The sequence below is a fragment of the Sorex araneus genome, chromosome 3 (genome assembly GCF_027595985.1).
Source record: "Sorex araneus isolate mSorAra2 chromosome 3, mSorAra2.pri, whole genome shotgun sequence".
In the NCBI taxonomy this organism is placed as follows: Eukaryota; Metazoa; Chordata; class Mammalia; order Eulipotyphla; family Soricidae; genus Sorex; species Sorex araneus.
The window spans coordinates 200,296,874-200,580,089 of record NC_073304.1 but is presented as its reverse complement, the minus strand read 5'-3'; the positions used below and the strand labels follow the sequence as shown (position 1 = coordinate 200,580,089).

Below are 283,216 nucleotides of genomic sequence, written 5' to 3'. Positions count from 1 at the left end.
GTGATCTTATACACATCTACCTGTTCTCATTGCTTAGATTTGTATAACATCACCCAATCAATTCCAGAACATCTTTAGAAAGTCTTGTCTTCAGTATCACCTCTGGAAGACTTACTGAAACTCTGCTCTCCAGTTTAGTTCAAGGGATTCTTTATTGTTTTTATTTTATTATTTATTTTTGGGTTTTGGGGGGCAAACCAGTGGTGCTCAGGGCTTACTCCTGATGGTCCTCAGGGGACCATATGGGGTGGGTGCTGGAGATTGAACCCAGGTCAGCCATATACAAGGTAAGTGCCCTGCCCGCTATACTATCTCACTGGCCCCTTCAAAGAACTCTTTAATATGTCCCCCCTATTATAACCCTCACCGTTCTGGATTGTAAATGCTGGTCTAATTATCCTCCAATCCTGGTAGACAGATCCTTAAGAGATGGACATCTTCCTTTCTTGCTCACTGGTAGGTACATTAACTCAGATGAAATATTTTCTAACACATGAATGAATGAATGAATGAATGAATGAATAAACCATTTTTTCCATGATTTCTTGGTGACTAAACAAATGTCTCAATAATTTCAGCTACAAGGTCAATATGTACTCACTGATGGTGAACCAATTTAGTCCTGACTTGGTCATCGATGTGGGAGAAGTAACTCTTGGTGAACAGAACAGAAAAAAGCTGGAAAAAACTCAGAGAGATCAAGAGAAGAAGAAAGTTGTAGAGGCTGCCTGTGCCTTACTGAACTCAGGTGGAGGAGTGATTCAGATAACAGTGACAACCAGGGAGGCGCATCAAGTGGAGATGGGATTGGATTTAGAAAAGGCTTTGAGAGAACTTATTCAGTCTCCTGATTTGCCGTCTTTCTTTGAGACTGAGCAACAGGGCAGATATTTTTACATTTTTGTTAAATCTTGGAACAGTGGCCCTTCCTCTGGAGACAGGTTGCCCCGGATTTGCAGCCTGAGTTCTAACTTATACTATAGATCAGGCACCTCTGTACTCTGCATGACATCAAACTTCGCATTTGATACCCTTAAAGAAAAGAAAAGAGCTGCAGAATGTAGTATGATGAATGAGTGTTTGCCATCTAAGAAAAAAACCCAGGATGAGGATCCTAATTCTGAATCACATTCTCCTAACCAAGTTTTTCAAACTGCCAGATTTGAATATGGTGATATCCTGCCTTTTCCTGAGTCTCAATATGTAGAGTTTAAGCAATTTTCTACAAGCAACGTCACAAAATATGTAAAAAACATAATTCCAGAATATATATCTGCATTTGCAAATGCGAAAGGAGGTTATCTTTTTATTGGAGTGGATGATAAAAGTAAGAGAGTCTTGGGATGTGAGAAAAACAATGTTGACTGTAATGCTTTAGAAGGAACAATCAAAGAATCAATTTTAAAGTTGCCTGTTGTTCGTTTTTGCTCTACCCAATCACTGGTGGATTATAAAATCAGAATTGCTGATGTGTTTCGCAACGGAACATTGCACGGTTATCTCTGTATGATTCAAGTGAAGCCATTTTGCTGTGCAGTGTTCTCCGAAGCTCCCAGTTCATGGATGGTGAAGGACAGGTGTATCTGCAGTTTGACACCTTCAGAATGGGTAGACATGATGATGGACACAAATCCAGGTAGGAGAGATAAAGTTCTTCCTTGTTCCTTTCTTACAGTTTTTTCTTATGACTTTGCACTCCTCACACACACTGAAATTTGCTTTCTCTAAATCATGTACATAGAAGAAGATGGATAGGGGTGGAGTGATAGCACAGTGATAGCACAGCAGGTAGGACGTTTGCCTACCATGCGGCCAACCCAGGTTTGATTCTTCCATCCCTCTAGGAGAGCCCAGACAGCTACTGGGAGTACCCTGCCCATACGGCAGAATCTGGCAAGCTACCTGTGACATATTCGATATGCCAAAAACAGTAACAACAAGTCTCACAATGCAGACCTTACTGGTGCCCGCTTGAGCAAATCAATGAACAACAGGATGATAGTGCTATGACAGTGCGACAGTGCTACAGAAGAAGACCATGAACACAGAAGAGTTCATTGAGAGATAAAACGCCCCAAATCAGATATTAAGTAAATGGTTATTCTCACAAAAGAAAAAAGTAGGAAACAAAAATTCGGAATAAATTATTTGGTTGACTACAGATTGATGTAGGTAGACTCATCTGTTTGGAACCTCTGAACCTTATGCTAGTGTGATCTTGGTACCTCAGTTTAGCATAAGATCAAACCTGGGAGACAAGTGCAAGTGTTGGTTGAGATTTATTGAGATTGTGATTAGTGGAGGTGTATATGCACATCGTGAAAGAGTGTTTTAAGTTCCTTTACAGTTTAACCAGTTGCTACTGAAACATGGAAAAGGGAGTATTATATTAATGAGACTCTTTCATGGTGGGTGCTGGGTCTGTAGAAATATGGCATGAAGGCAAGAGAAGATGCAGAATCTTCCTCTGTGTCTTTAATCACGTCAGAATCAGACCATGCAAAGTGAAACATAGACACCTACTCCTATGGACTGTTGCAGCGGGGAGGGATGAAATCATATAGGTGACATTACTTTTCTTTCTTTCAGAATTGTCTGAAGACTTTGAATCTCAGTTAAATATTTCCCAACGCCCTCCAAATTGCAAACCAGTGTATTCTAAGAAAAGCTTAGAACATAAAAAGGATCTACAACAACGATTATTTCCAGGTACTAAGTGCCATTTTTTTCATTAAGAGAAAGAGAAATAAATTAATGCACCTAATTAAAAGCAATATAATGAAAATAGTGTTCTGAAATCCTGTTGGATAGAGTGACAAGGTTACCAGGCCCTTGGGGTGTGATAGCACAGGATCAGGGACCCTTAAAAATCATCTAACTTTGTGGTTGCCATATATGTCTGGTGATCAGAAATGCCACAAATAGTAGTTAAACTTGCACCTTGCCAGCATACATTTCCAGGGTTGGAAATTATGTATCTGCATTTCAACAAGTTTATCAAGTGATTCTGATGTTCGGAGGCTTTGTAAACTACTCACTGATTTAACTGTACAACTAGAGGAAAAGCACTGGAGACGAAGGTCACAAAGTTCTGCTTTACCTGGTTCTGTGGGGCTTCACTCATGTGTGAGGCTCGGCCTGAGTGTCCGAGTATCCGAAAAGTGGCCTGGAACATGGCGGTGGCTGGGTAGTGGAGATAGTGGAGGTCAGCCGATGAGATATTTATCTGGCCCCGGTAGGGTGGGGTCATCTGAGTCTGTTCCCTGGGCGCTGGAGATTAGGAGAAGCCGGCAGAGGATCTCTGTTTCCGGGTCCCATTAAGCCTGGAGACCAAGGTCACAAAGTTCTGTTTTACCTGGTTCTGTGGGGCTTCACATCATAAGACACATTATAAGACCTTAATACCCATTTTCCATAATTACTGCACCACATTTTATGAGGTTCAAATATGGTGTGAACCAGGGGGACACCTATAAGGGAGATTAGAGGCCACCCTAAAAGACTCCATCCCTCTCGGAGAGCCAGCAAGCTACCGAGAGTATCCCGCCCACACAGCAGAGCCTGGCAAGCTACCCGTGGTGTATTTAATATGCCAAAAACAGTAACAACAGTGGGCCTCATTCGCCTGACACTGAAAGAGCCCCCAATACGGCAATGTTAAGAAGGATGAACAAAGTCTCAGGGACAAACTAGACTGCCAAAACGAGACAGGAAGTACTAAAATGATTGTCTGTACTTTCAACGCACTTATGCTGGCATCCCAAAGCACCCATCGAGGACCTGGTGGTGCAAGCACAGAAGATCAAGTATGACATCATTGGTCTGACTGAAATGAGAAGGCATCGATCACATCACACCATTTTCAACACTGGAAAAGAACTGTTCCTCAGAATATGTGACAATAGGGGCTGGAGTGATAGCACAGCGGGTGGGGCGTTTGCCTTGCATGCGGCCGACCCAGGTTTGATTCCCAGCATCCCATATGTTCCCCTGAGCACTACCAGGAGTAATTCCTGAGTGCAAAGCCAAGAGTAACCCCTGTGCATCGCCAGGTATGACCCAAAAGCAAAAAAAAAAAAAAAAAAAAAAGAACATGCGACAATAGAGGCATTGGTGTCAGTGTCCTCATCAACATGAAGTTGGCCATGAACATTGATTCATTTGAATACCTAACAACCCAAATCAGACAATTACACTTGAACAGATGTGGCTCACTGCTGGCAGTTTCTATCTTCGTCGTCTACGCACTAACATCCAACTACAATAAAGAAGAAATTGAGAAGTTCTACATGGAGCTGGAGAAGTTCTATAAAGAAGACCACACCTACAAGATCATTGTCTGTGATTTTAATGCCAAGATAGGACCGAGAAGGACCGAGAAGGTCACCCGAAGAACTCCACATTGGGACCCATGGCCTAGAATGGAACAAACAGGGTGAGAGACTGTCTGAGTTCATCATGTCAACCAAGACCATCCATGGTAACTCACAGTTCCAGAAGGCCAAATCTAAACGTCGGACATGGGAGTCTCCCGGTGGACAGTTCCACAACGAAATTGACCACATCATATTCAATCAAGGTTTTGCCTGACCGATGTCACTGTTGTCCCAAAATTCCAAACGGGATCAGACCACCATCTCCTTCGTGCAAAATTCTACTTCAAAGAATGGGGAGAAAAGTCTGCAAAGTTTAAGTTTAAGGAGGGAACTCCCAGAATGACCACCAACTGGGAGCTCTTTGGCACTATTGTGGCAACATAGGAAGATGCCATCATTGAGGAATCTGATCGACTGGTTCAGCACCTCCATGACTGTGCAAAGAATGCCGAGAGTGAGAAAGCCACAAACAGACACCTGTCTTCGGAAACTCTCAAGCTCATTCGTCAATGTGGTTTGGCGTGAGCCTCAGGCAACCACAAGCTAATGTCCGAGCTCACAAAGCTGTGCAGAGATGCGATAAAGGAAGACCTCAAAGAGAGAAGAGGAGCAGTGTTGGCTGATGCGGCTGAACCCGGAAAAAGTACTCGCAACACTCGAGTATCCTTTGCCAACTACAAGACCAAGATGACTGCCCTCTGATGTCCTGATGGATCTATCACATCTTCCGGAGGGCAATGCAGAGGATTTTTCACAACTTCTACTCAGATCTCTTCAAAAGCCATGTCCATCTGCCCACATAACAAATTCTACAGGATGGATATGTTGTTCCCACCGTCCTCCCTTCTGAAATCCGACATGCCATGTTGTCCCTAAAGACACATATAGCACCCGGTCGAGACAAGGTCAGACCTGAACACCGGAAGAATCTGCCACCAGTACTTGTCAATACACTGGTTCAGCTCTTCACACGCTACTTGTCCATATACAAGTTTCTGTCCCAAAGGAAAACCAGCAGGACCATTCTGTTCTACAAGAAGGGAGACATCCCCGACATCGGCAACTACCGCCCGATCTGCCTGTTGTCCGTCGTCTACAAGTTGTTCACTCAAGTCATCCTGAGTAGAATAGGCAAAACACTAGACAAAGGACAACCATGCAAGCAAGCCAGGTTCCAAAAAGGATTCAGCACGACTGACCATATCCACACAGTGACCAAGCTCATTGAGGTTTCACAAGAGTTCAAGATGTTGCTCTGTCTAATTGATTTAAAGAAGGCCTTTGATTCTGTTGAGACTGAAGCAGTCATCGAAGCCCTAGCCAAACAGGGCATTCAAACTCAGTATATCAAAATCCTCCTCGAGCTCTGTTACAGATTCATCACAAGAATCTCACCATCCTACAAGGAAGTAATCATTGACATAAAGAGGAGTTCGGCAGGGTGATAACATTTCACCAAAACTCTTCAGTGCCACCCTCGAGAACATCATGCAATGACTGGAATGGGAAGGAATGGGAGTGAAGATAGACGGTCAGCAACTACACTACCTCTGCTTTGCTAATGACATCGTTCTAATAACACCAAACATTAGCCAAGTGGCACAAATGCTGGCCGACTTTTTCTGGGAGTGTGGAAAGGTCAGACTACAGCTGAATCTCACCAAAACAATGTTCATGAAAAACAAACTAGTCCCTGACATTCCATTTGCTCTCAACGGAATGAACATCTCTGAATGCAGCAGCTATGTGTACCTGGGTCGAGAACTCAACATGAGGAATATCTTGGTGCCAGAACTGCGCAAGAGGAAGAGAGCAGCGTGGAACACCTTCAAGATCGTGGAAGAAGTGGTTAAGAGGATGAAGAACCTCCGACTCCGGGCACATCTTTTCAACTCCACCGTTCTTCTTGCACTAACATATGCTCAGAGACCTGGGCCCTACGAAAACAGGACAAGAACAATATTCGGGTATCCCAAAGGGGAATAAAAGAGCTATGCTTGGAGTATCACGTTTCACTCAAATGAGAGAAGGGATCCAGAGTTCTGACCTCTGTCGATGATCAAGAATCAGGGACACTGTCTCATTTTCCAAGGCGTCGAAAATTAGATGGGCCGGACATGTAATGCGATTTATAGATGACCACTGGACTAGAGCTGTTACCAACTGGATTCCACGGGATGTCAAAAGACCACGTGGCCACCCACCTACGAGATGGTCAGACTTCTTGTAAAAACCCTGAATGAATAGTAGAGGCTCTTCGTGTTCCTGTAGCGAGCAGATACCATTGGCTACATTAGCACGCGACAGGAATGAATGGAGATGTTACTGGCACCCGCTCGAGCAAATCAAAGATCAACAGGATGACAAGTGACTAGTAACAAGAGGAAAAGCACTAGATGAGGACCACTGGTCCTCTTTCAAGGAATGAAATAGTTAACTATAAAAGTCACCTTTGACTGGAACATAATACAGTGGGTTCCACTGGAGTCTTGACTTGCATTCAGCTAAACTGGGTTTGATCCCCAGCACCCCAAAGTAGGTACCCCATGCCCTGCCATTAGTGATCACTAAGCACTGCTGGGTACGACCAGTCCCCCAAATAAAATCATTAACGTTTTTACCTAGAAAAAAATATATATAAAATGAGACGACGAGGTAATTTTTTTTTTTGTTCATGTTTTGTTTTTTTTCCACACCCGGCAGTGAGCAGTTCTTACTTCTGGCTCTGTGCTCAGGAAACACTCCTGGTGGACTTTCGGGACCACACAAAATTTAATCTTGGTTAGGGGGCTGGAGCGATAGTACAGCAGATAGGACACTTGGCTTGCATGTGGCCAAACCAGGTTTGATCCCTGGCCCGACATATGGTCCCTGAAGTACTGCTGGGAGTGATCCCTGAGTACAGAGCCAGGAATAACTCCTGAATATTGCTAGATGTGACCCAAAACAAAAATAACTAAATAAAAAAAATAAACACCCAGGTTGGTTGCATGAAAATTAAGTGCCCTGCCTGTTTTACGATCTCTGTCCCTGACAATGTAATTTCTCTTGGAAAAGCCTGAACAAGGGGCATCACCAATGTGAGGAATGAGTCTGAGGCAGCACAAAGTAGGCATCTGAGACCCAGTACCATGTTATCTAACTACCCCATCTGCCAATATTTCTGACTGGGCTTTGTCTAGGAATTGATGGTTAGAAAAAGAAATTTACATTTTTAGAGGGAAAGGACTTATTTAACTTCATACATTGACATTATCAATTAAAATTTATGACAGGAATATGATATGAAAATGTCATATATATGTCAAACATTCATCAAGTCCCATGAAAATTGCTGTTAATTCCCAGTTTGTGCCACTTTTCAAATACTTTATTTACTTTTCTAGGCTCTTTGTAGTCATTAATATAAAAAGTGCTTTTCCGGGACTGTGAGCTGGGCTATGCAATTTCTGGCAGAATTTTCCCTGGACTTTATACAGAAATCCAAACAGACTTAACATCTATAATTGTCAGCTATGTGAAACGGTTCCTTTTGAACAGGTCTGACTTTGGGGGGAAACTCCAACTAATAACAGTGAGTTTTTGTTGAAATATTGAAGGTTATTAATGTAGCAGCCACTTCTCTGGACTGTGAACTAAGCAACAGTCCCACAATGGCTGAGAAGAGGAAATATCCCTCTTTTCCGGTTGTTTCCCATTTTCAGGGAGAAATGCGGCATGGCGTCCACCATACTATGAGGCGTGGGAAGGGGGATGAGGGAGAAAAAAAAAGGAAAAGGAAAAAGAAAAAAAAAAGTTATGTACTTGGAGCAGTGGGGCTACATAGCTCTTCATTCTCAGCAATGGAAAACTAATTATCAAATGCTTCCTTGGTAGTAGGGCTGTCTTTCGTGGGTGGAAACTCCAACAACAATAGTGAGTTTTGTGTTGAAATATGGAACGTAATCAAGGTAAAGAGAAAATGAAGTGAAATTCATCAGTTATACAGTCGGGGGCGGGGGGCTGGGGCAGGGGGGTATACTGGGGTTTTTTGGTGGTGGAATATGGGCACTGGTGAAGGGATGGGTGTTTGAATATTGTATAACAGACATAAACCTGAGAACTTTGTAACTTTCCACATGGTGATTCAATAAAAATTTTTTTAAAAATGTGTGAACTATAAGAAATTTCACTGGAGTTCTATATTTATGGGGGATACTAACCATCCTTCCTAATGTAATTTGTTGTTTATACAAAATAGAATGAACAATATTTTAAAAATATTTTCATATTTTCATTTCTAGTACACCCAGGTCATCTGCGGTATACCCCGGAACCCCTCTGGAAGGAGCTGTGCTCAGAGCATGAAGGACTGCAAGAATTAATGAATAATCAGATACTTCCTTTCTCCCAGGGAGTTTTGATCCTTTCTAGGAGCTGGGCTGTGGACTTAAAGTTACAAGAGAACCAGGGAGTCCTCTGTGATGCCCTGCTGATAGCACAGAACAGCCCTCCCATTCTCTACACCATTCTTGGAGAACAAGTGGAAGATGGGTGGTTCTACTGCACCCAGACTGCCTTTACTTTGAAGCAGAAGCTGGTGAACATGGGGGGCTATACTGGAAATCTGTATGTCATGCCCAAGCTCCTCCCCCTGCATCCTGAGAGCAATGCCCAGTCCTTCTGTGATTTCAGTCCTGTAATCAACTATCCCAAGTCCTATAACCTTGAAGTCATCCAGAAAATGGAAGCACTTTTACAGTCCCTTGTGGTTGTCTTGCTTGGCTTCAGGTCTTTCTTGAGTGACCAGCTTGGCTGTGAATTTTTAAATCTACTTACAGTTGAACAATATGAGGTACTCTCCAAAAATCTCCGTAAGCACAGAGAATTGTTTATTCATGGCTTACCTGGCACAGGGAAGACAGTCATAGCCTTGAACATCATTGAGAAGATCAAGAATGTGTTTCACTGTGAGCTAAATAATGTTCTCTATGTTTGTGAGAACCAGCCTCTGAGGAACTTTGTCAGGTGAGCAATTAGATCTAGTCACCAAGTGAGGTTCAGACTGTTTTCACCCCCCAACCTTCTCAATCCCAGTCTCTTTATACCTGAAGAGTTAGGTGGCAAAATGACTTCTGATAACAGTAGTGTTCACAAGAGTGTGATAGATTAATTATTTAATTGCTTCAGAAAACCTAAATGTGTAATTTTATTTTTTACAGTAACAAAAGGATCTGCCAAGCAAAGACCCGGAAAGGATTCATGATGGATGATTGTAAAGATATTCAACACATCATTATAGATGAAGCTCAGAATTTCCGTGATGAAGATGGAGACTGGTTTGCAAAAGCAAAATACATCACTCAGAGGAAAAAGGACAGCCCAGGAATTCTCTGGATCTTTCTAGACTACTTTCAAACTAGCCACATCAAGAACAGTGGCCTCCCCCATATTTTAGCCCAGAATTCAAGAGAGGAACTCACAAAAGTGGTCCGTAATTCAGATGAAATTGCCAGGTTGCTACAAGGTGAATTAGACAAGGTCAAGAGATGTCCTCCAGGTAACATCCCCCCCGAATCCTTGGACATGCTACTTAAAGCTAACTGGTGTTCAGGTGTGAAAGGAACACTAAAGACTAAAAACAACTTGCTTTGGGAGGAAACAGTGAGCTATGTCACAGAAAAGTGCAAGAGTCTCTTTGAAAGAGGCTATTCTCCCAAGGATGTTGCTGTGCTTCTTAATACCACAGAAGATGCTGAGTCTTACAAGAACAGTCTCTTGAGAGCATTGAGGAAGAAAAAGGTAGTGCAGGTTAGTGATGCCTCTAACCTGCAGGGTGATCACATTGTGTTGGACAGTGTCCGGCGATTCTCAGGCCTGGAGAGGCCCATAGTATTTGGAATCCTACCACAGAATACTGCCATCTTAAGAAACCTTCTAGTTTGCCTGATATCCAGGGCAAATAAACAGCTATATATCCTATGGTATGATAATTTTTAATTCAGGAATCCTGCTTTAAGACACCCCTCCCATAATCTTGGAGCTTCCCTGATTTTCTTTCCCTTCCTTTCCATTTACCTAAATAAACTTTTTGTTGAATTGGGGGGAGGGGGAGAGAAGAATTCCAAACCTAAATGAGGATGAGGCAATTGTTATCTAGATGATAATGGGTTATTGCTCCAAAGTCTGTCCCCAGTTCTTCCAGCCAGAATGATGGTGATTCTCAGTAGAGCTTCAGCCATCCCACACAGCACAGACTTTGGCCCAGCCTCTGTTTTAAGAACTAAAAGCAGGAAATATCCCAAGCTTCCATCTCTTTTTTTTTTTTTTTTTTTTTTCTTTTTGGGTCACACCCAGTGATGCTCAGGGGTTACTCCTGGCTTTGCACTCAGGAATCACTCCTGGCGATGCTTGGGGGACCATATGGGATGCCGGGGATCGAACCTGGGTCGGCCGCGTGCAAGGCAAACGCCCTACCCGCTGTGCTATCGCTCCGGCCCCCCCAAGCTTCCATCTCTTAAGTGTTGATTTCGTGAGGTTTTAATTTTTCAAATGTGGCCAGATTAAATTTGTTTAAGTATTTTTGTAGCTATCTGCAGAAGGTTTGTCTGGTATGGAGCTAAATTGACTATCCATACAAGAAAACAAAACTTTTTTTGAGGATTTTTTTAATTTCCACTTGCTGTGCTGATTCAGGACTTGGAAGATTCTGAAGACAACTCAACTGCTGACAAGATGAGCCTTATTTGTTTTGGTAGAACAGAGAGCACTGGTAAGATTATTCCTAATGATCAAAGAGATAGGCTAAAAGCTAAGAAGCTTGCTCTATACCACAGTTGACCCCAGTCAATCCCTGACATCACATGAATCCCTAAAAACTTCTGGGAGTGATCCCTAAGGACAGAGGAGTAAATCCTGAGCACCATTGGGTGGGGCTTAAGAATCAAAATGACGGTAATGACAATAAATGAAATATTAAACCCGTTAAAGTTGAAATTTTCTAATTTTGTTCTTAGAATGAATGACCGAGACCAAGCCTCATTTGAGATAGAAAATATTATCACATTACATGAAAGTGATATAAAAATTGAGACCAGAATCTGGTTCTAAATGAGTGCACCAGGGGCTGGAGCAATAGTACAGCGTGTAGGGTGCTTACCTTGCACACAGCCAACCAGGGTTCAATTCACAGCATCCCTGTGGTTCCCCAGAGCACCTCCGGGAGTAATTCCTGAGTACAAGACCAGGAGTAACCCCTGTACATTGCCAGGTGTAATATAATAAGAAAATAAAAACCAAAACAATAAATGTGTGCATCAGCTTCTAAGAAGTACAGACTTCGAAAGATTACTGTCTTCAGAGATCAACAAGTTTACTGTGCAAATTGTTGTCTGAGCTCTGTTTGTTATTCCCTAAATGAACTTTTAACCGTTGCATTTTGTTGTTGTTTTCTTGTTTTTTTTTTTTTGGGGGGGTGTGCATTCTTGATCTGTCATTTTTGTCCTTTTATTGTCCTAATTTGGTGACCCACTGTTAAGATCTGAAAGCTCCCCAGCAAATTCAATTGTTAAAACTCTAACCCAAGTGTGCCTGCATTTGAAGGTATGTAAAGAAATAACGAATGATAAAGGACGTTATAATGGTGGAGATCAAGTAGAGTTAGAACCTTCTAAGAAGAAACATCAAAGATGGAGAAAGTTTGGAACTCATGCCCAACATATGCTGAACTGCCGATTCCATTCCCAGCACTGTGTGGCCTCATTGCACAACCAGCCTTTGGTAACAGTATTGAGAGTCCGCAGTGAACTTAGAATTGATCTGCCATACGACCCAGCATTTCCACTTTGGGTATCAAACCTCGGGACATAAAAACACCTCTCAACAGGACATATGCACACTATTATTCACTGCTTCACTTAGTACAATACTTGAGATATGGAATAAACCTAGGTGTTTAATAACAGATGAATGGATTGTGAAGATGTGGATATAAATACACAATGTAATACTACATAGTTGCAAGGAACAATAAAAACATGCAATTTGCTGTAACCTGGATGAAACCGGAATATATGTTCCGTGAAGTAAGCCAGAAGAAGAAAGACAAACAGGATGATCTCACTTACCTGTGGTATATAGAATAGCTGTATAATATTCATAGCATAAAAACTATATTTTAAAATAAGGACTGGTAGGCTTCTTGCCTTGCACATGGCTGGTCTGGGTTCAGTCTCCAGCATACTATATGGTTCCCCAAGCCTCACCAGGAGTGATACCTGAGCACGGAGCCAGGTGTAAACCCTGAGCATGGCTGGGTATGGCCCAAAACACCACTAAATAGATAAATAAAATAAAAATGAATATGGGGCTGGAGCGATAGCACAGCGGGTAGGGCGTTTGCCTTGCACGCGGTCGACCCGGGTTCTAATCCCAGCATCCCATATGGTCCCCTGAGCACCGCCACGGGTAATTCCTGAGTGAAGAGCCAGGAATAACCCCTGTGCATCGTCGGGTGTGACCCAAAAACCAAAAAAAAAAAAAGAATAAATAGAATAAATATTCATGAGATTTTGTTTAGACAGAAGGATTATTGGTGTTACCATTTTTTTCCTATGAATGAGCAAGTTTTACCTTGTATATCTGCCATGTTTTCTTTTTAAATAGAATTGAGAGTATGTCTTTTATTGAGCTAAAAATTGCTGCTGTAGAAATATGATTACATTGGGCAAAGGGAGGGGAGTAAGACCAGCAGTTCATCATAGGGTCAAAGATGACCTCAGCAGCAAAAAACTAAGCAAGATCTACCTCCAGTTAGGTTTTGCAGTCTGGTTTGGCAAATCTATCCTAATTTTTCTTCTTAATAAACTACTATCTTCTGTGCCATTCTCATTCATCCCAGGTAATGAAGTGTCTTCATTCATATACCAGGTCATGAAGTTCAATCCCCAGCACTCAGTGTCCCCCACACCCTGCAGGAAATGACTCCCAAGAACAAAGCTGGGATTAACCCTTGCACACAGCTTTATTAAAAAAATAATAACAAAACACAAGGGTGAGAAAATGAGAGAAAAAGGAGCCTACAAGAAAATTATATTAGAGGAGCCCAGGATGTGTCTCACATATGTGAGACTCTGGGTGGGGCCCCAGTATCTCAAAAACATTTGAACTCTGGTGGTCGAGGAGATAGTACAGTGAGTAGGGGACTTACCTTGCACACGGCTGGCACATGTTTGATTCCTGGTATTGCACATGGTCCCCTGAGCACCACCAGGAGTAATTCCTGAGTGCAGAGCCAGGGGTAAGCCCTGTGCACAGCTGGGTGTGCTCCCCAAAAAACAAACAAAAAACATTTTAACTTGAGTCTAGCAGTATCAGACTTTCCCCTGAATGACCAAGATATAAGAATCAGTGACTGGAGGGAGGGGATTTTGATTTAAAGTTCATTGAAATAAACCTATGGTAATATGCACAAGTGACTACTACTCAGCTATATAAAAAAAATCATGTGATTTTCCACTGCATGGATAAACTGGAGGGCATGTATTATGCTGAATGAAATCAGTCAGAAGGAAAAGATTGATATGGAATTATCTCTCTCATATGTGGGATACAAAGGAGCATAATAAGAGAATAATAAATGGCCCAAAGCAACAGATTCTATGAGCTAATGTACAGAACTTAGTTTACCATGATGGGGGGACGGTGGGGAACATGAAGAGGGGAAGGGGGCTAAGAAGGGTCCTTGAGACAATGGTAGAAGGAAACAAACACTGGTGGAGGATGTGGTGTTGAAATACATGCATGAAATCCTACCTCTGACAGTATTGCAAATCACAGTGAGTAAAACAAAACATTTTAAATGTTAACTGACTTAGACTTATTTCTATTTATTATGTCTGCTTTGAAGACTTTCCCATACAAATTGAAAAATCTTGTCTCAACTGTTGGCCATATACTGTACTTCCATTACAACTGAGCAATGGAAATCAGCATGGTGTTAAGACAGGATATGGCAGCTGAAGCATCAAAGGAGGTAGCCTTATTCAGACAGTCTGGGAGAGAGTGTTTGAAAACCAGTACATACCAGCATTCATAATGCACAGCATTAATCTCTATATTCACACACCAACCTGATCCTTCCTTAACATACAATCCATTTTTCAAATTATAAAGAATGCCAGTCGGTTATCCTAGCCTTTTGGAATGGATACAGAAAGAATTCATCCCAACTTGTCTTCCAAATCCCAGTTGAAAATTATTCTAAGAATCTTTGGAACATGACAGGTGTAAGGAAAAAAGGGACTAAGAACGCCAATTAAATAACCAAACTTTCAAAGGGTAAAGAGGAAGACTGGCGATTCAGGGAAAAAATCATCTTCCTTTCATATCTTCCTTTTACTTCATTGTCACTGCTCTGATTCTTAGCTGATCTGATACCCAAGAGTTCCAAGTTCGGATCTTAGCACAGTAAGGACCCACCCCTGCCCCCACACAGATGCCTAAGACACAGGCTTGATGAAGCCATAATCCATGCACTTGATGAGACATTCCCGTGCCGTCTGAACCACCGCTGCCCTCTTCTCATCAGGCTCCTGCTTGCCCACCACAGTCAGGATCTCCAGCAGCTCACTCTCCACCAGTTTCTTGGCCAACTCAGCATCAGCTGCCAGCAGGTTGTAGGCAATGACGAGACCCCGGTGTTGGACTGACAGTCGGTCATGCAAGCAAAGCCGCTGTAGAATCTCCAACCACTGGGTAGTCTGGAGAAAGGAGAAGGAAACGAAATTTTAGAGCAATCAGTGGGGTAAGAAGGGAAGAAACTTCGGCTTTGAAAAGGCCAAAAGAAGGCATGGGTCAAGCCTCGATTTTGGGCTCTCAATAGGCTAGCACATCTGCTTATCTGTATATGGGAACTAACCTGTGTCCCCTTGAGCCCTTGCTAGAACCAAGACAGGAATTAGAGAACTAGAAAGAACTTGGAATGTTTCTATCTCTCACTTTATGAGAGGAGGGACTGAGGTCCAGGCAGGGTGGATAACTGAGTTATGGCTACATATTTGGGAAAAAAAGAGGATAAGTATCCTCCCATTTCTATCTTGAGAAACAAAGGAACAGACCACTACTGCATGTTTCGGTGCAGGGGTCACTAGCATGTTTAGAAAAGAGGGTTCTAACCGTGGGCAAATGAGCAATGCCTGTTTCTGTCAACCCAAGTAGCCTATGACACCCGAGTCTCAGACACGTGCTCCACCAGCTCTCACTTCAATGAGAATAAACGTTGGGTTCTAAAGTGTGTCTTCTCCACCAACACCCTCTTCCTTTATCACAAATGAAGCAGCCCAAACACTGTGTACAGGCATAATGGAGATCTTGTCAGCTCTAACCACCCCAGAGACAGGCGAGGCTAACCAGAACCAGGAGACTAGGACACTCTTAGAAAAGCCCAGAGACCCGCCTTGGCAGCAGAGTGCATAGTGATTATGGTTCTGGAGGTGGAGTCTAGCGCCCAGATTATGTACCAAGAGAATGACTTTCATAAACTGCTCTGAAAGTCTTAGGACAGGGAAAGAAAAGGGAAGTTCAGCTTTCTGAGGCCAAAGAGATATTACAGCAGGTAGGGCACTTGTCTTGCACATGGCTAACCCAAGTTTGATCCCTGGCATCCCATACCGTCTCCCAAGCAGGAATGATCTCTGAGTGCAGAGCCAAGAGTAAGCCCTGAGCACTGCTAGGTGTAGCCTCAAAACAAACAAACAAAAAAATCAACTTCTTGGGGAAGGGTTCAGGAAGAGACTGTGAGTTCATGGGTCACTGATAATTGCTGCAGTACCCAGCATTGCCAGGGAGGAATCCCTGGAGTCTTAGGGAAGGGATAATATCCTATTGCCATAGAATCTGGGGGCAGAAAAAACTAGCACGTGGCCTCCCAGGTGTATCCTAGTCTATGTGAGGCTATAGAGAGGTTCAGGATTCAATATGGACCTGCAAATCTGGTTCTGGGGAGCTTTACAGAGTCCTCACAATACAATGTGCAGAGAGGAATTCAGCCAAGATTTCAGAGCTCCTTGGGAAAGGGGAAGAGGCCAGGACTGAGTCTGCAATCCTGAATTTCCCAACTACTATGTGAGTCCTTCCCAACTACTATGTGAGAAATTGGCCTGAGTCAGTTATTTTTCTGCACTCAGTCTCCTCATCTGTAAAATAGGGATAATAATAACCACCTGCCTCCACAAGGCTGCTGGGACAGGGAGTGGCTTCATGGATGTAAACATTCATGAATAGTGCAGGCCTACAGCAGAGTCAGTGAAGAATCACAGTGAGCCAGAAACACCCACTCCCCACATACCCAATCAAAGTAACTGGGAAAGGTTTCATTTTTGTTTTTCTTTGGTTTGGAAGCCACATCAGACTGTGCTCAGGAATCACTCCTAGTGGTGCTCGGGGTCTATAGCTGGGCCAGGGATGGGAACCTGGGTCAGCCACATGCAAGGCAAGAACCTTACTTTCCACATGCATGGCAAGGACCTTACTTTCAGTATTATCTCTCTGGGAAAGTTTTAACAAGTTTCTCCCTGCCCGATGGTAACTCTTACAGACTTTACAGTTTGGGGAAACTTGCCCTAGAGAAAGTGCTGAACCCCAAGACCAAAGTAGGCTAAATTACATACAGCAGGTAAGTTCCTACAAGGTAAGAACCAGCAGATTTTCCAGGAGCCAGGGCAACTATGCAAACACACACACACACACACACACACACACACACACACGCACACACATTCATGCATGCACATATACACTCACACACACAGCCTAGGAGAAACGGAAAATATAAAGTCATAAAATCTGCTAGTACATGGATGGACATGGAGAGTATGAAGTTGAGTGAAGTGAGTCAGAGGAAGAGGACAGACATAGAACTTCCAAACTCTTTTGCGGGATATAAAGAAACAGAATAGGAGAATAATGCCCCAAAACAATAGAAATGAAGAGAGGAGGACTGGTCCTTAGTAGAAAGCTTGCCAAAATAGAGGGAAATACCACTATGACAATGATAGTGGAAAGTTTCACTCTGGACAAGAACTGGGTGCTGAAAGGAGGTAAAGTGATATGCATGGTATCCCTTCAATGACAGTTTTATAAACCACAGTGCCTTAAAGGAAAAAATTAAAAAGTGTCTGCCATAGACGCAGGCTGGGAAGCAGATGGGAAACCGGACTCATTGGTGGAGGGAAATAGATACTGGTGAGGGGAAGGGTGCCCAGACATTATAGGACTGAAACTCAATCATGAACAAACTTCGTAACTTTGTATCTTGCAGTGGTTCAATAAATTTTTTAAAAAATACTAATAATAAGAGAACTTGTCTTTAAATACTTGTGGCTATTTGAACTCAGACATATATGTTTTATTAACCTCCAGTGAAAATGCCTATAGTCTATATTCAGTTGGGTGAAACAGGAAATACCTGTTGGCATTGCATGTTTGGGTCTGTGTAAACATCACTCCCCTGTCACCTGCTATGGAGCCCACAGCCCCACCTAAAGGCCGGGCATCATGCCATTAAGGGGAGTTGTGCCCAAACATACCGATGCTTTTCTTGGGGAGCTTGGGACTTCCACAGCCCTGATAGCGCCATTGTCATTATTGCTCTTAGTCTGGGGTCCTGAGTTCTAAGCACCACCAAAGGCAATGGATGGAACTACAGTGAGAGGGACTTTGCCACTTGGACATCTAATTAATGGACATAAGGGGTGAAATGGGAGAAAATGGGCCATAAGAGACTGGGAGGGGCAGAGAGGGATCTCCCCGGGCTGACCTCCTCGAGGGACTCTTCCTGGCCAGTGAGATTCCTGGGGCCCACACTCACCACTTGGGTCATCTTGAGGCACAGCTTCTTGTGTGCTGCCGTCAGCATGGCCAGGGCCCCGGCCGCCGCGTTCTGCACTTTGTCATCGTCCTCCCCACACAGCAGCACTACCAGCTTCAGTCGGTCATTCCCGTCAGCCAGGAACCTCTCCTGCACCTAGAACAGGCAGGCCCAGCTCTGTGAAAAACGCCCCGTTTGCTTAACTTGCCACAACAGCTTAGGAAATTCTCAGGCAAGGCATGGTGAGATACAACAACTTTCACACATTTTCTTCTATGGAAATATTTTTTAATCATTCTGTTAACCACTTAGTGGCAACAAGCAATATAAAATAAATTATTGTGAACCTGCTACCGGGACAGGTTTGAAGGATGGTTGGGAAAATGAAGATAAATGGTGGAGGGAAAATGACTGGTAATGGAAAGGATTGGTGTTGGAATATCATCATGTAACAAATCATCATGAACAACTTTGGAAACCTTGGTGATTAAATAAAGTGAAAGTGGGGAGATTAAAAAAAAAAAGATTGAGTTCTTAGAAAGAAGTTTTTTGTATAGGGGGCTGGAGTGATGTAGCACAACGGGTAGGGCATCTGCCTTGCATGTGGCCGACCCGGGTTCAATTCCCAGCATCTCATATGTGGGAACCCGAGCACCACCAGGAGTAATTCCTGAGTGCAGAGCCAGGAGTAATCTCTGTGCATTGCCGGATGTAACCCAAAAATTAAAAAAAAGTTCTTTATATAGTAAATTAGTCAGTTCTTTCCCATCTCCTCTTAATTTTTGTAGGGGAGGGGGGTAAATGCCTCATGTGTCCTATAGAATAGAGAAAGATACATTCCAAGTCAACAATCTCTGACTCTCAAGACCAGAGAGATAGTACAGCAGGCAGCGAGCTTGTCTTATACGTGGCTGACCCAGACTTGATTCCCAGCACCACATATGGTTCCCAGGCCCTGCCAGGAGTAGGATTCCTGAGTTCAGAGCCAAGAGTAAGCGTTGAGCACTGTAAGGTATGCGCCCCAAACAACAACAACAAAAACCTCGGATCCAGAGTCCCTCAGAGCTTTCCCTTGAGCCACTCTTGTCACACTACCTTCTCCAACTCTCTCCTGATTAGCTGCACAAAGGAACTACAGATCCTCAAACCAAACGGTCCCAGAGAAAGGGGGCTCCAGCGGCTCTGCCTGCACTCAGCAACCCACCTCACAGGAGCGAGGCAAGCACAGAGAGGGAGAAATACCTGAAGAATCACAGCTTCTGGGCACCTCCCTTCCCGAGACGTTAGCCACTTCTGTGGGCCAAGTTCCTCCTCTGACAGTGAAAAGATTAAAACCTCAAGTTTGTTTTTTCTTCTTTGGAGATTGCACCATACCCGATCATGCTAGGGGGCTGTTCCTGACTCTGTGCTTGGGTGTTTGCTGTTGGTGATGTCCAGGGGAGCATGTGCTATCAGGTGTGGAACCCATGCAAGGCATGAATTCCAGCCCTTTGAGCCATCTCCCTGACCCCTAGGGTTAAGCATTGAGAAAACAGCACATCTCACACCAGGTCCTGTTTCTGGGTCCAGGGAGGGCCCAGAGCTCCAGTGAGGCCACAGCTGTGGGTTCAGCATTTCTCTGGTGAGGAAAAAGATGCTCCTCCTCCTCATACAGCTACAGTTTATCCCACTGGGAACATGGGGCCACTGATCAGTTCTGCAGCGTTTTATTTATCCAAGTTTTTATTTTAAATTTTGCATTACTCTGGAAGAGCGCAGTTAGAGTGCATGGCGGTTTCTCTGGAACTGTGGTGGTTCATTTGCACTTAAAACAGTCTAAAAGGGGCCGGAGCGATAGCACAGCGGGTAGGGCGTTTGCCTTGCACGCGGCCGACCTGGGTTCGATCCCCGGCATCCCATATGGTCCCCCAAGCACTGCCAGGAGCAATTCCTGAGTGCAAAGCCAGGAGTAACCCCTGAGCATCGCTGGGTGTGACCCAAAAAGCAAAAAAAAAAAAAAAAAAAAAAAAAAAAAAAAACAGTCTAAAAGTGTTTGTAATTATGCTTGCCTTTTAAACACTTAAGTAAATGTTTAAATAAATGGAATTTTAATAAACACAGATAGTCTTCCATACTTTCTGGTTTGTTTTTTTTTTCTTTTTGGGTCATACCCAGCGATGCTCAGGAGTTACTCCTGGCTCTGCACTCAGGAATCACTCCTGGTGGTGCTCAGGGTCCATATGGGATGCCGGAATCAAACCCAGATCAGCCGCATGCAAGGCAAATGCCCTACCCGCTGTGCTATCACTCCAGCCCTGGTTTCTTGCTTTTTAATTAGGGGGCTATCCCTGGCTGTGCTACTTCTAGCATGAAGCGTGGGGGACTGAACGGTGCTGGGGACTGACCCAGCCTCCCGCCTGTAAAGCATGTGCTACAGCCCTTTGAGCTCTCTCGAACCCCTGTGTGACTTCTCTGATTCTACGAAACCCTGGTTTCATGTGCTGTTGTACTGTGAGATGATTTAGCCCTAACCGAGTGCAAGCTTTGGCGCAAAGCTTGGGGATGATAATTTGTGCGCTTCCCTTTATCCTCGAGGGCTCCTTTGTCCCCTCACTCCTCCAAGCATCCTTACAGGGAGGGAAACTGCAACCCAGGAAAAATGGGTTGGGCTCCTGGGTTCTCTGGCAAAATAGGACCTTCATGCACTGAGACAGCCCACAATCGCACCCCGGCCGGGACGGCGCCGGCCCTCCTAGCCCCTCACCTCCTTGTTCACCACCATGTTGCACATGCACTCCGTGGCCGCCTGCCGCAGCTGGTCGTGGTTCTCAAACATGTAGTTCTCGATGTCCGGCATGGCCTTCTCCTTAAAGATCTTCTGCCTGGGGTGGGAGCATGGAGGAAGAGAAACCCCTGAGTGCTCTGAAGAGAGTCTTTGGGAGCTGGGGCAAGCTATGGGCCAATCCCTATCTGAGTAGTGTCCCTTCATCATTCCCAGCCAGCTTGGTCGCTGTGGCGTTGCCATCCCAGATCTAATAAGGGCACTGATGGGCATAAAGTGAATGGCACAGAGAGCATCCGGGTCAGAGCAACAGACTCTGGGAAGAATGTGTCAGGCAGCAAGAGATGCTTATGTCATATCGTGAGAGGAGATAGTCTCTGTCTCTGCTTCTTTCTTTAATTGGGGCCGCCCGCCAGTGGATCAGTGCTCAGGCAGTACCTGTGCTCCTAAGCCACCTGAGACACAGAAGTACTTGGGAGCTCCCTGGTGAGAGAGACAGAACTCAGGATGTCATAGATGCCAGGCATGTGTCCACCACTTTGCCTCTCTTGTCTTTGTATTTCTCCTATGATGTGGCTATGATGTCAAGACATATGAAGTCTGATGTTCTCTTGTAATAGGGAGGAAGGGAAAGCCCCAACCAGGAATCAAGATAAGACAGACAAGAGAGGCAGAGAGAACCATACCCTAGAACAACTTTGTAACCCCTGAACTAAGTCACACTTGGGTCTTTTCCCAGGCTTTGAGTCACGATTGCTGCCAAACCTTTCTTACAGCCTCAGCTGGTCCGTTAAGTCAACAAATACAGGAGAGGCAGAGAGAACCATGCCCTGGGATGACCTTGTAAAGCCTGCACCAAGCCACCCTTAAGTCAATATACCCAGGCTCTGAGTCAAGATTGCTGTCAAGCACTAAAGGGTAGGGCTGGTGCCAGAGAATGAGACAAGCATACAGGGACTGTCCAAGCTTTAGGGTCACCTGAGAAGCCTGCTATCACTTCAGCCCCTCAAAGAAATTTTTAAAAGTTTTAATCCACGGGCTGTAGTGATAGCACAGTGGGTAGGGCATTTGCCTTGCACGCAGCCGACCCGGGTTTGATTCCCAGCATCCCATATGGTCCCCCGAGCACCAGCAGGAGTAGTTCCTGAGTGCAGTAGAGCCAGGAGTAACCCTTGAGCATCGCCAGGTGTGACCCAAAAAGAAAAACAAAAAAGTTTTAATCCACAAAATGTTTATGTTGAAACCAGTTGGAACTGAAGTTTTTGGCCAACCAAAGCCTGTTGCCAGGTGAAGAGAGTCGGCGCCCCGCCCTGGCTGTCCCACTGCAGGACTGGCCGCCCCTGGCACTTTGCCTTCCCTCTGGCTTTCCCAAGCACTCCCAGAGCCCTGTCATTTCCACCCCTGCCCTCGAGGGGCGCCATCTTGCCGCACAATGCATGTGGCCGTCACCCAGACACTGCCCGCCCACAGTTCCCTGCCCCTCACCGGAGCTTCTCGCTGCGCCCTGATAGGTTGGTGAGGCTCAGGAGCGCCTCATAATTCTGGAGCCCATCCCGCTGCGTGTCCAGGAGACTCACGAGGGGCCTCACCACCTCGTATACCTGGGGCGGGGAGCAAAAGACTGGGTCAGGCGAAGACCAGAAGCACCCAGGCCCAACCCTGTGAGGTGCCCTGCTTCCAACCCCAGTGGCAGGTCCCATCTTAACAGGGACCCTGAGTGAGAGAGTCACCCCCTTTAAGGACGAGCTTTCTGGTTTCTCAGAGGCCAGTTTGTCTGTCTGAAACCAGCGTAAGCCAGGAATCCAGGTGCCCTCAACATTGCCAGGTGGGCCCAGGAAGGGGGGCAAGGTCATTGGGAGCAGAACAGACACCCTCGGTGGGCCAATCAGCCCTCCCCAGACACCCACCCGCTCCCCTGGAAAGGCGATGTCAGGATTGGACACGGCGGCAATCTTGGCGAGGGCATGGGCTGCCTTCACCTTGCCCACATCAGTGCCCTCCAGGGCCAGTGGGATGAGGGCCTGCAAGAGAGGACAGTTACTTCCCTCACAGACATCAAGTGCACCCACCCACTCCACTGTCTTCATTCCATTAGGGTTCTGGGGGACACACACATTTATCCCAAGCTCACTACCACCAGTCCCCAGAGCACAGGGACGCCCTCCGCTCCCCGCCCCAGCACCCTCCACCCCCAGTACATTCATTCCACCTGAGCAACAGAAACAGACCGATGCTCTGATGTTTCATAGGACAGAACTATCTCAACAGCAGCCATGCACTGACACACGGGACGGGCTAGTATTTTCTCTCATCCCGTGACATTCTGCAAAGTGCACTGTCATTTGGTCCCACTTTACAGAGGAGGGAACAGTGACTGGGGGAAAGCAAAGAGATTTGCCCAGGTGACACAACTAAGCAGAGGAAGAGCAAGGACACAGCTACAAACGTACAACAAAACCCAAGGTTTCTCTGGGGGGGATGGGGGAGTGTCTTTCTTCTCATAGCAATAGAAAGTGGAAAAATTAGGGTGTCACCATTCATGCTCATCACATGTTGGAGAATCCAGAAGAGATTGGGGCTAAGAGTCCAAACAGCACAAATTCCAGGAGGTTGGGGAGAGGGCGTAGGCGGGGGTGTAATATTTGGGGGCCAGACAGTACCCATGCACATGTGCATACACATGCATATCCACACACATCTACATCCATACACCCACATTTACATACATACATCTACATACACCCAAACTATGCACACTTAGACTCAAGCACATATTCATACACACACCTACACACATGGGGTTGGAACAATAGTACAATGGGTAGGGCACTTGCCTTGCACACAGCCCAACCATATTCAATCCCTGACACCCTATATGGTCCCCCAAACACTGCCGGGAGTGGTCCCTAAGTGCAGAACCAGCAGTCATTCCTGAGTACAGACAGGTATAGACCCCCCCAACAAACACCCACATACATACACATACCCATAAACACCCAAACATATGCTCACAGATATATTCATACACACACATACAATACTCATAGATACACATGCAAAGATATACACACACATCCTCACACTCATACAGATACACACACCATGAATCCCCACCCCCCTAGAGCACCTCCTAGGGAGGCAAGAACCTTGCCCTTCGATTACCTTGCCACCTCCTTGAGCCACAATGGTGCCGCGGTCTTTGGGATTGTCACACAGGGCCAAGAATACCCTGCAGGAAAAAGCACAGTAGAAATGACAACTGCACCTGTATGTTCATTGCAGCACTATTCACAGTAGCCAGAATCTGGAAACAACCTGAGTGCCCAAGAACAGATGACTGACTGGGTAAAGAAACTTTGGGGGAAAAAAAGAAAGAAAGAAACTTTGGTACATCTACACAATGGAATACTATGCAGCTGTTAGAAAAGATGAAGTCATGAAATTTGCTCATAAGTGGATGATGGTCATAGAAAGTATCATGCTAGTGAAATGAGTCAGAAAGAAAGGGACAGACATAGAATGACTGCATTCATTTGTGGAATATAAAATAACATAACATATGAGACTGACAGCCAAGAACAGTAGACACAAGGGACAGGAATATTGCTCCATAGTTGGAAGCCTGCCTCATTAGCTCGGGAAGAAGGCATCTGGAATAGAGAAAGGGATCACTGAGCCAATGATGGTTGGAGGGATCTCTCGGAATGGGAGATGTGTGCTGAAAGTAGATAAAGGACCAACATGATTGCCTCTCAGTATCTATATTGCAAACCATAATTCCCAAAAGTAGAGAGAGTGGGGGAAATTGTCTGCCATAGAGACAGGGGGGTTAAGGAGGGGGAGAGATTGGTGGTGGAGACATTGGTGGTGGAGAATGTGCACCAGTGGAGGAATGGGTGTTTGATCATTGTATGACTGAAACTCAAACATGAAAGCTTTGTAAGTGTATTTCACAGTGACTCAATAAAAAAATTTTAAAAATAAAGAATACCCTGCAGGGCCAGGATAAGGGACACTCAGTGCACCAGCTCACCCTTCCCAGGCAGCATTGGGCCACCCTGGCCCAGAAAACCCCAGGGAAAGTGCTCTATAGGGCAGCACCCAGGCCTCCCGCCCAGTCCTTTCCCTTGCACTGCCACCCCCACCCACACCTCAAGTGTCTGCTCCCCAGACACCAGATACGTCCAGAAGACCCCGAATGCCTTGAACCTCCCCATCCTCTGTGACTTTGCAGATGCTGTGCCCGGGCCCAGAACCCTTCCCTCACCTGCACTGGAGGCTCCTCTTCCCCACTGAACCACCACACCCTCCGGGGCCCACCCCCTAACTTCCAGTCCGGCTGGCTGGGGACCACAGTCGTGCTCCCCACAACCCCTCTGTGTCTCTGCATCAGAACTGGGTTACCCCATCAGGCAGCTGACCCTACCCCACAGGATGGGAGCCAGGCCCCCAGGGTGAAGGCAGCTCTCCTCTCCCCTGGGAACACTTTTCAGTGTTGATGATCCCCTCTGGGGTCCTCTACACACACACACACACACACACACACACACACACACACGGCTCACTCATTCTGCATTTACTGCCCAGCTTCTCCCACCTCCGTCCCCCAACCGCAGCCACACCTGGCCAGCAACTCTTTGGTCTGGTCCGTGAGGATGGCACTGTCCGCCTTCACCATGCAGGCCAGCGCGGAGATGACACCAGCCTTCAGGAGCCGCTTCACGCGCATGTCTATGAAGTCCTTCTTGTCCTGAGGAGTACAAGGGGGTCACAGGGACAGGCCAGGATGCTTTCCAGTAGCAGAGCTAGATGGTTCTGGGTTCTCATGGGTTCTCATGGGAGGGTGAAGAACAGCCCCCAAAACAGCCACCTCCTAATCCCTAACCTGGCAAGAGGGACCTGGCAGCTATGAGTAAGTCGAGGATCTTCAAGGAGGTGGCCTCTGGGTTATCCAGATAGACCCAATATAATAGCAAGGGCCTTAAAAAGAAGGGGCATGCAGGAATCAGAATGAGAGTATAGTAAGGAACGATAGTTCAGTGGGTAGCGCATTTGCCTTATACAGATATGACTGGGGTTAGATCCCCAGCATCCCATATGGTCCCCTGAGCACCGCCAGGAGTAATTCCTGAGTGCAGAGCCAGGAGTAACCCTTGAGCATCACTGGGTGTGGGCCAAGAACAAACAAACAAGTTTAAAAGGAAGGGGACGGAAAGATCAAAGTAGTAGAAGAATCTAGAAGCAAGCAAGTGGTCAGAGTGGTTCAAGATGAGGATCCAAGAGGCAGCAGGGAGCGGGGGGGGGGGGGAGGCTGAAAAACATTAGGAAACAGAAAATTGCCTGTGCAGAGAAAGGGAAGGTCTGGGAACTTGTGTGGTTTGGCCCTGGGCCATGACAAGACACACACGTAGGCTTCATATCTGCTGCCCACAGCCTGTCTGCCTCTATGGGATGCCCACAAAGGATGTTATTCACATCCAGTGGCCCTTTGTAGAAACAGGATCCCTCACCCCTGCCTCAGAGCCTTAAAAGAACCATCCTTCTGATCCCAGGATACAACCCAGGGAAGTCGGGGCTTCAAGAAGCAGAAGATAAGAAATGGACATTGCGGAGCGATAGCACAACGGGTAGGGCATTTGTCTTGCACACGGCCAACCTAGGTTCAATTCCCAGCATCCCATATGGTCTCCTGAGCACTGCCAGGAATAATTCCTGAGTGTAGAGCCAGGAGTAACCCCTGTGCATCGCTGGGTGCAACCCAAAAAGTAATTTTAAAAAATGGACATTGCTTTAGACTCTTTGGTTGGTGAAAGAGGGATGCAAAAAGGCTCGAGAATGACTTAGCAAGGTGAGAAACATCTTTTCCAAAGTTGGGTTCAAAACGCAAACCACCTTCTAAGGTATAAATATGAAAAAGAGAAACATGCACAGAAAAATTGAGGGTCTAGTAGGTGACATAATACACCAGAATGCTGGCAGCAGGTGGGGAGGGTGACACAACTGTGATTCTTTTCTTTTCTCTGCTGTCCACTTTGTATTTGTCTTTGCAATGTGGCTAAATTATTTTGATGACTAGACAAATCTAAATTGCATTACTAGTTGAAAATAGGATGTATGTATCTATAGATAAGTCACACAGAATGTAAACTGGGGTGTGCAGGAATCACCAAGGGGCCCCCCAGGAATCTGCCGTCTGGGCTGATGCTCAGTACTCACGCTAAGCTGAGGCTTCTTTTGTCCGCGCATCTTTTTTCTTTTCATAGCCATCATTAGAACGCCATTACTATTTTTGTGCTCAATTTTGTGAAAATACTTCTCTCTCTGTCTCTGTCTCTCTCTGTCTCTGTCTCACTCTCTTCCACTCCCCCCATTCTTTGTCACTCCTCTCATTATTCTATTTAATACCATGTTCCAGAATACAGATATTCCAGAAAATCAAATATTGCAACTGTTTCATACATGAAAGACAATTGTATGGTGTCCAGAATAAATGCAACACAAGTTGCAAAATGTTTCTTGTGACTCCGTTTTTGCTTGTCCACCTCCACAGAAAATTCTAATGGAAACTAGACTTCAGCACCACCTGGTGGCAGAAATGCCGTTTCCTGCCTTTAGCTTATCCCGCTAGTACCAAATCCTCCCTCAAACCTCAAACTCTTCTGTTCCACCTCCCTGGAGGCCTGGGCGCGCAGACTCCTCCCCACCTTGGGGTGCTCCTCGGGCACGTGCTGCTTGGAGAACTTGGCGAGCTGCACCAGCTCGGGGATGACCTCCTTGACATCGTAGCTGTTGGTGCAGTTCACCAGAGTGGTGGCCACTGAGTACAGGATGGTCTTGTCCGTGGTCTGGGTCACATGGGGAAGGAAGGAAGGGACGAGAAAGCAGACCGGAAGCTTTAGAACAAGATTCTCCTTTCGGGCTGAGAGAGCAAGAGCTCAAGGGGCTGGAACACCTGCTTTGTACGCAGGAGGCCTGGATTGAACACCCTGGCACCACATGGCTTTCTGAGCACCACTGGGAGTGGCCCCAAAACCAAAACAGGAAATAAAATAAAGTAAACAGCCACCAAAATGGCTTCTAAAATGGCTGCTGGGTCTGGTTGGCCAGTCGTATGGGACAAACGTGGGCAGTGAGGCTCAGCTGGGAGGACAAGAGACTCTCGCTCTTTATAGCAGGAGTGTGACCCTTGCTTTATATCTCTGCAAAAGTCCCACCTTACCCTTCTCCCCTCATTCCGGGGTGAGGCAAGTTGGGTACTGTCCAGTTGGGGCTCTGGGCCAAAGAAGAAGCCCCTCCCACACTTCCTTCAGTGACCCAGAAGGAAGCAGCAGAGAAAAGGAAGCAGGAGGGGCTGAGAAGGAGAGGGGCCCGGAAGTGGGAGGCCCTGCCTGGGGGTCCTTAGAGACTCACTTCCTGTGGCCCTCAGGAGAGAATCAGCGCCCTCCTGATCACCCTCCTCTGCCTGGAAGCTGAGAACTGGGCGCCCGATGGAAGATAAAGGGCAAAGACCCTTACATGGGAGCAGTAAGTGGAGGCAGCCAGGCCAGGTCCAATCTCCCAGGCTCTGTGGGAGACCCTTCCTCCCACCCACCCCCCACCCACCCCCAGGGTTTTGCTGAGGCCTGAAGTCAAGGCCGCATGTACCTTGGCCAGCTCAAACATGGCCTGCAGGGCGGGGATGTCCTGGACGAAGTCGTCCTTCACGTCTGCGTCCAGCGTGAGGTAGGCCAGGCCCTCCACGGCCCAGCGCCGGGTCCGCGTGTCGATGGAGGCATTGCACAGCCACCTGGAAGAGGGGAGGGCTGAGGCCATGCCGAGTGGGGTCAGGAGAGCCCCGCCACCCTGGGGGAGTGGACAGCGGATGGGGGAGGTGCTCTGCCCCCCCTTCCCGAGAGGATGCTGGACCCCCTTACTTGCGACACTGTTTGGCCAGCTTCTCTGTGGAGCCTTCGGCAAACTGTCTGAGGGCATAATCCGTGCCGCCCGCGGAGCCCAGCTTACAGAGACCCTGTGGAGGGGAGACACTGGCAGGATCAGAGGCACCAACGGCCTCTGTGGCTCGAACAGCTTCCCAAAGCTAGGGCCCTGCTTGCACAGATGCCAGTGTCATACGACACAGCTCATCTGGGGTCGAGAGGCCTCGACCTCTCGCAATGTCCACAAAGCGTTTGACCCTGCCCTTTCCCTCCACCCTCTGACCCCCCCCAAAAGCTTTACGTCTCTGTGCTATTCTTAGGGTGCAGGGCCTGCCAAGTGCTATTCTCAGCCAACCAGACCAGCAGATCCATGCAAGAGTCCCAGGATGCAGCACAGTGAGGACCCTGCAGGGTGGGGGGGGCAGTCCAGGCATCCCAGTGTTGCTCAGGGGCCCCTTGGGTTACATCCTGTGGTGCTCAGGGGACCACATCGTACCAGGGAATGAACTGACAAAGGCAGAGTGCAAGGTGATTGCCTTGACCCCTAAAACTGTCTCTCTAAACCCTAAAATGAGGGCTTTTAGAAATTAATATAAACAAAACTCATCTCAAAGTCTCGAATCCTCAATTAATTGTCACTGTCATCCCATTGCTCATCAATTTGTTCGAGCGGGCACCAGTAATGTCTCTCATTGAGAGACTTGTTGTTACTGTTTTTGGCATATCCAATACACACGGGTAGCTTGCCAGGCTCTGCCGCGCGGGCTCGATACTCTTGGTAGCTTGCTGGGCTCTCCGAGAGGGGCGGAGGAATCAAACTCGGGTAGGCTGCATGAAAGGCGAACGCCCAACCGCTGTGCTATCACTCCAGCCCCAATGAATTGTCAGTAAGAGGAAAAAAAAAACAATAAAAAAAATTGCAAGAAAAAAATGTGAAAGACAGACCAGGTTGAGAGCAGGAGCAAAAAGTACAGCGGGGAGGGCTATTGCCTTGCACACAGCAGACCTGGGTTTGATAATTGGCATCCCACATGGTCCCCCAACTACCGCCAGGAGCAATTCCTGAGTGCAGAGCCAGGAGTAACCCCTGAGCATCACTGGGTATGACCCCAAAACACTTTTTTAAAATGGCTAGGCTAGGGGCCGGAGTGATAGCACAGCAGGAAGGGCGTTTGCCTTGCACGTGGCCGAACCGGGTTCGATCCCCGGCATCCCGTATGGTCCCCCAAGCACTGCCAGGAGTAATTCCTGAGTGCAAAGCCAGGAGTAACCCCTGAGCATCGCTGGGTGTGACCCAAAAAGCAAAAAAAAAAAAAAAAAAAAGACTAGGCTGAACTGTGTCACATAGAACCTGATGAAGAAAATTAATGGACCCCTTTATTTCTTTTATCCAGAGTGTTCTCTGAAATGACTTTCCAAATGGAAGCGCACCACCGGAGGTGAAGGCCAGAGGCCTCCATTTTTATTCTGATGCTCTGCTCTTAGCCTCCTGTTATCACCCCACTTGGAGGGCCCCCCCAGCATCTGGTCTCCTGATTGCTCCCAAGACCTGGGGCCTGGCACGGTACCTAGGACCGAATGACTCACCACCAGTGTGCGGATCTTGATCTTCTCGTTCTTGGTGGTCTTGTAGATCTCTTTGAGCAGCCCCACGCCATTGGTGATGATGAAGGTGGCGCGGCTGAGCTTGGTGGAGGCGTGGATGAGGGCCTCCACGGCCACCAGCTGGTCCGCCTCCCGCTCGGAGCCACACAGCGCCACCATCATCTCCATCACCCCTTTCAGCCCCAGCAGCTGGTTGCCCAGGTCAAAGGGGCCCTGCAGGATTCCGGACACCGTCTGGATGGCGCTGACATTCCTGTCCATGTTCTGCGGGTCGAACGTGCCCCTAACACAGAAGGTGAGGGAGTCAGGGACACCGGCCCGGTGTGGGGCCAGGAAAAACAATGAGGAGGCTTGGAGTCCTGGACCCATCTGGAGTCCTGGACCGTCACTCATAGGTAGTGCTCCCTTGGGAGATTCACCTCTCTGTGCCTCAGCTCCTTAATCGGAGCCCACAGTGCCTACAGAGAGGAGGAATAAGCACATAGAGGTACCATAGAGGAATAAGCACATAGAATGGTGTCTCCTCAAAAGCACACTCTGGGATGGGGATTGGCACACTGGGGAGAGCTCTTAGAGCAACACCAGTTGGGCAGGGGAAGGAAGCAAGAAAGGGGAGAGGTGAGGGGGGCGGGTGAGAGCCTCCCTAGCCCCGCCAGCCAAAACCTCCACAACCCAACTGCTGCCACGCTCAAGGCCACTCCCCACGCGCTCTGGCCGAGCCTCACACATGAGTGAAGTCCTATGGAACCCAGGTAATGCGGAACTTTGTGACCTTGACTCTGGGCTCAACAGGACCAGGAGAGGAGATCCTCTGCCCGCTTTCCCCAGTCTCTGGTGACTCAGGGGTCACACCCATAAACCACATCCTGCCGGCACCAGATAATCTCATCATTGGCCACTGTCCAGATCACACGCTGCTTCTCCCGGAAGGGAGCATAACATCAGGCCCCCATAACCATGCCACCTGACTCCATGCCAGGCTGTTTCACACAGGGCACCCCAGAGGGGGGTGGGTGAGAGCCCTCCCCGCCCCAAGGGACCCAGCTCCAGCAACCAAAACCTCTACAACCCAACTGCCACCAAGCTCAAGGTCTCCCCACGCTCTCGGCTGAGCCTCACATGTAAGTAAACATACTCCTGGACTGTGCAGCCACTTTAGAGGCCGCATGACACATCATAAAACACTCCCTACCCATTCCCCATAATTACCACACCACATTTGGGGTTCAGATCATTGTCACTGTCACTGTCATCCCATTGCTCATCGATTTGTTCAAACGGGCACCAGTAACGTCTCTCATTGAGAGACTTATTGTTACTGTTTTTGGCATATCCAATATGCACAGGTAGCTTGCCAGGCTCTGCCATGTGGGCTTGATAGTAGGCAACAAATCATAGAGGGAAATATATATGTGCATATATACATATTTTCAGATATATATACCAAAGCTCACATCACCCAAACTTTAACAACATGTTAGTGATATCCTATAGAATGTCTTAATGGTTTCTGCCAAAATAGAACAATCTTCACACTGTTTCCTATATAAACACTTTTTTGTAAGCATGTTTAGCAGTTCTTCATAACAGACAATATGAAATACATTATTTTGGTTGCATTTTGGGACAGGGATTGGGGTTTGAGATGGAAACATCCCGAATTTGGTGGTGGAGAGGTGTAATGGTGGTGGGATTGGTGTTTGAATATTGAATGTAATTAAACATTCTGAACTAACTTATAAAATTTTAAAAATTTAAGAAAAAATTAATGTGGAGTTCATGCCCAATTCAATCAACTTAATCAATGGCTGAATAAATAGCAGTGCTCTTCCATTATATAAAAAACAATGGGGAGGGGCTGAAGTGATAGCACAGCGGGTAGGGCGTTTGTCTTGCATGCGGCCGACCCGGGTTCGAATCCCAGCATCCCATATGGTCCCTTGAGCACTGCCAGGGATAATTCCCGAGTGCATGAGCCAGGAATGACTCCTGTGCATTGCCAGATGTGACCCAAAAAGAAAAAAAACGGGGAGAGGATGGCTTGGGTCTGCAAGTGCGCCCCACAAAGCCTCAGCTGGGGAGTTTGAGGGCTGTCCAGGGTGACGCCCAGCCAAGACCACCCAGCCAGAGCGCTAACCCTGGTGAGGGCTAATCAGTGATTGCTGCTGTGGATGGGGTGTGGCTGAGGTGAGCTGTCCTATGCTGCCCATAACTAACACGGAATCTCAGGGCTGGCGAGATGGTACAGGGGTGAAGGCGCTTGCCTTATGCTCCATCAACCAGGCTCTGCTCCCCAGCACCCTGTAGGTCCCCCCAGAGTGCCACCAAGAGTGATCCCTGAGCACAGAGCCAGGAGGAAGCCCTGAGCACCACAGGGTATGGCCCCCAAACAAACATGAAACCCTTCTCTCACGTGATGTATTCCTCGCAGATCTTGCGGAAGTGATCGCGCTCGGGGTCACAGCGCAGGTCGTCGTAGAGCTTGTTGATGAGGATGGAGGCCAGCATCCGGGTGTTGTCCGTCAGCGGCAGGCAGGACGGCAGGTCTGGGACTTGCCCCACCACCTTCAGGATCTTCCTCAGGCCTGCAGGTGAGCAGAAGGTCCCTGCTAGGCTTTGTCCACCCCGGCTCAGCCACCAGCCTCAGTGCCAGCTGCTCCCGGCTGGCCCCTAGACAGCGGGGCAACATTCCCAGCATCAAGGGCCCGAGACCAGGCTGAGTCTATAATCTGGTACAGACAGGAAAGGTTTGTCATGTCATACCCAGATTTCATATTTGCAGACAGGAGCAGAATCCAGGGGAACAGAGTTGAAGGGTGGAACACGAAAATAATTTGGCAAACGCTCAGCACTTACACATGTACTCTGCTGAGGTCTGTGTAAATCAAACAAAGAGAATAAATTTCACCCTGGTCAAAGCTCATTTGAACCTTTTAGGACAAGATCTATATCGCATAAAACAGATGAAAGAATCCATCACAGTGGATTATAAAGCCACAGGAATGATTCCTGAGGAATCAAAGGAGTTGAATTCGGAGAAAGGTAACTGAACGGTTTTCCTCTAGAACATTTGTTTGTTTTACTGAGTCTGCTTGAGATATACAAAGTTACAAAGTTGTTCCTGATTGGGTTTCAGTTATACAATGTTTCAACACCCATCCCTTCAGTGTACATTTCAGTTTCTGCCACCAATGTCCCCAGTTTCCCTCCCTCCACTCCTAGCCTTCCTCTATGGCAGGCACTTTCATCTCTCTCTCTCTCTCTCAGTCTCTCTCTCAGATACACACACGTCTTAGGCACTTTAACATAATACACCCTATCAATAAAACAACATTCTTTCTGCACTTTATATAAAGCACACCTGTTATCACCCTCCCTTCCAGAGACCTGGGATGCAGGTTGCTCACCGTGAAACCTGACTAAAACTCTTTCCCTGGATCCAGAACCCTGTTCCCCCCTCTGTCTTTTGTTAAGTAAACATCTGCATTCACATGTTTGGGGGTTGGGGGCAGGGGGTCAGTTCCAGCTGTGTTCAGGCTCTGAGTTTGGAGCCTGATCTATGCCTTCACCAGCCCGGGAATGAATCCTCACTCTGTCTGGTTCTGACTTTCCACTTGGGACTGAAGATCCCTCCCTGACTAGAGCTATGCCTGCTGTCTGCTCAGCGCCAGCCAGAAGGCCTGGAGGGAGCTCCCCGACCCCCCTGCTCACCATTGTCCACCACGTAGATGGTGCGAGAGTTGTCGTGAACGGCAAGGTCCTTCCTGGGCACATTCTTATTCAGCAGATTCAGGGCCTGGTCCCTGCCCTGGCCCGACACCTTCTTGCTGACCAGCATGTCCAGCAGGTGGCTGGTGATTTGCTTGAGGTCCTTCTTGGTATCTGAGGGAGAAGTAGTGGAGAGAACAGGACTGGGAGGGGCTTCTCCCAGGACTCAGGACGATCAGAGCCACTGCTTCCGGGGTCTCAGAACTTCCAGAGAGTAGAGTAGGGCTCATCTTTGCCCCCCAAAAGGAGGCAGAATCCCTTGGCAGTTCCCCAACTCCCTCCAGTTGCTCAGATCACGGTCATCTCCCACCGCCCCGGGCATCTTGGAACAACTCTGGTTCTTACAAAATTCTTCACTCCCAATAACTGGCAGGGGGAAAAAAAAAAAGAAAGAAAGGGGCTGGAATGACAGCGCAGTGGGTAGGGCATTTGCCTTGCATGCGGCCGACCCGGTTTCGATTCCCAGCATCCCATATGGTCCCCTGAGCACCACCAGGAGTAATTCCTCAGTGCATGAGCCAGGAGTAACCCCTGAGCATCGCCGGGTGTGACCCAAAGAGAAAAAAAAAAAACTGGCAGGGATTCAGGGATCTTCATGAATTTGGAGAGACTATGGGTTTTGTTGGGGGGACCGTACACAGCAGCGCTCAGGGGCTATTCCTCACTCTTCACTCAGGGGTTGCTCCTGGGCCGCCTTGGGGTACCATTCAGTGCCAGAGACTGAACACAGGCCTCCTGCAAGCAAAGCATGCACCTGGCCCATTGCTCTCACACGCTCTCTCCAGGCCATTGTGAAGTTTTTTGTTGTTGTTGTTGTTGTTTTTAACAAACTGAAGTAATAGCATGTTTTCCAGGAAGGAAATTCAGCCTGTTTGTAGACTGAGCTTTCTTTCTTTCCCCGCCCCCCCCAGAAGCTAGCATCCCATGGAGCCTCTGTTCAGCCTTTGCCTGGGTCTGGAATTTGAAAACGGAATGCTTCTTCCTGATGGTGCCCTGTCAGACCTCTGAGACTTGGAGATTTTTATTCTCTTACTAGCTAGGGGCTTCAAGGCAGGCAGAAAAGATCTCCCAACCCTGTTACCTGGATAAATTGTGGAAGCAATTGGGGTGGTTAAAGCGGAGGAGAGAGCTCCGCGCCGCGCGCCGCCGGGCCAGGCTGCGCCATCTGAGGTGATATGAAAAATGAAGCCAACAGCTTTTCTGCCACTGCTGCTGCTCAAGCAAGATCTCGGGGCCCAAATGAACTACCTTGGACACCAGCAGCCCACTGAAATACCTCCAGCCCGTGAACTGAAAGTTTACCCCAGGCTGCGACAACGGGAAAGGGTCTCTCTCCCTAGGCTTTTCCATCTTATGAGCACCACAAAAGGGGAGTAAAAGCTTGCAGTGATGTAATTTCTGGCATAATTTTCCCTGGACTTCATACGGAAATCCAAAACCGCGAGGCCGCAGCGGTTTTGGTGTCAGCAAGGACTTCCAGAATGCAGAGTTGAATTGAAGCAACAAGTGGATGACTATATCAAAAAGCATCCAGGCTCTCAGACGTCAGATAGGACCAGCAGGGAGCTCCATTCCCAAGCTCAAGAACGCCTGCAACACTACTTTATGGGCAGGGCCCTAGAAGAAAGAGCCCAACTGCACAGAGAGGCTCTAATGGCTCAGATCAGCACCAACATTGAACAGTTAATGAAGGCACCTAGTTTGAAAGAGGCCAAAGGGAAAGAACCTGAACTTTTCCTGAGTAGATCCAGGCCTGTGGCAGCCAAAGCAAAGCAGGCCCATCTCACTACATTGAAGCATGTACTAGCACCTTGGTGGAAGAAACTTGGAGAAGAAGCAGGAGATGATATCAGTGTCCCAAAAGATGAGCTTAGTGTAGAATTAGGATCATTATTCATTGGTGGAACCAAACCCCCTTAGGCAGATACCCCAAGAAATGCATCCTGCCTCTGGCAAACTAGTAGACTAGTGCTCTCCTAACCTTTGGTTTTGAAGCTTTTCCTTCTCAAACGAGACTTACTTACTGGCAGTAAGTAGAGTTATTTTCTACCTCTATCTCAGTTCTCCTTCTCTTTAATCAGCATTTATATTCCTGTTCTCTGTGGCTTTTGTTATGAAATTAATCTCAGCGTGGTATTCTGTTGCTTATTTGAAATGTGGTATTTCTTTTGTTGTTTTCCAAAGCTAAGTGTTTTCTAAATAAATATTTTTAAAAATTAAAAAAATAAAGTGGAGGAGAAAGTGGGTGCAATAACATGTTTCCAAATAAAGTCGTGTTAAATAAAGAGGGTGAGAGAACAGACTTATCCTGTGAGGTTCCGGAAAGCAACAATGGGACCGAGTTGAACCGAGGCTTAAGGAGAGAGCTTGAAACCAATATGTGAAGAATCCTTCAGCAGAGATGTCCAACAGCTCACTACCGCCTCAGGAAGTTGCAGCCTCCCAATGAACTACACCCCTCAGTATCCATGCTGTGGGGAGTCCCTCCTGCATCGGCTCTGAATTGCTCAAGGACTTTCTAGCAAAGGCAGAGGCTTATAAAGTACTTTCAAGGTGCAGGGAGATGGCTCAGAGGGCTAAGCAGCACACTTTGGATGCAGGAGCCCCAGGTTTGGACCTCGGTATCACATCCTCCACCCCCTCGAGCCACCTCCAGGAACAATCTCCTATGCTGGCAGTAGCTCCTCCGAACTGCTGGGTGTGGCCCTCAAACAAACAACAGCAACAAAAGCACTTACATATTGAGGCTCATCCATAGAACATGTGGTCACTATGTTTTAAAGGAACCCTAGATTTCTGCCAGAGAAGACGCAGGGAGGGCTGGGGAGATGGCTTGAAGGCTGAACACATCCTCTGTGTGTGTGGGGGGGGGTCAGGTTTAATCCCGGGCACTGTGTGGTCCCCTGAGCATCTCAGGAGAGGTCCCCAAACAGCGCACTAAGTTAGACACTGAGAACCTCTGGGTGTAGCCCCAAAACAAAAACAAACAGAAAGAAGAAAGACCAATATGCCACGGCCAGCATTACCAGGTAGCCCAGTGTGGGAGGCTGTCTTGGAACTGCCAATGATTCCAGCTAGAAAGACAATAGGATTTGTTGACTTTAGGATAAGTCAAAACCACATCAAGACTCCAGGATTCCCGGGGCTGGAGCAATAGTACAGCAGGTAGGGTGTTAGTTTTGTACGCAGTCAACCGAGGTTCGATTCCCGGCATCCCATATGATCCACTGAGCACCATCACGAGTAATTCCTGAATGCAGAGCCAGGAGCAACCCTGAGCATTGCCAAGGTGTGACCCAAAAGGTCATAAATTTAAAAATTGTGAAAAAGAATTCAGGACTCCCTCCATAATATAAATAGCATTAATCCACCAAGAATTCTCACAAATTAGCAAGGAAAGTACCAGTATCTCTCAGAAAATTTATCGAACAGCAACATGAGCAAACCATCCTGAAGACAAAAAAAAACTAAAGGGTTAATAAATAGAAACAAGGTGATCCATCTCACCACCAATTTTTTAGAACAAGATCTTCAGAACGCAAACCACATCTTTCTAGGTGCACACTGTAGCACTGTCGTCCATTGTTCATCGATTTGCTTGAGCGGGCACCAGTAACGTCTTCATTGTGAGATTTGTTGCTATTTTTGGCATATCGAATACGCAAGCATAGCTTGCCAGGCTCTGCTGTGTGGGCGGGATACTCTTGGTAGCTTGCCAGGCTCTCAGACAGGGATGAAGGAATCGAACCCAGGTCGGCTGTGTGCAAGGCAAACACCCTACCCGCTGTGCTTCAGATTATTTAATTGGAACTAAATTTTCAAAAATTAATGAAAAAAGGTTTTATTTGTTTATTTATTAGTTTGGGGTCATGTACTTGGCAGTGTTCAGGGTCAGTGGCATACAGGACAAGCAACCTACCTGCTATACTACCCCTCCAGTCCCTAAAATAAGATTTTGTGAGAGGTGGTTTGGGTGATTCCTGGCAGTGCTCAGGGACTATCTCTAGCTGTGTGCTCAAGATTGACACACACACCCCCCCATCACTCTGGACGCCATATGGGGTATTGGGGATTGAACCAGAGTGGGTTGATGCTGCTGCACATAAGGCAAGTGCCTTACCTCCTGTCCTTTCTCTCTAGCCCCCAAACAAGATTAATTTTACCTGATGATAAGAAAAATGTCCTTAGTAATGATGCTATTAAAGGATCCAGAGAGATAATACAGAGGTAAAAATGTTTGCCTTGCATCTCACTAACCCTGGTTCAAGTCCCCAGCACCATGTATGGTCCCCCAAGCATGGCCAGGAGTGACCCTTGAGCAGAGCCAGGAGTAAACCGTTAGCATTGCTGGGTGTCACCAATAAAACAAACAAGCAAGCAAAAGGTGGCATTAGAATCTGCTGAGAATAATTTGACTCTTTTTTTTTTTTTGGTTTTGGTTTTGTTTGAGGGGACCACACCCAGGAAAGCTCTGTGGTTATTTCTGGCAGTGCTCGGAGGACCATATGTGATGCTGGGGATTGAACCTGGGTAGGTTGCTTGCAGATGCCCTACCCACTGTACTATCTCTCTGGGCCCATGATTTGAGACTCTTATCAACACTTGATGAGAGTACAAATTGATGTACTCTCTTAGAGAGGAATTTGAAAGTAAGATTTAAAAAATTGTAACTGCTTTCACAGCCATTGACCTTTAGAGCTATTGAGCCAATTCCTCCCACCTCTAGGAATTGTTCCAAGAAACCAATTATAAATGCAAACATAGATTTATGAAAAGAATGGCTACTTGAGCATTTTATAGAGGCACACAAATGGGAAGCAATCTAAAGCTCCAGTAATACAGAGCAGGTTGATGAATTATGATAGAGTCATACAATGGAATGTGATGAAATTATTAAAAGGCATTTCCTGTGAGTGAGTTGGCCTCTGATTCTCGTAGGTAGAAAAGGATCTTCTAAAATGATGCTGAAGGTGGGGCTGGAGCAATAGCACAGTGGGTAGGGTCTTGCACAAGGGTGACCAGGGCTCAATTCCCAGCATCCCATATGTCCCCCGAGCACCACCAGGAGTAATTCCTGAGTGCATGAGACAGGAGTAACCACTGTGCATCGCTGGGTGTGACCCAAAAAGCAAAAATAAATAAATAATAAAAAATAAAATGATGCTAAAAGACTCAGAGAGAGAGCTCAGAGAGTACGGTGTTTGTCTTGCATGCTACCAACCTGACTTCACTCCAGCACTACAATGTTTTCTGTGCTGTTGAAAGTGACCCCCACATACAAAACACAGAGCTGGGAGTAGCCCCTAAATACTGTTGAGTGATACAACCCCCCAAAAAAAATTAAGAAATTTTGCTTAGGACCTGGATGTGTAGGATGTGTAGGAAGAAGCATGAATCCATATGTGCATATGTGTAGAAATGTAAAACCAGTAGTTAAGTTAAAAGAAAAAAAATACATGGTAGCAAGTAGTGTACCAGCCTAATATCATGGTCCGTCAAAGAAAAAATACAAAACTATACATAAGTGATTCGAATGTGATCACAGAGTTCGTGAGATGGCTGGAAAGGGAAAATGAGCACCCCACCACCAGCAGCGACAGGAGTGGTCATCTGGAGTGGTGAGGCCAGAACCCAAATGGAAGTGTGTCTCCTACCTAGAACCAGTGCCTCCTCCTTGCCTCGGTGCTCCCGCTTGTCCTCCCCAGAGAGAGAGTCAATGATGGCCTGGAGCAGGTTGCAGACGGCCAGGGTCAGCTCCTCGTTCTCCACGGCCATGAGGCCACAGATTCGCTCAATCCGGACTGCATGGAGAATCGCAGTGGCCTGGACCCACAGGGAAAGTTAGTCATGTGCTGCCCCTCCCCGTAGGCTGCCATGCAGGCTAGAAGGTGGGGAATAACCACTCCAGATGGCAGGAGATGAGAACAGAACAGGCAGTTTGGTGTGGGTGGGAGGGGAGCGCTCAGAAAAGCCCCTTTATGGAGGAAGAGTCTTCCTCCAGTTTAGTGGTCATGTGGTACCACGGAGCACTTGCAGACCGGAGTCCACACTGAGATGGACTGAGAGTGTAAAAAGTAGACACCAGCTCCGAACCTCAGTCTGAAACCACGTGAACGACCACAGACTTTGGCACATCCTACTCTTCCTCACAAACCACTTTCAATAACCAGATCTTGGGGCCAGAGAGCCAGTGCAGGGGTTAAGGCATTTGCCTTCCGTAAGACTGACCCCTGTTTGATTGATCCCAAGCACTGCATATGGTCCCCCTCCACACACCCTGCCAGGAGTGATCCCTGAGCACAGAGTTAGGAGTAAGTCCTGAGCACAGCCAGGTCTGTCTCCAACCCCTGCCCCAAATAACTTGGTAATTCGCTTCGACCCAGTTCCAGTTCAGATGAGAGAGAAGAGGAGCGCCACAGAATCTGGGGTCATACCACCAGCTTGGTCTTTAGCCTTTGCGGCAAGGTCTGTGTATGCCAGCCAGTGCCCCGCCCATGTCACCCACCGGGTTCTCTGATTGGCCAACCGCCCCAGCCCCTCACCCTCGCTCGGTGGCCACTGCACATGCCCGACAGGGTCCGCACTGCAGCCAGGACCAGCTCTGGCCGCTTGGTTTCCAGCAGCTGCAGCAGTAGGGCCACTCCGTTGTTCTGGAAGATCCGCTCCACGCCTGCCTCCTCCCGACCTAGGACGATGAGGTTGTTGGCTGCCTGCAGGAGAGGACACAGTGAGGGCCTTTGGCCGAGGAGGCCTTGGCAAGTGCCAAGTGCAAGGGCTGGTCCAAGCACCGAGCCTTCAAAACACCCGCATGCCCTTTCAGTCTGAATTCGTGCCTTGAAACATAGCCTAAGAACAAAAGAAGAAATGAAGTGGGCTGGGGATATGGCTCAAGTGTCCTCCTTATCCCCCTTAGGCCCCCACCAGGAGCCAAAACAAAAGAGAGGTACTCATCTTGGAGTAACAGGGTAAATATTTGAAATAAAATAAATAACGGAGAGCAGAGACAGAGTGCAGCCAGTAGGGTACTTGCTTTGCATGCAGCAAGCCTGAGTTCAATTTCCAGCACCCCATGTGGTCCCTCAAGTCCTCAAGGAGTGATCCCTGAGCACAGAGCCAGGAATAAGTTCTGAGCACCGCCAGGTGTGCCTATCCCCCCAAATAACCTATAAATTAAAGTAGCTGGGGCACCCAAAACCTTAGTACTGGAGACAGTATTTCATGCAACACTTTTAGAAAATCAAACTCAAAGCCATACAAAAACTCCATGAGGAGCAAAATAGCAAAACTTTAATCCAAAACAGAAATCAAGCCTGTAGCTAGACTCTCTTCAGCCGCTCCTCCATAAACCTCTTCTAATCGTTGACGTTGTTTTTCTAAATTGCTATTTATTCCTCTACCGCAGAGGTACAGTTGTCGGCCAGTACTGTACTGTACTGTACGTGGGAGCGGGCGCCCTCTGCTGGCGATCGAGTTATTTGCACAGCACCCACCTTCTCCAATTTATCGGCTTCACTGTTTTCGTCCAGGAGGATCTCAAACATCTTCTGGACCCTGGAGTCAGTGGAGAACTGTACACGGAGCTGTGGGAAGAGGAGGAAGTTGGGAAGAGGTAATCAGGAGTCCACCTCATTTCAGTCGAACTCCATAGAAAGTTCATCTCGGTAACTATTCAGTTTTTAGCCCCACGCCCCATTGTCATTCGTTCATTCAACAAATATTCACTGAACAACCACTACCGGTCAGACCCTGTGGGGGAGTCTGGCGTAGGATAGTAAACAGAATCCCTTGTCCTGCGAAGCTGACGGTCTATTCGCAATTGCTATCACTCTAGATCATCACAAGACTTGGAAGGCAAAGGATCGTCCCCCAGCCCCCAACCCCTCCCCCACTTTGGAGCCTAGTGGCTCCAAATAAGCTACTGAGCACTTAAGCATGGGGTTCAGGGTCCACTGGCCCCTGCCGCTCCCTGTCCCTGACATGCCCCTCAGGGCCCAGTCACCTTCTCCTGGATGCTGGTGTTGAGCCTCCTCAGCGTGTCCTGGAAGCTCGGGTTCCGTGGCTCAAGTGTGGCGCAGCGCTGCACGTCCTTGAAGGCCTGGTCCAGCTTCCCCAGGCGCTCCAGGGCCTGGCAGCGTCGATACAGAGCCTTGATATCCGAGGAGTCGATGTCGATGGCTAGTGAGGAGAGCAGGCAGGGCTTGGGGGGATGGGCTGAAAGCCCCCTCCCTCTCCTCCACCACCGCCCCTACCCCTAGTACTTGAGTCGGCCTCATGGATGAATCACCCCCGGGACTCTGGTCCCAGGCTGCCCTGATGAGATGGTGAGACCCTGGAGGTGGAAGGATCTTCTCTTCCAGTCTCGGCCCCCAGAGGATCCTGCCCGTGCTCAGCCACGGATGCTTGTGTCCCCCACACTTTGCTGGGGGCACTCCCTGTCCCCAGGCAGCCAACAGCCACTCCAGAAAGCCCTTCCACCAGGTCACCAGGAACCGCGTTGCACTGTGTCCTCTGATCTGCGTCTGGAACCTCCAGATGAAACTTATCCTCAGCCCTAACTCGCTCCTGGGATCCACCACTCCCACTAAACGCAGCCCCTTCCTGCTGCTCTCTGTCTCCTTCCCCTTCTGAGCCCACTTGGGACTGGCCTGATTCTCCCAGGAGGGCGCTATCCATGTCGGAGAGATAGGACAGCAGGGAAAGTACTTTTTTTTTTTTTATAAAAAGGTTTTTGGATTCTGGAGGACGCCATACCAGGTGGTGCACAGGGGTTACTCCGGGCTCTGAACTCAGAAATTACTCCTGGCAATGCTTGGGAGACCACATGGGATGTTCATATGAAATACCAGGGGTCAAACCCAGGTTGGCCATGTCCAAGACAAGCGCCCTACCAGCTGTCCTACCACCCCGGTCCTTGCCCCCAAAAGCTTTAACGTGCAAAAATCATGACTGGGTGGGGTGGGGAGGGAGGGCTGGTAGAGTTCTTCCTCGGGAGGACAGTACCCCGAAGCCTGGCATGGCTTGTATCCACTCCCTGTGGGCACCTAAGCTCTAACAACGACAGTGGGGGAAGGGAAAGAGAAGGTCAAAGGGAGGAGACTCACCTCTTGAAGCGTCAGAAGCCGCCTGGGCATAGTTCTCCTGAAGAATGGGGAAGAGACTCAGTTAATGCAGGCCCAGAGCACTCTTCTCAGAGCAGTTCCAGAGGCGAGGGGAGAGGGCTTGAGGGGATCTGGCTGGACCAGCTTTGGCATCAGGCAAGCCCAGGGCAGGACCTGAGCTCTATATCCTCAGGTCTGGGGCAAGTGCGAGCCTGGCGCTTGCTGCCCGCAACCCAGGCCCCGAGGCCGCCTCCAGCTGCTTTGGGGGTGAAAGAGAATCTGAAGGCCTCAGTCCTGCAGGCTGATCCCATCGGGGAAATCTCCCCTCCCCCTGCGGGGCTCAGGGGTGCCAGCCAGGAAAGCAGCGGGCTCCAGAAGAGGGTCCCTGGCGGCGCAGCTAGGAGACCCCTCAACCTCAGCGCCTCCGCCCGGCAGCCCCAGCCCCGCACCGTTTTCAGGCCGCAGGCCGCCCGGTTCCGGTAGAGCGTGGCCAGCAGCGCCTTGTCCTTGGTGAGCTTCAGGGCCTGGCCGTAGCTCCGCGCCGCCGCCTTGTAGTCCTGCTTCTGGAAGTGCCGGTTCCCGTCCTCCTTCAGCTGCGCCGCCTCCGCCTCCGCCATCTGCGGGGACAGGCCAGTCCCTCTCCACACCCAGCCTGGACCCCAGGGCCCCCACCCCAGCAGGGGACCCAACCCAGAGCACCCCCCCAAAGCCATCCCCCGGAAGGACACACCCCAGCATTAGCTCGGAACACAGACCCAGAGGAGCGGGGGTCCCAGGCCGGTCCCCCAGGGCGGCTGGGGAAGGTCCCCACACACTCACAGAAGGCTGCTCCCCCATTGCGGGAACTCGTTGTTCTTCTCAGCGGGCCCCCCTTCCCATCCACGGGGCCCCAGGACCCGGGCTCAGTCTCTCGAGGGGACAGCACTGTCCTGTCTGTGCCCTGTCCCCGCTGTTCCACAACCCCCAGCCCCGCAGCCAGCCCAGCCCCTCCCAGCGCACACGGGGACCTTTATCAGCCCTGCCCCTAGCTCCAGACCAAATTTGGCCACAGTGGCAGGTGTCTCTGGAGTCTGTCACTGTCACTCAGGGCGCCCATGACCACGTGGAGGGGCTGGTCAACCTCTGACCACCATTCAGCTCTGGGACATGGGCATGCACACCCCAAAGGGGGGAAGAAAGATCTAGAAGGGACAGGAACATCCCACCCTGCAGAGCCCCCTCTCCAGGCTCACTGTAAAGGTCCTTTCTTGCCCGCCCCGTGGGTAAACAATCCTCACCCTTGCCCGCCCAGCACTGCTATTTTGGGAGCAGGGTGACAGCTGCGGGGCTGACAGGCTGGACACGGAGAGCAGCTGCCAGCCTCCAGGACCAAGTGGACACTTCCAGAAATGCCCTTCTGAGGGAGGAGGGGCTGGGGAAGGAGGGAGGAGAATTTCTCTTTCTCTCCTACTCTGCGTTCGCCGGCTGGATGTGTCCTTCCTTTTCGGAAAGGCCAACGGGCTGCCTCCATGGGTTCCATGGGCCGGTGGGCTCTTCATCTCTCACCCGACAGAAATCATATCCCCGGCAAAAGCTGGGGCACCTCAGAAGTCCCTGAGACCAAGGACTGACGTTTGGCCAACGTCAGGACATTCCCAGGACAAGCCCAGTCTCTTCCTCACCAGCTGGGGGCCCCCTGGCAGGAGAACCAGAAATACCTTCCCCAAACAGGCGCCCCACCCCCCAACACAGGAATGGCTGTTTCACGGTTGACAGAAGGATCCTCAGGCAAATGTATCAGGCTGCCCCCTCCTGGGCCTCTGAACTCGAAGCTTGGATTTCCCGTGCAGTCAGCCTTGCTCTGGCTCCGAGCCCCACCCCTGCAAGGCCCTGTGTGTTTTCTGAATGAATGAAAGGATGAATGAGCAAAGGGCACCTTCATGCTGATGCTTGGCTCTGCTTACCACCGCCTGCTCCTCCCCACTGTATGTTCAGACTTACCAGATCAGGGCTGAGGGAAGACACAGAAGAGAAAGCAGAGACCAAGAAATACCAGAAAATGGGGGGCCAAAGCACTAGCACAGCGGGTAGGGCATTGGCCTTGCATGTGGCTGACCCCAGTTCGATCCCCGGCATCCCAGATAGTTCCCCGAGCACCGCCAGCAGTAATTCCTGAGTGCAGAGTCAGAGTCAGGAGTTAGCCCTGAGCACCACCGAGTCTGACCCAAAAAGCCAAAAATAAATAAATACACCTTTAAAAAGAAAAGAAAAACAGAATAGAAAAAGATACCTCACGCGCGACTCCCACTGGATCCTGCTCTGTGGTGGAGACCCTACATGCCTGAGCTCGTGACTTTGCACAGGTTCTGGCACCCTGCTGGACACAAGGCCCCCCGCTGAGGTGCTCTGGCGGACTGAGTGTCCCTGTGCTGTCCCGGATGCTAGGGCCTCTGTGCAGCTTGCTCTTGCCGCGCTGAGAAAATATCCTGAGGGACCTGCCGTGGCAGAATCATGGGGGAGGGGAGGATGACTCCAGCCCAAGGCTGTTCCATGAACGCCCTGGCTCAGACATTCATTCCACAAGCATTCTCCCAACACCTATGATGTTTCTTTATTATTATTACTATCATATGGTTTAAAATTTGCTTCTGCTTGTGTTTTATATATATATGTAAATAGATTTGTGTTTCTTGAATCATTTTTGCATCCTTGGAATAAATTATACTTTTTTAAAAATTGGGAATAGGGGCTGGAGAGATAGCACAGCAGGTAGGGCATTTGCCTTGCACGTGGCCAACCCAGGTTCAAATCCCAGCATCCCATATGGTCCCCTGAGCACGGCCAGGGGTAATTCCTGAGTGCAAAGCCAGGAGTAACCCCTGTGCATCGCCAGGTGTGACCCAAAAAGCAATAAATAAATAAATAAATAAATAAAACAAAAAATAAAAATTGGGAATAACCTTATTGATTTTTTTAGGTCAAATATTTTTACTAAATTTTTAATTTTTAAAAAAAATGAATCGCAGTGAGATAGACAGTTACAGAGTTATTTTTGATTGGGTCTCAGTCATATTATGTTCCAACCCACCCATTCACCAGTGTATATTTTGTACCACCAATGTCTCCAGTTTTCCTCCCAGTTATATACATGATAACTTTTCAGTATATTGCAAACCATAATACCCAAAAGGAAACAGAGACAGAGAGAGAGAGAGAAAGAGAGAGAGAAAGAGAGAGAGAAAAGAAAAGTGCTTGCCATGGAGGCTGAAGCAGAATACAGAAAGGAAACATCTATTATGTTTCATCTAGACATTTTTCAAACAGCCAATGCTCATATGATACAATGGAAACAGAGAACACTCACTCAGGCAAAGATTTGAATCTATTTTGCTCACTTGCAGATTCCAAGTGGTATGCGATCCATAGCAGACATTCAATAGTGTGAGCTGAGAGAGCGAATGAAATGGTTCCATGGATCTGTAGTTTCTAAATTTAAAGACGGAGGCTGGACAGATAACACAAGAGGTAAAGCACCTGCCTTGCACGGGACCATCCCAGGTTTGATCCCCAGCACTCCGTACAGTCACCCAAGCCCCGACAGGAGTGATTCCAGGAGTCAGCCCTGAGCACCAGTATCCCCACCCCTTGCAAAGAAGCACTTCATGGTCACTGCAGCACTCTCTACCTCAGCCAAGATAGGGAAACAACCCAAGTGCCCCCAAACAGATGAATATGTGGTACAGACACACCAGGGAACATACTCAGTTATAAGAAGATATGAAATCTTGCCATTTATGACAATATAGTTGGGTCTGAGGGGATGATCCTAAGTAAGATGAGCCAGAAGGAGAAAGACAAATACCCAGTGATTTCATTCCTATGTGGGATAGAGGGAACCAAGACAAGAGAATAGGAAAGAAATCAATACTGCTCTGAATTCTAACTGCAGAACCTAGTTCCCGAGGGAAAAGTAGGATTTTTTTTTTTTTTAGGGAGGAATGATCTGGTGGACTGGAATGAAGGACTTTGGTGGTCATATGTTGTGGTCACTACATTTGAAGGTATGAACAAGAATACCTAAAACAAAAAGTGTTATTTAACCTGAGTGCCTGAGGGGATGGAGCGGTAGCACAGCGGGTAAGGCCTTTGTCTTGCACGCGGCCAACCTGGGTTCAAACCCCAGCATCCCAAATGGTTCCGTCAGGAGCACCACCAGGAGTAATTCCTAGAGTGCAGAGCCAGGAGTAATAACCCCTGTGCATCGAGAGGTGTGACCCAAAAAGAAAAAAAAAAAGTGTTCTAAACCTGTCTGGCTTCAAAATCAAATCTGCTGCCACCAGAGCTGTGAATGGTAAGACACCACCTTCCTGGACTGTTCGTGGCGACCTTCTTGCTACGCCTTTCCGTGGTCTCTGTTGAGTGGGTTCAGAGAGAGCAAGGACACTGATCCAGGAACTACTCTTACTCGAAACAGCCTTATCAAGTTGAGGGCCTTTTGTAACCCCAGTTGCTTCCTTATAAGCTCTATCCAGGCACACTGGGAGCACATGGATGTAGGAAGTTCATGGTTTGAAAGAACCAAGAGAAAGCCGAAAGGATTTTATCCTAAAGACAGGGGAACAGCTGGAAAGGTGTGGCTGAGTGAACACCAGCGTGTAATTCCCACCACTGGGACTTTAGACTGGTGAGTCACGGCAATGTTTTGGTTTGAAAACCTCACCACATGGGGCCAGGAACTGTCGTGCAGTGGCAGAGTGCCTGCCTTGCATACCGGGAGCCTTGAGGGCCAGACCACGCACTAGACTTCTTCCTGGCACAGCTGTCGAGATCCCGTGCCATGAGGGGCCGACCCCCAGACATGGCAGCAACAACAAATCAGGGGAACAAAACAAAGCAAAAGACCTCATCCTGGTTGCTGTGAGAACTCAAGGAGGAAGCAGAGGGGAAACGGAGGAAATCGTAGAAAATACTAGGAAATGGAATGAGGTGAAGGACCAGCAGGTGGCAGTAGATGGAGAGAATAGATTCAGGATGGGCTGACAGCCTGGGCGGAGGGAAATCCCCTTAGTTCCTTATAATGGGGAAGAGGGTAGTGAAGATTAAATCTTATATCTGGAAAGCACTTAGACCAATGCCTGACATCGCTAACATAATCGTTATCATTACTGCCTACTGTGGGTGTTAAAAAATGAAACTGTAGGATAATTAAGGCTTTATGCTTTTCAAAAATTACTAGGGACCGGAGCACTAGTACAGCAGGTGGAGCGTTTGTCTTGCCTGCAACTGGCCCCTGTTCGGTCCCCAGCATACCACAGGGTCCCCTGAACATCGCGGGTGTCGGCCAAAAATCAAAAAAATAAAATTAAAGTAATTAATGAGGAATTACTATTGACTTCCTCCATCCCTCTGGGAGAGCCCGGCAAGCTACCGAGAGTATCTCGCCCGCATGGCAGAGCCTGGCAAGCTACCCGTGGCATATTTGATATGCCAAAAACAGTAACAAGAAGTCTCACAATGGAGACGTTACTGGTGCCCGCTCAAGCAAATCAATGAGCAATGGGATGACAGTGATACAGTGATACTATTGATTTGATGCATATGAAAAAAGACAATATCTGCAATCGACATAATAGTGTTACCCATCCCTCTGCAGGGCCCCCACTGCTGATAGCCCAGCGGGTTCAATCTCACTGATCTCTAAGATATTAGGGCGGGGTGGGGGGGGTGGAAATTAGTGACCTGCTCAGAGCTTCGATCTCCTCATCTACGACGTGGAGAAAAAAAATTAAGTATCTCTGTTCCGAAGGTACCAAGACCATCTGCATCGTGCGGGCATCGGGAGTCAGCGAACGTGGAAGCAGCATCCTTGCTGCAGCTACCCACACCGCCGCCTCCCCTCGCTCCTCACGCGGGGCGCGACGTGCACTTCCCCTCCGCAACAGCAGAGGGCGAGGGCGCGCTCGGCGGCGGCGCCGAGCCACGGGGGCGGCGCTCCAGCCCGCCCGCGTCTTCCTGCTCCTCCTCCACGTGGGACGCGGCAAGGATGGCGGCGGCCGAGGCGGCAGCGGCGGATGCGGTGGGTGGGCGCGGACGGGGCGCCGGGACTGGGGTCTCGGGGGCGCGGGGAGGTCTCGGGACGTCCTGGCTGATGCCCGCTGTGCCTGTTGGAGCAGGAGGCGGCGGCGGTGCGCGACGTGCAGCGGCTGCTGGTGCAGTTCAAGGATGAGGAGGGGACGCGGCTGGGCTCCCCGTTCGACGTGCCCGTGGACATCACCCCGGACAAGCTGCAGCTCGTGTGCAACGCCCTGCTGGCCCAGGTGCGCGGCGGGGCGGGGCTCGGGGGGCAGGCGGGGGGCGTCGGGGGGTGTGCCCGCGCTTTCCCGGCCGCCCTCCGGCCCCGCCTGCGAACAGGCATCGCGTTTGGGAACCGTCGCCGCAGCCCCCCTGCTTGCCCAGCCGGGCCTGGAGGCGTGTTACGGGACCTGCGCGGTAGCTGATAGACTCGGAGTGGGACGCAGAAGGGTCAGACTCAAACCCGTGGCCCTTCCAAGCTGGTGTTGTCAAACGGGTTGTTGATGGTGCTTTAAAATGCGGTGTCGCTCTCACCCCACCCCCCAAGAGGTAAAGTAAAATGCGCTGTAAATTAGTGAAGGCGCAGTGTCTGGCTTTGCTTGCGGGAGGCCCGGTTTTGATCACATCCCCAGCACTGCCGCGGTCTCTGAGCCACCCCAAGTGCAACTGGCCACTCTGACACCAAGGCCTGAATAGCCTCGGGGCACTGCCCGTTGTGACTTCAAAACCGTCCAGGGGCCAGAGCTATAGTACAGTGGGGAGGGCGTTTGCCTTCTTCCTCGCTGACCCAGGTTAGGTCCTTGGTATCCCATATGGTTGCCTGAACACACCCAGACTAATTCCTGAGTGCAGAGCCAGGAGTAACCCCTGAGCATAGCTGGCTGTGACCAAAAAAGACAAAAAAAAAAAAAAAAAAAAAAGCCAGGTGTGACCCGAAAAGACAAAAAAAAAAAAAAATGGAAAGAAAGAAATCCAAAACAAAATGCAGGACCTGGAGAAATGGTGTAACAGGTAAGGCACTTGGTTTCTTGCACACTGACCCCAGCTAGTTTCCATCCCCCAATGGTCTCCAAGTAGGGCCAGGAGTGATCCCTGAGCACTGCTAGATGTGGCCTAATACAAAAAAAAAAAAAATGCAGTACCAGAATCCCACTGCAAACTTCCCACTCACCCATCAGGTGCAGAGGCAAAGAAAAAAATCTGCATTTCCTTTTTTGGTTCTCGGGCCAAACCCGGTGGTGCTCTGGGCTTATTCTACTGAGGGAGCACTCCTGGTGGGAGTCAGGGGACCAAACTATGCCAGACCTGGTGGGCCACATGCAGGGCAAACTTATTACACGGGAGTATTTATTTTTGGTTTTGACCACTTCCAGCAATGCTTGGGGCTTACTCCTAGCTCTGCACTCAGGAATTATTCCTAGTGATGCTCGGGGGACCATATGGAATGGAACCTGGGTCGGCCTCATTCAGGGCAAACACCCTACCTGCTGTGCTGTCTCCAGATAGAGTGCTGTGGGAGTATTTAATGAGAGGAAGGATGTTGAAGTGTCAGTGAAAGTCCTAGTAGTTTTTAGAGGATTAAAAGCCATTACTCCAAGCCCATGGAGGTGCTGTGGTGTCCTGGGAGTGTGGCTGGAAGAAGCTCCCTACCCCATAGCTGGGAGCCTCCTTGTCACAGGCCCTCCCCCCCACCCCCACCCCCGCTTTGACGAGGAGTTGCCCTCTGTTTGCTCACCACCTCCAGGAGGATCCTGTGCCACTGGCATTCTATGTCCACGATGCTGAGATCGTCTCCTCGCTGGCAAAGACACTGGAGTCGCAGGCGGTGGAGACAGAGAAGGTTCTGGACATCATCTACCAGCCACAGGCTATCTTCCGGGTCCGTGCCGTGACCCGCTGCACCAGTTCGCTGAAGATGCACAGCGAGGCCATCATTTCCGTGGCCTTCAGCCCCACGGGAAAGTAAGGACGGCTGCAGGATCATGGTGGCTCCGATAGGGGTGGGTACACGTGTTACTAACCCGCGCGTTACTCTCAGTGGGGCTCTTGGCTTTCTTTAGACACCCCACCCCCACCCCCAAACTCTGGGCTCGAGTTGCAAGTAAGAAACTTCGCAGTGGAACTTGGAGCCCAAAGGCCAAAGACACCCACCTTAGAAGATCCCTTCCAGGCCTGCTGAGATCCAGGCAGGCCACATGGCTTTCCTGGCTGCATTCTTCCTCTGAAGCTGCATCCTCTGGCTCCTGGAAGGCCCCTGAGGATAAGGAGAGGCATCCGATCTGGTCGTCCTTTCCTCTTAGAAGGAAGGGAAGAGAGATGGCCTAGGGCCGAGGGTCTGCCGATGGCACCAGGGTTAACCTTCTCCCTGCTCCGAAGAGAGGAGAATCTGGTCGCAGGAGACTGCAGGGAGCACAGATGCCTGGGAGTGGTGCAGAGGGTGCTCACTGCGGGGTCAGGCTCACTCTCCCCCCACCCCCACCCCCAGGTACCTGGCCAGTGGCTCTGGGGACACCACAGTGCGCTTCTGGGATCTCAGCACAGAGACGCCGCACTTCACATGTCAGGGTCAGTATGTGCTTACCGTGGGGGTTGGGGCAATGCAACAGGGCCCCTCCCCCCGCCCCCCCCCCACACACACACATACATACACACACACACCCCTTACCACTGGTTCCTGAGCAGCCGCAGAGCTGACTCCGCCCGTTTAGCATCCAGGAGCAGCTGAGCTCCTAGGTAGAGACCAAGCAAGCCCGAGGAATTAACGGAGAAACAAGCCGAGATTGGGGCCCAGAAGAGCACAGTGCACCGAGCATGGGCTTTGCGTGCAGGTCCCTGGGTTCCATCCCTGCCACCATGGGGTCCCCTGAGCACACTTTAGCTGTGCCACCTGAGAAGGTGTCAGAACGGGCAGCCTCCCCCTGGGGGTGGGTCCTACCAGAAGCCACATCTCTCCTTCCATGCCGTCACTCCCATCACATTTTTTTTTTTTTTTTTTTTTGCTTTTTGGGTCACACCCAGCGATGCTCAGGGGTTACTCCTGGCTTTGCACTCAGGAATTACTCCTGGCGGTGCTTGGAGGACCGTATGGGATGCCGGGGATCGAACCTGGGTCGGCCGCGTGCAAGGCAAACACCCTCCCGCTGTGCTATCGCTCCGGCCCCCCCATCACATATTTTTTTACTCAGCCGTCGGAGCTCTGGCAGTGTGCCGGCCCGGGGGGGGGGGGCAGACTGATGCCCACTCTCCTCCCCTCTCCCCTTTCTCAGGACACAGGCACTGGGTCCTCGCCGTTTCCTGGTCCCCGGACGGCCTGAAATTGGCCTCAGGCTGCAAAAACGGCCAGGTACGTGTCCCACAAGTCTTAGGGCTCAGATTTGATCCTGGCCACTGGGAGACTGGAGAGAGTGCTCCAAGGGCCAGAGTACGTGCTCCGCCCTGCAGTGGGCCTAGGTTGGACTCTGGGCACCACATGGTCCCTTGAGCACCACCAAGGCAGGAGCAACCCCGCCAATGCTGGGGCTAGGAGTAACCCCTAAGCTCGCATATGTGGCCCAGGATCATGAGCACAAAAAGGGAGCCCAAACGAGAGTACGGTGGGTAGGATGTTTGCCTTGTACATGGCTAGCCCAGGTTCGACCTCCGGTATCCCAAATGGTCCCCCTAGCACTGCCAGGAGTAACCCCTGAGCACCGCTGGGTGTGACCCAAAAAGCAAAAACAAAGCAAAATGATAACAACAAAAAGAACATGAAAAAGAATTGAAAGCCCGGGTGGATGGCGGTCAGGACAGCACGCTGGGCTTCTGTCCAGGGACCTGTGGGGGGGGGGAGGGAGGAGTGCTGGGGGGACCTTTGGTGGGGCCAGGGACAGATTGAGGGGGTAGGGAAGAAGGTGTCTGATGAGCTTCTGTCCTCCAGATTCTTCTGTGGGACCCGAGCACAGGGAAGCAGGTGGGCAGGGCCCTCACCGGCCACAGCAAGTGGATCACGGGGCTGAGCTGGGAGCCCCTCCACGTGTAAGTGCCTCCGAGGGCAGTGGCGGGAGTGAGAGGGTGTGTGTGGGGGGTCACCAGGAGGGTCACGGCCCAGGGGTGGTTCCCTGGTAGAGTGCTCTGTCCCCCAGCCCCAGGTGTGATCCCAGTCTGTGTGGGCGGTGGGAGGGGAATGGGGAATGACATTTAAAAACAGCAGCAGGAGGCTGGAGTGATAATGGGGGGGAGGGGTGGTTGGGGGGGAGGGTGTTTGCCTCGAATTGGTTGATCAGGGTTTGATCCCTGGTACCCCATACAGTCCTTCACTGCCAGGAGTGATCCCTGAGTAAGCCCAGGCCAGGGGTGGGAGCAATAAAATAAAAACAAAAACAGCAACAGGGCCCGGGAGGTAGTACACCGGGTAAGGTGCCTGCCCTACGTACTGTCCATCTGGGTCCGATCCCTGGTACCACATATTATCCCCTGAGCCCTGCCAGGAGTAATAAGCCATGAGCACTCCACGAAACAGGGGACCACTCGGGGCTGGAGTGAGGTACAGAGGGTTGGACGTTTGCCTGGCACCCGGCTGAGCTGGGTTCGATTCCCAGCATCCCATATGGTTCCCCGAGCACTGCCAGAAGTACTTCCTGAGTAATGCAGAGCCAGGAGTATCCCCTGAGCATTGCTGGGTGTGACCCAAGAAGCAAAAAAAAAAAAAAAAACAAAGAAACGGGGGGCCACCATGCAGCCGGCTCAGAGGGCTGAAGCATGTGCTTTGCATGTAGAGGGGCCCTGAATTGGTTTTGGTTGTTCTGGTTTGGTGTTTTTCTTCTCCCCCTGGCTTTTTGGGTCACACCTGACGATGCTCAGGGACTACTCTTGGCTCTGTACTGAGGTGGTGCTGGTGGTGCTCAAGAACCGTTTGGGATGTGGGGGGAACCAACCCAGGTTAGCAAGACAGACGCCCTCCCACCGTCGCTCCGGCCGGGGAGCCCCGAGTTTGATCCTGCCAACACGAGCTGCGCTGGGTGCTGGCCCCCAGATAAACGAACACCTCCGCTTGGCGCTTATTCCGCCATCCCCACTCCCTGCCCCTCCCTCCCGCAGCAACCCCGAGTGCCGCTACGTGGCCAGCAGCTCCAAGGACGGCAGCGTGCGGGTGTGGGACACGGTCGCCGGCCGCTGCGAGCGCATCCTCACGAGTCACACGCACTCGGTCACGTGTGTCCGGTGGGGCGGTGACGGGCTCCTGTACTCCTCCTCCCAGGACCGCACCATCAAAGTCTGGCGCGCTCATGACGTACGTGGGCAGGGGGCGGTGGGGCCCTTGGGTGAGGGGGCTGCAGGGGCTGACTCCAGCGTCTCTGCCTTGGGCAGCCCGGGGCAGGGGCCGCCCTGCTCGCGTGAATCTGCCGGTCCCCAGACTGGCCGTCCTTTCATCCGCGCTGGCTTCCGTCCCTTCCCTGACCCCATTCCCAGGGATCGCGGGCTGGGCTGGGCTGGGCTGGGCCTTGTTTCACGATTGCAGAGCGCTGGGCCCGGGGTGGTGGTTGCAGATCACAGTGGTTGTGCCCTGGGTCTTTGGGGCGCTGACCCTGAGCCCCGGCTCTTCTGGGCCCCCTGCGAGGCTGCGGGCTGCCCGGGCTGGAGGACGTGGGGCGTCCTCCACCCACCGTTGGACATGCTGTTCCCCGCTCCCCCTCCCAGGGCGTGCTGTGCCGGACTCTGCAGGGCCACGGCCACTGGGTGAACACCTTGGCACTCAGCACCGACTACGCCCTGCGCACGGGCGCCTTCGAGCCAGCGGAGGCCACCGTCAATGGCCAAGACCTCCAGGGGTCCCGTGAGTGCCAGGAGGCGGCTGGCAGGGGCGATGGGGGAGGGGCCAGCCCAGCTGGGCTTTGCCTGCCATTTTCTCATTGTTCCGTCTTCCTCCCCCACGGTGGCCTGGACAGTGCTGGAGTGGAAGGAGAGGGCTCAGAAGAGGTACAACCTGGTGCGGGTGAGTGTGTCCCCGGCCCTCCAAGGGCCCCCACTCAGGTCTTCGTTTTTTCCAGAAAGTTACATTTGTGATGGTACTTTAGTGTGCCACCCTAAAAGTCTTTATGATAGAGAATGGTTTGCTTTGCTTGCTTGCTAGTTCTTTCTTTCTCAAGTCACATTCATCTAAGTGACCCCTTCCTGTGGTCCAAGTTTCAGGTTAAGGTAGATGGTGGGGCGCTTGCCTTGCACACAGCCAACCTGGGTTCGATCCCCGGCACCCTATGTTTCCTCGAGGCCCACCAAGAGTGATCCTGAGTGCAGAGCGAGGGATCAGCCCTGAATATTGCCAGGTGTGACTCCCAAAACAAGGTGGATAGTGAGAATCCCTCACTCTTGAATATCATTCCTGTAAATTCAAACCGGGTACATTCAGTGGCCGAGAACTGTTCTCCTAGCTGGCTGACAGCAGCAGACAAAGGAACAGGGCCACGGCTGGTTGGTAATTAGTGACCTGCTTTTCTTCTTAGAGTGTAGTTACATAGTAATCAGAAATTGGGGTTGGAGCAATAGTACAGCAGAGAGGGTATTTGCCTTGAACGAGGCTGACTCCGGGTTCGATTCCCGGCATCCCATATCGTCCCCTGAGCACACCAGACATAATTTCTGAGCCCAAAGCCAGGAGTAACCCCTGTGCATTGCCAGGTGTGACCCAAAAAGCAAAAAAAGAAAAATCACATCGTGAAATATGGGGGTACATATAGGTGTGGTTGAGCATCATAACAATAAACAGATGTAAAGCCTTCAGTGGAAGTTCTAGATTAACTCAAGGACAAACCCTTATCTGGGGTTCAGCACTCTAAATAACTAGGACATCTGCTCAAGGGCGGGACTCCATCTAAGGGCATATTGCTTTCTCCTTTCCTTAGCTAGTAGTGCATTTAAACAATCATTAAATACTAGTATTTTATCATTTTGTATGAATACAGTAAGAGTTGTGTTAAGCTCAAAGAGTGGCTCTTCCTGAGGGCATCTCGCCATATATCCCAGACTACAGTCCTCAGGCCAGGTTAGTTTTTTTCTAATCTCACAGGGTCCTTACTCAGTTACTTTTTGGGTCATAAGTTTGTACCATGACCGTGCTCTTCACTTATACTTTTTATGGAGCTTGGCCTGTCCCTTTTTTTTTTTTTTTTTTGCTTTTTTTGCTTTTTTTGGGTCACACCCAGCGATGCTCAGGGGTTACTCCTGGCTTTGCACTCAGGAACTACTCCTGGCGGTGCTTGGGGGACCATATGGGATGCCGGGGATCGAACCCGGGTCGGCCGCGTGCAAGGCAAACGCCCTACCCACTGTGCTATCGCTCCGGCCCCTGGCCTGTCCCTTTTTGAAGCCAGGGTAGCTTGCGGCTTGCCCTGGGTCCATTCTTGTCCCTTGGAGGGACCCCCATTTTTGGGTGTTAGGAACTTAGGGCAACTGAGGCTTAGTCAAGTAAATAGGATGGATGCCTAGAAGTATTATTCAGAGTCAATTAATTCCCGTATTACAAAAGCACAGCATGAACTCTCTTCCCTTGTCTGTATAGAAAGGACATTGCTAAACCACGCAAAGGACATAAAGGAAAGAGAAAAGCAATATAGGGTTACTAGTGCCTGATGGAATTGGATGTGGCTTAGGAGCACTGTTGGTGGGAGTAACTCAATAAACCTAAGCTCCTTCGGGAAGAGCTAGGACAAACCAATGTTATCTAACACTCTCCGTTCCTTCTGGAGGCATCCAGTTGCCTGTGTCAATCTCAGAAGTTCCCGTGTAGAGGACCAGAGACTACAGAAGGGAAGGCGCCTACCTTGCACGAGGATGCTTTGGCCGGTGGCCCTGATTGGCTCCCCTGCACCACATATAGTCCCCGTAGCATTGTCAGGGGTCACTTCTGTACATACAGCCCGGAGTAGCCCCCAAGCACAGCAGGGTGTGGCCAGAAAAACCCCAGAAGTTTGCATGTTTGTCTGTGCACCGGGCCCTGCGCAGCTACACACCCTGTGTGCTCTCGTTGGCGGGCTGCTCGCAGCCTTGCCTTTTCATGGGAGCCGAGACCTTGCCAACTGCCCCCTCCCCCACCCCGTGCCCTTTCTTCTGGGGGTGGGGAGTGACTGCCCAGCCCCCTCGCTCCTGGCCCGGGTCCTGCCCCACGAGGCTCGCGCTCTGCCTCCCCTAGGGCCAGGGCCCCGAGAGGATGGTGTCTGGCTCCGACGACTTCACCTTATTCCTGTGGACCCCCGCAGAGGACAAGAAGCCCCTGGCACGCATGACGGGACACCAGGCCCTCATCAACCAGGTGCGCTTCTCCCCCGACGCCCGCGTCATCGCCAGCGCCTCCTTCGACAAGTCCATCAAGCTGTGGGACGGCAGGACGGGCAAGTGAGTGGGGCTGGGGGCGTGGGGGTGGAGGGAGCCGCTGTCTGGGGAGGGGCGTGGCCCTGGCAGGGGGCTGGCTGTTCCCAGCAGCTGTGTTCTCTTCAGTGGGGACCACAAAAGGCCAGTCCTAAGGGGCTGCTGCAGAGGCCTGGGAGGCACGAGCTGGCTCTGCCGTCGGGGCCCAGCCTTGTGATGTGAGGTCAGCAGGTGAATCTGCCCGCAGCCCCGGGGTTGGGAGGGGTGGGGGGAGATGCAGTGAGTTCCCTGGGGGCTAAGTATCGTGGAGGAGAAGCACCGAGAGGAAGGAGACAAGGAGAAACCCCGGTTGGGGCTAAAGGGGGCCTCTGTCTCCATCATGGACCTCCACACAGCAGGGCTGTACAATAAGCCCTTGGCTTCCTTGTTAAGAGGAGGAAACTGGGGGGCCCAGGAGATAGCACCGCGGAGGGGGGGGGTTCGATCCTGGCATCCCATAGGGTCCCCTGAGCCCACCAGGAGTGATCTCTGAGTGGAGAGCCAGGAGTAAGCCGCAAGCACCGCTGAGTGTAACCCCAAGAAACCAGAGAGAGGAGGAAACAGGCTTCTTGTCACTCCCTGCCACCTGCCAGGAGATGGCTGCTGCATGGGGTGGGGGTGGGGGGCGCTGCACAGATGGCCCCCTCGGACCCTGAGGCCCACAGAGTTGCACAGGCACCGAGACCTGGCAAGGGGCAGCAGAGCCGTGCCATGGGGATGGGCACGTGAGTGACACAAGCAGCCAGAGGGCCCCCCGGCAGGCGGCTGGGCAGCTCCAGTGGCCACCCGATGTCCTTCTGGCGCAGGTATCTGGCTTCCCTGCGGGGCCATGTGGCTGCCGTGTACCAGATCGCCTGGTCGGCCGACAGCCGGCTCCTGGTCAGCGGCAGCAGTGACAGCACACTGAAGGTGTGGGACGTGAAGGCCCAGAAGCTGTCCATGGACCTGCCAGGCCACGCGGACGAGGCACGGTGACCCCCGGGGGTGGGCAGGGGGGCTCTGCAGGGGGCGGGGCTTGGGGGACCGCTGGAGCCGTTCCCGCAGCCCTCCTCACTGGCCTCCCTGCTCCCCGCTCAGGTGTATGCTGTGGACTGGAGTCCAGACGGGCAGAGAGTGGCCAGCGGGGGCAAAGACAAATGCCTCCGGATGTGAGTTTGGGGAGGTGGCGGGTGGCTGCTCGGCTCTGATGGCCCTAGGTTCGCTCTGTGGACTTTCCCTCCTGGGGTGGAACACTAGTGCCCAGATGCCCCGGAGGGAGCTGGTGCCCAGGGCAAGTGAGAGACTGGACCTCACTGGGCTAGGAGATAACGGGGTGGGGGCCCACAGCCTCGATCCTGAGACCTCGTTCCCCTCGGGGTAGATTCCTGAAGGCCAGGGGGTGAGAGGTAGCATGAGACCTCAAGTGGGTATGTGCCCCGGGGTTTGTGCCAGGCCGCCTTGGCGGGGCCCAGGGCAAGGTCCTGGTTGGAGCACCGGCCCCATCCTCTGTCTGTTGCCCGCAGATGGAGGAGATGAGGAACCTCTGGCTCTCTCGGACTCACGCTTGGACTCGCCTCCTCCCAAGACCAGGAGGCGGCCGGAGAACGAAGCCTCTGTCCTTGACAGCCCCCAGGGGGAACCTGCCTGGAGCAGGCGGCCATGGTGGGCATTGCTTGGACCTTGCAGGTGCTGGCCCGGACGGCCTCTTCCGCCTCCTCTCCCGGCAGCTCTGTCCAGGGGCAGGCCCCAGCTGTTGACCAAATAAATCACCTTTGTGTCTAATTATACTTTTTGTTGTTTGGGGGTCACACCCAGCAGCGCTCAGGGCTTTTCTTGGCTCTGTGCTCAAGGATGGCTCCTGGTGGTACTTGGGGTGCTCGCAATCGACCCAGGTCAGGCATGAGCAAGGCAAATGCCCTGCCTGCTGCACTATCCCTTCAGCCCCTTTGTTATCATTTCTCTTTTTAAATTTTTTAGCTTTGGGGCGACACCTGGCAGTGGTGCTCAGGGGCTGCTCCTGACTCTGCACTTAGGAATTACTCCTGGCAGTGCTGGAGGGACCAGATAGGATGCCAGGGATTGAACCTGGGTCGGCTACGTACAAGGCTAATGCCCTACCCACTTATTATCACTGGCCCCATTGTTAGAATTTCTCACCTTAGAACCCCAGCTCAAGGACTGCTGAGTCAATCTCACTCCCTCCCTCTGCACTGGATACTGACGTCCCCCCAAACCACTCTCTGAGTGGGAAGTCGCCTTTCCTCCCGTCCACGTGCCCTCAGATTAGGGAAGTGGCTCTCCCTGGGCTGTCCAGGTTAGAGGCACTCGTGAGAGTCACTGGCTCCAGCAGCCTTGGGGTGGGGCCCCTCTGTGAGAGCAGCTGCCACCGTCACAGCATCTAGGGCCAGTGCTTTGGTGACTTGTCCTTCACCCACACAGGCTTGGCCCCGCTGGGCACCGAGGGCAGCAGTGGGCAGTCAAGGGGCACGGCTTCAGGTGTGCAGACCCTTGGCCCACGTGCTGCCACTGAGCACCAGCCTCCATGAAGGCGGTCAGGCGGGTTTCAAGGTCATTCTTGGAGGGCACCGTGGCACCCTGGCATTTCTTCTTTCCTCTGTGTCCTCTGCCATTCTGTGCTCTCGAGATTTTGCCTGTGACCTCACTGGGTCTCTACTTGGCACATCTCTGGGCTGAGGCCAGAGCAGACCCCACAGTTAAAAGAGTTCCTGCTGTGTGCCCTCAGGTGCCCCTCCAGGCACGCCTGTGACTGGTGTCTGCATCTTAACACACACACACAACCCTGTGACTGGTGCCTGCATCTTAACACACACACACACACTCCCCGGGGAAATGGTGGTAGCTCGTAGTAGCCGACCTCGCTTCCTGCCATGCACGCGCACGGCCACCCTGAAGAACTCGGGAGTGCTGAGTGACCTGCAGTTCTTTTATGGGAGCTGGACCCCGCCCAGGTCTGCAGAAGGGGCGTAGCGGCTGGGGCACAGGCTGGGCTGGGCCGGCCTGGCGCGGGGTGTTCTCCAGGCAAGTGGGATTCCTCTCGAGACTCAGCCTGGCCCAGCCCGCGGTGGATGTCCTGCCGCCAGGCCCGGGCGGGCAGGGTGGTCAGCGGTGCTCTGCAGAGTGTGGGTGGTGGTCATGGTTCTGGTTCCTGAGGGCCCTGGGTCCAAAGTGAAGGTGGGTGAGGGGGCACCCCGGGGGCCCCGCCTAGTAGGGGTACAGGTACTCCAGGTCTTCTAGCCTGCGCATGTCCTCCATCCCGATGGACACGGTTTTCCGCTGGGGTTCCTTGCGCTGCACGGTGATCTGGATCGGGTTGTTCTCTGGGAAGCTGTTCAAGTCGGTGGCCACAGTGGCAAACTGAAATCAAACGAGCCAGCCCATCAGCACCTTCCCAGGCTTCCCCCGGGGCCCCTTTTCTAGCCCCCTCTAATCTGCTAAGAGTGCCCTTCACCTTAACCTTGAGACCTACTCACAAGAGGAATGGGCCAGAGCCAGGGGTGGACTCTGGTCTTCCCCAGGGGTGTTTGCAGAGTGGTGTGTTTTCAGGCTTCACCCCCTGCCTGCCCATTCTCAGGCTCCTCGCTGGGGGCCCTTGACTTGGTTTGGCCCAGCCTGCTCACAACTGCTGGTACTAAGTGAAAGAATCTGGGGCCAGAGTGATAGTATGGCAGGTAGGGTGCTTGCCTACCTCCTGTACTATCCCTGATGTCCCTTGTGGTCCCCCGAGCACATCCAGGAGTAAATCCTGAGTGCAAAGGCAGGAGTGGGCCCCGAGCATCCCTGGGTGTCGCCCCCCCAAAAAAAGGAAAAATTCTGCAAATGGATGTGACTGAACCTATTTGTCGTCTTGGAGCCTGGTGTGGCCTAATCCCGTCTCCCAGGATGGCAGCAGCCTGGCATGGGAACTGATGGCCTCTCACCTAAAGGGAGCCCACAGGGAGCTGGGGCGGGCAGGTCTAAGGGCCTTACCAGTCCCCAGAGCCCCCATCCCAGGTCTTACTTTGTAGGGCTTGCACCACTTCCCCACCCCGGCTGTGTTGGCTGCACGGACAGTGAGGCAGTAGCTCGTGTTTGGCTTCAGCTCCATCAGCTTGACTGTGGTACCCAAGATCTTGTTGAAAATCCAGGGCCGGTTCTTGACCTTGAGCTGCTCGTTGTCTTTCCTGGCCACCTCCTGCAACAGGACCTGGTAGAAGCTGACCTGCTGCTTGCCCACGGCATAGGTCCAGGATACCTAGGGAAAGAGAGCCCCGGGGAGATTCTTGAGAGCTGGCTAGCCACCCTTCAGCCCAGCCCACCCCCCTGTGTGTCGGAAGGCCCCATTCTCATCCCCAGCCTTGGCTGAGAGCCGCAGTGGATGGGCAAGGGACTCGGAGACGGGAAGGGACTTGAGGATAGGAAGGGACTCAAGGGACAGGAAGGAACTCAGGGACTGGAAGAGATTCATGGGAGAGAAAGGACTCGGGTGGGAAGGACTCGTATGGAAGGGACTTGGGGATGGGAAGGACTCGGGATGGGGAGGGACTCAGAGGCCACGTGAGGAAACCCCAGCCCCCAGCACAGGCTTCTCCCAGGGACAGTCCCCTCCTCTATGCATACCCTCTGCCTTCCACGCATCTGGACTGTCAGTCAAAGGAACTTTAGCAACTCGTGGGCCTTGCTTATTGTGCCTGGGTCTGGTTTCCCAGAGGGCTGTGCAGGTCCCGGGTCTCGTTCAAACAACAGCTCCAGGACTGCCGTCGGCTTTGTATTACCAGAGCTGGGACCAAACCTGGCTAAGGGTCCAGAGCGTTTCCAGAACCCTACAGACTTGGCGCTGCTCTCCCTCCTTTTATCTCCCATGTCCCATTTCTCCCCCACCCAGGCCATTAGCTCCCAAACGTCTATCACTATGAAAATACTCTACAGGACTTGTTAGAACAAGTCCTTTGGTGTAGATCAAATGCAGCCTTTGCAGGGTTGATTCCTGGCACTGCCACCGAGAGTGACCCCTTAGCACGGTCAGGTGCCGCTCCCAGATGAAACAAATTGGAGCTGGAGCGATAGTACAGCAGGTAGGATGCTTGTCATACACATGACTGACCCAGGTTTGATCCTTAGTACCCCATACGGTTCTCGAACCCACCAGGAGTAATTCCTGAGTGCAGAGCCAGGAGTAAGCCCTCAAAAAATAACCCCAGGGCACAGATTCTGGCTCCCACCAACCCCTACAGTATCTGGGGGCGGGCAGCAGGATTTAAATTCTAGTGAGCTGGGTAATAAAGATGCTGAGAGACCCGGGCCATTGCCCTGGTTCTAACTGCTGGTCCATGGATCAGGGTGCAGCACTGGTGTGGGGTGCAGGTTGACGATGCTGCTCACGGCCCTCCAACAGTGGGGCTTCAATTCTGGCTTCCTAAGTGACGGCGTGAAACCTGTTTGCCACCTGATACAGAGCTTTGCCCAAAGCTGTTCTGTATTGTTACAGAACATAAAAGTAAAAAGGACCTCGAGGATTACTGCCAGTATGAGATGTAAACTGCAATAAGCAAACTTGAAAACGTGCAGCCAAGGAGAGGGAGGGGAGGGGAAGGGAGAAGGGGAGCGGGGGATGCGGGTGGGGAAGGTGACACTGGTGGTGGAGTCTGTGCTGGAGGGTTGTAATCCTGAAACAACTCTGAATAAATATGTAAATCAAGGTGCTTAATTAATTATTTTTCACCTGGAGGATACTGGACCTCAGAAAAATGCGCCCAAACTAATGCCCTCCCTAACTCCCGTCCAGCACGCTCGGATGGTGGATCTTCACACCCTGGACTTAATCAGAACCATCTGGGAACTGAAGTGTCAGCCCACCCGAGACCTACTACAGGAGAGAGAGGAGGCTCAGGAGTCTCATTTGCATTTGTTGCTTGGGGGCCACAGCTGGCAGTGCCCAAAGGCTCGGGGTTGCTCCCGTCACAGCCTGCAGCTCAGGGACCTTGGGGACCAACATGAGAAGGGGTCCAGCGCATGGAGCTTGCACTTCCAGCCTCTTGAGCTCTCCCCTGGCCCAGGGATCTCACCAGTTTTGTTGCTTGGCTTTGGGGAGGGGTCACACTAGGTGGTGCTCAAGGGTCCCCCTGGCAGTGCCAGAGACTCCGGCATGCAAAGCACCTGTTCCCTCTCCCCAGGAATCCCATTTCTCGTGAGCATGTGAGAGGAAGAGGCTTCCACATACCCCCAGGAACCTTGGCTATTGCCGGCGCCCCCACCAAATGCCTTTCTCCCACATCTACAAGTTAAAACCTTGCTTCTGTGGCCCAGCTCCGATAAATACCAAAGGCCCCCAAGCTTGTGTCTGCACCTGGAGCTCATCTTCCCCTCCGACTCCTGGCAGCTCCGCATCCAAACTCCCGACAGCACCAGGCCCCTTCCAGCTCACCCTGGACTCCCCCCTACACACACACTGTCTTCCAACCCAGACACTAAAGAGCAGGACATGGTGGGAGGCATTGGCACACCGTCCGTGGGACTCAGCCGGGCATGGAGCACGGGGAGGGTGGCAGCCCGGAAGCCTTGGCGGGACGCACGCGCAGGGAGCAGAGGGAACCCACCACAGCTGTGGAGTCACTGACGGTGTGTTCGCAGATGAAAGGGGCCTCGGGTACGTCCATGATCACCGAGGACTCTGAGTGCGTGGACGAGGTGTCCGTGTCCACCTCGGGGTTGTCGAGGTCCAGCAGGCCCCCAGGGGCAATTTGAGACTTGGATGGGCGGGGACAGAGGGCCAGGTCCCCCTTCTCTGGGTCCTTGGTCACCGAGGATAAGCTGAGTTTGTTGAGTTCGCCTTCCAGCATCCCCGCAAAGAAGCTGCTGTTAGGCTGTGTGACGGTCAGTTTGATGGGATTCAGCAAGGAGGACGAGAGTGGGGAGATGCTGGTGTCATCGGAGCTGCATTCGGAGTCCTCCGGGGGCATCAGTTTCCTGTGGCGGGGGCGGGGGGAGCACAGGCAAGGGGAGGAGGAGAGGACAGCTCAGCCCACCCAGGAGGCCACCCCAGCCTTAGGCCTGCCTTAGCAGCACTCAGGCACCCTGGGGCAGTGCCTCCTGCCCAGCCAGCACTTAGTAGTGAAAAGCACATGTTCTCTCGCCAACTGGGACCTGATGAGGAAGCTGCTGAAACCAGCCTTGCCCGTGTTTGAGAACCAACTCTGGGAAACGCTAACCAATGTCTTTTTCCCTCTTGGGTTCATACCTAGCACTGCTCAAGGTCCGTTCCGGCAGTATTCAGGGGACCTTATGATGCAGGATCAGACCCAAGGTTCCTGTGGGGGAAAGCATACACTCTGGCCTTTTGAACAGTCTCTAGCCCGTGTAAGTCCAGCATAGTACAGTGGTAACGTGCTTGCCTTGCATGTGGATGACCCAGGTTCAACCATTGGCACCCCAATGTGGTCCCCTGAGCACAAAGCCAGGAATAAACCCTGAGCACTGCTAGGTGTGGTCCACCCCCCCAAAGAAACTTCTTAAATGGGGTGCAAGCACCGCCAGGAGTAATTCCTGAGTGCAGAACCAGGAGTAACCCCTGTGCATCGACAGGTGTGACCCAAAAAGAAAAAAAAAAAAAGTTAGGCATTTTGCTGGGTTTCCCAGCAACAAATATGGTCCCCTGAGCACCACTAGGGGTCACTCCTGAGCAGAGAAACTGGAATAGCCCCTGAGCACAGCCAGCTGTTACAGGCCCCAAACCAAACAAATTTAAGAACATTTGTGGGGGGGATGGGGGGCTAGGAGGGGAGAGGTGGCACACCTGGCAGTGCTTGGGGCTTGCTTTTGGCTCTGCACTCAGGGCTCACTCCTGGCAGAGTTCAGTGGACCACATGGGGTGTTGGAGATCAAACCCAGGTCAGTTGAGTGTAAGGCAAGCAAGCACCCTCCCTGCTGTACTCTCTCTCCAGCCCCAACAAATCTGAGCACTTTAAGACAGTGATAGCAGCACAAGAGCCAAGCACGGGACCTTTCTTGGGGTGGGCTGTGTGTCCCTACACAAGTCACACACCCGTGACACTGTCCATATCAACCCACACCAACACCCCTTCCCTGGCTCCAAGATTCAAATACCACCTCGTCCAGGAAGCCTCCCTTGGCTGCAGTCCCATCCAAGCTATCCTGCTGCTCTCCTTGCTGGCCCCTGCAGGGGTACCCTGACATTGCACAAACAATGCTATTATTACTATCTTATCTATGTAGCTGCCTGGCTCCTTGCCCAGACACACACCTAGGGTAGGAGCTCCCTGGAGGCTCGCCCTGCCCTTGACAACTCTGGAACTGAACACTGGACTTGATGTTCTGCAGGTACGTCCAAGGGTTTTGCGGAAGGAAGTGAAGGGCACGCAGCATCACGGAGAGGTGCAGTGACCCTCCACCCAAGTAGGGCGAGGAGGGTCTTGGGGAGGATGTAATCAGGGAACAAAGGTACCAAGAGGGGGGATTTGAAGGAGGAGAGCTAAGTGGGAGTGAACTGGAGCGGAGGAGGTGTGACACGCTGGGAGAGGGGAGAGCTTTGACCTTAGACACCGCAGGATCAGGGGCACGCAGAACCAACACCTCTGACTAACCCCAGAAGGCATTCCGGAATGGGAGACCCACACATCCCCAAGAGCCCCTCTGGGCTGAGAATCCACATTCCGAGCTGTGCAGTGCTACTGCCCAGAGACCAGGTGTGGGTTGACGGAGACCTCGGCAGTCCTGCCTCTATAAATGCCCCCCTCTCCCCACCACGCCCGACCTGGGAGGGGAGGAACAGATGCAGGACTTACGGGAAACTGATGGAATCTTCCTTCGAGCAGTTCACCAAACTGCCCCGCGAGGAAAGTGGGAGTCCCTTGGTGGTGACGGTCCTTTTCATAGTCTTGGGGCTCTGGCAGTGCTTTGGTATCGGCTCCAGTGCGTTCTGGACCTGGGGGTCTTCCTTCTTTACCGTGGTCTGCTCCCCGTCTCCCACTTTGCACGGCACCTCGGAAGCCATTGCGTCTGTTCAGGGACCACAGCCTCCACCCTGCAGGACAACCAAGCTGACAGGAAGCAGAGAGAAACTGGGGGCCTGGGACACACCCTGAGGGGGCCGCGAGCTGACTTCATAATCATCGGAGCGTAACAATCAGGGGCCAGCCCCGGACCTGAGGCGACCCCTGCAGTGCTGGGCGCCAGCAACCCCACGCTTTTGGGAACGAACATCTCAGCCACTGAGCACGTGAGCTTGGGCACTGCCTGGACAGAGACAGCTGCAGAGTGGGAGTGGTCTCTGGGGGTGGAGACTGTCTACACCCGCTCAGGCTCTGTCCCCAAGAAGCTCCAGGCCCCAGGCCCAAGACGACAGGGTTCAGAGGGTTTTTAGCTCCAAGTCAGCACCCAGGTTCCACAGCTCCAATTCGAGATGGGCCACACCCACCCCAGGGCCTTCCCATCTAAGGGACAAGGGCACATCCTGCCCAACTGCCAGCATGAACCTCTCACTGTATCTGGTCTTGAGGGGGACGGCCCTGGAAGGGAGAGGCTTTGGGAGCTGGTGAGGAGGGTCTGTCGGGGTGTTGTGTGAGGGACACTGCCTTTGGATTATAGAGACCTCCACATTACTTTTTTTTAAACGAATTTAAAAATTTTATAAGTTCACAATGTTTGATTACATTCAATATTCAAACACCGATCACACCACCATTACACCTTCCCACCACCAAATTCAGGATGTTTTCATCTCAAACCCCAACCCCTGTCCCAAAACACAACTGAAACAATATATTTTGTATTGTCTGTAATGAAGAACTGCTGAACATGCTTACAAAAAGTGTTCATATAGGAAACAGTGTGAAGATTGTTCTATTTTGGCAGGAGCCATTAAGACTTTCTATAGGATATCACTATCATGTTAATAGACTTTGGGTGATGTGAGCTTTGGTATATATATATATCTGAAAATATGTATATATGCATATATATTTCCCTCTATGATTTGTCGCCTACTATCTGAACCCCATCAGATGTGGTGTGGTAATTATGGAGAATGGGTAGGGAGTGTCTTATAATGTGTCTCACGGCCTCTTTTGTCCAGGAGTATGTTTACTCATATGTGAAGTTTCTCCCCAGCGTGTGGGGAGAGGCCTTGAGTGTGGTGGCAGTTGGGTTGTAGAGGTTTTTGGCTGCCAGAGCTGGGTCCTTTAGGGCGGGGAGGGCTCTCACTTGCCCCCCTCTGGGGCACCCCATGGAGACAGCCTGGCACAGGGTCAGGACACTCTGCGGTGCTCTCTTTCAGGAGTTATAGTTTATAGTCCCTGGGTCTTAACCATTGATGAGATTACATGGCGCCGGGGCAGTTTGTGGGGTGACTGCCAAACTACTGGAAAACTGGGGACCTGGGGGGAGGAGGCCAAGTCCCAATCCAAGCAGGCCTAGAGCTCTCAGTCATAGGTTCCCGCCTACCTCTGTGCTACCAGCCTTAACTGCGTCTTTTGATCTCTTGAGGTTTATGGGTCTCTGAAATAAGGCCAGTAAATGAGCTTATATAGCTGAGCTGGAGGTGGTTTGTCCGTGTGTCTCCCACATTCCTAACTTTTGGCCGTTTAATTTATTGGTAAACTTGGCCCCAAGTTGTTGGGGTCTGGCCAAAGGCACAGCAGCAATTTTGGGGTATCGGGAAGTCTGAAGGCACCATCGGGCTGCTGATGCACTTGCCCCAGAGGTACAGGTTGACCTGCTGTTACTCCGCTCTTTATTTATTTTTTGCTTTTTGGGTCACACCTGGCAATAAACAGGGGTTACTCCTGGCTCTACACTCAGGAATTACCCCTGGAGGTGCTCAGGGGACCATATGGGATGCTGGGAATTGAACCCAGGTTGGCCGTGTGCAAGGCAAACTCCCTGCCCGCTGTGCTATCACTCCAGCCCCTGTGACTCTGCTCTTAAGGGCTGTGTAACCTTTGGAAATAGACCTCGCCTTCCTGAGTCTGTGAAATGGGCATAGAAACAGTACCTATACCTCCCTGGATGGAGGTCATAACCCGCGGGGTCAACATTCCACCTCCCCACCAGCATTCTGGATCGAAAGGTCCCATAAACTACCCATCCAGTCCATCTCCTTTATCATCTCTCTATCTAATCCTTTGGGATCACTTCTGGCGGACTCAAGGGACCACATGGGATGCCAGGGATTGAACCCTGGGTTAGCTGCATGCAAGGCAAGTGCTCCACCTGCTCTACTATAGCTCTGCCTCACACCGAAATAAATGTTTTTATTTCTTCCGGGGCAGGAAGAAAAAAAAACCCACGAGAAAGCACCAAGTTATATTCGTGTGTGTGCTGACATTTTTTATGGGGATCAGGATCAGTCCTCTACTTCGGAAGGATCTGGAAGAGTTGAGCCCTCTGCACCGTTCTCCTTTCTCGCACGGGGAGATGCAGCGCGGTGGCTCGAACCTGCGGACCTCCGCTGCCCGCAGCGCTCAGGACTCCAGGCGGGCGCCAGGAAGCTGCGCGTGCGCACTCAGGGGCGAGGGGGAGGGCGTGAGTCTGCGCGCGGCGGGAACCGCGATTCACCGCGCGGCCGGCAGAGGGCGCTGCAGGTCCGGCGCTGGACCCGCGAAGCCGGAAGTGGCAGTCCGGGCCGGGCTGGGCGGCTCCAGGGCGCCGGGCACCCCAGTACCCCGCACCCCCGCACCCTCGCACCCCTTCGGCATGGGCGTGCTCCGGGCCGGGCTGTGCCCGGGCCTCACGCACGACACGGTCGAGCTCCTGAGGAGCCACGGGATCAAGACAGGTGACGGCCCGGGGGCCCCGCCGCCCCGCTTCTCTCCCCCAGGCCCCGGGAGGTGGGAGGGGGCTCCTGCGGGGACCCCGGGGGCCGGCCCCCACGCCGCCGCCCGCCGCGCGCTGCGTTTCACCCAGGACTGTTGGGAGCAGCGGCACTAGGGAATCACGCCCGGCGGTGCTCGCAGGACCAAGTGGGATGCCGGGAATCGAACCCGGGTCGCCGGCCAGCTCCCCACTCGCTGTATTCGAGCCCCCTCAACACGTGTCTTCTTTGCAGTGTTGGACCTGGTTTCCGCAGACTTGGAGGAGGTAGCCCAGAAATGTGGCTTATCGTATAAGGTGAGCTGGCCGTGCCCAGCGCCCCACAACTGGGGGTCCAAATGCCCGTCCCTTGGGGCAAGGGAGCAAAGGTGTGGGTGAGGGGTGCCCTCCTGTTGCCCCCCTTCCCTCCTGGGGGACCTCCCTGGCTTTCTGGCACTACTGCCCCGTTGTGAGCTGCCACCGCCACCCCGTTGGCAGGCCCTGGTCGCCCTGAGGCGGGTGCTGCTGGCTCAGTTCTCAGCCTTCCCCCTCAATGGAGCTGATCTGTACGAGGAGCTGAAGACCTCCATGGCCATCCTGTCCACTGGCCTCGGAAGGTGGGTATGTGGACGTGGGCAGGGGGAGAGGCAGGGCCCCTCGGCTCAGCTGCAAGCACTTGATTCTAGAATGCAGCTGCTGGGACTTCAGGGCTTCTGAGCACTCTGCCACATTTTGTTTGTTATTTGAGGGACCCCACCTGGTGATGCTTAGGGATTACTCCTGGCTCTGCACTCACAATTACTCCTGGCAGTGCTCAGGGGACCATATAGGATGTTAAAAATCCAACCTGGGGGGTTGGAGTGATATAGCACAGCAGGTAGGGTGTTTGCCTTGCACACGGCTGACCCGGGTTCGAGTCCCAGCATCCCATATGATCCTCTGAGCACCGCCAGGAATAATTCCTGAGTGCATGTGCCAGGAATAACCCCTGTGCATTGCCAGGTGTGACCCAAAAAGCAAAAAAAAAAAAAAATTGCATCTGATTGGCCGTGTGTAAGGCAAGGGCCCTAACAGCTGTGTGGTCTGATCTCTCCGGCCCACCTCTTCCACTCTTAACTTCCAGAATAACTGTTGAGGATTAGGGGATTGGGAACTGTCCTGGCTTTGTAGGGCATTTGGTGACATCCTGGACCTCTGCTCACTAAGTGCCAGTAGCACCTCACTCCCCCAGTCAGAAACACTACCCGTTGTAAGTGGCACTCCCCCACACAGCATACTGGGGTCAGCTCTGCCCTGCGAGATGTCAGTATCTCATTGTTCATCAGCTCAGACTAAGGCTTCTCCGACCTTGCCTCCTGTTTCACTTAATGGGCCAGGATGGGGCCAGAGAGATAGTACAGTGGATTAGGTGTGTACCTTGTTTGCAATTTGATCCCAGTTTGATCCCTGACCTCACATAGGATGACTTCCTTGTCCCCTGAGCACCGCCAGGAATGATCCCTGAGCTTAAAGCCAGGAGTAGCCCTGAGTTCTGTGGGTGTGACCAAACACCAAAAAGAAAATTTAAAAATGAATAGAGCAAGGGCCAAGGAGCGGGAGCACAAGCTGTACTTACTGGAGCTGGGGTTCAATCCCCACCACCCCAGGGTCCCCCCCAAGCACCACCAGGAGTGACCCTGACCATTAAACTAGGAGTCGCTGCTGGACACTGTTGGAAGTGGTCCCCAACCAAAACTAGAAACAGCAGGCCCAGAGGACCAGGGCTGTGGCTCGGTGATTAAGTGTGTGCCTTGCATGCGTGAGATGTGGGTTCAAGCTCTGACACCGAAGACTATGGGGGACATGGGCAAGAGAGGACAGGGAGGAGAGGGCTTGGGCTGGAGCACACGCCTTGCACGAACCAGACCCTGAGTTGCATATCCTGTACTACACCCCACAGTCCCCAGCACCATTGAGTATAGCATTGGCAACCCCGACACTGAGCTATCAGACCCACACATGTCAGCCAAACATCACTGGGACTGACCCGTGGTCTCCTAACCACTGCTGTGGAGGTCACTCCCCACACCCCCTGCCCCTCTGCAAACCCCAAGACACACATACACAAGAGTAAGAAAGAGAGGAGTGTTAGAGCACATTTGGGGCCCCAGCAATAAGAGTAGGGCAAGAGGAGCCCGAGTGATAGTATAGCACACGTCTTGCATGCACATGACCTGGGTTTGATCCCTAGTACCACACAAGGGTTCCCTTAAAGCCCAGCAGGAGTGATCCCTGAGTGTAGAGCCAGGAGTAAGCCCTGAGCACAGCTGGGTATGTCCCAACAAGACAAAACAAAAGACCAGCGCAAGAAAGAACAAGTCACCGTTCTACTCAGGTTGATAATCTCACAGTGACCGATAGGAGTGGTGGGTGGTCCCACTTGAGTCAGGGAGGAGTGCGTGGCAGGATCCAGAACTTGGTCTGTTTCCGTATCCTGCAGTGAGAGGGCCGGAGGAGGGCCAGAGAACTTCCTCGTAGAGGTTCTCCCTGCCACGTTGTTTGGAAAGGGGAGGAGCAAGTTGAGGACAGGCAGGCAGCTTCTGGCCCAGGGAGTCTGACCTCTTTCCTGCCTGAGTGTGGAATTTGTTTGTTTTTGCTTTTTTTGGGGGGGGGTCACACCCAGCGATGCACAGGGGTTACTCCTGGCTCTGCACTCAGGATTAACTCCTGGCGGACCGTGCGATGCTGGGAATCGAACCCTGGTCAGCCGCATACAAGGCAAACGCCCTACCCGCTGTGCTATCGCTCCAGCCCCCTGAGTGTGGAATTTGTTTTGCATTTATTTGTTTTTTTTTTTCCTTTTTGGCTCATATCCAGCGATACTCTGGGGTTACTCCTGACTCTGCACTCAGGAATCAGTCACTCCGGATGGTGCTCAGGGGGCCTTATGGGATGCCAGGGATCAAACCCGGGTTGGCTGCGTGCGAGGCAAACACCCTCATCGTTGTACTATCAATCCGGCCCCTGAGTGTGGAGTTTGAAGCAGAGCTCTGCCACCTGGACAGTCTGCATTGGTTTGGCCCCTGCTGCTTCCGGAGCACATCCTTTTGGCAAGTGCACCTGGATGCAGCTTGCTTCCTTGGCTGCCGGACCTCATTCCCCCTATCCCCTCCCCAGCTGGCGGGGTACCCCCTGGGCGCTCAGGGGGAGGCTGCGGCAGACCTCAGTGGGTCCCTGCTGCCCTGCTGGAGGCAGGCCTGTGCAGGGCACAATGGGGGAGGGTTGGCAAGCTCTGCACTCCTGTGGTCTGGGGCTGGGGGGTGGAGAGGAGAGCAGGTAAACAGAGGCACAGCTCTGGGTGGGCAGTGTAAGGAGGGGGGTGATGCATTGGACTTGGGGAGCCGATCAAACAGGCGCGAGGGAAGCATTTTAGGGTGCAACGTAGTGGCCAGCTAGGATTGCAGCTGCTGTGGGCCACTCGGGAACCCAAGGTGTTCTGGGAAGGAGGCGGGCCTTCCTCCGAGTGCTTCCCAATAACCAGGCTCTGTGCCCGGTGGAGCAGGGTGCTGTTTCCTGTGTCCTTCCAGTCACTGGGGACAGTGTGGTGATCAGAACCATCTCGTAGAGCCTGAGAGATGGCACAGCAGGGAGAGCGCTTGCATCGCACTGACCCCGGTTTGGTCCCCAGCATCCCATATGGTCCCCCAGGCACTTGCTACGAGTGATTCCTGAGCACAGATCCAGGAGCAAGCCCTGAGTACTGGTGGGTGTGCCGCCCCACTGCCCCCCCCCCAAAAAAAATAGAAGATTTAAAAGTAGAAACAAATCCATCTGTTAGAGAGGAGAGTGTGGTGACCTGTTATGAGACTCGGCGGTGTGTGGGAGACCGGGCCCTTCAAGGCCGGTGTCTCTCCTTGAGTCTGAGAACTTGGCGCTAACTTGTTCGCCTCCCTCCAGGGGTTGCAGGACTTGAGCTTGAGGTGATGGGCAGGGCAAGGGGGCTGGCAGGAGCAAGACCCTCCCAAGGGATTCTTATCTAAGACAGGTGGTAGTGGAGACGGGCAACTAAGTGCACATGGGTACGAACAGTCCGAGATGACACCTTAGACAGAACATGGACACAGTGAATGGGTACAACCTGATTTTGTTGTTGTTGTTGGGGGGAACCTCCCAAGCAATGCTCAGGGGACCAGGGGCCACTCCCAGTCATTCTTTTTTTTTTTCTCTTTTTTGGCTTTTTGGGTCACACCCGGCTATGCTCAGGCTGACTCCTGGCTCTGCACTCAGGAATTACTCCTGGTGGTGTGTGGGGGACCATATGGGATGCTGGGAATCAACCCGGGTCGGCCACGTGCAAGGCAAACGCCCTGCCCGCTGTGCTATTGCTCCAGCCCCCACTCCCAGTCATTCTTGACCCTCCAGGCCAGATGGTTCAATGCCCAGGTCTGACATTACAGCGCTGCTTAGACCCAGTGGAGCTGGGGTCCTCGGGCCACAGCCATAGTCTCAGGGCGCCCTGTGGTACTAGGAGTCACACTCCAGGGCCTTCCACGTGTTGGATGTATACTCCAATTGTTGAGCTATCTCCTCAGCTCCAGTGGATGTGACTTTTTTTTTTGCCTTACCCAGCAGTGCTCAGGGCTTACTCCTAGTTCTCTGTTTGGGGATCATTCTAGGAAGTGCTCAGGGGACCATCTGGAGTGCTGGGGGTCAAACGTGGGTTGGCCACGTACAAGGCGAGTGCCCTCCCTGCTCTCTTATCTCTCTGGCCACCCAATGGACATTACTTTTGGTTTGGTTTTTGGGGGGCCACATCTGGCAGTGCTCAGGGCTTGCTCCGGCTCTGTGCTCAGGGATCATTCCTGGCGGGACTCTGCCCCATATGGGGTGCTGGGGATTGAATCCTGATTGGCTGCAGGCAAGGCAAGTACCCTACCTGCTGTTCTATCTCTAGCTCCCCAGTTAAGGAGGTACTTGGGAAGTGCCTGGTGACCCCCAGGCAGGCAGGGCTGGGCCTCGTCGGCACCCTCAGTGCCGCTGTGGTGTTTGGGTTTCTCCTGAGGATAGTCGTCTGCACCTTGGAAGAAGCTGTTTGGGCGGGAAGATTGGTGATTATTTTAGCTGTCTCAGTACCCGCATCCCCACCCCTCCACCCCACCTTTAGGATAAGGCCTGCAGGAAGTGTGAGGGTTTCTGACAACATCTGAGTGACTAAAAACTGCAGGGAGACAGAAAATTCTCAGAAGTTTCTGTATTCCGAACAAGTGCTAAAACTCAGGGGTTAGTCTGTCTCTAAGCAGGCTCAGGCTTTCTTCCTGTTGAACTGCCAGATTAGAGGTGATTGGTAGGAAGGTGCAGTGGCTTATAGCCTGTATTTCACACTTGTGGACTGGAACTGGCTGAGACAGTGACTGGAAATTTCCACCTCAGGCTGCCACAGACGTGGACTGAAAGTCCGAGAAAGGAGTGGACAGGTGGGACTAGAAATTCCTTGTGGGGGCCAGAGTTCCAGTACGAGGTGAAATTCCAGTGGGTAGGGTATTTGTCTTGCATGCGGCCGACCTGGGCTCGATCCCTGGCATCCCATTTGGTCCCCCAAGCAACAGCAGGAGTAATCCCTGAGTGCAGACCAGGAGTAACCCCTGAGCATTGCTGGGTGTGACCCCCGCCCCAAAGCCAAAAAAAATAAAAAATAAAAAATTCCTTGTGAGGGGCTGGAGCAATAGCACAGCAGGTAGGTTGTTTGCCTTGCACACAGCCAACCTGGGTTCAAGTCCCAGCATCCCATATGGTCCCCTGAGCACCGCCAGGGGTAATTCCTGAGAGCAGAGCCAGGAGTAACCCCTGTACATCACCAGGTGTGACCCAAAAAGAAAAAAAAAATTCCTTGTGAAATGCCTTCACCAGGTCAGGAATATAGTAGGTTCCTAACTGAACAGTGGAGACCCGTAGGGAATGCCCAGCTGCATGGCAGAGTCGTTAAGAAAGCTTAAGAGATGGTCATGGGTCTGGAGAGAGAGTGCAGCTGGTAGAGTGCTTGGATTTAGAGTGACGCGCTAGGATGGGGCGAGAGTGTTTTTGTGTGGGGGGGGGGGGGAGTGGGGATATGCCACACCTGGCAGTGCTCAGGGGTTATTCCAGGCTCTTCGTTCAAGAGTAACCCCCGACATTACCCAAGGGACCGTATGTGGTAGCCAAGAGCACACTAACTGGGGACCACATGCACAGCATGTGCCTTAACTGCAGCATTATCTCTCTGGTGTGAAATTTGCGTTTCAACTCAGGTCTTAAATCATGCGGAGGCTTCTGGCCTGGGAAAGCCAGTGCTGTAAAGGAACCCGGGTCCCTCTGAGCTCAGAGGAGTAGGACCCAGGAGTGTAGGCGCTGGGGCTCACTCAGCCGAGTCGGGGGATGTGCACCTCTCCCAAGAAGCCGTCAGAATGGAATGGGAACTGGAACATTTTGACTGGCAGGGACCTGTGGTTGTAAACTTGGGGTCGCTAAAATGAAGGATGCTTACCAAGGTGTTCCTTGTCTCGTACAGAGAGAGGTCACGGGGCAGATTTCCTTCTTTTGTTTTTTTTTTTTGTTTGTTTGTTTGGGAGCCACACCCAATAGTGCTCAGAGCTTACTCCTGGCTCTGCACTCAGGAATCACTCCTGGGGAGGCTCAGGGACCATATGGGATGCCATATGGATACGGCAAGTGCCCTACCCACTGAATCGCTCAGGCCCGTGAAGGGGCAGAATTTCAAGTCAGGACCGGAGCAATAAGATAGTGGGTAGGGCATTTGCCTTGCATGCAGCCAATCTGAGTTCAATCCCCAGCACTCCACCTATTCCCCGAGCACTGCCAGGAGAAACCCCTGAGCATTGCTGGTGTGACACCACAAAGCCAAAGAGCCACTTTGAGGCCCCAGAGGATGGCTCAGTGGCTAAAAGCTCCTGCATGCAAGTGTGCAGCCGAGAGTTGGATCCTTGGTGCTGTCCAGTGCTTTGCTCTCTGATACTCCCAGCACTGCCACAGAGGGAGGGTCCCCCGGCACACGGCCAGGTGTGTACCACTGACCACTAAGGTACTCTGCCCTAGCAGCAAAGGGGGAGCCCAGAGGCTGGAAGTGTGACCTGACCTTTGGTGGGCACATGTGTGAGCACTGCAGCCCGAGCACACTGGAACACTACTGCCAGATGGGTGTGCCCGGGAGGGGTGGATTCCCCGTGGTCATCAGTGGTCATCAGCTTAGAGCGGGGGATAAAGAGGGCTTTCAGGGTGGGGTATGGGGGGTAGGGACCTGTTTTTGGGGGCTTTAGCAATAGACCCTGGATTGGGAATGGCCTGATTGGCCCTATCTTGGGCTCACCGAGGCTACCCCAGCCAGACTGTTGACAGAGAGGAACGAAGCCACAAGTGTAGGTCATTTCTCTGGGAAGATTTCTCACCCCTCCTTTGTGTCAGGCCGTGTGTGAGTGCTGGGGATGTAATGATGTTGGCCCGTGTTTGCCCCAGGGTGCTCTGAGCCAAATGGAGAAGACGAAGGAAAACAAGCAAATAGAAAATAATTAAAAGCTCCTCGAGCTAGTGAGTGAGTTCACCAGGGTTGCAGGATTGAAAATCCGCACATAAGAAAAAAAAAAAACCAAAGAAAAACAACAATTGCATTTCTGTATGCCCCCGATGAACACGAGGAAACAGAAATTAAAAACAGGACCATTTACAATGGCTGCAAAGAAAATGGAACACTTTGGTATAAATTGAGTGGAGCAGGCATACAAGCCATATGCTGAAAATTAAACATTTCTGAGAAACATAAACCCGAGTCTGGAAAGAGGGCTTGGAGGGCCGCCGTGCGGGTCTGGCCTGTGTGATTCTCTGTCCCCGCCTGCAGCCTGGACAGACTGCTCGATGCTGGCCTCTACACCGGAGAAGTGACCGAAATTGTAGGAGGCCCAGGCAGTGGCAAGACCCAGGTAGGAAGGTGGCTCGAGGGTTGAGAGAGCTGGGTTCAGAGTCCGGGGTGCCTGTGCTCTGTGGGTTCAGAGCTGACCGTGTCGGTGGTGGGGGACAGGCCCTATATGGGGTCTGGCTGGGGTCGGGGGGAGTCCCCACCCTGGGGCCTCTCTGAAGACTCCGGTTTGCCCTGGCCCTGTGTCCACCCAGGTCTGTCTCTGCGTGGCTGCGAACGTAGCCCACAGCCTGCAGCAGAACGTCCTGTACGTGGACTCCAGCGGAGGGCTGACAGCCTGCCGCCTCCTCCGGCTGCTCCAGGCCCGGACCCCAGATGAGGAGGAGCAGGTGAGGGCCACCGGGGGAGGCTCCCTTCACACGTGGGACACAGACTGACCCCACTGTGCCCCAGGTGGCATGCGGGACATCTGACGAATAGTCCTTTCTGCCTTTGAAACCTGCTGTGCTATTGCTGCTGCACAAGCCCTTCAGATTGCCCCAGTTACACATCCTCAGAACTTGGTTGCCCCCCGCCCTGGCGCTTCCAGACCCCCCTGCTCCTCACATGTGGTAATACATACGTGTGTGTGTGTGTGTGTGTGTGTGTGTGTGTGTGTGATTTCTTGCCATGGCTCTTCCGGACCCCAGATCCTCACATGTGGTAATTGTGTGTGTGTGTGTGTGTGTGTGTGTGTGTGTGTGTTTGTGTGTGTCCCATTGCTTGACATGACTCTTCTGGACTCCAGCTCCTCACATGTGGTAATACATACGTGTGTGTGTGTGTCATTTCTTGCCATGGCTCTTCCGGACCCCAGATCCTCACATGTGGTAATACAAGTGTGTGTGCGTGTGTGTGTGTGTGTCCCATTTCTTGCCCCGGACCAATACAAGTGTGTGTCTGTGTGTGTGCGTGTGTGTGTCCCATTTCTTGCCCCGGGCCCCAGAAATACAAGTGTGTGTGTGTGTGTGTGTGTGTGTGTGTGTGTGTGTGTGTGTGTGTGTGTGTGTCCCATTTCTTGCCCATGGCAGACATGGCTTGTCAGCCTTGACACTCTCCCCCCTGGCTCCCCAGCTTGGCCTCAGGCAGCTGTCAGTTTGAGAAGCGGTTCTCTTGTCTCTTGAGGCCAAGCCCAGAGTTGTGAGTCCTTGTGTCCAAGTGCCTCTTCCTCCTTCCTTCTCAGCCCTCAGAGCCCTCTTGGGGCTTGGCCCCCTGCTCCCCTCTCTCTTCCATCCCTCCAGGCAGCGGCACTGCGGAGGATTCAGGTGGCGCGGGCCTTTGACATCTTCCACCTGTTCGGCGTGCTGCAGGACCTCCGAGGAGCCCTGGGCCAGCAGGTGAGCCACCCCGCAGTGTCTGCCCGAAGATCCTGCGGGGACAGGCGGAGGTGCAGGCCTGGGACTCCGGCCACCAGGCCGCAAGTCCAGATGCAGAGGCTTTGCATAGCCCACATGCAAAGTGGCCCCTTGCAGAAGGCCCTCTGGGGCTGGGATCTTGCCATGCCCTCCCTTCACGCCCTCTGTGCTGGGCCTTGAGCACAGGTGGTAGAGTCTGAGTGTCAGACACGGGGATCCTGTGGGCGAGTCACTCTCTCCCCGGAGTCTGGAGTAGGCGAGGGCCGCCGTCCTGGGCTCCTCGGGTGAGTCTGTTTCTCCCGCTGATCCCACCCAGCTTTGCACAGGCTGCTGTCTTTCCTCCCTACAGCCCAGAGAGCTGGCCCTGCACTGAGACACAGCCCCCGTCCTGTCAGCGAGGACGGAGGTTTGCAGTGGCATTTGCCTTGGTAGCCAGCAGTGTTTGCTGTGGGTTTAGGCAGGATTTTAACAGCCTGTAGATACACATTACAAAGCACAGTACATTTTATTTATCTTCCAGAACTTTCTATTTCTGTTTCGTTTGGGGGACATACCTGGCTATATACCAGGGGCTATTCCTGGTTGTGCTGGGGTACTGGGGGAGGATTGTGACCCTGACAGCGGGACCATATGGGGTGCTGGGATGGGACCCAGGTCAGCCACATGTCAGGCAAGCGTCCTACCCGCTGTGCTGCCTCTCTGGCCCAGGAAATCATTTATATAAGGTTTAGAACATTTAATTATTGCACTGGTGGGAGTCAGAGCTGGGCATGGCCTCACTGACCTCGTGCCATCCAGTCAATTCCAGTCCTTTCTGCACTGGAGAGGAGAAGAGTGAGGGCCCGCAAAATCCCACAAGCAACCCCAAAGCCACCCACATCTTTTTTTTTCTTTTTTTTTTTTTTTTTTTGCTTTTTGGGTTACACCCAGTAATGCTCTGCACTGAGGAATTGCTCCTGGCAGTGCTCAGGGGACCGTATGGGAGGCTGGGGATCAAGCCCGGGTTAGCTGCACACAAGGCAAATGCCCTACCTGCCGTACTATTGCTCCAGGCCCCTCACCCACCCTCTTGAGGCTGAGAATCAGGCTGAATCCAGATCTGCCGACTCCGAGCACTAAAGGCTCTACTGAGCAGGGAGCAGGGCGCTGTGTCTCTCTGCCCCGGGAGCAGCCCGGAGGCAGGAGTGCGGATTCCATGTCTGCAGGGCTGGGCACGGGCGCTCTTTGCCTCTTTGCCTCTCTGCCTCTCTGCCTCCCGCTCCACTCCAGGCATCAGTTGCCGGTGTCCCTTTTGTTTATTTATTTTTCACTCTTTATTTCTCCCCTCCCCTTTGTTGTTGTGTTGTAATGACTGGGGGTGCGGGATAGTCTTAGTTGTGCTCTCCTGGAGTCAGCTCCCCTGGCTGTGCTCACGCACACCCAGTTGTGCTAAGCTGGAGCCGCCCGTGGTGGTGCTGGGGGTCACAGCACACTGGGTGTGCTCATGCCCGAGGCCTCAGGCCGGCACGCCTACCACACTGGGCTAGCCTGGTCCCTGAGCTGGGTTCGAACTTCTTTGGTTTTTTTTTGTTTGTTTGTTTTTAATTATTTTGCTTTTTGGGTCACACCCAGCGTTGCTCAGGGGTTACTCCTGGCTCTGCACTCAGGAATTACTCCTGGCGGTGCTTGGGGGGACCATATGGGATGTCAGGATTGAACCCAGATCAGCCACGTGCAAGGCAAACGCCCTACCCAATGTGCTATCACTCCAGCCTTGGGTTCTTCTTTGGGGCGGAGCAGGGGGGGCCCTACTCAGTGATGCTCAGGAGTTTCTCCTGGCATTGTACTCAGGAATCACTCCTGGCGGTGCTGGGGGAACCAGAGGGGATGCTGGGGATCGAACCTAGGTGGTTGACCGCGTGCAAGGCAAATGCCCTACCTCTGTACTATGGCTCCAACTGACATTTCCTCCCTCCTTTTTTTTTTTTTTTTTTTTTTGTTTCATTTTCTGTTCTGTTTTTTGGACCATACCCTCAACGCTCAGGAGCTACTCCAGGCTCAGTGCTTGGGGGGCTGGCAGGTCACCCTTTGAGAGACTCTGGGGACCATGCCGTGATCAAGCCAAGCAGTCAAACCCCAGCCTGGGCGTCCAGCCTGCCAAGCTCTGCCTCGGGTGCTGGGCTCTGTTCTCTTATTGAGAAATTCAAATGGGGAAGAATTTCCTTACAGTGGGGCCGGAGAGAGAGTACAGCGGGTAGGGCATTTGCCTTGCATGCGGCCAACCTGGATTTGATCCCTGGCATCTCATATGGTCCCCCAAGCACCGCCAGGAGTGACTCCTGAGTGCAGAGCCATAAATAACCCCTGAGCATTGCTAGGTGTGACCCAAAAAGCTCCCCCTATCCCCTCCAAAAAAAAGAATTTACAAGGTTACTCAGTCCTGGCAGGATATATTTCCTGGACTCCTCAAGGCCCTGCGGTAGCCTCGTAAGGGATCTTCCCCAGGCTGTTCCCGGCACAGTCCTCGTGGATGAGGGCCATCAGCAACACAGTCCTGATGGAGCGAAATCTGACCCAGCCCAAAAGCCAGCGGGCCTAGCCTTGGGGCAAGGGCCAACCCAGCACCCCTGACATCTTATTATTTATTTATGTAAAAAGAGTTTGGGGGTGTGGGTGGGTCACACTCAGCGATGCAAAGGGGTTACTCCTGGCTCTGCACTCAGGAATTAATCCTGACAGTGCTCTGGGGACCATATGGGATGCCGGGGATTGAACCCAGGTAGGCCACATGTAGGGCAAGCACCCTCCCCGCAGTCCTATCACTCTGGCCCCTACCCCTGACATTTTATTTGTTTTTTCCTGCAGTGCCAAGCAGAGACCCCGGGGTCTCACACACGCATGGCAAGGGCTCTACTGCTGAGCTCCATCCGCCTCCCCACCTCTGACATTTTATTAAGTGGAAATTAGTCACTGGCCTTACAGTTAAGAGAATATGGGGTCGTGTAGAGATAGCACAGGTCAGGCTCTTGCCTAGGTTTGATCCCCAGAAGCATATAGTGACCCCCACCAGGAGTGATACCTGAGCACATAATCAGGAGTTAGCTAGGTGAGCACAGCTAGGTGTGTCCCCTCCCCCCAAAAAAATAATCAAAAAGGAAGGGGATTATATACAGTTTAACTGCCTAGAAGTGTACGGATCATGGTTTGCTAGCTCTGTGTATAAGCAGTGAAAGGCTTGATGTATGTCCCTATTTACCCAGAAATCTCAGTCTCCTCTCAGATAATCAGGAAAGGCTAAGCAATTTTAGTTATTTAGTTATTTTGCGCGCGCTCTCTCTCTCTCTCTCTCTCCCTCCTTCCCTGCTCTCACCCTCTCTCCCTCTCCCTCTTCCACTCCCTCTCCTGTTCTCTCAGCCAAACTGTTGACTGGCCTAGACCTAGAGTTAATAACTGCAAGATGGACGACGATTTGCAAAAGACAGTAGATAGGGGCTAGAGTGATAGCACAGCGACAGCGGCTAGGGCATTTGCCTTGCACGCAGCCAACTAGGGTTCGATTCCCAGCATCCCATGTGGTCCCCCAAGCACCACCGGGAGTAATTCCTGAGTGCATGAGCCAGGAGTAACCCCTGTGCATCACAGGGTGTCACCCAAAGAGAAAAAAAGACAATAAATACTGATGAATATCCAAGTTAAGGAATTGGAATGAGCAAATAACTTGGATACAAGAAGGAAAAGCAAGGAAAGGGAAGCATACAAGATAGCTGAGAATCCTGAGGCTTTCAGAGAAATAAAGCATGTGTCTTGAGCTATTTTTATTTCTTTTTGGGTCACACCCAGTGATGCACAGGGGTTACTCCTGGCGATGCTCGGGGACCATATGGGATCAGGATATGGAAACCAAACCTGGGTTGGCTGCATGCAAGGCAAATGCCCTACCCACTGTGCTATTGCTCCGGTCCCATACCTTGAGCTTCTGGCATCTGTCTCTCTCCTGGTGGGGCTCAGAGGACCACGTGAGATGCCAGGGATTGAATGGGGTCAGCTGTGTGCAATGGAAGCACCATAGCTGCTGTTCTGTCGCTCTGGCCCCTGCCCTGAGATTTTAAACCCTCTCTGTGGACTCAGTTCCTCGGGTAACCGTGGTACACCTAGAATAAAAAAAATCCCACGTTTCCTGGGCAACTGTGCTTGGGGCAGGGACCAGTTCTTAGCTGCATTGGATTGAGGAACACACTTCTCCGTAAGTGGGCATCCCTGGAGCCCCCTGGGTCATGGAATTGCTTCCCCTACCACCCCCACAGGTGAGCGGTTCTTCGGGCATGGTGAAGGTGGTTATCGTGGACTCGGTCGCAGCGGTGGTGTCACCCCTTCTGGGCGGCCAGCAGAGGGAAGGTGAGTGGGGTACCAGAGTCCAGGATCAGAGAGATGAGATTTCATCCAGCAGTCACAGGGCCCGGGTCCGGCCGGTCTGATCCTTACTGCCCAGCTGCCCTCTGCTCTATTTCTCCCGCAGGCTTGGCCTTGATGATGCAGCTGGCCCGGGAGCTGAAGACCCTGGCCCGGGACCTCGGCCTGGCAGTGGTGGTGAGGAAAAGGCGCTTAGCCTTCTCTTGAGGCACAGGAGACTCAAGCCCACTGCCAGGGCTCAGAGACAGCACAGCAGATAGGGTGTTGGTCTTATATGCTACCTGGGTTCCATCCCCAGCATCCTGTATGGTTCCACCAAGCACCTCCAGGAGTGATTCCCGAGGGTAGAGCCAGAAGTAACCCCTGAGCATCAGTGTGGCCCCAGCTCCTCCCCTCCTCCCCCCGAAGAAGAAATAAAAAAATCGTCCACTACCAGCTTCCCATCAGGAAAGGTGGCCACCGGCCTGGCTTCTCCCCTGACACATGCCCCGTCACCCCCTACTTGGGTGGGTCTCGCCCAGGTCCTCTTCGTTCATCGGAACAAGCTGCAGAGTCACGAACCCAGGCGTCTAGTTTCAGTTCCGAGGGGATGAGGAAGGGCACTGGGGTCATCTCCCTGCCCCACTCCCTGTCCTCGTCTGTGAAAGGAAGCGGGAAAACTGCTGCCGGCTAAGCTTATGGAGCCCCGCGTCCCTGGGGACGTCTTTCTCCCCTAGGTGACCAACCACCTGACCCGAGACAGAGACAGTGGGAGGCTCAAGCCTGCGCTGGGGCGCGCCTGGAGTTTCGTGCCCAACACCCGGATTCTCCTGGACGTGGGCGGCGAAGGGGCAGGAGGCCCCAGCGGCCAGCGCACAGCGTGTCTGACCAAGTCTTCCCGCCTGGTGAGCCCGCCCCAGGGGGATGCCAGTGCTTGGCCTTGCCGCCCGGGAGGGTGGTTTCTGGGCCCGCTGCTGACTTGACCGGGGGCAGATCTTGGAAGGCGGGAGGCTTGGCAGCTGAGACGGTAACCCAAGAGGGCTCCCGGCTCGGGCTGCTACACAGGGACACTCACCGTCCCCTCCCTTCTGTGTCTCTAGCCCACAGGATGTCGGGAGGTGGTCGACTTTGAGAGCTGGGGGGCCGCAGAGCGGAGCCCGACGCTGTAGGGTGGAGGCCTGGCCCGGCTATGAGGAGGGCTGAGGCCCGGAGGCTGCTGCTCTCCACACTCCAACTGTACCAGAGACACCCGAGTCCTCGGCCACAGCAGAGGATGCTTCAGGGGAGACGCCCACGTTGTGCTGGTGCCGGGGTCCCGTGTTCCCACATTTGGTTTCCAGTGTAGTCGGCTTCCCCTGGCTTGGCACATCTCTGCGGAGACTCCCTTGGGACTGCGTGGGTCACCCATAATCCTGAGCGTCACCATCACTCCCACAGAGCCCCCCGAGCACTGTCAGGCCTCACTCCCTCCAGCTTCTATTCTCCCTCTCTTTCCCTCTCTCTCCCCCTCCCCACTTTTTCAGTCCCTTCCCCTCTCTCTGCCGCCCCTGTTTTCCCATCTGTGAAATGGGGTTTCCTTTTCCTTGACAGTCTCTGTGTTACTGACTGCAAGCCACTCCTTTAACGTGAAAAGGAGTGGCTTCATCTATGCCAGACTCTTAAACACGAAAGAAAAAAATTCCCGAGCCCTGGACCAGCCTGATTTCTGCCCCCACCGTTTTCCACCCCCCACCCTGGCCGTGAGGGAGGCCCCTAGAAACAGTTGGTGGTTCTTCTTTTCCCCCTTGATGATTGGGTTTCGCGCACCTGCGTGCACCGCCAAGACTCGGTGAGAACGTGAGCTCCCTGCCGTCCCAGGGATATAATTTAACAGGAAGAGAGGATGTGACCTGCACGAGGTGAATCCAGCTACTTGTTTAATATGTACGGTGCCCCACGGGCCTCTCCACCGTATAGAGTAACCAGAGTGGCTGAACCCTGGCCTTGTTCATCAGCAGACAGAGGAGAATTTGCACAGTAAATAGAGCCAGCTGGGAAAACTGATGCTGGCGTAAATAATACATGGCCAGTCTTGTCCTTTATGCAGAAATTCATTGCTGGTGGCTCCGAGATGCAGTATAATTACCCTGCTCCTCCAGCCAGCTGCACCAAAGCCTAGTGCCCGAGTGTGTGAAATAACCCCCTGTCTGCACCGGCCCAGTGGCCAGCCACCCTTCAGAGAGCTGTAGCCAATAACTGGGTGGGGAGGAGGACCCCAGTGAGAGGGAAAGAAAAGGCAAAGTAGGGACTGGGTCAGGATTGTTTGCTGGTGACATTTCCCCCTCCCCCCCAGGAGGATGGCCTTTCTCGGTCAGAGAGCAGGTGGTGTAATTAATTTTGTCTTGGCTTGTAGGGAAGAGGGGGAGGTCAGAGTTCCTGGGGAAGATGAACTTTAAAGATAGTGGAGAGAGTAGACAGGGAAGCAAGAAACCCTGCCAGTAACATTATTGTAGACCACGGTGCCAAAATAGAGGTGCTCGCCATGGAGGCGGATTGGGGGGGTGGGAGGAAAACTGAGGACATTGGCAGGGGGAAATAGTGGTGAGGGAATTGGTGTTGGAACGTCACCCTGAAACTCAAAGTTTTTAAATCAACAGTCCATTTAGAGAGAGAGAGGGAGGGAGGGAGAGATGCCATCCCCACCCCAGCCAGAGGGTCTGCGGAAGTGATCTCTGGATCAGGATCCTGTGACTGGGAGCCTGCTCACTGCCGCTTTTCCAGGGGAAAATTGACCCTCCCTCCATGTCCTCTCCGGAGAGCGTGGTGCATCCCTGCCGCCAACGCAGGCAGCCCAGACCTTGAGCTGGGAATGGCGGATTCTGTGCCGCTCTGCCATGTGGGCATCCTGAGTCTGTGCAGGCAGCTCCAGTTGATCAGGCGCCCTGTTTTGTAGGGCTCAGAGTTTCTGCTGCTTTTCTCCCCTCGGCCCTCCCAGATAGCCGTGCAGGCAGGGAGAGGGAGTTGGCCCTTTGATGGAGGGCCAGGTTGGCGCCCACCCTGGGAAGCTGCCATATTTCCTTTCCGGGGGGGGGGGGGAATTGAGAGCTTGGCCCCTGACTGCATTAGGAGAATGTCGTTTGAGAGCCCTGGTAAGGGTGCCCAGTGTTCTTCAACCTTTCACACCACCGACCAGCACCTGTTCTGCATATGGTCCATGAACTGGCAGGTTTTTTGGTTTTTTTTTTTATTTGTTTGTTATGGTCCACACCTGGCGGTGCTCAGAGGTTACTTGTGGCTTGCACTCAGGAATCACTCCTGGTGGGCTCAGGAAACCATATGGATCGAACCCTGTGTCAGCTGCATGCAAGGCAAATGTCCTACCAGCAGTACTCCCCCAACTCTCTGACACCCTCCCCAACCCAGCAGTTTTGAGGTTTTTTTTTTTTTTGCTTTTATTTTGGTGGGGGGGTCACAGCCAGCAGTGCACAGGGGTTACTCCTGGCTCTGCACTCAGGAATTACTCCTGGCAGTGCTCGGGGTACCATATGGGATGCGGGGAATCGAACCTGGGTCGGCCGAGTGCAAGGCAAACGCCCTACGCGCTGCACTGTCACTCCAGCCCCCACCAACCCAGCAGTTTTAACCAAGGTGGAAAACCAGTAATTTTCAGCCTTTCTACAGCTGCCGACTGGCACTGTTCTGCGACCAAAGTAACTAACCTCTGAGCACTTCTGGGTGTGACCCAAAAAACAAACAAAAGAAAATCATTGATCTAACCCACTAACCCATCCTGCGCGGTGATGGAAAAGAAACTGAGGCCCAGAGTCCCCGTGGCGGAGCACCAGCAGAAGCCTAGAACCCTGATGGGGTGCAGGCCCTTGCTGCCCGCACGCTGCCTTTTTTTCCCCCGTCCACACAGTTTGATTGATTCCTGCTGCGGCGTGTGCTCCAGCCGGAGGGGCCGCAGCCCTCACTCATCCCGTGTGGCCGCTCTGGCCGTGCGCACGTGCCCCATTTGCTGCTGGTCCAGACCAGACCAACCCTGACGTTCCCACAGGGCTTGTCGGTCCACTTGGCTCCTTCCCTCAGCCACACCCTTGGGCCTTGCTCTTGAACTCGCCCTGCAGGCTGCAGCTGCCCCTCCATTCTGGTCTGTTCGCCCTAGGACCTGGCTGCTGCTTCAGCTCGAGGGTCATTTGCTCCCTTTGTTTTAGGTGTCCGGTGCCCACCCGCCCTGACGTCCTCCCCTTCTTTGCCCCAGCTGGGGTCTAGGTCACCGTTTCTCATCTGGAGGCCATATGGCCCTTCTGAGCACCTCTTGGATACTCCAGTCCAAAAGGGGGGGTGGTGGCGGGCATGGTACAAGACTAGGGATCCAACTGTTGGGATTATGTGGAGGGGAGGGGGAGGGCGGCAGGAAGGAAGCAAGACTGGAAGGTGATCAGGGCCAGAAAACATTGAGAAACATTAGATAGGTGTTTATGGTGACTTCCTATTGAGTTGTCTGTCCATCAGCCCCGGGTCTATTTCAAGGCTGTCGTGTCAATATTTCTCTACCTCTTTCCTCACATTATGGAACTCAGCCATTAAATTGGGGAATAGAATGGGCTTACTTCGCTGTGTTTGAAAGATGGTGAAGGCGGGAGGCAGGGATGATTTTCTTGATCTAGGTAAGGATGGAGCCTTTATAATTTACCTTTCTATGGAAGACCGTTGTATGCCCTTTGTTTAATTTTTGATCATTTGAAAATTTTTAATTTTTATTAAAAACACTGATTTGCAAATTTGTTTATTGTACAGTGTGCCTTTTCTTTGACCCTGGTTAGAATTAATGTTGAGCCCCTGCTGGGTGCTAGCATATGACGGGCATCAGTACTCGCTAACACTCTGGGGCCAAAGGTCCAAGTATCACAGCGCTGTGCGGAGCAGCTGCCTGGCTTAAGGAGGCTTCGGCGACAAGGATGGGGGCCTGAGAACAAAGAGCACCTGCTCTGCAAGTGGGAGGCCTCCACATGGCTGGATTTGATCCCTGATCCCCAGTGTCACCCATATGCATAGTCCCAGGGGCCCTCAGGGCTGCACTTTATGTGTGTGACCACAATTCTAGTACCGGACTCCCCTCATGCAACTATTGTGGCCAAGTGTGTGAGCACAGCAACTGAAACAGCAGCCCCACAACCAAGTGTGACACATCCCTCCTGCACCAGTCACTGCAACAAGAGGGAAACGGAAAATGCTAAAAAAGAAAAAATATATATAAGAAATATATATATATACACATATATGTTTATTATTACTTTTTTGAAGGGGGGGGCATAGCCAGCAGAGCTCGATTAGTAGTTACTCCTGGCTCTGTGCTCAAGGATCCGTCCCGGCAGAGCCTGGGGGTCATACGCAGTGCTGAGGATTGAAACCAGATTGGCTGCATGTGAGTCAAACCCTATCTGTTACACTATGTCTCCATTCCCCAGAAAAAAATGTTTTTTCACTTTTTCTCTTAAAAAGCCTTGTGTTTGGGAGGACAGAAGCACCACGGAGCCATACCAACAAAGACATTATCTCCAGTTAGATGAAGTTCAAGGTTGATTCATTTGGTGGTTATTTTTTAAGAAATTTAAGACCTTTCCCTTCTGTCTTGTTCTCTTGTGCTTTTTTTCCCCCAGCTTGTTCTCATTCATACCTGCCTTTGTGAGCCTCAAACACAGCATATCAAAAGGCAGAAATGTGATTGCCTCCATACTGCTTTTTATTTTTTTTGGCTATTTTTTTGGGGGGGTCACACCTGGCGATGCACAGGGGTTACTCCTGGCTCATGCACTCAGGAATTAACTCCTGGCGGTGCTCAGGGGACCAATTGGGATGCTGGGAATCAAACCCGGGTCAGCCATGTGCGAGGCAAACGCCCTACCAGCTGCACTATTGCTCCACCCCCCATATTGCTTTTTCAGAACAAGGAAAAGTCAGAACTTTGTGTCTCATTGCTGCAGAATTACTTCATGTGTCCATATCTAAATCGTGGCAAAGGAACTGGAATGCTTGTCATGGGCTCAGACCACCCAGGAAATCGCTCTGAAGTTGACACTGTGGACAGATACTTTCCCCTCTGAACAAGCCCAAAGAAACAGGTGATGCCAGGATGTGATGTGTGTGGAGGAATTGAGTACTGGAGGTAACATGGCTCATCTACAAAGCAAGATTAGCAATGCCTTTGTGCACTTGGGCCTTCACACACATCTTACTCAGCCCCGTGGCCTGAAGACTCATTGAATTTTATAGACAGTAAATGGGAGCGTAGTGAGAAGGACATAAAGCTAATAGGTGGCAGCCGCGGAATCCAAACTCCAGACTATCCAATCCCAGGTCCTGCTGTTTCCCCATCTTTCTACTGCCTTCAGCTGTGAATATATAAATGTTCCCATAAAATGCTTTTTTCTATTTTGCCCTTTTAATAACAGTCAAGGCGACAAATATCCCAACCTCTTTTTCAGCTTCGCTCATCATAAAAAGCTAGATCAGAGCTTTTATTTGCTCATTCTGATTTCCCCGGGGCAAGTCAGGAGAGAATGACAAACTTGGGGGAGAGGAAGATACTTGTTGGTACTAAAGTGAACTGGAGGTTTAGAGAGTAGGTGCAACTGAATAAAAACACCAGCCCCTTGGGGCTGGGCATGTAGCTAATGGGAAAGCATATGCTTCACCTCTGGGGGGGCCCTGGGTTCAAACCCTGGTACAAACAAACCAAACTAGAAAACCGGATCTAAACAACCCTGATGGATCTAAACACCCTGATGGGAGCCAAGTAGAGGAAAGGGGCCAAATATGTGTCTCGTTTGGTGTTGCTGTGCTCTGACTTGTAGAACGGGGTTGAGTTAAATTCATCCAACTCTTGGGCTGAAGAGATAATACGGTGGGTAGGGTGCTTGCCTTGCATGCAGCTGACCTGGATTTGATCCCTGGCATCCCATATGGTCCCCTGAACACTGCCAGAAGTGACTCCTGAACTCAGAGCCAGGAATAAGCTCTGGCACAGCCAGGGTGACCAACCTCCCCCCATTTTTTAAATTTAGGGGTCAGAAAGCACAGGGATTCAGGCCATTGCCTTGCATCTCCTCAACCCTTTTTCAAATCCTGAGTACCACATAAAGTCCCCTGAGCACTGCCCAGGGTCATTCATGAGCACAGAGCCAGGAATAGCCTTTGAGCACTCCAATGTGGCCTCAAAGCAAAAAGCCAAAAATCAACTATGTTGGAGAAGAGCATTGGAGGAGATTCTGTGATGCTCAGAAGTAGAGCATAGAATTAGAGCTAGCTATATAATTAGCAAGAGCTACTCTCAAAAAGACATACTTCCTCACATTTTTTTCCTGGTGTAAGGGGATTGAGCCACATCTGACAGTGCTCAGAGGCCACTCCCAGCTTCAAGCTGGGGTTAGCTACACGCTAGGCAAGCACCTTAACCTCTGCAATATCTCTCTAGCCTCTCCCAGTTTCACTGGTCTTAGCCGGTGGCTAAGCCTCTGGCAGTAAATCAGAAACAATCTTCTCTCTCCTGTCTTGCTTCAGTACAGAGAACTGTGTTCTCTCCTGTACACCCAGGCAGTGTCCCTGCAGTTAGCCTTCGATGATGGTGAAGTCGCGCTTCATTGCCATCTGTCCTGGAGAGCAGAAGCCATGGAGCCTGTACACTGGGCCCTTGCAGGGTAGAGTTCTCCCATGGGGGGAGCCTTGGAGGGTCACCTGTCCTGGCATCACACCTCTGCACCTCCCTGCCCCGAGGGGTCCCAACACCGTGTTTTTCTCCCCTGCCTCTTTGGAGTTATGATATAAAGGTTAAGGTGTTTGCCTTGCATACAGCTGACCTCAGTTCAGTCCCCTGTACTTCACGGTCTCCAAAGATCATAGGGAGCAATCCTGGGTGTAATTGTCTCAGTTTGAATTCGGGTTTCTTGGCCAGAAAACCAAGACTTGGCTGAGAGGGCTCTCACTAAACAAGCTTTGTGACATCTGTATCTGACCTAGTGTTAGCTCTGACACTTGCTGTGTGTCATTGGATTAGTCATTGAACCTTTTAAAGCCTGTTTCACACACTATGAAAGGTGGGGAATGGGGCCAGCACAGGCTAGTTTCAAGGTCATAGCTTACAGTAAACACCTGGCACTTTTCTAAGCACATACTAGGTGCCCAACCCTGTATCATTGTGAAGTTGCTGTCTGGGGGAAGAGAGCTTCCTTGGCAACTAACAAGGCCAGTGTCATGGTATAACAAGTGTGTCACAGGGCCCGGGGCTTAGGAGTGTCCTGTACATAGTTGAATGCTGGCTATCGCCTCTTTATTTGGGAGGGGAGGAGAGGTTGGGTCATACTCGGTGGTGCTCGGGACTTACTCATAACTCTGCACTCAGGAATTACTCCTGGTGGTGCTCAGGGGACCATCAGCATTGGCTACGTACAAGGCAAGAACCCTACCTGCTGTAGTATCTTTCCAGCCCATGACTATCTCTTGAAATTCTTTGTCTGTTTTTGTTTTCAATTTTTGGGTCACACCCTGTAATGTTCAGGGCTTACTCATGCCTCCGAGCTCAGGGATCACTCCTTGGGGGACCATCTAGGGTGTCAGGAATCAAATCCAAGTCATACTTTGCAGCAAAGATGCCTTGTCAGGGGTCAAATCCAAGTCATACTTTGCAGCGTGCAAAGATGCCTTACTATCTTTCTAGCCCCACATCTTGAAATCCTCGATATTCTTTGAACTGTCACTGTCACTGTCATCCCATCGTTTATCGATTTGCTTGAGCGGACACCAATAACATCTTCATTCGTCCCTGTCCTGTCACATGCTAGTGTATCCTGATAGCGTATTGGGGGTTCTTTCAGAATCAAAGGAATGAGGACAGTCGTTGTTACTGTTTTTGGCATATCAAGTATGTCATGGGTAGCTTGTCAGACTCCGCAGTGCGGGCAGGATACTCTCGGTAGCTTGCTGGGCCCTCTGAGAGGGACGGAGGCTTTGGGGGCGGTCTCTAATCGCCTTTACAGGTGTTCCCAGTCTACCAAATGTAAGCTTTTGGTTGACTGGCATGTTGTAACAATCTGCACACTGACAAACACTCACCTGCCTGCATCTCTGGGCAGCACCTGGGACATCTGCGGCCTCAGGTTGATCTCCTTGAGGTCAATGGAGTCTTCCTGGAGGTTGTTGAGCAGCTTGGCATTCTTTGAACAATGTTCCTTTTTCTGCTTTTTTTTTGCGGGGGGGGGGCAGGGGAATCACACCCAGTGATGCTCAGGGGTTTCTCCTGGCTCTGCACTTGGTAATTACTCCTGGCAGTGCTTGGGGGACCATCTGGGATGCTGGAGATCGGACCTGGGTCAGCTGTATGTAAGGCAAGCGCCCTACTTGCTGTCCTATCACTCCATCCCCTGAACAGTATTCTTGATATACATTTTATGCTATATCCTGTGGACAAGTCAGGCTGGTCTCTAGGATTGAGGACTTGTACTTGGTCCTTGTCTCCGGGAAACATTGTGCCTCTGATCTCTCTCTCTCTCTCTCTCTCTCTCTCTCTCTCTCTCTCTATCTCTCTCTCTCTCTTTTGGTGGGGGCAAACATGCCAGTGCTAAGGGGATTGCTCCCTACGATCTTTGGAGACCATGAAGTACAGGGAACTGAATGGGGTCAGCTGTGTGCAAGGCAAGCACCTAACCTTTATCCTATATCTCTGTCCCCACTCTCCACCTTTGGTTTCTTAGGGAATTACTCCATCAGAGGGTATTCTCCATAGAAAACAGAGATCCCCATCCTGTGCCTACTTAGCTTTAACTTCCATTGTTGGGTAAACAGTGCAATCTCTCTTGGAAGAATTTTGTTGTTGTTGTTGTTGTTGTTGTTTCTGGTTTTGGTTTTTGGGCCACACCCAATTGTGCTTACGGTTTACTCCTGGCTCTGAGTTTAGGGATCGCTCTTAGTGATGCTCGGGGATTGAACCCGGGTTTGCTGCATGCAAGGCAAGCACCCTCACTGCTGTATTCTTGCTCTGGCCCCCTGAAAGGAGTATTTTATATGTTATAGGATTTACTAGGGACACAAGAGGGAGCTGGTGAAATACATTGATGAGTTGAGATTATTGGAATCAGGAAAAGATCTGAGTCCAAAACTTTGCAAGGGGCTGGAGAGACAGTACGGGGTGAAGGGGCTTGCCTAGCATGTGGCTGACCCCAGTTGTATCTCCAACACCCTATGTGGTCTCCTGAGCACTTCCAGGAATGACCCTTGAGCACAGAGCCAGGAGTAGCTTCTGAGTACTGCCACCAAAGTAACACCCCCAAAATAAATAAAGAACAAAATCCTACTTGGGTCATTCTGGAGAATTCTTCAGACAAAGTTAATGTTTATCTCATTGGTAAAATCTATGTTATAGGGCAATTGCATTTTCCCTCTTGGTAAAATATATGTCTCAAGAATAATTAAATGGAGAATTTATGTAAGCTGTTTTTCTCAGAGAGCCTGGCACATAGTAGGTATTCAATCACCATTTATTGTTCTTGCTCTTCGGAGGTAACAAAAATCAGGGCACTAGGACTTATAAGCCAGGCTGCTGGTAATAAAAGAAATAATGTGATTTATTTTTTCACTGCTGTTTGGGGAAAGGCATGTGCTTCATAAATATGTATTGGAAAGTACTTACTAAATGAGTAGAAATAATAAAAATATGTCAAAGTAAACAGCTCCTATAAATATGTCACTTGGCAGACAAATTAGTGTTTTATTACAACTAAATACTATTGCTTGCTGTAAAGGATTCGGAGTTCTTGCACAATGGGTACATTATTGAGTGCCTGTGCGGGAGGGCACGGTAAAGATGAAAAATAGCATGGTGCTAATGCTGAAGGTGGAGAAAGGAATATGGCTAAATGCTGCACCGAGATCTCTTTGCTTCAGTGATCTGCACATTATTAGTAAGCAGCGCTCCAATGATCTAGCTGTAATATGGAACAGAGAGCCCAGAAAATTGTGATTTCTGCAGGTTTCCAGGAGCCCAGATGCCAATGATGGGAATCCAGAAAGTAGGTAAAGCACAAGCCCTATCATGAGCCCTCAGCTTGTATTTTGTTTTGTTTTGGGGCTGCAGCTGGCTCTGTATTCAGGGATTGCTTGGCAGGACTCAGGGGACTCAGCGGGGCCTGGGGATTTTGAATCCAGTTGGCCTCAGACATGGCAAGCTCCCCAGTGAGCTGTTGTATCTCTCCACAATGCAGCACTCAGCTTGTAAAGTAAGCTTGCACAGAGGTATAGCTAGGTCTCACCCAACCCTTGTTCTGGACCTATTACCTTTCTGTGGCTATGTAATTAACAGCCACAGAAGGCGAGATGGGCGAGTGCTGTGCCTTAATCACAAGTCATCAATTCATCTCAGAAACAAGAGAGGACGAAACTGGTCCTGCTTCCGAGGAACCAGAGAGAGAGAGAGAGAGAGCAGGAGAGACTGCCTTCACGGGGAGAAAACAGAGCAGCAGAGGACAGGGAGCTGCATCAAGAAAAGTTAGCCCAAAGGCTGGGTAGGGAAAGATGGGCACATTTCCAGGCAGGAGGGCTCTGATAGGCTCTGCCCACTGGTGCTTATTTTGCTGGTGCTGGTTTAGAATTTGACCTTGGACTCTGACAGGGTGGCTTTGAGTAAATGATTTGATCTATAGATTTTAATAACATGGGAAGAAGAATAGCTTGTTACATTGTTATGAAGACTGGAAATAATGCTTGTAAAGCCATAGAGTTGTCATATACTGTTACCTTCACTTCTTTGCAGCATTTACAACTCTGTGTGTGTGGGGGGGGGGGGGTGGGGGGTTGGGGCCAGCACTTGGTTGTGTTCAGGATTTACTCCTGGTTCTGTGCTTAGGGATCACTATTGGCCTGAACGGGGGGATCATATGAAGTGCTGGGGATCAAATATGCGTCGTCACATGAAGGTCAAGTGCCTCCATTTTTGGCCTGTACTATCTCTCTGGCAATATTTTAATAATACAAATTAAAAATTCATAATTGCTCAGAACTTGGGAGGTTTCAAAAGGAATCCTATAAAACATGAGGAAAGGAAGGGTCACAGACACCAATCAGGATTATCATTTATTTTTCTCTACATGAGTAGATGTCTTAAGCCAGCCCCCCTCATCTGCCAATGATTCCTTATTCAGTAACCCTGGCGCTTTACTTTAGCGTCTACTAAGCACTTACATACACATTAGAGCGTATTCAAACCTCACACCAACCTCAAAAGGGATGAGATGAGTTCAGAGAAGCTGAAAGTCACCTTTAGTACGGCCAGGTGAGAGTCATTTTCATGACCCAATGCCTTCCTCATCCTCATGCACTTCCTCACCTGTCTCAGGTAAAAGAGGTAACACGGGGGGTTTGTTTTAAAAGTTAAAAATTTTAACTAAAAATTTATATTAAAATTTTTGTTGTTGCTCAGGGATCACTCCTGAAGGTGGTGCTCAGTGGAGCCTAGGGGATGCTGAAGATCAAACCTGGCTTGGCCACGTGCAAGGCAAACTGTACTATCGCTCCAGCCCCAACTCTAGGGGTTTAAACAATCGGGAAATGCTAGACTAGAAAGGGCAAACTTGGGGCTTGGGGGCCCCACCCACGTGGTCAGGGGCTCCTCCGAGCTTTATTCTCCGAGGTTGCTCCTGGCCGTGAGCTAGGCTCTTCTGCACGCAAGGCACGCTCTCCGGCCCCAACTATGGGTTTTATGTCCTGCGGAAGTGGCTCCTAATACCTGCCAACAACAGGCGCTGGACTAAGTCCCCGACTCCCCACGGATCCTGGTGTCTTCCGTCCAAGTATGGGAATCATCTTGTTGTGCAATGAGGCGCTGATCGGGAGGCAACTTTTCAAACCGCCACTATGTCCTAAGTTCAGAAAGCTGCCCAAGTCCATCGAGCTGGTACACGGGTTCCTCTGAGTCCTGGACCCGAGCCTTTGCTCCGGCTCCTCCCAGCGTCCCCGTGACCCGAGTCCCCGCGGTGCGGCCCGGGGCGGGTCGGGAACTGACAATCCGCTAGGGGGCGCGCGCGCGGGGCCTGTCGCCTACGGGGCCGCCCGCGCCGGACCCTCTCGATGGTGGCGGGTGCGCGGCGGGAGCGGCGCGCGTTCCCGGGGCGGGGGGCGGGGCCTCTCCGGGGGCGGGGCCGCGCGAGGGGCGGGAGCGGCCGGGCCGGGCCAGCAGGCGAGGGGTGGGGGGGGCCGACTTCCTGGGGCCGCCGGTGAAGATGTCGCGACCGCCCCCCGGCGCCCCTCAGCCCCGGAGACGCCGCCGCGGCGGAGCCCGGAGCCCCCCTGCCTGAGGCGTCGCGGCCCGGAGCCGCCACCCCCCACTCCCAGGTGCGGGCCGGGCCGGCGGCCGGCAGGTGAGGCGCGGGGGGCGCCGGGGAGGCCGGGGAGGCCGGGGTGGGGCGGCCGCTCCGGGGAGCCCGCACCTGTGCCGGAGAGCCTCCCGGGAGCGGTTCCCGGGAGCGTGTCTGTGAGTGGGAGTGTGTGTCTGTGAGTGTGACTGTGAGTGTATGAGTGTGTGTGTCTGTCTGTGTATGTGAGTGTGAGTGTGTGTGTGTGTGAGTGACTATGAGTGTGTGTGTCTGTGTGTGCGTGTGTGGTGTGTGTGTGAGAGTGTGTCTGTGTGACTGTCTATGAATGGGTGTGTGTGTGTGTGTGTGTGTGAGTGTGAGTGTGTGAGTGTGTCTGTGTGTGTATGTGTGCGTGAGTGTGTGTCTGTGAATGTGTGAGTGTGTATGTATATGAGTGTGTCTGTGAGTGTCTATGAGTGTGTGTGTGTCTGTGTGAGTATCTTGAGTGTGTGTATATGTATGTGTGTGTGTATCTGAGTGTGAGTGTGTGTGTGTGGGTGTGTATACGAATTCCCAGCTCTTCCCCCATCGCGGTTGGCTGTGGGTGTGGGGATCAAGGGTCGCCGCCGCCCCGGAGGGACACTGAGGCAGGCCCGGGTCGCCGCTCCAGGGTTCCTGCCCTGGTGGGAGTTGACCACGTGTTCGGCGCTGCGCTGCTCCGGGAGGGGGAGAGGGGCCTCCCCCGTGACTTGTCCTAGGGCAGAACCACATCCCCTCCACCCTTTGGGGTGCGCTGTCGTTTGCTGGAGGGAGAGGGACAGAGATCAACGAGGAAGTGAGTGCCCTGCTCTCCCCTACTCAGGCAAGGTTCCCCGGGAAACTCCCGTGGGTCTCCCCCTCACTGTCCTCTTTGTGTTCTGGCCAGAGGCCACTCCAGTGACATGCTGAACCCGCTCCCCTTCCCGTGCTTGTGGCCAGAAGGCGGCCGGTACCTCCCTGCAGGACAGAGAAGACTGGTGTGGCCCCGCTTTGCTACAGTTGTTTCAGGAAGCCGGTGGTTTCCCTAGTCTCAGGGCAAGTCAGAGAAATGTGGCCAAGGCTGTCGTTGATGGCACTGTTTTTCTAGGAACCCGAGAGGGCATGGGCACTGGGATGCTGGGCCCCGGGTGTGTGCAGAGTCCTAGGCCCCCGTGGCTGGCAGTGCTTCTTCCTCTCCCATCCCGCAGGGACAACTTGCTCCTTTGCCCTTTCCCCCTCCACTGCTGTATCTTCCTGGCCCACAGAAATTGGGTGGCGGTGGGCCCAGGAACTGAAACTCCACAGCACAGTTCCTGGGAAGTCTGGGCTTCAGAGAGAGCAGCTCAGGAATTAGGGTTTATTTTGAGGTGGAGTTAAAACTGGGAAAGTGTATTAACACTCACGGGTTGATCTGGCAGGACTAATAACTGGATTGTACTGCGAGAAAAGTTTTCTATAATCTTGGGCACATAGACACTCGTTAATTTCCGTCTCTCATTGTGAGGACTAGGATCAGGTAGGCCAGCTGTTACTCTGTTGACACTGGGGCTAGCGGCAATAAATCCTCAATGTTGACTTGATTTAATCAGTTGGTAAAATAATAAGCGAGTCAAGCGACAACTGTTCACAGAAAGTGAAGAAACTAATTTTCTTTTCCTTTTTTTGAGTTTTGGGCCACACCTGGTGGTGCTCAGGGCTTACTCCTGATTCTGCACTCAGGGATCATGCCTGTGAGGTTTGGGGGACCATGTGGGATGCCAAGGACAGAACCCAGGCTGGCCATGTGCAAGCTAAGCACTCTACTGAATTATCTCTTCAGCCCTCTGGAAAAACTAATTTTCAACATTTTCACTGCCAGTTCTGTTAACTGCTTAGCACCTTTTAAATATGAATGCCTCTTTAAGGGTTCTTAAAATAGTTGTGGAAAAAACATTTTCAGTTCCAATGAAAATGTAACTGAAAATGCCCCTACCTTCTCTCTCCAGTCCCTTTATTATTAATTATTATTATTATTATTTTGGTGGTGCCAGGGCATCACAAATGGCAAGCATTCTCTCTATCTTTGAACTACACCCTGGCCTTACTACCTTGATTTTTAAAAAGTAATTAAAAAACTATTTTTTTTTTTTGTTTCTGGGCCATACTCGGCAGTGCTCAGGGCGTACTTCTCAATCTGTACTCAGGGATCACTTCTGGCAGGCTTGGGGCCTTACCCACTGTACTCTCTGATCCCTTGATTTTTTTTTTTTTTTTTAAATAGGAACCACACTCTGATGCTTCATCTGGTGTTGCAGGCCTGACTGGTTTGGTGCTGTGGTGGTAGTGGGGCCCTGGGCCGCACCCAGAGGGACTTGTGGCACCAGAGTACGGTGGCTGGGCCAGGAGCTGGGCAGTGAAGGGGAGGGTATGCAGTACTTGGGAATCAAACTCAGGGCCTAGACATGCCCTCAGGCATATGCGCCATCACCATTTGAACTACCTCCCCAGTTCCCCACCTTGATTTTTTTTTTCATTCTTATAATCAAATCTTTAATACTGCTCTATATTTTAAATTTTTTCAAAAAGCAAATCTTTATTGTCTAGAAGTGTCTATCTAAAAAAAGTCCCCCAAAGACGCTGTTCTCTCATTACCCCATCTTCTTCCTCTTCTTCATTATTGCACCTTATTAAAACAACACTCAGATGTCCAGACAGTACTCCATCTATATGCCGTTCTGTCTTTGCAAGCTGCATGTTCATGGAGCCATCTGTAGACTCCGGGTAGCCCTGGTACTCCATTCCCAACTTAAGTTTCACCATTAATGGTTTTCCTGTTAATTCACTGAGGAAATGTTTGGGATTGAGGGGTAAAGTCATTGCCACTAAGGGCAAATGCTGCTGGCAACTTGCCGTCAACCCAGCTGTCATCCATCTGTCTGTCCTTTGTGACTGGACTAGTGACTGCAAGCCCTGAAACATGGAGCAGAGAGAGAAACTGCCATGGAGCAGCAGTGTGACCTTCTGCCTTCCTGCTATCTTATTTTATCCACTTCTTTATTTTTGCTATGCTGGCATGGAACCCAGGGCCTCATATGTGTAAAGCAAGCAGTGCTCTATCCTTGGCCCATCACAATTTCTTTTTTTGGTTACACCCAGTGATGCACAGGGGTTACTCCTGGCTCTACACTCAGGAATTACTCCTGGCTGTGCTCAGGGTACCATATGGGATGCTGGGAATCGAACTTGGGTTGGCCGCATGCAAAGCAAACGCTCTACCCGCTGTGCTATCGCTCCGGCCCCCATCACAATTTCTTTTTTTCTCATTAAATTTTTCGTGGTGATGGAAATCAAACCCAGGTCTCATGCATTAAATACTGTTATTGTTTTAGTGGTGGATTTGAGACATATCACGTGTATTGTCATTATATTTTGGGAGGAAAAGATTTAACCTCTGCTCTACAGACCTAAGATAAAATTTAGAGTTTAATGAGAAAGTGGTGCTTAAGTTGCTGTTGGTGAAGTCTCAGGGGGAAGAGCTGCTTTGTTTTTATTGTTGCTGTTTGGTGATAGTTACTGGTTTGGTAATGGATACTGCTGGTGGGTCTTCTTTGTTTTCTTATGCTTACTTGTGTTTTGTAGGAAGATTTTGATACTTGTAAGGATAATCTTTTACATCCAACACACAGCACTCCATTTATTCAACAGAGAAATGAATCTCATCCCTTTCTTGTATGTAGACTTTATTATTCATAGAATTTAAAAATCCTAAAGTAGGGGCTGGAGAGATAGTACAATGGGTAGGGCTTTTGCCTTGCACGCTGCTGACGTGGGTTTAATCCCCAGTATTTCATATGGTCTCCGAGTCTGCCAGGAGAGACCTGAGTACAGAGTCAGGAGTAAGCCCTGAGCATTGCCAGGTGTGACCTCCCCCTCAAAAAATCACCCCCCCCACCAAATCCTAAACTAATTGGATTCTTGCTAGGATAATCTTTTTTTTTTTTTGGGGGGGGGCACACCTGGTTTACTCCTGGCTCTGAGTTTAGGGATAACTTCCATGGAGTGTCTCATGGGACCCCATGGGTCCTGAAGGATTAAATCCAGGTCTGCAGCGTGCAAGGCAGGAGCCTTACTCTCTGTACTCTCTCTGGCCCCAGGATATCTTCCCCTGGGCCACAATGAAAGCCCTGCCAGATAGCAGGGATCACTGGCCTCAAGTGTTGAAAGACCTCTGTTCTTGTGTTTCCAGGATTTAACTATCCTGTTGCCATGGGCAAGACTCCCCCCCCCCCCCTTTCATACTGTAAAGGCATTCTTTGTTTAAGCCCATTATCTTCCATTCTCTTAATTAACTATCATAAAGTTTCTGTGCTTTCTCTTACTTGGACTGAATAGTCCACTTCTGTTTGTTTGTTTGTTTGTTTCTGGGCCACACCCTGTGGGGTTTAGGGATCACTCCTGGCCCTACACTCAGGAATCACTCCTGGCAGTGCTTGGGGAGCCATTTGGGATGCCAGGGATGGAACCTGGCTTGACTTCCTGCAAAGTAAACGTCCTACCCACTGTACTGTCTCTCTAACCTTCCTCTCCCCTCCTCTTTTGATGCTTTTAGACCTGAATTACAGCTAAACAGTTGGCTAAGAGATTCCTACTGATGTTTTTAAACATTGTCCTTTTTTCAAAACAAGCATAAAAACTGTTTCCTGGGGCGGGGGGGGGGGGGGGGGGGGACCAGCTCTTTGCGTCTAATAGAAAGACAAAAGCTGGCTTTCCCAGTTTTCTACCAATAGGAAATTTTCTTAACCTTCCTTACTCTCTGGTTTTGCTCCTACAGTGATTTGTCTCTAATGGTAATGGTGAATAAGTATCGGGAGATTCAAAAGTCCCCTGAATCATCAAAAGGTCACATTGTTTTCAGTGCAGCTTTAGCCTTTCTAGTGTGTTTTATTGCTTGGAGTTCCCCAGAGCCAGCTGCTCCTTGAAAGACTCCTTACCTAGCACTTTGCTGCTGAGTCACCCAGGCATTCTTTAGAAGTATAGGTTTCTCAGCCCCACCTCCTAGAGTTTTTGATGGAATGGATAAGTGATGCTGACAATCTACATTGCAAAATGTATCTCTTTCCAAAGAGCTCCCCAAGTGATTCTGATATGCAGCCAGGTTTGGGAACCACTGTTCCATTGCTTTGAAATTCTTTTTCAGTTGATAGTCTCTTTAAAAGCATCATTATGTTATTCAGGATGTTTGATTTGCTAGAATAGCCTATTTCCTTGTCCTGATAGATAACAAAGAGCTTTTATAACTTTCATGTAAATTACTGAGTCTGTGTCCCGGCCCCATCCCCCCTTATCTGTCAGGAGTCATGTGGGAGAGCTGTGAATGTAGCTTCCTTTCTCCTGAGTGGACAAATGAATGATAATGTGGAAACCACTGGAGTTCTGTGAATAGGTAGTTGAATCTAGTTATGATAGTGTCTGATAGGGTATTCGCTGGAGGTTTTAAAATAAAACTTGTATTTGGAGTGAGAACTCAAGGGATTGAGTAATTGCTTTGTAGGAAGGAGGCCCAGGCATGATCTCTGGAGCACCATGTTGGGAGGAGCTCCCATAAATTGGCAAGGTGTGGCCCCCAACAAGAGCAAATAGGATAAAAACATAAGATGTTATGTGTCTTGGGGCTGGAGCAATAGCACAGCAGGTAGAGTGTTTGCCTTGCACGCGGCCGACCCGGGTTTGATTCCCAGCATCCCATATGGTCCCCTGAGCACCGCCAGGAGTGATTCCTGAGTGCAGAGCCAGGAGTAACCCCTGTGCATTGCCAGGTGTGACCCAAAAAGCAAAAAAAAAAAAAAAAAGTTGTTATGTGTCTTTGTTTGTTTGTTTGTTTTTGGTTTTTGGTTCACACCCAGCAATGCTCAGGGGTTACTCCTGGCTCTGCACTCCGGAATTACTCCAGGCAGTGTTCGGGGGACCATATGGGATGCTAAGGATGAAACCCAGGTCAGCTGCATGCAAGGCAAACACCCTACCTGCTGTGTTACTGCTGTTATGCTTCATTTCTGTATTATAGCTGAAGCACTGAAGATAATTTGTGTGTGGAACCAAACCTTCATACTCTTATTAATATCTACTGTTAGCATTTGTTCTGGAGCCACACCCAGCGGTGCTCACGAACTCCTGGTTGTGTGGTCAGAAGTGACCTTGGTGGTTTTTAAGGGAGTATATGTGTTCTCAGAGATTGAAACCTGGGCTAGCCACATGTAAGTCAAGTGCCTTACCTCCTGTCCTTCTTTGTTTTTTTCCATTAAAAATTAAAAAGTTAAAATTTTTAAAAAATTGAATCACCATGAGCTACAGTAACAAAGCTTTCATGTTTGAGTTTCAGTTGTACAATGAACACCCATCCCTCCACCAGTGTACATTTTCCGCCATGATGCCTTGCCTCCTATACTATCTCTCCAGTCCCCCTACTCTATTAGTGTCTTAAGGAAAGGTTAGAGGGGCCAGAGAGATGTAGTACAGTGGGTAGGGTGCTTGCTTTCCACTTGGCTGACCTGGGTTTGATTTGTGGCATCCCATATGTTTTGCCAGGCACCACGAGGAGCACTTCCTGAGTGTAGAACCAGGAGTAATCCCTTAGAATCACTGGTATGGCCTCCAAACAAAACAAAAACAATAAAAAAAAGTTAGAATGAGGAGGGAAAGTTAAACCTAGAATATGATTATGAAGATGAGTCATTGAATACTTAAAACTTTTTAAAATGAGGGACCAGAGCCTCATTTTAAAATACATAGTGGGGCTGGAGTGATAGCACAGCGGGTAGGGCATTTGCCTTGCATGTGGCCAACCTGGGTTTGATCCCCGGCACCCCAAATGGTCCCTCAAGCACCGCTGGGAGTGGTTCCTGAGTGCAGAGCCAGGAGTAACCCCTCAGCAATGCTGGATGTGACCCCCCCCCCAAAAAAAAAAAAGGTAAAATACATAGTAATCACTCCTGGCCAGGAGTAGCCCCCAAAGCATAAATAAATAAATAAATAAATAAATAAATAAATAAATAAATAGTACAGGGACTGGAGCCATAGTACAAAGGGTAGGGTAGTGCACAACGGGGTAAGGCATTTAAATGCCTTGCATGCAGCCAACCTGGGTTTGATCCCTGGCATCTCCTATGGTCCCTCCAGCACTGCCAGGAGTAATTCCTGAGTGCAGAGCCAGGAGTAACCCCTGAGCATTGCTGGGTGTAACCCAAAAAGCAAAAAAAAAAAAGTACAATGGGTAGGGTATTTGCCTTGCATATGGCCTACCTGGATTTGATCCACTGGCATCCCATATGGTCCCCCAAGCCTTGCCAGGAGTGACTTCTGAGAATAGAGTGTCAGGGATAACCCCTGAGAATCTCTGGGGTGGTCTGAAAAACAAAACAAAATAAAGACCCTTCTAAAGTGAGTGAAGTGGAGGCTTTGTTCTGAGTTCCTCTCTTCTGGAATGAGTGAATGTGATTCAGATTTATCTTATCTATCTCAGTGGCAACAAGCTCAGAGCAGGCTCAGAGGCTCAAAGGCTTTGAGGTGCCCGGTTAAGCAGCACCTGACATCCATTTCTTTCCATGTCTGCCATTTTCTAGTTTCTTTTGTTTCTTTTTCTCTCTTTCAAGTTGCCCTTCCTTTGGAATTGCCAATCATGCCACTATAATCGCAGGCCAAGCCCCTGGAACTCCAAGCAAAAAAGAGGTTGCTGGTTGCTAACACCTGTCTCCCAGCCAAATGAATAGTTTCTTTTGTGAGCAGGATGTTAAAAAAAAAAAGGGGGTTATTAGTGCAAGACTGGCTTAAATGACCTTTATAATATAGCATATGTAAATCAAAAATGATTGAAAATCATTTTAGAGATTTGTTTCTTATACTATGTATTTTCATATTAAATTGGGATGTTGGTTGAGTATTTAGCATCTCAACTACAAATCTCTACAGTACCCAAACAGACTAATTTTAGTCATATTGATTGGAATCATTTATATTCCAAGGAAGTTTCTATCCTTAAGGGTCTTTGTATTGTTCTGCAAATGTCTAACTAATGTGTAATACAATTAAAGTTTTGTTCACTGCTCTGCCTGCATAATTAGTTTAATTTCTGCTCCTTATATTTCTGTTGGCAGCTGGGAAATTAAAATACTAGATGTTACATAAAACTGCTTTTTTTGAGGGGTGATTTTACTGTCAGTTGAATGGACTTAGGCCCCAGGGTACATTTTTAAAGATGTCTTATTCAACTTTCCTGTAATAGTCTCTTTCTCTCTATAGAATTAATGTATTAAGACACATAATTGGCTAGTTAAACATTCTGAAGAGACAATGTTTGGCCTTTACCCCATGATTATATTTTTTCCTATATCTCTTTTGAGGAAATGAGTGTAATTTTTGAAAATGCCTAAGTACGTTACAGTTACATACGCATTGAACTTTTGCAAAGGCTAGGGAATGGAGTGGTTTTCTCTGATAAGCTATAGTATTTAATTCCCTCCCCAATTTCTGTTCTGTTCTTTCTAGATCATTTGCTAGCCTGGGCGTGGAAGAGGGAAAGGCTGAGATGCCTGCAAATCCTTTCACAGCTTTTTTTAAAAAATATATTTCACTGAAACAGCTCCACAGGAACAGAAGTTGCTCTCAGGGAGACTTTACATTTAATTACTCTAATCTACATTTGATTTCTTAAAGCATTCTTTGAGTGAGTCTTACCAGCCTGCTGATTTCATGGAGTTGGGACCTACACAGGTTTTTGTCACTGAAGTTTGCTCTATTCTCAATGGAAAGTGTCTTGGGTCTGGTCATTTCTCCATTGTCTTCTGAAAAAAGATACAAAGCCTCAGTCTCTCAAAAGCCTTTACAAGGGCTGCCACCCTGTACTAAATTTATTCTTTTAGTTAATTAATTTATTTTGGGGGGCATGTCCTGTGATTCTCGTAACTCAAGGAACCAGGAGCCATAGGGATGCCAGGATATTACCCAGATCAGCAGCATACAAGGCAAGTGCCCTTGCTGCTGTACTATCACTCTGACCCCGAGTACTAAATTCAAACTTAATTTTGTTGCTGTTGCTGTTGAGCCAGGCTTATTAATTTCTTTATTTATATACATATATATTTTAGCCACACCCCGTGGAGTTCAGTGGCTATACCCTTCTCTGTGCTTAGGAGTCACTCCCAACAGTGCTGGGGGACCATGCAGTGCCTGGTAGTGGCAGCATGCAAGGCAAGTCCATTACCTTCCATATTCTCTCTAGCCACTTGACTTTTAAAAACTATTTATATATTATATATATAAAAATTGGACTGGAGTGATAGCACAGCAGGTAGGGCGTTTGCCTTGCATGCGGCCAACCTGGGTTCGATTCCTCCATCTCTCTCGGAGAGCCTGGCAAGCTACCAAGAGTATCCCGCCCACACGGCAGAGCCTGGCAAGCTACCTGTGGCGTATCAGATATGCCAAAAACAGTAACAACAAGTCTCATAATGGAGACTTAGTGGTGCCTGCTCGAGCAAACAATGAGCAACAGGATGACAATGATACAGTGATATATAAAAAATTATTATATATCTGGCTGTGCTCAGGGCTTACTCCCTGGCTCAGAGCTTACTCCTTACTCAGAAATCACTTCTGGTGGGGCTTGGGATGCTGGGGATTGAACCCAGGTTGGTCACATATGTGGCAAATGCCCTCCCCGTTGTACTATTGCTCTGGTCCCCTTACTTGACTTTTAATGCTTCTCTGAGTGCCACAAGTGAAACTTGCATCTCTAGCTTAGTGGGTTTGTTTGGTTTTGGTTTTGGTTTTTGAGCTATACCTGGCAGTGTTCAGGACTTATTCCTGGCTCTCTATTCAGGGACCATTCTTGGCATTCCTCAGGGGACCGTATGTGGTGCTAGGAATTGAACTACAGATGCCTTATCTCCTGTACTCATGCCTTACTCCTCGGCCCCTCCAGTTTAATGTTTACATGTCTTTTCTAGGATTGCGTATAATTTTAGGTTTTTATCTCTGGATTTTGGTGGTTATGATTCTGTGCGACAGCCAGTTCCAAAAGTAGAGGGGAAGCTCACCCTATTTGAACTATTTCAGGCTAATCTCCTTTGCCAAAACATTTTTAACCCTCTTTATGCCCTTTAAAGAAAAACTGCCTTATCATCTTGAAAGTCCTTGTGAAAGTAACAGGAAGTTAAGCCAACTGTAGATCGCTGAGTGGTTAAATGCCTGCAATTAGTGTTTGTAATCAGGGCTGTTGTTTATTTGCAACTCCTGGATGATGGCAAAATATTTAAAGGGAAGAATGAAGCTTTTCTTAACCTTCTTCTTAATGGAGTGTACTTCTCTCCCATCTCATCTTATACTCTTTCTCTTACTTTCAAATCTCTCCAGCCTGGTCAGGAACTGATCTGTACTGATCTCATGCCTATAGATGTGACATGGGAATCAAAACACTTTTTCCTAGAGATACTTTAGGAAAGCATGTTGTTCCTCCAGCGTTTTCTGTGAATTTTCCTGCTTTCATTACCAAAAAAACCTTTCACAATGATTAAGATGACCACTTGAGTAATAAGTAAGCCTTTACTAACTCTTTTTTTTTTTTTTTTTTTTTGCTTTTTGAGTCACACCCTGCGATGTACAAGAGTTACTCCTGGCTCTGCACTCAGGAAATTACCTCTGACGGTGCTCAGGGGACCATATGGGGTGCTAGGAATCGAACCTGGGTTGACTGCATGCAAGGCAAACACCCTACCCGCTGTGCTATCGCTCTAGCCCCAGCCTTTACTAACTCCTAATCTTTTCTTAATTCTTGAGACACTGGGTCCATATCTTCTTAGTTACCCTTCCCCTTGTCCATGCTTCCATGGTATGGAAGGTGAGTCATCAGAGCCTTTTAAAAAAGTGCTGAGGGACTGGAGTGATAGTAGGGCATTTATTTGCCTGCACGTGGCGACCCAGGTTGGATCCCCGGCATCCCATATGGTCCCGCAGCACCACCAGGAGTAATTCCCTAGTGCAGAGCCAGGAATAACCCCTGAGCATCACTGGGTATGACTCAAAAAGCAAAAAAAAAAAAAAAAAAGTACCGGGGAAGGGAGTTGTTCTTTCTTTTTTGCTTTTTTTTTTTTTTTTTTTGTGCTCAGGTCTTTCTTCAGTCTCTATATTCAGTGATCACTCCTGGTGGGCTCAGGTGACTATACGGGGTAGTAGGAATTGAACCTGGGTCTGGCATGTGCAAGGTATGCACTCTACCTCCTGTACTACTGCTCTGGCCCTAGGAATGTTCTAATTTGAGGAAAGAAAAAGAGTACTTTCTAGGGTCTCACAGGGATAAAGTAACTAAAATTTAGGTATTTTGAGGAATCCTTCTCCAAGGAAGGGAGAGGGAGGAAAAAGGGAGGTTTTTGTAGATTAGATCCCTAAAATACAAGTTGGGCAAGTTGTATTTTATGAAAGGATGAGGAAGACAGGGCCTAAAATGTGCAAGTGGCATGTGTGGATGAAATAAGTACAGGGACCAATACTTTCATAGGGCCTTCTTGGTGCCCTTAGCCTCTTCTTGCACTTCCCTATTTCTGTTTCTACCCTTCGGACTGCATCAAGTACCATACCAGGTTATTTCATTATACACAGATGGAAGAAAGTATTTGTATAACCTTTATATATTAGAGTTAGAAAGTTCACCTTAGCCAGTATTTGTTGTGCATTGGGTGGGGAAAGTGGTGCCAGATACTCCCAGAGCTTGACAATTGGGCTTGCCAAACCCAGCACTCCAGGTGACTCTGAGTCATGACCCCATGACCATTGGTCTAGTTCAGCCTTCCCAGCTCTCTGTACTGTTGACACAAATGCAGGTCAAAAGCTTGAGGAAGAGTGACAGTGAACCAGTTTATTAATGGAGGATGTAAAGACGATAGTACTGCAGCTTAATCTGCAGATGATCTGCAATTTTTTATATTGGACATTAAAATGCCCTTAGTAGTATCAAAACTAATATTAAAAATGAAACACATGCTTAGCACTGCTGTGGCTATCACAGCCTGCTGGGCTTGGTTTATTGCATTGTCTGGCCAATTGCTAAATGATCACCTGCTTGTTGGACCTAGCTGAGAATAATTGAGTGTGGCCCCTATATGTTTTTTCAAAAGAAAAAAAGGAGATATGTTGTATAGTATATTTGACTTAGCATTTATTTGAGATTCAGTTTAGCCGTTCCTGCTATATTAATTGTAGAAGCACAAATAGTCATCAGAGATCTTTTGCCTTGTCTCTTCTTTACAGAAGCAACACGGATTTTATAAAAATAAGCAGTTAGTGGGGCCAGAGTGATAGTACAGGGGTAGGGTGTTTGCCTTGCCAAGCCAAATTTGATTTCTGGCATGTCATACAGTCCCCCAAAAAAACAAAAAAAAAAAAAGGAAAAGAAAAAAAAAGAAAAGCAACTAGTTTTATTTGTCACTGTCACTGTCAACCTATTGCTCATCGATTTGCTAGAGCAAGGAACAGTAATGTCTCTATGTCTCTATTGTGAGACTTGTTGTTACTGTTTTTGGCATATTGAATATGGCACAGGTAGCTTGCCAGGCTCTGCCATGGGCAGGATACTCTTGGTAGCTTGCCAGGCTCTCTGAGAGGGATGGAGGAATCGAACCCGGGTCAGCCATGTGCAAGGCAAATAAATGCCCTACCCACTGTGCTATGCTCATATTAAAATACATGCATATTTTAATATGGTACAAGAGATCAAACCCAAAGCCCCACACTTATGAGGTATGCTCTCACCACTGAGCCACAGCCCTTTGCCAGAAATAATTTTTTTTTTTTTTTTTTGCTGTTTGGGTCACACCCGGCAATGCACAGTGGTCATTCCTGGCTTTCCATTTAGGAATTACTCCTGGCGGTGCTCAGGGCACCATATGGGATGCTGGGAATCGAACCCAGGTCGGCTGCGTGCAAGGCAAATGCCCTATTCACTGTGCTATTGTTCTAGCCCCCAGAAATTAATTTTTAGGGCTGGGAAGGGTTCAGTAGTAAAGCTCCTGCCTTGAACGTGTGAGACCTGGGTTTGATCCCTGACATTGCAAAAATAAACAAAAAACCAGGAAAGCTACTTTTTATGTTCTTTCATGTAATTAGATAAGTGTATATTAATGGACAGTTTGTTCCTTCAATACACTTTATTTAAATATTGTGTTTTACAATATTGTGAGTTTCAAAGAAGTGTGGGCAAGCTGGACTCGACTGTTTGGTGGCTGAGAACCATTCCCCTGGCCGGCCCATGGCAACAGACAGATGAAGGACCAGGGAACAGAAACAGGAACTGGGCCCCAGACTGGTCAGTGGTCAATTTATTTCCTTTTCGATTTCTCTCCCTACAGCATGTAATTTCTCCTCTTTTCTCCCCCGCACAGTTCGACCTCTTCCCTTGTCATGTAACAATTTCTTTTTTCTCCCTCCTTGTCCTTCCTCTTCCCTTTCCCCTAGCCTTATTCTATCTTTTCCCCTTACAGCATAGTCACATAGAAATCATGAAGGGTGGGGGTACACATAGGTGGGGTTGAACATTTTCATAACAACAAACAGATGTAAAGCCACTCCTTCAGGGGAAGTTCTAAGAGATTAACTCAAGGACAAGTTCAGCACTCCAGATTACTGGGAGTTCCGCTCAAGGGCAGGATTCTATGGTGTATTGCTTTCTCCTTTCCTCAGCTAGTAATCCATTTAAACAATCATAGTAAATTTAAACAATCGTAGTAAATTTACTTCTTACTAATATTTCTAATCATTTTGTATAAGGACAGTAAGAGATATTAAGCTTGAAGGTTGACTCTTCCTGGGGAGGGACATCTCACTATATATCCCAGACTATAGGCCTCAGGTGAGGTTAGTCTTTCCTAACCCCAGCAGGATACTTGTTTAGTTACTTCTTTTTTTTTTGTTTGTTTTTTGGTTGTTTTTTTTTTTTTTTTTTTTTTTTGCTTTTTGGGTAACACCCGGCAATGCACAGGGGTTACTCCTGGCTCTGCACTCAGGAATTACCCCTGGCGGTGCTCAGGGGACTATATGGGATGCTGGGATTTGAACCCAGATTGGCCGAGTGCAAGGCAAACGCCCTACCTGCTGTGCTATTGCTCCAGCCCCATTGTTCAGTTACTTCTTTTTGAGTCATGAAAGAGTTTGCTCTTAACTTATTATACTTCTTATGCACTTAGCTTGTCCCTTTCTGATGCCAGAGTAGTTTACAGCTTGCCCTGGGTCCATCCTTGGGATCCTTGCTGGGACCCTCCTTTTGGGCTGTTAGAAAGTAAGGGCAGCTGAGGCTTGAGTCAGGTAAATATGACAGATGCCCAGGAGTAAATATTATTTGGAGTCAGTTAACTCCCATGTTACAAAAGCCTAACATCAACTGCCTTCCTGTGTCTGTACAAAAAGGACATTGCTAGATAAACCATGCAAATGACATAAAGGAAAGAGAAAAGCAATATAGGGTTATTAGTGCTTGATGGAATTGTTTGTGCCTCAGGGGCACTGTTGTAGGAGTAACTCAATAAACCTAAACTCCCTGCGGGAGGAGCAAGGACAACCCAATGTTATCCAACAGCTTGTGATGATTTTTTTTACAGGCATTCAGTATTCTGGCACCAGTCCCACCACTGCTGTCACCTTCCCTTCACTACTTTCTCCATTTTCTCAACCACCCCTCAAATCTGCTCCCATAGCAGGACCACAATAATTTATTTTATACTGCTTATTGCCACTAAATGGCTAATCAAGAAATATTTCAGTAAAAGAAAATTTGTGAAAATTACTGTATGTTACTGTGGGAACCTTAAGTTCTTGTCTGAGGGTTTACTAAGCTGTTGTTGCATGTTCAGCCTTCTGTGTAAATGTTGTTGTTAGTTAAGATTAGTTGGCTTCTACATTGCATTCCCATCCAATCTGGTGTGCTTCTACTGGGATGTTAGTATTGTAGTTTGGAGATGTTGCTTCAGAAAATCCAGAATATTTAACTGGACAGTCCGGCCAGAGGTGTGGCAGCAGCTGTTGGGGTATGAGTGCAACTGCTAAGACTTTGGTAGGGCATGAAATTATTCCCCCATTCTGAGGTCTGTCTGGAGATTTCAGCTGGGACTGGATATCTGAGAAATTTTTGTGGCTTTTTAATCTCTTTTGAGATTTATTTATGAGTCTCTGGAACAAGACCAGTGGGAGTATGACCCTACATGGTGGCTGGAGTGGGATGTGGATCACTCAACTTACTTTTTTTTTTTTTTCTTTCTGGGCCACACCTGGCATTGCTCAGAGGTTATTCCTGGCTCTGCAGTAATGTCTGCGCCTGTAAAAACTTTTACATAGTTTATATATTTCATAGGTCTTTTAATTTATCTTAGTGCGAACTTCCATGAAGGGTCTGTGACTACATCCAGTGAATGCTGCTGTTCTCTGGGCCTTGAGGCCATCTTAGGAGCTTGATAACAGAAGTACTTGATCATTTTCTTGTGCCATCTGACTCAATCAGTCGACTGAAGTTCCATTCTACTGTGGTAGAGAAGTCCCATCACTTGGAGAACTCGCTAGATTGGAACAATTTTGATAATGCAAACGTTACTGTGACATTCAAGTGAATGACTTATCTGCTGATACATTTTTCTTACATTTCACAAATTTGATACTTAGGTGAGTACTTTAATGAATTTAAGAGAAATTGAAAGCCTGGGAGATAGCTTGGTCTGAGTATGTGACTTACATGCAGGAATCCTAGGTTTGCTCCCCCTGTATCATGTGGTCTCCTGAGCACAACCAGAAGTGGTGTCCCCTAGCACCAAGTGGAAGGAGCACCTGAGCACCCCTGAATGTGACTCTGTAGCCAAAAAGAATCGGGTAAAGCTTGAAAAATAAAAGAAACAGATAGAGAAAAAAAAACCCTTGTATTTGTTGTCTCTGTAGAGTTTTCTATTTCTTGGCCTGTAACTTTATTCATATTAATAAAGATGCTTCAAGGGAAGGGAGGAGGGGGCTAGAGAGGTAGTATAGAGGGTAAGGCGCTGATGTGGATTTGATCCCCAGCATCTCAGCTGGTCCTCCAAGCCTTTCAATAGTAATTCCTGAGTGCAGAAGTGCAGAGTGACTAATAAACCCTGGACACGGCAAGGTTTGACTCCCAAAAAGCCAAAAAAAAATATATATATATATTTATTTATTTTATTTTATTATTATTATTATTATTATTTGCTTTTTGGGTCACACCTGGCGATGCACAGGGGTTACTCCTGGCTCTGCACTCAAGAATCACTCCCGGCGGTGCTCAGGGGACCATATGGGATGCTGGGAATCAAACCCGGGTCGACTGAGTGCAAGGCAAACGCCCTACCTGCTGTGCTATCGCTCCAGCCCCCTTTTTTTAATTTTTTAATTTAAATTTTTTTGTGTGTGTGGCCTGCAGTTTCTCTGAGGCACTTTAGCTTATGTTTTTAGAAGCTTTTAATGAGTACTCTGGGAGTAAATAATGTTAGTTTGTGTGGCTATAATGTGAAAATGTGGATTTGGAGTAGGGGGAAATTCTCCACTCATCTATTACATCCTGGTTTGTTTAGATGAATAAAGTGTCAAATTAGATAGATTACTGAGCTCGTTATTTTTAGTGGTTACACAATGAAACTGTTTGGATGTGTGTGCAGAACATTGCTCCCTGTGTCTGAACTTTGGGCTGGTGAAAGTTTCAATTGTTCAGAAGCAATACTAGTTAAAAAATGCAGCTTCTGTTGTTTCTACCACAGCTGTCTAAATTACTACTCTATGGGGGCCTTTGGATAAGCATTGTTTTTTCCCTCCTTCCCTTCATCTTTGTTGTGAAGACTGGGGGTCTCAAACTTGGTTGCAGTACTCCCTTGATCCCAGAGGGCTGAGCAGGCTTTGGGGCTCTCTTGGGGATTGCCTCCTTGCCTGCAAGGCCTGTGATGTGTCACTGAGCTATCCCTGTCCCTCCAGCTAGCATTGCTTAACACTTTGGGAAACAACTTAAATTTCTGATTCTGAAATGTCAGCAGTTGCTCCTTAAATGGCTGGGAAACCTGTAAGAGGGGAGAACTGTATTGGTTGCATCTCGGTGACTCAAGTAAAACCTTTCAACTTTTATTTACTTATTATTTTTGGGTTTTTGTGGGGGCTATACCTGGCTGTGCTTAGGGCTTATTCCTGGCTCTCTACTTGGAATCATTTATGACAGGAGTCAGAGGATCAGACGAGGGATTGAACTTGGGCTGGACAAATCCAGGGCAAGCATCCTACTTGCTGAACTATTGCACTGGCCCTAAACTTTTCTGCTTTTTGGGTTATTTTGGGAGGTCACCCTCAGCAATGGTGAAGGCTTACTTCTGGCTCTGCTCAGGAATAACTCCTGGTGATTAGGAGATTATATTAGATATCAGGGATCGAACCCAGGTTGACTGTGGTTTTAATGAAGCAATGCAAGGCAGGTGCTCTACCTGCTGTATTATCTTTCCATCTCCACACAGGGTTTGAACCTGTGCTCAGACTGACTAGATAGGCTCAACTGCAATTGCTCAGGCCTTCAGCTCATCTATTAACTTTACTGTTCAGAGGAGGTTTTTATTTTTCAAAAATTTCAGTTTTTTTTTTTTTTTTTTGGTTCACACCCACCAATGCTCAGGGGTTACTTCTGGCTCTGCACTTAGGAATTACTTTTGGTGGTGCTCTGGGGACCATATAGGGTCCTGGGGACCAAATCTGGGTCCGCTGCGTGCAAGGCAAAAGCCCTACCCGCCATACTGTGTCTCCAGCCACAAGAAATAGGTGTTTTGTTTTTTTTGGGGGGGTTTTACCCGGAGATGCACAGGGGTTACTCCTGGCTCCTGCGCTCAGGAATCGCTCCTGGCGGTGCTCAGGGGACCATATGGTATGCTGGGAATTGAACCTGGGTCGGCCTCCTGCAAGGCAAACGCCCTACCCGCTGTGCTATTGCTCCAGCCCCAAGAAATAGGTTTTGTTTTGTACAATGTGGGTTTAAATTATCCTTTTATCCCTGGGCTTGTGTGGAATGTAATTTAAAGATGATATTAGCTGAACTGGGGCTAATATTTTATGTGTTTCAAGTGGCCTTGGATGTGCAAGGCCCTGGATTTGATTCCTGGCACTCCTTCCTGCTGCCCACATCTCTCCTAACCCCAGCACTTCTGGGTGGTCACCCTTAATTAAAAAAAAAAAAAATATATATATATATATACATATACACACACACACATTAGTAGTGCTCCTTATTTTCCTAGTTTTATTTATTTATATAAGCAGTGAAAGTTGATTTTTTAATTTATTCCTAAATCTAAAATTGTGTGTTTGATGTATAAGCCAGTATTCATTTTTCCCCATTTGGTGCCAGGTGTATCTATTTATAGTTATAGATACAGATACTGATTTCGCCCCTGGGGCCTCATGTTATAAATAATAATTGAAATGGTGATTGTATAAAGTAATAACAAATAAATAATTAAAAGACCACTTTCAGTAAGAATTCCTGATCTGTATAAAAACTTTAATGTGAGGGGCCAGAGAGAGAGAGAGAGAGAGAGAGAGAGCTGAAAGAACTGGAGTGCGTGCTTTGCATTCGGGAGTGCAGTTGCCCGTGTTCCAGGCCTGGTACTGCATGGTCCTTTGAGCACTGCTGGGAGTGTCCCCAGTTATCATTGGGTGTGGCCCAAGATCTTCAACAGAGGAAGGGGCAAGGAAAACTTTATCTCAGTTTGAGACATATGTGTGTCCTGCTTCCTGTACATGTGAGATCCCATTCGAAAACCAACTTGGATAATCACAGAGGAAACATCTTTAAATTTTTTTTTTTTTTTTTTTTTTGGTCAGGCTGGAGCGATAGCACAGCGGGAAGGGCGTTTGCCTTGCACGCGGCCAACCCGGGTTCAATCCCCAGCATCCCATATGGTCCCCTGAGCACCACCAGGAGTAATACCTGAGTTCAAAGTCAGGAGTAAACCCTGTGCATTGCCAGGTGTGACCCAAAAAGAAAAAAAATTTTTTTTTTTTTGGTCAGTCTTCACATTTTGGAGATGGCTACTGTGACTTGTAAGAAAAGCTGTTTGCAGGAAATCTGCCACATGTGAGGTGCTGGGCCTGGAAGCCACATCTTTGACAGTTTGTCTAATTGCTGCAGAGTTCAGATTCTTTTTCTGTTAAGCAGGGCAGAGCTGAACTTGCTGTGAGTTCGTTTTGTGAGGTTTACTCCTGCAGACCTCTGGCTCATTGCCCATAGCCCTGTGTGAGCACAGATGAAAATACCAGGATGTATAGGCACAGGTAATACCTGAAATAAATCTCAGATTGTTTGGCTGGCAGTTGATTGTTGCTGACATGTTTAGGGAATATTTTGTCTTTCTGGCATAGAAGGCACTATGAAATAATATCAGAGTATTTTGCTTACAATAATTTCACCTTCCTTAGTTCCCCAAGATGATTGGATAATGATATGAGTAAATAGTTGGTTGTTTTATTGATTTGTGTGTGTGTGTGTGTGTGTGTGTGTGTGTGTGTGTGCGTGCACGTGCGTGCAGGACATTCCTGAAGGTTTTTGGGGTTTAAACTTGGAGCTTTCCCATGTAATATCTGTGTTCCACTTTGTACCATTTCCCTGATTCCAACAGCGCACTAACTGTCTCACATACACCCCTTTCCCCATTATGCCCAGTTGCTACTATTAGTAATCTGTTCTCTATAATTTTGTCATTTCCAAAACATTATGGAAATGGAATCCTAATAGCAAGTGACCTTCTGCAATTGGCATTTTTCACTCAGCATTGTGCCCTGAATCCAGGATGTCACGTGTAGCAGTCGTCCTTTTATTTTGGTACTGGAGCGGTATTTCATGGTATGAATGTCTCCGAGTTTTTAAAAACAGGCCAACTATTAAAGGACATTTTGATTGTCAAGTCTCTGAATATTGAAGACAAAGCTGTTGTAAACATTTTTGTAGATATAATGTTTATCCAGGAATTAAGTGGGCTTTTCTCCCCTTCCCTTCTCTTTATTGCTGTTGTAATTTCTGGGGGATCACGCACTTGGTTGTGGTATGTACACACTTGGTCATGGTGCACAGGGGTCACGCATTTTGTTGCATTGTGTGTACACTTAGTCATGGTACACACACTGGGTTGCCACACACCAGAGGTTGTGCATTTGTGATGCTGCAGGGATTGTACTCTGCATGTGTGGCAGCAGGGGTCAAGCTCTGGCCTCAGGCCTGAAGACTGATGCTCTACCACTGTGCTAAATCCACAGGCCTGTTTGAGTGGAGACTCAACAAACCAAAGAGTGGCAATACCAGTTTACAGGCTCACCAGCAATGTGGTTTCGCTTCATCGTTGTCAACATTTGGTATCGTCAGCATTTTTTAGTTTGTTTTTGTTTTGGGACACACCCGGCAGTGCTCAGGGGCTACTCCTGATGTGGTGCTTGGGGATTGCTTCCAGCTTGGGACCGTCCTGTGCCAGGAGTTGATTGAACCCAGGGCTACCGCCTGCAAAGCCTGTGGAAAGCTATCTCCCTGGCCCTGTCAGCATTTTTCCCTCATTTTTTTTTCCCCCCATACCCGGTGATGCTCAGGGGTTACACTTGGTGATGTTTGGGGAACAATATGGGATGCTAGGGATTGAACCATGGTTGGCCTCATGCCAGGCAAGTGCCCTCCCCACTTTAGTATCTCTCTGCCCCCAGCATTTTTTAGTTTAGCTTTTATAATAGGTGACATATTTGGTTTTCAAATTCATCGATTAATAAAGTTGAATCAGCTGATGCCTCAGGTCTTTGATTTGCGTTGAGAGCCCTCGGATGACTCTGCCTCTGTGTGGTGGTGGTCAGTGCTGTTTCACCTGCCTTATATGCTCTTGTCAGGTGGATCTATCTAGAGTGAGGGAAGACGTATTGTTTTGGTTTTGGGACCAGCCTGGTGGTGCTTGGGAGCTACTCCCGGCTCTGTGCTTGCTCCCAGTGGTGTTCAGGGTCACCCCCAGCAGTGCTTAGGGGACCAGATGGTGCTGGAGTTTGAACCCAGGCCTTCTTCATGCAAAATCTATGCTTTGCTCATCAAATTATCTCTTTTAGCCTGAGAATAGATCTGATTGCCCAGCAGCACCTTGTATTAGCTTCTAGCACTGTGCCGCCACTGATGACAAACAGAAGGGAAAAAAGAATGGAAAGTATTCCCCAAACTAGGAATTTGATGTCATTCTTTTCATTTGCCCTAATTAATAGAAACTTAAATATGCTGAAAAAAATTTTTAAGCCACACTCAGTGGTGCTCAGGGCTTACTACTCCTGACTCTGCTCAGGAATCACTCCTGGTGGAGCATGGAACCATATGTGGTACCAGGGATTAAACTCAGGTTGGCTACATGCAGGACAAATGCCCTGCCCACTGTGTTATTGCTCTGTCTTATGCTGAAAATTTGACTCAGGCCATAAAAACATGTTAAGCTTGTTTTGTCTTATTTGTCAAGTGATCTTAAGTACTTTATTTCTGATATTAGCTTACATTGCTTATATAAAGATACTAAATTAGGGACTGAGGAGACAGCTCACGAGTCAGGGGTGCATTTTTTGCATTTGCAAGAACGTGTGGTTGACCTTTGATATTGATTCCTCCCTTCTTTCCCCCTCTCCACCACTGCTGAGTAAAGCCCTCAAAGTCTCTGGGTACTACTTGTGTGACCCCTATCAACACACAAGTTGGTCTGGGGTTAATAAATGCTAAAGTAGGTGGTTGTGTAAATGGCATGTGTGAGGTCCTGAGTTTAATCCATCCACCACAAAGCAAAAATAAAAATATTCAAATGGCACCAAATATATATAAAACAGAAGGTAGGTGCTGGTAATACAGCTCAGTGATAAAGCACTTGCCTTGCCTTGTATCTATGAGACTCTGGGTTTTTCCTGGCGCTTAAAAAAAATCAACAGCAAAATCCCAGAAGGTTAACTTCTTCCTACCAGAGCAAACTACTATTGTAGTTTTCACTAGATGAGCTCATATCCTCTTCTTATATGCGGGCACATTCTGTATATGTATTTATTCCTCAAGTCTATGCTGTTCTGTGGTAATTCTTTTTCAGTAGATAACATACTGTGGACGTTTAACCTGTGATTTTTTTTTTAAATGGTGTGTAATGCCTGGTACAGAGCTTTCACTTCCTTTCTTTAACCCTTTTTTGTTTTCTTATAAAAGGGATGAGAAAGAAACCTTTGAAAGATATAAACTATTTTATTCCTTGTAACATGGGTTTGAATCAATATACGATTGTAGCTTTTTTTTTGCAAGTAAATCAGTAGAATTCTGGGTATAAGAATGTTTCAACATTATTATAAATAATATAAGTCTGGTTTTAGGATGTGGTCTTGTTCATGCAGAATCTTGAGGGAAGCAAGAACTGTGAGCTCAACAATCTTTAGAGAGTGTACAGTCCTTTGGGTATTTGTCTACTCAAGCTGCTTAGTCAGATGGAATGTTTTCTTAAGTGCTACTGAAATGCACAGTTCCGTCTTTATTTTGAAATATCCCTTCTGTCTTCTTTTCCTCTAACATTATTTTGATTACCTTGATGGGACATTCAAGCTGTGCATTCATTCCCTTTTATTCCATAGCCTACAGAAGCCCATTGGAAGGTTAACTGTAGGTGAACCAGTAATCTTAGCTACTTTGCTCAAAATCACCTGTCAAGATGGAATATGAAGCAAAAGAGATTTGGGCATCTGAAAGGAGGTAACTTAATCTTGTGAGTGGAAATGAGGGTGAAAACTTAGGAAATTTGGCTTATTGGAGGCAGGGCAGAAAGGAGGCAAGGGGTTTGGAGAGGAGAATTCAGAGGTTGCACTATGAAAGAAATAAGGAATTCGAGGCTCGTCAAAATCCAATTACAGAATCTGGATTCTGAGAGGGTGGTTTCTGGGGAAAAAAAGGGTGTGTTTCACTAGTCACTTCAATATTGGAGCCAGGGAGGAGGCCCCTGGGAATACTTGCCTCACGTGCATGAGGTCCCAGTTAGGTCTCTGGCATTGGCTCTGTGTGTGTGTGTGTGTGTGTGTGTGCGCGCGTGCACACACATGCACTTGCGAATACACTCACACAGGCTATTGAAGATGTTTTGGTGATAAAGTTTGATGACAAGCCCCAACCACTGCCCTTCCACTGTAACAGGATCTTAGGAAAAATGGATAAAGTTGCTCTGTATAGAGAATTGCACAGCATACAGCTCCATGATAGCAGTTTGGTCCCATCTCTGACACCCTTTCTCTCATCCGCTCTTCTGTCAACCTGTCCTGTAGCAAAGCTGTGTCAATTTTGGAGTCTTGCTGTTTCTGCATGCTTGTTCCTTTTTAAACTCCTGACATTCAGGGACTTCATATTTCATTGTGTCTGATGTTGGCAGTCGCTGCTCTCCTGAGATTGGATACTGAGGTATTATACTACGGAAAGTATATACAGTGCCCACAGTTCATTGTGGAAGAGATCCTGGCACCTGCTTCTGTGAGGATGGACTTAGGTTGGGGGCTGGTGGGCAGCATAGTGTGGTGAAGCAGGGCAGTGCCTGTTTCTCTTTGTGAACAGAAAAGTGGCTTGTTAAAGATTAAAGAGTCTGCCTGGCCCCGTCTGGCCCCAAGATGGAATGATCCCCGCCATGGTGACAGCCTTTGTTTCCCAGGAGAGGCCACTTTATACAGCAGCCTTGTGCTTCCGAGTGTTCCAGTGGGCCGTGCTGGCTGATGCTGTGCTGATAAGTTGGCATTTGGGTCCTCGCAAGACATAGGAGCTGTGTAGCATCCCACGGTCTGAATTTCCGTGCAGAACTGCCTCATTAGGAAGTTAAAAAGCCTCTACATTTAACTAGTGCCGTTAGGTTTTCTCCTTTATTTGTCTATTCTTTTGAGTCAGGTGAACTTTTAATTTTCACATCCATATAAATTCCATTAAGCTCCTTGTACTGCATTTCGGGTGTGAAAATGTGTCAGATTAACACATGTGTGGGTGACAGCTAAACCCCTTAAGCATAGTTGGGATAATTGTCTCTGGAGGCTTGAAGAAAATAATGGTTCAGCCAGTAAAATAGAGTTTGGCTGTTCCATTCTGGCAGTTGCTGTGGGTGAGCTTGAGACCTCTTTTGTGAATCTACTCATTTTGGTAATCTTAGAAAAAAAATCTTTTTATTTTACTCTGGGCAATGAAATAAGGTGTGCTTACGGAGTAGAGCTATGACCTACCTCTGTAAACCTCTGAGGCTTGTCTGCATAAGAATTGCTTGGAAGAGATGTTTATTAAAAATTTATATCTGGGGGAGAATTGAGACTATGGTGATGGTGGAATATTGTGTGCATGAAACCTCCCTGCCATTAATACTATTATAAATTACTCTTTAAAATTAAAACAAATTTTTAAAGAAAAATATAAAAATAAATTTGCATGTGGGGCCTTCCTCCATTTCTGCTAGTTGAGAGCATCAGAGATGGGGTAGGAAATGCTTATTTTCAATAAGAACCCTGTTTATTCTTTTTGTTTGGGTGGGGTGAGTGTGGGGGAGGTACCTCTTGATGCTTATGGCTTACTCCTGGCTTTTTGTTCAGGGATCACTCCTGGCAGTGCCTTGGGGACTGTATGGGGTACCAGGGATTGAACCTAGTACCTTTTCTGAAGGAGCCTTGATATTTGTATATAGAATATACACTATACTGGACAGTTGTTCCCTATTAGGGTGTTTGTGACTTATCATCAACTTGCAGATACAATTTTTAAAGTGTGGTGCATGAGATAATGGTTTTCTACTATAAAGATGCTTTCATCATTTGAAAAGGACTAATTAACACATACTGAAGGGCAGCTTCTTTAAACATAAGTCACTTTTCTGCAAAGGAAATCACAGATGGGAAGAAAATAAAAGATATAATATAAAGAGGGCTCCCTTCCCCCCTCCCCCCTGCCCCGTATTTTTTTATTTATTTTTTTTTATTTTTTTGCTTTTTGGGTCACACCCGGCGATGCACAGGGGTTACTCCTGGCTCTGCACTCAGGAATCACCCCTGGCGGTGCTCAGGGGACCATATGGGATGCTGGGAATCAAACCCGGGTCGGCCACGTGCAAGGCAAATGCCCTACCCGCTGTGCTATCACTCCAGCCCCTGCCCCGTATTTTTAATAGGCCTTACAAAAGCTCACTCATCCAACTGGAATAGTGTAATTAAGGAGAATTAAGAGAGCTGTGTAAATTACTTCAAAAAAAAACCTAGCTCTGGCCATTTCAACAGGTCACCCTCCACATCTCCTGAATCTCTGTTCAGTGCCAGGTGAAATTAATCTCCAGCTCCATACCTGATTTCTACCATTTCAACAGACAACCCTCCAGATCTCCTGGAGCAAGAAACCTCATGTGCTCTACTCATCAAGTTTCACACTACTCACAGTGATATTTCTTTCTTTCTTTTTTTTTTTTTTCTTTTTAGGTCACACCTGGCTCTGCACAGGGATTACTCTTGGCTCTGCACTCAGGAATCACTCCTGGCGGTACTCAGGGGACCATATGGGATGCTGGGAATTGAACCCGGGTTGGCCTCGTGCAAGGCAAACGCCCTACCCACTGTGCTATTCCTCCAGCCCCTCACAGTGATATTTCTTGATATTTCTTGGATGAAAGAGGCAGGGAAGGAAAAGAGCAGTACCCGGCCTAACTCCTCAGAGTTCAGTGAGTGAAAACAATGACACAGAAGGCTCATCTAGCACCAACCAGATCAGTAACTCTCAGATAACATCTTCAGTGACACCATGGTAAGAATCTTTAATGAGCTCAAAGAAACAATGGCACAGGTAGTTAGCAAAGCACAATAAATTATGAGAACCAAAATGAGAAAACTGCAATTAGAAATGAAGAGTACAGTAGGTGATATTAAAAACTCAATAGGGGGCTAGAGCAATAGCACAGCGGGTAGGGCCTTTGCCTTGCACGCGGCTGACCCGAGTTCGATTCCCAGCATCCCATATGGTCCCCTGAGCACCGCCAGGGGTGATTCCTGAGTGCAGAGCCAGGAGTTACCCCTGTGCATCGCCAGGTGTGACCTAAAAAGCAAAAAAATAAATAAAAACTCAATAGAAGGCCTGAGCAGTAGAGGAACAGTAGCTTGAGAGAAAGATTGAGGAGTTCCAAGTTGGGATGAGGAAAACTGCTAAGAAACACCAAAAGAGGGAAAAGTCTGAAAAGAAATGAACAGCACACCAGGGAACTATGGGATGGATTTAAGAGAAACAATATAAGAATAATTGACTCCCTGATGATCAGGAAGACGATTTCGATGAAGAAACAATAGTTAGAGAAACAAAAGTTAAGAATTTCCCAGAGTTGAGGAGTACTGGCACTGAGCTCCAGGAGACCCAGAAGATCCCGATGAAAATAGATTCAACTAGAAAAACTCCAAGACATATTATACTGAGAGTGACAAAAGCCACAGACAGACAGAATTACTGAAAGCAGCAAGATCAAAAAGGAATTTAAGGGACTGGAATGATAGCACAACGGGTAGGGCATTTGCCTTGCACACTGCCGACCTGGGTTCGATTCCCAGCATCCCATATGGTCCCCTGAGTACCTCCAGGAGCAATTCCTGAGTGCAGAGCCAGGAGTAACCCCTGTGCATTGCCGGGTGTGGCAAAAAGGCAAAAAAAAAAAAATGGAACTTAAATACAAAGGAAAGTCCATAATATTTACAACAGAGCTGCCAATTGAGACTCTGAGCACTAGAGAGTGGAGGGATATAGTACAAAAGTTCAGGGGCTGGGGGCTGGAGCAGTGGGTAGGGCGTTTGCCTTATACACGGCTGTCCTGGGTTCGATTCCCAGCATCCCAAATGGTCCCCTCAGCACCACCAGGAGTAATTCCTGAGTGAAGAGCCAGGAGTAACTCCTGTGCATTGCCAGGTGTGACCCAAAAAGCAAAAAAATAAAAAAAAATGGAATTAAATCAATGTGTCACCAAGAATATTCTGTCTAGCTAGATTATCATTCAGATTTGAAGCAATGACACAGAGCTTCAGGGATAGGTGCCAGTTTAGAGCTTTGAAGCCAGTTTTGCAAGATACGTTAAAGAAGCATCTTTAAAAGATAAGACAAACTTCCCAACACTTGGCATTGAGTCTGACTTTTATTTATGGCGCTTATTGTTGCCCTGTACTAAATTGAGAAAGGTTTGATTACAACTATTGTGCTAAAGAATTGCATACATTCACAATAAAGAATGAACATTTCATTTGTATTGAATGTTAAAGATCTAATCAAGTGTTTCCTTTTATACCGTTGAGATTTATATTATAATCTTTTACTTATTAATGTAGACACTTAACTCTATCTGTAATACAATATTTTGTAGCATAAAGCCAATATACTTTCTCAGGATAAAACACTTTTATTACTTCTATAGTAACAGATATATATATATATATATATATATATATATATATATATATATACCTCTCGGAGAGCCTGGCAAGCTACTGAGAGTATCCCACCTACACAGCAGAGCTTGGCAAGGTACCTGTGGAGTATTTGATATGCCAAAACAGTAACAATAGGTCTCATTCCCCTGACCCCAGAAGAGCCTCCAATTGTTGGGAAAGATGAGTAAGGAGAGGCTGCTAAAATCTCAGGGCTGAGTGTAATTGAAATGTTACGGGTGCCCACTCGAGTAAATCGACGAACAGTGGGATGACAGTGATACGGTGATTACTTCTATAGGTAGATCTGTCGAGATTCTCCCCTTATGTTTTCCTTAATTCTCTTCACTTTTACTAAATTTTACATTTGCACAATTCATTTCATGTAAACCTTAAAATGTATTATCACAAAATTATCCATAATATTTAAAAATAGTATACCTGTAAAAATATTTTTGGCAAAACATTTTTATTAATTCATCATTGACTTACAAATTTTGTTTTTGGAATCTCAGTTTAGTTCTTTTCATCTATATGTATAGTGTCACCCTCCCCACCTATCCCAAATATGAGATAAAAGAAACATAGTAAGGGAACAACAAATGGTCAAAGTCATCAGAACTAAAGATTTTGTCTACAGGACTGGAATGGTACCACAGCAGGCAGGGGTAAGCTCTGAGCATAGCTGGGTGCAGCCCCAAAGTCAAAAGTTAAAAAATTTTAAAAATAGGAACTGAAATGATAGTACAGTGGGTAGGGCATTTGCCTTGCACACGGCCAACATGGATTTGATCCCCAGTATCCCACATGATTCCCTGAGCACTGTATAGAAGTAATTCCTGAGTGCAGAGCCAGGAGGAACCTCTGAGCTTTGCTGGTGTGACACAAAAAGCAAAAAATAAATGTATTTAAAAAAATTTTTTAATGGTTAAAAAACCCCTGGGCTGGAGCAATAGCACAGCAGTAGGGCTTTTGCCTTGCACGCAGCTGACCTGGGTTTGATTCCTCCACCCCTCTTGGAGAGCCTGGCAAGCTACCCCTGGTGTATTTGATATGCCAAAAACAGTAACAACAAATCTCACAATGGAGATGTTACTGGTGCCCGTTCAAACAAATCTATGAGCAACGGGATGACATTGACAGTGACAGAAAAAGCCCAAGTTTAGCCTTTTGAAAGGAATAAGTGGCATAGTTAAAAACTCAAATTTTGATAATCTATGTATTTCTATAATTATTCTAGTTTTTATTACTATTATTTTGCTACACCTGGCAGTGCTCAAGTCCTATATCTGGCTCTGCACACATGGAATTATAAGTGCTGCTGGGGATCAGAGTGGGGTTGGATGCAAGCAAGATAAACTTACCTCCTGTACTACCTCTCCAGCTGCATCCTAGCTTTTCTGAACAAGGAACTGGCTCCAGAGTACCTGTTGTGGGAGACCTTGAAGGTGGGCAAAGCTAGGTATGGTGGCCTCAAATGCCCATGTTAGGGACATAGCTGCCGACTGGGAGATTTTGAGCTGAGAATAGAAGATTTTGGTATGGACTTTAGTTTTTCTCCTTGTCAAGTGAACACACTCAGAAAACAGACTTACTCTTTTGTTTTCTTTGTGTAGCACTAGTGCCAAATATAGACCGAGGAGCAATCAATAATAATTAATAGCTGTTGATGAACCAGTTATTCTGGAATTGATTTTCTAATAAGCTAGTCAATAAGTTGGAATTGATATAAATTTAGGGATTATTCTCTTAAAAGCAAGTGATGATGTGAATTCACTGACTCCTTTATTCCTTAAGCATCTAGTGGGTGTGATGGTGGGATAATTTAGCTTTAGCAGAGAATGTGGCAGCTGATTAGACAAAACCTCAGCATTTCTGTCTTAATTAGAGAACCTGAGTTATCTAAGAAATAGCACAGAGAAGACCTATAAGGGACACAAAGAACAGCTAGCTGGTTAGACCTGATAAAACTTCATCAGAATAATTTAGGGAACTGGAATCACTGGGTAAGTTCCAGAGCCTTCTGATCTAGGTCTTCTAATTTGTAAGTGCAAAGTGACTTCTTTATCAGCTTCTTGGAGAAATCTTGAATGCTGTGAAGTGCGCTGCATTCAGTAATCTCATAGTGCTGCACCCCAGGTGGCTCTCAGATGAAATTTCAGAAAGTGTCCACTGGCGTTTTCCAGGTAAGGCCTACAGAGGCGGCCAAGTAACCAGCAGTAGGGGAGTGAGGTTAACAGGGCCCCGTCAATCAGTTGTTTGTAAAGAATCAGTGGAGTGCCTCTTTTCTAGGTTGCAGTTGATGGAGGTTGGCTGGAGCTGGGTTGTTTGGGAAATACGAGTTATGCCTAGCGTGAGTCAGCACTGCCCTGGGTAAACTGCCTGCTCTGTTGCAATCTTGCTTGCCAAAGATACGTCCCCAGGCGGCACCATTCACTGGGCCTGAAAGCCGCTGCTGTTGGTTCCTGAGATGATCTCATCTGAATTCAGCTCCAAGGACCTCAGCGGCAGGAACTGGAGGCAGCTTACTTTCTGCCATGGCAATGTTTTGAAACAGGAAAAATCAGGTAATCCCAGACTGTTTCTCTTAGCCTTTCCTTAGCCAGACTACAAGTGTACTCCTAATTACCAGACTCAGTGTCCCGGTTTCGGCTTTCAGTTTATTTAAGCTCTCCTAGTGCTGGGCATTGTGGAACTATTTTTTTCCCCTACAGCAACCCTCATGATTTGGTTTTGAGGCTACAGTTGTCTCTTCTGAAATTACAAAGTATCTTTCTATTAAATTGTCTTAAATTTTTTTAATTGAAGTACTAGTATTTACAATATTGTTAATTATACTTTTCATGCATTTATCGTTCCATTACCACACCCACTACGAGAGCCTGCTTCCCACCACCATGTCCTAGGGACCCGTTCCCACGGCCCATCCAATGTAAGCCCAATTCTGTAGAAAAAAATCTCCAGTTCCGATGACTTTGACCATTTGTTCTTCCCTTACTATGTTTCTTTTTTATCCCATTAAATAGGGATATCTTTTTTTATTGTGGAAGTGGTGACACCTACACATATATAGATGAGTAGAGCTAAAATCCTGAAATTCCACAAAATTGTAAACGATAAATTGATAAAGTAAATGTTTCTTAGAGCCAATTTTTCATCAGGAAGATAAATTTAAAAAATAATTTTATGAATAATTCTGTGCCAATTCATTTTGCAATTTACATGAAATAAACTTTTTCAAATATAGAATTTGGTAAGAATGAAGATTATGAAAATTTCATTTTTAAAAATTTTTATTAAATATTTTTTATTATTTCTTACATTATGAAAACGTTAGGGGAAAATCTGGATGGGCCTATAAAAGTAGAAAGTGAATATTGGCTTTATTGGCTCTAGGTTAGAAACTATTGTAGATACTGCTTAAGGATCTGTGTTAGTAAGTAAAGGATTATAATAAAAATCTCAATGGATATTTAAAAATACCTGGTATAAATGAAGCATTGTTACTGAAAATTTATAAAATCTCTTAGCAAGATAGGAGTAAATAGATCTTTCTTAATCTAATTGAGGACAGCCGTAAGCACCATGAATGAATGTCATACTCAATGTCAATGCCAAGTGCTGAGAAGTTTTTGCCTTTTTATTTTATATATATATATTTTATTTTTATTTTTAATTTTGGGACCACACCTGATTGTGCTCAGGGCTTATTTCTGACTCTCTGTTAATGAATCCCTCTTGGTGGTGCTAAGGAAACCTTATGGGATGCTGAGGATTGAACCCAAGTTGGACTCATATAAGGCAAATGCTGCACATCTTTTCTGCCCCTGTCTTTTACTTACTTATTTATTTGCTTTTTTTTTTTTTTGCCACACTTGGTACTCAGAGCTTACTCCTGGCTCTTCACTCAGGGATCACTCCTGGTGGTCTAAGGGAACCATAGTGGTGCTGGGAATCAAACTTGGGTTGGCAGTGAACAAGGCAAGCACCTACCCTTTATATGGTCTTTCTGGCCTGTTTTTTGTTTTGTTTTGTTCTGTTTTTTGAGTATCCAGCAATGCTCAGGAGTTACTCCTGGCTCTGCATTCAGGAATTACTCCTGGCGGTGGGTGCTCATGGGAACATAGGGGATTTCGGGGATCAAACCTGGATCCACCACGTCCAAGGCAAACGCCCTGCCTGCTGTACTATTGCTCCGACTCCATCGCTGGCCCCTGTCTTATCTTCTATTTATTGATTTTTTAGGACATGCTCAGTGATGCTAAGGGGTAAATTAACTCCTCGCTCTGTGCTCAAGAATTAACTCCTGGTGGTGCTAAGGGACCATATGGGGATTAAGGCTGTGTGCACAGCAAATACCCTACCGGCTGTACTCTAGCCATGTCTTGTCTTTTAAAGAACCCTCTTTCAGGACCTTTTATTGAGTTTTTTAAATAACCTAATGTACTCTTCATTTCTGTCATTTCTGGAGTTTTCTCATTTTTGGCTTTTTCTTGCTCTTTGCTGACAACCTGTGCCATCATTTCCTTGAGCTCATTAAACATCTTCACCATGGTTACTGAAGTCATTGAAGAGTTACAGAGCTGGTTGGTGTTGGTTGAGCTTCTTTGTCATTGTTCTTGCTCATTGGGTGTGGTAGGCTTTGTGATGCTCCTGTTGTGTTGAGGGTGAATCTTAGTAGTTAGCCTCCTCACTCACCTTCACTCAGTGACAAGAGGTATCACTGTGAGCATTGTGACATTGGATGAGTAGAGCATACACAGCCAAACAGTTCAGGAGATGTGGAGCTGGACCTGATGATACGGCAGAGGTGTGTATGTAGACTGCTGGGACCTAGCCTAGGGAGAGAGGAATCCTTTCCTGATTCAAGACGTCTACCAGGAGATTAATCTCAGCTGGAGATGTTGGGGAACATGCAGAGGTTCAGGAGATGTGGATCTGGGCCCATTGATAAGGCCCATTTTATTGTTTCTCATTATTCTCCTTGGGTTGTTCCTAAGGTGCTCTAAGCTTTGCCTTTGCTATCTTTTCATTTCTCCTTTTTCCAAGGAATTCAATTGTGCTCATTAGTTCAGCTACACTCAGTATGTCTTACTAGTTCATCTATTTCTTCTAAACTTCAGATCTTTATTATTAACTTGACAAATCTTGCCCAACTTGTTAAGGCCTGCCTATAAGTTTTAAAAGGCTTAAATTCAACACATATATAATAACTCATTATCTCCCCTGTGTAATATCTATTATCTGCTTATCTTGCTATATGTTTGAATGTTGTTAATTATAGCTACTGATCTTTCTGCTCATTCCTTTTATGCTACATATCCTCTAAATATGTTAAAATCCTGATTATTAAACCCTTTTGATGATATTGAAGTACTATTTTCTGTGTGACCTTTTTTTTCTCATCGTATTTGTCTTAATTATTAAATGTCAAAAGCATTTAAACAGCCCGATGGGTTAAAAAAATTTTTTTTAAGACATTCTGGTGATACTCAGGGGCCCACCAAAACTACACCCAGCATTGCTTGGTTCAGAATCACATGGAGCTGGCTTCAAACTTGGGGCCTTCACATGCCATGCACGTGCTCCAGCTCTTTGTGACCTCTCCCTGGCCATGAGAACTTTGAGACAGGGCCTTCATTCTCCAGCTCCTACAGCTCTCCTAGCTCTTTGTTTCACACTGCAGGTGTCACATTTTACCTTTTTTGTCTCAGGGAATTTGAGTTGTGTCTTCTGGTTCAAAAACTTTATCAAATCTCTACTGATTTTGCCATCCACCATAGCTTTCTCTGTTCCTACCATCTCTAGATTCTTGTCAACATTCTTTTTTTTTTTTTTGCTTTTTGGGTCACACCTGGCGATGCACAGGGGTTAGTCCTGGCTCTGCACTCAGGAATTACCCCTGGCCGTGCTCAGGGGACCATGTGGGATGCTGGGATTTGAACCCGGGTCGGCCGCGTGCAAGGCAAACGCCCTACCCGCTGTGCTATCTCTCCGGCCCCTCTTGTCAACATTCTTATGCCAAAGTTCACATTTGATTTTCAGGTTTTCAGAATGCTGTCAGTTTCCTTTTTCTCTGCTCAGTTTGACAGGCAGATGCAGCTCTTCACTATTTGACTCCATTTGACTGTTCCTGTTGCCCACTTTAATAATTTCTGCCTCTTTCTCCTAGCTGTTTCTCTCCTGGCTAATCTTCAAACTAAACTTCATTTTTCCGACCTCTGGTTATATCACATCCTCGTAGGATTCTGTGCCTTTTCCTAGAAACTTCTCTCTCTGACTAGCAAAGTTCTCCTTCCAGGAGGAGATTTAATTTATCTGTTAAACCTTTCCTGATTTCTTCAGTAGTTACTTTTCCATAAATCCTTTTATGGATTTCCAACATCGTTTTCAGTTCCCGTTCTCTCTTCCCTTCCTTGTTGCTATAAGGGGTGCATAGGCACCTAGTAACATCAGGTTATGGCATGCTTACTCTTTTTTTTTTTTAATCTGGCCATGGTGCTCACTGGGCTCACACATCAGGTTGTAGTGCTCATGGAGAGCTGTACTCTTCCCTCACAGTTCTTGCACGTGGGCTTATGTACGGTACGCACTCTCAGTTAAGACCACTTAAATTCTGTTAGTGGTGCTTGGTGGGGGTAGACAGTGGGGTGCTTACATGTGTGCTTGACAGACCCCCTCTTCCTGGCCATAGCGCTGGCCCATCTTTTTAGATCTGTGCTCCCTTAAGGTTGCGTTTTGTGGTGCTGACACTCCTGGCTGCAGTGCGACTGGAGATCAGGGGAGGAATATTGTGAGCAGAGCTGTCAGCCTCAAACAGCAGAGCTTCAAGACTGGGTTCAGTGCAGGTGGGATACTGGGGATTTTTTTTTTCTTTTAAGGAGATGGGCAGGGATTGGGGACCACTCCCAACAGTGCTGCTCCTAACCTGATGTACTATCTCTCTGACCCCTAATCCAACTCTCTTATTAGTCTTGCCTGCACTAGAAAATTTATGAGCTGTGTTTTCTGTTTTTTGGTTTTGGAGGTGCAGGGAATTGAATTCAGGGTCTACGTGTATCATGTGGGGTGTGTGTTCTACTGCTGAGCTGTATACCTGACCTTCATAAGCTCCTTTTGTTGTTGTTTCTGATCCTTATCCAGTAGTACTTAGAGGCTATTCCCAGCTCAGGGGCAATTCCTGGTGCTTGGGGAACCATGGAATGCCAGGAATCTAACCAGGGTCTTCTGCATGAAAAGCATGTACTTCAGCCTCTTGAGATCTCTTCAGAACTTTCCCCACCATAAGCTCCTTTTCAGAAGGCATGTTTTGGGGTCCTATGTGATAAACTCAAATCCATGACTGTCTATTAGACATATATTACCCAAAGGCATCAGGTAACCATTCAAACTTAATTTGAAGGGGGGCTGGAGAGATAGCACAGCGGGTAGGGCGTTTGCCTTGCACGCGGCCGACCCGGGTTCAAATCCCAGCATCCCATATGGTCCCCTGAGCACGGCCAGGGGTGTTCCTGAGTGCAGAGCCAGGAGTAACCCCTGTGCATCGCCAGGTGTGACCCAAAAAGCAAAAAAAAAAAACAAACTTAATTTGAAGGTTTGTTAAGATTTATATAGTGCTTGCTAAAAACTAGTTCCTAAATGGGCCAGCGTGATAGTATGCTTACTTTGTATGGTGCTTTGCAGCATGCTTTCCTTGTACAATGCTTGCCAAGTAAGGTGAATTCTTTTTTTTTGCTTTTTGGGTCACACCTGGCGATGGTTACTCCTGGCTCTGCACTCAGGAATCACCCCTGGCCGTGCTTGGGGGACCATATGGGATGCTGGGAATCGAACCTGGGTCAGCCATGTGCAAGGCTAACGCCCTACCCGCTGTACTATCGCTCCAGCCCTAGTAAGGTGAATTCTTGCATGTGGCTGACCCAGATTTGATCCCTGGCACTCAGTATGTCCCCCAAGCCTGCCAGAGTTGATTCCTGAGTTTAGAGTCAGGACTGTCCCCTGGGCACTGCTGTTTGTGACCCTTAAACAAAAACAACAATAAAGCAAAATATCACACCTGTTTTGTGGAGAAACTTTCAAGCAGTGGTCAGAGGGCCCTGGGTCACTACCAACCTGGCCTGGCAATTCAATGCTCGGGTCCAAGAATGCAGAGTTTACTTGGACCTTGTGGTGCTAACAACCTTAGTGGTGCCTGGGGTCCTCCTGTGCTCTACCCAGGAGTGCTTTAAGGGTCTGTATGAGATGATCTTGGTCCCAGTGCACAACCACTAAGCTGTCTCCTTGGCCTGGTGCTCTGGGGACCATATGGTGCTAGGTATTGAGCCCAGGGCTCTTGCATGCAAAACATAAACTACAGCCTGTTGAGCCATCTCCCTGTCCTTCTTGTATCACTTCACTTGCTATTTACAATACCCTATGTTGTGTAGTTTTTTTATGCCTATTTTTATCAGTGACTATAATGGTATTCTGCCATTGAAACATACATTCAGGTTAAGTCTCAGAGACAAAAACAGTTTTACACTACATAAAGCAATAAGCAAAGGTGACTTTACTCAATAGGCAAGTGTTAAGGATCTCTTGCCTTTTACAAAGCCACTGTATAATTGTGGAAGGAGAAAGTAGTACCTAGAATATGAAAGACCTTGGCTGACCATGGTTAGAGATCCTGATGGAGATTAATGGTATGCTCATTCCAACCTTTCAAACTTTTGTATTGTGCTTCAGATACCTAGAATATGTTGAAACTTACACTGCAGTGGCAGAGTGCTTGGTCAGTTTGATGGGTGAAAGGAGTCAGCACAACATAGATTGAGAATTAAGAGCAAAAAGATTTCACAGTAATTTGTGTAAATGATCATGTTGTGGGGCACTTCACAATTTAGGGGGTGCTAACATGCCATATTTGGAACTGTGTGGAGTGTGATAACAGAAAGATGATAAATAGGGCCCAGAAGCAATCCCTGTTAGACATTAGCAGGTGGCATCCAGTTTTGTTCCCTTCATATTGGAGAGGATAATTAAAGATGAGTAAGGACCCAGGAGATAAACTCAAAGGGCTAGTGCACATGCTTTGTACATGGCCCAGTTTTCACCCCTGGCTCCACTTGGAACTCTGAGCGCTGGAAAATTGTGGGACCTCAGGACCCTGGAGGTCCCTGAACTACGCTGGGATAGTCCTGGGGTAGGGACCAGTACTGCTGGATCTTAGTATTAAACTGTACCCGTTTGTCAAGTATTACTGGCCCCTTAACACTGCTTAAGAGATAAGCCCCCCATTCTCCCCCTCCCCTGCAAAGAATAGTTTTGTTATTGTTGTTTGCTTTGGGGGCCACATCTGGTGGTGCTCAGAACTCAGCCTTGAGGGTTGGGGGACCATTTGGGGTGCTGGAGATAGAACATGGGTTCCTGGGTTGGCCGTGTGCAAGGCAAGCACCTTACATGCTGGTCCCCACACTTAGAATTTTTTTCCTTTTTGGGTCATTACTGGCGATTCTCAGAGGTTATTCCTGACTCTACACTCCTGGCATTGCTAAGGGGATTATATGGACTACCGAGGATTGAACCTGGGTCAGTCACATGCAAGGCAAACACCCTACCTGCTGTACTATTGCTCTGACCCCAACACACTTAGAAATTTTTACTGAGAGGGTAATCACTGTATGTTTACCAAATGGGTAGTTTGTGTATATAGTTTACAAACTTGGCTGTATAAACAGAGTTGGCTGGGAGCCTTTTATAAGTGTGGCCTCTTCAAGTATCAGACATGTGAGTCTTGTGAATCAAGTATTCTCTTGAGGGTATTGGTGAATAAGACTTGATGTCCTTTCCCAGGTAGCTATCAGTAAATTGAGGATATGAAGGAATGGGGGCAGGAGAAGGGAGTAAGACAAATCCAGATAAGATGTCATGTATAAGGTAGGATGGCAGGGACCTTAAAATAGGCCTGCTGGCTCCTGCTTCCAGGCCGATGTGCTTTAGTCTGCCTGGTGTAAGTTACCTAACATTTTAGTCAGCACATTATCAAAGGAGTACTTCTTGATGCCTCACCTCTCTTTTTCATAATTTCTATCCCTGTTTCATTCAGAGTGTTTTAGCTTATAAATATTTGTGTGGTTATTTGACTGATGTATAATAGACAAAAAAGTCTTCTTTGCTTTCCACTATTTAGCATAGTGCCCTATTTTAAAAGGCATTCACTATTTGTTTGAATAAGTGGTTGATTGAATGCGTGAATGAATGAAGTGGTATTTGAATTCAGTTTTAAAGGGTGATTAGAATTTTAGACAAGTAGAGCAAATAAGTGGGAAATTTGTAGTACTGGAGTGGAGAGTGGGGATTATGTTGCTCATGTAAATTCCAGAAAATTAGGGGAGTTGGTTTGGGAGAAGATGAAGGGTTTGGTTTTGAGTGTACTTGGTGTGCTGTTGGAGATGTGGCTAGTTAATAGGTATTTAAAAATGCATTCCAGGCCCAGAGAGATTGGTATGGGTTTAAGGCACTTGCCTTGCACTCAGCTGGTCTTTCTTCTATTCCTGGCATTGCATATGGTCCCCTCAGCACTGCTAAGAGTGATCTCTGAGCACAGAGCCAGGAGTTGCTCCTGAGAACCGGTTTTTGGGTGAGACCTAAGAGCCACAGAGTACCTAAACTGAAGGGTGAGACTGAGACCAGACATTTTAGATCTGAGAGATATCTGCTCATTCCACAATTACTGAATGTCCACCATGTGCCAGGCAAGTTGTAGTTGATTGATATAGAGTCAGATTTGTGAAAAGTGCTGTGGGGAATTTTGTAGGCAGGAAAGGAACCGTAAGTGTGTAGGTCTGAGGCCACAGGGGTTTGATATTTTTGAGGAGTTGAAAGAAACCTGCCAGGAGAAGAGAGTGATGTGAAGAGGAAGTGGCATAAGGTCAAGTGGGAAAGGGAGGCAGGACCCACATCACAAGGCCATATAGGGAGTTGGATAAGCTTAATGGGAAACACTGACATCTGTAAAGCAGAAGAATAACTAGCCGAGTGTATAGGAATACTTTTCACCATTTTTGTCAGGGGAATGGATTCTCAAGCAGTGTTCAGGGGCCTTGGGGGTTGTGACTATAGCTCAATGCTTGGAGCCAGTTAAGTCGCTGCTACTTGGGCTCAGTGGGGCCATTAGGGCCATAACCAGTGGCTCTCAGGGGTCCATGCAATGCCGGGAATTAAACTCAGGCCCTTGCTCATGCCAGGCACATACTCCTGATTCCTGAGTTGTTTCCCCAGCACCTTTTTATACTATGCCCAGTGGTGCTTAGGGACTACTCCTGGTTTGATGCTCGGGTTTCCCTCCTCTCTCTGTTCATGAAATGGCTGGGAATTGTACCTGTGCCTCCTGCGTGCAAAGCATGTGCTCCAGCTAGTGGGTTTTTTTTTTTTTTTTGGTAGGGCTGGAGGGGTAGATTTGGGCCACATCTGGCTGTGCTCAGGAATCTCTCCTGGTGAGCTCAGGGGACCCTGTGGAGTGCCGGGGATCAAACCCTGGTCGTATGCATACAAGATGAGAGTCCTGCTCACTGTACGATTGCTTTGGCCCCCTAGAGCACATTTTCAAAATGAAGTTTGCCCTAATTACTGGATGGAGAATAGAGGTGGCAAAGAGGCGAAGGACAACCAGTAACATTTGTATTTGATAAATATAGAGCTTATAAGACAAGGTATGGTTATACTGAGAATGGGATATTTACAGTTTATTTCAAAAGTATGATCTGGGGCCTGGGAGGTGGCTCAGTGGGCTGGAATGCAGGCTTTGCATGAAAGAGGCCAGGGTGTGATCCCCGGCACCACGTGGTTCCAGAGCACTACTGGGAGCAAATCCTAGCAGCAAGCCAGAAACGGCCCCTAAGCACTGCCAGGTGCTGCTGCAAAATAAAAGGGACATAAGGGGCCTGAGCGCCTTGATGAGGCCAACCTGGGTTTGTTTCCCGGCACTCCATATGATCCCTCAAGTCCCACCAGAGGTGATGCCTGGCCACTGAGCCACGGGTAAGTCCTAAGCACAGCTGGGTGTGACCCAGAAACAAGACAGATAAAACCAGGGCTTGGGGAGATAGTTTAGTGGTCGGGAGCACATGACTTTAGGCCTGTGCATGAGCCCTGCCACCACATGCTAGTTCCCCCTTACCCCCAGCACTGCAAGTAGCCCTGGAGGCCTGGGGCACCTCTGGAATGGCCCTGGCAAGCCCTGTGAACTGCTCAGGTTCTAGCACTGCACCATTTGGCCCAAATGGCTGATTATAGCTACAAGTAGGCTTTTGGCTCCCCGAGCACTACCTATGAGAAAGAGAGGGAGATTCGGATCTCCATTGGTAGGGTTGGGGGATGTGTATTCCCTCAAATGTAGAACCAACAGAAATCCCTAGAGCATAAAAGAATGCTTACTTACAATAGAGTCCTACGTGGAGATAGTCAGGGGTCAAGAGTGGGAGCTCGGGAAGGCCAGAGAGAAAGATTAACCCTTGAAATCAGAGGAGAGTGAAGCTTTGGCACTTCTGTTGTGAGCCAAAGGGGCAGAAGGTGCCTGTGAGCCTGCAGGAAGCACGTGGACAGGTCATACAGGGAAATCAGGAAGGTTGGGGACAGGAAAAAGCCTTCAGTGAGCCAGAGTGTTGACCTTGGAGGAAGGGCTGTAGTAAAATTAATGCGTGTGTGACGCCTACGTGAAGCCGAGTACATCTACTCTGTTAAGGAAGTTGGTGATTCAAGAGAAAGGAAGGCCGAACAGAGAGAGCTCATTTCTGAATGTGTATGGACGTAAGTTTTAAAAACTAATCAGACCAGTATTTACTGAGCATTCTTCTATGCTGGTCACTATATGAGGAGCTATTTGCAAGTCTATTCTACGCATTTGTCTTTCTTAAACAGTTTGTTATGTTAATGTATTGTGTTTAGTGTAGTGTTCAAATCTGCTGATGTGAATTTTCAAGTCCTTATGAGTCTGTTAGACCTTCTTGTGAGGTATGAAGGAAACAGTCGAGAATGAAGTTTTGTAAGTTTTGAAGTTTTCTAAGTTTTAAAGTTTTAAAGTTTTGAAGTTATAATTTAATCTTACCCTTTGAAATTTCTTTCTAGTGTTATGATTTAAACAGGGCACAATAGTTTTTTTTTTCTTTTTGACTGTTTAGCAAAGTGGTGTAAACTGTTATTATGTAGAGAATTAGAGGGAGTTTTTGAGATGGAGAGAAAAGACAGACATCAGGATGGGAAATTACTATGCCAAGTAGGGTGCATAATGATTTATTATTACATAGGTGAGTCCATTTTTTATAAAGCAGCTATGTTGGAAATGGCTTTGCTTATACTGGGTTTTCAATGCCTGCAGTCTTCTGATGGCTGACTTGATGTGCTGGCAGAAGTGATATCGTTGGTCCAACCTCAATCTTGTGTTCCTGCAGGAACGAACCATAGTGCATGGGGCCGGTGGCCCTTCTCTTCTCTTGGTTTTGCCACAGAGGAGCAAGTGTACTTGTCCTGCTGGCTGGTTATAAGTGTTTTTACCCTTCTCTGAGGGAGGCCCCAAATAGTTCCCTATTTACTAAAGGTCCCTGTCCTCCCTGATGTATTCAGCCATCTGGCCAAACACTAGATCAGAGCATGGTTATTGCACCTTGCTTAGACCTCCTTAGAACCAGTAAGTTTTTTTGTTTTGTTTTGTTTTTGTGTGTCATTGGGTGGTGCTTAAAGATCACTTTTTTTTTCCTTTTACCTTGTTTGTTTATTTATTATTAAATCACAGAACTTTCGTGTTTGAGCTTCAGTCATGCAGTGATCAAACACCCATTCCTCCAACAGTGCATATTTTCCACCACCAATGTCCCCAGTATTCCCGCTCCCAACCAAGCCCCGTCCCTCCCCCTGCCTCTCCGGCAGACAATTTCCCCCATACTCTCTCTCTCTGCTTTTGGGCATTATGGTTTGCAGTATAGATACTGAGAAGCTATCTATCACGTTTGATCCTTTATCTACTTTCAGCACAGATCTCCCATCTTTTTTTTTTTTTTTTTTTTTTTTTTTTTTTGCTTTTTGGGTCACACCCAGCAATGCACAGGGGTTACTCCTGGTTCTACACTCAGGAATTACCCCTGGCGGTGCTCAGGGGACCATATGGGATGCTGGGATTCGAACCTGGGTCAGCCTGGGTCAGCCTGGGTCGGCCGCGTGCAAGGCAAGCGCCCTACCCGCTGTGCTATTGCTCCAGCCCCTCCCATCTTGATTGATCCCTCCAACTGACATTGACTTAGTGGTCCCTTCTCTATTCCAGCTGCCTTCTCCCCCAGCTCATGAGGTGTCTTCCAACCATGAAGCAATATTCCTGGCCCTTGTCTCTACTGTCCTTGGATATCAGTCTCCTATTGTGTTATTTTATATTCCACAAATGAGTGCAGTCATTCTATGTCTGTCCCTCTCTTTCTGACTTAAAGATCACTCTTGGTGGGGCTCAGGGGATCATATGGGATGCCAAGGATAGAATCTGGATTGGCTGATACAAGGCAAATGCCCTAACCGCTATTCTATCTTTCTGGATCCTAGATTTATTTATTTATTTTTGGTTTTGGGGCCCAGAGGTGCTCAGGAGTTAATTCTGGCTCTACACTTAGGAATCCAAGACCGTATGGGATGCCAGGGATCAAACATGAGTCGTTCACATGCAAGGAAAAGGCCCTACCCACTGTACTGTCTCTCTGCCCACCCTCTCTGGTTTATTTACTTTTAAATTTATTTTGTTTTTTAGGGGACGAGGCAATACCTGGTGGTGTTCAGAGCTTACTCCTGATGGTGCTTAGGGATCATATGATACTCAGGATGGAAACAGGGTTAATGACATGAAGGCAGGTGCCTTATCAATTATTATATTCTTATGGAAACTTTATATATATCTAATACATAATGCATTTATATACAAGGATATACATATATATTTTATAAACATACATGATTTTTTTTTGGTGGGGGAGCTTTTGGGCCATATCCAGTGATGCTCAGGGTTACTCCTGGCTTTGTACTCAGGAATTACTCCTGGTAGTGCTCAGGGGACCATCTGGGAAGCTGGGGACCATGTGAGGCAAGTGCCCTACCAGCTGTACTATCTCTCTAGCCCCAGTTTTTTTTTTTTACTTTTGGGCTACACTGGTAGTGCTCAGGGCTTGCTCAATGGCTCTGCTCTCAGGGATCACTCCTGGTGGGGCCTGAGGTACATGTGGTGCTGGGGAATCGAACTTTACAGTCCCCAAAGAAGATCTATTTCAACAATAACGCTGATCATTACTGATGTTAGACTTAATGAGATGTTAAATGTCTCATTAAATGTTAAATGAATTGTTAAAAGTCTCACAATGAGACGTTAATGGTGCCCGCTCAATTTGCTTGATGAATAACGGGACGACAGTGCTACAGTGCTACAGGTCCTGTAATGTAAGGCAAATTCTTCTGAGGAGCCCACGGTATCTGTGGTGGTTGTGTTGAAGTAGGTATTCCTGTTTTAGCTGGATCTTATGGTCAGTTGGTCGGCTTGTACTTGCTACGCTTCTGGAGATATGTCATTTGATGCAGGATCCAGGCAAGAGTGGCCAGATGCAACAGTTTGTTTGTGGGGAACAGTACCATGGTAACCTGCAATAAATATTGATTGTGGTTCTGTTTAATGCAAGATTTAATTTTGGGATAAGAAGGAAATAATGCAGAGGTGGAGAAGATGGAATCTTTGAGCTGAGGAAGGATAGAGAGAGGGAGGCAAAATGTTTCACCATAGTGGAGGATTGCAGAGTGTGGAATAGGTGGAGAAATGTGGAATAAGATTATACAAATAGGATGTTGTAGATTGAAGATGGCATGGGGTAGGCTTGGTGGGTACCTCCTAGCACTTGTTGTTTAAATTTTTTTTTTTTTTGGTTGGGTGGCCATGGTTTGAGACATGCCTGGTATTGCTCAGGGATTATTGCTGGTTCTGCACTCAGGATCACTCCTGGTAGGTTCAGGGGATCATATGGGGTGATGGGGATTGAGCCCTGGTTGGCCGCATGTAGGGCAAACGCCCTACCTGCTACATTACCAGCCCCAACAGAATTCTGGGTTTTCATAGAATAGTTTAATATTGAGAAGCCTAAGAAATGAAATTCAGAGAAGTGAAATTAGAGGACTGGAGAAATAGTATAGCAGATAGGGTGCTTGCCTTACATGTAGCTAACTGGGTTCCATCCTCAGTATCTCACAGTCTCCTCAGCACTGCCAGAAGTAATTCCGAGTGCAGAGCCAGGAGTACGTCCTGAGTATTTGCGGGACATGTCCCCAAACATCAAAAAGTTAAATTTAGTTATTTCAAACCTTTCTTAATGAGCATAAAACAATACATACAGAATAGTTTTTGTTAGGGAAGATGCAGTTATGGTAAAGGTAAGATTAGATTGCTTACTATATTCCAAATATTGTAATAAATCCCCTGCACACAGTAGGACCTTTAATTCTCTTCTTGCAGAGTAGCCAACTTTACCTTCTCAGTGTACAGATGAAGAAGCTATCCAAGTTGGTGGGAGGCTGAAATGAGATTGGGGCCTTCTTATTCACCCTGGGCTGCACCCCTAGCTTCTCTTATACACTGTTTCCATTTGCGCTTCCTGAAAGAAACTTGTCCCTCTGCTGATAGGGTGCTGTATTACTGGCACTAGTCTTTTTCTGCATTGGGCAATTCTGGAAGAGGTTTTTTTTTTTTTTTTTTTTAACTTGCTAGATTTTTGGGTGTTTTATTTATTTATTTATTTTTTGGCTTTTTGGCTTTTTGGGTCACACCCGGCAATGCTCAGTAGTTACTCCTGGCTCGGCTCTCAGGAATTAATTCTGGTGGTGCTTGATGGACCATATGGGATGCTGGGAATCGAAGCTGGATTGGCTGCGTGCAAGGCAGATGCTCTTTGCACTGTGCATATGCCCCAATATGCTAGATTTTTAAAAAATTATTTTAATTGAGTCACTGTGAGATGCAGTTACAGACTTGTTCATAATTGAGTTTTAGTCATATAATGTCCCAACACCCATCCCTTTGCCATTTCCTTTCTTAAAAATCTATTTATTTATTTATTTATTTATTTTTGGTCACACCTGGAGATGCACTGAAAGGGTATCATGTTTATCACTTTCCCTCCTTTCAGCACCCCATTCTTGTCCAGCGTAAGTGATCATTTCCAAGTATCTGTCCTAATCGTGGTCCCTTTTCTGTCCTAATTACATTCCTCCGCCTGCTTTGTGGCAAGCTTCCTACCATGGACCAGTCCTGCCCTCATTTCTATTGTCATTGGGTATTCTCATACTGTATTTTTATATCCCACAAGTGAGTGTCATTATTCTATGTCTATCCCTCTTCGTCTGACTCATTTCACTCAGTATGACACTCTCCATGTCCATCCATGTGTAACCAGATTTTATGATTTCATTTTTCTTAGCAGCTGTGTAGTATTCCATTGTGTATATATACCATCATTTCTTTATCCATTCATCTGTTCTCGGGAAGTTGCATTGTTTTCAGATTCTGGCTATTGTGCTGCAACGTACATAGGATTGCAAGTGCCTTTATGGATTGTGTTTTGGGGCCCCTAGACTATATTTTCACGAGTCCCAGTATTGCTGGGTTGTATGGTAGCTCAATTTCTAGTGTATTTTTAGTTTTTCTAGTTTATTTTTGGACATTTTTGAATGTCCAGATTGTTTTCCAAAAAGGCTGGACCAGTCAACATTCCCACCAGCAGTGAATGAGATTCTCTTTCTCCTCTTATCTGCGCCAGCACTGGTTGTTCCTTGTTCTTCTGAATGTGTGCCAGTATGTATGATGGGAGATGATACCTCATTGTTGTACAACTGCTAGATGTTTCTGTTTCTTTTGACCATATTTCGATGTGCTCAGACTCTTTAATTGTATTAATAGAATAATTGTAGCCTTTTTCTTCTCCTCTTGATTTTGATTTGGAATACCCTTCCCTTTGAAGGGTTTCATATATCTATGTCTTGACCTTTTTTTGGTGGGGGGGCAGGGAATGGGCACCACATTCTGCTGCTCAGGGCTCACTCTTTACTCTTTGCACAAGGCTTTTATTTGGCAGGTTCCAGGGACCATATGGGATGATGAGGATCAAACCCAAGACAAGTGTCATAACCATTGTACTAGCTCACTGGCCCCTACTCATTGCCCTTTTTTTGTTTTGTTTTTGGCATTTGGGGTCATATCCAGCGATGCTCAGAGGTTACTCCTGGCTCTGCACTCAGGAATTACTCCTGGCTGTGTTTGGGGGACCATATGGAATGCTGGGTATTAGACCTGGACCGGCCGCATTTGAGGCAAATGTTCTTCTTCCTGTATTATCACTCTGGCCCCCTACTCATTGACTTTTATGTTCATTTCAATATCTTCATTTTTATAGGTTATAAAATTCCTCCAGTCTGTTTTTGTCAACACTCATCATTGGCACTTCCTCCTGTAGCAGATTTAGGTTCCATTTCTTTATTTTGAAAATGCAGTTTGGCTTCTTCTGGCTATTTAGTTTGACCATGATCCTTTGGCTCCCTTGGCTGCTAGATACTACCATCCTTTTTCGCCTTCCTACTCAAAATTTAGTTACTATACCTTTGTCCTTATGTGTCTTTGTTTCTGTGGTGTGCATGTGTGTGTGTGTGTGTGTGTGTGTGTGTGTGTGTGTGTGTGTCTGTCTGTCTGTCTGTGACCACTCCTGGAGATTCTCAACCATCTGACCTGGACATTTGAATGCTTGGTTCTTGTGGTGCCTGTGTCTACCAAGGTGTCTGGGATCCAGCTTCAGGTTGAACACGAGTCCTTTATGTTCCCTAATTCTTGTACTATCTCTGTTTCCAGCTTGGAATATCTTTTTCCGGTGAAGTCTTCTTGTTTGAACCCTCACTAGGAGTATTCACTTTCCACTCTGGGTCTCATAAAGAGAATTCTTTTATGTCTCCTTTGTGGCATAGTACTCTTTCTGTAGATTATTTCAGTTGATTGCAGATTTACTCTTCTCTCTCCCTGGATCCTAATCTTAATGAGTAGATCTATCTGTTCTAGTGTATAGTTTAGTTCCTTGCACAAAATAGGCATCTGATATCTGTTGATATCTGTTGACTGAAATGATGAACAAGTGAGTAAACAAACTGAGTTCCACAATTGTTCCTGCTCATGGGTTTGGACTTCTACCCTTCGGTTTTCTGCTTCCTTTTCCAGTTTTCTTTCTAGTGCGTTGGCTGTTTGCCCCTGTATTGACTCACAGAACTTGTCTTTACCACTCCCTTTCTCCAGATTTGCCTCATTCTTTCCCCATTAGCAGTTAATGTGTGGGAGTACCACATGCTGCCCAGTCAGCTCTTCTCCATCCCTTTGTGACTCTGTTCTCTCCAGGAATCATATGACCAGTGTGGGGACTTGATGATGATTACATTAAGATCTTAATTAAAAGAATGTGTTTGTTTAGAACATTGCTTTCAAGAGGGGAAACTTCCTGAGCCATCTTTCAAGGGAAAGGGAAAACAGACCCTGCCATATTTGGGAGGTACAACAGAGCATATATTCATAGTGTGGGATGTAAGATGTTGAGTGGCATCTTATTTAACCCAAGAAATGGTGGAGGAAGCCATGGCAGGCTACTTGAGCTGTTAGTATTGAATCCCAGAGCTTGTTAAACAGCTGGAAGAAACATTAGACAGAAGTGTTATTCAGCCTTCAAGAGGAGAAAACACAAAGAGGCTAAATGATAAGCCCTAAAATGGGGGCTATTCATTGCCCAGTGTTTACTCTTAAAGCAGAACGTGGCAAGGGAGAACCACCAGTTCTTGAAAAGCAAAGCAAGTTTCCCTTAAAGTGGAAGCTTTTGGTCTCTCAGACTGAACACTTGCGGTACTGAAAAGTAGACCCCGGCTGGGAACAAGCTATCTTTGAGGTTCACCAGAAGGCTCCCCTTTTGGGGGGTTTTGAACCATACTCAGTGGTGCTCAGGGCTTACTCTTGGCTCTGAGCTTAGGAATCATTCCTGGTGGGCCTGGAGGACAATATGTGGTACCAGGGATCCATCAAACCCGGGTCATCTGTGTGTAGGGCAAGTGCCCTCTCTGCTGTACTGTTGCTTAGGCCCCAGAGCCCTTTCAGCTGTTGTGATCTCTCTGGGTGGTTCCCCTCTGTGGGGACTGGCTGACAGAAATCTGTTCTGCCAAATTTACATTTGAAAAGGATCCAAGGTTTAATAACAAAAACATTTCCAGTTTTCCCTGCTTTCTTTCCCAGCCCTCATATCCCAGTTCAGATTTGAGCTAATTAAGCCATGTTTTTACTTTTTCTTCTTTGCTTTAGGTTAGATGTCAGTGGGAAGCCTTGGGGAATCCAGAGTGTTTTAGAGGCTCATGTTTGCTTGTAGGTGTGTTTTAGGTGACTCTTGTTTGACTCATAGAGTAAATACGTTTTATTATCATTGAAATACTGTACAGAGAACCAGCTATAGGCTCTGACAGGTCACCTGTTTGTAGCTAGGGTGCATTAGTGTAGAGATAGCAGACCACTCAGAACAGGAATTCAAGTGTGAACAGCATGTCCCTGTCTTGACCGAGACTCTTGTGACTTGGTATGATTAAAACATTAAGACATCTCAAATTTAGACTTGACTCAAGAAATCTGTTTCTGGTTGAAAAGGGGCTTGGGCAGTTTGTTTTTTCTTTACTGCCTTTGCCTTCATATAAGTATACATCTTCTAGATATCCATCCAGTTACCATTCTGTGGTAACACGCCATCTTGTATCCATGTTTTATAAAAATAAACTACTCATCTAATTCTTTTTTGGCTTTTTGGGTCATACCTGGTGATGCTCAGGGGATATTCTTGGCTCTGCACTCAGTAATTATCTTGGCAGTGCTCAGGGGACCATATGGGATGCTGTGATTAAACCTGGCATGGCGGCATGCAAGGCAAACACCCTACCCATTGTACTATTGCTCCAGCCCCACTCAAATTCTTATAGCAGATCTGCATTTCAAATAGTTTGGTTATTTATTTTCTCAGTAATGCTAGGAAACCTTAGCCTATCTTTTTCCTGTTTGTTTTGTTTTGAGTTTTGTCTTTAGGCCACTCCTGGAGGTGTTTAAGAGATTGATTACTCCTGGTTCTGTACTCAGGGACCACTCCTGTTGGAGTTCCAGGGACCATATTTGGTGCAAGGGATCAAATCTTGGTAACACCTGTTATCACGGTATCACTGTCATCCCGTTGCTCATTGATTTGCTCGAGCTGGCACCAGTAACGTCTCCATTGTGAGACTTATTGTTACTGTTTTTGGCATATTGAATACTCCATGGGTAGTTTGCCAGACTCTGCCGTGGGGGCGAGATACTCTTGGTAGCTTGCCGGGCTCTCCAAGAGGAGCGGAGGAATTGAACCCAGGTCAGTTGCGTGCAAGGTGAATGCCCTACCCTTTGTGCTATCGCTCCAGCCCAGTAACACCTGTGCAAGCCTTTTTTTAGAATTTTTTTTAATTAAAATTTTTTTTTTTCCTGTAGGCAAATGCCTGGAAAAGAGATAAAATAATTTGTTTGAGGGTCACTCAACTGATAAAGAACATCAACAACTTCTTCTTTCCTGAGCTCTCCCTCCCATTCCTCATTGCTTTGCACAGTGAAATTTGCTTCATTATGTTTAGTATGGGGCTGTGGGGACCATAGACTTAACTGTGGGGAGTAATCTTGGGATCTCTGTGAATCATTATAAATGCTTGAGTTATTTCAGAACAGGTCCATTCTGATAGTCTTGAACCATAAACTGATAAGTAAGGGGCAGGTAAATATCTAGGTAATGTTTTTTTGTGTGTGTGCACTCAGTATGCCTGCCACATTACAAAGAGCTTAGAAAATTTAGTTTAGTAAATTCAGGAAGAAATATGTCAAGTGGCTTCACATTTCAATGTCAGAACAGTGCTACCTCTGGATGTCAGCAGGTGCTTCAGATCTGTCAGGGAGTGGTGACTAGGAGCCAGTTTGTAGTGGAATACACAGGCAAAACAAAATTTGAAGACTGAAGTACAGATTTGGTTCACAAGGGGCAAGATAATGAAACTATAAGGATTTTCTTTGTAGAACTAAGGCATGTTGTCCTGACAGAGCAGGACATGCTCTAGAAAATTAGTGTAAAAAAATTAGTGCAATGTTCAGGTTCAGATCAAATACCAAACCAAGCCAAAGTTCTTTAAAAAAGAGGAAAAGGGGGAGAAAGGTTCAACCTGAATTTGTCTCGGTTTAGTCATAAAATCCTATCAGGTTTAAGTGCACACAGCCCGGCGTGCTGCTGAGGGCCAGAGGCTTCTGTGTTCAATCCTTTGAGTGTGGAGGGCAAGAGGGCTTAAGAATCTAAGGAGGAAAGTCAAAACTGGCTGGGCTGTGGGGAATGGACAAACTAATTAACAGGCGGGTAGAGTTGAAAGAATTCCAACTGCTGCGGGCTGCACAGAGGCTCACCTACTCTGACCACCCCTGAAATTCCTTGGGGATTATAAAACCTGAGGGAACTGGTTAATCATTCAGTACTTGGAGAATCTTTGGAGAACTTAATTCTATTTTATTAAAATAAAAGTTACTTTATTTCCAGGGGCAGGAGAAATAGTACAGTGGATAGGGTGTTTGGCTTGTAGACAGCAGACCCAGGTTTGATCTCAGGCACCCTATATGGTTCCCCAATCCTCACCAGGAGTGACCTGAACACAGAGCCAGGAGAAAGCCCTGAACACCGCTGGGTATGCCCTCCTCCCCAAAGATATTGTATCCCCACAGCTTTAAAAAAGAACAACCAAAAAAAAAATGTTGATCGTGATAGAGCAAATGCATGTTAGAGAACCTTAAGTGAGATAGTACCAGGGATAAATCACTTACTTGGCATGTGTCTGAGCCTGGTTCTGTTCCTGGCACTGCATGGTCCACTGTGCAGCATCAGGTGTCACACAACCCTCTGCAACACCCCCCCCCCCCGCCCAAATATTTATCTTTTTTGTGTATTTGTTTTATTTTGGGTCACACCCACTGGTGTCTAGGACTTATTCCTGGCTCTGAACTCAGGGATCATGCCTGGCGGGGCTTGGGGGACCATATAGGTTGCCAGGGATCAAACTCAGGTAGGCTGTGTGCAGACAAGTGCCCTACCCGCTGTACTGTCTGTACAGCCTTTCTGGCCTCTATATTTCCCCTCCCCCGCCCCCCACTGCCTAGGCATGTGGCATAATGACAGTATGCCTCCCTTGCAGGCATGAGCCGTGAGGCCACTAATTTAGATCCCCAGACGCTTGTGACCACCACACAGGCATGTGTGATGCCAGAAGCGGGTTTTTTTGGGGGCCCCTGGTGATTGCTGAGGTACAGCCACCGATGCCTGCTTCTTTTGTTTCAGGCAGAGATAGGGGGGCCCTGGTAAAGGGGGGGGATGCTGGAACTTAAACCAGCCTTTGAGACAAAAGACCCATCTGAGGAGCCCAGAAAACCATTGAGATGCAGAATTTCAGTCCTAGAGCTTGGCCGGACCCCCTGAGAGGAGAGGCTTCACCACTGGAACAAAAGCCATGCTAAGAATATCAAAAGAAACCCTGACAACTCCAAATTCACCCACTTGGCAACCACCCTAGCAACAGACTGAAGGGGGGCTGGGCATTTTGGGAAAACTGATAAACTCCATTGGCAGAGGGAAAGGTACCGTATCTCCCTCGAGTTGTGTATTTCCTTTCTCTTACCCTGTGGCCTCTTTAGATCTGGACTTTCTTACCATATGGTGCTTTTTTCCACATCCTTGCTTGGAGTGTGTACTTTGTTTTTTCACTCTGGAGAAGCACATGTTTTCTCTCTGACACATGTATTACTCTTTCTTTCCCGTTATTTCCCTTTACTTCACTCTTCATCTCCTTTTGAAATTCTTTTCTGTAAGGAAAGGTGATGGATCTGCAAAGTCTGGGTAAGATTCAGGACTTTGCTCTCCTGCAAAGAGCAGTTCCTTGCTCTAGCCTGGGTGCCATAGCTCTCTGAGAAATTGAGTAGAAGAGATCGTTCCTTCACCGGGCAGAATAAATGCGGTCCAGGTGCTGTTTGACGGCTGCCTTGAGGGACTTGTGAGATGAAAAGAAAAAGCGGATTGGGGAAAAATGTAAATAAATTTTTTTCTTTGAATTATTTATAGAAAGCCAATTTAAATTGTATAATATATTTTTCTTTCTCTTTTGCCCATACTCAGTGGTGGGTGCTTAGGGCTTATTCCTGGCTTTGTGCTCAGGGATCACTCCTGGTGGTGGCTCAGGGGACTGTATCGGTGCTAGGGATCAAACCCAGGTCAGTCACGTGCAAGGCAAACTCCTTTACCTGCTATACTATATCTCTTGCTCCTGAACTTCATAATTTTGATCCAAACAGAATTTCTATCTTCAGGGGCTGCCGTTTCCCAAGGCAAGGCATAGAATAAACCCCAATTCACCCCCCTGTTTTTTTTTTTTGTTTCAATCCTGATTTCCCCCTTAACTAGTCACTGTGATAACATCTCTTGAGTGACTTCAGTCAGAAGATCTTGAAAAGTCTATCTGGTAAATCCTGTTTCTTGCACAAGAACTGGAGGGGGCTCAGAGCCTCTTTATTCTCAGTGAGCTTTGTCATCAGTTTTGATGGAAGAAGGATCCTGTGTAATTAAACTGCAGGTCCCTTTATTCTGTTCTCAGCATTGTTAGAAGACTTTACTCTGAACTGCTTTCTTTACTGATTGACTCACCCTGTGGGGCAAAATGCCTCAGCTGAAATTAAATGTGTAGCTTTCTCTGCTGCAGTGTTCAATCTGTCATCTCTCCTAAATGCCACACTAAGAAGCAGCCATTTAATTGGTCAGACCCCCAGGGTGATATTTTGGCACAATTCCATTGGTTAGAATTACTTTTCTTGAACTTCATGGCAGATGCTGAGATCCCTCTGCAGATATTTGTCATAGACTAGTTTAAACCAGGGAGTTTCCAAGAACATTTATAACTTGTGATTATTATGTATGTTTTTCAGTTGTTTACAACACTTCAGGAAAAAGAGTTCATTTATTACCAATGGAAAGTGGATCTCTTTTCTCCCTTATCATTTTTAACCCTTAAGGTCCATGACTGCTGTTTCTTTTGTTCTGTTTCTTCTCTTTCCCTCCATTCTTAGTGAGCCCAGGCAAAGCAGGTCTGGGTTTGCTGGGAAAGGCCTGTTTCTTTGTCAGAGGTTCTTTATTTGTATTCTTTGCAGTTCTTGGTGCAACTCAAAGCCACGGAGAGGGCATTGAAAACTTTGAGGCCCTTGGGGCTGGAGAGATAGCACAGCGGGTAGGGCATTTGCCTTGCACGCGGCCGACCCGGGTTCAAATCCCAGCATCCCATATGGTCCCCTGAGCACGGCCAGGGGTAATTCCTGAGTGCAGAGCCAGGAGTAACCCCTGTGCATCGCCAGGTGTGACCCAAAAAGCAAAAAAAAAAAAAAAAGAAAACTTTGAGGCCCAAGGTAGGCATGAAAAGGCCATCTTTGGCTTTCATGGAGGCTCTCCCTTCCTGATGTTCTGACTCTGTAAGAGTTTGACTTTTGTTGTTGTTACTTGTAGAAGGTCATTCTATTACCGGTCTTTTTTTTTTTTTAGGTAATATTGGGTATTTTTAATCTTCATTCAGTGTGGGTGTGGCGGGTGTTTTATGTGTGTGATATGTGTGTGTGGCGGGGGTGGGGTTGGGCCATATCTATGTGCTGAGGGGCTACTCCTGGCTCTGTGCTTGGAGGTCACCTCCTGCAGTGGTTGAGGGACTATGTAATGCTAGGAATCAACCAGGTGTTGTTGCATGCAAGGCAAGCTCCTTTAACCCCTGTGCTATCTCTCCAGCCCTGGAGATCAGTCTTTTTTTAAAAGGTATTGTTATGTTTGGACTGGAGGGATAGCACAGCGGGTAGGGCATTTTTGCCTTGCATGTGGCTGACCCGGGTTCGATTCCTCTCTCCCTCTCGGAGAGCCCGGCAAGCTACTGAGAGTATCCCGCCTTCATAGCAGAGCCTGGCAAGCTACCCATGGTGTATTCAGTATGCCAAAAACAGTAACAACAAGTCACACAATGGAGATGTTACTGGTGCCCGCTCGAATAACTCGATGATCAACGGGCCTACAGTGCTATAGTGCTATTATTATGTTTATGTATCAGAACCCAGAATTTGCTCTCCAGTCATACTCGCCCTAGAGTCATGATGCCATTTAGAATTGGGCAGGGAGATAGGTTCCACAATTAAATTTTTCTTTTATATTTTGGTTTTGATTTGGGGCCACACCCAACAGTGCTCAAATGTTACTCCTGGCTCTGGAATTACTCCTGGAGGTGCTTGAGGGACTATATGGGATGCCAGGGATCAACTTGGGTTGGCCATATGCAAGGCAAGCACTTACCCTCTTACTATTGCTCCATCCCCACAATTAAATTTTTAAGCATGAATTTATATTTTCTATGTCATTGTTTCCCTCTCCCCTTCACTCCCTTCCACCTGTTTTTAAAAGCCATTCTTGAAGCCATTAAATATCAAACAAATACCTGGGTTCAGGGCTCAAGTTGCTTACCCTTCATTCAGTTGATCCTAGTTCAACCTCAGATACTGCACATATGACTACAGAAGTGATCCCTGAGCACAGAGCCCAGAGTAATAAGCCCTGAGTACTGCTGGGGTTGGCCTCTTCCCACCCTCACACAGAAACCAAAAATATCTGTTCGCATTTCCCTGGCATTAAGGTTGGGAATAAAGCCATAAAGTAGACTTCCTCTTGTTTCCTGTTTCACGCTTCATCCATATCCTAACCACAGGGGAAGAGTGCTTCTAAAAGAATTACACATTATTCACCAATTGATTTGGTAGAGTGCTTCCAGAATGCTCATCTCAGAAGGTGATCACCATGCCATGCAGGGACCTTGCCTGGTGCATTCCTTTTGGAATCCCCCTTGGGAAAGGGGCTTGGCAGATTTGCTAAAATGATATTCAGATGAACAAATTAAAGTTATCAACAGGGTGTGCAAGATGCTTTGATCTTGGGAGGGTCAGGAAAGGTATCCCTGAGGAAATAAGTGCAGCCTGAGGGAGGCAGGGCGAGTAAGTACTCACAACTCAGAGAGTAACTTGAGGGAGGTTCCCAGAAGTAAGGAAACTTGGCATTTGAGGGACTAAACAGTAGGATAGCTGGAATTAGGAGCTAGTATAGAGAGGCTCTGAGTCAAAGATTTGGTTTCATTATTACCGGTTAGCAGTGAAAATACTCATTAAAAGGAGGGTAACAAGCAGTTGTAGTTGAGTCAATTAAGTAAAAAAATAAAGTATAAATGCCTCCCGCCCACACTGGAACAAATGAGGACAAAAATAGATACAGAAACTATCTTAAGGGGCTGGAGCAAAAGCACACCGGGTAGGGCGTTTGCCTTGCGCGTGGCCAACCGGGGTTCAATTCTCAGCATCCCAAATGGTCCCCTGAACACCGCTAGGACTAATTTCCTGAGTGCATAAGCCAGGAGTAACCCCTGTGCAATGCTGGGTATGACCCAAAAAAGCAAAAAAAAAAAAAAATATATATATATATATATATATATCTTAAATACTAATTAAGGACTATAGAGCACTAGTTCTCTAGTTAAGTAGGAAATTCAGATGACTTACTGATATATATTGTAAATTAAAATTTTGGATTACCAGGGATGGTTTCCTGTGTACACCTTTTACAAGGTACTCAAAGGTCAAAAGATTGAGTTGGCTGGTACTCCATATTGGTATCTTTAGAAAGGAATAGGAATTGATAGTAATTCTTCCTGGACTGAAGAGGAAGAATTGAGCTGAATACATGCTTTGCAGGCAGGCGGCCTTGATTTGATCCCCAGTACTACATATGGTCTTCTGTCTACTGTCTACTCCCAGGCCAGAAGTAGCTCCCCCAGTACTGCCTGGTGTGCCCCCCAAACAAAACAAGAAATAAACAAATACCTGCTCAGGGTGGTTGCCCGGGTGAGTCCCATTGTCTTCTCTAGACCTAAACCCTTAAACCTTGACTTTCCAGTACACAGGCTCTCGAATTCCTAAGGCTACAGGTGGGGACCATGCCGGACTTTAATTAATGAACTTGAACACTCTCTAGCTGTAAGACCCTGATCCATGGACCCAAGCCTCAGATCCTGGCTTCTTTGATTGTGCCAGCATTTTATTTTTCCTTTTTTTTTTTTTTTTTTGGTGAAGCAAAATAGTTTTTATTGAATCTGACTTAGAAGGGTGTGATGGGAGAGAAAGGAAGTACCTTTCAAGAGAGAACAAGGCCTTCTCCAGAGCGGAAAAATGAAGCAGAGACATAGAGACAAACAAGCAAGATACATGTTCAAGGGAGAACACAGACTTGAAGAGCAGGCCTGCACGAGCATTTTAATTCTGACTTTTGCCAGGTGGATTAAAAAAAAAAAATGTTATGAGCTCTAGAGTGTTTTGAGACCCCCCAATATCATTTACCCTTTCAATTTTCTCGGTGTTTACTGCCGAAAATAGCAGGAGCTCTCTCACCTAGAAAAGTATAATTCAGGGCCAGGGAGAGAGTTTAGAAGGATGGCGTCCGTGACAAACCCTCAGCCCTACACTGCCAGGCTGAGTATTGCTGGGAGCAGCCCCCAACAGCACTGAAGAGGCCCTTATTTTTTTAAACACCCTAAATTTGAGGAGAAAGGCCCTGTGAGACCTGAGCAATAATGTCTTTGAAGTCTTTGGCTTCTGTGAATAGAGCACTGGAAACTGGCTGGAGACAGGCAGACATTTAGGGGTTGCTAATGCTGTGCCCTGCTCTAAGGCTCACTGCTCTCTCACGGGCTCACACTGCTTTCTGTCCTTTGTGTAAGGCTGAAAGGCCTGATGGAGGTGTGCCCTCCCTTTCTATCGAACAGCTGTCCTAAGCAGCTCTGAGGGCAGACAGCTTTGCTCCCATTAGACTGAAGTTCGAGAACTGAAGCTAAGAGACAGCCTTATCAAGCTCATTCCAGTTCAGTGTTGGATCCAGGTTTTAAGGTCTAGTTGAACTGAACCTATAATTGAAGTAAAACATTTTTGCTTTATTGTCCAGTTTTCTAAAATTTTAGCTCTAATGCAGTTCTTTTGGGGGGAGGGGGTGGGCACACCCAGCGATGTTCAGGATTCATTCCTAGCTCTGTATTCAGGGATCACTCTTTGCCAGGCTCCAATGACCATATGGGGTGCCAGGGTTGAACCCTGGTTGGCCACATGCAAGGCAAGCATGCTACCCACTGCACTATCTCTCTAGTCCCTCGAATACGGTTTTTAACTAGGAAATATGAATTAACCATTACTCACAAAGGACAGTATATGTGGTAGGATTGAAGCCTTTGAAATCGTTTTTCTTCACGGTGTTTCCAGCCTTGTGAAACATCCTTTGTTAGATCCAGCCCAGACATTTCAGCAAGCCTGTGGATCTGATTTAGGTCTTGGCTTTTAAACTTCCACGATATACTTGTCTCCTTTGTGACTTAGGTGTTCTGAATTCTGTGTTCTAGCAGTGGCCCAGAGAATGTTTCACTGCCCTAGATGCTGTCAAGTGAGACCAGACAGTAATATGGTTTACTCTGCAGGTCCCTTGCTTCAGTGCAACCCTATTTTATCCTTGCTGTGTTATCACCAGCTTTTCAACTCATGCCTTGTCAGGGCTCATGCCTCAGGCAGGGTCATTGGAAAATTAGGTTCTGTTTTAAGCACTTTTGAGAGAGTTTGAGCTTCCTCCAGACAACTTACTTTCAAAAATAAGCAGCCTTCCAAATTGGGAGATGATTTTTTATTAAAATTCAGGTGAGTTCTCAACATAATGATCGAATCTTTCTTTGTGAGTCATGTAATATAGCAGATTCCCAGCCAGCCCCTGGTTTCTGGTGGAAGGATTCTTGGTGACCAAAGGGAAACAGACAGACACTTTGGGCTTTCTAGCCAGTAGTCAGCATTGAATATCTCTGGGCTATTGCTTTTGTTGTAGTAGTGCTAGAGGTTAAACCCAGGGGCTCACACATGCAAGATCTCCAGCCCCATGAAGATTTTTCTGTGTACTGATCATGTGTTTCATTGAGCACTTACTATAGGGTAGTCATTTTATTGCATCCCTACTATTACCTTCCAAAAATAATAGAAAAGCAGACTCAAAAGCTTAATTAACCTATCCAAATTAACTACTTTCTCTTTGTTTATGGGCCATAAGTGAACATGAAGAGATTGAGCAGAGTGGCTGGGTTAAGCTAGACTGGAGAAGTCTGAAAAGTGACTTTGTAAGTTGAGGAATAAGTCAAATATTTGGGGAGATTATTAAGTATTGAGAGAGTAGAGAAAAGGACTTTTTTTTTTTTTTTTTTGCTTTTTGGGTCATACCTGGCAGTGCACAGGGGTTACTCCTGGCTCAGCACTCAGGAATCACTCCTGGCAGTGCTCAGAGGACCATATGGGATGCTGGGAATCAAACTTGGGTTTGCCGCCTGCAAGGCAACCGCCCTACCCGCTGTACTATTGCTCCAGCCCCGAAAAAGGACTTTTCTGAGATTGGGAACATGGAGTAACATGAGTATTTTTGGCTACATGCTTAAAATATTATACTAGTCACTAATTTCTTTCCCTCCCTTCCTTCCTTCCTTCCTTCCTTCCTTCCTTCCTTCCTTCCTTCCTTCCTTCCTTCCTTCCTTCCTTCCTTCCTTCCTTCCTTCCTTCGCTCCTATTTTTTTTTCTTTTTGGGTACACTTGGCAATGTTCTGGGGTTACTCCTGGCTCTGTACTCAGGAATTACTCCTGGCAGTGTTCAGGGGATCATATGGGATCCTGGGGATCGAATCCAGGTCGGCCGCGTGCAAGGCAAACGCTCTACTTGCTGTACTATTGCTGTGGCCCCATTGTTGCTAATAATATTTTTATTGAAATGTAACTAGAATAAGGCATTCTAAGTTGTGTGATTTGATGAGTTTTACAAAGTAAGCTTAACTGTATAACCAGCATTCAGATAATTATAAGTATGGGCTGAGAGATAATACAGTAAGGTGTTGGACTTACACACAAATGATCCCAGTTCGATCCCAGGCACCCACATATTCTACCTTCTACCCCAGCACAGAGATATGAATCAGCACTGAGAACAGACAGGTGTGGACGTGGCCCTAAACCTTCCCCCCAAAGAAGCAAAACATTACCAAAGGTCCCTGGCACCCCTTCACTAACCTAAGCCCTAAGAATACCTTTTGTTTTAAGGTCATGTTTAATTAATTAATTAGTTAAGTTTTTGGGGTCACACCTGGTGCTCAGGGGTTACTCCTGGCTCTGCACTCAGGAATTACTCCTGGCGGTGCTCGGGGGACCATATGGGATGCTGGGAATCAAACCCGGGTTTGCCGAGTGCAAGGCAACCGCCTTACCCACTGTGCTATTGCTCCAGCCCCTGCCCTAAGAACACTTTTTTAAAAAAAATTTGCTTTTTGGGTCACACCCGGCAACATACAGGGGTTACTCCTGGCTCATGCACTCAGAAATTATTCCTAGTGGTGCTTGGGGGACCATATGGGATGCTGGCAATCAAACCCAGGTTGGCCACATGCAAGGCAAATGCCCTCCCCGTATCCCTCCACCCCCAAGAACACTTTCTAACACCATAGATTAGTTTGTCTTTGTTTGGATCTCATAAAAGTGGGATCACGTTAAGTATTTGTGCCTATCTTCTTTCACTCAATATTTTAAGATTCATCAGTGCTGTTGTCTATTGGTCTTTTAATTATTTTCATTGCTTTGTGTACATGATTTATTTCTCTATTCTGCTCTTTTACGTTCGGATTGTCTTTCACTTGGGGCTATTAATAATAATTCTGTGAATATTCTCATAAAATTCCTTATCTGGGGGGTTGGGTTTAGGGGTCTCACCCAGTGGTGCTCAAAGTCTGCTCTCTGCTCATTGCTCAGGGGTTGCTCTTAGCAGTACTCTAGGGACCATGTGCTGGGGATTGAGCCAGGCGTTTTGAATATGAAGCTTAAAAGTGCTCAGACCCTGAAGCTCTCTATTCAGTCCCTTCCTCTTGTGTAATTCTTTTGGTGAATGTTTTTCTGTATGTGCCTGGAAGCAGAATTGCAAGTTATGGGATATGTATTTCCAAAATGACCTCATCATTTTATCCTTTCTACCACTGATGTTAGAGATCAGTTGCTCTATACCCTTACCAACACTTTTTAGTACCTGTCTTTGGTGATTTGGTGACCAAACACTGGGGCAGCGATTTGTTTTTGCCTTTAGACAAGGAGTAGCTAGTAAAATCTGAAAGAAGGGAGCCAGAAAGAGTGTAGTGAGTTTGGTGCTTGTGCTGCACGTTGGCCAACCCAGTTGGATCCCTAGTATCCCATATGGTCCCCCAAGCACTGCCAGGTGTGATTCCTGAGTGCTGAGCCAGGAATAACTCCTGAGCATCGCTGAGGGTCACCCCAAACAAAAACAAAACAAAAAATTTAGAGGGGTAGGTAGAGGGGCCAGAGTGAGAGTACAGTGAGTAAGGAACTTGCCCTTTGTGCAGCCAACCATATGATCCCCTGAGTCCCACCAGGAGTGATCTCTGAGCACAGAGCCAAGAGTAAGCCCTGAACACAGCCAGGTATGGACCCCAAACAAAAAATAATAGTAATAAAATCTGGAGGTACTGAGCTTGTATATATGTCAGTGGGAAAGTTTCATTAGAGGGGAACTTTGCAGCTGAATAACATGGGGCTCATATACATAATGCAAGTGTTCAGACTTTCTGGCACATCAGGCAGCTGCTTTTCCTTCATCTCAGATTGCTGCTGTTGGCTTACCAAGAACCTTCATTTTTTTTCTCTTCTGTGCCCTCCATGGTTCCCATTGGGAAAAGACTGGATACCCTTCTTATCACTTACAGAGCTTCTGTTTTGGGGTCTAAGTTATTAGCAACTTTTTTTTGCTGGGGATGCTCAGGGAAGGTGTTACTCCTGGCTTTGCACTCAGGAATTACACCTGATAGTGCTGGGGGTTGGGTGGGGGGGACCATATGGAATGCTGGGTATGAATCCCAGTTGGCTGCATGCATGGCAAGTACCTCACCTGCTGTTCTATGGGTCTGACTTTTATCTTTTTAACCAGGATTTGAAAACCATTAGAAGCTACCTACATTCAGATTCTGGCTTTGCACTCTGAGGGTGTAGCTCAGTGTTGGAGAACTCGCCTTGCATATGTGAGATCCTGAGTTTTGGGTTTGATCTCCTGGTACAACATAAAAAAAAAATCCTTATTTGATTTTGTTGCCTTCTAGTTGTGACTTTACACAAATTTCTTCTCTGAATCACTTGGTTTTCTCACCTGAGGGAGAACCAGTTGTGCCAGAACTGTTTTGAAGGTCACATTTGATAACACTAAGTAGCAGTCTAGTTTAGCACCAGATAGATAAGCAGCTTTCTGTGGAGAAAGGTTACTTTCTTCTCAAAATACTCAATTATTTATCAATGATTTCGGAGACAGAGCAAAGCAATATTGATAAGACTTCATAGTATTTCCTTTCAGAGTAATTGTGGTTGTGCTTTGCTTTCCAAGGGTACTACACAATATGAAGCAAAGCCCATCCTGTATTTTTGATCCACATCACGGAAGACTTTTCTTTATGTACTTAGAGCATCGGTGCTGTTAACAGTTCCGGGCATAACAAAGTGATTATAGCCAAAATGCTCTCAGTACTGGGGAAGTTTCTCTAAATGTCAGCTACCTATTTTCAGATTTACCATGGTACAAAGATTCTTCTCTGAAAATTGGGGAATGTAAAATGAACTTTTAAAAGGATTTTTTTTTGGTGGGGGATGGGTCACAGTTAGTAGTGCTCAGGGGCTATACAACCTGACAGTCCTTGGAGTTGCTTAGGGCACTATGCAGTGCTCAGGATCCCTGCTGGGCCTCCTGTATGCAGTGCAAAGCATGTCCCTAGCCCTTTGAGCCATTTCTCCAGCCCTAAAAGGATCTTTTATTGGTAGGGTGGGTGGAGAAGTGCTGGAGGGAGCACACTAGCTGGCTCAGGCCTTGCTGTGCAGGTGGGGAGTAGATCGGTGCTGGAGATAAACTCAGACTGACTATGAGCAAGGCACTCGCCTTATCCACTGTACCACCTCTCCAACCCCCTAACAGGATATTTTAAAGGGATTTTTGTAAAGTCTGTGCCGTGGGTGGGTTCACCATGGTCTGGTAATTCTAAGATTTTATGGTATATTTGTTCATCTCAGTCAAGTCTGTTATTGTAGAAGTTCCTTAGTGCACCATGTAAGTTAAATAACCAGAACAGATTAGCTGGGAATTTAGAGATGACAGGTTTTAACATTTGGGGGTAAGCTCAGTGATTTTGAAGCTGCTTTGCAGGCTCATTTTAGTAGGACACTGATATTGGGACTCTTCTCCATGGGTTCATTTTCACGCTTTCTCCTTCCATGAAAAGTCCATAACAACCACTAGTAACTAGTAACATAACATAATTTGCCTTGGACAAGTAGACAAGTGAAGAAGTGATTAACGTAAAATTACTTAGGATTAGAGGAATTAATAGGGATAGATTCCATTATCTTCCCTCTTGCCTTTAACTGCAGCAGTACTAGGCCATCTAGGTAATTTGCTTCCCCCCACCCCCTCCCCTTACCCCCGCCCCCGATATTACCACTGTAATTTTCCTGTTCAGCAGGGCTCAGTCTCCCATGAAATACTGGCTATTTAGCATGTTGATAAAATCCCATGAGCTAGCCAGCCATTCTCGCCTCACACCATAATATACCTCCACAGAGAACAGAAAGTTGTCTTGTTCCCTCTAGTCCCATGTTTCTTTTACCGTTCAGGCAAAGCAGAAGAAGAGAATCTGGCAGGTTCCAAATACACTCAGGAAGAAAGAAAAGACTGTACTTGAGGATGAAATCGCAAAGTTCAACTTTTCTGAAGAGGAGGAGGGAACTGAAGGGATCTTAAAACCCTCGTGAGGATTTGATCATTTTCTTTCACAATTGGAAAGAGATTTGCAGATCAGAGAGTTAAGTTTTCAGAGTTGTTGCCACGAGGGAAGAATTCCTCAGTGTACCCCACTATGGGTTCAGCTTTCAGCCCTTTAGTAGCATAACCAGATGCCACACATGTGTGTCTCTCTGACCAGGCCTCAGGGATGAAGACATATTCCTAAGAGAAAAGTTCCCAGTTTCTGTTTTTTTTTTTTAGTGTTAAAATTAGAAACTCTTGGGCCAGAGAGTTGATATAGAGGGTAATGTGTGTGTCTTGCACATAGGCAAACTGGGTTCATACCTTGGCACCACATATGGTTCCCTAAGCCCCATCAGGCATAATGACTGAGCACAGATCAGGAGGGTCCCTGAACACTTCTGGGAGTGACCCTGAGTACTGCTGAGTATTGCCTCAAAAAGAAAAAAAAAAAAAAAGATCAGTCCATCTTCAAAGTCCCGTAAACCTTTACTTCTCATTCACCTTTGGTGACCAATCAGCTTCTTCTAGAGCATTCAAGCAAAGGGCACCTTCATATCTTCCCCAAACTAGGTTCTTTGGGCACTTTGCGTTCCTAATTGTATTTTACTCACAGGATCATTTGAGAGCACTGATAATTTTTCTTGTAATTCAACATGCACTCCGGGTCTTCCTACCTCCCAACAGTCACTTCCTGTTTTATTGGTTGGCTGTTTTGCTGCTTGCCCTTTGGATCCAGTGTTCCTAAGGGCTCCTCTTATCTGACCCACAGTGGCTAATCAGTCTTCTGGCCCACTAGGCTTTACCTACTCCCGGAAGACGGAGGGTTTCCAAACCCTTTATAACCTCAGCTGATACCATCCTCCCATTCCTTCATGTGCTGTGTGTACATTAACATGCTTCACAGGTACAAGACACAGACACATTCTCTTAACCCCCACCCTCCTGCCCTCTATCACACATAGGCACATGCATCCTGCTGAGGGCTTGGTCTCAGCTAACAATTCTTGCCTGTCCTGAAACTCAGAGACCCTGGGATCCAAGACTCTTATGTGCTCTCCCTTTCCCCCACCTTTCTGTTAAGGAGCAGTCCTGTGAGCTCTCTCTCTCTCTCTCTCTCTCTCTCTCTCTCTTCCTCTCCCCCCCCTTGGTCTCTGTCTGTCTGTCTCTCTCTCATGCATGTGTGTATTCTCAAGCCCATATTCTCATCATTTGCCTTAGCTCTGAAGCAGTATCCTGCTTCCAACCCTGCACTTGCTATTGCTCTTCTGTAGTGTAAATTCACATCACAGAAATGACTGCCTGAATCCCTAATACTGGCTCTGAAGGTAGAACAGAGGCCACATTTCTTTCCAAGGGTTTTTGTTTGTTTGCTTCTGTTTGGGCCACACCCAGCCATACTCAGGGCTTACTGTTGGCCTGTGCTCAGGGATCACTCTTAGCAGGGCTCAGGGGACCATATGTGATGCCAGGGATTGAACCCAGGGCAGCCACATGCTTGTCAAGCACCTTACCCACTGTACTGTCACTCCAGCCCCTGCATCTAAGGTTTTTAATGGCTGCTAGTTTACTTGCTATTCCCTCCTCCACCCCTGCTTGTACCCTGGGTACTATAGCCTGGCATTGTAGTTTCTTTAATGCCATGGCACATGTTTGTGTTTTTCCTTTGAAAACTTCTTTGCCCTTGGGTTTCTGGTAAATTCCCACTTAACTCCCACTTCAGGATATGTGTGGTGCCTCCTACGAACAATCTTGCAGTCACCCTTGCACCCTCAGGAGCTGATCATTTCCTTCTTTGTTAATACCCCGCTCCCAGGCAGTGTACATGCTGCTAAAGCACTGATTACCTTGACATTTCCATTTTTGGTTTTACATTCCTAGCTCCCCTTCTAGACCTTGAACTCCTACTTATGGGTACTTATTCTTCTCAACCACCGAAGCGCTGGCAACAGCACGGCATTGGCTTCAGTAAGGGTCGTGTGCATCACTGAATAAAGATTTTTCTCCCAACGCCACCCATCCTGCCCTACCCCGCTGCATGTGGCCCCATGAGCCTTGTCAGCAGTGATCCCTGGGCAGAGAACCAGAACTAAGCCCCAGGCACTGCTGAGCCTAGTGGCATGGGGGGATGGGGTGGAGTAAGGGGAGAGGGGCTCAGTAATAGCCTCAGCACAATTGGGGGCACTGTTTGTTCACTGAAAGTAAATTTCCAAGAGGACTGTCTGTCCACTGTCACATCACTGTAGCACTGTTATCCCGTTGTTCATTGATTTGCTCGAGCGGGCACCAGTAACGTCTCCATTGTGAGACTTGTTGTTACTGTTCTTGGCATATCAAATACACCACGGATGGCTTACCAGGCTCTGCCGTGTGGGCAGGATACTCTTGGTAGCTTGTTGCGTTCTCCGAGAGGGACGGAGGAATCGAACCTGGGTCGGCCGAGTGCAAGGCAAAGGCCCTATCCATTGTGCTATTGCTCCAGTTCCAAGAGGACATTGAGCAATTTTTTTCTGATAAGGGCATGGTAGGGGTTACTTTCCTCCATTGTATTTTCTAAATAAAATATTAGGTTTTAAATCTGCAGCTATGGGGGTTGGAGTGATAGCACAGTGGGTAGGGCATTTGCCTTGCACTCGGCCGACCCGGGTTCGATTCTCAGCATCCCATATGGTCCCCCGAGCACCTCTAGGAGTAATTCCTGAGTGCATGAGCCAGGAGTAACCCCTTTGCATTGCCGGGTGTGATCCAAAAAGAAAAAAAATCTGCAGCTAGCCCCCCTTTTCTTGACTTCTAGCTTTTTTGGTCATACCCGACAATGCTCATGGTAGGTAAAATAAATAGGGGAACCTCTAACTTAGGTCCTAACAACTTAAGGAATGTCCAGAGGAGAAAAGTGAAATACACAGAGGCGTAATTTGTTGTTAGAGGTATATAACAGTTTGTGAGCCATGGCATGGACTCTGGGTCTTCTGAGTGCAGGTCCTAGTCCCTTTTTATCACTCTACTCTGTCTCAAATGCTGCCTTTTACAAGGGATTTAAGGAATTACAGAAACATTCTTTCTGAAGTCTTTCTATTCTGCTATTGTCTCCAGCGAAGAACTCTGCCTGTCAACAAAGAACTCATCTTTTTTTCTTCTTCTTTTTCAAACTGCTTTTTTCTTCATTTTTCCACGTGAACTATTCATGGCAGGGAAGGCAGGTTAGGTCCTTGTCTTCTGGGAACTTAGTCTTTAAACAAGTATTAGTCAGAGAAATGTTTTTTGATGTGTGGAAAATGGAATAACCGTGACTGGTGAAAATTTAAATACTGGAGGCTGGAGCGATAGTATTGCAGGTAGGGTGTTTGCCTTGCACACGGCTGACCCAGGTCCAATCCCCGTCATCCCATATGGTCCCCCAAGCACTTCCAGGAGTAATTCCTGAGTACAGAGCCAGGAGCAACCCCTGAGTATCGTTGGGTGTGACCCAAAAAGAAAGGGAAAAAAATTTTTAATACCATGTCTCATTCATTCATTCTTAGCCTTTGTTGAACTCTTTGCTGGACACCTTATGACCATTGTGGTTCTGTTCTCATAGAGGTCCCAGGCAGGAGAAAACAGGAATTACTCAGACACACCTCCAGAGCTGAGGGAATTCTTTTCCCGGTGTATTGGAGGCTGTTCTGGGAAGATCAATCAAGAGGCCTGAGCTTACAGTTTCAGGAACCCCCGCTGGGCTCTTTCATTTCCCTAGTGACCCAGGGGCCAAGGCTGAAGCAAGTTGGCCTTTTATCCTTCCAGAGAAACACATCTTTTAACAAAGGCATTGTGCAATGAGGCGGAGGAAAAAGTACCTTTCTTTGGTGTGAACTAGTTCTTGAGTAATAACAATGTTTCATGATGGTCTCTGGGCAGATTTCATACCCGGAGACATGCTTGTGGACCGCCTTGGTCTGCAGAGGAAAGCTCTTGCAGACAAGGGTCTGTGGTCTGTCCCAGCCACTGCCACAACAACCACAACGAGGGGCAGAGGAGCAGCTGTTGGGTGCTATGGGATTGGAAGTACATATCTGACCAGCATGATCTGGGGGAAAGAACGTTAATGCCCACAGACCTAGGTTTTCAGAATTTTAGTTCTCTGTATAATAACTGTGTGGCCTTGACTTCTTTTTTTTTTTGCGGGGGGTGGTGGAGTTGGGGTAATTAGGGGCTGTTGCTGGCTCCTTTCTCCAGAGTCACCCCACCAGGGCTTGTAACCTGTGAGCAGTGCCACAGGGATGGAACTGGGGTCAATGGGATGCCAGACAAGCCCCTTACCTCCTGTGCTATCTCCTCGGACCATGACCGTACCTTCTTTGAGCATGGCTCACCTCTCCTGTGACCCCAGGGCCAGAGAGATGGCTCCTGGAGGACATGCTTTGCATATGGGACACCCAGGTTTGATTCCTGGTCCCCTGAGCACTGCTGGGAGCAGCCCCAAGCACTGAGCCACGAAGAACACCAGAGCACTGCTGGGTATGGCCCAGACCTTCCCCCCACTAAACAAAAAAGACTCCACCTCTGAGATCTGTGTGAGTGTGGAATCATACAGGTGTGTGCACATATGTGTGACAAAAGTTCTGTCTGAACTCTTGGGCACGTCCATCCATGTTCCTAAATAAAGTGTTGTGCACTTAAGATTGGTAAGACAAGAACAATTGTTTGGTCAGAGATGTGGTGCATGTGGTAGGTCACATGTCTTGCTTGTGCGAGTCCCTCGGTTCAGACCTCAGCACCGAGTAGATGACCACCCACCTTGTGTTTCTTAGGTCTGCCTGAAGTGGGCCTGACACTCCTTAGTACCTCCAGGAGTACCCCCGACAATAACTTTTTTGGTGTTTTGGTCACACCTGGTGGTGCTCAGGACTTACTCCTGGCTCTGCAATCAAGGATCAACCCTGATGGGCTTGTGGACCATATGGAGTGCTGGGGATTGAACCTCTGTTGGCTGCATTCAAAGTGAGACTTACCCAACTATACTGTCACTCTGGATACCCATGGGCCCTCCTCACATTTTTCCGAAATTTTATTTGAAGTTAGAGTAAACCCAAGCAGGAGTTTGTAACTTCAAAAGTAGAATGTTGTGGCTGAGTGGCCGTGAAAGCACAGTCCTGCCTCAGCTCAAGTCTGGCCACGTGGGTTGAGTATCCCTGCTTGCCCGTGCCCTGGGGATTGGAGACTGCCATGGAGGTGTGTCTAAACTCTGCCCTCTTCTCTTTTCTCCCTTTCACAGATTTTATCATGTGGGCAACCTGCTGCAACTGGTTCTGCCTGGATGGACAGCCTGAGGAGGCGTCACCGCCACAGGGAGCCAGGACACAGGCCTATTCCAACCCGGGCTATAGCTCTTTCCCTTCCCCGACAGGCTCGGAACCAAGCTGCAAGGCCTGTGGAATCCACTTTGCAAACTCAGCTAGGAAGGTGAGTGCTGACTGCTCCTCGGCTCCCTCCTTGCGCCCTGGGCCTGCTGCCATCTCATTGTTGCCTGGGCAGTGCTGGGAACCCAGACGGAATGCCAGGTGCCCGTTGGGAAAGTATAAAACAGAGACTCCCAGATTTGCTTGGACTATCACCCCTTCTTAGATACAAAATTAATCAGCACCACCTCCCCCTCCCCTCTAAATCTACCTCTGTAAGTGAGTGAACTGGAATCCACCTCCACCCCTTGGACGTGAAGCTCTTACCACCATCCGGACTTATTCTAGTGACCCCTGGGAATGCAGTATCTTCCACTTTGGGAAACATTGCTGTTGAAGATGGAACCAAGCAAAGCCCAGCATTTTTTAGATTTGGAACCAGTATATATGAATTTAGATATAACCCTTTCCACTTGCAGTATACCCTCACCTCTTGAGATTTTTTTTTCTTGCATCTCTGAAGTGGGAATACAATAGCTGGACTCATTTTGTAGTGTGGAGAATCAAGTGAGCTAAGCAACTCAGGGCGCCCAGCACAACATCTGCAACATACAAGGCTCATTAGCTGTGATCATAAACATGCAGGCATGCATATTAATTTGTTTTTATTTTGAGCTTTTTCTCTCTCTTTTTGTTTTTTTTTTTTTGGTGGGGGGCAAGGTTGGACCACACCCAGTGGGGCTTTACTCCTGACTCTGTACTCAGAGATCACTTTTTTTTTTTTATTGAATCACAGTGATAAACACATTTGAAAGTTGTTCATGATTAGACTTGAGCCATGTAATGTTCCAATACCTGTGTCTTCCATCCCTTCACCAGTGTACTTTTCCCACCACCAATGGTCCCCATTTCCCTCCCGCCCTCCACCCCCCACAACTGCCACTATGGCAGGCACTTTTCTTCTTCTTCTCTCTCTCTCTCCTCTACACCTCACTCTCTTTCACTCTCTCACTGTCACTGTCACTCTCTCTCTCTCTCTCTCTCTCTCTCTCACCTTATGGTTTGCAGTACAGATAGTCAAAGTAGTGAAAGGTCATTAGGTATCCCTTGACCTACTTAGTTCCTGTCCAAATGATCATTTCCAACTATTGCTGTCATGCTCAGAGATCAGTCTTTGTACCTACCCCTTACTTACTAATTTATCAATCTTTTACGATTGCCAACATAATGTGATGCTTTTTCAAAATAGCTAATAACTTTTTTTAGGGTTGGGAGGTCTGGCTTAATGCCAGACAGCACACCCTGGCAGCAGTAAGGCCACAAGTTTGATCCCCGACACTGCCCTACATACTGAGTGTGATCTGGCTGCTCTGTTAGGGATCCCTGGCCATAGTGAAGTGTACACTCTCAGGCACATCACAGTTCAAATGTGTGATCCCTCCCAAGGGCCAAAGGGCATGAACCCCAGTCTGTAAGATAAGTGGCAGGAAGGGGAGATTACTCCTCCCTTCTCTCTCTCTTTTTTTTATTAATTGAGGTAATGCTGGCTTGCAACATTGTAAATTTTAGCAGACCTATTTCCACCCAGAAAACATCAGTTATTGTCTGGAGTGGAAATGGAGAAAGAGCAAAGAGGATAATGATTGTGATCCAGGCTTGGGGATTAGTGTGTCAAATGTGTTGAAAACTTGGAAGAACCAGATAACCTAGGGGAGTCTTTGGTATTTCATAGCCAGAAAAGAGAATGTGAGTAAGTGAGGAGGCCATTTTCAAAGAAAGGAGACTGATGGCGAGGTGAGGATGGGAAGATGCTTTTTGTTTGTATTTGGCCCACACCCAGCTGTGCTCAGGGACTATACTGGCTCTGTGCTTGGGGTCCATACAGTACTGGAGATGGAACCCAGGCTTCGTGAGTGCAAAGTATGTGCTCAGCCCATCAAACTATTTCCCTGGCCTGGGAAGATACTTCATTTTTCTTTATAGTGAATATTGGCCCCTGACATAATTATCTTTGTGAACTGCCCATCTTCTCAGGAACAGGGATTTTGATCAGTGATTACCACACAGTAGGGAGGCAGCACAATACTTTAAATAGACCAGAGAATGAATGAATGGATGACTGAATACTGTTTGAAAAAAAAAAAGACCAGAGAATTTATCTCCGTTACTTACTGGCTGACTGACAGTTGGATGCCACTGGTTTGCGGTGAGGGTCCATTTCTGTCCCAAGAGCACAGGAGCAGCTGGAGGCAGCATCTCTGTGGGGGTAGAACTGAGTGAGACGCAGCCCTCTCACTCGGGGCGCTTCCTGCCGGGTGAAGGAGGCTGCCTTTACTACTCCCTGAGGTGCAGGAGTCAGTGCTAGGACACAGGGTACTTTTGGCTGTGTTGAGGGATCACGTGATTCTGTGGACGGGGGAGACTTGTTGAGTGGTCACAGTGCAGGGCACATGGGAAGTGTGGGTCCAGCTGGGGTTCTGCAGGGAGATCTCCCACAGAGGCATGCTCACCTGCTCAGCCCTGCTGTGTCACTAAGCCTGTGGAATGGAGGTGTGCTTGTGCTTCTTGGGAGAAGTTAGCAGCCTGGTCAAGGGAGTTACTGGCTGATCCATGTAGTGATGTTTAATGTGAATTTTTTGCCGTATCTGGTGACATATTAGTTGTTAATCAATTTTGTTTTGTGGTGTTTTGGGGTTGCACCTCACAGTGTTTAGGTATTACGGCATTATCCTGGCTCTGCACTCAGGAGTTACTCACGGTGCTGGGGGATTATATGTGATGACAGGGATTGATGGGGATTGAACCTGGGTCTGCTGCCTGCAAGCCAAGCACTTTACCTGCTGTGCTACCTCTCTGGCCCCTAGTTTTTAATCTATTATTTTTTTTTATTAGAAAATGCTTTCAGCTCTCCCACATTGTGCTCAGGGAGATCAGGGCTCCATCCCAGAGACGCTTGAGTCAGTGCTGATGGGCCCAGAATGCTGGGGACTATATGGTATGGCGCCGGGCGGGGGGTGCAGGGGGGGGGAACATGGGACTCCCACATACAAACATGTGCTTTAGCCCTTTGAGTCATCTTCTTGGCACAAGGAAGAAAAGGAGAGGTTTATTTGGAATGTGCCACAGGTGGCATGTGTGACCCCGCCATCATAGCTTCATCTGTGACAGTGAGGGGAGGGCTGGAGAGTTAATAATGGGGGTGTTGCAGTTTTGATGGTAAAAACTGGTTATTCGTGCAGTATTTTCTTGTCACAAATAAATGAATTAATTTTGTGGGATGCACAGTAAATTTTGTGACTATGAAGGATGCTTTCTCTTATGAGAACTTTCACATTTGTAATTTCATGCTTCAGTGAAAACCGTGTTCTGAAGGGTTTAACAGGCAGAGGCTTTTAAAACGTCCTTTTGAGAAGTAGTGGAATTGAAGTGATGACATGAATCCTAACATTTTTTTCTTTGCTTCATTGTGGTCAGTATTTTCTGATGACTTCTTGGGTACAAAGCACAGGCAATATGAGAAAGCAAAGAGGAGAATAGAAATCAGATGTATACCCTGTCTTCCTCGGGCTCTGGTCTTGGAAAGAAATGGCAGGCTGTAACTGCGCCCTAAGCCACACATCCTGCCTGTATTGACTACACCTGCATGTGGTCTTGCAACTGCCCTGCCGGTTTTCCTGGGACTTTGACACCTCGACTGTCCCTCATCCTTCACTCTTCCCACTTTGTTTTCCTTGATATTGCAATGACTGGAATGATGCACATTCGATGTGGTGCTCACTGCCAGGGGTTAACATCAGGGTGCCCCTTTAATGTGGCGCTGACACACACCCTTCACACACAGCCACAGAGATCACAGAGCTGCCAGGGTCATGTGTGGAACATGGGGAAACCTTATGAATTAAAGTCAAGATCTTCCACTTGGAAAGCTGGTATTCCAATTCACTCAGCTAAGGGGCCAGAGTGATAGTACAGCAGGGAGGGTGTTTGACTTGCATGCTTGCTGACCTAGGTTCAATCCCTGGCATCCCATATGGTCCCCTGAGCACCACCAGGAGTAATTTCTGCGTACAGAGCCAGGAGTAACCCCTGAGCATTGCCAGGTGTGACCCAAAAGAAGAAAAAAAAAATGTCACTCAGCTGGCTTGTGTCCCCATACTCTGGAGAGTTGTACCATGTTTGTTTTTTGTTTGTTTTTGTGCCACACTTGATTGTGCTTAGGACTTACTTGGTACCGAGAATTAAACTCAGGTTGACTGTGTGCAAGGCAAGCACTGTACCTGTTGTACTATCTCTCTAGCCCAGTTGGACTAGTTTGAAGAAGAGGAAGTTGGTATAGAGACATAGATAAGATAGTCATATTTGGGGGCTGGGGAGGGGGCATGTGATCACACCTGTTGGTGCTCAGGTGATCAAACTGGATTTGGCTACCTGTAGGACAGGTGACTTAACTCCTGGACTACCTCTCTACCTGTAGAGATACTCAGACCTCAGAGTGGTTAGTAGCTGCTGGGAAAGCCTTGCAGTGAGGGATAGGGCTGATCAGTGACTGTGACAGTGATCATACCACAAGACATAGCAAGGTTTTTGGTTTTTTTGCTTTTTGGGTCATACCCAGCGATGCTCAGAGGTTACTCCTGATGGTGCTTGGGGGGACTATGGGATGCTGGGAATCGAACCCGGGTTGACCGTGTGCAAGGCAAGGGGTTTTCAATTTTTACACCAAGATTTTATAACCGTTGTTTTCTATAACTTCAGGTGTGTGTGTGGGGGGATGGTTCACATTTTTCACAAGTTCCTTTGTAAGGCAGTGCTAAGACTTAATCCTTATTCTGTCCTTGAGGTCCGTGTCGGACTGCCTATAGACGGGGCAGGGAGGCTGAGAGGCTGGACCTCGAAAAAGCAGGATTAGGGGATGGAAGAGGGCAGGTTGACCAAAGGGAGCAGCCTGTGGTCTGCCTAATGAGCTGTGCCTGCTTTCCCCAGCAAACTATCTCCCCACTATCATTTTTGCTGCTGCCTTGCTGCACGGTTTGTGTCGTTTGCTAGACTTATCTCAGGGGTGGTCTCTTGGCTCCTTCAGTACACATTTGTTGACAGCCATTTTATTTTCCCTTGTTTTTTCTTGCCACTGCAAACTGGAACTTGAGCTTAGACTGTTCTCCGCCTCCTCACAGGCAAGTTCCCGAATCCAGGCTTACCTCCCAGAGCCTGGAGAGAGTAAGGGGGCTGCGGAGAAGGCGGGGGGGGGGGGCGGGGGGCACTGTCTTGGCATCCTGATCTTCACCCCATGAGCCACATACGTTTGAAGAAAGGGGAGAGGTGTTTAGATCAGCCTGATTGAGCAGCCCGGGGCTTTTCAGTTGTATCAAGCTGGGTCATCAAAGTCCACTGACTGAGTCCGTGTCAGGACCTACGCTGGCAGCTGGTCCTCTGAAACCAGCTAGCCCTTCCCAACAGAACAGCTTTAGTTGGGGACAAACCCACCAACTAAAAGGGGTTCTCTACCCCCACCTCCTGCCCGGTCTGCTCTCCACTTGGAGTCCCAGGACCGTTCTGCAGCCTGGTGCAGCTCTGCACCCACCTGAGTCAGTTCTCTGCAGTTTACTCTCAGGTTCTAACCGGGTTTAGGATAGGGAAGCCTGTTAAAATGACCTCTGCGATGTAGCTGAGAATCAGTTGTCAAACTGGACAGTAAACATTCCATCCATTTTCCTTTACGATGTGAGCAACACCGACAAAGCTAACCAGCGAGCTCAGCTGCAGACAGATGTCAGCCCCACACGGGAGAAGCCGAGTCTCGCAAGCACTCTTTTTAGCTTGAGTGGCTTTTTATACTTAGAGAGGGGGATGCAGAACCATATTCGCCACGCTTACTTAAACTGATTAGTGAGTGTGCTCAGGAGTGACCTCTCCTGCGGCGTGTCCCTGCCGGCCGCCTCTGCTCACCCCGCGTGGGGCGCGTGGGGCCGAAGAATGGCTTCCTGTGAGTTGAGCCAGTGTTGCCTGTGATGGTGGGACGAGCTGCTGCCAGGGTACCAGCTTCCTGCCAGGTGTTCTTGTCCCCGATCTGAGACACTTTGTACTTTCACAAATGAGAGCTCCCTAATCATGTCCAGAGGGCCTTCCGGAGCTCCTCTCGGTGTTTGTCTTGGATGCGGCTCTTAGGCACCCGAATTCCCAGCACTCTCAGCGGGCCTCCCAGGTGTGGGGAGACGGGCACCAGCCTCTGGGGACTGGAGACTGGCAGTTTGGAGATGGGAGAGCCAGGCCCCTGGTGGCCGCGTGCTGTTCTCTTGGAGAGGCCTGCTCCGGCTCTGCGACCCTGTGGCAGCAGCGTGGTAGGTATTGGGCTCTGACCTCCCACGGGCCTCGAGACTGGGTCCCAGCTGTGCTGTTCACTGCCTGTCCCTGACTGTGACTCTGATGTCTCCTGGCCTGGCTGCCTTTGAGACAGGGAGATCCAGGAAGACCTCCTTGGAGGGAGGCCTCAAAATGAATGGGGAGTTTAAAGAACTCAGCACCTACCTGAACTTCAGCAAGATTAGGAATATTAATCTTAATCACCAACCATGGTAACTTTATGCATAGACTTTCTTAACTCAGTGGTAAGTAAAAAAGTCACAGGTTAGAATTTGAATCTTGACTTTCATTTGCTTGAATTTCCTGGTAATGATTAGTTAATACATTTTATGGGGTTTTTTTGTTTTGTATGTTTGTTTTTTACCACCCCCAGTAATACTTAGGGCTTACTCTGTGCTCAGAGATCACTCCTGCCAGTGTTCGGGGGACCATATTTGGTGCTGGGGACGAAAGCCTGTCAGCAGCTTGCAAGACAAGTGCCTAACCTTGAACTACTTCTCTGGCCCCAAGATAACACTTCTTGAGTTGCAATGTGTTTTCTCTTTAAGTTTACAGCTCTTTTGTGGTGAGTTAGACACAGTTATCACGTGTTTTACATACAGGAAAGTAAGGAGCAGAGAAACTGTTACATGATCATAGTTACTTGGAATGGACTTTATACAAGTGCGGGGCTCTGGGGGGCTGCGGATGCAGCTCCCTGTGGAGCACTGTGCTCTGTGTGGTGAGGTCCAGTGGAAGAGCTCAGAGCACCAAGTACAGGCTTTACAGGCAGGGGACCTGGGTGCCATCCCTATCACCAGGTGATCCTCTCAGCATTACCAGGAGGGACCCTTGAGCACTGAGTTGGGAGTAGCACATGAGCACTGATGGGTGTGGCCCCAAAACAAACCCCAACAATAAGTGAAGGAGAAGATCTAGGCTTTTTGATTCTCAAGCTGATAGTCTTTCAGTTAAAAAGAATAAAGAAAGCCTCAAAAGGAAGAACCTGGGTTGGGAGATAATGTGACGAGCTGGGGACACATGCTTTACATGCAGAGCCCTGGGTTCAGTCTCTGAAACTGCACGGTCCCCTCAGCACTATTGGGACAGACCCCAGAAAGCAGAAGCAATGCACAGGTGCACTCAGGGCTCCTGCCCGCTGAGTCCCTTTCAACTTCACAGCTTGCTCGATGCACATTTTTGGTACTGGAGGTGGCACAGTCAACATCAGAGTGATGTGAGAGGTCTGGGTAGGGGGAGGGCCCTCAGCTGCCCCCCACTCCATTCTGTCTTGTCCTTCCAGTCTGACCTGGTCTCCTCTGCCTCTTGCTTTAAGCAGCAGACCTGCTTGGACTGTAAGAAGAATTTCTGCACGACCTGCTCGAGCCAAGTAGGGAACGGGCCCCGCCTCTGTCTCCTCTGCCAACGATTCCGGGCCACAGCCTTCCAGCGGGAGGAGCTCATGAAGATGAAGGTGAAGGACCTGCGGGACTATCTCAGCCTCCATGACATCTCGACCGAAATGTGCCGGGAGAAGGAGGAGCTGGTGTTGCTGGTGCTCGGCCAGGAGGGCAGGACTCGCACCCCCACCTTGTCCCCGGACTCCCCCGAGCAGCAGGCCTTCCTGAGCCAGCCGCACACCAGCACAGCACCTGCTACCTCACCCCACCACTCTCCTCCACCCGCCCAGACCCCCGCGGGCCCCCCAGCCCAGGCTCAGGAAAGCCAGCAGGTACGGCCTGGGGTCTGCGGCCCACCTGCCGGTCGCTCTCCTGTCGGGCCTGCTCGTGAGGGTGGGGGCTCTTGGCCCAGGGAAACCTTTCTACCTGTGGAGGTACAGGCAGTGCTTTCTGGATCTCAGGCTCGGGTCTGCTCTGTTCACAGAGGTGATGGCGCAGCACTCCAGGTTTGTTTGGGGTTTGTCTCTAACATGCACGTTTTGCTGCTAGACCTCCCCACAGACTTCATCATTCCAGCAGCATTCTGAGAACACTCGCCCTTCTCTCTCCAAATTTAGCTCTCCCTGCGCTGGCCTCCTCCTGACACAACTACTGGGCGCTTCTTCCTTAGTTGCATGGGGAACTCAGTTCCGCAGTCACCTTAGTTACTAGGCACCTTGATAGGAAAAGGAACGAGTTGGGGGCTGTGGGAGACGATGGGACGGCCTTACCCAGGCACGGCTGGGCTGCTTTCATGGGCCATTGTTGGCAGGAAAGGTGGGGCCAGCTGACTGTTCACAGGGAGCCTCTGTCCTGGTGGGGCATGAAAGCGGGAGCGAGGTCCAGTGGTGACTGAGCAGTGGGCAGAAGTGCGTGGTGCATGGTCTCTGTCCTCTAAGAACCCCTGGGAGTGGGAAGGCAGGCGAGCACAGCGTGCGTGGGTTAGGGTGAGGTGCCTCCATCACTCTCCTGTGGGTTTCATTCGGATAAATAGGGATTAAGACCTAGGAGATTCTGCTCCATCACCCCAATCATCCCAGACTCCTTGGCCACCCTGGGCAGGCCCCAGCAGCAAACCAGAGTCAGTTCCAGTCCCCACTGCCCTCCCTGCTCCAAGCTGCTTGCATGTCCGGCACCGACGACTCCAAGTGGTTTGGAGCTGGCAGAATCCTAGCGTGGCCCTAGTGAGGACTGGCTGTGGGTGGCTGCCGCCTCTCGTTTCTGATCGACTCCCCTGCCAGGACTGGGCCGCTGATGCAGCTCCCGCCAGGCCCGGAGACAGACCGGTCAGTGTGCCAGCATAGTTCCTCTTCAGTAAACCCACTGAGCTCCGTTCTTGGCGTGCTCACACCAGCTGGAGTTGAATGCTTTCCTAAGCAGTCCCTTTCCGCCGGTCGTTTCCCTTCTGCTCTGATGTGCCTCCTTTGCCGGGCTTTCCGAGCTCTTCTCTGTGATGGTGGGGAGCCAGGGAAGGATTGGAAGAAAAGATTCTTCCCTAAAAAGGGCCAGATTTTCACAGGGCCCCTGCAGGCAGCGCTCTGTCCCCGATCTTGTGGGGTATGTGTCCCCTGATGTTTCCAAGAGCACCTTTGTGTCTGCTCGTCCCCTGTTCCAGTGGGACCTGCACTGTGTGAGGCAGAACAGGCATGGGAGGCCGAGTATTTTGTGTGAGACTCCCAGAAAATTCCTAGACCATGAGTGGCACCTAGAAAACAAATCTGTGCGTGATGGTATTGCAGGCACTGTCCCATGATGTCCTCGCTGGCCCCGGTAACGAGGAGGAAGAGCTGGAAGTGTGGGGATCAGCATGGGGGGGTTTGATGGCTCCAGCCTGCAAAGTGAAAGATAAAACATACTTTGCAGCATGAGATCTGGGTCTCTTACCAGGAATAAAAAGGACATGCAAGAATTATCTACTTGGGAACAGGCTCTGAAAGCCTTTTTGTCATTGCAAGCTGCCACGTGTGTGTGTAAAGCTAAGGGAAAGCTAGAAATGTTGTTGAGACTTGGTGGTCTGTGTCCCTGTCGATGTGGCATAATGGTGCCATCTTAGCATCTCTCTCACTTGGTGGAAGTTTCTACTTGGATCTCCCCTCGTAGTCACAACCTCTTACCTGCACCATGCCTCCTACTTGGCATGAGTGCCTTTGGCTGATGACTGTTTTCTCAGATTGTTTCTCGAGTGTCTGCAAGGGGAGGCCTCTTTGCTCGGACGCCTCCCTCAGCCCTTTGGAGGGGGAGCCATGGGTGAAGAGGGTCTTGGTCTAGTTAGGGGGGGTCGTGACTTAGCTGACCAGGATCCATGGTGACAGAGCTGCTAAAAGAATAAAGTGCAGCCTCCTGAGCCCTGGCATTCTTAGTAAAGGAAACTTTGCACATGGACGTTTGTTTCCTATAGTCCGAAACAAGTACCATCTGAGAGGCATTAAAATGTTTCAGACTGGGTTTCGGGACAGCATTTAGAAATAGTGGGCCTGGCTGGTTGGAGCCTATTCTAGATCATGAAAACAGTGATTAATTAGGGGAGACAGAATAGGTTGGTGAAAATCTGGAAACTTCTCATTGTGATACAAGGGAATATCTGACGTAGGCAGCAAAAAGCAACAGTGGACACTGGTCTGTGGGTGGAAGTTCTCAGGGTGGGTGGGGGCAGCCCCAGCTCTGGGCCAGGCACGCTCGGGGCAGCTCGAGGTGGCCCAGCCTTCCAAGCGATGGTGCAGGCTTCCTTCCCTGCAGCGTTCCAGCTGAGATTGAAGGCACAGGGTGCTGGGGGCAGAAGGCTGCACTTTTGTTCTGGAGCTGACATCTCTCTCTGACTAAGTCAGTGTCAAAGCAGTGCTGTGGCGCAGGGTCCGGGGGAGATGGGAGCACGTTTCAGAGGTGGTGTATGCCAGGCTGGAACTGCGCTGCACGCACCCCCAGAATGTCTTTGTGGCTGTGATAGCGCCTTTCTTTCCCCACAGGCCAATGGCCGTGTGTCTCAGGACCAAGAGGAAGCCAGCTACCTGGAGAGCACAGCCAGAGCTCCTGCTGAGGACGAGACCCAGGTGGGGCCTCAGCTCGGGTCTGTGCCTTTGCCTTTGCCCTTCATTGGCGGAAAGGCAGCCTCCCGCCCTCCGTGTGCTTTTGAAGGTGGTTTGTTAGCGAGTTTTTGTTTGTCGGTTGGTTGGTTGGTTGGTTTTCAGGCCACACACTTGGCAGGGCTCAGGCCATAGGGGACCCAGGGATCAAACCTGCGTCGATCACATGCACAGCAAGCACCCTGCCCCCTCTGCTCTCTCTCTGGCCCAAAAGTGAGGAATTGTGAGGTCACCGTGGAGACCAGAGCCTCAAGCAGGCCCACTTTGTTTTTCTCGAGCTGCCAGCAGCCAGGCTCCTGTGCACACCTTGTTCTCCTGCTTCTCACACACAGGAGCCATTGTCAGGGGAAGGTGGTCAGAAAGCCAGGAGGAGAGAGAAAGAGCCTTCAGGCTGGCGCTGTGGTGGCGGCAGGGGGTTGTGTGCCTGCCAGGGACATTCTCCCCTCTGTGGGAAAGCGCCATTGTCTTCTGGGGAGGGAAAAGCCGGTGGCATGTCCAGTGATTTCTCTTGCTGCCATGGTCAGTCTGCCCAGGAGTCGTGCTGGAACTGCCGCCTCTCCTCTGGTGGAGCAGGAGGGCCCTGAGGGGAGCTGCGTGCCGCCGTTCCTCAGCAGTGCTCCCCGGAGCAGGTAGGGCCGTTGCCTTCCCACCGGGCTCCTGCTGGTCCACCAGTTGGTGGGTGTCTGTGGGCCTGAGCATGGACCGTGGGGCAGGAGGGGCCCATGCCGAGCTCTCCTGCCTCTGTTCCTGTCTGCAGTCCTCAGAGGAACATGCGGGGGCAAACCCCGAGCTCACCCATCTCATGTTTGCCTTTGTAGTCCGTCAACTCCGAGGACAGCTTTGTCCCCGGCCGGAGAGCGTCTCTGTCCGACCTGACTGACCTGGATGACATCGAAGGCCTCACCGTGAGGCAGCTCAAGGAGATTTTGGCCCGCAACTTTGTCAACTACAAGGGCTGCTGCGAGAAGTGGGAGCTGATGGAGAGGGTGACACGGCTGTACAAGGATCAGAAAGGACTCCAGGACCTGGGTGAGGAGGGGCCGGGGCTTGCTGTCACCCGATGGGCTCCCCTGCTCTTGGCTGAGGGGGTGTCACTTCCACATGTGCTGTGTATCACGAAAGGCAGCTGGGGAAAGGCGGGCCAGCATGTGGCGTGGCCTTGGAGAATGTAGGTAACAGCAGCCTTACAAAGAGGCTCCAGAAACCCTCTTTGCCGGAGAGCCATGTGTGACTAGACAGTCCTGGCTGGAGTCCGCACCCTCCCCTCATGGGTCAACCCCGTGTGTTCTGCCCAAGAGTGAATTTTGGCACATATAGCAGGACGGGAATGTATTGTTCTGCCTGCACTTGGGCCCCCCTCTTGTTCACTTCCCCAAAGCATTTTTCACAGTGTCATTTTCAGGCAGTGCCCAATAAAATACCTAGTAGGTGTTTGTGGTCAAAATAAGGAAAAAAAATACTCAGTCTGTCCCATTACTGACTCAAATTAGATATTTTTGTACAAAAGGCAGAAACATTCTGCTGAAGAGTTTAACTGTTGTGAATTCAGCATTCTCTGAATTTGGAAAGATTTTACCCAGCATTTGATTCCTTGTATGCTAGCAGTGGGTGAAGATGGATTTCAGACTTTCCTCTCCAAGTAGCTCCCGTTCCTCAGCCCAGCAAGTGGGGAGATGTGCAGTTGGCTACCCAATCAGGTGCTCACTCTTCATCGGGATGACCCCCGGAATCTCCTGGGTGCTGGCACTCCTCTGCTGCCTGCAGAGCCAGTTCTCTCCTGATTTAGTGGCTGGCTTCCAACGGCTGCAGGAAAGGATGTCCTGATGGCCTGTGGCCTCCTGCTGGGCAATTGTAGCCATGCTGGCCAGAGATTTGGGCACAGGGCATGTGTGAGGAGGTGGGTGTGGGGCTCCTGGCTCCTGGCTTCTCTCTGCAGGGAAGCTGCTAGGCTTTAGAACGGAAGTCAGGACAGCCCCTCGCTTACTCAGTGTCTTCTCTTTCCTTTTCAGTGTGTGGTGCTGAGGACCAAAACGGTACGTACGTAACTATTTCTGATGGGGCACGGGCTTCAGCTCTTAGTACCCCATCCTTCCCTTCCTTCTGTCTTCTGTCCCGGCTGCCATTTGTAGTTTAAGGCTTCTGAGCAGATGGGTCCCTGGTGAGGGGGTGTGGGCATGTTCCCCAAGAGCCAGGGCATCAGCATCAGTAGACTCTCATGTCATCGTAGGAAGGACCATCCTACGAGGGATGGTCATGAACCAGAGCAAAGTATGTGGTGGTGCATGGCCCTCCTCATCAGCTCCCAGGGTCTCTGTGTTCTGTTCTCCCTTTCTGCTCGGGGAAGGCTGTCTGGCTGCACCTTGAGGGAAGTCACGAGGGGTGCTGAATAGCTTCTGGCAGAGACCAAGAAGAAAGGGCAGTGACCTGAGAGCCTTGTTTGGGGGTGGAAGGCGGAAGGCGGGCAGGAAAGGCTGAGGTCTTAGCGGACTTATCAGGATAGATGGGCACGGTGCATATTCCCCTCAGCCCCACCCCCTCTGCTGCCACACCCCATCTGTGCCGCAGTCTTCTGGCTGATAGAGCCTTGGGCTTGAGTTCTTGGTTCCTGAAAACCATCTGAAGTTCTAGACGCCCCTCTCCGGTGATTCCCAGTGCCAGCAGACCTCCTTTTCTTTCTTTCTCATTCTCTGGGGGTGTGCTGGCAACTGAATTGATGAGCTTATTTGCTTCCCGAGAGAAGTTGTTGAAATTTTATGCTTTACCCCTATTCATTCCAGTGGTTTGTATGGGCCAAATCAGACCTGCACAGGGTAAATAAGTGGTTTTCATTGCCCTTCACAGCCAGACCACTGGGTGTTTTGTTGCCATTTTGATTATTTCCAGGAAAGGGACAGAAGCAACAGAGAATGAGTGTCCCGGTGGGGTGCGTATGGGCCTGGTGGGACGCAAGCTACCTGTTGGGGCACCACCATTTATTCCTAGTTGTGCAGCTAAACTGGGAGGATCCTGGCCTGGTAGACCCCAAGAGTCCTCTTGCCTCTGAGAACTCGGGTGAACTGAGCACTCAGCACTGTCTGGATCCTCTCCAGCAGCAGGGCCTGGGCTTGAGTCCTCATTTCTGTACCCTTGGCCCAGTCCCTTAGCTCTCTGTTCTCAGGGCCTCATCTATAGAATGGGACGAGTAAGAGTGTCTACGTAATACTTTCCCAGAGGATCCTGTCAGTCAGTACAAGTCAAGCTCCTAGGACTCTGGCCTGGGAAGACTCAGTGTGAGTTGTACCATTCAGCAGAGACATTCGTTTACCAGACCTGTCAAGAACACCTGCCACGGGACTGGCATTTTAGCGATTCAGTGATGAGTTTCTACCCTGAGCACACACAGCAGGTGCTAAGTACGTAATCGTATAAATTTGACTATTGAAGGAAGGCGCTCAGAGTCTAGTGGGCTAGTCTGGATCCAGTGTGATACAGTCTTGGGGGTCTGAATCAAATTCTTTGGGGGTAGACAGAGGATATGCAGTTCTTCCCCAGCAAGTCTGCTCAGAGGACTCCTGGGGGTAGTTTCTGCATGGCCCAGTGTACTCCCCATGACCCATGGCTTTGTTCAAGTCGGGTGTGTGTGCAGATAAACCTCATGCTCCTTAATGAACCATTCATTGCAGTTTCATTTTTATCTAGCCCTACCCAGAACCAGTTTTATCTTTTCAGCATGTTCTGCCTCGGGGGATAATGGGTTCCTAAATGCTTCAGGTACTAAATTACAGCCTCAATTGTCTGAAAAGTATTTCTTTTGAGCTTTGGTTCTCTAAAACCAAATTGTTACTTAGTTCTGTTCTGAGATGTGTTTGCCCCAGATGGCTTAGTCTCTAAACCTATACCCATACCAATAGCTGCAGGTGAAGCAACGAGATGTGGTTACTGGGGAAATAGTTTCTTGGAAGCCTGTGGATTTGGGGTTTTGCTCACATCTCCCGCCTCCATCCCTGCTGGTCTGTATACCGGAGGAAATTGCCTTCCTTTTCCAAACTCCACCCCTCTCTCCTGCTCTGTCTCTGCAGGAGGAGCAGTGCCACCTGCCCTGGAGGAGAACCTGTGCAGGATCTGCATGGACTCTCCCATCGACTGTGTCCTGCTGGAGTGTGGCCACATGGTAACCTGTACCAAGTGTGGCAAGCGCATGAACGAATGTCCCATCTGCCGCCAGTATGTGATCCGAGCAGTGCACGTCTTCCGATCCTGAGGGCTTGTACCGGCTGCTTCAGTGCCTTACGGGACAGAGCTCGAGGTGTCTGGGCCCCAGGTTGGCCAGCTTGCGGCAGGCAAGCCAGCAAGAGAATCTGTGCTGTTCCCAAGACCAAAGCCAGCACAGGTGGCATGTCACCCCCAAGCGTGCCTGACTTGCCACCGGAGGTGTACTTGTTGGCCAGCAGAGCCCAGGACCAGTGGGAACTGGCACCGACCGCGTGAGCAAGTCCCTGTTTTCAGTGATTTTGGGCGATGATGGTAATAAATGAAGAGAGGCCCTTCTGGGACTCAAGGACTTGCCATAACTTCCTCCAGCCACCTAGACAACAGTTTCCCCTTCGTCCTGTCCCCAGCCCGTTCCCTTGAGCTGTTTGCCTCGGTGTTTCTCCAAGCACAAATCTTCTACCCCTAGATTTATTTCTGGCCTCTCTGGTTTTCTGAACTTTTATTATCTACCTTTGCAAAAGGTAGATGTACCTTTATGTACCTTTCGCTACATTGCCTAAAATCTTAGACCAAAAAGATGTCGTTAGCTTACCAGACCGATAGTGCTCATCCTTAGGACAGAATCTGGACTAGCAAACTTGTTCTCTGGTGAGAAATGAAATGCTACTGAACATTTTCGAAGCTGTTAAAGAGTTGCTTCCTTACGTACCGGGACTGGAAGCTGCCTGTCCCGACTGAGCCTGGGACCAGCAGAGTACCTGGCGTCTATGCTGGGACTCCTGGTCTGTGAGAGATGGAGCATGGTTTTAGCAGCTCCGCTGTTTCTCTCGGGACCTGAAGGTGCCATCCTTAGTTTAAGTGCTAAGGAAAAGGGGCCACACTGGGTGACGGCATTAGCTTCCCACTCCTCTTTGACATGCCTAATAGACAGGAGCCTGGAGCCACCCCCACCCCCACCCCCACCCGACAGTACAGTGTGTGTACCTCACATCCCTTTCCATGAAGGTCTTAAAAACATGGTCTTATGGAAGGCATATTTAGGCAAAGAATTTCACTCTCCTCCGGCCAGACTTAACCCCAACCCCCTGCTGAACAGACCTGGAAGACAGAACACTCAACCAGTTATCAGAAGGTACTGGATGAAGCTGGATTCAATCTTGAGCAGACAGCCCCCACCTACCATGTCAGTCTGCTGAGTTGAGGCTGGTCAGGAAACAGCATTCTCCAAGCCTTTTAAGGACCGAGTAATGCAGGGGTGAGGGGCAGCAGGTCTGTGAAGCTTGCCACAGCAGCTTAACTCTGGGAAACACACACACATGCACACGCACAGACACACGCACGCACAGTCAGGTGTGTGTGCTCCTGCTACCAATGGATGAACTATATGGATGAACTATGCAAATTCTTCACACTGGGGCCTTGGCAGACCCCCTCCCCGCTGCCAAGGCCTCAAACCAGAACTAATGCAGTGGGAAATGCGTAAGGGGACCTGTTAATCGGTGCAGGCATACTTAGGGTTACCTTCATCACTCATGGTTCCTTCTCTGGGGGGATTAAAATAATTTCATAAAGTAATTGTCAACTGAACACTGGGCCACTTACCTCGACATTACACCTCATCCTGGATAATTTGATTCTGGGATATAGCCTTTGGTAGGAGTTGGGGAAAATCAGATTTTCCCATGAAGACATCATCATACATAGTCTTTTATCTTTCTGCTGGATTAGTAAGTGCTATTGTTTACAGTGCCTGCCAGCAAAGGATTCAGCTACTCAGTTCCACTGTGAAACAAGTCTCTACATATTACACAGGCAACTCAGCCAGGGTCTAGCAGCCACTCCAGGGCAGAAAGCTGGCTCTCTCCCTACTCAGAAATTGCTTTCTTTGCGGAGGCCTTACCTCTCCCTATGCCCCAGTCTCCTGCCTAGGAATGAATTAAAGGTATCCTCGATAACAATTAGAACTGATGTCACTTACTGATTTTGGACAAAGATATCTTTTAACTTCTTTTGGTGAAGGTTTCTATTTAGAGAAAAAGGTGTTGAGTATTTGTTGTCTTTGGGAGGTGGTGGTGGTGGTGGTGGTGGTGGTGGGGAAATCATCTTATTACACCAAATGAAAGTTGGGGATTCTAAATCCCATTACAGTTAGTCTCTAACCTGGTTAGAAAGCTTGATTTTAATCCTTGAATCTTCCCTCCTGCCCCTTATGGGTCCTTGGCCATAATTATCATGGAAGCATCTAATCCTTCCGGTTATTCCATGGCTTTTGTTGTGATAATCCTGAGATTTCAGTTGAGACTTATAAAGTTGGAGAGCAGCTGGATCCAAACTCCTAAGCTGTGCAGGAATTAGTGCTGTATATATATATATTGTATGAATTTGTTGAAATCCTCTGGATGTGAATGTGTTACTTCAAGTGACTTATATTAAGATAGACTTAACTTGGGTGTTAAAGCAAACCCAAATGTATTTTTTTTTGTTACAGAGCTCTGCTTTATAATTTTTAATAAAGTTTCAACATAGAAGCCTGTCCCATCTGGTGTGAGGATGCCAGAGGTCCAGTAGTTAAGGTGGACTGTTGCTGAGCCGAGCCGTGCGTCCATGGGCTTTCTCTCTTGAGATCACTGTTTCTGAAGCTGCACGGACATGGTCTTTATCAAATAGCACTGTCCGTAGACCGGAATCTGAAGCATAGTAGTTCATTTGAATAAGCAGACTTCAAGAGACCAAGTATTTGGTTGAGGCCATGGAACAGCCTTGTAAAGGGTGGGAGTGGAATAGAAAAGGCTAAGATTCTAAGCCAAATAGGAAATACCATGGAGTTCAGACTTATCTCTATCAGTCATCTACAAGGTATAAAAATATGCCTTAAACCCAGGTGGAAAGGAATCAGAGGGCACACGGCATGCTCAGGGAAGTCTTCCGGTAACTGGGCAGTGGAATGGATAGGGTTGGAGACCGTCCCTGCTCTTGGAAAGACTGCCGGGCAGTCTCAGAGCACTCCACGCCTCCCTCGCCAGTACTCGGGGAGAGCAGTGCTAAGAAGGCACTCTGGCAGGGCCAGAGGAGGTGCAGATCTGCCCTGTGCGTCCAGAGGGAGGAGAGGCAATAGCCACAGGGCCTGAGGGCTCACCATATGCACACTCAGACCTCCTGTCTTATCTGCAGCCCCCATAGTGTGGAAGCAAAGGCTAAAGGATCCTGTTTCTGCTGGAGGTTTTGGGAGAATGAAGACATGACTTAGGTTCTGTGGAAACACCTGACAGGATACACATATAAACTGGTCATCTCAGCAGCAGAGCAGCCTTCCATGGAAGGACACAGACAAACCGTGTGAAAGGCCAGTGCCCATTTCCTGAGCTTTTCCTTTGCAACAACAGGGCCCACTGGCTGAAGGGCCGCACAAGGAAGCAAATGATGAGGCCAGGTGGGGCTGGGCAGTAAAGAGAGATGGTGCTGCCAGTCGGTAGAATTCCAAGGGTAAAGCCTTGTCCGCTGCTCAGTCTGTCCAGTTGTATGAGGAGGCGGGAGAGGGAGAGGAATCTAGGTCAGTGCTCAGAGGAGGAACAGCTTTTGGTCTTCATACAGTAGAACTGTCTTATTTTCAATGCTCAAGCCAGCTGAATACCGCCTAGTTATAAACAAGTATCTTGGCCAGAGCCTCCCTACTTCTACCACTTCAACATGTTTTAACCAGCAGATTCGTCAGGTGGTATGCCTTTCAGGGGGAAGGAGAGAAGGGACGATAGCACATTTGGGCAATGCTTGGGAAACCATCGTGCCACGTGTGGGATAGAATCCAGGACGCCTGCATGCCAAACAAGAGCTCCAGCCCTCGAGCCAGCTCCCTGGCCTGCTGGTGCTGGATTTTACTGGCCCAGGTACTGAAGTGTGTTCTGGAGGTTGAGTCACGTTGACCCAACTCACCAACGGTGGACAGACGTCTCCCAGCTTGCTGATGAGAGAACCTGACCCTCAGGAGTCAGCTGAGAACCAGGAAGCCGGTCTCTACCCGGATAGCACCCTGAGGAGCCAGCGAGCAGGCCAGTGTGAGCCAGTAGACGCGAGAGTGCTGAAGATTCTAACGGGGAGTGGCACCAGTGCTGATTTCCTAAGTCAGAGGTTCCTGCCTCCTTCCCCCATTTCAAGAGAAATAAATCACTTGGCCACCCTTGGAGATCTGCCTTCTTTAAGCAAACAACCAATCACACCGAGGCTGTTACTGCCTGCAGGATTATTCCAGTGCTGGGGGTGGTGGGTATGACCCCATGACGATGACACCGGGAAACATGACTCTAGAGAATTAAGTGCCAGGTTCTTTCTAAATGCTTCTCATAATTTATCTGAGCTCATTTACTCCTGAGTCCTTTCCGGGTGCAATTCCCATCCCCCTTCCTCTAGGGGGGACAGAGGCTCAGATGTTCAATAATTCGCCTAAGGTTACAGCTATTACGCTGCAGGACTGGGATTTGAAGCAGGTCGGTTTACATGAGCTCCTTTTGACCATGCCTGTTACACGGTCACTTGGTTCTTCAGGTGTACTAGTCACACTTCACTGATCAGTAGCTCAATGGGGCTGCTCCACAGTGGCAGTGCAGACTGACTGGGTCCTTCTGCCGCGCAGAAAGTTCATTGAGTATTGGGGCAGGGGCAGTAACACAGCAGGTAGGGCATTTGCATTGCACGCGGCCAACCCGAGTTCAATTCCCAGCATCCCATGTGGTCCCCTGAGCACCGCCAGGAGTAATTCCTGAGTGCAGAACCAGAAGTAACTCCTGTGCATCGCCGAGTGTGAACCAAAAAGAAAAAAAAAATTCATTGAGTATCAGTCGTCTATGCTAAACTAGTATCCTTTTATTCAAATAAAACAGCCTGATGGCAGAGGCACAGTCTCTGTGAGCAAACTGAAGATCTGTCCTCGGGATTTTGTCCAGATGTGGGAAAGGTGAGATCCTCGAGGCCTGCCTGAATCCCCCAAAGGAATAGCCCAAAGCACCTCCTTTCAAAGTCCCCATATTCCTACCCATTCCTAGTTCCCACCCTTCATATACCCTGTAATCAGAGAATACAGAATGAAGTCATAAAATTCATTTTTTTTCAAATGAGGCTTCATTACTGGCAAAAAAAAAAAGACTACGCTGAATACAAATTGTGCCAAATATGAGCAGCATTTCCGAGGGGCCTTTTAAATAATTTAAAGGGGCAGGCCAGGAGAGAAGCCTTCCCCTGGGATCAGCTCCTTGGATAGAGTTTCCAAGTCCCAGTCACTTAAATCCCTGGAGAAATCACAGGTGGGGAACGGAGAGAAACAGACTGGGAATGTTACCTTTTTTTTTTTTAAAACTTTTTTAAGAAAAAGAGAAAACCAGCACCCAGATCTGAAAGATCTATGTAAACCAGTAAGGGGAGTTCACGTCACCAACAGCACCCACAGCAGCTAACTTCTATTCCGAATGAGCCCATGCACAGTTTGTGGGTTTGGAAGACTTATACTTGCAGAAGAAAGCCCATCCTCACTGTCTTCCGTGAGCCCAGCCTGTACCAAGCAGTGTGAGTGAGTGAGTGAGTGAGTGAGTGAGTGAGAGTTTGTGTGTGTGTGTGTGTGTGTGTGTGTGTGTGCGTCTGTGTGTGGCGGGAAGAGAAGCCCAGGAGAGAGAGGCCTTCCGGGGCCTAGCAGGGGGCTACCAGTCTCCGTTTCCGGATACATGCCCAAATCCACTCTGGGGAGACCTGCTGGGCATCCGGGCTCTGGTCCCTGCTCCCCAGCGCATGTGTGGCTGAAGCCACGTCAAATTCCTGTACCAGGTCCCCATCGAAAGCCACAAAGTAGCGTCTGAGACGGCTGAAGTCGGGCGTAGAGGGCGGCAGGTAGAGCCGCACGCCAGTGAAGATGTCCAGCAGCACCTGCAAAGGCACGGAGTAAGGCTGGGCTCCACCTGCCCGGGGGAGCACAGGCCACGGGAGGCAGGCCGGTGGGCCAGGGCCAGAGACGGGGGCCCGAGGGAAGCAGTGAGCAGAAGGGAAGGGGACCGGCATGGGCACTGCCATGGCCCAGGACTGAGCCGAGCCTTTGGGAAGAAGGCAAGTGGCGGGGGCCGGAGCGATAGCACAGCGGGTAGGGCGTCTGCCTTGCACTCGGCCGACCCGGGTTTGATCCCCGGCATCCCATATGGTCCCCCAAGCACTGCCAGGAGTAATTCCTGAGTGCAAAGCCAGGAGTAACCCCTGAGCATCGCTGGGTGTGACCCAAAAAGAAAAAAAAAAAAAAACAGAAGGCAAGTGGCACAGGCTCCAGTACTGGGGACCCAGAGAAGGGAGATGCTGCGGGGGCACGCGGGAGACCGGCTCACAAAGATGGAGAGGGCTTCAGGGAGGAGATGGATGGACTCCCCAGGGAATGGTATTAGGCTCCTGTGCCCACTCTGGCCAGCGGGTGGTGGACAGTGACAAGCATCTGTGATCTCCAGCCACTCCGTCTGCTCCTCCAGGGCTGACCCACTACTAACCCATGTTCCTGGCCTGAGTAGGGCTGCGGCTACCCTCACACCAAGGGCTGATCAGGGAGATGTCGGAAGGGAGTCCCTAAGCTGGGGTGCCCCCTGCGCTCTGCACTGCTGGTCCTGCTCCTGCCTAGAACACACATCCACACCCACACTGGACTTTCTCCCCTTTAATGTAAACTGTGCCTTGGGACCAACAATTGGGTGGTCCCGGTGGCCTCTCGGCGAGGCCGGGCTGTTCTATCTCCTGCCTGCTGGCACAGCTCTCCTTTCTTTCTGCTCACTCGTCAGCCGCCTCTGCAAGGCAACAAGAGGGCAGAGTAGGGCAGAGGCACAGGAGCCCGCCCCTCCCCGGGAAGCCCAGAGCACCTCTGCAGTTCTCCACATTGCTGCAGAGAGTGGCCACACCAGCCCCTGGATTCCTGCTCTCCTCGTGCTCACCTTTGTCTGGCCCGGAGTCTCGGCCACGTCTGCCTTCCTCTTCTCTCCGCCTTTCTGCTCACTCATCCGCTGCCTCTGCAAGGCAACAAGAGGGCAGAGTAGGGCAGAGGCACAGGAGCCCGCCCCTCCCCGGGAAGCCCAGAGCACCTCTGCAGCTCTCCACATTGCTGCAGAGAGTGGCCACACCAGCCCCTGGGGTCCTGCTCTCCTCATGCTCACCTTTGTCTGGCCTGGCGCCTCGGCCACTTCTGCCTTCCTCTTCTCTCCGCCTTTCTGCTCACTCATCTGCTGCCTCTGCAAGGCAACAAGAGGGCAGAGTAGGGCAGAGGCACAGGAGCCCGCCCCTCCCCGGGAAGCCCAGAGCACTTCTGTGGCTCTCCACGTCGCTGCAGAGAGCGGCCACACCAGCCCCTGGGACCCGGCTCTCCTCGTGCTCACCTTTGTCTGGCCCGGGGTCTCGGCCCCTTCTGCTTTCCTCTTCTGTCCGACCCGCAGGGGAGACTTCTTGGCCTGCTGCTCACTGGCATTCACAGGGCCATTTTTTGCATTCCACTTGTCACCTGCAGAGAGATTTCAGGGTAAGAGCAGGACAGGGGAGGGGTCACCTGGGCTCAAGGGGGTGCAGGGGGTCGCCAACACCCCCAACAGTCAGGGGTTAGGAGGAGCTGAAAATGGGCCCCAGAAACACTGGGTCAGAAAGAAGGTGGTAAGCCAAGCCCTTCAACTCTGTTTCTCCAAGGACGGCCACTCGGGCACAGGGCAGATGGCAGGTGTGAGCAAAGGGCCAAAGTCTGTGACGGAGACATGGCAGAAGGCTGTCCCCACTGCTGCAGGATCCCGGGTCAGGAGACGGGTCCTTGCAGCACGAGCTCCCCCACCCAGCATTCCTTCCGCCCCCCGCCCCCTTTTTACCGCCTTTGCTGCTGGGGCTGCTCAGCTTCTCTCCTGCCTTCTTGGCACTGGGGGCCTCGCGAGGGGGCCCGGAGGCACCCTCGTTCTCCCCACTGCTGCCTCCGGTCGTGGAGCTTCCCTCGTCTCCTGCCACCACGGTGAAGTCGGCCCTCTCCTTCGACAGCTGGTACAGTTCCTGTAGGGGAGGGACAGGGCAGCCCTCAGGTAGCCGCATTCCCTGCCAGGGGAACTGGAAAGGGTAGGGCCACACAGCAGGGAGGAGAAGCTGGTGTTTTCTGCTGCGTAATCACGGGGCTCCCCGAGGACATGGGAACATGCCAAGGACATGGGAACAGGCCAGGGCCCATGTTCCCAGATGGGGAAACCTGCGGCTAGGAGTGGTACCTTGAGTTGGGGGAGGTTAGTGGCAGATTTCCAGTCCTTGTCGTCACGGATGCGGGTGCAGCGAGGGAATCGAATGGAGATGCCATCGGCGGTGTGAGCCTCAGATTTGGAGAATTCAGCCCCTGTGATCTCCCACACGGCAGCTTTCTGTCGGGAGAGAAGGCAGGCAGGTCACTCCCCAGTACCACTCTCACACTGAACAGCTGAACCAAACGAGCACCAGGAACAGGGCCTGCCAGCTCTCGTCACACTGGTGCTGCCACCATGCCCTCAGTCTGTTTCCTGGCAAGAGGGGAAGCTGCGGTTTGAGAGCCTGGTGCTGAGGCCGTCTGTGTTCTAGCCGCTTCTACAACGGAGACTGGTAGCCCCCTGCTAGGCCCCGGAAGGCCTCTCTCCTGGGCTTTTCTACTGGGGGAAGTTCCTCAGCACCGACTGGCCGCCCAGGGCCTGTCACTTGGTGGCATGGTCCCGATGCCCACCCTGGGGTGAACTTTGATGGTGCTTGGTGTGGAGAGCTCGCAGGCTCCTGCCACAGCCCCGTGGGCCCCCCGGTCACCCAACAGATACCTTTGGATCTGGGACGATGAAGTCAGGGTAGTAGATCTTGTTGATTTTCAGCCAGCTAGGTATCTTGCTGGGATCCTGGAGGAGAAAGGGTACTGTCCCAGGCTGTCCCCAAGCCAGAACAAGACACACTAACTCACTCTTTGCCATGGACTTGAGAAAGGAGGAGAAAGAGCACCAGAGGCTGCCCAGAGGGGCAAATCCAGAGGCCACGGGCTGCCTCATGAGGAGACAGATAAGCGTCCTGGGCAGCCGGTCTCGGTAAGGGTCTGTCCAGCAGCGCCTTACCTTGCTGATCTTCACCATGTCCAGCTCCTTCTGCAGGCGGGCGAGTGTGGCATCGTCGTGGCCTCCGGCACACTTGGTGACTGTGCACCACTTCTGGCTGTGTGGGTCATAGCAGCCCATGAGGAAGATGGACATCATGCCACCTGGGGGAGGCACAGGCTGAGCTGGTCTGTGGGGGGGTGGGGGGACCCATCACTGCCAGCCCCATGTGCCCAGTGAGAGGCAGTGGGAGAGGAAAGGGACGGGTCTTGGCCTCCTCATCTACTCTGACAAGCTGTGTAACCTCGGTGAGTCTCAGTTTCCTCCAGGAAATCAGTCACGGTCAACCTGCCGGGCTCCGATGAGCAGTGAAGGGAACTAGAAGTGCAGACAGCCTCACCGCCCATTTCTCAGACCCCAGCTTCCCGTCTCGTCAGGAAGTAAGAGATTTCACCAAGCAGACATGCCAGCAGGGCCTGAGGAAACCGCTGGGGGGTGTGCCTCCCATGCCACCCCACCAGTCTGACCTTTCCTCCTGACCCTGACCGTCCTGTGCCCCAGCCTATGGCTCTCAGATGCCCGTGGCCAGAGAGGGGATGGTTCAGTCGGGGATCCCAGGACTCTGTAAGCCCTTACTGGCCGTGCAGGCGGATCAAGGCAGGGAAAAAGCCAAGCCCCTCCCCAGCCTAGCTTCCAGAGAGCATCCAAAGGCTGTCCCAAGGGGCTAGAGCCATCCTGACCTTTGCTCCCTTGCCCATAGAAGGCCCCGAGGACCACCAGGTCAGCTGTGTCAGCCATGGCCCCCTCGTTCAAATAGTCTTTCTTCACTTTCAGCCAATGCCGCTTTCCAGGCTCATATGTACCCTGAGAAGAAGCAGAGACCAGGTCAGAATGGACACGGGAGACCAGGGCGCAGGGCGCTCCCAGGGCCCCACCCACGAGTACAGAAGCAGCACAGGGCTCCCTCTGGGCTTGCCCACGGCCAGCCCAGCACCTCAGAGCACACCGCCACCTGCTGGTCGGCACTGGAAAGGCTGCGGGAGGCCTTGGTTGCTCTGGCCTACTGACCCCTTTTCAGAAAAAAAGATTTCATCTCCCTGAAAATTTACTTCTTAAGCAAACAAAGCGACCCCAACAGAACCCAAGGCCTCTGTACTGTGCCCCCCACCCCATAGCGTTCGACAGCATGGCCCACTTGGGGAAAGACTGGCTAGAATCTGTCTGCAAAGGAAGTGACCATCTCACCTTCACGTCCTTTAGCACCAGCCCTTCAAGGCCCTCCCGGATCACCCGGTTGATCATGTCAGCCAAATCGGAGCCTTTCTGAGGGAAAAAGGAGACAGGAGGACAGTCTAAGAACACGGGGTGACTGGAAATGGTTCCTTTCTTGTACACCAGTCAAGTGCCCGCTGGGAATATGCTCAACTGACCCTAAGGAGCAAGGAGCAAAGAGCAAGAGAAGCAGGGGCCGCTCTGGGAAGGAGGCGCCATGCCGCTCTCTCGCAGGTGGAGCCTAAGGGAATCACTGACTCATCCTCCCCGTCACCCCCGACCCAAGGGCTCTCCTGTCCCGAGTTCAAACCACCAGAGTGTGGCCGGTGCTCACCGTGACTTGCTTCATTTCTGAGAACATGATCCGGTTGGGAATTTCAACCATGTTGTCATGAAGGAACTTACGTCGCTCCCAAAGAGGCCTAAGAGGAACAGGGAAGTTGAACTCGGGCCAGGACCCCTCCCCGCCACTCCCGGCCCCCACCTGCCCCTGTTGGACACAGAGCGAGGCAGGGGCAACTCCATCATGCCCGGTTCCTGCTTCATGTCTTGTTTTACTTAAACCTTTCTGTTTTTCTTAAAACCCTGCTTCTCCCCCCGGCCACCTGCAAGGGAAGGACAACTGGGCCGAAAACTCAGCCTTGGCAAATAGTTTCATAACCACTAGCCGCTATCTGTAGAGGGGACGCAGGCGGGGGGCGGGGGGCAGCCGCCAGAATGTTTTGAAAACATGTCTAGATGATCTATCTGTAACTATTTGTTTGTCCTATTTGAAATTATGTTCTCTTCTGAATTACGAAACTTGCAATTTTCACTTACCTTTTTGTTTGAATTTGTAAGTGCGGGCTATGATGTGAGCAGTAACTATAAAACGAGCGGCTTCTCCCTGGCTCAAGGTCTTGCTTGGGCCTGCGTGCCTAGAAGCTTGACCCCGGCTGGCTGGCTTAATAAACTCCGCTTGTGTATCACCGGAGAGGGGGAAATTATCAACACCGGACCCTAACACCGCCACAGCCCGAGTTCTGAGGGAAGCAAGGTCGTCATGCGCCACGAGGCGTCTCCCACAGCTGACATACCCACATGTCTGGCCGTTCCACCTGGCGGGGGCTTCGGGGGTGCCATGGGGAGAAGCCAGTCACTACTCACTGTACTCCAGCCAGGCCACGGGCACACGGCCTGGGGCCCAAACAAATCCTAGCAATTTGGGTGACTTATTTTTCCTTTCACCCGGCACCTGCCTGCTTCATGCTCTAGTCCGGCTGGCTCTTGAATTAGTCACCGAGACCCGAGGGCCTCCTGACCTGCAGTCCAGCCCCCAACTCCCAACCTCGACAATTCTTTCTTCCTGCTACTGCTTTCCCCGCCCACATTCGAGGGTGTGGGCTGCGGTGGGGGACGCGGGGCAAGAGGACGCAAGAGGCCAGGAACGTGGGTACAGCGGAGCTACGGCAGCTCGCTCTTCCTCCGACCGTGCTCTCTAGAGCCCCACAGCAATCAGAATCTCTCTGTCGTCAGTTTCCGACAGTAGAACCCTGCCGGAAGCCTGCCTGCGCCCGCGGAGTGCTGGGGGCAGAGAAGCCCTCCTGAGTTTCCCGCCTCTTTGCTCAAGCAGAGAGACATGCGCCCGGGCTTGGACGTCCTCTGAGATAATCTCCTGACCGAAAGGGAAGCAACTGTGACGAGCAACTGTGCTGCCTCGCAGAGCCGTTCCGACGACCGCCCGCTGCCCGCCTCCTGGCACAGAGGCCTCTGCGCTGGCCCCCTGCTCTCCTCTCCAATCCACAGCCCCCACCCTGCTTCACCCAGGGGCTGGAAACAGAATCCTCACCTGTCCATCAAGCTGACATCATTGAAGTAGATACAATCAAAAACAAACAGGCAAACGTTAGCATCCTGGAAGGCAGCTTTCTGGAAGGCAAACAGAGCCACCGATAAATGAGGGGCAAAAGGGTGAAAAACACAAAAACTGGGCGCGCCAGCCCTGATGAAGCTCCAGAAGTCAAGTTTTATTTGTGCTTTGGGTCTCTGAGGCCTAAGGCAGCAGACGGTCCTGACTGGAAACCAACCACGAGTGGGTTTCCTACCCTGCCTCTTCTTGTGTCAAAACCCAGACTCCTCCAAGCACGGCTGTGCCTAGGTGAGTGAGCAGTTCTCTGCCAAACTGCACCCGCGCAGGCAGCCGCTGCGCCCGTCGGTCCCCGTGCCCGTACCTTGTGCACGCCCAGAGTCCCGAAGGGCAGAGGTTTGCCTGTCTTGTTGTCAATAAGGAGCACCTCCGAGTCCAAGATCATGCTGTGGCCTCCGGGGAACGCCCGGGGGATGTAGTCCTTGAAGTGGGCCACCTGGAAGAGGAGAGGTCTGCAGTCACGAGACACACTGGCAGCAGGACCCAGACCCAGGGCTGAGTCACGACAGCACACCCCAGACTCCAACCCTTAGAAGCCCAGCCGCTGGGCACAGAGACGGAGGCCGGGCCAGCCACCTGGACGAGAACAGGCTGTGTCAGTGCGTCAGTGCAGACTCAGGGGGAGGTGGGTATGTTTGGCTGCTCACTATGGGCTGCAGAGGAGAGTTTGGAGGGTTGGAGGGGAAAAAAACCACGGGAGAGGATCAAGAGAGGAATGAGGGACAGGCTGAAACGTGCCAGTGGGAGATGGGCGGGCGCCAGGCCAGGGAAGATGAGACTAGACTGGCTGAAGAGAAGATGGAAAGAACAAAACCGCCCCGGGAGCAGCGAAGGATACGCGAGGAGTACCATGTACCCCGTCCCCGACAGGAGCTGGGAGGCACGCCTGGCAGTGCTCAGGGGACCGCGAGGATGGAAGCTGGGGCTCCCACATGAACAGCCTCCACTCGGCCCTTTGAGCCACCCCAAGTTCCACTTGAGGAGGCTCTCTGCCTTTCTTGGTGAGGCTGGGGAGGCTCCACCCAGCAGTTCTCGTGGCTTACTCCTGATTCTGCGTTCAGGACAGGCTCGGGGATCCTAGGGGACGCCAGGGATCAAACCCAGGTCAGCCGTGTACAAGGCAAACACCCTACCAGCTGTACTAACACTCCAGTCCCAAAGCAAAAACTTCTGGAGGGCTAGAATTAGTTCAATTTTCCTTTTCTTTTATGATTTTGGGGGTCACACTTGACAGTGCTCAGGGCTTACTCCTGGTTCTACGCTCAAGAATCACTCCTGGTTACCACTCAGTTGTCACTCAGGGGATCATATGTAGTGCCCAGGATCGAACCAGGGTTGGTTGCATAAAAGGCTCGTGCTTTAATCCCTGTACTATCTCTCTAGTCCTTCATTTTTTTGGGGGGAGGGGGTGGTGGTCGGCACACCTGGAGGTGCTCAAGGCTTACTCCTGACTCTGCACTCAGGGAATCATAGGGGGTGCCTGGCATTGAACCCAGGTCAGTCAAATGCAAGGCATGTGCCTGGCCCACTCTATAATCTCTCTAGATGCCCCTCCATCTTTTCCTTTTTGGTTTTTAGGCCACATCCGCAATACTCAGGGGTTACGCCTGGCTCTGCATTGAGGAATCACTCCTGGCAGTGCTCAGAGCATCACAGGATGCTGGGGATCGGACCTGGGTTGGCCACATGCAAAGCAGGCACCATACCCACTGTACTATCTCTCCAGCCCCTCCATTTTTCCTTAATGCAGAATGTCCATTACCCAGCGTGGTATAAAGCAGGCTAAACACTTAATAATTTTTTTTTTTCTTTTTGGGTCACACCTGACAATGCACAGGTGTTACTCCTGGCTCTGCACTCAGGAATTACTCCTAGCGGTGCTCAGGGGACCATATGGGATGCTGGGAATTGAACCCGGGTTGGCCGTGTACAAGACAAATGCCCTACCCGCTGTGCTATTGCTCCAGCCTTAGCACTTAATAATTTTTTATTTATTTATTTATTTTTTGCTTTTTGGGTCACACCTAGCAATGCACTCCTGGCTCTGAACTCAGGAATTACTCCTGGTGGTGCTCAGGGGACCATATGGGATGCTGGGAATCAAACCTGGATCAGCCGCATGCAAAACAAATGCCCTACCCTCTGTGCTATTGCTCCAGCCCCCAGCACTTAATAATTTTTTTAAAAAATCAGTAATTTGTTAAATTAGTACAAATTTAAACAGCCCCAGGACACCAGTGTAACGGAGCTTGGAGAACACACAGGACACAAAAACACAACTAGCACTGCAGATCTCCCTCCAATGGACTCACTGTCCCAGTGTCACTGGCCGGGGAAGCAGTGCTGCCCCTAACTAATCTGACGTCTGGGCTCTGGAGCTAGACTTACTGAGATGCTCTTATGACTGGATGACTCGAGAACAGGAATAAATGCAGTTATTCATTTCACAAATACCAAACAAAGCCGGCAGGGCCAGGAGAGACTCGGAGCAGAGGGGAAGCGACCCCGCGGACAGGCAGGCCCCGTACCTTGTGAGGCAGGACAGGCTTCAGGCTGCGACTGAAGTAGCTGAAGTGGTCCCCGTTCTTATGCACCTGGACTCGCTCCCCGTCGTACTTGATCTCCGAAAACATGCCGTTGGGACACTTCTTCATGGCATACTCGATGGATTTGCAGGCCTCGGCCTTGGGGTGGGGAGAGGAGGGGCGGGACTCGCAAAGGCTCTTGCAAAGAGAAGGGCGGCCCAGCAGGATCAGCCACGAAGCCCAGGGCTGGGGGACTGACTCCTGCCAGCCGCTGTGAGCAGGAGGCTGAGGAGGACTGGGAGGCGGAGAGGCTGCAACGCCATCCTTGGACGCTTATCAGGGTTGATACAAGAGCTTGCACCCCGAGGAGCATGAATGCAGTTCACTGTAGTCAGACTAGGACTGTACCGCAAGGTCAAACACAGGGGTTAGCCCAGCACAGGAGGCATGTGGCAAGCAGACGATGGTGAGGGGGGCCCGGGCAGGGATCTGGACCCCCCAGTCAGGACATCCACAGCAGGCATCCTCACTCACTGGACCTGTGCCTCATGCCACAAGGGCTACTATCTGGAGGGTACTTGTTCAATGACATCAGTCACACAATTCCGTCTCCTTCTTGAGCGGATATCTTACAGATACTATTCTGTCGTCTTTTTTTCTTTATAGATGAAAATAAATCAAAGGTCAAGAATACTTAAGAGGACATACTGAGTCAACAGTAGGAGTGAAATTGGAAGCCAGACGCCACTTATACCGTGGCCACTCATACCCGTATTTAACCACCAAGCTGGAGAACAGATGCCACAAAAAGCAAAAAAAGTCAGGAAGACTGCTGCCCCAGGGGCACAGGGTCCTGTCCTGGGAGAGAGGTCTCAGGTCAGAGACACTCTCTTACACAGGGGCCAACAGAGATGCCATAGGGCACTTAGGCAGAGCACATGCACGGGGTCTGGCAGCATGCTCAGAGGGTCCAGGGCCTGGGGCAGGCTAAAGGCAGAAACGGAATTTCATTTCTCATGAAAAGGGCAGAGGCCAAGATGGCCCTGGTGAGAGCTGAACGCCATCCCTTACGCTGTCTAAGGAAAAGAGACCCGAATCACCCTGTCATAGGAAGCATGTCTCCGCCACCAACTCTCGGGACTCCTTTGGGTGAGGCCACCCCACCTCAGGAGTGATGGAATCCACCCACCGACTTTCAGCAAAGGTGACAGAGGTGCCACAGATGTTCCCAAGGGTCTCGGCGTCACTCAGACAAGGCGACTAAGAACCAAGAGGCCAGCAACTCCACTAAGATTCTAGAGCTGGTCCCGGCAGAGCCCAGGCTGGAGCTCAGGTCATGCTACAGGATCACGCTCTCTTCTCCTTTGTTCGGATTCCCCCAGGAGGGAGACCAGGGACCCTCCCTGCACCTCCGCTCTTCTCCGAATTCTTCCAGCCCACCCGCCCGGGCTATCCCTGTTCATACCCATTGGGTCTCACTGACGGGAGAAGAGACTCAGGAAGGAGCTGAGAACAGGGCCAGAGCAGCATCCTTACCAGCATGGGCTGCACGGGGGTCATCAGCGAGGCCTGGACACTCAGGACTCGTCGCTGGCCTGGCTCGTTCTCCTGCTGGTTGCGGAGCACCCTCTCCACCACATCCTGTAAGTTGCGGGAAGCTTTGAAAGCTTCGTAGGCGTTGGGGTCGAGGGCATCTAACCTGCCAAGGCGGACAAGGGAAACAAAAGCTACTGCCTTTGATCTTACTGCTCTGGGTACACGGCTGCCCACACAGAGGAGGGGGACCCCAATATGCGGGGAAGGGGCTGTGCTCCATAGTCTATCGACTTTCACGGAAAGAGGAAAAAGGTCTTGGGGGAAAAAAATAATTGCGGGTGGGGAGTGGACCAAAAGAAGAATTTTTTTGTTGTTTGTTTTGGAGCCATACCTGGTGGTAGTCAGGGCTTACTCCTGGCTCTGAGCTCAAGGATCGCTCCTGGCATAGCTGAGAGGACCATAAGGGGTGCCAGGTGTCAAGCGTGGATCAGCCACATGCCAGGTAAACAGCCTACCCACTATGCTCTTGCTCCGGCCCTGGTCTTCTATTTATCAGAGATGCTGCACTGATGTGAATGCCACCTCAGCAAAGAGGGAACAGGAGCGGCAAGCAGGCCACAGACGCTTACTGAACGTGTCTTATACTGTCCATTGTCAAGAGACTGCAAAGATATTGTCTCTGTTTTACCTATAAAAAATTGGAGACTGAGGGGCTGGAGCAATGGCACAGCGGGTAGGGCGTTTGCCATGCACATGGCTGACCTGGGTTCCATTCCCATCATCCCATATGGTCCCCTGAGTGTTGCCAGAGGTAATTACTGAGTGCAGAGCCAGGAGTAATCCCTGTGCATCGCTGGGTGTGACCCAAAAAAGCAATAAATAAATAAATAAATAAATTAAATTAAAAAAAAAAAACTGGAGACGGAGCTAGATCAAGATGGACTGGGTTCCCCACAGGAAGGGGAGAGGTGCAGTTAGGTCAGATCCTAATCAGGACGGCAGAGTTCCAACCGTACTTACACATGCTTTGCGCCTGAGTTCATCTTCAGATCATGTTTGATCAGCCTGATGATGCACTTAAGGTCGTTGGCGGTACACCTGGGGGAGGAGCACGCTCAGCTGGGGCTCTGGAGCTCGAGACATCTCACCCCTATCTTCCCAGGGGATGACTCTTCCAGGACCCCCTCCCCACTGGCGGGGCAGCCCCCTCACCGGGAGGCGATGTCCTGCAGGGCCTGCTGCTGCTCATCCTCCTTTGTGAGCTTGGACAGATGCTGGAGGAACTGGTCCACTTCCTGGATGGTGAGGAGGCTCTTGGCAGCGGGCGGGAAGGACTTGCTTTGCTCAAAGAAGACTCTGATCGTCTCCGACACATCACCCTGTGTCCAAAAGGAACAAGAGGACACTGCTGTGACCCCATCACTGCCCAGGTATCCCCCCAACACCCAGGGCTGCGGCTGAATCGGAGACGTCGCTCACTGCTCTCATCTACGACTGCCATCTACAGACCCCGCTTCTGAGAGACTCTCTCCCACCCAGAGTTCCCGGGAAAGGCACCTCAATCCAGCACAGGGTGTGTCTGGCTGCCTCAGCTGAGAAGTGATGCAAGAACGAACCCAGGGCTGAGTCGATCTGATTCCTATAAAACCTTAGAGACCAGTAATGGGGGCGGCAATACTGGAGTCCTGAGCGAATCAAAGTAGAAAGGCAGCCCACGTTAGAGGAAGGTCACTCGAATGCCAGGGCCCGACACCAGAGAGTGGGGTCTCTCCTGGCTCAGCAGCGATGATTCCAGCCCTCAGTGCACTGGGACCAACGGTCAGCACTTCCCCTTCAGTCTCCCGTGCAACAGAAGCTTGCTCGAATAGGACTCAGCTTCTGAGGACAGGATGCATCCCAAGCGGGATAAAGGGGATGCAGACACAGACCCCACCTGCCATTCTGCCCCCCACCACCCGCCCCTTCTCCTCTGACCTGCTCGAGGTCTCGTGCCATGTCATCCGGGTTGCAATTAAAAATGCGGCTGAAGAGCTTCACGATCTGCTTATCATTCAAGTTATAGACGCTCTTAATAACCCCTGGCAGCAGCAGCTTCACAGTGAGGTACACGTCGCCGTGGAATCCATCTGGAGACAGAAGAAAGGAAGCTGAAACATCAGCGGCACAAACTCAAGGTCGGGAAAGCGAGAGCTCTCTGTGGGCGCCTCTGCTCCCTAACACTCTGGGCATTTCGTGGCCAGGACAGGGACACCGCGTTCAGAAGGCGGTGGTCTATGTGTGTCCGACGCTTCGGGTGCACGCAGAACTCCTGCGGTGTAAAGCAATGACTTTCATTCCAGGGTCCCCTGCAGTGAGCTCGGAACAGATACTCAAGGATGATCTGTTAAATGAACAAAACAGAGCCAGAAGCATTTATCTGGGAGATGAGGTTGAGGGGGCTGACATTTAGGCCACACTTAGCAGCGCTCGGGGACGACTTCTGGTTCTGTGTTCAAGAGTGACTCCCGGCAATGCTATGGAAATCACATGTGGTGCCCAGGACTAAAGCAGGGCCGGCCGCGTGCGAGCCAAGGGCCTTATCTCTTGTACTTCCGGCCCCTGGAAGACTGTTTGGAGCTGCGTCTGCGGGTCACATACCGCACTCGCATGTAGGATAGTGAACTGCCCTTTTGGTTAAACAGGAGGATTCTTCTGGCTTCCCGGGGCGGAGCAAGAAAGTTACCACTGTGCTCCCCGCAGGCCTGGACCCGGCTGCACCCTCGGCAGAGCCCAGTGCAAAATGCAGTGCAGGGCTTCTTGCTCAGTCGCTCAGAATGTCAGGGCGGCCATCACAGAGCGCTAAGCCGAGCACGGCTCCTGGGCAACTGCGTGATGCGTGTGCCCACAGAGCCAGCCGCGGCTGGGAGCTCGCCAGGGACAGAGTCCACCCGGGGCACTCCCGGCCCCACCTCCTGCTGAGCCTTTCCTCAGGAAGTCCTGGATGATCTGGGTCTTGGTGTTGTAGCTCGGGTTCTCGGCCACCATGGCACACAGCTTGCGAAACTCGCGGAGCAGACAGTCCTTATGCTTGGGGTCACACTTGCTGGCAGACAGACTGGTCGAAGGGGCTGGGCTGACGACGCCTTCCCCTGAGTTGTTGGGCTTGGCTGTTCGAGAGAGAGAGAGAGAGAGAGAGAGAGAAAGGCAAAAAGAAAGAACAGAGATAATTCATTTGCTGAGCAGGAAGGAAAAAAACTAACAGAGGCGCTGCAGGTGCTTTATATGTAGCCATCCAGGTCCCAAAATAGCCCTTTGGGGAAAATGTCATTATGCTCATCTTATAGGTATGAAATAGAGGTCAAAAAAAAAAAAAAAGGAGGGGAGGTCAAGCGATTTCCCCCCATCTCACAGTTACTAATGACAGAGGCGCAGGGGACCAGCTGCTCTGCGTCTCTCTCCCCTAACACCTCAGAGAAACAAAGGCCACCTTGTGATGAGAGTGGCCGGGAGGGTCTTGAAAATGATTACCCAGGTTTAAGCTATTTTTTAAATATTTTTGGGCCACACCTGGCAGTGCTCAGGGTTTACTCCTGGCTCTGCACCCAGGGATCACTGCTGGCAGGATCAGGCGACCATATGGAGTGCTGGGGATCGAAGTGCCCTACCCACCACACTCTCTCTCTGGCCCCGAAAGCGTGATTATCAAGCTGATCCTAGAAAAGCTGGGATACGGAAGAAACAAAGGTAGATGTCTGTCATTCTGAAATCCTTGCTCTTGCAAACTGCTTGGCTGGAAGAAGCCTCTTCTCTCCTTCAGTCTCTTCCTAGTGACGAGAAGACCAAGACCGGAAAGGACGCTGCCCAGGGTCATCTGTCCTCCTCAGTGGCAGAGCAAGAGGGAGCCGGAGCCCCTGAGTGAATGTTCCACGATCCTGGCCACCCACCCAGTACCCCCTCTCCTTCTCTTACTGCCCAACTATAAGGCAGTCAAAGGACAGAGTTTTTCCCCAAGCACCCCAAAATAACTATGGACAGCAGATGCTTGAATAACCTAGTTTTAGTCAATGTTTTTTTCCATTATAATATTGAAGAGTAAACAACATAGTTCAAACTGGTGTTGACTAACACATTTTTTTCCTGCCGACCTGGTTTTTGTTCTACACCATTTTGCTTAAAGTTACAGTCTCCAAGAATCTATTGACCATGTTAGGACTCACTGTTTGGCATAACTGTTTGGTGAGTCTCTTTATTTCCTTGTGACCATTTATAAGCAAATTTCATTCTGCAAGTTTGCCGCAGAGCCATTAGCAATCTAGCTGCTGAGGTAAGCTTTCTTCTTGTCTGGGATTATAAATTATAAATCTATCCTCGGGGCTGGAGCGATACACAGCGGGTAGGGCGTTTGCCTTGCATGCGGCCGACCCGGGTTCGATCCCCAGCATCCCATATGGTCCCCTGAGCACCGCCACGAGTAACTCCTGAGTGCAAAGCCAGGAGTAACCCCTGTGCATCGCCGGGTGAGACCCAAAAGGCAAAAAAAAAAAAAAAAAATCTATCCTCAATTGACCTGAAATCTAAAGAGCATTTTAGGAGACAATACCCAAAGCATCAATGTTCAGCAGGTTGTAAGAATTAGCATGTACCTCAAAACTCCTAGTTACTCTCAACTCTTTCCAAATTCATCCATCAAGACTAGTCCTGGGCTGGAGAGATAGTACAGCGGGTAGAGGGCTTGCCTTGCATGAAGCAACCCAAGTCCCATCTCCAGCATCCCATATGGTCCCCCGAGAGCACTGCCAGGAGTAATCCCTAAGCACCACTGGGTGTGGTCCAAACCCCCCCCCAAAAAATAAAAATAAAAACCGAGTTTTTTGTTTTGTTTTTTGCTTTTTTGGAGGGGCAGAGGTCACATCCGGCAATGCTCTGGGCTTACTCCAGGCTGGCTTTGCACTCAGGTATTACTCCTGGCAGTGCCTGGGGGACCATCTGGGATGCTGGGTAGAATCCAGGTCAGCTGAGTGTGAGGCAAACACCCTACCTATTGTACTATTGCTCTGCCCCTCCCCCCAACCATTTTAAAATAATAAAAATTTCCTAAATTTAGACACTGTTTCTTGCAACTAAAGAGGTTTTGGTACCAAAACCAAAGCCAAAAAGGAGGAGGGGTTCCCCTACGCACCCATGGAACGGTTTGGACATCAACAAGCTGGCCGAGAATGCAACTCAGCCCTGACATTATGGACTCAGAGAGAGTGTCAGACCTCTCAGGTTAGGGCCGTTTTACTGGACTGGCCCTCCCCCCTGCCAGTTGCGAGTCTACATTCTTATCTATTTTGTAAGGTCAGCTGTCAGAAGAGATTCCCACGACCAACTCCTCAGCCTCTGGATAGGCTGTAGCCTGCACTTGTTTTGGTTTCGGGGCCCCACCGCTCTCAAGCCCTACCTGTACCTTAGAATGGCTGGAGCCACTGGTTCCCAAGATATCCTCTTTGGATTTAGTTTTCTAGAGAGGCTCAGAGAAGTCCGAGAAAGAGACATTTAACCTACTAGACCACCAGTGTACTGTAAGGGGAGAGACAGCTGCAAGAGACCTGGGGCAGAGTAACCGGCAAGGGCAGCCCCGGGAGCTTCTGAGTCTGTCCTTTGGGGTTTTTATGAACTTCACAAACAACTGACGCCTGATTTAGATCCTTTCACCTCCCAGGAAGGATGGAGATGGGACTGGCTGCAAATGCAGCTATCTAATTCCAGGGCTGGTCCCCCAACAGCCATTCAGCCTTGGGGGCTTTCCAAAAGCCTTTCATTAACACAACAAAAGAAAACTTCAAGCTCTTTGCCTAAAAATTGACTAGGATTTTGGGAGCTGCAAGGGATCTGAATTACCTTTTTTTTTTCACTCCCTTCCTTTTCACCTCCATCTCCTCCCCTTCTCGGGCAGTGTGCCATATCCCTGGTGCTGTGCATTTCTTATAAATCACAATACTGCAGGAATCCATTGCCTCTTGTTCTAAGGGAACACTGTAGGGGTGAGTGAGTTATCTGCTGCCATTTCCATTTCACTGAGGCCTGAGGCCTCTTCAGAGAGAGAGAGAGAAAAAAAAAAACCCTTTACTGGGGGCCTGCCCATGGTCTGTGTGTCCATCTGGAGTCCACTCCCACTGATACTCAACCCAGAGTTGCCATCATGACAGCTTAGTCCAAGGCCACAATTTAGCCTGGCAGTGCTCAGGGGACAGGTAGAACACCTCTGGCAGTGGTCAGGGGACCATGTGGTGCAAGGATCAAAACTGGGACCTCACCCATGCAAGGAATGCATTCTAGTCCTTTGGGTCATCTCTTTATCAAGGAGAAAAAGTTAACAAAACAACAATCATTTTGCTGTGAGAGATTAAAAGTATACAAAGAAATGCTATAGAAGGATAGCCCCAGGCTAGAACAATACTCCAGTGGGTAGGACTCTTGCCCTGAACGTGGTCACTGACTCAGGCTCAATCCCCAGCACCCCATACGGTCCCCTGTGACCTGCCAGGAGTGATCCCTGGGCACAGCAAAGCCAGAAGTCAGTCCTGGGCACCGATGGTATGGCCCAACCACCCGCCAACCAGAAAAAAAAATTTTTTTAAATTAGAAAAGCGAGAGCCTTGAGAAATAGTTATTACTGTTTGCTCAGATAAAAGCAAATTGTTACTAAGATGACGTAGTATAGAAACTTCCACCTCGAATTCTAAATAGGACACCAAAATAAAAGGAAGACCGTAATCTGTTTTACCTGAAAAACCAGAAAATTTCCGGGGATTGGTATTGGTGACAAACGAGGTGCCTTTTGCTGGAGATGTCACTTGGCCAGTGGCTGTCAACTTTGCCTGAACAACAGCTTTCTTCTTCGGTGTGCCTGTTGCCTTAGCTGACAGATCTGTCGGAATCCAAAGAAGGGGGAAATAGAAAGATCAGAGAAAGATCTCATCTTTCAGATCAGAGAAAGATCCTGAAGAAAAATTCCAAAGAATTACCCAACTGCGCTCCTAGAGCCTGGCTTGGTGAGTCACTACTGTAGCTTTACCCCAAGCCTGCTGGGATGCCAATCCTTGGGGGACGGTAGACCTTAATAGGGTGCTGGGTGGGCAGTGTGCGGGGGACAAAAGACAGCTCCCTCCCCTTCTTTTAGTAACTTAAATTTTCATCAACACTGTGCCTCTTGTCCTACATACAATACCCCAGAGTATTTGGGAGAGAGGGGCCAGAAATCACATCTCAATAGAGGAGGCTTATATGAGTAAGATGAAAAAGCAGTATTCTAGGGGCTGGAGCAATAGCACAGCGGGTAGGGCGTTTGCCTTGCACGCAACCAACTGGGTTCAATTCCCAGCATGCCATATGGTCCCCTGAGCACTGCAGGAGTAATTCCTGAGTGCATGAGCCAGGAGTGTAAGCCCTGTGCATCGCTGGTATGACCCAAAAAGCCAAAAAAAAAAAAAAAAAAGCAGTATTCTTCACCCCACCTGCAATATGCTGATTTATCTGTTCCTTTTCATTCTCTTCCAGCTCTTCCCAGCCTTCCAATTCTGTGAGGTCTTCAATTTTTTTGGTGGTGGCCCGGGCCCGCTCCAGTTTCTCAAACATGCATTTAATGTGGTACCACTCTTTCATATCACCCCCAGACTCTGAGAAGGGGTTGGGGACCACCTTGCCAATCCGGCATACACCTTTCACAATCTTCTCTTTGCATTTCTTGCAGCCGGCTGTGCCCCGCTTGGCATAGTCCACACAGAATCGTTGCTCGGCCATCTCCCAGGGGCCACTGCACAGTCCCACATGCGATCTGGGCAAGAAACCCGGCTGTGTGTCGCGGGGTCTTAGATTTGCTCCCTGGGACAACAGACCAGGCTTCCTCCTCTTGGAGAGGCAGCACCCATGGGGCAGACCTGTCTCTGCCCACAGACGGAACTGCCTGGCGTCAGGCCGGTGATGCTGTTTCCTGAGCAGGCACAGTTCCTTTTGGCCGAGGGCACGGAGGGCTGGTAGGAAGAGGATCTTGAAAGTCAGAGTCATACAGCTGCACAAAAAGGCGAAAGGAAGTTATTATCTGTTCCACAGATTGTTCAACTTAGAAAAAGATATGCAGTTTTTGAGAAAAAAAAATGTATCAGGGTCAGAGAGATTGTATAGGAGGTAGGTCACTTGCCTTGCACGTGGCTGAGATGGGTTCGATCCCTGACACCCCATATGGTCCCCCCAGCCCACCAGGAGTGATCTCTGAGCGCAGAGCCAGGAATGAGCCTTGAGCACTGCCGGGTGTGGCCCCAAAAGAAAACAAAAATTGAAAAACTAAAAAATAAAATTTTATTGTACAAATTACAGAATTTTGTATAATTTTGGGAGCTTAGCTTTCTCCATCTATACATATGTAGGTGTTAATCACCTCCATAATAATTTTTTTTAATTTAAAAAAACTTGTGGGGCTGGAGCGATAGCACAGTGGGTAGGGCGTTTGCCTTGCACGCGGCCGACCCGGATCCGACCCGGATTCAATTCCCAGCATCCCATGTGGTCCCCTGAGCACCGCCAGGAGTAATTCCTGAGTGCAGAGCCAGGAGTGACCCCTGTGCATAGCCAAGTGTGACCCAAAAAGCAAAAAACAAAAACACTTGTATGTGGGATATAAAGAAACATATATAAGGGAACAACAAATAGTCAAAGTCATGGGAACTGGAAATTTTGTCTACAGAATTGAGCTGACATGGTGGGGGGGGCGAGTGGGTTAGGAGAGGGGGGGTCTTAGGGACACTGGTGGACAGAAGTGGGCTCTGGTGATAGGTTGGTTTTTCATTTGCATGAAAAGCATAATGAGCAGTATTAGAAATCACTGTACTTTGATACAAATGGTAAAGATTTTGTTTCATTTTGATTTATTTGGCCTTGGGGCCACCCCTGGCTGTGTTTAGGGCTTACTCCTAGGTCTGCTCAGGGATCACTCATGGGCGGTGCTCGGGCGGATATATGTGGTGCCAGGTGTAGAACGCAGGTCAGATATATGCAAGGTGGGGGCCGGAGATATAGTACAGGGGGTAGGGCATTTCCCCAGCATCCCATAGGGTCCCCTGAGTACCACTAAGTGTGATTCCTGAGTGCAGAGCCAGAAAAAAACCCTGAGCATTGCTGGGTGAGGCCCCAGAACAAACAAAAAAAGATGTGAGGGGCTGGGGCAATAGTACAGAGGGTAGGGAGTTTGCCTAGCACATGGACAACCAGGGTTCGATCCCCAGCATTCCATATAGTTCCCCAAACACTTCCAGTAGTAATTCCTGAGTACAGAGCCAGGAGTAACCCGAGCTTTGCGGGTGAGGCCCAAAAAAGGGGGAAATAAAAAAGATGTATGCAGGTAAAAGCCTAAACCACTGTACTACCTGGTGTACAATAAAATTTGAAAAAGAAAAGAAAGGGTGAAAGGCAGAAAGGGAGAGAGATAAAACTAGGGGACCAGATTTTCAATGGCTTCAAAGGCCACTGCCTAAATAATTCATGCAGACTAATCAAATACGGCCCAAAGCACTAAGATTTATTACCTCCAAGACGAAGAGTTCCAATATGGGAAAACACTTTCTGCAAAAGGATGTTCAATTAACCAATGTATAACATATATATGTATATTGCTCAGGTCAGTATTCTCAATCTCAATCAGGTGCCATATGGCCCCTTATGGGCCCCCGCAGGAAGGAAACAAGGTCAGAGGGGGTAAGATGTGGTCAGAAAACGGTCGAGAAACTCTGTGTGTGTGTGTGTGTGTGTGTGTGTGTGTGTGTTTGTGTGTGTTTTGCTGTGGGTTGAACCTAGGACCTCACACATCGAAGGCCAGTGCTCTACCAATGGAGCTATATCCCTGGACTGTTCATGAACTTTTTATTGTTTTAATCACAGCAACTATATTAGAGCTGGAGAGATAATAAAGAGATAAAGGCGCTGACCCTGCGTGTGGCTGACCCCAGTTAGATTCCCAGCACCGCCTATGGTTCCCGGGCATCACAGGAGAGGCCCCTGAGGAAGAGCCATCCACGAGAAGTCTTCTGGGTATGGCCAAACCAAACCTATTTGGGGAGGCAGTGAAAAGGCACCTACAGTCATAATTCTTTTGCTTTCAGAATCACCAGCGATGTTCAGAGACTACTCTGAGCTGCGTGCTCAGGGGCCATAGATGCAGCGCTGAGGGTCACTCCTAGGCCTCCCACACGCGTGTGCTCAGCCAACTGGGTGATTTCTCTGGCCCGACAGGATTCTTAAGTTCAGAGCCTCCCTCATTTGCTGCCTGATCTTGACTAAATTCCGCAATCTCCCTTGGTTCAATTTTCTCAACTGTTTAACATGGACAATAGTAACAAGGGGTTGTTCTGGGGCTGGAGCGATAGCACAGTGGGTAGGGCATTTGCCTTGCATTCGGCCAACCCGGGTTCGATTCCCAGCATCCCATATGGTCCCCGGAGAACCCCCAGGAGTGATTCCTGAGTGCAGAGCCAGGAGTAACCCCTGTGCATCGCTGGGTATGACCCAAAAAGCAAAAAAAAAAAAAAAAAAAAAAGTAACAAGAGGCTTGTTTGAAGAGTAAAACCCTGGTACTCAGCAGGCACTTAATACATATTAGTTTTTTAAGTTTTGCTTCAGTTTTGGGCCACACCTGGTGGTATTAAGTGCTTACTCCTGGCTTCATGCTCGGGGATTACTGCTGGTGGGTTTAGCAAGAGCCCTACTTGCTGTACAGCTCCAGCCTACATGTTAGCTCATTGTCAGTTTCTGTTTTCTCTATACAGAGTAATCACTTCTGAGACGGCAAATCCAGGCTGACAAAATGCAAGGTAAGTACTGTTACCATCTGCACTATTGCTCCAGCCTTCAATGTCAGTTTCTTTTAAGGAGGGACTCCCAGTATGCAATTAGCCTGTTTATAAACCATAAAGCATCTTGAATCACTGTCTGCAGAAGGATATAGCAACCCCAAATCAAACAGGGGATGGGTCGGATAGTGAGTAAGGCGCTTGCCTAGCATGTGGCCAACCCTGGTTGGATCCCCAGCATCCCATATGGTCCCCTGAGCCCCGCCAGACATGATTCCTGAATGCAAAGCCAGGGTCAAACCCTGAGTACTGCCGGGGTATGGCCCCCTCCACCCAAATCCAACAGGATTGTATCTCTCTGCACAGTAATCCTGTTTACATATTCCTATTTCTATAGTCTTTTTATATTTCTATTTTCTACAACATCTTTACAGTTCTAAATTTTTTAAACTTATTTTTAGATAAATAAATAAAACTGGATGGCACTCAGGGTTTACTCCTGGCTCTGTGCTCAGGGATCACTCACCGGGAGAGCAATGGGGACATATGGGGTGCAGGGGCCAGAATCCAGGTCAGTTGTGAGTGAGGCAAGCGCCTTACCTGCTCCACTATCTCTCTGGGCCTGCAGTTCTAATTTTAAGTATATGGGAAATTATTTTCAATCTGCACCCTCCTTTGTAATGAAATCACCACTGGGTTTAATGAGCTTTACCTACTGCAGTGCGATAGGACTGCAGAAAAATGCGCGTGCACCAGGGCTGGGCAGCACGGCTGCTAGCGCCCTGATTAGGCAGAGGGTGACGTTTGGAGTCTTGCTTCAGGAAGTTTTCTTAACTCCCGAAGTCTTGGTTTTCTTGTTTCTAACATACGGTAAATGAAACGCTGCCTAAACAGGGCAAGCGGAGATGGTCGGGGGAAAGGAAACCCCGGCCGAGGGGCCCTGCGATCCCCGGAAAGCACACACCTGGCACCGTGCGCCGCTGGGAGGGGGCGCGGGGAGGTGTGCGAGCGCGTGGCTGCCCTCTGGACAGACGGACGCTCGGACAAGTTGGTTAGTGGCAACTCGGGCTCGAGATGAGCCGAGACCCCCGGGGCCAGCCCAGGAGGTTCCCGACCCCGCGCCCGGGGGGCCAGACTCTTGCCCAAGAGGCACAGCCACGAGGACATGAGGAGACACAATGCGGCTCTGTCCCTGGCCCCGCCGGCCGCCACGGGACGCCCCGCTGCAAGGGCCGCCCAGATGGTCCCCATCTCGGGCCGGCACCCGGGAGTCCCCGTGCTCGGGTCGGCACCGGCGATCCCCGCGCTCGGGCCGGCACCCGGGGGTCTCCGCGCCTGGGCCGGCACCCGGGGGTCCCCGCGCCTGGGCCGGCACCCGGGGATCTCCCACGCTCGGGCCGGCACCCGGCGTCACCGCGCCTGGGCGGGAATCTGGGGGTCTCCGCGCTCGGGCCGACACTCGGGGGTCCCCACGCTCCGGCCGGCACTCGGGGGTCCCTGGGCGCCGCCCGAGGGCTCGCAAGGGGCGGCGGCAGGACAAGGGCTCCCCCCCACTCCCACCGACGCGCTCCAACGAGTCGAGGCCGGTCGGGCTAAGCGCAGCCCCCCGCGGCGGGGTCTCGGGGAGCCGCGCACCAGCCCCGGGGCCCCCGGGGGGCCGCCACGTCACGGAGGGTGTGCCCCGGGGCTCCGCCGACCCGGCGGGCGGGCGGGCGGGGGAGGAGTCCAGGGGGCAGACTCGGCGGCCGCGCCGAGCCCGGGGCTCAGGGCCGCGCCCTTCCCCGCCGCCCGGCCCCTCCGCGCCTCCGCTCACCTGCCTCCCCGGCTCCCTTGCTCGCCGCGGGCCTCGGCAGCTGGAGCCCACAGGCCGCGGGCAGCCCACGACGGTTGGAGCGCCTGTCTCTTTAAATCCGGGTCTCCGGGCCGGCGCGCAGGCGCACAGGCCGAGCCGCGCGGCGCGTCCCGCCCCCCTCTCGCCCTCCGCCCGACACGTGGGCCAGGCTCTGTAGGGCGCGGGGAGGTGCCAGGGCTGTGATCTTGGGTCTCACGTCCCGGGCTTGCACCGCTGCCAGAACTTTCCAGGACTCCCCCTTGATTTTCTCTGACAACAGAGATGAGCTTGTCGTTAAAGAGTGTAATGAGGGCCAGAGCTTAGTGCAGCGGGTAGGGCTTGCCCGCGGTCCCGGGCATCCCATGTGGTCCCCTGAGCACCGCCTGGAGTGATTCCGGAGTGCAGAGCCAGGCATAAACCCTGAGCATGGCCGGGTGTGGCCCCCAAAACAATAAATAAATATAAATAAAGGTTGTATTAGTGAGCTGGGAAGGCAAGTCTAGTGTCATTCTGTACTTGCCCATCCGGCTAGCGTTCTGCACAGTGCCTACCAGCACATAGCAAGTGTACAATACTGAAAGTGGCAGGAGAGGGCTTTTTTTTCTCTCTCTTGGACACATGGTCTACTCACATTTCTCTAAGTAAGTCTCTTAAATTTTTTTCTTTTTGGGTCACACCTGGCAATGCATAGGGGTTACTTCTGGCTCATAGACTCAGGAATTACTCCTGACAGTACTCAGTACTGAGGAGACTATATGGACTATATGGGATACTGGGAATCAAATCCGGGTCGATTTGTGCTATCTCTGCAGCCCCAGTAAGTCTCTTTAAATAAAAACTATGTTGAGGGTCTGAGTAATAGCACAGCTGGCAGGGCGTTTGCCTTGCACGCCACTGACCCAGGTTCGATTCCCAGCATCCTATATGGGCCCCCAAGAACCACCAGGAGTGACTCTTGAGTGCAGAGCCAGGAGTAACCCCTGTGGGTCACCAAGTGTGATCCAAAATGCCAAAATAAATAAATAAAATTAACCAGTCTATTTAATGAAGATGTTTAATTACAAAAAAAAAAAACCTATATTGTGGCACCAAAGAGCTGGAGCCATAGCACAGCAGGTAGGTTGTTTACCTCTGTCCCTCTCGAAGAGCGTGGCAAGCTACCGAGAGTATCCCGCCTGCACCACAAAGCCTGCCAAGCTACCCGTGGCGTATTCAATATGTCAAAAACAGTAACAACAAAAATCTCACAATGGAGACGTTACTGGTGCCCGCTTGAGCAAATCAATGAGCAACAGGATGACAGTGATACAGTGATACAATACCACCAAAAAATTAAAAAGATAATTAGGGGAAAAGACGAATTTTGTTATGGGGCTACATGAGGCTGTGCTTCAGGGTTACTTCCTACATGATGCCCGCAATCTAACACAGGGTCTGACATGCTCCATTGCTGAAGCCTATCTCCGGCTCTCGAGTTTTATTTTGAATATATTAGGTTTGGTTGCGGATCACAATACCACTGTTTGCTTTGAGGGCCACACCTGGTGGTGCTGGCCAATTCTGAGAGGTCACACCCAAATTGTGCATGCAAAGCATGAGCTCCAGCTAGTTGAACTGTCTGGCCCCATTACACCACTCCTTGAAGTAGAACAAAATTTCTGCTCTTAAACCATAGGAGAGGCGTACGTTCTTCTAACTGGCAATTGAGTGATCCTGAATTAATCTTTCTCTTGTCTTCCTATCTGTATCTTTGCTCTCTCTCCCCTCTCTTCTCTTTCTCTTCTCCCCGTGCACATTTATTATCTTTTTTTAAAAAATATGGTCAGGGGCTGGAGTGATAGTACAGCGGGTAGGGCATTTGCCTTGCATGCGGGCGACCCGGGTTCAATCCCCAGCATCCCATATGGTCCCCTGAGCATTGCCAGTAGTAATTCCTGAGTGCAAAGCCAGGAGTAACCCCTGTGCATTGCTGGGTGTGACCCTAAAAGTAAAAAAAAAATACGGTCAATAGGAAATATCATCATCATAATCATCAACATCCCATTGATCGTCGATTTTTTCGAATGGTCTTAGTAACATCTCCATTCGCCCTAGCCCTGAGATTTTAGAAGCCTTTCTTTACTTATCCTTTCCAACGGTTCCACATTGGAGGTTCTTTTAGGGTCAGAAGTTACTGTTTTGGTATATGAATACACCACAGGGAGCTTGCCAGGATCTCCCATGTGGACAGGAAACTCTCGGTAGCTTGCCAGGTTCTCCAAGAGGAAGAACTAGGCTTTAAAATGTCTTCGGGCCGCGTGATTCTGGGAGCTTGGTTTTATAGTCTCTGGATGTTGGCCATTGATGGGATTACATGATGCCTGGGGCAGCTTCTGGGTGACCGCCTGGCTACTAGAAAATGGGGGATCTGGGCGGAAGAGGTCCAGTCCCGATCTGAGCAGGCTTGGAGATCTCAGCCCCGGGTCCTGCACACCTGGGTTCCTTTGCCAGTTCCTTCATGCATGAGGCTTGTCCAACTTGTGGAGAGGGACCTTGAGCATGGCTGTGGTTGGGTTCCAGAGGTCTTTGGCTGCCGGGGCTCTGCTCGGGGTGGGGAGGAAAACTCAACCCACCCACTCTGAGGGGCCCCGGTGAAGACAGTCAGGGGCGGGGGGCAAGAGACTTTCTATAGGAAATATAGGAAGGTATATTTGGCTTGCATTTTATTTCTATTGGGTGGTATTGCCCTAAATGTCAAACTTGTTTGTAGAGAGTGGCATCTGTGCTTTATGCATCTTTGTGTGTGTGTGTGTGTGTGTGTGTGTGTGTGTGTGTGTGTGTGTGCGCACGCCACTCCCAGCTTGGTGCTTAGGGATCTACCTGTGGCACATGGTGGTGATGGGGGGAGGCAGGGCTTGTGGGGTTGAGGATAGAATCTGGGTCTCCTGCAAGCAACGTATGTGCTCAGCTCATGTTCTCTCTTTTTCCTGCCTTTATGCACCTTTTTTTTAAATTTGATTTGGTGCCTGAAACACTGTAAGCACTAACACATATTAATGAATAAATGAATGAAAGTCATGAGTGAATGAAATGAATGGATGAAACTCAGAGAGAGGTAAGCTCCCTTGGAAGGGTGTTTATTGCATTGCATCTTTGACAGTGTATGATAGCACCAAGCACCTTTTACAAAAAGACTCAGGCTCTAAGGGATTTTTTTTTTTTTTTTTGCCTGATGAGAGCTCCACAGAACTTCTAATGGTCTCTGACTCAGGTCCCAACTGGGAAGCTTGTGCAACTGTGAGAGAAAGCTAACTGGTTCCTTTCCTTTGAGAAGTACGAACTGTCTTCCATTACAATAAGGTAATGTGGCAGTATCAGGGCTTTGGGATCAGATAGGCTTAGGTTTGAATTATATTCAGAACCTTTGATTATGTTCTTTTGGGCTTCAGTTTTCATGGTGAAATGAAGATAAAAAATACCTCTGTGGGATGGTCCAGCACCTGGAGCACACACAGGAGGCCCAGGTTTGATTCCTCAAGCAATATGCTGGGAATAGCCCCTGAGTACCCTGGTGTGGCCCAAAAATCAAAACAAAAAACCCTACCCCCTTGGTGTGTGACAGTGAAATGAGATGGTAGATATTAACTCGCAAAGTGCTTGGTGCTTAATAGATGTTGCAGTAAAAGAATATTCTCCATTCCTCATCCTGGGTACATTCATACCACTGAGATTTAATCTCTCACCAGTCAAAAAATTTGCGATGCTGGGTATAGAACCTGAGTCAGTCGCATGCAAGGCTGTACTATCTCTCTGGTCCCTTAAGTCAAATATTTACTTTGGGCCACACCCAGTGGTGCTCAGGGCTTACTCCTGGCTCTGTGCTCAGGGATCACTCTTGGCCAGGTTGGGGGACCGTGTGGGGTTCCGGTGATCAAACATGTTAGTTGTGCGCAAGGCAAGCACCTTACCCACTGTACTATCTCTCCAGCCCCTCAGTCAAGTATTGAGTGCCTTCTCTGTGCCAGACACTATTCCAGAAACTTGATGCTGTATTAAAACAAAACACACACACAAATTCCTTCCTTCTTTATTCTGACAGCATCTAATCAGCCAAGATATATTATTAGAGAGCTACTTTACAGTCTTGTTTATAACACATAATCACATCACAAACTACTTTGCAAAGCACATATTTTGTTAACAGGTTAGTGTGGAGATAGATCATGAAATGGGTAAGATCTAAGATGATGATGAGAGCTACGGAGAAAACAAAGGAGCACTGGAGGTGCTGCATAAGGCTGGGATGGGGATTCAGCTGTGGTTTTAGACATAGTGGCCAGAAGAACTCAAAATATTAATGTGCATTCTTTGACTGGGTTCAGTCTGGGACCAGAGCCTGATACCAAACAATCCCCGAAATACTTCCAAAAATGACAGCAAGGACCAAGCCAGGAATAGTCCCTTAGTCAGGTGTGGCCCCAAAAGAAAAACTAGAAACAAATACAGTGACCAGGAAATACAAAATGACAATTACCATCTTTTTATATGTTTTTCATTTGTTTGGGGGGGGTCACACCCATGGGCTACTCTCTGCTCTTTGTTTGATGCAGGGAGCACTCCTGATCCTACTCCTAGGGAGCACCAGGGATTGAACTCTCAAGCCTCCCACAGGCAAAGCATGCACATTAACCTTTTAAACATCTCTCTCCCTCACCCAACAACTAATCTTAAAGGAATGAAGGGGAATCAGGGGTTAGATCTAAGGTGTAGCAAGAGGTTGCTGGAGACATACTACAGTGGGTAGGGTGCTTGCCTTGTGCACGACTCACCTAGGCACCCCGTATGGTCCCCTGAACCCTGCCAGGAGTGATCCCTGAGCGCAGACCCAGGATAAGCCCTGAGCAGTGCTGGGTGTGCCCCCCCCCCCCCCCCCGCCCACACACACGGTTTAAGACCCTGTCCTTAGGGCAAATGCGGCGGTTCTGGGTCTCATGTTCTTGTTTTCCTGGACACAGGAATGTGATGACAGAGGAATACCCAGGGGACATCGTGTGTAATGATAAAGCACAAGGGGCACACATATCCCTGAGAATGATGATTCTCATCAAATTTACTTAAAAAGTGCAGGAGGCAAACAGAAGGAAGCTGAACAAGCTGGAGGAAAGTAGATTATGAAGATTATACAATCAGCTAGTACTTAAAGAAGAGAGAAAGTAGGAGCCAGTGAGATTGTACAGGAAGTAAGGTGCTTGCCTGGAACACAGCTGACCCCACTTTGATCCCCAAGCACTGCCTGGAGTGATCCCTGAGCACAGAGCCATAAACAGCCCCCAGAGCAATGCCAAATTTGGCCCCAACCCCCCAAACAAAGGGAGAAAGTAGCAAAGACCATACAAGTACTTGGGGGGGGGGGTCAAAGGCCATTGCAGGATTTGTTTCCCTCTTCTTAGGGTTTCAGATTTCCCTCCTTTGCTATTCCTCCCACTCTCCTTCCCAGACCCATTGGGGTACCTGGAATCCAACCACATTTGGCCACTATCTGGGTTGCCATGGTAACTATGAACTGTCTTGAGGCTGATTTTGATATGTTCAAATTTTATGAAGTTTGTACAATGAGCTAGAATTTGCTCACTGGTTGCCCAGAACCTACTTATGCTTACTCCCCCGGTTGTAGCACAGGGAGAGAGAGGTTGCCTGGTGTTTGGTACCTGGCTTGGAGCCTCACTGACCACGTAATTTTTCACCCTTGCTTACCCTTCTCTAATGCTCTCATGCCATTACCATTTGCTAACTCCCTCCCTGACTTCCAAGATCCACTGCTGGCCAGGAATGTGCCCTGATGAGACTGAGGGATACAAAGAAATTTCTTAGGCAACTCCCTAGCAATGACCTGCTGCCTAAAGCAAGGCAAGACAGCCCCATAAAATCATCTTCCTGGGTTCAGAGTAATAGTACAGTGGGTAGGGCATTTGCCTTGCATGAGGCCGACCTGAGTTTGATACCCGGCATCCCATATGGTCCCTCGAGCACCACCAGGAGTAATTCCTGAGTGCAGAGCCAGGAGTCACCCCTGAGCATCGCAGGGTGTGACCCAAAAAGAAAAATAAATCAGCTTCCTAAAGGTTCCACCCTGGAGCTGCCTGCAGCCCAACTTTGGGTGTATGATCTCTCCTCTATCATACTCCACCGTGCAGGTGCCTGTGCCCTCCTTCCAGCTAAGATTTTCCTTTTGGCATGACCTTTTTCCTCACCCACCCTACCCCCCTTACTTGTTTTTTCATTTTAAAAACTGAAATAGGAATAAAATCAAGTTTTTGTTTATTTGTTTGGGGGGGCCACCTGGCTGTGCTTGAGGGCTACTCCTAGCTTGGGGGGGAACGGAGGGAGGAAGGGAGGGCAGGTGAGAATCACTCCCTGTGATGCTTAGGAAGACCGGGTGGTGTCAGGGATCGAACCTGGGGCTCCTGTGTGCGAAGCATGCTCTCTGGACCTTTGAGTCATCTCCCTGGGGCTACCTCCTATTTCCTGAATAAACACACGCACTTCCCTATCTTCTCTGGAAATTCTCTTCTGTGATATGAAGATAAGAGCTTGAACTGGGGTAAGAGGTTGGGACTAATCGACTTTTACCAATCCTGACCTCTCTGGGTACCCCAACAATAACAGCATTAATGATGGTTATAGTAATCCCAGTAAGTTGCATTAGTAATCTTTTACTTCTGACACTAGACATATAGGTTATCAACACATCAAGCAATTCTGTAACCCCCAGCTGGGCACCCTACAGTCGAACTCAATTCCAGCACTATTTCTGTGCACTTAGCACCAGATTCCACACATCAGAGACTTAGTTTGGCAAGTCCCCTTCGTGCCCACCTCCATCCCTCTTCAAACTTCAGATGCCAGTCTTGGTCTCAAGCCCAGGTTGTCAGAGCCCTGTGCCTCTGATCACTGGCTATAAACCAGAAGTTCCCAGGATTCCTGGGTTTTAACTAATTTGCTAGGATGGCTCAGAGAATTCAGGAAAGTTTACTAATTGCCAGATGAGTGTTTAAGGGACATAACTTAGGAATCGCCAGATGGAAGAGATGCACAGGACAAGTTCTATGGAAGGGGCACACTTTTCTACATGTTCACTGACTGTGAAACTCTCACACCCTGTCGTTTCCATGTTTTTGTTGTTGTTATTTGGGTTTTGGTGGGGACCACATCTAGTGTTTTGTCTTGTTTTTGTTGTTGGGGACACATCCAGTGGTGCGCAGGTGACTATATGTGGTGTCAGGATAGACCCAGTTCTGTGTGCAAAGTAAGAACCTTAACCACTGTACTATCACTAGCCCCCCCCCTTTTTTTTTTTTGAGAGCGTGGAGGTTGGGCCACACTGGGTGTTACTCTTGCCTCTGAGCTCAGGAATCTCTCCTGGTGCTACTACTTGGGCGGAACCCAAGTCAGCCACCTGCAAGGCAAGTGCCTTACTGGATGTACTATCTCTGCCCCTCCTTTTGGGGCTTTTACAGAGACATGATTGGGTGAATCCTTAGCGCCATTGGTGATCAAACTCTGTTACCCAAAAGTTTCAACCCTCTAAGGAGGTTGGATTTCCCTGGTGACCAGCACCACCCCCAGGGGTTTTCCAAAAGTCACCTCACTGGCCTAAAGGCTCATGTATTTGGAAGGAGCTGGTTTTGATTAGTAATGACACCTTGGTCATGCTTATTACACTACTCAACATATTCCTAGGGTGGATTTTAGGAGCTCTGATCCCCAAACCACTTTTTCATTCATTCATTCTTTTCTTTCTTTCCTTCCTTCCTTCCTTCCTTCCTTCCTTCCTTCCTTCCTTCCTTCCTTCCTTCCTTCCTTTCTTTCTTTCTTTCTTTCTTTCTTTCTTTCTTTCTTTCTTTCTTTCTTTCTTTCTTTCTTTCTTTCTTTCTTTCTTTCTTCCTCTCTTCACAACACCTAACTGTACTCAGGGCTAACTCCTGGTTCTGTGCTCAAGGATCATTCCTGGCCATGCTGACAGGGAGAGGGTGGGAAATCACATGGTACTGGGGACTAAACCTGCCTTATCCCCTGTATCTCTTTGGCCCCTCCAGATGCATCTTATTATAAAGCACAGCATCACTGATAATCTATATTCTACTGAGGGTCCTTAGTTACCCAGACAAGTCATAGAACCCACAGAGAGGTTAAAACTAAGGCTCAGAAATTAGACTGTAAAGGTAGCAACACATGTAGGGGACTGAGTGATAGTGCAGTGGGTAGGGCTTTTGCCTTGCATGCGGTCAACCTGGGTTTTTTCCCCAACACCCATATGGTCCCAGAACACTATCAAAAGTGACGCCTGAATACAGAGCCAGGAGTAAGACTAGAGCACTGCCAAGTGTGGCTCTACACCAAAAATGCAGCGCACATGCTTAGCATGTGCAAAGCCCTGAGTTTGATCCCCAACACCATATGCTGCTCCACTCAGCACCGCAGGCGGCAGCCCTGGTGACTCCCCAAGCATAGCCCACATAAGTTCATGGTGAATAATAATGCAGGGCAAGAGGCAGAATGGGGACTTTGTGCCTATTGCCTTTTTTTTTTTTTTGGCTTTTGGGGTTACACCTAGCAATACTCCTTGCTTTAAGAAACTCATTTCATTTCTGAGCAAGATTCCTCATTTGTAAAATCGAAGATCTATGCTTTACAGGGTTGTGAGTATTTGAGATAGTAACTGTTAAGCCCTTGGCTGGTGCCACACACATAGTAAATATTCAGTAAATAATAGCAATTATTAATAATAACCTGACATCCTGGCTTGGTTGATACTCTATTATAACCACATTTGGCAGAAAAACAAGCAAACAACCCCCCCATCTCTACCTCCTACTCAATCGGTGGGTTTCTTCAAACTCCACTAAAGGTGACCGCTGGCTCCCTTGTGCATGTGAAGCCCGCCAAATGCTGTCAGCGAAATGGAGGTGCAGCCAGATGGAACTCCTTCCCTCCCCTGAGAGGCCCGGAGCACTTTCATTGAAGGATGACGGAGTGCAAAGACGCACTCGGAAACAGCTCAGGCTGCCAAGTGGCAGGAGGTAGGAGCCAAATGAAATGGTGATGGCAGAGGAGAGGACAGAGGGCTGCGAGTAATTGGAAGGCAACATGTGCTTGCAGACTCTTTGATCTTATTCTGATACTGAACCACTTGATTTCTTTTTCCTCCACTCAAGAGACCTTTAGGCAATCACAGTGGCTCACTAGCTCCTGCTGACATATGGACAACTCACTTTGCTTGTTTGGTGCTAGAAAGAATTCCCATTAGTTGATAAACATAATGAGGCCCATTACGGAGGCTTCTGTGTGTACTTCCCATGCTGCTGCGCCCAGGGTAGGGTAAGGGTTTTATGTGCCAGAGAAGGGAAGATTCAGGTAGGTTAAGATTTCTTTCTTTTCTTTTTCTTTCTTTTTTGGAGTGAGGGTCACTTGGGCCACACACAGCTGGCTCTGTGCTTAGGGATCACGCTTGGAGGTGCTCAGGAGACCATATGCTGGGGATTGAACCCAGTCGTGTGCAAAGTCAGGTGCCTTACTCACTGTATAATCAATCTCCAGCCTCCCGGATAACTTCTCTGGTTCTAAATTCCATGGGTCAATTAAGTCATTTTTACTTTTCTGAGCAATTCCCTGTTGTGTGAGTATGATTCAGTCCACAGGAATTTAGATTACTTCTGTTTGGGGGCCATATCTGGCTGTGCTCAGGGATCACTCTGGCAGGGCTGATGGTGGGGATGGAATCTGCATTGGCACCACACCCCTGGCACCACATATGCAAGATACTTACGTGTACTATCTATCTGTCCCTCAAAAGATATTTACTGAGATCTATTATGTGTCTGATTTTTTAAGGTTCTGAACAAGAAATACGCTCTGGTTCTCATGGAGTTTACATTATGATGGAAAGATATAATTTATATACAAACAAATAAACTGGCTTAAGAGTGATAAGATTTATGACTTCATAGAATGATGTGATAAAGTAACAAATGTATACCATCTGAGAGAAGGACTTTGGGACTGAGAACTAAGTGAGAAAACCACCGAGCTATTTGAAGTTAATTTCCATGCAGAAGGAATTGCAAAGCACAGGTTTTAAAATTGTATGCTTGAGGAAAGGAAAGTAGTAACTGGGACACAGAGAGCAAAGGGGCAGAGAATGGCTGCTGAGTAAGATGACAGGTCATAAATCAGAGGCCGTGGGTTTGAGATTTCACTAAAAACAGTTCTAATTAGTAACTTCTCTTAGAAATTAAGAAATATTTGGCCAGGGAAGGTCACTAATCCAGAATAGTGATTTTCACAAATAGTAATTTAGCTTTCCTACCTCCTCCCATACTCTCTTAATGGGACTAGTTAGTTCAGATGTGGACATTTAAATTAGTAAATGTGTATCAGAGAGATAGTATTGCAATAGGGTGCTTGCCTGGCACGCAGCTGACCCAGGTTCAATCCCTGGCATAAGGATAATCCCTTATCCTTATGGATAAGGTCCCACAAACCGTGTCAGGAGGGATCCCTGAGCACCATTGGGTGTTGCCTCCAGACCACCTCCTCCCACAAATTAGCAACTGCTGAGACCCAAATAGACTTAATAAGGAATTGGATTTCCTCCATCCCACCTCCCACCATTGTGATGGAGCATACAATGAAGAATTTTTTTAGTTTTGTTTTGGTTTTTGAGCCACATCCAGCAGTACTCTGGGGCCTACTCCTGTTGGTGTAGCAACACGTATCTGGAACTTCTTGAACTCTTCATATTTTGTTTTTTGGGTCATATTTGCAGAACCCGGGGGACCACACAATACTTGAGGGTAGTTCCCAGTGGTGCTTGGGGATCAATGTTGTACTTGGGGATCAAACAGAGGCCCCCTGCATACAAGTCATGTGTTCATTCTCCAGTTCCTTACGGTCTTTAACTGTGTAATAATTAAGGACTTACAAGAGCTTCCTTAATATACAATTGTGAAAGTTCCAGTTCCTTAACATGGCTTTAAAGACCTTTACAATGGTAGAAATGAACATTATATAATTCCTAGTATCAAGAATGAACACTGCTCTAGTGAAATAGATTTGCTCTCAACTTTCTGAACTTTTTTTTAACCTTTCTTTTAAAACCTGTACTATCCTTTGTATCCTAGCCAGTGATATATGGCTTGAGTGCTTATAGCCAGTTCAAATGAAAGTGTTATACACACCCAGATTTTTAAAATGCAGTGTTTCATTACTAAATATCAATTACATAGTGAAGCACTGATATCTGTATGGTTTAGATTTTGGGCCACACCCAGAAAGGCTCAGGGGTTACTCCCGACTGAGCTAAGGAATTACCCCAGGCAGTGCTTAGGAAATACATGGGATGCTGGGGACCAAACCTGGGCCAACCATGTACAAGGCAAATGCCCTACCAGATGTACTATCTCTCCAGTCTGATACTTTGGATTAAAGCTAATTTTTCATGTAGCTACTAGACATTTTTATGTGACCTGCTTTGGGGGCTATACCAAGTCTACTCTACTCTTGGTGGTGCTGGGGGACTATTTGTGGTACTGGGGTTCAAACTGGGGCTGGCTGCGTGTAAGTGCCTTAACCCATGAATAATCTCTCCAGCTCTTGCATTATATTTTTAATGAACTGCACTCCTTATTTGTCCAGCCTCTGGGTCAGTATGAAACTGGGCCCACTTTCAAGCACACTTTTCTTTGTACCTAATCATTCTAAAACAAGTGACAAATCTTAGAAAATGGAATAAGGGTTTATACATATGAGGGAGTAATGCCTTTGAATTACCAAACTAAAATCACTCTCTAAATGGGATCCAACTCAAGAACAGATTTTTGTGTCAAAGGCATGTTTTATGACAATGGGCAACTGCTCAATAAGCATTGCAGTTCTTTTAGGCACCCACACGAAAAAGCAGCTTACCTCAGTTCAATTCCTGGCACCCCATATGGTCCTGAATCCTACCAGGAGTGATCCCTGAGAGCAGAACCAGGAGTAACCCCTGAGCACAGCTAGGTGAGGATCCAAAAAAAAAAAAAAAAAAACCCACCTATTTTCCTGTGAAATTCCTTAAATTTCTTTGTCTAAATCCATACTTGGTGGGGGCTGGAGTGATAGCACAGCGGGTAGGGCGTTTGCCTTGCACGCGGCCGACCTGGGTTCGAATCCCAGCACCCCATATGGTCCCCTGAGCACCGCCAGGAGTAATTCCTGAGTGCATGAGCCAGGAGTAACCCCTGTGCATTGCTGGGTGTGACCCAAAAAGCAAAAAAAAAAAAAAAAAAAAAATCCATACTTGGTAACCCTGCCTTGGCAAAATCTAGTTTCCAATTATTCCCTAACTTTCTATGCCCTCCCCATGTTTTCCAATTCTATACGCATCAACTTAATCTTTCAGTCTTTTGCAGATAGAAATCATTAATCTACTGTTTAAGCCTCTTTTAACCTTCTCATTACTATTTTATGAAAGCTGGGCTTTTGAAGGGCTGGAGAGCTAATATAAGGGGGGGAGGGTGTAAGGTTCTAGCACGAAGCTGACCCTCATCAGTACCCTGAACACAAGGAATAAATTCTGTGCACAGCCATGTATGGCTCACCCCTCCAATCCCCACATAAACAAACACTAAAACCATAAACTGTTTCTGTAGTACACACAGAACAATGTCAGGCCTTTAGTGTAGTTACTATGTAAATTCCAGCTATTATTACTACCCCTCACTTTTTTGAGGGGGGAGGTAGAAGCACACCCAGCAGAGCTCAGGGCTTACTCCTGGCTCTGGACTCAGGGATCACTCTAGGGAACCATATAGGGATCAAACCCAGGTGCCTGCATTCAACACAAAAGCCCTACCCACTATACTATCACTTGAGCTCCTGCTTTTTTGTGTGTGGGCATACCCAGTGGTTCTGAGTTGGTGGCTCTTTCCCGCAGTGCTCAGAGAACCAAGCAATGCTGAGGATGGATGGGGCCCCCAGTTTCTGCATACCCTTTGATCCACCTTCCTGGTCCCTACTACTGTTCCCTTTTTTTTCAATATGCTGTTATGCATTTCTATTCCAGGATATTGATAATTCCTTTATCCTATTTGAATATCAGTTTCCAAAGGGAGGAGTGACTTAAACTACCAACAAATGTTACTGGACAAACAACTTACATATCCTTCCTGTGATAGGTAGAACCTGAAACTCTTAACCCTAATTTACCATAGAATTTAATAACATTTAAGCCTGCATGGTAAATCAAAGGTAATGTATCTTTTATATGAGACAGTAAGCTAACGGATATTAAAAGTTTGGAGGGGCTTGCAGGGAGATTGAGAGATTATAGAGTGGGTAAGGAGCTTGCCTTGTATGGGGCCACACCAGTTCAATCCCCAGCATCCCCTATGGTCTCTTGAGACCACCAGGAGTGATTCCTGAGTGCAGAGATGGGAGTAACCCCTGAGCAATGCCTGATGTGTCCCACTCCCCCACCCCCACCAAAGAAAAACAACAAGCAAAAAAAAGAGAAAAAGAGAGAGGGAAAGAAATGTTTTTTTTTTTTTGGGGGGGTCACACCTGGCAATGCATAGGGGTTACTCCTGGCTCTGCACTCAGGAATCACCCCTGGCAGTGCTCAGGGGACCATATGGGATGCTGGGAACTGAACCCGGGTCGGCCCCGTGCAAGGCAAACGCCCTCCCCGCTGTGCTATTGTTCCAGCCCCAAAGAAAGCAAGAAAAAAGTTTGTTAAAATATAATGAGTTCCAGATTCAGGGCAGAAGTACTCCAACTTTGGCAGATAAATAGAATAAACCGAGAGGTGTTCAAAAACACAAGACACCCAGGCTCACACCACTTATCAAATCTTTCTAATAGCAGGGCTTGGGCACACATTAAAAAAAAAAAGCCCACAAAATGATTCAAGTACATTTTTTCGAAAAAGCTTTGGAGATGGTTTTCACCTTTGCTTGCATCTAAGCATCACTGGTTTAATTATGAGAAACTCTGGGCTAAGGAATTGGTCATGTTTGGTAGAGTCATGAGCATGTTTTTAAAACAGAAAACCTAAATTAGAGAACTAATTAGTTCAGAATAAACTGTATCACTGAGAAGTGTTCTTAAAAAAAAAAATAACAAAAATACCACAACACCATTACCAATCCCTCCCCCACAACCGAATTCTCTTGGGTTTAATTTACGGGTTTCATAAAAGTAAAGTCATAGATGTATCTCAAATAGCACACTTTGTATTCAACCAAAAGTTTGTCCGCCAGCCTGTTATAAATTTCAAAAAAGTGCTTAAGTAAATCTATACTGAACTTTGTACAATATTTACAGCTTGCACAAATCACAAGTCTAAACTATACATGTCAAGTAAAGGTGTGTAAATAAAAGTTGGCCTTTCAGCACCTAACACTCAAGTTTCCAAAGCAGTATCTCCAGAAATTCTCAAGTTCATTGTTTAAGTGACCAAATCTCTACGCAAGAGTGAGCGGTAGAATCAGACACTCTGCATACAACTGGAGGGTTAGAGCCTGGGGTCTCTAAGCTGCTATAACAAAGCCCCTTTCACCCTCCAGTCCTGAGACAGCAGGTCCTGCAGTTCTCCCTCGTCGTCGCTGTCCACATTCTCCTCTTCCTTCTTCTGCAGCTCCTTGATGGTGAAGACCTCCTTGAGTCTGCTTTTGATTTCGTCCTGCCGGTTCCGCAGCTTCTCCACCCGACGGTAACACTCGATCTGCTCGTCGATCTCCCCAATCTGCCGGTCCAGACGTCCCTCCTCATCCTCCTCGGCGACGATGGCCTCGGAGATGGTGTTGACCTGCCGCATGGCCTTCTGAAACTCGTCCCACTCTTTGTCCATCTGATCCTTGGGGGCGTCGACCTTGCGCACCCGCGCGTCGATCTCCGGGTCGTCAAAGAAGCCCTCCGGCAGCGCTTCCGCCGTGTTTTCCCGCCGTTCCACCACCCGCTCGTGGATCTCGGCTTTCTCAATGGACCCCGAGTGGGGGATGGCAAGGGCCTTGGCGGGATTGGCATCCGAGAACGGGCCCGGCGGGGTACCCGTCGCCGCGGAGGGGAGCGCGTGCTCCTTGCCCGGCGCGTCCGAGGGCAGCTTGCTCCCGTCCCCCTTCTTCCCTTCTCCGCCCTTCTCCTTTGCCTCTTCCTCCTCCTCCTCCTCGTCGTAGTCGGGGAGCAGGCCGAGTCCTGAAGGAGGCTTACCGAGGCTGGCTCTCTCCTTCCCGGCTCTGTCCGAGGGGGCCGAGAGGGCGGAGGTGGAGGGCTGCGGCTGGGGTCCCGGGGACGCCTTCGGTCTTTTGCTCTCCCGGGGCTCGGCGTCCGGCGACTTCCTCTTGGCCGCCGGGGCGGCTTCCTTGGCCCCTTTCAGCTCGGCCACCTTCTCTCGGTGCTGCTTTCCCAGGACGTGCGTCTGCCACAGGAGCTCGTTCTTGACCGGGGCGTTACACAGGGCGCAGCTCAGCTGCCCCAAGCGGTTGTACTTGGCGAAAGGCGACGCGATCTGCTTCCGGTTGGTGCTCAGACGCTGCTTCTCCTTCATCAGCCGCCGCAGCTCGTCCTGGTTCACCACTCGCTTCCCCGCCGAAGGGCGAGCCGAGGCGGACGACGCCATCTTGGCGGCCCGACCCGCCCGCGACTCCCGCGGCCTCCCCGGCGCGGTCCTATGACATCACTTCCCGTCCCGGCGCGGATTGGCCGAGGATCGGGCGCGGGGCTGCGGCGCGGGACTTTCCGTGCACGCCGAGGCCGCTGCTGTCTGGGGCTGCTCGGCCCCTCTCGCCTCCGTAACGCCAATGGCTGCGATTAAAGCGGCAAACTCCAAGGCGGAGGTGGCCCGAGCGCAGGCGGCTCTGGCCGTCAATATCTGCGCCGCCCGCGGGCTGCAGAATGTGCTGCGCACCAACCTGGGGCCTAAGGGCACCATGAAAATGTGAGGCGGCGGTTGGAGCGGCAGTTAGGGCGCCGCGTCGGGGGCTGGGGGTGGCGGGTTGCGCAGCGATCGGAAGTTCTGTAAGAGGCTGCAGCGAGGTGGACGCACCCGGGCTCGGCGTTTACCCTGGCTCTTCCCAGCCAGGTGCGGGAGGAGGAAAGTCTGCCGGGGAAAGAGCCTCCAGAGTGAAACTGACACTTTCCCCCCCTGTTCGTGGTGCCTCTCATTTCCTTAAGATTGCACATGCAATTAGAAAACCCACTTAGGGTTTCCTTAGAGAGATGGGCCATTTCATTCTAGTGCTCTTTGGGACCACGAGTGCCCTTAATTCGGTTTTTTTTTTCTCTTTTTTGATGAGCAGTGTGTTGTTGTGTACCCAGAGCCTGCAGCTCTGGGTTCAAATCCAACCTAGCGGGTGCCTTAGCAAGTTACACAAACGTTCTATGCCTGCGGTTTGGTCTTGTTCTTTTCATATATATATATGCATATATGTGCATATATATATTCCCATATATATGCACATATGCATATATATTTCCATATATATGCATATATATATTTCCTTAGTATGATCATTCCCTTTACAAGAGTGAAGGCAAGAGACAAGTGAGGACAAAAGATTATCAAGTAGAGATAGAGATACAGTCGGAGGAGCAAAATTAATATTTATGGGAAGAGCGGGCACTTGTGATTATACCGAGAAAAGGAACTAATTACTGACAGGAGAAGGAAAGGATGATTTATCAGATAATGCTTTTTTTTTTTAACTGTTAAACCCAAGGCCTCTGCATGCATGTAAGTCTAGCACTGTACTGCAGAGCTTGTGCTCATGATAATCTTGAAAAGCAGGTCAAATTCACTGACAGCAGTTTCTAGAAGGCCTTTCTAGAAGGAAGGCCTTACAAGAAAGAGTAACTTCAAGGGGGAGGAAGTCCAATCATGTCACTGTCACTGTCATCCGGTTGTTCATCCATCTGCTTCAGCGGGCACCAGTAACGGCTCCACTGTGAGACTTCTTGTTACTGTTTTTGGCATATCCGATACACCACGGGTAGCTTGCCAGGCTCTGCCCTTCGGGGGAGGTATTCTCTGTAGCTTGCCGGGCTCTCTGAGAGGGACGGAGGAATCCAACCGGGTTGACCTGGTCTGGCTGGGTGCAAGGCAAATGCCCTACCCACTGTGCTATTGCTCCAGCCAGTCTAATCCTGTCAATCTAACAAAAACAAAAGCAAACACCGTTTATTAAGAGGACAACAACGGGGTTTGTCTCCACAATTTCATTTGATAAAGAGAAAAAATAGACGTTAAGCCATATTGGGAAACCGGTTTGAATTTTATCTTGAAGCTGGTGGAGAATGTGATCAGGGAATTTTGATCAGGGAAGCTGAGGCAAATTGCCTTTTAGAGAAATGGGAGTGTGGAAGATACAAAACGGTGTGTGTGTGTGTGTGTGTGTGTGTGTGTGTGTGTGTGTGTGTGTGTTTTAGCATACTATATAATACATTCCCTCTTTATTTTGTTGTTTTGGGGCCATACCCTGTGGTGCTCAAGGATCACTCCTGACAGGTCTTGGCCAAGGGACCATATAGGAAGCTGGAAGTGAAACCTGGCAGCCACATGCCAGGCAAGAGCCCCACCCACTGCACTGTTGCTGCAGCCTCATTCCTTTGTCCCTACCTACAGAAAGAAATAATGAAAGATACCTACATGGTGAATTTCTTTTCAAATAGTTACCTGTAGTCAAACCAAGGCCCTTTCCAAAGATGAGTTCATCCCATGTAAGTTCCTCAGAAACTCAAGCCAAAATGCAAAAATGCAGTCTTTGGTAGGCCAGACTAGAGATTATGATGGATAGTGGAAAATGGAGAGGAAAAAATGGTAGTATTTCACCAAAAAAAAAAAAAAAAACAAAAAACCCCAAACCCACAACCTGTAGGAAGTTTATACATTTACGGTTTATAGACTTCAGGTCATTCTTCTTTACCAAACAACTGTTTATAACCTATCAACTGCTCTTATCCTTAATCTTCTAGATGTTCCATTTAGAATTAAATTGCTATAGCAGTTCATTTGGGAAGAAGTGATTCTATGGACTTTGCAATTTTCTGGCAATTTCTCTGGTATCTTCCCCTGGAGGTTTTCCAAACCCAGGACCCTATATTCAGGGTAGAGGAGAATTAAACACTAAACAGGGGGTTGTCAAACATCCCTCTTACTCTTTACTCTTGTCATAGCAAGTTAACTACATCACTTTTTTGGAACAGGCTTGTTTCTGGTGCAGGTGACATTAAACTCACCAAAGATGGAAATGTGCTGCTTCATGAGATGGTGAGCAGATACTGAGTAGCGAAACTTTAATAAGCCTTTGCTAAAAACTTAGTATGCTTGTAGACTGTACCTTTATGTAAGGTTGCCAGTTAAATATTATAGTCATTGAGATAAGGTTTGTGGATTAACTCTCACCAAAATTTTTTGGCCTGTTTTTTCCTTCTCTTCCTTCTCCTCTTCCTCTTCTTCCTCTTCCTCCTCCTCCTTTGTCTCTTCCTCCTCCCCCTGTCTTCTCTTTCTCCTCCTCCTCCTCCATCTCCTTCACCTCCTTTTGATTTTGGGGACTATATGCCATACTGGGGATTAAACCCAAGTCACCTGCATGCAAGACAAAAGTGCCTTACCTACTCTACTCTCCCTTCTGGCCCTTATTTGTTTTTAAATCTTTGCAGGGACATTACTAAATTATATCTTTTAACACTGCATTACAGTCTTTGTAATCATGGAAAACTAGAAACTCCTCTGCGATTTTGGTAAATATATTAATCTTTAAGATGGAAGGATTTAATCTTATTTTGGAAATGTCATTGCATTTGGAAGCAACAACTCTCTTATAGGGTGTTCAAACCTCATTAGTTCTCAATTTTTAAATTTTGGTCTTGACATTTAAAAGGATTGATAAAACATGTGAACTTGTGGAATGATGCTTATTTCATTTCTTGCTTTTTCTGATTGACCCTTAGGTTATCTTGTCTTCAGTGGACTACTTCTTTATCTCATTCTTGCTCTCTTTAATCTGTTCCTTACTTTTCCCAGCAAATACAGCACCCAACAGCTTCCTTGATAGCCAAAGTAGCAACAGCTCAGGATGACATTACAGGAGATGGTACTACTTCGAATGTTCTAATTATTGGAGAATTATTAAAACAAGCTGATATTTACATTTCTGAGGTATTCTTGGGATTTCATAGAATTCACATTCATTTTGCTCTTTATTTGGAAGGAATTTTTTTGCTAGTAAAATGATGTGATTTTAAGGGGGCAAAAGTTAATTTCATTAAGATATATTTGGACATTTATAAGTGGAAATACTAATTTGGTTTTGTAAAATTTTGTTTTGGGGCCACACCTACTGGTGCTTGGGGGTATTCCTGTCTCTGCACCGAGGAATCACTCCTGGTGGTGTTCGGGAAAACATTTGGGATGCTGGGGATTGAACCCAGGTCAGCGGCATGCAAGGCAAGCTTCTTATCCACATCCCACCCACTAATTTATTTTTTTTCCAAAATAAGTGCTTTTTATTGGAGTTGCATATTGTTTAAAAAATAATATATATAAAAATCATAATCCAGTGGGCAATGGCATAAGAAAACGTAATTGATAAAGTTGAAATCACAATACACATTTCTTTTTTTTTTTTTTTGCGAGAGAGTTGGGTCATGCCTAGTGGCTTTCAAGAGCTACTCCTGACTCTGCTTCGGTGTCAGTGGTCAGGTGACCATATGTGGTGCTCGAAAATCAAACCAAGGTGGGCTGCATGCAGGACAACTGTGTTGTCTCTGCAGCCTCCAAATTATGTGCCTTCAAAAAACACGAGAGATAGTTCAGCAGTCAAGGCTCTTGCCTTGCAATGGACTGACCTGACTGATCCATACCACCTGAGGCCTGCCAGGAATAACCTTTGAGCACAGAGGCAAGAGTAATCCCTGAGCATTGCTGGATGTGGCCAGGAAAAAATATAGAATCCAAACCAAATGAACATAAAAAACCAAAAAAACAACTGGGGTCTGGGGAGATGGTTCAGAGGGTTGCAGCTTTGAATGTGAGAATCCCAGGTTTAGTTCAGGCAGTATGGCCCCTGAGCACTACCTACAGTATTCCCTGAGCACTGAGCTGGGAGTAGTCCTGAACATGGCCGGGTAGTGCTCCTACGAACAGAAACAAGCAACCTCTAAAAAGCAATTGGAAAAGATTTAGTAAATATGTTCCATATTGCAAATTTACCTACCTTTCTCATTTTACGTTTTTTTTTATTTTGCTTTTTTGGGTCACACCCGGCAATTCACAGGGGTCATTCCTGGCTCATGCACTCAGGAATTATCCCTGGTGGTGCTCAGGGGACCCTATGGGATGCTGGGATTCGAACCCGGGTCGGCCGCGTGCAAGGCAAACGCCCTACCCACTGTGCTATCACTCCAGCCCCTCATTTTACATTCTTTATAAATAGTCGTTGCTGGAATTCTTGCTTCACTAGCCTCTGCAGTCATTGCACACACTTCTACCTCTGCACCTTTATTCAATTTCTTGGGCATCACTCACCTGGCTTCTCTCATTCTTTGAATTTTCCCACCATTTGATCAAAGACCGTTTTAGCAAAGCATTACCTGGTCAGAATGCTAAAATTTTTTTTCCTGTGCTTTGTTTAGTATGGGAAGTTGCCTATAAATTCATTACCTGCAACTTATCTCAGTATGCTTTGGGCTGTTAACAATAGACACATGGCTAAAATTCACTTAAGCAATAAATATATTACCTTCCATAAAGGAAGAGATAAGAGAGACTTCCAGGGTTCATGAAAAAATTCAGTTATCAGGTACTTGAGTCCTTTGTTTTATAGCTCTTCTACTTATAGTATTGTTTCATCTGGAAGGTTTGTTTTCATCCTGAATGATAGACTGTCAAAAGGAAATCCAGACTCTGCAGGAAAGGATGAGAGAAAGGCATTTGCCAAATCCCGAGATATAAGTCCTTTATATATACGTATATACACACACATATATATGTATATATATTTGCTTTTTTGGGTCACACCTGGAAATGCACAGGGGTTACTCCTGGTTCATGCAAAGAGGAATTACTCCTGGCGGTGCTTGGGGGACCATGTGGGATGCCGGGGATCGAATCCAGGTCGGCCGTGTGCAAGGCAAAAAAACGCCCTACCTGCTGTGCTATCACTCCAACCCCATATACGACCAGCTTTGGTCTTCAGTCCATCCAAAGCCAGAAACAGTTTTTATAGTTGACTCAGTTAAATCAGGATTTTTCCACCTGAGCTAGGAGTAGGGCCAACTTCCTCTGAAGTCTTGAGGAAGAGTCAGATAAAAAAAATTGCAGGGAGATAGATCTTCAGGAAGGAGGTGGTGATGACAGACACTGGCATACATTGGAAACTGCGGTGACACAGTGATAGAGATAGGCCCGGGATCTGTTAGAACATTGAGGGTGAAAGGAGGTTCAGAGCTGGTCCAAGGAAGTCAGAAAGAACGTTTAGGAGGACATAAGGCTTGGTATAAATATTTAGGAGGAGGAGTGATTGAGATGAAAGTGAGGGGTAAGGGGAAGTCCAGACAGAAGGAACACACACCCTGGTATGTGTGTAAGAACTATCAGCTGTTTCTGGGTCACTCCCAGCTTGGTGCTCAGGGCTCATTCCTGGTGGAACTTTGGAGTTCAGCAGTGCCAGGGCCTCCCACAGCAAAGGCTGGGCAAGGGCAAGTTCTAGCCCTTTGAGCTGTCACCCCAACCCATGATTTATAGCTTTATCCTGATGTAATAGGGCCTGCATCCTAGAATAATAACGGAAGGATTTGAAGCTGCAAAGGTTAAAGCACTCGAAGTTTTGGAAGAAGTTAAAATTAACAAAGAGATGAAAAGAGAGATCCTTTTAGATGTGGCTAGAACATCACTACGAACTAAAGTTCATGCTGAACTGGCTGATGTGTTAACAGAGGTAGGTAATTAAACTTTTGCATTTAGAGAGCAAATTATTGCTTGACTTGTAGTACTCTTCTTTTTCCTATGTTTTCCTATAATTTTGAATATAAAATGAAGTTTGGCCGATGAGCACTTATTGTTATACACACATTACTATTTTGAATGCTCAGAACACCATGTATAATTTATCATACAAGGGTATGTATAATTTATCATAGGGTGGCAAACACCTTATTCCCTGTACAACTCTCTGGCCTCACAATTACCATTTCAATGAAGCCTGGTTTATCTGATAGATAATATTCACATCTAGAAATGCATAATTGCTCTGTTAACACCTACAGATAGAATCTTTATAAGGACAAGGGAAGGTTTTTATCAGATGAACTGTAGTATGATATTGCTCCCTGGTTTTGCCATTGTTTGGAACTTTTCATATATTGGTCAAGAATGGTGATGGCTTCATAAAACCAAATTCACAAGACAATAGCATATAAATCAGAATGCTATCCTGCTAATTGACTTTGAGAAACACAAATACCAATGAGCAGGAATACCTGGCTTGTTTCAGGTTAATTCTCCTTAACAATAGGGAAATGTCCGTGAGAAATTGGATTTATGTTGATTAGACAATTATTTGCTGAGCTGAGTCTGTGAAGACTTAGGTGTGGGACTAGAGCGAGAGCTCAGAGGGCTGAGAGCTAGCTTTGCATGGGGGATGCCTGCGTTCTGTTTTGGCACTGCATGGGGGTGCATTGCAGGGTGTGACCCCAAAACAAATAAGCAAAAAATAACTTAGGTATATTTTTCACTGTTGGATACATGTATCAAGTACCTAGACTCTTCATGCTGCCCAATTAGGCTCCCATCATTATCTTTTTATTAATTTTTCTTTTGGCTCTTAGGGTCACACCTGGCAATGCTCAGGGGCTACTCCTGGCTCTGCACTCAGGAGTGACTCCTGGCAGTGCTCAGGAGACCATATAGGATGCCAGGGATCGAACCCAGGTTGGCTGCATGCAAAGCAAACATCCTCCCCACTGTACTATCACTCCAGCCCTCCGTTCTCTTAGAGTTATAGAAACACTGATATTCTCACTCACTCAGTGATTTTTGTTATTAGTCTCTATTATGCTCCAAAACGAAATATGTTACACCAGGTAAACTTTCTAAGGTACAGATTAAAAAAATGTTTTTGCTCTATTTGTATTTTAGGATGGCTATAATATAGCACTTCTTCAGTCAGTTTTCTTTATTTCTGAGCTAAGCAGTACTGTGTGTTATTCTGTGTTGCTCAAATTGCATATCCTTGGGAATGTGTAATAGTAGAGATGACCCATATCTTTCTGTGATGTCAGTTCTACCTTATTAGGGGAAGACATTATTTTTACATTAAAACAAACATGTCTATGTTATAATATGACACGGAATTTTTTTTTTGATAAAATGCAAGATTTAGAAATTGGGGTCAAAGAGATTGTATGCAGGTAGACGGTAAGGTGCTTGCCTTGCATGTGGCCAGCCTGGTTTAATCCCTGGTACCATATAGGATACCCCAACCACTGCCAGGATTGTCCTATGAGTAGTCCAGGAATAGCCCTAGGAACATTGCTGCATATGACCCCAAAACCAATATATTAAAAAATTTCACATTGTTATGCTCAGCAAATTTGAGCTCTTCCTTTAGACTACACGTTCTTTTGGACCACACCCAACAGTGCTTAGGGATTTCTCATGGCTCCGCACTGAGGAATTATTTCTAACAGTGCTTGGGGGACTACTTGGGATGCTGGGAATTGGAACCAGGTCAGCCCTGTGCAAGGCAAATTCCCTACCTGCTGTCCTATCGCTCCAGCCCCTAAGTTGTACTTTGGTAGAAAAGTTTGAGTACTGTTGGTATAGTAGAAGGAGCAGTGACATGCCAGTTAAAGAGACCTGAGTTTTAGTCCTAACTTTATTACTCATTACCTATTATAAAGAGATATTATATATATTTTTTTGTTTGTTTGTTTTTTGCCACGCTTGGCAGTGCTTAGGGATTGCCCCGACTCTGCTCAGGAATCTTTCCTGGTGGGCTGGGGGGGGGGGCAATATGTGGTGCTGGAAATTGAACCTGCTTTGGCTGTGTGCAAGGCAAGTGCCCTACTATCTCTCCAGCCTCCTTAAGGTCATGTTTTAAGATCACAAATATATTATTTTCCATAGCTGTCCAATAAGTGTGTAAGCATGATGATCCTGACCTTTTTCTAGACTCTATCACGTCATTTGGCATTGATTGTTAGTGACCAACAAAGCAATACTCTGAGGCCTTCCCTTGTATCTTGGAGCCTGGAGTTTAGGTAGATTAGTTGGGCTGGTGGTTTCTTTCAGTAGACCAAGTCATTGACTGTTTCATTTCACTTCTCTTTCAGGCTGTTGTGGATTCTGTTTTGGCTATTAGAAGACCAGGTTATCCTATTGATCTCTTCATGGTAGAGATCATGGAGATGAAGCACAAGTCAGAAACAGATACAAAGTAAATCACAAGAACTTTGACGATACTCAGAGTCTAGCTATTATCACCATATATTCTTTAATGAATTCTCATGAATTTCGTTAATTTTATTCAATATCAGTCAGTTAATTTTACAAATACTAATTGGGTGCTTATCATGAGCCAGTAACTCTTTTTGATGCAGGTAATAAAGAACAATTTCTTTTTCTTCTTTTTTTTCTTTCTTATTTTTGGGCAACACTCAGTGGTATAGAGCTGAGTGCATGCTTTGCATGCAGGAGGCCCCAGTTTGACCATTGTCTCCCAAGCATTGTCAGGAGTAACCTCTAAGAACTGCCAGGTGTGGCCAGAGAACAAAAACAAAAAGAACAAGAGCAAAAGCGGTTGTATTTAGTTCTTTTTTAAGATCCCACTTTCTATTTCAAATTTTGTTTTGTCTTGTTCTGGGCCACATCTGGCAGTGCTCAGGGCATACTCCTGGCTCTGCACTCAGAAATCCCTCCTGGAGGGCTCAAGGGACCATATGGGGGGCCAGGGATGGAACCTGGGTAGGTGGCATGCAAGGCAAATGCCCAACCCATTGGACTATCACTCTGGCTCTTCAATCTTTTTATTGTTGTTGGGGACAGCACCCAGCGGTCCTGGGGATACCAAGGTCACGCTCTGCAATGCTTGGGGTCACGGAGAGCCTGGACCTCAAACATGCAAGGCCTGCTCTCTACCACTGGAGCCTCGATCCTGGACCCGTCACTTTTTAGTCCGAATTTTCCTGTTCTTTCTAATATATTTTTTGTCTGTCTTGTGGTAGTGCAGTGGCCCCAGCCTCACCACCTGCAGTGTTCTGAGGGTCACCAGGGCTGTGCCTGGCAGTGTTGCGTTGGGTCCACATGGTGCCAGGGTCTGAACTCAGGCCTTGTACACTTGGGTGTCCAAAGCAAGTGCTTTACCACTTGGGCCATACCCTTGCCCACTCCTTTTAACTACTTTGAACATACATTGTGTGATAGTTACAATATGTAAAATTCTGACTTGTCTAATTTTGATGTTTATTGTATTTTCCTGGTTCTTATTCACAATTATTTGTTTCCTAATGAGCTATTCATTGGGTTTGAATAAAGAATTTCTAGAAATAACTTAATACCTAAGATGGGGGTGCCTTTTTGTACAGAGGATTTACATTTGCTGCTATGATGAGCTTGGGGATTCAATTTCTATTTGATCTTACCATTATTGAGATAATATGGTTTACAGTAGTGTTAATGTTTATGCTCTTTGGGGCTATAAAGTTAAGGTATCACCAAAGTACCACCAAAACTTTCCACCATTGTCCCTGTGTTACATTTTGCCCACCCCATTCCTCCTAACTCCTCCCCTTTGTCTGCTAACCTCAGTTCTGTTGGAGTCCAAGAATTGGTTTCATCATAATTTCTTTGCTCTGTTTCTTTATATTTATCACATAAGTGGGGTCATCTGGCATTTGTACTTCTCCCAGGGAGACCCTAATGTTTAGGAGTTATGAGGAGGAATGGTAAGAAAGGAGACAGAGAAGGAGTGGTTGGTGTGAAAGGAGGGATGTCAAGAGACAGCAGAGTCACAGAAACTATGAGAAGAAAGTGTTTCAAGAAGGAGGGGGAAAAATCAGTTGTGACATTTGAGAAAAATGTTTTGTTGTTGTTGTTGTTTGTTTTCCCTGGGTCTGGAGCCATACCAGGCTGCACTCGGGGCTTTCTCCTGGCTCTGCACGCAGGGATCACTCCTGGTGGGGCTCAGGGGATCATCTATGGTGCCAGAAATCAAACTGTGATAGCCATGTGCAAATGTTGAGAAAAACTGAGAATTTTTTTTTTCTTTTTGGGTCACACCAGCGATACACAGGGGTTACTCCTGGCTCTGCACTCAGGAATTATCCCTGGCTGTGCTCAGGGGACCATATGGGATGCTGGGAGTAGAACCCGGGTCGGCTGCGTGCAAGGCAAACGCCCTCCCCGCTGTGCTATCGCTCCAGCCCCTGAGAAAAATGTTTGCACTGAGAACTGACTGTTAGGTTCTGAAGACACTTAGCTTTCTGGTGGTTTTAAAGAGTATGGTTCAGGCAGAAGTGAGGCTGTAAGTATAAATAACTTTGAAGTGTTTAGCCCTAAATAAAGAAGAGCAGAGAAATGGGCAGTACCTGGAAGTGCAGAATCAGGGAATGGGGGTGAAGGAAGGATTCCTTTGCTCTGATGTTGGGAATTACTACAGAAACTTTGAGGAGAAGGCTTCCTAGGCAGGAAGAATTGATGGGGAGTTGGAAGTTTCCGGAGAGGAAAGGGGATATAGTACAAAGTGGAAGCCTTGACTTTTTTTGAGGAAAGTGTTCAGTTCTTTCCTAGTAATAGGATACCCAGAGTTCAGGGCAGCTGGGTGGACAGAGGAAGTAATGGGATGGCATTAATTTTTTAAAAAATTGATCATATATATATATATTTTGCTTTTTGGGTCACACCCGGTGATGCTCAGGGGTTACTCCTGGCTTTGCACTCAGAAATCACTCCTGGCGGTGCTCAGGGGTCCATATGGGATGCTGGGAATCGAACCCAGGTTGGCCACATGCAAGGCAAATGCCCTACCTGCTGTACTATCGCTCCAGCCCCCCAAAATGGATCGTATTTAAATTTTTTATGTGGTACTTGGAATTGAACCCAGGGCCTCAGACATCTGAAATGTGTGCTCTCCTGCCAAGTCATATTCCTGGTCCAGTGTTTCTGTTTTCTGCTAAAAGCAGGGTCATTTGCTATGAATAAAGAGACTTGAAGAGTGAGGAATTTTGAACAACGGTTTGTTATTTTCTCTCAAGTGTCTTCTCATTCAGTTAGAGCTGGAGTAATCTAGTTAAATTTAAATTTTGAAATCTTCCTTATAATTAACATTTAAAATGTATTTCCCTGGGGCTGGAGCAATAGCACAGCAGAGAAGACATTTGCCTTGCACGTAGCCTCCCTGGGGTCCATCCCTGGCATCCCATATTGTCCCCCGGAGTGCTGAGCCAAGAGTAAGCTCTGAGCATCGCTGGGTGTGGCTCAAAGAATACAACAACAAAAACAAAATTCCCTGGGGCTCGTGACGTGGCTCAAAGGTCTGGAGTCCATGCCTTGCACGCCAGAACCCCTGGTTCGGTCCCTGGCACTACATGTTCCTGCGAGCCCCTCTGGGAATGACCCCGCACTCACCATCTCTGGGGGTGATTATTTACTATGAAGCAAATCTTGGTAGTAAAATATTTTTAAATGGAAGTTTTGTTGTTGTCGTTTTATTTTGAGGCCGGGAGGCTACCCCCTGTGGATTCTTGTCCAGCTGCACTGGTGGTTCAATGTGAGGGTTCAAGGATTCGGTGCTGCTCAGGCCCTGTGATGCTGAGGGTCACCTCAGTGGTGCTCATGGTCTCCAAGGCTGCACCCAGCAATTCTCAGGGGACCATGTGGTGCTGGGGATCAAATAAGGGTCAGCTGCATGCAAGGCAAGCAACTTAACTGCTTATCTCTTGGGCCCCCATGGAGATATTCTTTAACTGGGAAAAAGTAAAATTTTAAAAGCATTAAAAAATGTTTAATCCTGAGGGAACAATTAGAAACCAGGGGACAATTATCTCCCCTTCCTTCCTCACTGGTAGTTTATATTTTTGTCATTCAGCATAACCCCATTCTTAGGTTCCTTCCATCCTTCTATTTCAATGCCACAGTACTTTTTATTTAGAAAAAGTGTTATCATCATACTCTTTGTGTAGCTTGTCATTCTGTGCTTATCAGTTGCCTCATGTAGATATTTTCCACATTGTTACATGGTTTTTTCCTAATAAAATATTTGGGTAATCATACGCTGAGATATGGCTTATGGTTGGGCATTTAAGTTTGCAATTTTTAGTTGCATTTAATTATTTTGAACAAATGTTCCCTAAGAAACTCACTGTATTTTTTTTTATCACTTGAGAAACTGTGTCATGTTTGAACCGCATCGTTTAAGAAATAATTTTAGATGATCTTTTTAATGTGTGATTTTATGTTAACTGTATTAAAGTAGATTCTCTTTCTTAATTTTACTAATTTAGTGTTAGGTTTAAAATTGGTACTAAGGGCCAGAGCAATAGTACAGCAATAGTATAGCAATAGGGCAGGTGCCTTGCAGCAGCTGACCCAGGTCTGATGCCCGGAACCCCATATGGTCCCCTAAGCCCTGCCTTGAGTGGTCATGGAGCACAAAGCCAGGAGTAAGCCCTGAGCACTGCTGGATGTAGCTGAAAAATGAAAACAAACTAAAATGGCTATGAAGAATGTACAGCATGCACTCTGGCAGTTCTGTTACAATTTTTAAGAAATTTTGAACCTCCTCATGACGTTTGCATATAAGTGGATCAACATGGAAAGTATCATGCTAAGTGAAATGAGTCAGAAAGAGAGAGACAGACATAGAAAGATTGCACTCATCTGTGGAATATAGAATAATAGACTATAAGACTAATGCCCAAGAATAGTAGAAATAAGTACCAGGAGATTGTTTCCATGGCTTGGAGGCTTGTCTCTCATTCTGGGTAACTCAGGGAAGGGACCACCAAGTAAAATGTGGTTGGAGGTCATGTGGGGGAAGGGTGATGCGGGCCGAATACAGACTAGAGACTGAACACAATGGCCACTCAACACCTTTATTGCAAACCACAACACCTAATCAGAGAGAGAGAACAAGAGGGAATTCCCTGCCATAGTGGCAGGGTGGGGTGGGGGGAGACGGGACTGGGGAGTGGGGGAGGGATGTTGGGTTTACTGGTGGTGGAGAATGGGCACTGGTGAAGGGATGGGTTATCGAACTTTGTATGGGGGAAACATGAGCACAAAGATGTATGGATCTGTAACTGTACCCTCACGATGACTCTCTAATTAAAAATAAACTAATAAAAAAAAAAGAAATTTTGAACCTCCAAGTGGTGCTCAGGACAGCTGGAACTCCTCCCGGCGATTCTCAGCAGCTGGGCCGGTAGCTTATCATGGGAGTCTGAGGAGGTGATGCTGCTTGGGTCCTGTGGTGCTAGGGACACAGGGACCACCCTGGTGGTACCCAGAAGCTTCCAGGGACATGACCCACACTGCTCAGGGGTGTCAGGGCTGTGCCTGATGCTTGGAGGACTGTGTGGTATCAGGGATTGAACCCAGATCAATTCTTGGGTTTGCTGTATTATCTTCTGGCCCCTCTGCCACCACTTTCAGAGTTTAAGTTTAAATTAGTACCAAATGTTATAGTGTGCATTTATTTATTTATTATTTTTTCTTTTTAGGTCACATCCAGCAATGCTCAGGGGTTACTTGAGGGTCCTTATGGGGTGATGGGGGATGGGCCGCTTACAAGGCAGATACCCTCCCTGCTGTACTTTTGCTCTGGCTCTAGAGTGTGTATTTAAAGGAGACAACTTTATGTATCTTTAATAGGTTGATCAGAGGATTAGTTTTGGATCATGGTGCCCGCCATCCAGATATGAAGAAGCGAGTAGAAGATGCATATATTCTTACTTGCAATGTTTCACTAGAATATGAAAAAACGTAAGCATGTCAGTTATTCTTACAGCTTTTGAAAAATGTAAGTTTTACCCATTTTTATTTGATTTGAGGTCAAACTCAACAGTCCTGGAGAATATCCCCTGGAACCCTGCCGTGCCAGGGATCAGACCTGGGGTTCTGGCATCAGAATATGTGCTCCAGCTCTTTGAGCCACATTCCCAACTTTAACTTTAAGTTTTCTTCTAAAGGTCATACCTAGCACTGCTGAAACTGGGGGGGGGAGGGGAGAGACATGTTGGTGTTGGGGATTGGATTCAGAAGTTCACACATGGGTTAACTCTCTAGCCTTTTTTATAACTTTTAAAATTGTCCCCTCCTTTTCTTTTGTACCAGGGATTGGTCCCAGGTCTCACATGTGTGAAGCATGTGCACTGCCATGGAGCCATACTCATTCCGAAACTTGTTTTCTAAAACATTTTTAAACCTTTTTCTTCTCTCTTAAATGTTTAGTGTAAACTCTATTTCATCCATCCTCCTTCCCTGCACTCCCCTTTATTAGCTTTTTTTCCTTATAATTATCTTATAATTAATCTTTTAGAGAAGTGAGCTCTGGTTTCTTTTATAAGACTGCACAAGAGAAAGAAAAACTGGTAAGAGCAGAAAGGAAATTCATTGAAGATAGAGTACAAAAAATAGTGGATCTGAAAGAAAAAGTCTGTGGTCATTCCAATAAAGGATTTGTTGTCGTTAACCAGAAGGTAAGAGGAAAATTTATATTTGAATGATTTAATGTTTTTCTTTCTTTTGGTTTTTGGACCATAACTAGTGATGCTTAGGGGTGACTCCTGGCTCTGTGCTCTGAGGTTACTTTTAGCAGTTGCTTCTTCCTTCCTTCTTTCCTTCCTTCCTTCCTTCCTTCCTTCCTTCCTTCCTTCCTTCCTTCCTTCCTTCCTTCCTTCCTTCCTTCCTTCCTTCCTCCCTCCCTCCCTCCCTGGCTGCACGGAGCTTAGGTTTATTGGGTTACACCCATCACAGTGCTCTTGAGGCATTCCCATTCCTCTGTGTTTATCTTTAACTTCTCTGTGTGCTGCTTCCCTTGTCTGTTAATCACCTATATCCCCAAATCAGACCCTGTGACTTTTAAGGTCAGGTCCTTCTAAGGACTCTGGATTTTGTATTTGTATGTGAAATATTGCTTTTCTCTTTCCCTTATGTCCTTTGCACGGTTTATTTTGCACAATATCCTTTTTGTATAGACACAGGAAGACAGTTCATGCTATGCTTTTGTAACTTGGGAGGTAATTGACTCTGAATAATATTTACTCCTGGGCATCTGTCATATTTACTCGACATAAGCCTCAGATGCCCTTAGTTCCTAGCATCCCAAAAGCAGGGTCCCAACGAAGGGACTGAATGGACCCAGGACAAACTGTAAGCTACACTGGTATTGATATAGGACTGGCCAAGTACCACAAAACTTATAATAAGTTAAGAGCATGGTCATGGACAAATTCTGTCACAACTCAAAGAAAAGTGACTGGACAAGGACCCTACTAGGATTAAGAAGGACTAATCTGGCCTGAGGACTGTAGTTTGGGACTATAGTGAGATGTCCTCAGGAGAGACACCTTATAAGCTTAATATATCTCTTACTGTGTCCACACAAAATGACTAGAAAGATTATTAAGAAGTAAATCTAAGAGGACTATTTAGATGTATATGGACTAAGGAAAGGAGAAACATGCCCTTGAGTGGACCTCTTAGCTGGAGGAGATCTTTGTTTTAGAAGAGCTTCCCCAGAAGGAAGGACTTCATAATTACTTTTGCATTGTGTTTTCATTTGCAGTAATGAGGCAAGGCTAATGTATATAAAACTGCTGCTGATGGTATAAATCATAGCTGGCCACACCCAGTGGTGTTCAGGGCTTACTCCTGGCTCTGCCCTCAGGGATCATTCCTGGGGGACCTGGGGGACCATATGGGATGCTGGGATCGAATTCAGGTCGACTGCACGCAAGGCAAGTGCCCTATGTGCTGTACTATCACTCTTGCCCCTCATTAAAAATATCTCAATGAAGTGACAAAACATCAAATTTTATGACATTTTGATACTTAAATAAGGGATTCTGTGTGACAAAATGTGAACTATGCATAAAACTTGCTTAGTTTGGAAATACGGTCATCTTGAAGGAAAGTACTTGTGTAATTGAGTTAGTTGTGATCTAAAGTGGCCACTTTTTTTCCTGGAACATTTTTACTTACAAGAATGACAGACAAAACTGTGGTGAGTGGATATTTGGTAGATATTTCTCAAAAATGAATAAAGCAGTCCTGTCACTTCAAGGAAAACAGCAAATAGTATTTGTTATTCCCGTTAACATTTAAATAGTCATAGAAAAAGTAGACCTTTGGAAAACATGTACACAGTCGTGATCTTGACAGCTTTCCAATGCTTTTGCAGGCTTTCTGGTCAGAGATGGAGCTCAGTAGTAGAGTACCAGCCTTGCATGTGTTTGGCCCTGGGTTTGATCCCTAGAACTACTGTATCATTGTATCACTGTCGTCAAATTGCTCATCGATTTTCTGGAGCTAGCACCAGTAATGTCTCCATTCGTCCCTGTTGCATTCAGGGTCATTATTGTTACTGTTAGGCTCATTATTGTTACTGTTTTTGGCATATCAAATATGCCATGGGTAGCTTTCCAGGCTCTGCTGTGCGAGGTTCTGCATTGCTCTCTCCCGGGAGCTTTGTTTTATAGTCTCTGGATCTTGGCCATTGATGAGATTACATGGCGCTGGGGGCAGTTTGTGGGTATTTTCCAAGCTACTGGAAAAAGGGGGATCTGGGTGAAGGAGGCCTAGTCCCAATCCGAGCAGGCTTGGAGATCTCAGCCATGGGTCCCACATAACTGGGTTCCTCTGTCAGTTCCTTCATGCTTGAGGCTCAACTGAGTGTGTGGAAAGTGGCCTTGAGCATGGCTGTGGCTTGATTCTGAAGGTTTTTGGCTGCTGGGACTCTGCTTGGGGTGGTGAGGGAAACTCAACCTGCTCCCCTCCAAGGGGGGCCCTGGTGAAGACAGCCTGGTGGGGAAACAAGAGGTTCTGCCCCTAGAACTACACACATACACACAAAGGAAAAACAAAGGCAGTAATTATACAAATATTAGTAATGATTTTAGTATGTTATAGTTTCTCTGTCATATAGCATTAAAATATATCAATGTTTGAACATATCAATACATCAGTGAACTTTTTCTAAATGATTAAAAGATCCATGTTGTAATTAAATCATACATTGGTAAGCAATTCATTAAAAGTACAAGGTAGGATCAGGAATGTGACTCAGCGGTTATACAGGACATGTCTTGCATGTGTGAGACCCAGATGATTTGCAGGACTGCAAAAATAATAAACTAAAACAGAAAAGTGCAAGATAGATAAATGGATTTGTATATAAGAATAAGAAAAGTACATTGATATTTGTTTTTTTTTTTGCCCCCCTCCCTGATATTTGTTTTGTATTCAACATTGAGATTAAGTTTTTTTTCTTTTTGGGTGACACCTGGTGATGCACAGAGGTTATTCCTGGCTTTGCACTCAGGAATTACTCCTGGCAGTTCTCAGGGGACCATATGGGATGCTGGGAATCAAACCCAGGTCGACCGTGTGCAAGGCAAATGCCCTACTTGCTGTGTTATCACTCCAGCCCCAAGATTAAATATTTTTGAGTAGCATTTTCAGACAAATTTTTGTATATTTATTTATTTTGAGGTTTTGAGCCATACCTGGGTATGCTCAAGGCTTACTCCTAGCTCTGTACTCAGGGATCACTTGGGTAGTCTCAGGGGACCAAATGTAGTGCTGGGGATCAAACCTGGGTCGGTCATACATGAGGCAAGCACATTATCTCTCTGACCTCTGCAACTAATTTTTTCTTTTATTGCTTGTTTTTGGTCACACTCAGAGATGCTCAGGGGTTACTCCTGGCTCTGCACTCAGGAACTACTGGAGGTACTTGGGGGATTATATAGGCTGCTGGGGTTTGAACCCGGCTCAGCCACATGCCAGACAAGCACCTTGCCCACTGCTCAGTTCCCCCTGAAACTAATTTTTAAGGAATCTCCACTTGTTCTGTTTTGGTATATTATCAAATAAATATGTTCACATTTATCTGAAAGAGTTATTAAAATACCCTTTTTCCTAATACTTTTAAAAATAGTAACTATTATACAACTAATTTTTTTATATACAGCTAATTTTTAAGAGCTTGAAGCAGAGCTGTGACAAGATGTTTGAGAACTGACTTAAAACATGCTTGTAACTTCTATACTAATTGATTCATTATAGGGAATTGATCCATTTTCCTTAGATATTCTTGCAAAGCACGACATAGTAGCTCTTCGCAGAGCAAAACGAAGAAATATGGAAAGGTAAGCCTGTAGACAATAATGTACCCTAAGCTTTTTAGCAGATTAAATTTAAAACATTCCATGTGTATTCCTTTAAGCTCTTATGTAAACAGTCAGCAAAAGTAAAAATGAACAAATTGCTTTTCTTCATTTTAGTAACAAATGAAACTGTCAAAAATAAAAATGATTAACCTACGGCAGAATTTTGCGAAGTACAAGGAAGCTTTATATTTTCTTAAAATAGATTTTTAGAGCCTGGGGCTTGGGAGAGTTAGAGGGCTTTAGGATTTATGTCTTGATGTGCCAGAACCCACTTGAATCCCTGGTACCACATGCCCCACCTCCCCACCCCCAGAGTATGGATGGTTGTGGCCCTGGTAAGCTTCTAGCACTACTGGGCTGTCCCTGCTCATCTCTGGCCCCACAAGGCCTGAGCTGCACCACATCCTCAGGCCCTCGGCTGGAGCCCGCAGCCCAGAATTCTGCAGACTAGGAATTGTGGGGAGTGACCCAGTATCTCCTGAGCACGCCTTGGGTACTCCCATCATCACCTGCAAACTGAGATAATGTGGTCTTCTGTACTATGTATCTTTTCACCTATAGAAATGAGTCTTTATGTATTTCACAACCAAAGTTATTGTGACATATATGTCATTTCAGACTCTGCCTTGCTTGTGGTGGAGTGGCTGTGAATTGTCTCGAGGATCTCAGTATCGATTACTTGGGACATGCTGGTCTGGTACATGAGTCTGCATTAGTGAGTGTTCTGTGGGCAGGGCTATCCAGGATGGCTGGTGGTGGTGGAAAGTGACACGTGGCATGGGTGGGTGGGGTCTTGGGACACTCTTATGGTGTCGAGGTGAGGTAAACTGTCAACCCCATTGTCATAAATGTCACCAGACCATAAATATTAACCCCAATACAATGCTTTATCTTAACTATATAATACATTTTAAAAAATACTAAATCTTTTTGTTCGGGTGTTACATTTTGATATCTGAATAGGCTGCATTTTACAGTTTACCTGAATGTTAAAAGTTCAAATATAATGTCACCACTTTTAATATATATTTATGTTTGATAATAAAAATTCCCATGAAGATTAGATTCTAAAACTAAAAGTAGGTCTTGACCTCATAATGACATTGCATAGTAAAGTGATACCTTTTTGGATTACCCCTTAGGGTGAAGAAAAGTTCACATTTATCGAGGACTGTGTTAACCCTCGCTCTGTAACCTTGCTGGTTAAAGGACCGAATAAGCATACTCTCACCCAAATCAAGGACACCGTCAGGGATGGGCTTCGTTCCATCAAAAACGCCATTGAGGATGGTAGGCTCTGTTTCCATGGCAGAATAAAACTTCTATATTTTTATTTATTTATTTATTTTTTTGATTTTGGTTTTGGGCCACAGCTGGCTGTGCTCAAGGCTCACTCCTGGTCCAGGCACTCGGGGATCACTCCTGGTGGAGCTATAGGGAACCATACGTGGTGCTGAGGATCCAACCCAGGTTGGCTGCATACATGCCAAGTGGCCACCTGTTCTGCTGTCTCTCCCTAGTCTCCCCCCACTCCCCCCTTCGGGTCTCCCCTTGTTTGTTTTTGGGTCACACCCAGCAACACTGAAGGAATTACACTGAAGTAATTCCTGGCTCTGCACTCAGAAATTACTTCTGGCGGGACTCAGGGAACCATATGGGGTTCTGGGGGATTTAACCTGGGTCGGCTGCATGCAAGGCAAGTGCCCTGCCCGCTGTACTGTCACTCTGGCTCCTTCTCCCCTTGCTTTGCTACCTTTGCTATGATGACTGGGTGGTGGTGGTAGGGGGGGTCACATATTTGCTTGTGGAGTTCCCACACTTAGTTGTGGTACTCACAGTCTGCACAATTTGGTTGTGGTTTTTACACACTTTAGTTGTGATACTTGCTCCACTAAGCCATACCCCCAGATCTCTATACAGTAGTTTTTATGGTTTTGGGGCTATACTCAGTGGTGCTCAGGGGCCACTTCTGACTCGTGCTTGGAGATTGTTCCTGGCAGTGCTGGCAGACCATGCAGTGATGGGGTATCAGGCCAGGGCCTCATGCATACAAAGCTTGCATTCCCGTCCTTGAATTCTCCCTCTTCTGGAATATTCTTGATGGTATGCTGCCCCTCCTTGTTTACTTGCCTTTACAGAATTGGTTGGAAACCCGTGCTGCCTGGGGGCCTCTCGGGGTCTGGGGACATGTGTGGTGCTGAGGGTTGGATATTTAGGGACTTATAAATGCAAGTCCTGTGCTCTAGCCTTTTGAGCTATTTCCCTAACTGTGTATTGCTGCCCTTTTAATTAACTTCTGTTTATGAAGTTAAAAAAAACATTCAGTGTGATAGTGCTATTTTTTTTATTTTTAGAAATTTATTTTTGAAAACCTGGAGAAGCTTTTACAGCTTGAGCTCGTTTCGTTATCTCAGGGGTAGCATAATTTTAAGAAATGGTAGTAGTTGTTATTTACTTGTAATTTATGACTTCTAAAAGTCATAATTAGGGCAGATAAGTCACTGCAAAGCATGTCTAAAATAGAATTATTAAGCACATCAAAAGATGTTCAACCTCTTTAATCATTCAGGAAGTGAAAATCAAAACCGCAGCCATTTCACAACTGTTATGATGGCATAATAAAAAATGGACATTAATAAATGTTGGCAAAGATGTAGAAAAATTGCTACCTGCACAGTGCTGGTGGAAAGTTTTGGAAAATAAGAAGTTCCTCAAAAAAAAAGAAAGAAAGAAAGAGAGAAATAAAGGAAGGAAGGAAGAAAAGAAAAATTAAATGTTGTTCTAGAGAGCTGACTCAGAATCTGGAGTATGAGCTCTGCATGCCAAGGCCTGGATATTATGAACCAGGCAATGTGACCAGGAGTAGCCCCTGAACACAGCCAGAATGGCCCCTGAACACCAAGAACTGTAGACCCCAAGCCAAACAATAGAGAAAAAAGAAGAAAATAAGACTTTAAACATAAAGTTACTATATGACCTAGCACATCTATACTTGGGCATATGCAAAAGAGAGCTGAAAAGATCTGTCCACACATTATAAGTGATAAACAATGGAAATAATACAGATACCCATTGACTGATAAGAGAATGAACAACACGTGTGTGCATTCAAAGGAGATTTACTCACAAAAAGGAATCAGACACAATAACATGGATGACCTTGAAAACATTAACCTGAGTAAAAGAATCTACCTGAGGTCATTATTATACCTCTGAGGGGTACAATGTGAGCTGGCGGCTGTGGGAGTGAGTGCCCTCCTGGTACCCTGCATCATGGTGATGGGCAGTCTAGGACTTAGTCTTGGTACACTTACTGTGATCAACTACTTTGCTAACTCCTGATGGTTCTCAGGACTCTACGCTCAGGGATCACACCTGGTGGGATTTGGGGTCATATAGGTACCTGGGGTTACCTGGGTTGACCACATGCAATGCAAGCGTCCTACCTGCTGTACTATCTCTCCAGCCCTTCATTTTTTTTTTAACACTCATTGGTTCCAAAGCATATTTGCTTGTTCAAAAACTTTATATAACCATATAAGCTGTGATTATGTAAACATCTAAGTATAAAAGTCATGTCCTGATGTCCTGATGTGAAAATTGATGCGTCTAACTAGAGCTTTTGGTTTAGAATAATAAGACCATAGAATTTAGTCCTGTACTAAGTTCCTCCCCCCATGTGGAGTTCCTTTTCATTTTTCTTTTACTTTCCAATTAACTTGCCTACTTTCTGGGAAAAAAAAGAAGACTACATCATTTTTTTCTTTCTCCTGTAGGTAGCTGTATGGGTTCTGCACTAGTACAGAAAAGAAATACTTCATTGAGTACCATGAATTCCAAACCCAAAACTGTGTTCTAATTACACTGGCCTAAAAATGTTCAAATCAGGCATTACAGTTAATACCCACCACTATAAATGATAAATAACTACCTTTTATAAATGCAGTCATAAAAGAATAAGAGGAAAATGGAAGAAATGTTTCCTCTTATTTGCCAGAAGATAAGGGATGAAATAAACTGTGGCCTGTTATCTGTACCTTGCTTAATTATTTAATGGTATATAAATTCAGTCTGCTTCATGCGATGTCTGAGTAATCGCTGAGCTAGGCAGCTTGTTTTACTTCTGTATAATACATTTTTACTTAGGAAAGAGAATTGAAAATACTTGATTAGCCAGCTGTTTTTATTCATTTATTTTTAATTTTTTTCTCTATGACTTGTATGACTATTTTTTTTCTTACTAGGCTGTGTGGTTCCAGGAGCGGGTGCAGTCGAAGTGGCAATAGCTGATGCCCTTATTTCCTACAAACACACCGTAAAAGGAAGAGCTCGTCTTGGGGTCCAGGCTTTTGCTGATGCTTTACTCATTATTCCTAAGGTACAGTTATGTCAATGGTCACAGAACAACTGGTTCGATGTAAGTGTTTTTTAAGATGCCATCTACATTTCTAAGTGAAATAAGAATTAGAAAGACAATCCACTCTTCTATGGAACATGAGGTAACTAAAGCAACAGGTATTCAACCACAAAATGACCTCACCCGTGAAAACTGTGCTGGTTAGGTAAAGGGAATCGGGTGGGGAGGACTGAGGGATTTAGAGGTGGACGGAGTGGTACTATATACATATAGAGGTATAAAGCCAAACCCTTGAAATTCTATAATATTGCAAACTACTCAACAATCAGTTAGCACTGTAGCACTGTTGTCCTGTTGTTCATTGATTTGCTCGAGTGGGCACCAGTAACGTCTTCATTGTGAGACTTGTAGTTACTGTTTTTGACATATCGAATATGCCACGGGTAGCTTGCCACAGTCTCTGTCGTGCGGGTGGGATACTCTTGGTAGCTTGTCGGGCTTTCTGAGAGGGACAGAGGAATCGAACCCGGGCTGGCTGCATGCAAGGCAAACGTCCTACCTGCTGTGCTCCAGTCTCAACAGTCAATTAAAGAATTTAATTCTTTTTATATTTATGTATAAAAAACAGTGTCCCATATTATCTATTTACTCTTCCTTACAGTTTTACCTAAACTACTTTGTTTAAAATTTTTTTCTTTCATTTTTATATCTAAGCTATTTTGCAACCAAAGTAGGGACACTCTGGGCACCGCAGTTCAGAAACCTTGTAGGAGTTTTGTGGATAGTGATATTTTCCCCTTATTTCCTTGTCTGAGCTCTAAAAATTTCTTTCATGATATTCATGATATTCATGATAACTAATGATAAAATGAAGAATTTTATCAGCTACACAGGTGGGGTGGGGGCTGGGGGTGGGGGGGAGGTTTACTGTGGTTCTTGGTGGTGGAATATGTGCACTGGTGAAGGGATGGGTGTTCAAGCATTGTGTAACTGAGACTTAAGCCTGAAAGCTTTGTAACTTTCCACATGGTGATTCAATGAAAAAAAAAAAAAGAAGAATTTTGAATGTAAAAGGTTTTTTTTTTTCTTTTTGAGTCACACCCAGCTTTTGCACAGAGGTTACTCTGGCTCATGCACTCAGGAATTACTCCTGGCGGTGCTCGGGGGACTGTATGGAATGCTGGGAATCGAACCTGGGTTGACCGAGTGCAAGGCAAATGCCCTACCTGCTGTGCTATTGCTATAGTCCTTTTTCTCTTTATGGATCACACTGGGCGATGCACAGGGGTTACTCCTGGCATTGCACTCAGGAATTACTCCTGGCGGTGCTTAGTGGAACCATATGGGATGCTGGGAATCGAACCCGGGTTGATGGCGTGCAAGGCAAATGCCCTACCTGCTGTACTATTGCTCCAGCTCCTGAATTTAAAAGTTTAACTGAAATTTAGTCTGACCTTTATTTTGCTGATGACATAAAATGCTTTATCATTTTAAATTGTGCAAAGTGAAAGTGACTAGCTATTTAGCAACTCCAAATACTTGCTTACATTGTCATTGGCATTGTAAATCCTAGAAAAAAACGACAAACCATATATTTTCCTTTTATTATGAGATCAAAGAACTGCTATTTCCTTTTTTTCTGGCATTAATTTGATTGTGAACCACAGATAAATTGTTTCAAATGCTATTACCATGAATCAAGGCATTAATAATAATGCTAACAAAGTCTCTTTGTTACTTGCTTTCAAAATATTCATGATTTATGTAATCCTTGTTACTCAGCTTTCTTTATCTTCCTCTAAAAAAGCGGCAAAGAAATGAATTCATTGTTGACACATGTGGGTAAACCTGTTGAATATCAGTGCTACCTTCTCACCCATCAGCTATTGGTTTGGGACCACTTGGAAATAAATCTGGTTTAGAATGCAGGTGTCTTCATCCCTTGTCATATTAACAAGCTCAAGATGCTACAGAAAATGCATGTCCCCTTTTTCAGGTATAACTGGAAGGCGGGTGACTGAGGAGCTAAGAAAACAGTATCATTCTGCTTTCTTCCATGTTTATTTTTACTTCTTTTGCAAGGAGCGAAATTAATGGAGTGGAGTATGGTAGGGGAAATGTACATAGGGAATATGTTTTAAGAAAGCATGAAAGTATTAGATACTCAAAATAATTTTGTTTAGATCAGGAATGGAATTCTTCAGAATGAGACGATTGCTCTATTGTGGATATGATTTCACCAGACTGCCTTTATTTTTTGCATTTAATTTTCAAATACATGAATATTTATATATGTGAAGGTATTTCACACATTCATTCTCTATTCTTTTTTACTGTACAGGTTCTTGCTCAGAATTCTGGTTTTGACCTGCAGGAAACACTAGTAAAAGTTCAGGCTGAACATTCAGAATCAAAACAAGCTGTCGGCATAGATTTGAATACAGGTAAGAAAGTGAAGGCAGGGGTCTGGTATGATAGCACATCGGGTAGGGTGTTTGCCTTGCACGTGGTCGACCTGGGTTCAATTCCCAGCATCCCATATGGTCCCCTGAGCACTGCCAGGAGTAATTCCTGAGTGCAGAGCCAGGAGTAACCCCTGTGCATCACCAGGTGTGACCCAAAAAGCAAAAAAAAAAAAAAAAAAAAAGAAAAGAAAGTGAAGGCAAACTTCTGCATAAGCAAAATAGAGGTGGGCCAGAGAGATAGTACAGCAAGTAAGGTACTTGCCTTGCATGCTACCAGGCAGGTCTGATCTGATCCCAGGTTGATCCTTACCCGTATGGTCCCTCAAGACCTGCCAGGAGTAATCCCTGAGTGCAGAACCAGGAGTAAGTCCTTGAACACTACTGAGTGTGACCTAAAAACAAAAAAAAGAAGAAAGACCGAAGTTATAATACAGTGACCTAGTATTTAGAGTCAGGGGATTTGGTTTAGGTGATTTTGCTATTTAAATGTTGAGTACTTTAACATACTTTTGAATTTTAAAATTTTTGTACGTGTGGCACTGGGGATCAAACTCAGAGCCACACACACGCAAGACACTCTATTGCTGAGCTTCATCACTACTTCACTATTTTATGTGTGTGTGTGTGGTAGGGGGTGGTGAGGCCATTGGGCCACACCTGATTGTGCTCAGGGCTTCCTCCTGGCTCTGCTCTCGGGGGTCACTGGCAGGTCTCAGGAGAGCTCTGTGGTGCCAGGGATTGACCCTGAGTTGTCCACACATAAGACCAGCACCTGACCCGCTGTGCTGCTGTGCTGTCTCTCTGGCCCCTATTTGCTCTCTTTTGAAATTTTAAGAAGAAAATGTTAATTCATTTAAGAAATAGTGTTTGTTGTTTGGCTTTTGAGATTTATACAGAGCAAGAGTCAGAACGCCCTGCCCTGTGTTCTTACTTTATAGGAGGCAGGATAGGCACTAAAATATAATAACACGTTCCCTTCGCAGTTTATTATTTTAAATTTTTTAGTGAGGCAAAAATAGTTTTATTGAAAGAAATTTAGAGAAATGTGTGAGGAGAAGAAAGAGTGATACACGTTTAAGAGAGAACACAGGTTTCTTCAGAGGCAAAAAACCACCCTCAGCAGCTTAAAAAAAGCAATACATTGAATTGTTGTATCTTATGTAGTAAAGATGCCATTAAAACTATGAGAAGGAAAGAACAGTATATGATAATTATGAGTACTAGTATAGATGAGTTTGAAGGGGGTTGGTTGCAATCTTTTTGGTTAGGGTAGGCCTCACTGAGAATATGCTTAATTAAAAAAATAAAAGGCAGCAACAAAGTTAGCCATGTGGTAACTGAGGAAAGATTGTTCTGGGCAGAGGGATCAGCTAGCCCTATGTTTTTGGGGAAGGAAAGGACAGAGGAAATAGAACTGTATGCCCATGCCGGGGTGGACGGGCCAGTCTAAAGTCTCTCACTTGGATCAAAATCAATCAATCAATCAATCAATCAATCAATCAATAAAGTCTCTGGCTTGGAGTGGGATGGGGGCAGCTTTGAGCCCCAGGCAACAAGGTACAGGCGTGCTTGCTGGCACTGACGCTGGCTCCTCTGTGGGAAGGCACCTTCTGGAGACCTGGAGAGTTGGAGGGCCTCTTCTCTTTACTGCTCCAGAGGAGACTGGCTGGAGCAGGGTGTGGTGACAAGTGATCAGTCCTGAGATTTAGCCAAGTCAAAAGTGTAGATTTTCAAGTAAAGTATAAATGACCAAAAGTAAAAACCTGGAGCTGAAGAGAGAAACGTGATTTGGAGATAAGAACTAAAGAGTTGCCCATTGTGTATGGTTCATATTCAGAGTGGGAAGAGAGGGGAAGAGAGAGGGGGAAGGGGACTAAGGGAAAGGGAGGAGGAAGGAAGGGGGTGGGGGAATGAAGGGAGAAGAAGTGTGGGGGGCGGAGAGAGAGAGAGACAGAGAGAGAGAGAGATAGATCTTGATTTGAGACTCTGAGGCTTCCAGCATTAAAGACTTTGGCGGGTGGGGTGGGGAACCAGCAAAGGAGATAGAAGAGGAACTACTAGTGCCCCAAACAAGACAGGTGAGGGGGGCGTACAGCTGGAAGAAAGCCAGCCAGCAGTGTGTGATCACCCATGTTATGTGCTTCTCATAGACATGGGATGCCAGGGACCAGATGGGGTGTGAGGGATCGAACCTGGGTTGGTCACGTGCAAGGCAAACTCCCTACTTGCTGTATTAGCACTCTGCCCCTTTTTATTGTTTAACCACATTCCCTCAAACACTTGTTTCCAGTCCTTTTTTAATTATTTATTTTTATTTTTTATAAGTCTCATTCTTACTAGTGTAAGATATCTCACTGGTTTTTTTTTTTTTTTTTGAAGTAGCAGATTTTATTTAGAAGGTCTTAGGGAAGGAGGAAGGGATACGTGGGAAAGAAAAACCAGTAGGAGTAACGCGCTCAAGAAAGAACGGGGGCTCCTCCGAAGATGGAGAGAGCTCTACACACATCCTAGCACTGGACACGAAAGCATGAAAGTACACATCTCAAGGGGGGAGATGCGGGCTACACATGTGCTCGGGCACCACATGTGCTCGGCCACATGGGCACAAGCAGCACATGGGCTCAGGCAGCATATGTGCCTCTCACTGGTTTTGATTTGAGTTTCCCTAATCATAAGTGACATGATGAGCACTTTTTCACATTCCTACTAGTTATCCACATATCTTCTTGGGCAAGTGTCTGTTCATCTCCTCTCTCTATTTTTGAATGGGGTTATAGATTTTTGAATGGGGTTATTGATTTTTAAAGAAAGTTTTGTTAGTGCATTATAAATCTTGGATTTAAATATTAGCTCTTAATTTAATGTCTTTTTTTGTACAAATATTTTCTCATTATATAAATGTCTTTTTATTTTATTTTATTTTTTGGCCTGCAAAATCTTTCTAATTTGTTCTATCACATTTGTTTATTTTTGGTTTTGTTTTCTTTGTCTCTGGAGTCAAATCATTAAAGACACCTTTGAGGTCTATTTCCTATAGAATTATTCTGTATTTCTCATTATATGTTTTGGACTCTGGTCTAATCTTGAAGCCTTTAATCCACTTTAACTTTTGTGAATGATGTGAGATACAGTTTCAGTTTTTTTTTTTTACATGTGACTGTCCAGTTTTCCCGGCACTGTTTGTTAAAGAGACTTTCCTTGATTCATTTCATATACTTAGCCCCTTTGTCATAGGTTAATTGTCCACAGATCCCTAAGGTTTTACTTCAGGGCTTTCAATTCTTTTTCACTGGTCTGTGAGTCTGTCTTAGTTCCAGTAACACACAGTTGTGATTACCCTATCTTAACAGTACAATTCAAAGTCAGGAAATACAGTTCCTCTCATATTTTTTCCCTTGAAAATAGTAATTTTGATGGCATGATAAATGGTCTTAAAACATACAACCAATACTATAAGGATATGTCAAGATTGTAGTTTGTTTATTGCTTTGTAGGCGAACCAATGATAGCAGCAGATGAAGGAGTTTGGGATAATTACTGTGTGAAAAAACAACTTCTTCATTCTTGGTAAGTTTCTATTAAGAAAAGGCTTTCTGGGGCATCATTGAGAACATCAACATTTTTTCATTTTTGCCACACTACAGTGAGCAAATGGTTAAGTGTATGAATACATGATGTTCAGTTATTGAAAACTAGCTTTCAAATTATATAGTCCCTTTTACAATGTTGTTTCAACACTGGAAATGTTAGTCTTGCTGTTTATTTGAGAGGGAAGTGAAAGAAGGAATAGTGCCATATTCAGAGTGGGAAAACATCAAATGATGTGCTAAAAATGAGCTCAGTTTTACTGCGATGCAAAATCAGGCTTCCACGTTATCAACAAAGGAATTGAAATTATAATACAGGAGCGATGTTTGTATTTTCAATGACTTTGTCTCATGAAACTTCATACTGACATCATTGAAGAACAAATTACCTTTAGTAGCTGAAGATTGCTGGGCGGGGAGGAGCCGCAGAAGGGGCTGGCTGGAGGAGGGCAGGTTTTCCTCACCCTCTCATCTTTCCCTCAGCACCGTGATTGCCACCAACATTCTCCTGGTCGATGAAATTATGCGAGCTGGGATGTCTTCTCTTAAAGGGTGAATGAATTCCAGGTCAACACTCCAGGAAACAGCATCTTACGTTCAGCTACTGTTTTGTAGTTTAAGCCATTGTTAATTTTTGCACAATAAATGTAGCATCATTTTATTGGTCAGCCTCAAAAGCATTTCTCATATTTTTTTTCCCCTTGAAAATAGTAGGTTTAAGGACTGTAAGGGGTATTTTTACAGTAAAGGATTACTGATGAAAATATTTTCCCCTAGGAGTACTAATTTAGAGGGAAAGTTAGATCATACATGTGATTTCATAAGATTTGGTCTTTATTCTGACTCAGAGCTTCTAAAAAATCTTGTAATTTCCTGAGTAATGGTGGTGATTGGAATTTTTTTTTTTTGTTCATTGGTTATAGTTTTTGGTTTTAATTCCTAGTTCCTGACATAAGAATTTCTTTCTTTCTTTCTTTTTTTTTTTTTTTTTGCTTTTTGGGTCGCACCTGGCGATGCACAGGGATTACTCCTGGCTGTGCACTCAGGAACCACCCCTGGCGGTGCTCAGGGGACCATATGGGAGGCTGGGAACTGAACCCGGGTTGGCCACGTGCAAGGCAAACACCCTACCCACTGTGCTATCGCTCCAGCCCCAAGAGTGACTTATTTTATATGGATGAAGTAGCTTTAATGGGCCCCTGCACAATTTCCAGATGGAGGCTATTTGCTGCAGGAACCAGTCATACTGATACAAGATTAGACTTTTAGCCTTTGCCCTTTTATGTCCAGCCTCCAGGGAAGGGCAAGAGCCTAAAGATTAGTCATTGATGTGCCTCGAATGTGTGAGGTCCTGGGTTCAGTCCCTGGTACCTCAAAATCAAACACACAAAATAATCACATAATGGAGCCTCCTTAAAATATCCCCACACTGTGGATTCTGGAGAGATTCCAGTATGGGGAACACGTTGGTGTGTGGGGACAAAAACTGGGTTTGGGACCTTCTCAATGTTGCTGTGTGCCCCTTCACGAGGCTGGTAACTAGTTAATGTTCCCCAAAGTGGGTGTCACTTCCTCCTGGGAGACATTGCAACCGTGGGGTGGGGCAGGGGGCAGGTGGCAGCCTTGAGTGCAAATGGGCAAACACACTTCTGTTTGTTTGCTTAAAGAAGGTGAATGTCCAGGGCTCAGGGCTGTCTGTGTAATTTTTTTTTTTTCCGAAAAGGAGAAAGTAGGCCGAATTAGTTTGGGAACCTCTGATTTATATCCTGTGTAATAAACTGGTAAAAGTGTTCCCCTGAGTTCTGTAAGTTGCCGTCAGCACTCTCAAACATGACAAGGGGTCGAGGGAACTTGTGAGCTGATAAGAGGTTAAACTATGACAGGTGCATTAGTAGGACTTAAGCCTGTTAGTGCATATGAGAGATTTGTTTAATCATTTAATGTCCTTAGTTGAAAAGCTATAATTTTATAGCCCTTTTTTCTTAGCCACTTAATATATTGTCGACATCTTTCCAAGTTAATTGCTATGCTTCTGAACTATAATTTTTAATGGTTACATGACATTTCAATGTATGGCTATTCTGTAATTAATTTTTAGCATTTTTCCACTATAAACAAAAACCTCCTTTTTTGAACTCTTGTCTTTATTTTATAGGATAAGACTTTTAAAATCACATACCATGCATATTGTCAGACCTTTCCCATGCAAAATATTTAAATTATAAAATTATTTAATACCTGTCAACAGAAATATAAATATGTTTGTTACCTCTCATTTAGCTTCAACAAGTGGTAACATTTTGATTACATATTTTCTTCTTCTTTTTTGGGGGGGCACACACCTGGATGCTCAGGGTTAACTCCTGGCTCTGCACTCAGGAGTCGATCCTGGCAGTACTTGGGGGACCATATGGGATGTGGGGAGCGAGCCAGGGTTAGCCCTGTGCAAAAGGCCAACAAACACCGGACCCACATTACTACTGCTCTGGCCCATCTTGATTACATATTTTCTTTCCCACTTATTTCTCTTCCCCTTTCATTACCTTCCCCTACATATTTTCTTTACTTTCCACCCCAACCATATGTGTTTCCCACCCATCTTAACTGGAAAAAAATCTACATAAAGGTAGACTTTGATATTCAATATATATTATCCACAGCCAATTAAGGAAACTTTTCATATATATATATTTATGTATGCTTAAGCCTCTAACAATTGGTGTTAAAAAGTTAAAGGCTTGTATACTTTTGCTGGATTTATTTGCTACTGAACATGGTTTTGAGGCTTATTTGTTCATTTGTTTTAGGTGTTTTAAAGTATTCTTCTAACATATATTTCTGTAACAATGCATCCTTGGATGAACCTTTAGGTAAATTCTTTTATTTTTTTCTCTTGAATCATCACGAGATACACAGTTGCTGTTTAGGTAATTTCTAATTTTAAACACCTCAGCATTGGATTTCTGAATAAACATCTCCTTGGGCACATATGTAAGAGTTACTGCACATTATAGCTAGATACAAAATTGCTGGGGTTTAGAACATCTCATCTTTCTTTATATTTACTGGTTACACCAGTTTATAATTTCCCCTAGAATTAATAGAATATAATAGTTCCATTTCCCTAGAACCATACCAAATCTTGGTATTTCTTTAAACTTTTACTTTTTGTTATTTTAAAGGTATAAAATTTATCTGATCTTAATAGCAATTGCCTTGGTTGCCAGAAAAATTTAATGCATTTTCATAAACCTCTTGGCCATTGTCAGTTCTATAAAGTTACCTATTCATATTGTTGCCCTCTTTGATCATTGCATTTCTATTTCTAATTGGTGTGTTCATATAAACAGACATTTCTACCTAAATCTGTTAAAATTGCCATAATTCTAATCAAACTACATAGCTTAACAAACTGATTCGGAAATTGATTTAGAAGAAAGAAAAGAGCATGGAGTAGCCAAAACAGTTTTGAAGAAAATAAAAAAGGGGCATACCCTTATATTCTTCTCACTCATAAACATTTTATTCTATTTTTTTGTTTTTTAGGGGCCACATCTAGCAGTGCTTAGGGCTTACTCGTGGCTCTGTGCTCAGGGATCACTAGTATCAGTGCTCTTACAGGACCATAACAGGTGCTGGGATTGGAACTGGGCTCAGCCACATGGAAGGTAGCCTTACCTGCCGTGCATTCTCTCTGGTCCTTATATATTTCATATCACTTCATTTATAACTCAGTGTTTTGGTTTCTCAACTTAGCAGATGTTTTGTTTTCAAATTAAAAAATTTAAATTTTATTTTCATAGAGTTGTTCACAATAATTGATTACATTCAATATTTCAACACCAATCCCACCACCATTAGTTTGAAGTTTCCCACCACCACTCAAGCCTGTCCCAGATGGTAAATAATTTATTTTGTATTGCTTGTTATGAATAGTATAAAATGTCTGTAGGGATCGATCTCACAGTGATTCAACAACAACAACAGAAAATAGTATGAGCTATCGCATTGCTGCAAAAGCAACTGTGTGCTCCTGGGACTGTAAAAATTTAAGTAATTGGGGTCTGGAGTCATTCCTGCAACAAGCTGCTCAGTTCTGAGATTCTTCAATCAAGTTTAAAATTTTTTTTTCTGAAAAAATGCTTTATTACATCTTTGGTTAAATTTATTCCTATGTATCTTGTTTTAAGTTTAGTATAAATAGAACCTTTTACAAAATTTATATTTTAAATTATTTGTTGCTATATGGTAGGTCTTCTGTGGAGTTTTATATATTGACTTTAATATTTTATAAAACTGAACTCTGTGCAATGGTTTGTAGATTATATTGAATTATCTTGTTTGGGAGTAGATAACAATTTAGGTCTTATTTCTTTTCTAGCCCTTGTACTACCTTTATTTTTCTATTTTATTGAGCACAGTGGGTAGGGCATTTGCCTTGCATGCAGTCGACCTGGGTTTGATTCCTCCATTCCTCTCAGAGAGCCTGGCAAGCTACCGAGAGTATCCCGCCCACATGGCAGAGCCTGGCAAGCTACTGGTGGTGTATTCGATATGCCAAAAACAGTAACAAGTCTCACAATGGAGATGTTACTGGGGCCCACTCGAGCAAATTGATGAAAAACGGATAACAGTGCTGCAGACAGGGCTACAGTGCCCCAGACCTTGTATATAAGAGTGAGTAGAAGCAAGTGATGACAGTTGCCTTGATCCTGTTCTTTAATGGGGGCTATTTCTACTAGCTGACTGTTCTGTTTTCTGTGTGATGACTGTGGCTGGCTATATGAGGTTAAGTCTGTTTCTTTCTGTTCCTATTCTGTTGAGAGTGTTTGTGTCCTTTGATGGGGGTAGACTTCCAAGCAGTGCTCAGGAGGCCCATGTGCCCCTCTTGACTGTACTTGGCCAACCTGGCAGGACGGCTCAATGCTATGACGATGGCCACAGTGATGCTTGGTCCTGTGGAGTTGCTTGGGCCCCTGTGATGCTGGAGAGCACCAGGGCCACACCAGGGAGCACCAGGACCCTCATCTGTGAGCACCAGGGCTTACCTGAGGGAGCACCAGCGCCAGGGCTCACACCAAGACCGTATGTGGTGCCAGGGACTGAACCCAGATTGGCCATATGCAAGGCAAGCGTCTTATCTTTTATATTATCTCTCTCCACTCCGCAAGTGGATGCCTTTTCAGCAGGCTTGATTGTTGGGGGGAAATTCCAAACAATAATAGTGAGTTCTCTATTGAAATATTGAATATATTCAAAGTATAGTGGATAGGGGCTGGAGCAATAGCACAGCGGGTAGGGCGTTTGCCTTGCACGTGGCCGACCCGGGTTCGATTCCCAGCATCCCATATGGTCCCCTGAGCACTGCCAGGGGTGATTCCTGAGTGCAGAGCCAGGAGTAACCTCTGTGCATTGCCGGGTGTGACCCAAAAAGAAAAAAAAAGTATAGAGAATAAAATGAAGATCATTAGCTACTTAGGTGGGGGCCGGGTGGGAGGGGGGCATATTGGGGTTCTTGGTGGTGGAACATGTGCACTGGTGAAGGGATGAGGGTTCAATCATTGTATGACTGAGACTTAAACCTGAAAGCTTTGTATTTTTAAAAAATTTTTTTTCTCACGGTGATTCAATATAATAAAAAACAACAACAAAAAACAAGTAAATGAACTAAGTCGTAACTACTAATAGTTCTTTGATAAAAATTGAGTCTTTATAAGACATTTTTTTTTTAATTTTTTTTTTTTTTTTGCTTTTTGGGTCACACCTGGCGATGCACAGGGGTTACTCCTGGCTCTGCACTCAGGAATTACCCCTGGCGGTGCTCAGGGGACCATATGGGATGCTGGGATTCGAACCCGGGTTGGCCGAGTGCAAGGCAAACGCCCTACCTGCTGTGCTATCACTCCAGCCCCTTTATAAGACATTTAAAATATAGGTTTCTCGTAGGTATTCTGCAGTATTTTAGTGCTATCTTATTTTTTTAACTCCCCTAAAATAGTGACAGTGATTGTTTATTTTCTCCCTGTTTACCAATGTCTTTGTTAATCATTCTTTCTTTTTTTTGCTTTTTTTTTTGCTGGGGGGGTGGTGGTCACACTCAGCAATGCTCAGGGGTTATTGCTGCCTCTGCACTCAGGGATTACTCCTGATGGCTTGGGGGACCATATGGGATGCCAGGGATTAAACATTGTTATTATTTCAAGTTACAGTTTCCAGGGGTTGGAGAGAGGAAACAGGAATTAAGTGGCTAACCCTGGTTCCATCCCTGGGACTGCAATGGTCCCCCGAGCATTTCTGGGCGTGACCCCGGAGCATGAAGCTGAGACTAGCCCTCCTGCATTATCAGGGGCTCACGAACCCCCCTCTCTCCCCACAAAGTTGTAGTTTCCAGGGTCAGTGATAGGCACTGATCTTACACGAGTGAGGCCTGGAATCTGATCCCTGGCAGCACAAAAATCAACCAACCAAGATGTTACTTCCAAGACCCTATTGATGGTGGGAAATTACTGTATATTTTAGTGACTTTATAAGTATTTCCTATCTCTTCTTTTTTATTTATTTTTATTTTTAGGTCACACCCAGTGATGCTCCAGATTTCCTCCTGGCTCTGAGCACACGAACAATTCTGGTGGAGACCATAGTGGGTGCCAGGGGTGGAACCTGGGTTGGCTGCATACAAAGCAATTACCTGCTGTACTATCTTTCCTGCCCAGTTCTTGTTAAAGATGTAATGCCAGGGGCTGGAGCAATAGCACAGTGGGTAGCGCATTTGCCTTACACGTGGCCAATGTGGGTTTGATTCCCAGCATCCCATATGGTCCTCTGAGCACCGCCAGAAGTAATTCTTGAACGCAGAGCCAGGAGTAACCCCTCTGCATTGCCGGGTGTGACCCAAAATGAAAAAAAATGTTATGCCAACTTACAATTTCTAGAACTGGAGAAGATCTACTTTTTACCTCCCCCCACCCCTATTTTCCTATCCAAGTCCGGTGATAAAGACACTTGCCCCTGACACATGGGAATATTGGCTCTTATCAGAGATGAGCAGAGCAAATGTCCCTGTGCTTCTCTGGTAGGTGGGGAGAGTTGGTCTAGAGTCATGGAGAAGCAGCTGATTTCAGGGCGCGCTCTCCACTTCTTTGAGCGGCTGCCACATTTCTGTGGGAATGTCAAAAACTTGATACATCTACTTTCTCTTTTTGCCTTTTTGGTAACAGTAACTCCTGATTGTTACTCAGGGTTACACCTGGCTCTGCACTCAGGAATTTTTTTCTGGTGGTGCTGGGGGGGGCGTGCAAAGAAAATGCCTTAGCCACTGTGCTATCTCTCCCACCCCCCATCTACTTTCTATGTTCAGATGCTTTTAGTTCATACTTGGAGTTCATTCCTCCGTGTTAGTTTCTCCCTTCTCCAAAGTTTATCGCTCCAGATGTGTTTTTGTCTTGCTATTTTTGTTTGTTTGCTTTTGGGTCACACCCTGGCAGGGCTCAGGGAGTTACTCCCAGCTGGTGGTGCTCAGGGGACCACCTGCAGTGCTGGGGATCAAATTTGGGTCTGCTGCATGCATGGCTAATGTCTTACCTTCTGTTCTACATCTTTGCCGCCCCCCCCCCCCCCGCTATTTTGCTATTTTTGAGGAGATGCCATACATTTTATGAACCTGCTAGCAGTGTCTGTGGGTGTCAGTTACTCTACATCCTCACCCATATGTGTTATTTTCCGGATTTTTGATAGCAGACATCCTAATGAGTATGAAGTGGCATCTCATCGTAAGCCATGTGGCTTCAAGCATGCTGTGTTTTATCTGGCATTTTTCTGTTTGTGAATGGAGGGTGAGGTGGAGGATTCTCCTGATGAGCTAAATCTGCTACATGCTACGATTGCCAGGCCTATCTATTTTTAATGCAAATTATTTAACAAATTTCTCTCTCTTCTAGAGACTGGCCAGCTTTTAAGTATATAAAAAATTCATGGCAGTTTCCTTAAAAAAAAAAGACCTTATCCTAAAATTGTTTCATAAATCTCTCAGTTTCTATAAAAGTGTCAGGAGCCAAGAATTGTTATCCCTGTCTGCTGTTCTCCTAACAGTTTCTTACCTGTTTTTTTTTAAAACCTTCTTTCCATAACAATAACTATTTCTTTGAGATTACTTTATTGGTGTCATCTTTATTGCTTTATGTTTTGATTCTGTTTGATAGTCATACATTACTGTCCTCCCGTCTCAGCATTTTGGCTCTTGAACATAATTCAGTTTAATATCACTAAGTATTAAGGGCTTGTAACATCCATTCACTCTTCCTTTACAGCTGCCTATATAATTGTCAAAGAGATCTAGGGGAACACGGATACAATCATTAAGGATATCCCCAGTGACTCTGTAAATAGTCTCATCTTCCTTCCTTCCCCTATTCTAGATTTAGCTCTTTAAGCTTATCAACAAGGAAATCAAGTGCCTCATGAATTAGGTTTAATCTGCAATCATATTTTCCTTGGCCAGATGTGAGGTCTGCGTAGGACAGGGACAGAGATGGGAGATGGAAAGATCAGTATTTTAGCGTCTAGAAGATCAGTGATTTAGTGCTTTAGGGTAATGCAAACATGTGCACTGCTAAGTTATTTATAAAGGTTGCCTCGCTATATAGACTTAATTGTGGATTCTTGATTATGCTGCTCTTCAGTTATTTCATAAACATTAGCTATTCTCTAAAAGGAAGACTTGGGGAGTGGTCTTGGCGCTTGTGTGTGTGTGTGTGTGTGTGTGTGTGTGTGTGTGTGTGTGTGTGTGTGTGTTGGGGGGTGGTGGCGTAGCGCCTCCTACTGCTGTGGCCACAGGGAAAGAACTTACCAGGGCAGTAAAGAGTTGAATGACATGAATAATTTCCCACCCCAATGAGACTTTAGAAAGAGTCTCAGAGATTCAGGCTGACAACACACAGGTGGGTACCTAAAAGATGTGTGTGTGTGCAGTGCCCTTCAGTGACCTGCCACTCAACGCTCCCTTCCACTGCTGGCAAAAAAAGTCAGCAGAACCCATTTGATTATATTAAGCATTGTAGACTTTCTGGGTCTTAAATTGTGTGGACTTCTTTGAAATGTTTTTGCTTTTTTTTTTTTTTTTGGTGAAGATACCCAGCAGTGTTGGGGGTGAAAGTCCTGTGGTGTCAGGGATTAAACCTAGGGTCTGCCTGGACTGTGTGAGGTGGCTGCTGTCCTGCTCAGCTCCCTGTCTGGCCAGGGTTTTAGTTTTCAGTGCAATTTTGTAGAAAAGACTTGGCAGAGTAGACCTGTCCCATGAAAGGCCTGGTTATTAGGTTGTTCCTTGGTGGGTATCTAGCAACTTGGGTCCCAGGTGTGTCCCCACTGCCCAGGCAGGAGGAACTCATCAGGTAACTTGTCACCAGCCTGGTTTATGCCAAGCACTTTGCTTTCCTTAAGGGAGCCTGAAATTTGGGCACAAGCCTGGTAGAAATACCCGCATGACTAGCCGCCAGTGAAAAACTGTGGGTACTTGAGTACATACCGAATTCCCAGATTTGTCCATTCCACACAAGTTGTTACAATTTATTGTTGGGGGATTAAGAGTGTTCAGGTTGACTCCTTGAAGGCCCCTGAGAACAATTGGTTTCTACTGGACTGAAAACTCAGAGCCTTTCCCTTTGCTGATTTTGCTTTGTTCTTTATAATGTTTTATAATATGCTATGAGTCCTTGGAGTCTTTATAATCAGTCAGCAAACCTGGTGTTGGGGGCTCACCACGTTACAATATTCCTGACACCACGAAAAATCTCAGAATAGGATATAAAGAAAAAAAATTCTCAACAGAGTATTAGTAAGCCAAATCCAGCATCATCTGAAAAATGATGTCTCCCAGGAATGAAATGTGACTCTTTACACCCCCAAATCAAGCAGTGTAATATATGCCATGCTAATAGGAGGGAGGACAAAGACCACACCATTATGTCAAAATAAGCCAATTTTTGTATTAAAAAAATCTTGATACAACTCAACAAACAGGGGAAGGCATTGGAGTCTCTGGGGGAGAGAAGTGGGTATACTGTTGATGAATGTGTTAGAATCACGTACATGAGAAACCACTATTAACACTATTATAAATCACAGACTGTCACTTAGAAAATAAAAAAGTAATTGCAATAACAACAAACTTAGAGTAGAAGCAAAGTTTTTGAAGTCTGTTAAGAAACTGGAGAGATAGCACAGCAGGTAGAGTCCTTGCCTTGCATGCAGCCAATCTGGGTTTTATCCCCAGCATCCATATGGAACCCCAAAAGCTGTCAGGAGTAATTCCCAAGTGCAGATCCAGGAGTAATCCTTGAATGTCACTGGATGTGGCCCCCAAACAAGCAAATATATGATAAAAAGAATCTATAGAAAACCTGTTGGAGGCCAGAGAAATAGTACTGGGTAAGATGCTTGCCTTATTAAGACAGCCAACCTGGGTTCAATCCCTTGCACCCCACATGATACCCCAAACACTTCCAGGAGTGATCCCTGAACACAGAGCCAGAAGTAAGTCCTGAGCATCACTGGGAGTGGCTATTTTTGGTGCTGTTCTGCTGACCACGTGCCAGGGATCCAACCTAGGCCTCCCATATGCAAACTAAGTGTTATGCCTGCTGAGCTATTTATACTTCATCCCAATTACTGTTTATTTACCACAATTGAATTACTATTGCTTTGTCATAACCAGAGAGACTCTTGCCCCTGCGCCTGGCTGTCTTCCCCGGGGCCCCTCAGAAGGGGTAGGCTTCAGTTTCCCTCCCCACCCCAAGAAGAGCTCCTGCAGCCGAAGACCCCTGGAGCCTAGCCACAGCCATGCTCAAGGTCCTCTCCACATGTTTGAACAAGCCTCACGCATGAAGGAACCAGGAGAGGAACCTAGGTGTGTGGAACCTGGGGCTGAGACCTCCAAACCTGCTCAGATCGGGACTGGGCCCCTTCCGTCCAGATTCCCCATTTTCCAGTAGCTAGATGGTCACACCCAGGGACTGCCCCTGGCGCCGTGTAATCCCACCAACAGCCAACATTCAGAGACTATAAAACCAAGTTCCCGGGAGCAATATCTGATAGCTTAGTTCTCCCTCTAGTAGAACCTGGCAAGCTGCTGAGAGTTTCCTGCCCAGATGGGAGAGCCTCGCAAACTCCCCACGGCGTTATTCATATGCCAAAACCAGTAACAATGATGGGTCTCATTCCCCTGACCCTGAAAGAGCCTCCAATGTGGCACCATTGGAAAGGATGAGTAGAGAGAGACTTCTAAAATCTCAGGGCTAGGACGAATGGAGACTTTACTGAGACCACTTGAGAAATTTGACGATCAACAGAATGATGATGATGATGATGATGATGATGATGATGATGATTGTCATAACCAAACCTTGTGTTTAAATGCTGTATTTCCTAGTACAGGAAGTTTCTTAGCTTCTGTAAATTGGAGATAGTGATAATGTTGACTTCATAGTCAAGAGAATCAAATGGGAAAGCACTTTGTAAACTAATGGAGAGCATCTCCCAAGTACCTAATGGAGAGCATCATAATTGAACCTTATGGGAAGAATAGTATGGAAACAGCATCTGTTGCCTTAGCTTCCTCCATCCCCCAGTCCCTGTACTCAGTCTGCATGTCTTCTAGGCATCTTTTCCAGGTTCTTGGCCCTGTGTCCTACACAGCTAAGAAACTGGACTCTGAAGCCTGGCTGCCTGGGTGAAGACTCCACTTTCTGAAGCGTCAGCTTGTGGAGGAAGTTACTTAAGGGCTCTGTGCCTCTGTTTTCTCATCTGTAAAACAGGGATCCCAGTAGTGCTCCCAGGGCTTTGGGGCAGGTGAAGCGACTTAGTGTGGGGTAACCCACCCCCGCTCCCAACCCTACCGCACCCCACCCCCTTCCTTCCTTCTTTATCTAAAGTTTTTGTTTTTGTTTTGGGGCCACTCCTGGCGGTCAGGGTTTTTCTCTGACTCTGCATTTAGGAGTCACTCCTCCTGGGCTCAGGGAACTAGAAGGGGTGCAAGGGATTGAATCTGGTTTGGATGCATGCAAGGCAGGCAGCCTACCCGCTGTACTGTCTCTCTGACCATATTTTTTGGGGGGTGGGGGAGGAAATAGGTTTATTGGAAAACAAAGGAAAAAGGGAAAGAAACTCCACAGCCAGTAAGAATCTTAGTATAGGACTAAGTTCAAGTTTTATCTAAATTTTCTACTCATTTTCCCTTCCCCACTGAAACTCACCTCCTTGAGTCTCTGGTGATGATGAACCCCCCTTCAGTCCCTCCAGCCGACTAACTGGCTCTCCCCAGCCCCCACCCAATCTGCTGCTGCTCTTTGGTGCCCCAGTGGGTGACAGATGTGTCGCTATCTCCTTGTCCTTGCAAACCCTGGAGCAGCAGAGGAGCCTGGGCTTGGGAGTGGGGGTGTTACTAGGACAGAAATGGGGGGAAGGCTTGCCAGGGAGGGTCTCCTTTGTCCCCAGCCCTTAGCCCTCCCCCTGAGTTGGGCACCCTGCTTCCTGTCTCATCTCTTCCCCTCCTTCCCCTGCAGCCACTCTGGCCTCCTCCCTGTTCCTCTGGTCCAGCTTCTTTCTCTCTGGAACTTTGCTCGTGTCTAGACCCTTTCTCCAGACCCTTGCATATCCTGCTTCCTCCCTTCCTTTTTTGAACAAAAAATTTTGGCCTCCCGTGGTGTTCTGTACCATCTGCTTTATTTGCCTTCAGACCCCTCATCACCACTTGAGATTTCGTCAGAATGCTGATTTGTTTGTTGTTCCTCTCCCCACAACAGAACGGAAGAGACTAGAGCACTTAGTTCAGAGCTTCTGTCGGCTGCGTCAGTGGTGGTTGGCGTTGATCTGGGACACAGCCACTGGCCCTTGTGTCCTGGCTGGGTGCAACAGGCTGGGTGTCACCTCATGGGCTTGACCTGCGGGGCTTCGGGGGCTGCTCAGACTGTATTTTCTCTGATCTCTGCTGGCTTTGCTGCGGGCCCCCGGTCACCTTCCCCCATCACTAAGGAAGGTCACGATGATCTCGGTGTACCAAGCCCCATCACACACCATCTTCCTTCTCACACCAGTCATACCTCACTCCGAGTCAGGTCACCCAGCTCTCAGGAAGACTCTTGTGAGTTGCGTGCCAGTCACACGGGTGGCTCGCCAGGCTTCTAGCCTTGGAGACCAGGCCACCTCTTGGCCTGACAGTTTAGGAAGGTGCTCGAGCCCCGCTGCTTTGAATTGCATGGACTTTATGATCCTTTCAAGCCTGCAGGTTTATGATTCTTTAATCCTTATCTTCCCCAGGAGAACACTAAGGCTCAGACATTAAAGACTTGCTCAAGGTGGGGACCTGAGGTGGGGGGCTCTGATGAGTGGCATTCCTGAGGAGGGTCTACAGGGGATCCTTCAGCCTGGTGATTTGTGCAGAAGGGGCTGCCTTCAGCACTGGCCCCCTGGCAGCCCCTAGGTGCTGTCAGCCTGCCTTCCTGCCGGGGGCTGCATGCTGGGCTGTGTGCTGGGCTTCAGCCCAGGGGGTGGCTGGGCTGAAGGGCAGGGCTCTCTCTCCTCCCGCTCAAGCATCACTCCTGGGCCCCCAGCCCGCTCAGGGCCAGCCTTGTCCCTCTTGCTCTCCCCTCCCCCGCAGCCCCTGTATTTTGCTGCAGACTATTAAGGGCCCCCATCTGCACATCTCTCATTAATTAAAAATGCTACAAACCATCTGTTTGCGAGGAAGGGGTGGGGGCAGCCCGCCTGAGGCAGCGTTCCCTCATGCCTCTCAACTTTAATTGAAAACTTATTTTTAGACTCAAACTCAGGCCCGTGAGCCCTTCTTGCTGTTGGTGGCGGTGAGGGCAGAGAGGGTGAGCCCAGAGGTGACAGGAGATGGGTGACAGCGGTACGGGGCAGAACTTAGGAGTATTGGGTTAGAGTGTCAGAGGGTGACGGCATGGAGGCTGTGGTGTGCAGGAGGAGAACGAAGCAAAGAGATGTCAGCACAAGAGGCAAGGGCAGAGCTCGGTGGTAGAGCACAAGGAACATGCCTCACAGCGGGGGGCGTGGGGGGCTGGGAGGTCCAGTGCTCTCACCCCCCACGCCAGTTATCTTCCATCCCCGGGATACCTGGGACAGGTCCAGCTTTCTGCAGTGACAGAGCTTAAAGATGGGGACACAATTAACCGGGCCTGCTTCAAAGAGTCCCCTACAAGGAATAGGCCTTGGTTCTGGCCCTGACCTTGGTTCTGGCACATATCTCCAGGGTCCCTACCCTGCAGGTCGCCAGGGCTCTGCAGAAAGGCTTTGTGATCATGGTCAGTTATGAGACAGGGATGGGGTAAGGGAGAATTCTGCCAAGGCCTGGGATCCGGATCCTCTGCCCCGTGGCTAGACTTCTTAGCCGGGCAGGGGAGCTTTCTGCTGATAAAGGAGATGGAGCTCTTGCTTCAGTACAATAAAGGCCCTCTCTCTCTCACTCTCTCTCTCTCTCTCTCTCTCTCTCTCTCTCTCTCTTTCTCTCTCTTTCTCTCTCTCTCCCTTTCTTTACCCTGCCCCTCTCTCTCCCTTTTCCTTAGAAGGACAGAACCAGAATCAATATCTTCATTCCCCTTTTTCTCAAAGAAACTGACCATGACAAGTAGAAAGTCACCTGCCCAAGGTCGTACAGCCCTCAGAGCCACAGTGGGTTCCAGAACCAGGCTCCCTGGCTCCAACGTGGGTTCTCTGATTGCCCCAATCTCACTGTCTTCTCTGGTCCACCCTCCTCTGGGGTTGAAAGATGGGCCACAGTACTCGAACCAGATGCTTGCACAAACCCAGTCCACGCTGAGCTCTGCTGGCCTTTGGTTTTCCTGAGGGTGATAGTGCCAGCCCTGAGCCGTGAATCCCTCTGTGCCCTTATGTCAGCTGCTGAGAATCAGTGGTCCTCGGTCAGAGTGAAGGGGTAAGCAAGCCAATGGATGTGGGGAGGGAAGGGGAGGGCATGGGAGGGGATGGGAACTAAAGATGGAAGGAAGGAGGAAGAAAGGAAGGAAGATGGATGGAAGGAAGGTAGAAGGAAGGAAGGAAGGAAGGAAGGAAGGAAGGAAGGAAGGAAGGAAGGAAGGAAAGAAGAAGGAAAGAAGGAAGGAAGGGAGGGAGGGAGGAAGGAAGGAAGGACGGACATGGTTGCTTAGGTAAGCCATCTGACTGCCTGAGTCTTAGTGGGACAGCAATGCAGACCTGGAGAAATCAGTCAGCAGGTCTAGGGGAGGGCTGTCCTGCTCATGCTGAAGAAACCAGACCAGAGGTGAGTGGCTTGAGGTTCCATGCCCACTTGAGGAGAGCCAGGCTTGGGACCCAAGTCTCTGAGGCCTTTCTCTTGTCCTGGGACAGGATCAAGGACATGAGGATCTAAGAGCCACTTAGAATGGACTTCACGTCAAGTCACGCCAGCCTCTTTCCTCCTAATCTCCCCAAATCAATTTGCAAAACTTCCATTAATACTGTCAGGAAATCTGCAAGCTGTTTAAAGCCCGGCACTGCAGCAAGTGCTGGCAGAACGGCTACCTGGGGGAGATGGACATTAACGGCATCATTAAAGATGAGCGTGGCCTTGGGCACTTCAGCAAAATTTACCTTTCTCAGCAGCCAGTGGTGGAGGAAGGTGGAGTGGGGACAGCGCCTCCCCCACTTGGAAAGCGCCTTGTGGGGGTGGTGGGAGGTTTGTTGTCTCCTGTATGCACAGGCTTACCCTGGTCTTCACTGGCAGGGAGGGGATCCTGAAGCAGAGGCGGTTTTGCCAGGTAGAGTGAGACTGACCTGAAGGAATACTGCAGAAGCCGGGGCATTAGTATAGTGGTAGGGTGCTTGCCTTGCATGCGCCTAACCCGGGTTAGGTTATCAGCATTCCCGGTGGTACCCTGAGCACCAGCAGGAATGACCCCTGAGTGCAGAGCCAGGAAACAGCCCTGAGCATCGCTGGGTGTGGACATCCCCCCTCCCCCAACAAAGCAAAACAACACAAAAATAAAGGAATTCTGCAGAGCTGAGAGCTACTCAAACTCTGGAGGGTGACTCCACCACCCGGTCCTCTCTGAACGTCGTTTCTGATTCAGAAAGACGTGGGCAAGGCCCAAGACTGTGTCTAACCAGCTCTCAGGTAAGGCCCAGACCACTAGGTCTAGAACTAGTTCTAGCTTTAACCAAGTTGTAGGGGCAAGTCCTGAGAGGGGGAGCCAGGGCTCAGACACCGTGAACACAGGCTGCCAGCCAGCGCTGTGGGAGCAGTTTCCAAGCCAGCCCCGGGAAGTCCTTCCTGGGCCTTTGTAGCCTACAATCAATCGAAGACAGATGCTCTCAAATCCCGGATACTCCGGTTCAGTCTCAGGTCCGACACCCAGTGCTCAGAAGACTGACAGAATAAAGTCCCCTCTTTACAGAGCTAAATGGTATCACTCGCTGAAAGCATTAGGAAGATGTAGGAACTTCCTGTGTCAATGTGAGCTTTCTTTCAATCTGATTTTTTTCTTTGGGCCACACCTGGTGGTGCTCAGGGCTCACTCCTGGCAGGACTTAGGGTACCACATGGGATGCCTGGGGTCAGACCTGGGTGGCCGTGTGCCAGGCAAGAACCCGCTGTATTATTTCTTTGGCCCCCAATTCTCTACGTTTATGCACAAAAAATATTCAGGGGATACCTTGGCATTTGAAAGGAAATATTTCATTTGTCAAAGTTATACAAGTTAAGGGGCTGGAGCGATAGCACAGCGGGTAGGGCATTTTCCTTGCATGAGGCCAATCCAGGTTTGATTCCTCCATCCCTCTTGGAGAGCCTGGCAAGCTACCGAGAGTATCCCACCCGCACAGCAGAGCCTGGCAAGCTACCCGTGGTGTATTTGATATGCCAAAAAAAAGTAACAAGTTTCACAATGGAGATGTTACTGGTGCCCTCTCGAGCAAATCGATGAGCAACGGGACGACAGTGATACAGTGATACACAAGTTAAAGGCTGGGGATATAGTTCAGAGATAGAGCACGTGCCATGCATGTGTAAGGCCTGTCCTTGGGATTGGTCCCTAGAAGGACATGAAAATAATAAATCAGGGGCTGGGGATGGCTCCAAGGCAGTGTGTGCCTTGCAAGAGTGAGACTGCGGGTCTGATGCCCAGCACTGCCCCATGTGTGTGAAGGGAGATCTGGACCCCACAGCAGTGCTATGTGGGATCCCCTGTGCCACCTCAAAGTGTATGAGATCCTGAAAACTGCAACCAAGCATGTGATCCCCGATCACTCAGCAGCAAAACAGCAATGCTGAAGAAAAAGGGAAGGGAAGTGGAATGAAAAATAAAGGAGAGTTTGAACTCTGGAACCAGAGGACAGAAGTTCACGGCTTTCCAAAATAATCAGTAAGGATTGGAGACAGGGCTCCATGCTATAGGACTTGCCTTGTGTGTGTGAGGTCCTGGGTTCAAATCCCGGTGCCACAGAAATAAAACAAAACCAAGTTACACATTGTATAAAAACCTAACTCTTACATTTTAACATTTAGCTTCTAATTTAAAATTGATGTTTCTGTTTATTAGTCTAAAAAGAGTTTTAGAAGGCACTTGTGCACTTAAGCACCCTCAACTATTTATCATTTGATTAATTGTGTTTGTTTTAAGTACTGTGCTTATTATCACATGACTGACAAGCCTTCCCAAGAAATCAAGTCATCCTTTGCTGTTTGCCTTTGGACCACTCCTGGTGGTGCTCAGGATCCCTCCTGAAGATGCCTGGGAAACTCTGAGGTACCGGGCACCAAGCCTGGGCCTTCTCCATGCAGTGCATGTGCTCCGGCCCAGTGAGCTCTCTCTTCTTCTCAAGTCATTTCAATATATCTAAGCTAGTCATTAGAAATGTTACAGCACGGCATATGAACCTGATGCGCTTTTTCAATTAAAAATGACAAATCTAAGTCAATCACTAAATTACATGGGAATTAAAGGCTTATTTGCTAGTCAAATAGGCCAAATTCTCAAACATTACAAATATGATACCAATATACCAAGAGCCTCCAGCATCTAAAAACAGTCATGCAATGGGTTGGAGCCTCTCAGACCCTTATGTTGAGGCAAGAGCTTTACCCACCAAGGAGAAAACTAACCTTCCAATGGGCCTTTGTGGGGTGGGGGGCACAGATACTGGAGGCTGTATCATGATCAGAGTTACCCATCTCAGTGCTGGCAAAGTTCTCAGAGACACCAATGGTCCACTAAGCTTTGCGCTTAGATGCTGTGTCAGAGGTTCTGTTCATAGAGCAGGGGGAAGTCACACAGCCCATGCCTGGGGACCCCTGTTTCCTTCATGGCTCAGATCTTCAATAACTCCGTCCTGGGCCCCTGCAGTTTAGGATATGGGACTCTGCATTTCCTGGCCCTGGAGAGAGAGAGCTGACCTCCTTTCCCAGCCTTCAAGAACCTTTGCCCTCGAGGGAATGCTGAGATCCATTCAGAGTCTTTCTATGTCTTAGGGTCCCGCTTACTAGATTGGAAAATAAGGGAAGAAGTGATAGTACAGTGGGTAGGGAATTTGCCTGGGAAGTTCCTAACCAGGGTTTGATCCCTGGCTTCACATAGGATCTCCTGGCCCCCACCAGGAGTGATCCCTGAGCACAGCTGGGTGTGGTCTCAGCTACCTCCTATCCCTGCAAAATTTTTTTTTCTTTTTTCTTTTAGATAGGAAAATGGCATCCCTTGAAATTCTGCTTCACCTCTGCAGCCATAAGACTCGGCCACATGTATCCTAAGTCAGGGGCCACACAACTGTGCTTGTTGACACAGATGGCCGGATCATTAGGAGATGAAGACAAGGGGCCTGGAGGCAGAGCCCGGACCCTCAGCAGGCTGGTGGATGCCCTCTGGTCACTCCTTGTTTAGCTATTGACAATCCCAAGGAATGGCAAGAGGCTTGGGGTAGGCTCGGAAACCCTGGCCAAGGAACTTTCAGCTCTCAAGACCTCAGTTTCCTCATCTGTGTAGTGGGGTGATTGGGATGAAGAGACAAGTAGGTAGAGCATAGCACCTGGTCGGTGACGCATGCCCTAAGAGTCACATCCCTGTTCCTTCTCCTTAAGTCCATTGTCTCAGCCACCTCGGCTACGTCTGTGTGCCCAGCACCGTGAGACAGGAGCAAATCTAAACCAACAGGCCCTCTTCAAATCCCTGTCGGTGTGAGCGACCAAGGAAAGGAGAATGTGATGCCCGAGGAAGGGGCAGTGGTGTGGACAACGTGCGGGGGAACTTGCTCCGTCTCAGGTATTCCTGGGCTTTGATCCGTGTTCCTCCTTTTCATTTTGCTTGTGGCTCACACCCAGAGGTGCTGGGGAGAGCACAGTGTGCTGGGGATCGGGCCCGGGCCTCCCAGGGGTGAAGCCAGGGCTTCTGCCCTCTGTGCTCTCCCTGGCTCCTCCCCAGTCCTCCTTGACCTGGACTTGAGCCCCCTTCACCCTTGCCACCTCCCCAGTATGCCTTCTCCCAGAGGGCACTGGCCTCCCTGGCGTGGCTGGGCCCAGGCGTGCGAGCCAGACATAGGTGAGTGCAGACCCCAGGTCTGCCGTTGGTGGGCCACGGCAAGTTGTTTTATTCACCCCCACCCTCCATTTCTTTATCTACTGAATGGGTGCAGTATGATAGAATAATCTCTTTTTCACTGGCCTGGGACTAAATAAGCAAATGATAGCGTCCTATTCCCTGTTTCCTATAAAGATCATTGTCTTTGGGGGCCAGAGAGATAGTACAATGGGTAGGGCACTTACTTTGCATGCAGCCAACCTGGTTTCAATCCCCAGCACCACATATGGTCTCTTGAGCCCTGCAGGAGTGATTGCTGAGTGCAAAGCAAGGAATAAACCCTGAACACTGCCGGTGTGCCCACCTGACCCCCTCCCCAAGATATCCACTCCCCTGAGGCCAATGTTTTTTTTTGCTTTTTGGGTCACACCCGGCAATGCACAGGGGTTACTCCTGGCTCTGCACTCAGGAATTACCCCTGGCTGTGCTCAGGGGACCATATGGGATGCTGGGATTCGAACCCGGGTCAGCTGAGTGCAAGGCAAATGCCCTACCTGCTGTGCTACCACTCCAGCCCCCGAGGCCATTGTTTTTTGTTAAAGTGACATTTTTTGGGGGGGGGGTGAGGGACTAGATTGGTAGTATAGGAGGTAGGGCACTTTCCCTACATGCAACCGACGTGAGTGCAATCCCCTGCACTCTATATGGTCCCCTGGCCCCTGCCAGGAGTGATCTCTGAGCATAGAGCCAGGAGTAAATCCTGAGTACCTCTGGGTGTGGCTCAAGAAACCCCCCAAAATATAAATAATTTAAAGTGACTTTGCTTTCTTCCACATGTTGCCTGCCTAGTGAATTTTGGGGGGAGGGCCAGCACAAACACCCTGCCTGTGCTCACAGCAGTTAGAAGGGTGGGATGACCCGTTAATGTGCACAGGTCAACGTCCCCCTCCCCTGGGGCCACTTTCTCACTGCCCAGGCTTGCCTTTGTGGGCACAAGCTGAGCAGAGGAAGGATGACCTCACACTGCACGGGGTCAGCGGTCTGTGCCCCCTGCTCCCAGGGCTGCCATTTCTAGCCGTCCCCTCCAGGCCTCCTCTGGGACTCCCAGGCCCTCCTCATCTACCCCCTTCCTCACTTCACACCTCGACTCAGGCATGCAGCAGCCCCGATTCCCCCCAAGGAGTCAGCACAGGGATGAGAAATGTGTTTTCTGATTGTTTGAGGAAGGCGAGCAGGGTGGGGGCGCGGGCGGGAGAAATGGACTCGAGGCAACAATTTATCTTGTGCTAAAGGGACTACACGCATTCCTGGAAACCGTGTGGTTCCTGTGTGCGCCCTCCCCCGAGGTTCCATCCCTCCTCGACTTGGGGGGGGGGTGGCGGTAACTCGCTGCACACAGGGGCCTTCCCCGGGCGCGAGGAGAGGGGCAAGGCATCCTTGGATGGGGCCCGACGGTGCTCAGGGACCTCCCCTCATCCCAGGCCCATGGGCACTGCACCATCGGGTACCACGGACAGAGCCACAGGAACCAGTGAGGGCACTGGCTCTGCCACGCATGTCTGTGCCTCCTTGAACCCTTCTCTGGTTTCCTTCTCTGACACAAAGGAACAAGGACAGGGACACTCTCCTCCCCCCAGGCTAGACACCCGATGTCCCTCCCAGGAGGCTGCCCACCTCAGATTTGTCCTGTGGCGCAGGGAGCTGCTGTCTTTGGGGTTGATTCCCTAGGACAGACATTTGAAGCAGCTAAAACATCCTTGGCAGAAGGCCACAGGGCCACACAGAGAAATGTCACCGCCGGGAGGTCCCCAGCGGTCATGTGTGTGCTCTGCCATGCACCTGCCCGGAGGTTCTCCAGCCAGCAAGGGCATCAGAACCTGCCCGGAAGAGTCATCGGGAGAGAGGAACGGTGTGTGTGAAAGGCCAGCATCTCTTTGGAATGCAGCCCCCCCTCCCCGGGCCCCTGCAACAAACAAGTTTGTGGCTGCTTTTATTCTGAGCAAAACAGGACTTTCATTCATCATCTGGGCCGATTTTTCTAGAAAGGAAGACAGGCCAATTCTGCTTTGCTAAGTACTTTCTCCCTGGACCAGAGTCAAGAGGACTTGACTCTGTTCAGGCTTCTTTGTGGGAGAACCACCTCATCCTGGTCCTCTTCCTCCTCCTCCTCCCCTTCTCGCCCTTCTCCCCCTCCTCCTCCTTCTACTCCACCACAACCTTCCTCCTCTCATTCTTTCTCCTTCTCTCTCCTCTTCTTTCCTCCCCTCCTCCCTCCTTTTACTCCTTTTCCTTCACCCTCCTCCTCTTCCTACTTCTCTTTTCTCTTCTTCCTCCTCTTCCTTCTCCTCCTCCTTCTCCTCCTCCTCCTCTTCCTTCTCCCTCTCCCCCATCCACCTCCTCCTTTCTTTCTTCTTCCAGGAAAAAAAATCTTAAAAAGTTTGCTAATAACGTGTCTGTGTTGCAGGGCGGCTAAGTGGCTCCCACCTAAAGCAGGTTTCCCAGGTGACCCGTGCATTCTGTTGCAGGGGCCTGGTATTATTTTCACTGTACGGGTGAGGCACAGATGCCGGGAGATTCCCTAACTCTGCCCTCCCTAGCCCTCCATATGCTGAAGCCCCCTCCCAAGGTGGGGCTCCTCATGCAGCTGGGACGTTCCTGCACCAGAGTCACTCTGTACATATGGAAAGACAGCTGTAGGATGAGTTTCAAGAAGTGGAACTATGGGGTTAAAGTTTGTTAAATTGTCCTTCACATACCTTCTCTTCAATTCATACACCCACCAGTGCAGGGTGAGACTCCGTTTCTTGGGGGCGGAGGGGGGAAAGAACCAAATGAATTGTATCAAATCAGAATTTGTTGTATGAAATCCGAATTCCCTTAAGTTGTTGAAACCCATTGACAGTGTTTTCCCCCAATGATAGATGACTGACCATACATACCTTGCTCTTGGATTTTGTGTGTTTCCTTGTTATGAGGTTGAAGATCTTATTATATGCCCAATGACTAATTTGGTTTCCTTTTCTGTGAATTTTTTGATTATATTCTTTGATCACTTTTTAAACTGTACGGGTTTAAAAAGAGTATTTGGAGGCTGGAGAAATAGTACAGAGGGCAGGGCACTTGCCTTGTACCAAGACTGACCTGGGTTTGATCCCTGGCACCCCACATGATCACGAGCCTTCCAGGAGTGATCTCTGAGCACAGAGCCAGGAGTACGCCCTGAGCAATGCTGGGTGTGACCCCAAAACAAAATAAATAAACTGGGTATTTTTTTCATTCATTTCAGTTCTTATTTAAGAAATGGGGACTGTGGGGGGTGGGGACAGAGCCCAGGGATGGGAGGTATTTGTGCAGCTTTGCATGCACAGGACCAGGTTTCTCTCCCAGCCTGGGGCTCACCCATGCAGGTTGGCTGAGTATCCCTACAGAGACCCCCAGGTCTCCTGAACACTGGGAGGCCCTCAAAGTTAGGACTTTAAATAAAATGTCTAATAAAATCTATTTTCCTTGAGCTTACCATTGGTCTCTTAATTTTGCCCATATATACATTTCCCCCCTGTAAAATCAGCTATTTCTGTTGTTGAATTTATCTTTCTTTCCTTTAATGGTTTCTACATTTTGTGTCTACAGGAGCGATAGCACAGTGGGTAGGGCATTTGCCTTGCAAGTGGCCAACCCGGGTTTGATTCCTCCACCCCTCTCGGAGAGCTCGGCAAGCTACCGAGAGTATCTCACCCGCACAGCAGAGCCTGACAAGCTCCTCGTGGCATATTCGATATGCCAAAAACAGTAACAAGTCTCACAATGGAGACGTTTGCCTGCTCGAGCAAATTGATGAGCAACGGGATGACAGCGACAGTGACTTAGAAAGGTGTTTTGCACACTTTAGGATTCACCTAAATTAAATTTTTTAGGACGTAGATGGTTTGATTGTTTATGTTTAAATCTGAGGTCCATCTGGAGTTTATTTTGGTGAGTGGAGTGAGGTAAAGAGTGAACTTAAAAAAATCTCCCCCAGATGGCTAGTTCCTCAAACACTGGAAGCCTTTCACATTCGAAACCAAACCCAAACAAAACCAGAGTCTCGGTATTTGTTTGGATGTGAACTGAAGAGCAGCTGAACCCAAACCAAGTGGGGACTGCGATGGGTTCCATTTATTTGAGTTTGCACAGGTACCCTGGGCCACTCTGAGTGAGGAGAGGAGCAGTCGTGGGCCCCGTCTCCAGGGTGAGTCCCAGGAAGCCCCGGGGTGGGGTGGGTGGGCACAGGCACCTTCCTGCAGGCAGGCCTCAGGAACCCTGCTGTGCCCACCTAGCATCCTGGCAGCCTTTACCTTGTCTCAGTGAGTCCTTATCACCCCACCTCCCAGGAACCATTTCCGTTCTCACGCAATGGGCGGAGGCTTGGTGAGAAGTGGCTTGCCCCTCACCCCCACCTGCCACCAGAGGTGCTGCATACCCTGGCTGTGGGCAATGACGGTCTCCAGGAGTCTGAGCCCACAGCTTCTCAACGGAATAGGTGGGTTGGGGCGACCCACGGGAACCACAGTGCTTTGTTCTGGAAAAATGCCATGGGAGCCTTGAACACAAATAGGCTTCCTCCGTCCCTTAACAAAGATCACACGAAGAGCATGAAATAGGATGGATGGGTTTTGTTTGTGCTTTTGATTGTTGCCATACCCAGCAGGGCTCAGGATTTGCTCCTGGCTCTGTGCTCCCTCCTGGCAGTGCAGGGGAACCAGACGGGGTTCCAGGGACTGAACTCAGACCTGTCGCATGCAGGGCAAATGCCTTAACGCCCAGACTAACTCTGATGGCATGGAATATGAATGATGCTTAAACACGAGCAAATATTTAAAAACATGTACTGAGAAGCCTTGGTCCAAACCAATTTGCAAATGGGAAACTCAGGTTTCTTAGGTAGGGCTGTGCTGAAGGTCGTGGGGTGGCATTTGGGAAGTCCACTGTGGAGCCAGGGAGGTGAGAGGGGCTGTGCCTGCTGGGACCGTCCCATGGTGGCTGGTGGGTGGGTGGTCGAGGGGGTTCTCCTGGGGGCTTTTGGGGAACCATCCACACAACCACGGATGGGACGGGATTGACTGGATGCAGGCGGGCATCTTGCCCTTGAGCTCTCTGGCCCTGTCCATAGATTTGGTCAGTGACTGGCCCACTTGCTCTGTGCAGTTGTTGCTGTGATAGGGTCCGGGCCCTGTAACATCTCCCGCCACCCCACCCTCTCTCTCTCAGGTGCTTCTCTCTCTCTCTCTCTCTTTTTTTTTTTGCTTTTTGGGTCACACCTGGTGATGCACAAGGGTTACTCCTGGCTCTGCACTCAGAAATGACTCCTGGCGGTGCTCAGGGGACCATATGGGATGCTGGGAATTGAACCTGGGTTGGCTACGTGCAAGGCAAACGCCCTACCCGCTGTGCTATCGCTCCAGCCCCCTCAGGTGCTTCTCTTTTGTAAACTTTTGTTTCTGAGTCACACCTGTTGGGGCCTGGGAACCCATAGGTGGTGCTGGGGATCAAGCCCCGAGTCAGCTTTGTGTAAAGCCAGTGCCCTACCCACTGTACCATCTCCTTGGCCCTGCTCCATCTGATGTTGGCCAAAAAAAGTGTGGCTGTGTGAACCACCCAGGACTCGCTCTCTAGTTTTTGTCTTTTCTCTGACTGCCCCCTTCCTGGGTGCCCTGCCTCTTGGAGCTGAGATGACTGGAGGGGCCCAGGAGGGACTGGAGACCCCCCTCCATTGTGCGGGGGGAGGAGGAGGTGGCCAGTGGGAGCCAGGCAGGTTCCGGGCGCTGCCCCTGAGCCGCAGTGCTTGTGCAGCCACGCTCCAGTCGTCGTCTCCGGAGAGAAATCACGCCGGGCCATTCCCGTGTTTCTCACGCTTTGATGCTCTCGCCGGTTTAAGGGGCAGCGTGCGTGTGGAGTGGCTGCTGGCGGGAGGCAAGGGGCCTGGAGGAGTGGGGAAAGGAGGGGAAGGGAGGCAGAGAGAGAGCAGGGAAAGCAAGGGTGGGCCCCCGAGGTTCTAGAAGAGGCTTCTCCTCCAGGCAGCACAGCAGGGCCGAGAGCTGCCCTGTGGGTCCTCTGGCCGGCCTGGGTTGGGGCGTGGCCTGGGCCCAGCCCGCTGCTGCCTTTATAGCAGCAGCAGCTGGACCCGGCACCCACAGCAGAAAGCCTCTGGCCCAAGGGTACAGGTGAGGACCAGTGGTTAGAGACTACACATCAGGCTTCCCTGGCCTGGCACCCAGTGGCGACTCCCTCGACAGATAACAGAAGCTTCCATCCCAGCACTTTCTCTGTGTTGGGGAACAGTTTTTCCCCAGCATGCCCAGACACGTTGTGCACCGGGTCCAGGCAGACGTCAGGTGAAGGATGATGGGCACACATAGAAGCACTCTCTGGGAGCAGCTGATGGCTGTTCACTTTATTGCCAGTTACACACATATTTTATAGAGGGTCTCGGCTTACCATAAGGTCCAGTCACATGAAGTTCAACATTATTGGCCTATCACCGTTTCTTCTCTGCCTTGCCCCAGTTCAATCCCAGTCAAGGCTAGATGCTGCGTTCATTTTTATTTTTATTTTTTTATTTTGCTTTTTGGGTCACACCCGGCAATGCTCAGGGGTTACTCCTGGCTCTGCATCTCAGGAATTACTCCTGGCGGTGCTCGGGGGACCATATGGGATGCTGAGAATCGAACCCGGGTCAGCCATGTGCAAGGCAAACGCCCTACCCGCTGTGCTATTGCTCCAGCCCTAGGTGCTGCGTTTAGGATGACCTGCTAAGCGTATGTGACGGTTTCTGTGTCTTTGGCACATGTGACTTGGAGGTTGAATGAGGCTTAAGGCCGAACACCCAGTGCTGACACCCGGATCTTGCCAACTTTTGCCCAGATACTCCTTTCCGTGAGCCTCGCTTCAGGACTGCCTTGCAGATTTGGGTCTTATCTGCTCCAGGGCCCCTTGCCATGCTCCACCTCTCTGCTCCTGGCACGTGGCACGTGCTAAGGCCTTAGGCCTATGGGTTCTGGCCACACTCCCAGCAGCTCTGGGAGGAGGCCTCTCTTAGCACCCCTTGTTATAGATGGAGACCCAGAGACACAGAGAGGTGGCTTGACTGACCCAGGTCACACAGGACATCGGTGGTGGGAACTTAGGCTTTCACTTCGACTAGAATGAGTTCTATGCAGTGGGTCCATTGCTGACCCCCCAGACCAGGTGGGAGGTAAATGAGGACAGAGTAACCTGCTTTTTCTAAGTCCGGGAGTATTGTTGAGGTACCCTGGTTAATTGTAGGGCCTTTTCTGTGGTAGGTTTGCCCGGGTGGGTGTGGGGGACCCAGGCAGATGACTCATAGTTTGCATGGTCACAGGCTGGGAGGCTGAGTGGGGTGACTGGGCAAAGGGGACTTGGGGTCCCTTTGCTGTCTGGAAGGCTCGTCAGCAGAAGCAGAGAAGATGTCAGTAGATGGTTCATTCATTCACTAAATTTTCTTTTTCTGTTTTGTTTTGAACGATACCCAGTGGTGGAATCCCACCACTAGAATTCCACCATTGGGTATGGATTCCACTGGATGTCAAAAGACAGCATGGCCGCCCACCTACAGGATGGTCAGACTTCTTCATCAAAATCCTGAATGAGTGGTTTGAGGCTCTTCGTGTTCCTGGAGTGAGCAGATACCATTGGGCTACACTAGCACGTGACAGGAACAAATGGAGACATTACTGTTGCCCGCTCGAGCAAGTCGAAGATCAACGGGATTACAAGTGATACTCAGTGGTGCTCAGGGCTTACTGCTGGCACTGTGCTCAGGGATCATCCTGGTGGGGCTTAGCAGATCATATGGAGGGCCAGGGATTGAACTCAGGTCACTAGCGTGCAAGGCAAGTGCCCTGCCTGCTGTCTGATGCCAGAGGACATCCAGTCTGGACTAGGGGTGGAGGGTTGGTTACAAAGATTGAATTATGGGTGGAAGAAATAATGGAAAAGGCTGGATTCATGCTTTTTGTTGTTGTTGTTTGTTTGGGGGCCACACCTGGCGGTGCTCCTGGCGCTGTATTCAGGAATGACTCCTGGCAGTGCTCAAGGGATCAGATGGACGCGGGGATGGAACCTGGGTTGGCCATGTGCAAGGCAGATATCCTCCCCGCTGTACTATCGCTCTGGTTCCATGGAGCTCGTGCTTTGCATGTGGGAGCCTCCAGTTTGATCTCCAGCACCTCCTAGTCCCCTGAGCACTATGCCAGGAGTGGTCCCAAAGCACCCCCAGGTGTGTCCCCCCCCCCCCCCGCCCCATCCAAACGAAGAGGAGCTGGCGTCTGGGCTGAGGTGTGATTGAAGCCGTAGTTCTGCCACAGATCCTCAAGATGACATGACAGGCCCCTCTGGGGAGCTCTCACAAGCTGCCGCTGTCCAGTCCAGGCCCTGCCCGCACCCCCTGAATGTACCAAGTCAGCATGAGCAGCGCTGAATCCTGGGAGAGAGGCGGGCGCAGCCTGGGGAGACAGGGGCTGCAGGCAGGTCTGGGGGCGAGGCGGGTGGGAGCCAGGCTGGGGGTGCAGAGACAGGACGCGTGCAGGAGACCGATTCAGGCTCGGCTCTGGCTGGGGGCAGCCAAGCCAGACATCCCCAACAGTCAAGGGCAGGGGCCTGCCGCGCTCTCAGCGTTGGTCCTGGGGAGGAGAGGCCGCTGCCATGTGGAGGGAGAGACATTGAGCTAATACGTATTCCGGTCCCCGCTTTTTGGGGGACCCCGGCCATGTGCAGAGCCCTGAGGGAGACAGCGCAGGGCTGTGGTGGACGGCGTGGCCAGGTGAGAGGTCCTGGGGCTGGAAGAACAGTGGAGGTCCCCGGTGCAGCCTGGCTACGGGGCTGCAGAGGCCACAGCCCTGGGGACAGAGGAAGTGGGTGATGTCACGGGCCGGGCACTGGGAGTGGGGCACTGGCTGTCCCGTGTCCAGCTCTGGCATCTCTGCGGGCCACCCCAGGACTCCCACGTGTGCACTCTGCCTCCCTGGCCTGGGTGGTTCCATCTCTCCAATGGGGATGGAGGCGTGTGTGTGTGTGTGTGTGTGTGTGTGTGTGTGTAGAGGGGGGGTGCCCCTTGCCTCACTGGGTCTGTGGGTGAGGCCAAGCATGGGGAGGGACAGATCTGCCCAGGCCACTCACTCCTTTGCCTGCTCTTCCCTCTGTGCCTCAAGCACGGGGCTGTGGCACAGGGGAACGGGGGATGTCTGGGCACCCCCTGGCCCTGTGGTCTGTCCCCCCTGCTTTCTAGGTGGGGATACAGCCCCTGCCACTCAGGGGACCCCTTGTGGGGAGGGTCCAGGTCCTGCTGCCTGCAGTTCAGGGTCTGGAGAATACGGGGTACAAGTTTCCCCGTTTCCGGTGTGGAGGGTGTGAGGGGCACACTGGCTGCTTAGGAAGGAGCATGAGGGGTGCATGTGGGGGCCGTGTGGAGAGAGGCGTGGGTTGCAGTTGAGACCTGGCCTTGGATGTTTCCTGGGGGGTGGATTTCTGCTCCTTCTCCCTCCTTTGTCTCTCCATCCTAGCACTGTCAAAAGCAAATGGGTACCTGGGGGTGGATTATGGAGACACAGCCCCGGGGTGTTGCCTTGAGGTTTAAATTCTCTTCTCTTTTGTTAATATTTGCAGTATGTGTAGGTGGGGTGTGAGTGCACGTGTGTGTTGTGTGTATGTCTTCTTATACTTTTATTTTTTGGTGGTGGCAGGGGGTACACCCAGTGGTGCTCAGGGGTTACTCCGGGCTCTGTACTCAGGAATTACTCCTGGCAGTGCCCGGGGCATGCTGGTGATCTAATCCCGGTCAGCTACATGCAAGGCAACCGCTTTATCCACTGTACTATTGCTCCAGCCCCCTTCTTACACTTTTTGTTGTTTGGTTTTTAAAATTTTGTTTTGGGGCCAGCCACATCTGGCAATGCTCAGGAGTAACTCCTGGCTCTGCACTCAGGAATTACTCCTGGAGGTGCTTGGGGGATTATATGGGGTCCAGGGATCGAACCCAGGTTGGTAGGATGCAAGGCACCCATTGTACTATCACTCTGGTCCATCCTCCTTACATTTTTTAATTGACACTATCACTGTTATCCCATTGTTCATCAATTTGCTTGAGCGGGCACCAGTAATGTCTCCATTGTGAGACTTGTTGTTACTGTTTTTGGCATATTGAATACACCACTGGTAGCTTGCCAGACTCTGCTGTGTGGGCGGGATACTCTCGGTAGCTTGCTGGGCTCTCTGAGAGGGGCAGAAGACTCGAATTTGGGCCGGCCTCATGCAAGGCAAACACACTACCGCTGTGCTATCGCTGCAGTATACCTCATAAAAGGATTATTAATCTTCCCTGCTTTATTTGCAGGTTCACGCCAGTGCTTCCCTGGGGTCTGGC

At 48.3% G+C, this 283,216-nt stretch overlaps 10 protein-coding genes across 16 annotated transcripts; 5 read left to right on the top strand and 5 right to left on the bottom strand.

The window, feature by feature from the left end:
• Positions 1 to 1,614: 1,614 nt before the first annotated feature.
• LOC129403514 (schlafen family member 13-like) lies at positions 1,615 to 12,160 on the top strand. Its single transcript, XM_055132222.1, has 5 exons — positions 1,615 to 1,636; positions 2,590 to 2,709; positions 8,660 to 9,383; positions 9,572 to 9,915; positions 12,102 to 12,160. Exons 1-5 carry the CDS (start codon positions 1,615 to 1,617, stop codon positions 12,158 to 12,160), a joined length of 1,269 nt encoding a protein of 422 aa, XP_054988197.1.
• Positions 12,161 to 14,003: 1,843 nt separating this feature from the next.
• On the bottom strand, positions 14,004 to 44,326 carry UNC45B (unc-45 myosin chaperone B). The gene is made up of 20 exons (XM_004608583.2): positions 44,190 to 44,326; positions 43,820 to 43,987; positions 43,374 to 43,410; positions 42,272 to 42,447; positions 41,763 to 41,852; positions 40,815 to 40,982; positions 39,927 to 40,095; positions 34,216 to 34,386; positions 32,918 to 33,089; positions 30,487 to 30,787; positions 28,897 to 28,991; positions 28,628 to 28,769; positions 27,688 to 27,828; positions 25,606 to 25,733; positions 24,146 to 24,212; positions 22,891 to 23,004; positions 22,469 to 22,584; positions 20,966 to 21,083; positions 18,223 to 18,378; positions 14,004 to 15,115 (listed from the first exon to the last, which is right to left on the bottom strand). Exons 1-20 carry the CDS (start codon positions 44,205 to 44,207, stop codon positions 14,855 to 14,857), a joined length of 2,808 nt encoding a protein of 935 aa, XP_004608640.2. The 5' UTR covers positions 44,208 to 44,326; the 3' UTR covers positions 14,004 to 14,854.
• Positions 44,327 to 49,384: 5,058 nt separating this feature from the next.
• On the top strand, positions 49,385 to 59,536 carry NLE1 (notchless homolog 1). Its single transcript, XM_055131743.1, has 13 exons — positions 49,385 to 49,425; positions 49,523 to 49,666; positions 51,166 to 51,383; positions 51,907 to 51,986; positions 52,688 to 52,764; positions 53,338 to 53,435; positions 54,498 to 54,690; positions 55,098 to 55,233; positions 55,346 to 55,392; positions 57,586 to 57,788; positions 58,607 to 58,766; positions 58,878 to 58,948; positions 59,303 to 59,536. Exons 1-13 carry the CDS (start codon positions 49,393 to 49,395, stop codon positions 59,313 to 59,315), a joined length of 1,473 nt encoding a protein of 490 aa, XP_054987718.1. The 5' UTR covers positions 49,385 to 49,392; the 3' UTR covers positions 59,316 to 59,536.
• A 1,465-nt stretch (positions 59,537 to 61,001) lies between these two features.
• FNDC8 (fibronectin type III domain containing 8) lies at positions 61,002 to 66,786 on the bottom strand. Its single transcript, XM_004608581.2, has 4 exons — positions 66,578 to 66,786; positions 64,373 to 64,742; positions 61,798 to 62,031; positions 61,002 to 61,154 (listed from the first exon to the last, which is right to left on the bottom strand). Exons 1-4 carry the CDS (start codon positions 66,784 to 66,786, stop codon positions 61,002 to 61,004), a joined length of 966 nt encoding a protein of 321 aa, XP_004608638.1.
• Positions 66,787 to 69,385: 2,599 nt separating this feature from the next.
• On the top strand, positions 69,386 to 84,910 carry RAD51D (RAD51 paralog D). Its single transcript, XM_004608842.2, has 10 exons — positions 69,386 to 69,567; positions 69,838 to 69,899; positions 70,080 to 70,198; positions 77,446 to 77,527; positions 77,718 to 77,852; positions 78,744 to 78,839; positions 83,141 to 83,231; positions 83,353 to 83,423; positions 83,963 to 84,130; positions 84,326 to 84,910. The coding sequence occupies exons 1-10, from the start codon at positions 69,486 to 69,488 to the stop codon at positions 84,392 to 84,394; spliced, it is 975 nt and encodes a 324-aa protein (XP_004608899.2). The 5' UTR covers positions 69,386 to 69,485; the 3' UTR covers positions 84,395 to 84,910.
• A 5,905-nt stretch (positions 84,911 to 90,815) lies between these two features.
• On the bottom strand, positions 90,816 to 99,418 carry LOC101543898 (small nuclear ribonucleoprotein F-like). The gene is made up of 2 exons (XM_004608841.3): positions 99,178 to 99,418; positions 90,816 to 90,859 (listed from the first exon to the last, which is right to left on the bottom strand). Exons 1-2 carry the CDS (start codon positions 99,416 to 99,418, stop codon positions 90,816 to 90,818), a joined length of 285 nt encoding a protein of 94 aa, XP_004608898.3.
• On the top strand, positions 96,398 to 183,697 carry RFFL (ring finger and FYVE like domain containing E3 ubiquitin protein ligase). Of its 5 annotated transcripts, none has more exons than XM_055130710.1 (7): positions 96,398 to 96,584; positions 164,345 to 164,532; positions 172,144 to 172,539; positions 175,210 to 175,293; positions 176,145 to 176,355; positions 177,336 to 177,359; positions 179,385 to 183,697. In XM_055130710.1, the coding sequence occupies exons 2-7, from the start codon at positions 164,353 to 164,355 to the stop codon at positions 179,564 to 179,566; spliced, it is 1,077 nt and encodes a 358-aa protein (XP_054986685.1). In that variant the 5' UTR covers positions 96,398 to 96,584; positions 164,345 to 164,352; the 3' UTR covers positions 179,567 to 183,697. The 5 variants fall into 5 exon arrangements, with proteins under 5 accessions (XP_054986685.1, XP_054986684.1, XP_054986687.1 ...); XM_055130709.1 differs by having other exon boundaries at positions 96,398 to 96,610; XM_004608579.2 differs by lacking the exon at positions 96,398 to 96,584 and adding an exon at positions 126,580 to 126,603 and having other exon boundaries at positions 172,147 to 172,539.
• Positions 183,698 to 184,352: 655 nt separating this feature from the next.
• On the bottom strand, positions 184,353 to 208,544 carry LIG3 (DNA ligase 3). The gene is made up of 22 exons (XM_055130708.1): positions 208,443 to 208,544; positions 203,306 to 203,859; positions 202,576 to 202,719; positions 198,776 to 198,973; positions 197,802 to 197,953; positions 197,040 to 197,206; positions 196,848 to 196,925; positions 195,828 to 195,990; positions 194,295 to 194,450; positions 192,071 to 192,202; positions 191,689 to 191,768; positions 190,195 to 190,282; positions 189,834 to 189,911; positions 189,329 to 189,452; positions 188,610 to 188,752; positions 188,325 to 188,399; positions 187,758 to 187,904; positions 187,374 to 187,548; positions 186,900 to 187,021; positions 186,681 to 186,755; positions 186,462 to 186,536; positions 184,353 to 185,424 (listed from the first exon to the last, which is right to left on the bottom strand). Exons 2-22 carry the CDS (start codon positions 203,853 to 203,855, stop codon positions 185,191 to 185,193), a joined length of 3,156 nt encoding a protein of 1,051 aa, XP_054986683.1. The 5' UTR covers positions 203,856 to 203,859; positions 208,443 to 208,544; the 3' UTR covers positions 184,353 to 185,190.
• Positions 208,545 to 222,627: 14,083 nt separating this feature from the next.
• On the bottom strand, positions 222,628 to 224,127 carry ZNF830 (zinc finger protein 830). Its single transcript, XM_004608576.2, has one exon. It carries the CDS (start codon positions 224,092 to 224,094, stop codon positions 223,015 to 223,017), a length of 1,080 nt encoding a protein of 359 aa, XP_004608633.2. The 5' UTR covers positions 224,095 to 224,127; the 3' UTR covers positions 222,628 to 223,014.
• A 148-nt stretch (positions 224,128 to 224,275) lies between these two features.
• Positions 224,276 to 253,865, top strand: CCT6B (chaperonin containing TCP1 subunit 6B). Of its 3 annotated transcripts, XM_004608574.2 has the most exons (14): positions 224,276 to 224,412; positions 226,677 to 226,740; positions 227,497 to 227,631; positions 230,237 to 230,410; positions 232,806 to 232,909; positions 238,342 to 238,452; positions 239,009 to 239,168; positions 242,758 to 242,840; positions 243,480 to 243,576; positions 244,004 to 244,151; positions 247,106 to 247,239; positions 249,560 to 249,662; positions 253,178 to 253,250; positions 253,754 to 253,865. In XM_004608574.2, exons 1-14 carry the CDS (start codon positions 224,276 to 224,278, stop codon positions 253,824 to 253,826), a joined length of 1,596 nt encoding a protein of 531 aa, XP_004608631.1. In that variant the 3' UTR covers positions 253,827 to 253,865. The 3 variants fall into 3 exon arrangements, with proteins under 3 accessions (XP_004608631.1, XP_004608632.1, XP_054988611.1); XM_004608575.2 differs by lacking the exon at positions 227,497 to 227,631; XM_055132636.1 differs by lacking the exon at positions 238,342 to 238,452.
• The last annotated feature ends 29,351 nt before the right edge of the window (positions 253,866 to 283,216 follow it).

Bases quoted from the DNA above. Each gene is read 5' to 3' on its own strand.
- LOC129403514 (XM_055132222.1), top strand. From the start codon at position 1,615: ATGATGATGGACACAAATCCAG. The intron at 9,384-9,571 runs GTGAGCAATTAG...TAATTTTATTTT, and splicing joins CCTCTGAGGAACTTTGTCAG to TTACAGTAACAAAAGGATCT. The intron at 9,916-12,101 runs GTAACATCCCCC...TTCCATTCCCAG, and splicing joins GGTCAAGAGATGTCCTCCAG to CACTGTGTGGCCTCATTGCA.
- UNC45B (XM_004608583.2), bottom strand. The intron at 43,411-43,819 runs GTGCGGGGCTGG...CCCATTCTTCAG, and splicing joins CGGCCTGCGGCCTGAAAACG to GAGAACTATGCCCAGGCGGC. The intron at 24,213-25,605 runs GTGTGGCTGCGG...TTTTTCCTGCAG, and splicing joins ACCAAAGAGTTGCTGGCCAG to GGTATTCTTGGCCCTGTGTG.
- NLE1 (XM_055131743.1), top strand. From the start codon at position 49,393: ATGGCGGCGGCCGAGGCGGCAGCGGCGGATGCG. The intron at 51,384-51,906 runs GTAAGGACGGCT...CCCCACCCCCAG, and splicing joins GCCTTCAGCCCCACGGGAAA to GTACCTGGCCAGTGGCTCTG. The intron at 55,234-55,345 runs GTGAGTGCCAGG...TGGCCTGGACAG, and splicing joins CCAAGACCTCCAGGGGTCCC to TGCTGGAGTGGAAGGAGAGG.
- FNDC8 (XM_004608581.2), bottom strand. From the start codon at position 66,786: ATGGCTTCCGAGGTGCCGTGCAAAGTGGGAGACGGGGAGCAGACCACG. The intron at 64,743-66,577 runs GTAAGTCCTGCA...CCCCCGCCACAG, and splicing joins GAAGATTCCATCAGTTTCCC to GAAACTGATGCCCCCGGAGG. The intron at 61,155-61,797 runs GTAAGACCTGGG...GTTTGATTTCAG, and splicing joins AGTGGTGCAAGCCCTACAAA to TTTGCCACTGTGGCCACCGA.
- RAD51D (XM_004608842.2), top strand. From the start codon at position 69,486: ATGGGCGTGCTCCGGGCCGGGCTGTGCCCGGGCCTCACGCACGACACG. The intron at 77,528-77,717 runs GTAGGAAGGTGG...GTGTCCACCCAG, and splicing joins CAGGCAGTGGCAAGACCCAG to GTCTGTCTCTGCGTGGCTGC. The intron at 84,131-84,325 runs GTGAGCCCGCCC...CTGTGTCTCTAG, and splicing joins TGACCAAGTCTTCCCGCCTG to CCCACAGGATGTCGGGAGGT.
- LOC101543898 (XM_004608841.3), bottom strand. From the start codon at position 99,418: ATGACTTTACCCCTCAATCCCAAACATTTCCTCAGTGAATTAACAGGA. The intron at 90,860-99,177 runs GTCTTTGGGGGA...TCTGCTCTCCAG, and splicing joins TGGGGTAATGAGAGAACAGC to GACAGATGGCAATGAAGCGC.
- RFFL (XM_055130710.1), top strand. From the start codon at position 164,353: ATGTGGGCAACCTGCTGCAACTGGTTCTGCCTGGATGGACAGCCTGAG. The intron at 172,540-175,209 runs GTACGGCCTGGG...CTTTCCCCACAG, and splicing joins AGGCTCAGGAAAGCCAGCAG to GCCAATGGCCGTGTGTCTCA. The intron at 177,360-179,384 runs GTACGTACGTAA...CTGTCTCTGCAG, and splicing joins TGGTGCTGAGGACCAAAACG to GAGGAGCAGTGCCACCTGCC.
- LIG3 (XM_055130708.1), bottom strand. From the start codon at position 203,855: ATGACTCTGACTTTCAAGATCCTCTTCCTACCAGCCCTCCGTGCCCTC. The intron at 198,974-202,575 runs GTAAAACAGATT...TCTCTCGAACAG, and splicing joins GAAATTTTCTGGTTTTTCAG to CCAAGCCCAACAACTCAGGG. The intron at 192,203-194,294 runs GTACGGGGCCTG...CTCCTCTTCCAG, and splicing joins AGCCTGTCCTGCCTCACAAG to GTGGCCCACTTCAAGGACTA.
- ZNF830 (XM_004608576.2), bottom strand. From the start codon at position 224,094: ATGGCGTCGTCCGCCTCGGCTCGCCCTTCGGCGGGGAAGCGAGTGGTG.
- CCT6B (XM_004608574.2), top strand. From the start codon at position 224,276: ATGGCTGCGATTAAAGCGGCAAACTCCAAGGCGGAGGTGGCCCGAGCG. The intron at 227,632-230,236 runs GTATTCTTGGGA...CTGATGTAATAG, and splicing joins CTGATATTTACATTTCTGAG to GGCCTGCATCCTAGAATAAT. The intron at 238,453-239,008 runs GTAAGCATGTCA...TTAATCTTTTAG, and splicing joins TCACTAGAATATGAAAAAAC to AGAAGTGAGCTCTGGTTTCT.